At 41.6% G+C, this 250,431-nt stretch overlaps 1 long non-coding RNA gene and 1 other non-coding gene across 4 annotated transcripts; both read right to left on the reverse strand.

Moving 5' to 3' along the window:
- Window positions 1-73,124: 73,124 nt before the first annotated feature.
- LOC138740209 (U6 spliceosomal RNA) lies at window positions 73,125-73,229 on the reverse strand. Its single transcript, XR_011342747.1, has one exon. It is a non-coding gene; the product is annotated as a U6 spliceosomal RNA (small nuclear RNA).
- A 10,315-nt stretch (window positions 73,230-83,544) lies between these two features.
- LOC138739762 (uncharacterized) lies at window positions 83,545-218,804 on the reverse strand. 3 transcript variants are annotated; one of them, XR_011342400.1, is made up of 6 exons: window positions 218,750-218,804; window positions 153,654-153,730; window positions 132,295-132,374; window positions 93,569-93,677; window positions 88,187-88,235; window positions 83,545-85,591 (listed from the first exon to the last, which is right to left on the reverse strand). It is a non-coding gene; the product is annotated as an uncharacterized lncRNA (long non-coding RNA). The 3 variants fall into 3 exon arrangements; XR_011342399.1 differs by having other exon boundaries at window positions 88,187-88,317; XR_011342401.1 differs by lacking the exon at window positions 153,654-153,730 and having other exon boundaries at window positions 88,187-88,317; window positions 218,750-218,797.
- Window positions 218,805-250,431: the final 31,627 nt, after the last annotated feature.

Raw genomic sequence — 250,431 nt, forward strand, 5'->3', positions numbered from 1 at the left:
GAAAAGATTGCAAAAATAGCTGAGTTGATCTAATTCTCAACCTTTTTCTTTCCACTCACATCCCACTTTAAGTCTTCCCAATGCCAGAGGTGCTCTGTGATCAGTAAGGGATGGCTTAAGGTGGGGTGTGTGTGAAAAGAAAAAGTTTGAAAACCACTGTTTGAATCATCCCTCGTTGACTCATGATGTGCACGGTTTCATAACTCCAAAGGAAATGGGCCAGTGACAATTTTTCTCAAGCAAAATATTACAGTCACAATTGTGTCTAGAGCAGTGATTCTCAACCCTCCCTTTCCACTCACATCCCACCTTAAGCAATCCCTTACTAATCACAGAGCACCGATGGCATAAGGATTATTTCTAGTGGTATGTGAGTGGAAAGAAAAAGGTTGAGAATCACTGGTCTAATCCAATTTGCTGTTAAAACTTTACAATTGTCTGCTTTGATTATTCCAATATTAGACAAATTAGACTGGAATAAAATGCAATAAAACAGAAATATCAGCATTTTCTCATGATTTATCTTGTAACCATTGCTATATTTCTGTTTTTATATACAGTATACACACACACACACACACACACACGCACACGTACACACACACATGCACACACACACATGCACACACACACATGCACACACACGCACACGTACACACACACATGCACACACACGCACACATACACACGTACACACACACGCGCACACGTACACACACACGTGCACACGTACATACACACATGCACACACACGCTCACACGCACACATGCACACGTACACACACACATACACACACGCACACATACACACACATACGCACACATACACACACATGTACACACACACGTACACACACACATGCACACACACACACATGCACATACACGCACACGTACACACACACATGCACACACACGCACACGTACACACACACGCACACGTACACACACACATGTACACACACATGCACACACATGCACACACGCACACGTACACACACACACATGCACACATACACACACACATACACACACACACACGCACACGTACACAAACATGCACATGCACACGCACACGTACACACGCACACGTACACACGCACACACAAACACACACACACACACTGAGCTGTGTGTGCATGCGCGTGTATTTCTGTTGTATCCTGGAGGATCTACCTTTCTTGCCAATAATGATATTTTAATTTATTGATTCACGTAAAGGGTTAACTGAGTGTCCTTTCATATCAGACATTTCCTCAACATGATTATTGTTTGAACATTTCAGTGGTTACTGGCTACATCGCCCTAGACTAGTTTCTGCCCCTTTCTCGACATCTCACATGATAACGGCTGCCCAGTATTATAACTAGTGGCATTTTTTTTGAAGACTTTATTTAAAATTTTATAACATGAATACAATAAAGAATTACATTTAAAGAAAAATAGAAAAAAAAATTTAAAAAGGTATGATTACAATATTACATCAGAAAACTACACAAAATAACCCCCCCCCCCCCCCGTTAATTGTAACACAATATTAATAGTCTAACTTAAAATTAGTCCAACCCTCCCCCCACTGAAGTGGCATTTGAAAGAAGATCTTATATATAGCACAATGATGTTTCATTATGATTTTGAGAAAGTAGCATACTTGATATTTTAAAATGTAACATCACCACAGCTGGTTTATTTCTAAGGTTTCCCTGCGAGACCAAATGTCTACACAGGCGTGAAACTGCATTAACCTTTCTTTCTCAATATGCCTGATTATTCCATTTTAAAATGTTACCCATCAGGTAATGTTGAAGATTTCTTGAGGGTTGTCCCCACTGGGAATTTAACAGTAATTTGCTAAATGGTTGTATTTTGTAAGTGCTATGCATATTCAATAAAATATAAATTATTTGCTGTAATATATGCTGGAATATTTTATGATATTGATACATTTCCTTAGCCAGCATATATATGAATTTGTTGTGGTGCTTTATTTACTACTGATTGCCCACAATCCCTTTATAGAGAATATTAAGCTCACTCAAACCTTGCTCCTTCTTCGATGCAAGAGTCAGCCCAATCATTCTGTTTTCCCCTCTTTTATTTGATGTAGTAAGAAGAATGCAAGTGCTTTGCTCAGTCAATTAACTGAAGGAGAAAAGATCCCCCAGAAACTCCAGCTGTCAACCTATACGGCCTTTGCCATTGTTTAACTTCTACAGTTTTTCTACAGTTTTACACTCTCATTCATCCTTGGTCAGCGATTGTTACTTTATATGCTGTCATTCTGATTAAATATCGATTGCATTTATATATCGATTGCATTTATATAGCGCTGTCCAATCTTTTTTCAGAGTATTGCAAAATATTTTGTATCCAAGGAACTATCTTTGAATTTGTGGCCATGGTGGTGCAGGAAACATCACGCAACAAGTAATCATATATAACAATTACAGCACAGAAACAGGCCATATCGGCCCTTCTAGTCCGCACCGATTTAAGTGAAACTTCACTAGTTCCACCTACTCACTCTCTACCCATAACCCTCCAACCCCCTCCCATCCATACACTCATCCAACCTCTTAAAATGACAAAATTGACCCTGCTGCAACTAGCTCTTGTATTAATAACCAAACAATTTGCCTTTGTGACTACGTATCATAGTTTCTATTTGCAATATTACCTCAGAAATCAGTCTGCCTTTCTGTTATTTTACACCCTGGACTGTCAATTCTCCCTGCACCTCATCAGAAATCCGTTGTCTGTCTAGATGTAACCTAGCTTGCGAATTGCATGCACTTGTATCAAGAATAACCTAAACAAAAATGGGAACAAGATCTAAACATAAAGATAAAGAATGAAACATGGGAAAAGTTATGCTCCGGAACTATGAGAAATACAATAAACACAAGGTTACGCATGATACAATATGTTTGGTTACACAAGCTATACATCACACCTCAAAAGTTAAATAAATGGGACCCAACAGTATCAGATACATGTTTTCGCTGTAAGAAGGAAACGGGAACAACAGTACATGCAATTTGGACATGTGAGAAAGTGGAAAAGTTTTGGGAAGATCTAAACCAGATATTAAATAAATTCACAAAAAGCAACAGACCAAAAAACCCAGAGATCTTCCTTCTAAGTAATATAAGAAATAAAGAATTTGGACTCGATTTGGATGGAGCACAGAAAAGATTTGTTATGATAGCCTCGCTGGAGCAAAAAAATGTATTCTGTCAATCTGGAAATTAGAAGACAACTTGAGAATACAGCAATGGTACATAGAAATGAATAAATGTATTCCATTAGAAAAAATAACCTATATTTTAAGAAATAACATCACAATATTCGAACAAATATGGGAACCGTACATGAAATACAATAGAGAAATTCTACCATGGACCTCCACTACCTAAAATGACAGAAGGAGAAGACAACGAAATGAACTGACACAGTATATAAAAGTAAAAGATAAAAATTTCTTGTTTATTTTTATTAAGTGACGACATTGTTTAACGGGTTTAATGTATCTTATAGATTGAACTTTGAATAAATGGGAAGGGGGGGAGAGGGAGGGAGGGAAGGGAAGGGGGAAAAGGGGAGAAAATGACACTGTATATATTCAGTTCATAGTGTGAAAAATTTTAAAAAAGATATAGCTGGTAATTCAATTCTAATACTGGTGACACATCTATTTCCGCCCATAAGAAAACAACGGTCATTTTGCTCTTCTCACCAATCTCAACAAGTTCAGTTCTCTCTTCATTACCAATGGGATAAACTCTTCACCGGCTTAATAGTGAATGTTATGAACTTTTAAAGATTTAAGGCAGCTAACGAGCACCTTCTCAAAGCTATCTTTGGGCCTGATAATGATATTGATAAAAAGTTTAATAATACAATGTGTACGTGCACTCAAATTCTTCCTTGTGGCTGCTGAACAGATACTTCTTAAAATAAAGCAACTACAATAGTATATATTAAATTAAAATATAATAAATACAGCATAGATAATATATATTCATAGTTACCACAGTGCAAGAAAAAATGGTGCTACAATAGTGTCTTTTTTGTAGATTATGACTTGTGCTGTAAGGGAGGTTTGTGCACCTTCTGCCCGAAGGCAGCAGTGAAAAAAGTTGTGATCGGGTAATGGAGATCTATCCTAATGTTGGCTGCTTTCTGGACACAATGCCTCACATAGATATCTTCAATGGATGGGAGGTCAGGTGCTTGTGATGGACTTGGGTATGTTTGCTATCTTCTGCAGCTGTGTGCATTCCTGGGTCCTTGAATTACCAAACCAGGCCGTGATGCAGTCAGTAGACTTTCCACAGTGCATCTGCAGAAGATTGACAGAGCTTTCAACAACATGCCAAATCTCCTCACTTCTTAAACTATCAAAGCATGGATTTGCCCTCTTTATGGTACCAAGCATGCAGTGAAAATTTAAGGATGAACTGAAAAGAAATAAAAAACACTCGAGGGGGGAAAAAATGAATCACACCAGTAAATGAAAGGCATATGAGTGTTATCTACATATGTTTCCTCATGACGTAGCCTAAATAAATTGGTATCTTCAAAGATAGTGAGCATAACATTGAAGCAATGGTGCCATGATCTGTAAAATGGCGGTGCTGGCTCAACGGGCTGAAGGGCCTACTCCAGCTCCTATTGTCTATTGTCTATTGTCTATTGTCTGTTCAATGGTAAGCTTACAGATAAGCAGATCTGCATGCAAACTTTTTAAAGTGTAACAGCAAGTGTTAAAACACCATAAGTGAGGTAATAATTTTTAAAGATTTTGCAACAAAAAACACAGTAATGATGGTCATTATCCAATGCTCAGGTCATAATTGTACATTGCTCCGTACAATTTTTAGAGATTAACTGACCCATGAAAATGACACGAGGAACGAGGATATAATTAACAATGGGAAACTTTGAAAGTCATGGCCAGGTTTATCATAGCTGGGAGAATAAATGCTGAAGGTTTTCTGGGGGGAGAAAGGACAAATGATTGGAAGAGCTTTCCTGCAAAAAATAATGGGACCAACTATAAACTTGTGTAAAATGCAATGGGAATAATCATTAATGACTGGTGATTTGAGCCATTCTGCCCCTGGCAGACCTAAAAAAAATTTGAGCTTCCTGTCAATATTTCCACTAAACCAGTGGTTCTCAACCTCTTTCTTTCTAATCACACATCTCTTTAAGTAATCCCTCTGCCATGAGTGCTCAGTGATTAGTAAGGGATTGCTTAAGGTGGGATGTGAGTGGGAAGGGAAGGTTGAGAATCACTGCTCTAGACACAATTGTTACTGGAATATTTTGCTTGAGAAAAATTGTCATAGGCCCATTTCCTTAGGAGTTCTGAAACCCTGCATATAATGAGTCAACGAGGGACGATTAAAACAATAGTTTGAAACATTTTCTTTCCACTCACATCCCTTATTAATCACAGAGCACCTTTGGCATAGGGATTACTTAAAGTGGTGTGTGAGTGGAAAGAGAAAGGTTGAGAATCATTACACTAAATTGTCAAAAAATCACCAAAATTGGTGGAAGCAGATCAGCACATTGAACATTGCTCATCTCAAAAGTGTTATGGGGCATGACCTAACCTCAGGGTAAAACGTAAACCTCTCCCATTCTCACCTTCAGTTGGCTTGAGGCTTTAGCCTCAGTGACTCCCAGGTCAGTTATTGCCAAAAGGACAGAATTAACTGAATTGAACACAGTGGCTACATTTCCGGGCTGGTTTATTGGTCAATGTTAGTTCTTCCCAATATGCTCACTCTGTTGCGAAAGGGCCCCCGACAGTCGGCATTCTGCAGGTGGCTGTAAATACTGAGTATGTACTCTGCATTTCAGTTAACGCACATGCAGAAGGTAGTTTGAGCTACTTTTGAGCCCATCTCTCTCCTTTGCTTTTTCTCGTTATTTCTTTCGGACCTGGGGTGAAACTGTTGTCACAAAGATTTGACATCCTCTTGTGAGAGATGAGTAAACTTGACATAAAAATATGAAAGATGGGGAAACTAGTACAGACACATGGAGTGATGGATTAAACCAGCATGAACAGGCTAAGCATGGAAATTAGGATGCAGGAAGCAGAGTCTGCCTATGTAAGATAAGAACCTTCTAGTCCTTTCGACAGGATCAGTGAGCCCACCGTGTGAATAAGATAAGGAGAGGTAAGGAATAATAGAATGTAGGAAGTTGAGATAGTCTGGATGAGATAAGGGTCTCCTAGCCCTAGACAGAAGTACCAAGTTCTACATATATAATTAGTAACCCATACACAGATTTATCAAGTTATGCATATTTAATTAGTAAACCCTAGACAGGATTAGCGAACTCTGCACATGAAGAGACTGTAGCTCTGAGAGTTGGAAAGGTGTGAATGGGGACAAGGACAAGGTTGTGATGATAATGACATGATGAGACACCGACAGGATACCCCCTGGTCCTCCAAGTCCACTGTGCACGTAGGCAGGCAGGATTGCCTATGCCAAACCCATCCAGGAGGCAGAAGAATGTAAGGGGGAGGGTATTCCTAGACTGAAATCAACTGTATAAAAGTTGGGTGAGCCCCAGTGTAGGTGTGTATTCCCAGGGTAAGGGGAAGCACCCAATGTTGCATTGTTGTTGTAATAAATGTTCTTTGGGGAGGGTATTCCTAGACTGAAATTCACTGTATAAAAGTTGGGTGAGCCCCAGTGTAGGTGTGTATTCCCAGGGTAAGGGGAAGCACCCAACGTTGCATTGATGTTGTAATAAATGTTCTTTGGGGAGGGTATTCCTAGACTGAAATTCACTGTATAAAAGTTGGGTGAGCCCCAGTGTAGGTGTGTATTCCCAGGGTAAGGGGAAGCACCCAACTTTGCCTTGTTGTTGCAATAAATGTTCTTTGTTCTCAATTTTTGTCTCGAGCAATTTCTGTGAAGGTACTTCTATTTTTAACACTCTGAATCCGAGCACTTTATTTGCTCACTAAAACTAACAGGAACAATTATTTTTCTAGCAGGGGCAAAGGTTAAACAATCTTTTAGACAGATAAAACTTTTGCAATGATTCGAAAGCCAACAATTAGTTAAATTAATGTACCATTTAAATGTTATGTCCTTTTAAGGATGTTTGCTTGATTTGGATAATATTCGGTAAACTCTGCGGCTTACAGCCTCCAAACTGTACTGAAAGCAAGCAAAGGATTTCCAAGAATCATTGGGCTTCATTTGTTCAACCAATGGTAATGGTCCAACTACCCAGGCCCAAAGAGCTGGGGTTTCTGAATTCTACAAGTTGCTTATGAGTGAGCAAATGGTTTCTAAAATCATATTTGTCACAGGCACTCCCGAAATATACATTGCATTGCAACGAACGGAAGAGTGGAAAGGCTTTGGATGATGTATCATGCAATTGATTACTGTTGGGCATTTCAGAGAGCTACGAATGAACCTTTGGCCCCTGCAAAACCCTTGCGGAGATTATATTCGCTGGTTTAGTGCTTTCAGTTGTTTTACAAACGCCCACATCTGTGCAGTAGCCCAGGTTCACTGCAAGGAAAGGGAACATTTTGAAAGTGGGGGCGAGGGGGGGTCACGTTTGCAACCCACAAAAATGTGCATGAAAGGACAGCATTTAAAAGCTGTATTAATTAAACTAATATTATGATACGAACAACTTGATGCTGAGATCATGTTGGTCTTGCTATAAATTTGGGAGCAAGTACACAAGGAAGGGTATTGAAAGTTCATTGAAACTGATACTGCTTCTTTGGTCCCATGAGATAACCGAAGCCGACTAAACCTGTCGAGTTCAGTGCGCCCTTTCTCTTGTAAGCTCTATGGTTCAGTGAACATCCGTGGTCCACCATGTAACTTTTTTTTTTCCTTATGACTACTTGTTTATGGTTGCAGCTGTAAATGTCCACTTAGTCTGGATTGAGAAATTGTTTTGAAGTGAAGAGGGAATGAGATCATTTATCTCCCCTCAGTCATGGCAGTAAAATTCCAGGATGTAAAAGTGGAATCAATCTGTTGTTCAGGCTAGAATAATAGTCCACATTCTAGAATAAAGAATTTATCGCAAAGGACATAAAATTTAGAATAATTTTTGTTCTTTACGTTGTGTGTCCAATGTTGCAAAACAATTCTCAGCTTTCCTCTCCCACCCTCCTATCCATGCCTCTTGGCTGTTAGCCAGTGTTCCTCCCCCTGCCCTTTCTTCCCTCCTCCCCCATCCTGTCTTTTTATTCAGGCGCCTGCCTGCTTTGATGAAGGGCTCGGGCCCGAAACATTGGTTATGCACCGTTGCCTCCTATGGGCACTGCAAGACCTGCTGAGTCTCTTCAACATTTTTGTGTATTAACAACCCAGACTTTCTTGTTTCACTTCTAATGTTCCTACAAACCTGTGATACTTATAAATATTGATTTTTCAATGAATGACACAAAAGTCATCTCCTGGTAATGTTCAGTTGTTCTCGTTCGCCTTCTCACAATAACGGTTGTGTTTTGAGACCTTGGCTCCTACATTTCCTAGGTTCAACGATTCAGCATTCCTTTGCTAACTTCAAAATTCTGAGGTCAGGAAAGCGTGACGCGCATGCAATTCTTTGGTTGCTAGAGAGGGGAGATGGCTGAGTAGGATGCAGCAGGAAGAAAAACTAAGCAAAGAAGCTAAACTCATGGTGAGAAAATTTAGACATGCAGTAACGGGCCTTTTCGGCCCACAAGCCAGTGCTGGCCAATTACAACCAATTGGCCTACAGCCCCTGTTATGCCTTGAAAGGTGGGAGGAAACTGGAGCACTTGGAGGAAATCCAGGCAGACTCAAGAAGAATGTACAAATTCTTTAGACAGTGTTGGGTTCAAACCCCGATCGCTGGCACAGTAACAGAGTTTTACTAACCACTAGGCTAACTGTGCCACCCTTAAAACTAGATTTGTAAGAGGCATTTGAAAGCAGAATAGGTGATCTACTTTTCTCACAGATGGAACAAGGAAGATTCAAGATTCAATTTATTGTTGTCATATTACATGAAACAGTGTCATATTACATGAAACTATTTTTTCCTGAAAAAATGTAGACAGATTCTCCATTGGCAGAAATTGCCTGAAGCACCTCTTACAGTCAGAGAAAGAGAAGCAAAAGAGAGTCCCCCCAGCGTCACCCAGTGTCCGTAGATTCACCTCCAATATTTCTGCAACCCCCGCAGCTGCACAGAGTCCAGTCCAAACCATTGGCAACCCGAGCTCCAGATCGGAACCTCTGACACGGTCAGGAGCTCCTCAGTGCCTTTGGCATGCCCTTGCATCCCATTTCCAGTACCTGACACCCTTTCAGCCAGTTTCCAGCCAGTGTTCAGCAGTCTGCAGCCCGGCGCGAGTCTCCTGACAGCGGTCTCCAGCAGCCCCCAGCCTCTGTGGGTTTCTCGACTCAAGTTGCCAGTAGCCCGCCGCTTGAATTGCTCTTTCAGCTGCAGAGCCCTCTCACTGGTCCCTGCCATGAATGAGATGGCCAAAGGAATAGCTACTGATCAAATATGAGAGGTGGAATGGAGGTGGGCTGTGGGATTGATATATGCATTGCCCATGGTTAGAAGCCTTTAAGATAATTTCTCGACTATTGATAGGTGGGGTAAAGAATCCCAGCAAGGCCAATGGATGAAGGACTTTATATGACAGGAAGTTTTGGCCACACATGTTAAAATTAACAATGGTTACTAACTAATTAATCACTGCCCAATGAATGTCACAATCAGAGATTTTTTTGGATTATGAAAGAAAATCTATTGATAACTCAATATAATGAGTATGTAATTTAATTAGAATTGCTAGATATCATGTCCATCCAGGAATGCCGATGGCCCTTGGAGAGGCACTAAATCAATGGAAGGTATTTTTGGCTAACGTACAAATTGATTGGACTTTTGGCACAGAGAGTTCAAGGAGGGAGCTGTGGAATGTGGAAACATCTCAAAGTCTGGAAGGCAAGAACTTGTCAAGTTCAATTCACAGGCACCAAACTGTGAGTTTCCATGCTGATATTCCAATGAAATATTGTCCTTGCAGTTAATGAGGACCAGAATACATAACTTTGGTAGGTGCACATTTACCCACTGAGTACAAGTGGATCAGATAGTGGAAAGATACTCCAGAAACCATTGGAAAACCTGTGACGATTCTTTTCTATCAAAGCTGCACTAACCAAACTGTACATTAAGATCATCAAGTCGAGTCAAATCAAGTCAATTGTTATCTGATTACACAAAACAGCCTTCTCCAGTCCTTGGTGCAAAATCTACAGATGCACAACCAGACGTAACACGCAACATTGCATATGCAGAACAAGTATTCGTATATACAAATAAAAAATAAATATTGTTTTGTGAATATGAGAGATTCGGATGGTTAGTGTGAACAGTTCCTTTGGTTGTTCGGCCTTCTCACTGCCCGTGGGAAGAAGCTGTTCCTCAGCCTAGTGGTGCAGGCTCTGATACTCCTGTATCTCTTCCCCGACGGGGGCAACTGAAAGATTTTGTGTGCAGGGTGGAAGGGGACTTCTCCTGGTATATTAATTCTTCTATGATTTTATTTCAATCTGGCCTGCATGTGACTACATACCACGTGCTTGACTCCTAATAGTCCTCCAAACCTGCAACTCAGTCAGTTAAATCAAACTATAAGGAAGTAGTTCAGGTGGAGGTTCACAGTCTCTACTGGCCTATTAGATGTGGACAAAGACTATCCTGCTATTGGTACGCACACTCCTGCAGCAGGAGTACGTGCTGAGAGACACAGCAAGGCTTGGTGCAGCCATCGCAAGGGCTTTGCGGTGGAAGTCTAGGGTCATTCAGCTACAGGATATTGAGGGGCTGAGACTGGAGGCAAAGCCCCTCAAACAAGGGAGGAGAACCTACAAAGACTCACATTAGTGGCAATGGTACTATGTAGCATATTCAAGTCAACTTTATTTATCGTTCATACCAGGCTCGCACGGTAAAGACAAGATAGCGTTTCTACAGGAACACGGAGCATATTTACATAGATGTAAGTTAGGAAAGCAGTTAACACATTAAAATATTAAGGTATTAATACACATACACTGAAAGTCCACAGTACATCTGTACTGGGAGTTCAGGAGCTTGATGGCTTGAGAGGAAAAATTGTTCCCCACTCTGGACGTAAGGGCCCAAGTACTTCAGTACCTCCTGCCAGATGGCAGAAGGGAGAACAGTTTACATTCAGGATGTGTACAGTCTTTCATAATGTTTATTGCCTTTTGCCTGCGTCGACGTCCTTCACGATAGGAAGAAGCCCCCAATGATCTTTTCTGCTGACTTCACTCTCCTCTGCAGGGTCTTGCGGTCCGAGGTGGTACAGCTTCCAAACCAGGTGATGACGCAGTTGCACAGGATGCTCTCGATACATCCTCTGTAGAACGTGTTGAGGATGGAGGGTGGGAGATGGACTTCCCTCAGCCTTCGCAGGAAGTAGAGGCGCTGCTGGGCTTTCTTAGCTGCGGAGCTGGCATTAAGGGACCAAGTGAGGTTCTCCGCCAAGTGCACACTGAGGAACATGATACTCCTGATGACCTCAACGGTTGAGAATTAATGATGGAATTTATATATGAATGTGGTGGTAAAGCTGTGAAAAGGCTTTGCACGGTTTTCTTTTTTACATAAATTTATTGAGAATCGACTTTATTTTGGGGGTGGGGGGGGAACCTCAAATATTTTTAAAACTTATTTGTTCATAGATTTAGTCGCTTTTTTATAAGCAGTTGAATTTCCCAGAGGTCGACGAAACAAAATCTGGGCTGTCGTATTTCAGACTCTCTCCCAACTTTTATTATTTTTCATCCTTCCGATTAAAAAAATACCTGAAAATCCTTTTGCTGCTGGGAAAACAACATTTATTACAGGGGATTAACAAAAAGGTTAGCTGTAAACCCTGCATGTCAATGAGGGGTCACAGATGCAAGAAGAAGCTAATTGATGGGGTAATCAAATGAGAGGCAGATAGAATCCTTTGCTGACTTGCCCTCCTGCTGCAGTTGGAGCCTGTCTTTTAAAAGGGACTGCAGGGAGGAAGTGGAATCACAAACGATCTGATGTGAGATCAAAGTGCAGAGAGGGGAAACCACAGGTGCAAGTCATTAATGGGCACATTAATCTCTCCATTCACCCACAGATTTACAAATGACGCAGCGTGCAGTTTTCCAGTTCCGAGTGCATTTATAGGAAAAGGCCGTTAAACCAGCAGAACGCCTAAGACAGTTTGAGAATAGAGCACATGCATCAATTACAATATTTACCAGCCTCCTGAGCAAATCTGCAGCTTTTCTTTTTGTGGTTGGTTACAGGAAGACTAAATTGCCTGTGAATAATTGTTAAAGGACAGAGGGAAATAGATGCTGCGAGACTACAGAAGATACAAAATTGGACTTTGAGTGTTACCTGATCTATCAGGCTTTTGCATCTTTGAAATATATTTCAAAACAAGCACTTTGTTTTAACCTTTGTCACGTCATCTCCAGGGAATCCTGAACTCATCCCATGGATTATCTTCGTTGAGCCCTTCATTCGTGCATCTGTGATAGCGGCAAGTCCTCTTTTGTTGTAATAATGTCACTATCAAGTTAGGATCGACCACTTTGCTTTATTTCAAAAAGCCTTCACAGAAAAATTACGGTGCAAGAAACTGTAGCTCACATTAACTGGCGCTATGGGGAGGAACCGTGCCAATTTCATATGGGACCACGGAGACTCAATTTGCTTCCACACATGGTATTTGCTATATCATGCATATTAATGTATCCAATCCATAGTTTCTTCAAAATTAGACACTAAAAATGCACTTCAATTGGAACGTTTGCTTGAGGAACACATTTCAACGATCCTTTGTCCATTTCTACTTGACTTGATGAGTATTTCTGGTATTTATATAAATATAAATATTTATTACTATAAATATATAAATGATTATATTGATTCAAGATAATTTTCAATTTTGATCATCTCCTATAATTTGCTTTTGCTCTTTAAACGCTTGAGCTTCTACCTTTAACGTATCTCTTCACTGAGAGATGGGGTTGATTTGGGGGCAGATCTGTTCTCAAGTGGCAAATTGGAGATAGAAATCAGCTCCATACATCTCTAACAGATAGTAGCACATCGTACTGTAGATGATGGTCATCCAACATGATCTTCTTCCAATACTCCTAATGAAAGAATACCTCAACAATGACTGGACTCAAAATGGGGCCTTTACCTTACTCTGAAGTGAGGTGCAGGTCTTAAATATTTCCAGCTGATGTGTTTATTTCTCAAAGCACACACACATTGCTTTCTGTTGTGAGGGTATCATCCATTGGGTCGTCATATTCAGTTCCAAGAGAGCCAGTGTCTGGAGCTTATTTCAGCCCTGACAATTGAAGACAATTATCTAGTATGCCTACCTAGCCATATTAACTACCTGTGGCTGTAGAGATATTTGGACATACACATCCCTTTTGACCTCCACATACCTGAACTAATTACTCTCTTTCTCTCAGTTTCTGGAATCCTGAATTTATATCAAATTTATAACGTTTGCATTTTATTGACATTTTCATCTATGAAATTCCCAAAGGATCTCATGACAAGATTTTCAAACTCTTGCCCAGTGATAATTTGAGAAACTGCGTATGCCTAGAGTTAAGGCATGTGATCATTGCTATAGCAAGATAAGGGAGGCCTACCACTCTTTCCCGAGTCCACAGTTTGGCAAGTCGGATCACCTGGCTGTGCTCCTTCTGCCTTCATACAGACAGAGCCTAAAAAGAGAGGCTCTGGAGATCAGGACGGCTAGAAGGTGGTCGCAGGAGGCTGAAGAACAGTTATAGGACTTCCTCAAGTCAGCGGACTGGGTGGTGTTCAAGGACTCAGCTGAAGATCTGAATGATTACACCAGGGCTATCACAGACTTTATCAAAACAGCTGTGGATGAGGGTGTCCCCACCAAATCGTTTAGGGTTTTTTTCCAACCAGAATCCCTGGATAAACAATGAAATCTGGAACCTGCTGAGAGCCAGATGGCAGGCATTTAAGTCTGGAGATCCAGATCAATACAGAAGGAGCAGGAATAACCTATGCAAAGCTGTCTCCCAGGAAGCGGAGATTCTGGGTGAAAATGGAAACAACCTGACAGATGTGGCAGAGCCTAAATGCCATGACCTGCTACAGAACCAAACCCAGCTTCATTCCCAAGTTGACCACAGTTACAGAGAAGAACATGGTATTCCACACATGGTATTTGCTATGTCATGCATATTAATGTATCCACATCCCCTGCTGATCCCATCCTGTCCGATCCGAGGATGACGTGCGTGGTGCTTTCAGAAAAGGGAATCCAAAGAAAGTATCTGGTCCAGACAGAGTACCTGGCTGAGTATTAAAAATCTGCATTGACAAACTTACCAATGTATTCACAGATATCTTCAACATCTCACTTCACCAAACAGGCATCAAGTTCATACTGGTGCCCAAGAAGAGTGTGGTAATCTGCCTCAATGACTATCACCCAGTAGCATTTACATCGACAGTGATGAAGTGCTTTGAAAGGCTGATGTTGAAGTATATCAGCTCCTGTCTGCGCTGTGACATTCCAGTTTGCATATTGTAGCAATAGGACTATGGTGGATGGCATCTCACTGGCCCGACACAAAGCTTTGGAACATCTGGGCAGCAAAGATGCATACATCAGGATGCTCTTTATTGACTACAGTTCAGCCTTTAACACCATCATCCCCTCAAAATTAATCAGCAAACTTAAAGTCCTGGGAATCAACACCCCACTGTGCAACTGGATTATGAATTTCCCCACCTCCAGACCACAATCAGTGAAGAGTGGTAGGAACATGTCCTCCACAATCTCCCTCAGTACCAGAGAACTACCGGCTACATTCTTAGCTCCCCGCTCTACTCACTTTACATCTACAACTGTGGGGCTTGGTTTGATAATAACACCATCTACAAATTTGCTGACGATACCACAGTAGTGGGTTGTGCAAAAAAAATGATGAGACAGCGTACAGGAGGGAGATTGAAATCTTGGCTGAATGGTGCGCCAACAACAATCTCGCATTCAATGTCACCAAAACCAAAGAGCTGATGGTTGACTTCAGGAAGGGAAAACCAGATATGTACCATTATGTGGAATCAGAGATGGAGAGGGTGAGCAAATTTAAATTCTTTGGAGTCATTATCTCAGAGGATCTTTCCTGGACCCAACACACCAATGGCATCATGAAGAAAGCACGTCAGCGCCTCTACTTCCTCAAGAATTTATAGAGGTTTGGTATGGCAAATTTCTACATATGGGTTGTGGAAAATGTGCTGATCAGCTGCATCATGGTCTGGTCTGGGGATGCCAATACCCCTGAATATAAAGTCCTCCAAAAGGTAGTGGGCACAGCACAGGGAAAAACCCTCCCCACTTTCAAGAACATCAATGGGGATCCTTGGGAGAGCAGCAGCAATCATCAAGGATCCACCTCACCCAGCACATGCTCTGTTCTCGCTGCTACCATCAGGAAAGAGATATTGGTGCCACAAGATTCGCACCCACCAGGTTGAGGAACAGCTGCTCCCCCTCCACCATCAGACTCCTTGACGACAAACTCAATCAGGGAACTCATTTAAGGACTTTTCCTTGTGCACTTTATCAATCAGGAACTCAGATCTAAGAGGACCTGAGGGGCCCTTTCTTCACACAGACGGTGATAGGTACATGGAAAGATCATCTAGATGAAGTGGAAGAGCATGTAGAATGTATAAGCTATTAAGGCATGAACATGGAAAGACAGTATGGATTCAATTTAAATTTTAAATTTGGACATACAGCACAGTAACAGGACCTTTTGGGACCACAAGCCCATGCTGCTCAAATGACCTACAACCCTGTATGTTTTGATGGGTGGGAGGAAACTGGAGCACACAGAGGAAACCCACATAGGCATGGGGAGAACATACAAACTCCTTACAGACAGGACTGGATTCAAACCCCAGTCACTGGCGCTAATCAAGTTCCTTGGAGTGCATTTGGCGGAGAATCTCACCGGGTCCCTTGACACCAGCTCCATCGCCAAGAAAGCCCCACAGCATCTCTACTTCCTGTCAAGGCTGAGGAAAGTCCATCTCTCACCCTCCATCCTCACCACATTCTACAGAGGATGTATCGAGAGCATCCTATGCAACTGCATCACCGCCTGGTTTGGAAGACCCTGCAGAAGACAGTGAAGTCAGCAGAAAAGATCATTGGGGGCTCTCTTCCTACCATGAAGGACATCTTCAGCACTCAATGCAGGCGAAAGGCAATAAACATTGTGAAGGCCTCCACACACCCCTCACGTAAACTATTCTCCCTTCTGCCATCTGGTAGAAGGCACTGTAGCACTCAGGCCCTTATGTCCAGATTGGGTAAGCTTTTTCCCCCAAGCCATCAGGCTCCTAAACTCCCAGAACAGATGTGGATAGTGAACTGTGGACTTTTACTGTATACGTCTTCACATTTTTAATATTTCAATGTGTTTAAACCTTCTGCTCTTACTTTATATTTATGTAAATATGCTCCGTGGTCCTGGAGAAACACTATCTCATCTTTACCATGTAAGCACGATATGAGTGATAAATAAAGGTGACTTGACTTAACCATGCCACTCACCTAAGCAGAACAGCTTGGGTAGACAACTTGATCAGTGTGGACATCGGCCTGTAGAGCCTAAAACTCTATGACTCTATAAAGCATTGCCATTGAATAAAGGCTCCATCGGTCTTTGCTGAAGAAAGCAGTATAAGGAAGTAGCCCTACTGCTCCCTGGAGTGTAGTTGATTGATAAACTGACCAGAATATATGCTGGGTACATTTACGGAGTAAGAGCTTTTCTGTCTCTGCTGTTTTCTCCTTTACTTCTTTCCTGCACCCCCTTCCACTCCCTCATGATTCTCCGGCATCCCACCTGTACTGCAAGTATTTTCCTAAAGACAATTTACCTTTCAGCGGGTATTTGGGATGCGGTGAGAACCTATATCACCTGGATGAAACCCTAGTAAACTCCAGACAGACAATTCCAAAGTGTGGAATCAGATCCGGATAACTGAGGCCATCCAACAGCACCACTACCTGATGCACCACAAAGCTATCAATCACAGCATGACACTAGAGGGGTGCTACAACTCCAATGAAGCCATTTGAGATTTCAGATTTATTGTCAATGTACATTGTTATGAACCACACTTAATGACCAGCAATAGACAATGAACCAGACAGTGCTTAATTTTAAAACACTAATTTTATTTCTTACTCTTAAACTATCTTTAACACTAAACTTATCTCCAGCTATGCACAGATGTCATGTGTGTGTGTGTGTGTGTGTGTGTGTGTGTGTGTGTGTGTGTGTGTGTGTTACCCAAAACATTATAGTCCAGGCCAAAATCCAAAAAACTACTTCAAAGTTCAGTGTTTTAAATTCAGCGTTGAAGTGTAGGCCTTTTGAAATTTGATGCCTAGAATTAATGTTGAACTGAAGGGAAGACTGGAGTTGTGGCCGCTACAGATTCATGAATTCTTCTTGCGTTGCCTTTGAAGAAATGTCCATCCACACGAGCTGTGGTCACAACACTCCTGGTCCTTTTGTAGGCAAGACTCAAACTGGGCAGCCTCCATGAAGCTTCCAATATCCTGTCTCTCCAAGTAACTTCACTGTTAGTCTCACTTAAAATGAAGCCGTCTCTCCAAGTGACCTTCAATGTTATTCACAATCAAAATGAAGCACTTTGGTTCCCAAAAGACCCTCTTGGCACAGGTCAATCCACCGAAAAGGCCCAGTCATTCCCAGAACATGCTTTGCTCTGAATTCCACAGAATGGGCGGCCACAAGAGCTGCTTTCTCTTCAGCCGTCAGAATTGTTCTCCCCTGCAAAATCACAGTGTCTTTGCAAATGTATTGAATCTGGAACAGACTGCGACAAACATTCCCTCAGTTCTTCCAATGTATTGAATTATCGCTGGGCCGTGACTTGTGTTGTGCTTGTATGAAATGTTAAATGTTAACTGTGACCATTCACTCCTTCCTGTCTATACTATCCCTTGCAGTGATAATCCCATTTTACAAGAACAGGAGCTCATAATAACATACATGATATCACATACAACCCTGAGATTCTTTTTCCTGTGGATGGGGCAGAATTATCACTTAATGACAGTACAAAAAAAAACCTGATGCAACGTACACACATCAACAAATAAAAATATGTAAACCCTGAGTGAGTTTCTCTGATGTGATGTGATGTTGTACTGAAGCTCTTGTTCTAACAGGACAGAAATGATCTCGTGATACCACACTAAAGATGAGCAGTGACTCATTTCTGGAAGCCAACTCTGCACAAATTAGCTGAAACATTTCTGAATCACACTAGTGACTACATTTTACTCTTTGTGTGTTTCAGTCTGACCAAGGAATATGTAAATACTGCAGAGGTAGCAAAAGTACTTTTTATAGGATCCAAGTCAGAGCAAAAGGAAACAATGCTGGTCAATTCTTTCCTAATTAATACTTGCTTCTCCTGCATGAACACGCAAGCCCACACTTACCCCACCCACACCATATTCCTGGCATAGTTTCCGAGAAAATAACAATTGCCTTACACAAACCAGAAGAATTACTTTGTCCTCTTTAAGAATATCCATGGAAAACAGAAGCCTGTGATCTCCCAAGGAAGGGCCCAGGTCTGAAACGTTGACCGCCCTTGGCTTCCTGTGGGACGGTGAGTGACCTGCTGAGTTTCATTTACCCCTCTGCTGTCATGGCTTCTTTCAGGTTGTTGTTGTTCGCACCAAGTTTGATGTTTGTTTCAAGACGGATGAAAACAGCTTTAAACAAACAAGAGACTCGATGATCAATACATAAAAGTGCTGGAGAAACTCAGCAGGTCTCGCAGCGTCCACAGAGGGTAAAGAGATATAGAACCAATGTTTCGGGCCTGAGCCCTTCCTCGAGGTTTGAGCAAAAAGCGGGCAGGTGCCCGAATAAAAATAATGGGGGAGGAAGGAAGAAAGGGGAGGGTGGGGAGGAGTGTGGGCAAAATGTAATAATTGGATAGGAGGACAGGAGAAGAAAGGAGAAGGGTGACTCTGTGAATGCAGAGCTGGAGGAAAGGAGGCAGAGAGAGAGAAAAGGAGACATGGGGATAGAAGGAGACAAAGAGGGGTGGAGGAGTTAATACCATCTGGTCAGAGGGTGCCCAGATGGAATATGAGATGCTCTTCCTCCATTTTGCCTATTTCCTCTACCTCACAATATTTTTCTGACCTATCTGTATATCCTTTGATTCTTCTGAGATTCAGAAATGTATTGTGGTGCTACCACTATGTATATAGATGTATATATGGGCTGGCCCATCCCCTAAACCTGTGGCTTCTCCTTCCCAGATATCCCCCTATAGGCTGTCACACCCAAACCCCTCCCTCAGTACCTGCCTTGGAACCAGGCCAGCAACATGCAAGCTGTGCTGACACTCTCAGGTGATTAAAGCCTATTGATCACGATTCTCTGTCTGATTGTGGTTGATTGGCCATTCATGTACTGATTGCTCTATTAAATATAATCCAACAAGCCAAAGAAAAAGCCATGAAGAAATTAATAAATTGCTTGATATCACTCCTTATTCCCTGAGGCGAGTTGGAGTCCCTGATTCAGTTTCTTTGGATTACATTCTCTGCTATATTTCTTGAAAGGCAAAACACAACTATGGAAGGCATGTTGATGATGTTGAACTGCACCCTACTGTATTGGCAAAGGACCAGAACACAACAATTAGAAAGATGCAATTGAATACAGATTGTAGACCTTGGAGTAACTGCCGGGATATATTGAGGATAACTTTGGGCATTTAATGTTTTTGACTTTTGCCTTTATTCTTAAACTTAAAAAAAATCAGCCTTTATTTTTGCCGATGGCCCATGTGCAAATAAAAAATAAACACCATTACTTACAAGGACTTCAATATTATCTTTTGAAAAAGAGCACTGTCCAAACTGATAGCAAATCAAACAATTTTGCTGCGGTTTATATTTTACAGGTGAAATATTTCATGACTAAATACAATTTTCTGCTTTTATGGGATTTCTTGTTTGAAAAAAAACAATTGCAGAGAGTTAACAGGTTAAGGACCCTGTCATATAGCAGGACACAGAGATAGATGACAGCCTTAATGATAAATTACAAGGCATTCGGGAGTGTACAATCCCACCTGGTCCCAGGCCTGCCAGATGCTCTACAGTTTGCAACTACACTAATAATGTCACTTTTACTATTTGCTCAGCAGTCTTTCTTGCTTTTGAAAGGTTATTACAGGGGATGAATATACCAGTATCAATGACACACATCCTTTTGTGAACATGAGTTTCTAAACCAGTTGTATGCATTTGACTCTTTGAATCTAAATTGTTAAGCAGTTGTGAAAATAAGTTTAAAATATTGGATCATTTTTTCCAAAGGATCATAGAAGAAACATTTCTGAGACTCGATGATCAATACATAAAAGTGCTGGAGAAACTCAGCAGGTCTCGCAGCGTCCACAGAGGGTAAAGAGATATAGAAGCAATGTTTCGGGCCTGAGCCCTTCCTCGAGGTTTGAGCAAAAAGCGGGCACCCCCCCCTTAATGTTTGAAATTGTAGACGTGTGGTGGTAGGTTTCCTCCATGGTACATAGTTATCATTGTCGGTTGTATATATGGAGCAGGCCCGCCCATGGATAACTCATACCCTACGTCTTCTCCCCCATAGTCCTGGGCCAAGGTCGAGCCACCTTGCCGCCATTTCTATCTTCTGGGATCCGGGCCAGCAAGGTTCTTCTGTGTATTAAAGCCTATCGTTTCCTCAGTTTGTCTCTGTGGTTACTGGTAGTGCCTTACAAGAGGGTTTTAGGAGAATAGACACATAGTTTCCAACTACAGCCGGTGGATAAGGAAATACAGAAATTTAAATTTATTTTTATATCATTAGTTTTTTGTTCAAAAAAAGGTATATGGATATAATTTACAATTTATGTATGCTAGTTGTATACAGAATATCTTATTTAGTTTATGTAACTGTCCGCATTATCTTATCAAATTGTGTCCTTTTTGTTTGTACATTTATGTTCTTTATTAAAATCAGTAAAACTATTTTAAAAAGAAATAAACTTCAATTTAGACATTGTAGAGCTCGTCGAAAGAACCAAAGACTTGTTGATCCAAACCAAGGCTTTTATTAGCAAAAGACCGGAGCTCTTCACAGGTGGCCGACCAGTCCGGAATGATCCGACCTGGCTAGGGACACAACCCTTTAAGGCCCAAACAATAGGTGTGGCTTAGCTCTCAGCCAATCGCTGTAAGCACAGTCTAGATACAGTAACTATATACACTATGTACATTGGTGATAGATCTGTACTATCACAGACATACAGCGCCGTAACAGGCCCTTCTGGCCCACAAGCCCATGCTGCTCAAATTCTGTACTCTGATTAACCTACAAGCCCCGTGTGATTTGAAGGGTGGGAGGAAACCGGAGCCCCCAAGGGGAGAATGCACAAACTCCTTACAGACAGCGCGGGATTTGAACCCTTTCCACTGGCACGGCAATAGCATTGTGCTAACTGCGCCACCCTAAATGAAAATATTTTCACAGAGAAAATGATTGCAATAAGGCAGAAGGAAGGTCATCCTGCAGTTGGCTACTTTCAGGCGTGTGTTGAGTACAAGTGATTTTCAAGGAGAAATGTACAATCTTTTGAGCACAAGACAAGGGAATAGGATCAGGTTGGCTGCTTCCCGCTGAAGAACCAATAATTCTGATGTTGCAAAAATTCCTTCTTCTAAGAAAATAAAGACTCATATTCAGATATAAACTAAAATATTGAGCCCACTCAAACTGATCCTCGTATCAGTAGAGCACATTTGATACACTGTCTACCAAGTCATTTAGAGATAGCAATCCTTTAGCAATAGCTACCATTGTGGTACCTCCAGCAGGACCCGTGATTCATATATGATTAACAACAATGAGGTATTGACAGAAAATCTATTTTTATATTATTAGAGTTTTTTTCCAAAAACGTATATACTACTTAGAAAATGGATATGATTGACAATTTAGGTATGCTGGTGGTATACAGACTATCTTATTGAGTTTTCTATAACTGTCCGTATTATTTTATCAAATTGTTCCTTTTTTGTTTGTATGTTAATTTTTAAAATCTGTCAAAATATTTTAAATAGAAAAAAGAAAGCAATAATGTGACCCCCCCCATTTTTAGGGGGAAAAGGGAGAAAAATTTTACCCCCGTGTATAATACGACCCCCCCCCCCCCCCCCATTTTATTGGCCCAAACTCATCAGAGAAGTACCACTTTGACCAGCGCCTTCTCCAGGTCTGGATACAGAGCCTGCTTTGCCCTACGAGCCCGATTGGTCGTGAGCAACTCGGCCACCTCTGATTTCTGCTTGCCCCCCAAAGCCTGACTGTAGAGCTCGTCGAAAGAATCAAAGACTTGTTGATCCAAACCGAGGCTTTTATTAGCAAAAGACAGGAGCTCTTCACGGGTGGCCGACCAGTCCGGAATGATCCCACCTGGCTAGGGACACAACCCTTTAAGGCCCAGACAGTAGGCGTGGCTTAGCTCTCAGCCAATCGCTGTAAGCACAGTCTAGATACTGTAACTATATACACTATATACATTGGTGATAGATCTGGACTATCACACCGACATTACTCTCGGCCACGCCGAATTCTCTGGAGGCTGCACCATTGTTATTGCTTTCTGCGTACCTGATCACTTTCAGCTCAAATGATGCATCATCACAAGCACCGCGTCTCCTCTTTGTTCCAGGAGAATACATTATGGAATCGAAATTAAAACAACAGCAAAATACTCTTATCTAGAATAACTGTTATTTTTCCGTTTAACGTCTGTTTATATAAGCGAGTAATCGGTGTCTTTTTTTTTAAATCTTGATTTCATGTGACCGTGAACCACCAAGTAAACAAAACCACGAGGTAAATCGGTCAATGTAGGCAGGTGCTGATAATCCTACTGATCATTAAACCTGGCAGAAAAAAAATTGTTAAAATAATAACCTCGTGTATAATGCAACCCCCTACTTTGAGCTCGAATTTCATTCCAAAATTTTTGCATTATACACAAATATTTATGGAAAATTTATACATACAGCACAGTAAAAGGTTCTTCCAGCCCTCAAGCCCCTTCCACCCAAATACTCTGATTAACCTACAACTCCCATGTGATTTGAAGGGTGGGAGGAATCCGGAGCCCCCGGGGAAAATCCACGCCAACACAGGGAGAGCCTACGAACTCCTTACAGTCAGTGCAGGCTACACAAAAGTATCGCAGAAACTCAGCAGGTCACACAGCACCCTCAAGAAGTAAAAGACAATCAATGTTTTGGGTATCAGGAAAAACGGGCAGATGCCTGAATCGAAAAATGGCAGAGGGGATGGGGGAGGACAAGAGCAGAGGAAGGAGAAAAGGAAAGGGGAGGAGCACAGGCTGACAGGGGGATTCCCTTGCCACCTTGACAAAAATTTGTTTTATGATGTCGTTTAAAGGCCCAGGAACTGTGAGGTCACTGAGAATACTTCTCTTCCTTTTTATCAATGTAATGGGATCCTTTCCATCACCCTTGGAGAAGTTTAACTTCCAGTCCAAAGGACAACAGCCTCATGTGGAACATTTTGATCTTAGTTCTATAGAAATGGTCTTGAATTCACAACCTTCTGAGTCAGAAGGGAGAGAACTGCCAACTCTTCAAGGGGGAGAACTGCAAATTCTACCGGGGGAGAACTGCAAACTCTACAGTTGATTTGTGATAAGGGCCTCTGTTCACATCAAGACATTAAATCCTGAAATCTTCCCCTAATGTTTCTTCCCAGCCTCTCAGATGCATGCCGAACCACTGGCAAATGCAATACTTGGCATTTTTACTGGGAAGCTTTGGGATTATTCCTAAACAAAATTAGCATACTTATCTCCGACCCCGATGTGGTCGTTTACAGTGTTACTTTTTGGGCACTTTTACACAGCCTTCCTGTGTGGCGGAGTTTGTCGGAGGGGGAACGTTGCATTCCTTAGGCTCGTTTATTATGGAGTGGGTGCGGCCAATTTACACTGCAGCCGCTCCGTAAAAATGTCTATGGGTACAAGTGGAAAGATTATGGGATGGAATTCACATAAAATGTTCCGTCCCGACATTTTTTACACTGCCAGCGAGGCAGTGAAATTTTCTGCTGTTCAGTGGCTACGTAAAAGTACCTACTGATGAGAAAAGGTAGGAAATTCCTGTTGAACAACTCAAATAAACTTACAAGTTTGATAAGGCTATGAGCACCGTTCCTTAGAAATGGCTTTTATTCTAAAAGAGTTGAAAATAACAGCCAAAATGATTACCTCAACAAACTCGATGGAATCTGTTGGATGATCTCGAAAGGTTAAGAAATACAAGAGGGAGAAGGAGAGTGGCCGACGTTTCAAGCCAAGCTTTGACCAATCTTTCTCTCCCACTAATGCTGAGCTTTCCTGCAGCAGATTGGGCTTAGTGTCAGCTTTCAGCATCTGCACTTTCCTGTGTGTCTCCTGATTATGTCAACAAGACGTGTCTCAAAAAAAAAATGTCAAATCCCAAATGTTTAGTCATTTTAATGGAAACAGATCCAATTATTTGTTTAAAAAAAAGATTTGCACTGTGAAACAATATTGAAAGGACCTTTCATGAAATCGTTAGTAAATGCATGTCTTTACCGGAGGAAAACTGCAGAAAATTATTGAGCGATTATACTGACAGAAGGTCTGCCTTATCCATTTCTTAGAAGTCAATTATCCACATGTCAAGGGCTATCACCTCTGCTCAATAATTATACCAAGGCAAAATAGATGTGAAGATAAAGTTATACACAGCCATTGACAAATCTGCTGAACAGAAACTGTTTAAGTGAGAAATCAAGTATCCAACATTTTCTCAGTTAGGCGCAAAATTTTCCTCATGGGTTTCTGTCACTTTAAGGAGTTTTGCTCTCGCAGCGTTACTGGAGATCAGCCTGCAGAGTGTCATTTGCGGCTCTTGTCGTTGCCCTTTTCCACTTCTGGCTGCATTTCACATTGCAGATCCTAAGAGACCATTGTCATTTGCAGAACAGATGGTTCTAGTGATTCCTTCCAATGTCAATATGAAAAGCTATTATTTCACGAGGGGATAGCCTTAGAGCAAAGGAAGGACCGGGCTTTGCATACTAACCCCTCCTTGCAACAAGAGCACAAGGAACTCAATATTGATTATAGAATAAAATAAAGTGTAAAATATGTATGTGAGATCATTGTACGTTTGCATGAGTCAAATAATTATGTCATCGGAGATTTTTTTTAAAATTTAGACACACAACATGGTAACAGGCCCTTTTGGCCCATGAGCCTGTGCCGCCCAATTGCACTCAAATGCCCTACAACCTCCGGTATGTTTTGAATGGTGGGAGGAAACCAGAGACCCCAGGGGAAAATCCATGCAGACACGTGCAAGCTCCTTACAGGCAAGCGTGGGAATCGAGCCCCAATCCCGATCGCTGGCGCTGTAACAGTGTGGCCCTAACTGCTATGCTAACCGTGCCACCAGATAAGTCTTTCAAAAGCCTGGATCAACAGTTTAGAGGCCTGAATTCACCATGATAGCTGTGGAATTTAAATCCAGATTTCTTTTTGGAATGGTGATGACAATGAATCAGCTGGATGATTGCTAAAGTCCACTTGGTTTGTTAACTTCTTTTAGGGACAGAAATTTCCTGCTCCTTCTACGGTCTGGTCTATATGTGACTCCAGTACAATGCAACGTGGTTTGACTCTGAAATACATTAATAATGTTAGTGATGCCCAAGCTCCTGTTATTGCATTGCTGTCGCTGGTTGGACCCGCGGACAGCAGGGAGCAGAGCCGTAGCAGTCCCGCGGAGTCTAACCATCCAGTCCGACTGCTGTCAGCTCCACGCAGGCTATAAATGGCCTGTTAATGGAGCCAACAGTGGTTTTATTTGAAAATCCCGTGATCATGGGATCTGGCCCAAGATGATGGTGCCTATTATCGACACGAGGGGCTACACACCAGGGGAAGCAGAGGACTGGCGCAGGGCACCACAAAACGGGGAGCCCACAAACCCCCCATTTGAGAAGAAGTAGACCCACAGGTAACCACGGCGGTGGGCCGGTGAGGGGTTCTGCAGCTGAAGAGCACACAGGCGGAGGGCTGTCGGCCACTTGAGGCAAGGAAACCGCGCAAGCTGCAAGGGACTAAGATTCACTTCAGGCTGTGGATTGCTGAAGACTGGCTCGAGTCCGACTGAAGGGGTACCAGTTATTGGAATCAAGACGCGAGAAGGTGCCGAGGGCAATGAAGGTTGCCTGATCAGGTTGGAGGTTCGGATCTGGAGCTCGGACTGCTGATGGTTTGGCCTGGGCTCTGCATGGCTGGAGGCAAATCCACGGACACTCAGTGACTCTGAGGGGACACTCTCTTGCTTCTCTTTCTCTGACTGTAAGAGATGCCTCAGGCAGTTTCTGCCAATGGTGTATCTTTTGCCTTACAGCAGATGAAAGCAAATTCTGTGTAATAATGCATTGTTTTTTTATTATGCACCTTGAACCTTGAAGTACCCTCCTAAAAGGGCCCCCCCCCCACAGGGCAATTTGGAATGGGCAGCTGATGATGTGTTATTATGGTCGACAGATGCATTATTACACAGAATTTGCTTTCGTCTGGTGCAAGGCAAAATATACGCCATCGGCAGAAACTGCCCAACGTGCCTTTTACAGATGATGACAACCACGTCAGATGTAGCCACATCTTAAAGATTGTTTGTCCCAGATCCATGAGAGGCTTTACCAATCGAGTCCCTCACCCTGCTCCTTCCCTATAGTTGTGCAAAATAGTTCATTTTAAACCACATAATCTTTTATCAATGCTACTATTCAATCTTCTTACACCAAACTATTCAAAATGCATTCCTTGTTAGAAGAAGATAGTGTCTTAAACAGAAGAACTCTATTCACTTCTGCCTTGGTTCCTCTGCTAACATCGTTAATCTGTGGTTTCTGAATCCCTGCCAGTGGAAGCAGTTTATCCTCATTTCTACTAACAATGCTTTTATGTAATGAAGAATTTGTATAGTGTAATATTTCCAGCAAAAGTAACTTGTTTGAAAACGCAGTGAATAAATGTCTGGGTGAGAATGGGAATGAGGTTTATCTGGAGAGAACATGACCATAGAGTGACACATGAGAACATTTTTGGTGTAATCCAAAGTTGCTAAAGTCTCTCCAATATTTCTTGTTGACTGCAAACAGTCAGAGTCGAAAGTTGTATTCTCAAATGTCATTTGTGGCGTTAGTTGCTGGGGATTTTTTTTTTGCAAGATGCTTTGTATTTTTGTAATTTTCTCCTTCTGACCCATGGACAATTTGTACAGGCCAATTTAAACATCTGCAAAGAGAATGGATTTAAGAGCTCAGTGGGCCCTTTGTGTTTCACATTTTATTAGTGTTCCATCACAGACGGTTAGGATAGTGTAATCTGATGGTCCTACCTATGGTGTTCAAATTCAGATCACACCCTTCTGCAATAGAACATTGGCAAAAGTTTTGTTTTTGTATATTTTGTTTAAGAATTTTAAAAACCACACTCATGTATACATATTCAATAAAACGAAAAAAAAATTAAGTACAAATGTGGAATATATTTATGAAACTCTTCTCCCCCCCACCCCCTCACCTCCCCTAAAGTATCAAAGAAAAGAAAGAAAAGAAAAAGTAAAAAGTTTGGAGAATGTCAAAAATAAATAAAAGTCTTAATTCAAATAATAATGGAGCTGGGGGTTTACCAACAGGACGGGTGTTCAGAGAGTCCTTCACATTTTCAAACCAACAGTGTAAATCTGGGCTCCATATTTTCAAGATAAAAAGAGATATATTACATAAATTATAAGTTATTTTCTCAAGTGGAATACAAGAGCACATTTCAGCATGGCCATCTCTCCATCCCTAAATCTGTATTTGATTTCCAAGTAATGACCACTTGCCCAGGAGTTGGCGTGAAATTCAAAAGGGTGATGACTTTGGTTCTTGTTTAAAGCAGTTTGAAGAATAGAATCCCCTGATCCTAATTAGAAACAAAATTAACACAAAGAAAACTGACATTTAGATTAGATTCAACTTTATTGTGTCCATAAAATTCAAAGCCAATGAAATGCAATGAGCCTCCAACCAGTCGTTTTAAAGAAGGTGCTGTATTCTATACAGATAATTTTGTGCAAATAAAAAAAGTCCACTCAGCAAGCAAACAATTCTAAAAGTACTGACAGTACAATGTAAGTGCAGGACCGCTCGGCACTGGGATTTAAGGTTCCGCAGGGTCACAGCCTCGGGGGGGGGGGGGGGTAAAAGCTCTTCATGAGCCTGCTGGTTCGCGAGCCAAGGCTCCGGTTGCACCAACGGATGGGAGAAGAGTAAAAAGTCTATAGTTTGAGTGTGATGCATCCTTAATGATGCTCTTCACCCTGCCCAGACAGTGTTCCTGATAGATGTTCACAACGGTGGGCAATTGGATGCTGATAATCCACTACCCGCTGAAGAGCTTTATGGTCTGATATGAGACAATTACCAGACTGCACTGGGATAAGTATTCAAAACAAGATGTTAATTTTTGATAATAATGCAAGATTTATTTCATGGTTTGAGCCTCTCTGAAGAACTGAGGGTACACTGAGCAGGGCAGATGCTGTGCCTATTTAGATATGTCTTCTAGAAGCAGATATAGCTGAGAAGAGGAAGCTATTTGCAAGATAAATAAAATACAAGATTAGGGTTAACGACAAGGTAGGAGAACCTATTGCTCTTCCCAGTTCCACAACAAAGTGGAAGATTGCTGTTATATTCCACCTCGCTTTTTTCTACTGGGAGATAATCTCTGGGGGAGTCACAGGTAAATATTATAGTAATAAAGCCCATTTTTCACATCAGCTTCACACCTACTGCTTACAGTCTGCATTCCATTGAGTATGGGCCTGTAAATGGATCATTTCCCAAGGTCTACAATGGTAGTCAGAGAAAGAAGACAATGAGGACAAAGTAACTTGGTGTTTTCCCTTTTGAATGTTGGAGGTTGGTTTGCTTTGCAAGTTATACTTCAACGTCCCTTAAAGCCTGGAAGAAAAATCGGCACACAATGCAAAGAATTAGCGCTATTGGTACTTATTCACATTATCATCCCTGGTGGCCATGATACAACCAGATGTTTTCTGTTCCACCTTAGTTCTTGTATATTATTAAGCCAACAGCCCAGTAGAAAGTTTTTTTTTTAAGATTTCTGAAAAAGTTATGGAATTTTAATGGAAAACTCAGATCTCTAATCCAGTTTTCATTTTCTGTGCCCTTTTATTTTTGACGTAGAATGATGGTGGGAAGATGGAATAACAATACAGATTAGCCATGTTTTAACCAAAGACAGAATTAAGGGGAGTTGCATGTTGTTTACTTAGTCTTTAATTATGATGTTTCCAGGGAGCTTTTAATTTATTGTTGCAAAATTAGGAAATGCAGTACAATATTTTGCTTGGTTACCATTTTTATGACTTGACTTTCAAATGGCATTGTAAACACCTCGATTTTCCATGTGCAATGATGTCACACAGGTACAAGAGAAAATGGAGGCACTGCCAGCACTGCAGCTAGTGCAGACCCAGGGAGAGCGGAGAATGAAGACACGGCACTCCTCAGCAGGGTCCTACCTCCCACTCTTGGTTGCATCACTGTCTGGTACGGAAACAGTGCTCAAGGCGAGAAAATAACTGCAGAGAGTTGGTAACTCAGCCCGTAACATCATGGGGACCAGTCTTCACTCCATCGAGGACATAGACAAGAGGCGGCATCTTAAGAAAGCAGCCTCTATCCTCAAGGACCCCCACCACCCTGGTGGTGCCCACTTCACTCTTCTACCATTGGGGAAAAGGTACAGGAACTTAAAGACAAACCCAAGGACAGCTTCATCCCCACAGCCATCAGATTCCTGAACCACAGACATTGACTAACTTTGAATTTTTCTTGCACTATCTTTGTTTATTTTGTCAGGTGGTTTATATCAATGTTTGCACTGTGACGCTGCCTCAAAACAACAAATTTCAGGACACATTCTCTACTTCCTCAGGAGTTTGTGGAGGTTCATAATGGCACCAGAAACCCTGGCAAATTTCTACAAATGTGTGGTGGAAAGTGTGCTGACCGGCTGCATCACCATCTAATATGGAGACACCAATACCCCTGAGCGTAAAGCCCTGCACAAGGTAGTAGACACAGCCCAGGATATTATGGGTAAAACCCTCCCCACCATCGAGAACATCTACGGGGAACACTGCCGTTGGAGAGCAGCAACAATCATCAAGGATCCACACCACCCAGAATACACTCTGTTCCTGCTGCTGCCATCAGGAAAGAGGTCTAGGTGCCACAAGATTCGCACCCACCAGGTTCAGGAACAGCTGCTACCCCTCCACCATCAGACTCCTCAATGACAAACTCAATCGGGGATACATTTGCACTTTATTGTTTTTCTTTCTCTCTCTGTATTGCAAAGTCAGTTTGCTTAACTTTATTTGTTTACATGTGTACATATTTACTCTGACAGTAAATCTAAATCTATGCCCCTCTAAATATCTACCAAATCCATCTTCAGCCTCCTGTGCTCCAAAGAAAACAACCCAGCTTATCCAGATCAGTACAGAAGGGTTGCATCCCATACAATATACTGGTGAATTTCCTCTGCACCACCACCATTGCAATCCCTTCCTTCTGACAATGGGGTGACTGGTCTCAGCTCTTGAAGAGCTATCTCTATGGGCAATTGTGGGTCACCTTTTCCAATACCTCTTAATGTGGCTCTGAATGTTAATTCTCCATTAAAGTGTCTGGGAGCATTTTACAACTGCATGACATAAAGTATGGTATTGTTTTGGAAACTGCTCATCATACAAGGCTGGAAACAAATAAGAACAAATACTTGGCCTGTACTTGTTGGCAAACAGAAGGACGAGGGGGGAACCTCATAATGGTTTTTATGAATGCAAAGAAGCCGGGACAGAGCGGATGTGGCAAGGATGCTTCCCATGGGAGGGGAATCGAGGACAATTTCAAGATAAAAAAGGTGTCAATTTAAAACAGATGCAAAAAAAGTTCAGAGGGTTGTGAGTCTTTGAAGCATTGCCGCAGATGGCTGTGGAAGAGAGGTCGTTGGGTGTATTTTGGCAGAGATTGACAGGTTATTTGATTAGTCAGGCCATTGAGGGTTACGGGAAGAAAGGTGGGGAGAGGGGCTGAGTGGGTGGATGGATCAGCTCATGATTAGAAGGGCAGAGCAGACTCGATGGGCCAATGGGCCGACTTCTGCTCCTATATCTTGCAAAGTGTTATGTTAGCCTTTGCTGACCCAGCAGCATTAGATTGCAACTGAGGTAGTCGGTGGAAGAAAGGTCACAAGGGCGAACGTGATGCTGTGGTTAGCCTGTGATCATTCTGGTTTCAAACCTATTGATCTCATCCGCTCTGTCATAGAAGAAGTTACAATAAGCTATGGTTATTGAGCATATTCCTCATCACTGTATCGCATGAAGGATATTGTTACCCTTGCGTAGATAGTAACATTCTATAGATTGAGAATTTAATTTTTCGGGAAAGGTTAAGGATGTCAGGAAAGTGAATTCAGGTTAAATAATCCAAGATCCTCAATAATGTGATCAATAATGTAATGAAGAAGAACGACACAAATCAATGAGCACAACAGAGGGTGTAAAGAAAGGAATATACAAATACAAACTACTAGGTAGGAATAAGAAAATAAATCTGCACAATGAAGGAAAATTAAATAATGGAACTAATTAATCAGGAAGTAGACCAGACAAAGAAGTAGATTAATATTTGAATATGCTGGTGGGGTGAGGTAATATTAAGTGAACAGCAGGACATCTGGTTTATCAAGTTTGAGAATGATCATGAAAGCACAAGCTCTCTTCAGCTAATGACCTTTTCTCGTTATTTCCAAAATCCTTAAAGCCGGGTCTTCTGCTGCTGTGCGAACCTGATCGATCAGTCCATTTAAACTGATGCGGCTGGAGGGCAGAGAGAGCACGTTTTTATTGCACCCCATCAGGGTCACAGCATAACGGCAAGAAGGCGTGATGGGTGCGTGGCCTGTGATGTGTCAGGAGATCAAGAATTTGGTTCAGCAGTTCTGAACTTCCAGCAAGAAAAGATGGTGAGTCCTTGCAATGACAGTATATGTGTGTCTACTGGTGTGGAAATGGAAGGTGTGGGCATTGATGTAGTTGCTGCCTGGTAATATCTGGCCAATGTGTCTCAGTTAAACTTCAGACAGGCAATCAGTATCGACAACAGCTAGAAACAGCAAAACTCTCCAATCTTTGCTTTCTAACTGTAGGACTTATTTGTGACTTTTACTCTTTCCTGATAATATAAAATTAAAATTTTAAATTTAGACGTACAGCATGGTAACAGGCCATTTAGGCCCACAAGTCCATGCTGCCCAATTTACACCCTTTTATCCTACGCCCCCAGTACATTTTGAACGGTGGGAGGATACCGGAACCCCTGGAGAAAACCCACGCAGACATGGGGAGAATGTACAAACTCCTTATAGACAGTGCGGGATTCAAACTCCGCTCCTGATCGCTGGCACTGTAAAGGCGCTGCGCTAACCGCTACGCCAAGCATGCTGCCCCATAACACTTCTTATCTTTTGGGGTTTTTTTGCTCAGAATCCCATAAACTTTGATCTGTTACATATTTAAACAAGCTACTATCTGTATCTGTCATTTTAATGTATTTGAAAATGAAAGTAGTATAGAGATTTTTAAAAATCTGCAGATGCAGGAAATCTAAAATAAAAACAGCAACTGCTGGAAAAACTGAGCAGTTCAGGGCACATCCACGGAAAGAGAAACAGAGGCAATATTTTCGACCTGAAAAGTTGACTCAGTTCCCCTTCCTGCAGATGCTGATGGAAATGCTGAGTATTTCCATGGTTTTTATTAAAGATATTCCCACAAAACAATTGTAATGGAGGCATTTCTGGATGATATAGACCACAGCTTTTATATTTAAGCATTGGGTAAAGCAATCACCATTCATTAGCCGTAATGAACAAGTTTCCACGTCAATGTACTTTGTCCTTGCATGATAAAGCTCTGATATTCCCGTACAATCCAATTTCATTTAGCCTCATTTCTGATGTAGACTTCATATAGAGCGTCCGTATTCCATACATCTGCAGTGTGTTTGTGACTTGCATCTGTGGCCTAGGGTTGCTGAGAAGTGCTACGGATTAGTCCCAATGACTTACTAATATACACCGCAATATTCGATGCTTCCAATAAAATCAATCTGCACAGAAAGACAACCTCAATTTCCCCACCAACAACTAACAGTGGACAATGAAATAAGAGATTTTTAATTCACTCTCACAACATGAGCATTGTTGCCAAGACCCATTGACCGCTTCACCAAGAATTGTGCCAACTAAATGTGACATTATAGGAAGCCTGGGAGGACATATCTGAACGAATGAATGAATGAGGAGTTTATTGTCATCTACATAAATACAAGGTAGAGCTGCTATAGAAGTCTAACTTGTTGCAGCATCCCAGGTATATAAAACATATTTACAACAATTACCCGAAAAGAAATGAGGGAACCTATAGGAGTTTGCTGACAATCCAACCATTTCACAATCTCCATTTATTTCCACATTTATGAAACCGTATCAATGCTTTACAACTGCTGTTCAATCTGGCATCTAAACTCACTTTTAAGCAACATTCCCGGTGCACTTAAATGGTCCTCCTGAACAGTCACATGGCAGAATGTTCTGAAGTTGGAGTGTCACCGAGATGGTGGGCTTCTGCACGTTGTATCCCAGTGGACATCTTTGCAATCAGTGGGAATTCTGAGCATGAGCATCAGAATAGCTTCATGTTTCTCATGTTGTAGACACTTTTTAATAATTTTTCTCCCACCAGATCGTACATTATTCAAGGGTGACAGCAAGGACATCGCCCAGGAACCTAGTAACACTCGTAATAGTTCTGATTCAAGACAAATCATTGTCCCGTCTCCATTATTTTTCAGACAACAAATTCTGTTATTGCTCTGTTGATGCCATTTACAGCTCTCTAGATCCAGTTCTTGCTTTTTTTGTCTCCCTTTGCTATCATATTCTTCTGCGATTTAACTGTTCTGACCCTCCACTCAAGCATAAGACTTTTTCACACCTTTCAGATGGCCTGAACACTCCAGTGTAAAGCTGCATAATCTCCCCCCTTGCGGCTAAAGACGTAATCACCTGAAGCGGCAGAAGCTCCTCCGAGGCGCTGATGCCTACCCTCCTCTGGAGGGATAATCGGCAGAGCGTCGGGCTCCTCCAAAGGGCACCTGAATGTGGGGGTGCGGGCTGACGACTCCATCAGCCGGCGACCCAACTTCCCACTGCCTGATGCCCCTGGCCCACTGGGGAGGGGAGGTCAGCAGAGGACATCGGGGCAGGGGCTGCCAGCGGGGAACATAGAGGCAGGGGTGGTCGGTGGGGGACTTCAGGGGGCAGTCAGTGAAGGCTGTCACAGCCTCGCATCAGGGCCGCTCTCTGCAGCTCAAAACACGGCATAGCCAATGGTGGTCTTCCCTACTCATAATCCCCCCACAGCTGGAACTGTTGTGGGAAACACCGAGTGGTTCCACCTGCATGGGGGATTATGGGTAGGGAAGACGGGCATTGCTATGCCGTATATTTATGACGGGTGGCGCTGCGGCACCGGTCGCCCCTCCTCCATCAGATCCAGAGGGCGCTACAAGGCACCTCCGGATATGAATAGGTCCTTTCAGGTGGACCAGGCAACACTGCAGCAGCCTTTTAGGGTTGCCAGCTGAAAGGTGAGTCCGCAAGTTAAGATCCACTCCTGCCGCCGGCCACCTGAAAGGGCCCGCACTTGCGTCCCACTAAATTGGCCGTTCAGTGTCCTGGGGTAGGAATGAGGGTTTGGTTTTTCACACTTGACCACTCCTAACTGCGACACTGAATGTTTTCACACGTGCAAGGAGCCATCCCCAGGATTAGGACTGTTCTACCTTCTACTTGTGATGTCATGATGCATTGAGCAATGGTGGACCTGCCCTAAATCCTGATCAATGTATTATGATCTCATATTTGAACAAAATTAATCATGCCTAATTATAACATAGTTAAGCTTTATGTACAGCACAGTATGAGCCCGTCAACCCCTGTTGTTGTTGTGCCGACCTATATAAACCTTTATAAGGGACTGTGGGAAAGTGCTACCATTAAATAGCAATAGCAGAATGTATCAAATTTTCTACCATTCACCCTCACACCCTGCCTTTAAAGTTTTCTATAATCTATTACACTTCCAGCTTTTGCTTGTGCGGCACAGTTGGGATAGCGGTTAGTGCAACACCTTTACAGCTCCAGCGATCAAGACCAGGATATGAATCCCACACTGTCTGTAAGGAGTTTGTACATTCTCCCCGTGTCTGCGTGGGTTTTCTCCGGTTTCCTCCTATCGTTCAAAATGTACCAGGGGTGTAAAGTGGGTGGCAAGGGCTCATGGGCCGAAATGGCCCGTAATTAAAAATTTACATCTGGTATGTTAACCCAGCTTCCCCCTCCACAGATGCTGCCCGACCTACTGTTTCCATCATTTTGAAAAACAACGGAGTTCATAATTAGTAACTGTGATGTGTATGCTAACCAGTGCATTCCACAAATTCTCACTGCATTTTTTTTCTGTCTTTGTTAATAACAAAACTAACTTTTTTGAATGCTTAGACAAGAATAGTTACGATTCTCATTGTCCTTGCAATGGGTTCCAAAAGATGGACATAGCTGTGAGAAGACAGGAAGTAGTTACATCTTGTATCGATCCCAGAAGCTTGCTAGGAAGGACCCAAACCAGAGATCTCAATGTCGGTCCTCCACATGACAAAGAAATGGTGTATGTCATGACGGGACATGAAAAAGGGAGATAAAATATTAATACTTCAGGGGAAAAGGAAGCCAAACTTCCTGCTTATTACCAGCATCAGAAAGTGTGGTAAAGAACAGATTTGATGCTCAAATTGGAATCGAAGGAAATAAAAATTGCCCATCATGATAACTGCTTCTGCACATCAAAGGAACTCTTATCAGTCAACTGGAATTTCCTTCGATGATAATTACAAAAGATTAGAGGATACAACTGTACTTTAAATTTTAATATTTTTTGAAGAGAGAGGTATACAATAAGTCTAAGGAGCATGAAGTAAATGAGGTGTTAGAGAAATATAAAGAATGTAAGGATATTAGAAAGGCTAAGAGGAGATATGAGGTTGCTTTGTTATGCAAGGTGAAAATAAATCCAAAGGGTTTCTACAGATACATTAGGAGCAAAAGGATAGTGAGGGACAAAATTGGTCCTCTAGAGGATGAGAGTGGACAGCTAAAAGAGACAGGAGATTTTGAACAGTTTTTTTTTTCTTCAGTGTTTACTAAGGAGAAAGATATTTATTTGAGTAAGGGAAATAATTTGCAATACATGGAATTCCTCAAATTTTCTACAGTGACAATGGACCATGCTACAGTTGTAGAGAATTCCAGAACTTTGTAGAAGAATATGATTTTTGACATGTGACTTCAAGACCTCTGCATTGCCAGTCAAACGGTAAAGCAGAGAAAGGAGTTAACATAGTTAAACAGTTGCTCAAGAAAGCATTAGACAATGGTCTAGATCTATATTTAGCTCTATTGAGTGACAGAGCTTCACCACTCAAACATGGTATGTCACCCGCTGAGCTTCTGATAGGACATAGACTACACAGCTCACTTCACTTCTCTGCAGACCCAAATAAGAACAGAGATGTCGAACGGAAGCTACTAAATCAACTGCAATGGAGACAAAAAGCAAACCATGACAAGTCAGCAAGAAGCTTAGGGCCACTGGCCCAACACAACACAGTGAGACTCAGAGATTCCAACACTTGGGACAAAAAGGCGACTGTTCTGGAAGAAGTAAATCCAAGATCCTACACGCTCAGAACAGAGGATGGGCAAATACTGACAAGGAAATGAAACAGTCTGCTGAAAATGCAAGAGACACCGCAGGAACAGACAAGTGCAGAAGATCTAGCCTGCACAGCAACAGAGGAAAGAAACACCACCAGTGCTGGACAGGAGTGGACCAGCAGAGATGACACAAGCACCTGTGTCAAAAAGACCAACATGTGTTATCAAAGCATCCGACAGCCTGAATCTGTAGAAGATAAAGAACTGCACACTTAAAAAATTTGTGCTACTGATGTTGTGTTTAAGTTTGTGTTGAACTTTAAATTGTCATGTTGTTAGATTGAACTCCTCAAGGAAAGGGTATGCACTGCTAGTACTAATTCTTACCACTGGGTGGAGTTGGGAGATGAGCTTTTGCATCTTGGGTAAATTCAAAATGGCTGCCTCCATGAGGTGTTGGCTTTAGCTAATAAATATAATTGTTTCAAAAGATCCCAGGTTTCTTTATTACAATAAAGGAAACATCACACACACACTAAAAGTCAACTTAAATCATTAAAATTAACTTAAATTTTTTTTAAATACTGTGATGCAAAGCTCAAATGATTTAGGATGAGATTAATTCAAAGAGAAAAAAATAAATACTGTCACAAGTGCAGTGAGCCAGACAGTTGATAAGAGGTCAGAAGACGGAGAAGAGGAGCAAGTCCTTGCAAAGGAAAGGGAAAGCAGAGTAGTCTTTCAGGCCAAGTTATCTCTTAACCAAAAAGATGCTCTCTTCAGAAGGAAAAGATGGATGTTTAATGTTGACCTTTCCAGCAACACTCACATCCTGACTGAAAACAACTGACACTGCCCACTTAAACCACAAACTGTTTCACATTTGGTTATCACTGTACTTCCGCTTGAAATATATTGACGTAGTGCTGACTAAGTAATGATATGATACCATGCCTTTTTGACACTGGTGCACTCATTCCTACCTTATTTCTGATCCACTTGCTGACATGACACAATTTCTGTATTCACAGCAGATCTGTAGGCTAGATTGTTTCCATTTGCTTTGAGGCAATTGATCCAGAAATTACTACCCTAGCTTTGACAAAATTTACCGTCTGCACGTGTCTAATAGTTGATAGCGTGTAAAAGTCAACCCCTCCCCCTCCTTATTTTTGGCCCCAAAATCTGGTTTTTCCATATATTGCATGTAAAAGTCAACCACCCCTTCCCCCCCTCCTTATTTTTGGCCCCAGCAGCCTGCCCATCCGAGCTCCCAGCTCTCCAGCTGTTGACTCTTGTCTAGGCCCTGGCTGCTGGCCAACCAGAGCTCTTGACCCTTCAATGAGTCTCGCCTAGCCCTCTCCCACCTACCCACCCATTCAAGTTCCCGACACCTCGAATGGCACAGCTATTTACCGTGGACAAAAGTAGTATGCACGTAAGAGTCGACCCCCTAAATTTTGTCCTAAACATTGATCAGTCCACAAAATTAGACTATTACACACACACACACACACACACACACATATATACTGTTAAAAGAAGTCTTCCAATATTTGTTTCCAATTTTGCATATATAATCCTTATTATTGTTATGTTTGCTAATTGCAGTCATGTTCTACTGAAGGAGTATACGGGTTTACTTTAAATGCCCCACTAAAATAATAGTAATTTCCATATTGTAACATGTAGGATATGAATCACTTCGAAAAAACTTGAATCTTCCTTGGAAATGTAATGATCACTTGCATGAATAAAATGTAAAGGAGACCATACTTTAAAACTAATAGTCGAAAAAAAATTCAGGCTTTACCGTGCTAATGGAATTCAAAGCTAGTGAATGCCCTGCAATTTGTACAACAAAAAAACCTTTTCATCTCAAAATACTATAATTTTCCAATGTAATTGTTGGAGACTGATATTCAATGGAACCCAAGTTAAATCAGCCTCGGTGATTTTTGTTACTCAGCCAAATTACGTGAGGAGAACCTTAGCCATGAATTTGCTGCACTTATAATGTCCTGAGGTTATACCCGAGGACTGTGAGGAGTAGCCCATCTTGAACTCTCTCATTTTAAAATGACGAAGGCAGATCAGAGGGTAGCATTTCCACTGAGTGTTTCTGCCCACTGGACAGAAATTTTAGAAGACTTCGTGCACTTGCCAGGGCAGTATTGTCATGCAAAGGCAGAACTGTGGAGTTTAAACATTCTCCCTGTGACCACTAGAGTTTCGCTCAGTTGTTCCAAATTCATCCCCACCTTTCAAATACGATCAGGGAGATGAAATGACGACTGCAAAGATACCCTGAATGGAGATGCTGTGAGTAGCAAAACAATTGAAGGACAATTGTTAGTTGTGCAGAATAAAAGCTGCCAACAACAGAGGGATTGATTGGAATGTTAGAAGGACATGAAGAAACAAATGGTCTCCTTCAGAGTCACAATTTGTTGCCACGAACACGTGTCAGAAAATTCGTTGACTTGCATCAACATTACATGTACAAAAACTGCTATCAGTTACATTTTTTTTTAAAAATTAGTGCAAGAGAGAGGGAAAGAAAAGTGAGGTCATGTCTGAGGTTCATCGGCCATTCAGAAATCTGATGGCAGAGGGGAAGAAGCTGCTTTTGTACCGTTAGGTGTTCGTTTTCAGGCTCCTGGGTCTCCTTCCTAATGGCTGCAGTGTGAAAAGAGCACGGCCTGGGTGGTGAGGATCCTTGAGGCTGCTTTCTTGAGTCACAGACTCTTGTGGATGGAGTGAAGACTAATGCCCATGATGGTGCTGGCCGAGTTCACAACTCTCTGTAGCCTCTTCTTCTCCTTGCATTGGCACCGTCACACCAGTCCGTGGTGCCAATGCTCTCCACGGTACACCTGTAGAAATCTGCAAGTCCTTGGTGACATACCAAATCGCCTCAAACTCCTAATGAAGTATAGCTGCTGGCGAGCCTTCTTCATGATTGCACTGACATGAAGGCTCCAGGACAGATGACACCCAAGAATTTGAAGTTCTTTACCCTTTTCCACTGTTGGCCCCTCGACGTGGACTAGTTTGTACTCCTGAGTTCCCCTTCCTGAAGTCCACAATCGGTTCCTTGGTTTTGCTAACGCTGAGTCCAAGATTGTTGTTATGGCTCAATCAGCTGATCTATCCTACTTCTATATGATTTCTCATTGGTGTCTGTGACATTTGAATGGTGCCTAGCCACACAATCATAGATGTAGGGCAGTGGGCTAAGCCTGCATCCTTGTTGATTTTCAGTGAAGAGATGTGGTTACCAATTTGCATGGTCTTCCATTGAGGAAGTCAAGCATCCAGTTGCATAGGAGATGCAGAAGCCCAGGTTTTGGAGCTTGCTGACCAATACTGAGGGAATAATGGTATTGAAAGTTGTGGTGATACGACCACCAGCTTACAGCAGGGGGTGATCTCTGTACCTGCAGGAAGACCCCCTAGGGGGCAGATTCCATCTGGCCAGCTGTCAATCAGCCGACCTGAATGTAGACCTGAGCCGGCCCCTCCTGAGCCAGTCACACAGGGAGCCACCGAAGCATGAACTGGTGCTTAGACATTTACCGGAGTAAAGCCTGTCGTACAGTCTTTTGAGTTTTGTGCTTGCTCGCTGCTACCTCAGCACACCACAAAAGCTGAGTAGAAATCGATGAAAAGCAGCTTAGTGTATGTGTTGCTGTTGTCTGGGTGATCCAGAACTGAGTGGAGAGCCAGTGAGATTGCATCTGCTGTGGAAAGATTGTGACATTAGGCCAATTGCAATGGATACAGGTCTTTACTTAGATATGATATGGCCATAACCAACCTCTCAAACCACTTAATCCCAGTTGACGTGAGTGCCACTGGGAGTTAATCATCGAGGTAGCTCACTTTGCTCTTCATGGGCACTGGTGTGATTGACGCCATTTTCAAGCAGGTGGGTATCTCTGACTGCAGCAAGGAGAGATTGAGGATGTCTGTGAACACTCCAGATAGTTGCTTGGCACAGCTTTTCAGCACCCCGGCAATGTATGCCATCAGGGCCTAACGTTGTAACAAGTAACTAACCATAGAAACTTACAAAGCTTCCAATTATTCCATTTTTCCATGTTTTAAAAGGAAAGGGAAAGCAGAATATTTCCACTGAACATTCTAAATTAGTAGACAGAGTGAGTAAGAACATCTGCAGGAAACTCCCTTCCTCACAAGCAGATTAAACCCTTTCCTTTTAAAAGCAGGCCACTGGAAAGGAAGAGGAAAAGAAGCAAGATCATTGTGCCTGCTCCACCATTCAATCAGATTGTGAATGATCTTTTTGCCACTAACTCCATTTTTTTCACGATTCCCTTAAAATAATCATTCATTCAGATGCCTTGCTGTTCGCGCGGGCCATCATCTCTCCCCATCCATCGCGATCTCTGACCCTCCAAATCGTAGTTGCTGCCTCCCCTGTTCTCCTTCGGTGAAGGTTCCCTCTTTGAGCTGAGACTGTATTCTACGTTGAATTCCTGACAATGCAAGGGAAAAAAAGTACTGAAGTGGTTTCCCATTGCCTTCTTCAGTTAGAGTGTCCATGCTGGAAGGGTAAACTCTGGCCATTGCTCAGCAGATCCATCTGCACAGTGTTTTTAGTTTTGCAACGATAAATTCCAATTTGTAGAATCGTCCACCTCCTTCACTTCTTGGATTCACGTGACCCTGACTGGGAGGCTAAACAGGTACTGCACCTTGCCGAAGGGTGACCTGTAGGCTCTCAGACGGAAGGAGCACCTTACACCTCCTTTTGCTAAGCAATTGCATAGCACCAACACCAATTAACATAATAATAATAAAATTGATGCTCGATAATAAGTGTATTATCATAGACATTACTACTACGTCCATATGTTGTACTTCATAAAAAGAAAAAAACTCCAGAAATGGAGTTGAAAATATCCGGAAAAGACTCCAGCCTCTTGGTCCAAGCAGGATTTGAGGACAACACCAGCTCCACCATCACGTTTCGAGGCTTCACCTTCCTTTTCCACTTGCCTGCCTCAGAAACTGGGAGCAGAGACTTGCTGGGGGGCTGTGGGACTCGTGAAGATCCATCATTATTTTCCCTTTCAACCTGAGCAGGAAAGGCACTGGGCTCGTCTGGGAGTTACGTGTCACATTTAATGATGCGACCTTGTTTTTGCCTTGTGCTGTGCGATGGTGTGCAAGCCCTGCCATATATCAAGTGTCCCTCAGAGACTCCAGCCTGGTCGGGTCTTGGCAATGGCCTTCCAGAGGTCGTACCTGATCTCTCTGTTTTTTTTTAATTACCTAATCTATCACTCTCTTTCTATGATGCCTCTACCTTCCTTTATCAGATTTACAGATGAATAAGGAGTGGGTAAATAATTAGCAGGGAAATGGTTTCTTGGTTCAATTTGTTTACACTATAGCTAGATCCACAGATTGTTGCAATGATGGGACAGGTAAGCAATCAGGTGACTTGTAAAAGAAAGAACATTGACAGATTGCCAAGTTCTCATCTGCAAGCACAAACTATTCAATTATATCTGGGATCTGGGGAATTGAAGATCCAGTATTGGTTAAAAGTCCTGAGCAACCACTGGAGAAATGGTATTGGAAGTTAATTTTATGTGGTTTGACCATTCATCTATCTTCCTTTGTCAAACCTACAGATGAAAATGGCACATGGAAATAATGAACAAGAAAGAAAACATGTCCTGCATTTCAACCTTAATAAAGTGTGTTTTGTTTTTCCTCATCATTTCTTTCTTATGCTTTTCCGTGGATTGGTGGGGAAGTTTGCGTGGTCCCGAGGTCTTGAGCGCGATGCCATCTGGGCCTCTGTTCCTGGTAAGCTCACCCTTGGTGGTAAGGTCGAGGGCAAGGTCCCGGACAAAGAACAATCCAGCAGTGGAACAGGCAGACGAGGCAACTTTGAACTCAACGGCTACGAAGGGGGACGAAGACTACAACAAATCCATCAGCCCTGATCATCTCTCCAGCAGGTCTCTCCAGCATTGTGTGCTTTTACTTCACCCACGGTGTCCACAGAGTTCTGTGTTTTGCCATGGTGTGCTTCTTGGAGTGAAACATCAGGTACACATTAAACAAACACACGCACAGCTGTCTTCAGTCTGTGGATCAACGGAACGAAGGCCGTCATCCTCGATCTCAAGGGATAGCCACAACAACAGCGACTTTATGAGCTTTCCAGAAGTGGTGTCATTTGGCAGAATGATGAACCTCCAAGTACTTTCCTTTTGCACAAAATGAAATGCATGGGCTGCAAAACAAATACAGTCAGGAGCAGAATACATTTAAATTCACCCATTGCCATTCACACAAATGTTGGAGTTAATAATATTGGATCAATTAATTTTATACAACTGCTTTCGATGTTCGTATCCCAGCGCTACATAATGTAATGTGTTGATGTTCAATTTGAACTCCCACTGTTCCATAAAGACATTGCAAATTAAACAAAAATGCTATTATTCAGCATCAATAATTCTAGGCAAATGAAGATCACATTTAAAGTTGTGAGAGAATCACATTGACTCAAAACAAATCTAAATGTTCTTATATGCCAACTGTATGTATAATTTTTCTTTCAATATAATTTTATAATCTCCAAATACATGGGAGAAAATGACAAATCGGTGCATATACCTTATTATCTTTTTGAATTAAAATGTCCTTACCAACGTAGAAAGCTCCAATGTTAGCAGCTATTACCAGTATATTTGACAGATATAGTTTAACAATCAAAAACAAGTGATCTTCCTTTAATTTTACATAATGAAAAGCAAACTGTGATTTATGTTATCTAATGTACTTACATTCCTCAGAGCATCATCTCACAATCCTGAACATGAACACCCATGCCTGCAGTACTCTCAACAACTAATCCTCTGAGCTAAGGATTTTTGCATTCAAGTTTAGTTCTACAAAGTGGCACCGCAGGATGATAAATTACCTAAATTAGGATGTGGCTCTAGCTCAGAGAGTTTGACCTTGCATGTAACAACTAAACTGCATTAAAGCATCTTCATATTTGTCATTCTCAGAACCTTTTGAAATTTGTTATCTGCCAGACTTCTATGTAAATTGTCTTCAAATACAGTGTTTAGTCTCAGGGGGATATTAGCTGTTCAGGAAAGACTTATGCATACAAAAAAATCCCTACCATATTTCCAATTATAAACTCAACATTATCAATGTTTACCTGGGAACATCTATTTCTGGCATAACCTGTCCTACTGAGAGTGGCACAAATTCGCTTTGTTCTTTACCCCAATGCATTTTTTGTTAAATGGATAGCAAAAGGAATTGAAAATAAGCATGATTGAATGGGCTTATTCATACTTTTGAGACTCCCTAAACTCTTTCCTTTCTCACAGTTTCCAAAGCCTTGTGATGACTTGCCACCTGTATCTTGGAGGGGAGCCAGGAGAAATGAGTCCAATACTCCATAAGAAGCCATTTACCTGGAACCTCCCCCCACCCCCACCCCACCCCCCCCACCATTCCAATTCATTAACATGATATAATTCATTAGGCTTAACAGCTGGGTATGTTCAGGATCATTTGCAGAGTTTAATGTTTCATGTATAATCAAATGTACCCTAAATCACACACTGAGTACAAAATGTAGAAAAACCACCAAGAGACTCAGATACCATTTATTAAGCCATGGATTGTTACCCAATACCATTTTTTAATTCAAAACTAATTTAGAGGAAGGAGGTGGAGGGTGGGTAGGGGAGGAAAGCCAACAATCTGCTGGAGGAACTCAATGGGTCGAGCAGAATCAGTGGGAGAAAACCTTCCTTTGTGTCGCCCATTCCTTTTCCTCCCACTGATGCTCGCTCAACCCACCGTGTTCCTCCAGTGGAGTGTTATATTCCCGTTCCAGTTTATAACATCTGCAGTCTCCTGCATGTCTCCATCTGTACCCACCGTTGCTTCTTATTTATCTTAACAAGGTGGATAGCAGGGTCATTAACATGATTAATAATATTTGCAGTTGACATGAAAATTAGTAGTGAGAAAGGGTATCCAAATTTTCAATACATTCTCAAATCAGTGTGGAAGATGGGCCAAGGAGTGGCAAATGAAATTTAACTCCGACAAGTGTGTGATGCTGAACTTTGGTGAGTCAAACCAGTGTAGGACTTGCACAGTAAATTCCTGGGTCATGATGAGTGTAATAGAACTGAAAGACCAAGGGATACAGGTGTATATTTCAAAGTTCAGATTTGTTGTCAGTACATACAAGATATCACATGCTTATATTTTTCCTGCAGGCCAGGCAAATTTCTACCATATATACTCATGTACAAGTTGTGTTTTATAAACCATTTTTTAATGTTAAATTCATGCCCTTCACCGGGGTAAGTACCTGCATCGCTCGAGGCATCAGGAGCTCCAATGGTGGGCAGGTGGCTGGGTAAGTCGGCATTTGAGGTGTCGGGAGCTTAGTGGGGTGGGCGGCCGGGACTGTGATACTAAGTCTATGGTTGAGGCATCAGGGGCACCGAGGGTGGACGGCTGTGGCCAAGGCAAGTCATCGTAGTTGAGGCATCGGGTAGGTACCTGGGGCTGATGTCCACGGTCGAGTCATTGGGGTGGGCGGTACATATGGTATTAATCAGTAGTGCCAAATACAGCGCTTGATAAAAGATACATATAGAAAAGAGAAATGTAAACAAACTGCAATACAGAAAATATATATTCAATAATAAATATGGGAGGAATAAGTAAACGTGGGAGGAAACCCACGCAGACATGGGGAGAATGTACAAACTCCTTAAGAGACAACGGCAGGTTCGAACCCAGGTTGCTGGTTTGTAATGGTGTTGCTTTAACCGCTACGCTAACCGTTCCCCCATTGGACCGTTGCAAGGTCCTGTTAAATACAAGATTTACAGAGCACTGCTCTACTGCAGATAGTGAAGCTGGAAATAACCCTGAGTGTCTCTGTTGGTACAATCTTATCAATGATGCACAACAGGATTCTTAACATGGTATCTCATTTAAATCCTTAAATTGTGGAAACACAAGTTTAAAGTGACTGAGTGGAATAATTTCTTTTTTTTTAACATATCAGCAACTGCCACACATTATTGTTATTATTAACAGAAATTTGGACTGTGTCAGCAGCTAAAATACCCAGAACTGGGTAGAATTTGTTTGTCTTTGGGCCTAGGCACTTTTACTAAGAAAACACTGTTAATGACCAATAAACCAATTACATATAATCATACTAATCCTATGAAAACGGTTGAGGTTTTTAAATATCAGGGACTGAATATTTTAGACAGTTTTCCAAAGAAAGCTCGCCAGCGGCTATACTTTGTGGGGTGTCTGATGAGATTCGGTACACCACCGAAGACTCTCATAAACTTCTACAAGTGTACCGTGGAGAGCATTCTGGCTGGTTTTATCACTGCCTGGTATGGAGGCACCAACTCTCAGGACAAGAATAAACTCCAGAGGGTTGTTAACTCGGCCTGTGACATCACAGGCACCAGACTTCACTCCATCTACATGAGGTGATGTCTTAAAAAAGTTGCCATTATCCTCAAAGACCCCCACCACTCTGCTACTATCAGGGAAAAGGTACATGAACCTAAAGATGAGCACTCAGTGGCACAAGGACAGCTTCTTCCCCGCTGCCATCAGATTCCTGAATAATCAATGAACCACAGAAAACCTGCCTTACTTGTGCAGTTTTCCACAAAACACCAAATTTCATGACTTGTTCATGACAATATATCCTGATTCTTAATTTGGTCATAAATGGTAAATTGGATAATCCCAGTGGAAATACAATCCCAATTAAATTAGGAAAGTGAATGGACATGGGCAATATTTTCTATGGGATGACTGTGCCACAATTTGGTTGAACCTGCTCATATGTCTACGCACGTGTGCGTGTGTGTTCCATCCTCAAAGGTTTCTTGTCAGATATTCATTCAGTGTATTCTCAGACTTTCCAGACTAACAATGTGCTTTTTATCCTTTCTCAACCAACTATCCCCTTTCCGAGACACAAAAGGATATTTCAGTTATTTTCCTGGGCCTATTTTAAAAATTTTGATGTGTTTTAAAAGCATTATATATATATGAACATTCCCTTAATCTTTAATCTTTTTATAGATCTTTCTACTGAATCTTTTCAAAACCACAAAATGTTCTCTTCTCCATCACAAAGGCCATTGAATACTTTTGTCTCTCCTTCGTTGAATGATGTAACTTAATTTCAAACCATCACCTCCCGGCCAACAGCAAAGGAAACCCATAGAGTGATTCACAAGCTATTTCGATCTGGGCTTCAGTAGAATAATGAACAGTGCAGTGAACATTTCCAGCATGGGCTTGAAATGTGCAAATAAAAAGGAAAACCAATTGAAGTCTCTCAGAATGAGAGAACAAGATTCTTAGAAAATTCTTTTTCTCCTACTGATGTTGCTCCTTGAGCCAATTCTTATTGGCTACAAGATCCTTTATTTGGTAAGGGGGGGGGTCAATACTACCCATTGCACCCGTACATATGGTGAGTTGACTGACAGCTGTCAATTGCCCTTTGAGAGGTGATGGGAATGTGGAGAGAAATAGGATACAGAGAAAATTAGCAAGGAATTTCCTTCAGTAAAGGGTGTAAGAACTCTTAAAAAAAATCCAGGTTATTTAATTAATTGGGATTTGAACATGAGTATCAGGATTGCTTATCCAGGTCTCTAGTATAAAGATCCAGTAATATCCACAATGCAATCAATGATCTTCTTGTTAATAATACTCTTGTTTCAATCATTCCAAAGCTTATGCTCTCTACCTTTAGATTTTATAAAAGGTACTAACTTTTATTGCTCTGTTTTTAGTTAAAGTACACTGTTATTTATCATGTGGAAAGTAATGAAAATTGCTTCACACGTGCATTAGACATTGCTCTAGGATGGAAGAGTGGTACAGGCAAAAAGTAGGTTCAATTTAATTACCGTGTTCAGCGAGCTGTAAAAGTGCCATGAATCTTTCAAAGTACCATCATTTGTGCCATAAAAGGATCAACAGATAGCAGTTCTTATCTAGCATGGCTTATTTGTGATTTTTGCATGCACAGCTGACACTTAACCATCACTTAAACAAGCGGCAGGACATCCAATTGTATCATAAATGTCATATTTAAACAGACTAAAGATAAAAATCAATGCAGTCAACAAAGCCGTGTCTCCATTCCACAGCTCCAACATTTTTTCCTCTCTCTTTCTATTCATCTCCTCACATTTACACTCCTCCAGGTAGATCACCTGGAGGTCATCTTCACAGTGAGTCTTCACTGTCCTTTCCCAGCATGCATCATCACTTACAGAATGTCATTTAGCTTTTCTTTGACTCCAACTTATCATGGACGATCCAGAAATTCTTTGTTCTCTCCACCTTGTCTGCAACTTTTAAAAAAACGCTCGATTTCTAACTTTTCCTAATTCAGCCTGAAATGTTAAATTTGTTTCTCTCTCCACAGATGCTGTTTGACCGCCTAAGTACTTCCAGCTGCCTGCGTTCATTTCAAAAGGAGCTACAGACAGCTTGAGGTGGCTGTTTTATTGATGCACTTTCAGGAATGGGTAGATAATGAAAGATTCTGCGAGTTGTGCTATCACAAATGGTTTGAAACTGGAATGGGCTGCTCATAAATAGATTTTCATTTTGAAAAGCTGACCGCTAACAGAATTGTAGCAATGGAAATATGTTACATGTACCAAAACTGGGGCAATGTGGCTAGCACAATGCTATTACAGTGCCAGCAATATGGGTTTGAATCCCGTCAGGAGTTTGTGGCCCTGTGAATTTCCTCCAGGTGCTCTGGTTTTCTCCCAGTTTCCAAAGACTTACAGGGTTTGTAGGTTGGCATGGGTGGAATTGGATAGCATGGGCTCATGAGCCAAAAGGGCCTGTTACCATGTTGTATCTCAAAATTTAATTAAAATAATGAAAAAATGCGCAAACAATTGCACCATAATGATATTAAGAAACAATATTGTCCAAAATTACACTTTTGTTCAATTGACTGTTGACTATTGGGCCCAATGAAGAGACCTGGTTTCAGTGTTAAAAGTCGAAGGGGGAGATTCTGTTGAAAGGTTGTTGATCTGAAAAAGTTAGCAATGTTTCATTCTTCCTTTCACGGTTGCCTGATTTCCTGGTCACTTATTTTTTTTTATCCTCAGTATTTTGCTTCCTGTTACAGAACACCAACAACTTTTGGTTTTTTTTAAATCTCCATGATTTGTGGTTCGGAGCAGTTAAAATTTTTAGACACTGTTGCTTTAGGGCCAAATCCATTTCATTATTTACAGGCAGGGCTGCATCTGTCCAGAAATGATGAGCTTTAAGTGTCATAAAATAATGTTGTTAATGCCGCTCAGTCACCGTGGTTTACTGCCAAGTAAACCATTTGTGAGTCACACCTCATAACTTGCTCAATGCTTTATCTCAGCCAGTGTCTGCTGCTCATTGTCTCCCTGTCTCACATTTGTATCGGAGAATGACACACAAAAGCTTTGATATTGAAACTGCAAATTCCTGGCTCTTCAAGGGAATTGTAAATTATGGCACGTAGGCTGTGGTATCTCCAGCTAGAGGAGCCACGAGATACAGGTTATTAACACATTGCAGTATCATAATTCCTCTTTCTCAGAATACAGTGAAGATTATTTTAAAATCATTATTGCCATCAATATAAATGCTAAATAGAAAAGGGAAATTGGATCCCACCTTGTATAACAATTTCTCCGGCAGGAAATTATAACACTGGAAATGATTCTGCCAAACATTGATGTTTGAAGTTTTGCAAAAGTACATGAGGTTTCATGGAAAATAAATGATAAACACCTCTTAATTGAACTGCACTTTTGTTCAGTCTAGATGAATGTTCACTGCAGATCCACTGTGCAGCAGACAGCAATTTCCCCAAGGCGTCGAAAAAGTCTGAAAGTTAGAAAACAGAAAATTGATAAATCCTCCCTCATTATCTTCATTTTTCAGTACTGGTGAGCTGACGGTGGTGTTCAATTGCAGATATTATGCAATAGTTTTAACTATTGCAAAGCCAAAGTAATATTAAATCTCTGATAAGTCTGCTTTAAATATCATCTCACTCGTTTTCAAGGTCACTTTATAGCAATCTGTTTCCCTTGGGTCTTCTGTCACTTGGCCATCAGAATTTCTCCAGATACTGTTTCTGCAGGAGATTGTGGGTCCTGTTGCACTTGAGCCAAACTACCATGGTACAGCAGTAGGATGTTCAAGGAAATTAGGTAACATTCTCTCATCAAAGCCAATATTTCACATCTCTAAATCCAAAGATTGATATTACAATAATAAACCATATAACAATTACAGTAGGGAAACAGATCATATCGGCCCTTCTAGTCCACACCGATTTAAGAGAAACTCCACTAGTCCCACTTACCTGCTCCCTGCCCAGAACCCTCCAATCCCCTCACGTCCATGTACTCATCCAACCTCCTCTTAAATGACAAAATTGACCCTGCTGCTACCACCTCTTCCGGAAGGTCATTCCACTCAGCCACCACTCCCTGAGTGAAGAAGCTCCCTCTTACGTTACTATCAATTAGATTCAGGTTTGGACATAATTTGCTTTTCTGCCTTCCTCCCACCTGAATACCCAACGGTAAAACTTTCATCAATGTACATCGTAAGAAATAGGACAAGTGTCAGCCATCTTGCCAGTCAAGCCTGCTCCGTCATTCAATGAGACCATGGCTGATCTCAAGGTCATACCCTTCTATTTGTGACTTGTTCTTCTGATCCTTAGGTTCTTTACCTAATCAACATAAACTAACCTTCTTGGTCTATTTTATTTTGTTATTTTATTTCTATTTAGAAAGATAACATTAATGTTCACCGATTTTAATAGTCTTTTTAACAGGCTCTAATAGTCCATAGGAACACAAGGACAGCAAGATGAACAAAATTAAAATTCAACCAGTCCGCCCTCCACAATCACAACAATTGCACTATTCAATAACAATACAGGGTTTAACCAACAAAAGTGATCAATTTTTGTCAGAGTCCACAATAGACCCAGAGGCAAGTCCATTGGAAATCATTTCTCCATTGTCCTCCCAATCACTACATTTCCCTTTAGAAATTTGAAGTCTCAATTATACACTTCCTATCAAAAATCACAAAATGTCAAAGCACTTTGTGGTTAACAAGAACATAACACGAAAATAGGAGTAAGAATGGGTTATTTTGACCTTGTGTCTGTTCTGTAATTCAATAAACACCATGGACGATTACTTCACTTTACTCCAATTTCCCATGTTCTTTGATTATTTAAATATATACAAAATCTTTTGATCTCTCTCAAATATACTCAATTGGTCATGGTTGGTAAATCACTAATTAATTCTCAAATTAAATGCACAGAAGTTGCCTGATGTGTGACCAGGAAGTGCATAGCGATAACATGGAAGTCTGACTCCCATCTACTCATGGTCTTCGGAGATGAATAGTTGCGTCTCACTTGAAAAGGTCACATACAATCTCAGGAAGGGATATAACACCTTCCTAAAAATCTGGCAGCCTTATTTAGAGCATATAGGTGCCTCACTGGTGCCAATATAGGGTTACAATTCCTTCTGGCTAGCCCGTAGATCTCTGTAAAGATTTTAACAGTGTGGCATTATCATGTCTTCATGTTTTACTGTAAGCACTGACAATGGGATGATCTTTTTTGTATTTCTTTTGCTTCATTCTTTCTCTGTTTAATAGGACATATAGAGGGGAGGGGTTCTCTTGATGTTTTATATATTTTTTTAATGATAAATAAAATATTACATAGATATATGTATGTATACTCAATTGGTGTGCCTCCATAGTATTCTTCTGGGTGAAGAACTTTATTTTCTGACACTGTTACCCTGTGTCACCAAATAAATATGGCAGTGCTGCCTTTGGTGTTGACCTGGAATGAGCAAAAACTGGTCTTCCTCTGCTCCTCCAAAGGGTCCTACTGCCCAGATGTCATACCTGACAGGTTTTAACTGCCTGTGGAATGGGGCCAGAGGCTTTTTTAAAAAAAACTACATAGGATACACCAAGGAGGTCAATGCTCAAGATGGTGGCATCCATACTTGGCAGTCCAGACCTCATGGGTTGTAGGGGTCAAGGGAAAAGAGCTGGAGGACACCCACTCACCAAGGAAGAGAAGATTGGGAATGGATCTGACAGGGCAGGAGATCACAGAAGTGGATCAACAAGGACCTCAGCAGCTGAAGTAATCCTACCTGGCCGAGGGCTGGATAGATTGCTGGAGACTGGCTCATGAGATCCAGGTACTTGGACCAGGATTGGTGAGGGTGCTGGTGGTGAGCAGGGTTCTGAAGACTTCTGGGCACTGTCAGCTTCATAATCACAGTGGAGGTCAGGACCAGGGGCCCAGGAGAGTGCCTTGGAACTTGGGTTCACCATTGGAATGGATGAGAGGTGGTGCAACTATGGAGAATATAGGAATGCAGGAGGCAGCAGCATCAGATGGGGTGACGAAATCCATAAACTCTTGATGACTCTGGGGGACTCTCTTTTGCTTCTTTTTCCCTTGCTGATAGGGTTCTGGACCAGTGGTGCAATGGTTCAAGAAGACAGCTCTTTCTCAAGGGCAATTGGGAATGGGCAACTAAATGCTGGCTCAGCCTACAAAATCCACATCCCTGAAATTGGTGAAAAATCATTCTTCAGAAGTCAAGAGAGTAAAGGCCCAGTCTGTTTTATCTCTCTTCACACAACAAACCTGCCAACCCATTTCATCTCATTGAAGCTACTGAGGAGATGTCATTATCATAATTTAGAAGATTACTCAGAGAGAATAAGATAGAAATTCCAATAGCTCAGTGGTTAGAGCACTGGTCTTGTAAACCATGGGTTGCGAGTTTGTTCCTCACTGGGGTCTCACTTCCACGAGGATCATTGGACAAAGTGGCAACTGTCTTCCTTTTTTTAAAATTTTTTTATTTTTCACACTATAAACCATACTGACCAAAATACATACAGACATTTTTCTCTTGAATATATAGTGTCATTTTCTCCCCTTTTTCCCCCTCCCTTCCTTCCCTCCCTCTCCCCCTTCCCATTTATTCAAAGTTCAATCTATAAGATACATTAAACCCGTTAAACAATGTCGTCACTTAATAAAAATAAACAAGAAATTTTTATCTTTTACTTTTACATACTGAATCAGTTCATTTCGTTGTCTTCTCCTTCTGTCATTTTAGGTGGTGGAGGTCCATGGTAAGATTTCTCTATTGTATTTCATGTACGGTTCCCATATTTGTTCGAATATTGTGATGTTATTTCTTAAATGATATGTTATTTTTTCTAATGGAATACATTTATTTATTTCTATGTACTTATGGTAAACAAAGTTAAAGAATTTTATACATGTTACATTCTAAGTGCAGTGTTACGTGAAAATAATGGAACCTTTACTCTTTAGTTCACCGCAAAATGCTATTAACCATTCCCAAAAAACTTACTATTTTGTGGTACCAAATGTAAATATGAAATGTTTTGAGAGAACAGAAGTACCTTATGTTAAAATTAAATATTTAATTTTGTTTTAAGACCCTCCCATGGACATTTATTTCTTTATCTTTCCTCGCATTGGTCATTTGTAGGTGAAGGATCTTCCGAAAACAAAGATGACTGTCTGTAAAGCATTTCCAAAAGGCTGACAAGATGTTGCCCACATGATGTCATCCAGGAACCCTGGGGTGCTCTGTAAATTACTTGTGTGTCTGGTGTGCAGGTTAATTACATTCAGTAGCATACGATTAACATATGTAAATCATTTGTTATGTAGTTGTATTTAATCATCCTACAATAAACAAATCCTCAGCTCACATTTTAATTTTATGCTGCCTGCAATATTAACATTGCACACTAAGGACACAAGACAGACCTTGGTTCTTGAAGCCTTCGAATTATGCCAGTGATTTGCTTTTCTGATATAACAATTTTTGGGAACAATTCATAAAAAATAACTACCTTAATTCAGATTTTTTTAATATAAATTAGCCCCAGGGTTTTCCCACAGACAAGTTATTTCTCAATTCTTGGAAAACCATATTATTTCCTTTCTTTTTCAATCTTTTAATTAACATTGCATAATACATAATTAAAATGGTCTGTCCAAGTCTACATAGTTTAAGTATCATATATAAATTCCAAAGAGTGAAATTGTGACACATTAGAAATAATTTTCCTCACAAAGAAAACAGAGATAAAGAAATAATTATAATATTATATAAAAAAACCCAACTAATCTAAAAAAAATAATAAAACAACAACAACTAAAAATAACTGAGTGGCCTATCTCGAGGATATGTCAAATAGTTTCAAACATAGCTCTGGTCAATTACATCTGGAAAGGAAGAGTTAATCCATAGAATAACGCTAGTTATATCCCATGAAAGTCATCCATGTTTCTTCAAATTTAGTAGTTTTATCTAAAGTATGACTACTGATTTTTTTCTAGATTTAAGAAAGACATAGCATGAGAAAGCCACTGAAATAAAGTAGGAGAATCAGAGTCTTTCCATTGAAGTAAAATGGCTTTTCTAGCTAATAATGTAGAAAAAGCAATAGCCTGATATGCAGAAGAAGATAAATAACCTACATCTTTAATCCCAAAAAGAGCAGTTAGGGGTTAGGTTGTATCATTGATAAGAGTTTTAAAAATATCTTTCCAAAATTTCTCTAATACAGGTCATGACCAAAACATATGAGTCAATAAAGCCACATCAGTATTGCATCTATCGCAAGTAGAGCTCGTATTAGGAAAGATGCGAGCTAGTTTATCTTTAGACATAGAAGATCTATGAACTATTTTAAACTGTATTAAACAATGATGTGCACAAAGTGAAGAAGTATGAACTAGTCTGGTGATTCTTTGCAATGTTTCAGGAGATGATGTTAGTTGAAGTCTTGATTCCCATGTTTGTTGAATCTTTTCCATGGGACTGACCTCTAATTTAGTACAAGACTATCAATAGTACCAATTAAACCCTTCTGAAAGGGGGTTAACCAGAACAAAGTGTCAAGTAAATCTGGTTGTTGTAATGTTAGCTAATTAGACATCACCATATACAGGAAACCTCTAATCTGTAGATATGTTTAAAAAAATGCATGTTTTTGGTAAATTATATTTGGTAGAAGGCTGTTCAAAAGACATCAAACCGCCATCAGCAAATAAATATACAAGAGATAATTCCTTTAATCTTTCAAGTAAGGAAGGTTCGTTCAAGAGTAGATGGTGTAAAAAAAATAATTAAAATACATATTAGTCAAGGCAAAAAATTTTAGTCCAAAAACCTTCGAAACAAACCAAATGTGTAATGAATATTTAATAATTAGATTGGAAATATACTTACTGATCTTAGATAGTCTAAAAAGTAATGCTGGACCTAAATAAGAAGCTAAGGAATAATTCTGGACAGAGTCCAATGCCATATCTACCTGGAGTGGATGATCAAATTTATCAAAGCAATAAATTTTTTTAAAATCATACAACGAATATTAACTGGCCAATAGCAAAATCTCAAATTCGGTCAGCCCATATCACCATCCTTCTTAGGTTTCTGTAAGTGTGGCTTATTCAATCAGGCCCCCTCCCCCCCCCCCCCCTCACCATTCCAAATACAAGATGAAATCTTAGAATCAATACTATCAAAATAAGATTTTGGGAATAAAAATTGGGACAGCTTGAAATAGGTATAAAAATGTATGTAATATTATCATCTTAACAGCACGAATACGACTAACCAAAGACAAAGTCAATGGGAACAAATCTCGTAAAAGATTGTTTGACAAAATCTAATAAAGGAAAAAAAAAATTAATTTAAAACAAATTTTTTAATTTCCTCATGATTTTAACACCTAAATAAGTAAAATACTCTAACGATCTTAAATGGCATGTTATCATAAATAGGATCATGTGAGTTTATTAGAAATAATTCACTTTTATGAAAATTTAGTTTATATCTATATTACTGTCCACATTTAAATATTACCATGAATGACTAGAAGATAGCAGATTTGTGCTTCATTGCAACATGACAGTAACAACCCATTTTCTATTATAGTAAAACTCATTTCCTGTAAAGTGCCTTTTTGGGTTCCATTAGCTCATTATTAGTGGAGCAGGGGAAGTGATTGTCATTTTATTCAGCTCGTCTTCAACACTAAACTTAACATCCTGCTTACGCCCCCACCCACCCCCTCCCATCTCCACCAGAGGGATCAATAAAGATCATTGATGGTTATAACAAGACATGATAAATGTGTGTGGATCAGAAATCCTACCAGACATACTGGTGATAAGTCAGCACTTTGATTTGCAGACACTGGGAATCTGATATGGCCAAATCCGAGTTTTGGAGTTCCTCTCTTAAACTCAAAGGTAACACACAGTAAGCAAGAGGACCCTTTAAACAAGTCTTTCCTCTAATTGCAGGTTGATTACCGCATGATTTCTTTTGGCAACTGCGGACTCCTGGTTTGAATCAGATAAGATTTGCACCTTCCAATGACCGTCTCTAATCCTCTGTGCATGTGCTAAAGCAATCTAGTGTCTGTATCAAGATTAAGCCCATAAATGTACTAATGAAGTTGACATCACTTTCAAGTTAGAATGGATGGGTTCGAAGGTCTGAACAGCAGTGCCAAGTTGGTGAGCATGAGAAGAGGCTTCGAAATGTTAGAGTCTTGTTTTAGAGCTGGTAGCCAAGTGATGGTCGTGTGGCCTATTGAAAAATGTCAAAGGCTTGTGGCATGATCATTCATGGAAGGTCATTGCCCCATATGAGGAAAGAACATAGGATTATTTCCTCATCATCTGGAGATTTTGATATTTGCAGCAAAATATTGTTATTGAATTATAGTCATAAAACGTGGGGTAAACCCTTCAGCCCAACTCATTCATCTCTGTTGGCCAAATTGGTTTTCTGAGCTCCTCGTATTTGCCTGCATTTGGACCATATCCTTTTCAGCCCTTCCTATTCATTCATCTGGGTTCATGGTCAGCATAGCGGTCAATGCAAAGCTATTACAACACCAGCAACCCAGCTTCATATCCCACACGGTCTGTACGTTCTTCCCCTGTCTATTTGGGTTTCCTCTGGGTGCACCAGTTTCCTCCCGTCCTCCAAAAATGAACGGGGTTATAGGTTAATTGGGCTATTTGGGCGTCGCAGGCTCGTGGGCCGAAAGGGCCTGTTTTCATATTGTATATCCTAATTTAAATTTATATCAGTTCAAACTCTACTTGAATGTTGTCGTTATACTTGTTTCTATAGCTTCATCTAGCAACTCATTCCAGACACAGACCACCCTCTTAGTGAAAAGGTTGATCCTCAAGTCCCTCTGAAATATTTCCACTGTGTTGACCCAACCACACTGAACCATTAATTCATCCATTGGAATTCCAAGCTTCCCTTCTGTCCTCACATCTCTATAAAACAGGTTTGATATTTAATTTGTATGGATGCATAAATGAACATAAGAATTAATAAATTGCAAAAGTTTGCAGACACTGTGTTTAAAGTAAAAGCACAATGCTGGAGAAACTCAGCATGTCAAACAGTGTACTTTATGTGGCAAATATAAAAATTCCATACATAAAGAGCCCTTCCTCTATAAAGATTCACAAGAGAGCAGCAGGGATTACCGATGGGGAGCAGTAAGAGAAATTTGCATAGAACTTCCTGGAAAGCCGCAGTGATTACAGTTGGGAAGTTGTGAAAGAGTTTCCCCACAGAACTCTCTGAAGAATTAATTGACTTCAGTAGAAATACATTTTTATCGGGTATGAAGTGACGATCCGACTCACTTCCACTTGTTTTTTTTTTGACTATCACAAAAACCAAAACATCTCCTTTGAAAGTTCAGTTTCCACAAGCCATTAATCAAAGCAAAATTACTTGGCAATTTTACACGATTATGAAAGGTGGACAGCCAACACCTTTTTTCCCCAGGATGACAGTAGCAAATGCCAGACAACATCTGTGTAAAGTGAGGGGAGAAAAGTTTAGGGGAGATGACAGGGGTTCTTTTTTTTATATAAACGGAGGGAGTAGTGGTGCCTGGACTGAATGCATTGCCAGAGGTGGTGGTGAAGGCTGGAACAATAGGTACATTTAAAAGACTCTTAGACAAACATGTGGGTGCAAGAAAAATAGAGTTACGTGCATGAGGTAGGGAAGATTGAGATTGTTGAGTATGTTTATATAGGTCGGCAGAACATCGTGGGCCAAAGGGCCTGTAGTGCAATGTTCTATGTTCTCTAAAATGACTTGGTTAAAGTGATTCTATCTGCTAAGTTTTGTTTTTGTTGAGATTCTTGGGCCAATGTGGGGACTTGAAATTTGCTCTTCACTCTTCTCTTCAGGAAACATTCCCCTTTACCCCTAGAAAATATTATATTTCAACACAATTACTGAGCAAGAGTCTGAGGGCTGTAGTCAGCTTCCCAATGGGAATCCCACTTTACATGATCTATATGCTATAACAGGAGAAATGGCAGGAGTTTGTAATGGAAGCCAGATAAATCAGCCAGCAGCAGAGCAGAAGCAGGGGATCTGAGCAGAAGGCATCCAGCAGGCTCTCGTGGACCCCAACACACTTTCCCAGTCTTTTCCCCTGAGCTCTATTTCAAGAGACTGCCTTGCAAAGTTCTGCAGGACCTTCCTTGTTCCTGCCAACCAGATTTGCAACTCACTGACGTCCTACTTAGATGCAGCAGTTCAGTTGATGCAATGTAACACAGCTCCTAGAAAGATTAGAGATAATCTTCAGCTTTGCTTTTGTGGGCGGGGGGGGGGGGGGGTGTTTATATATTCCAACAAGGTATAGCATGACCAAAATGTAACAACCATCATCTCTCATAACACTGGACAGAAAATCTTTTCCAAAAGTTTTGTTTCCTGAAGAAAGATTGGGGATTATGATAGACAACTTCAAGACGAACACAGATAATTTCAGATTAGTTGTATCACATAAGGAATTGGAGAAACATTAAATTAACTTTTATTGAATTTAACATGTTAAACCACATCACTATGCTGACCCAAGCTCTCAGATTGACTGCACATGTTGCACAACAAATCCGAGGAGCTCAGGTCTTGGTCACCAATTTTACAACTGAAGTCGAGCTCATCGGTTTTGTTAATAAGTGCAGTGGGGCTGTGTCTTTGAGCCTTAAGTGTGAACTCACCATAAATGTAACAGAATGTATCGTAGCTGTTGCAACATGGATGAGAAATTTCTGCTGCATTGAATCTTCCTTTTTTTTAATTTTTTTATTTTTCACACTATGGGCCATATTAACTAAAATACACACAAACATTTCCCTCTTGAATATACAGTGTCATTTTCTCCCCTTTTCCCCCTATCTTCCCTCCCTCCTTCCCACCCCCCTCCAAACCAATTAAACATTCAACATTTATTGTATTGTATAATAAACCCATTAAACAATGTTATCACACAATGAAAATAAACAAGAAAGTTGTGTCATCTACTTTTACACACTGGGTCAGTTCATTTCGTCTTCTTCTCATTCTATCATTTTAGGGGGTGGAGGTCCATGGTAGGCCCTCCCTGTTGTGTATTGAATCTTCCTGAAGACAATAAATGCTACTATTAAGTACACTCACTATGCTACTGCCTGAAGACCACATGCATCAATCTCTACCAATGTAATGCACACCATTTGCATATGTGAGCTGTTTTTATAGCCTGTCTACATCTATCCTGACCAAGCATGGCCAGGCCTAAGACAATATTTGCATACCACCTGCACTGAGTGCATGCCCAGGCAGGCTTGGACTGACCAAAACAAAATACTAGCAATATACTAGTAGACAAAATTTGACAGGAAATCACAAGATAGGTTATGTCTAAAATACAAATATATTGATAGGAATATTTTAAGGTGGTTTTCATGGTGAACAGTACAAAACCTATAAAGTTAACAAAGGTATTCAGGAAACAAAATCTTCATTGTCCAGTGTAATTATTATATAAAACAAATATTTCCTTTCGTTAAACATCCACCTCCTCTGAGGTGACAAATCAGGATCCAGACATAATATACTGGGAACTGTCCTGACCTTGATTGTTCAATCCACTGCTATCCCGTCCTACTTCTACAGCAATAATAGGGCTGTGGTTGATTGCAGAGATCAAGAGATGGTGCATCTTTTATTGGCTTTTCAGTAATGGTGCCGGGGAACAGGACACTAATACAATATGGAAAGAAGCATATGTCTACACTGCTTCATCAGTTACAGCAGTACGTTCACCAAGAAAGGACTATCAGTGGATGTCGCAGCCAAGAGCCTAGTGCTTCTTTCTGGATGCTTGGCTTATTCCAAGACCCCATGAATCAGACAGTTGTTAGCAGCTCCCCAGATGTTTTAGATGCAGCTTATGCAGGCATGGATTTGATTTGGAATCAGTAGCTGATTGGCAGTCTGCGCCAGAATGACGTCATTCACTGTTGCAAATGAAAGGAGCACAATTGTTTTAGGTCTGCCAGTTCTTTTCAAATTCTTCCTGACCCACTCAAAGTCCATGTTCCTCATAATATAACAATCTATTCCAAGTATCAGAATCAGAATTTATTGTCATGAACAAGTCATGAAATTTGGTGTTTTGCGGCAGAATCACAGTGCAAACATTCATATTATAACCATCTTACAACATTACTATATTTAAAAAAAATTAAAAATAACAGTGCACGAAAAATAAGGCAATGTCGTTAGTTCATTGATTATTCAGGAATCTGATGGCAGCGGGGAAGAAGCTGTCTTTGTGCCGCTGAGCGCTCGTCTTTAGACTCCTGTACCTTTAACCGAATGGTAACAGAGTGGAGAGGGCATGGCCTGGGTGGTGGGGGTCTTTGAGGATAGAGGCTGCTTTTTTTTTACAGATTACCTCATGTAGATGTTTGCGATGGAGTGTCGTCTGATGCCTGTGATGTCACAGGCCGAGTTAATGACCCTCTGGTTTATTCTTGTCCTGAGAGTTGGTGCCTCCATATCAGGCAGTGATAAAACCAGCCAGAATGCTCTCCACAATACACCTGAAGAAGTTTTCGAAAGTCTTCAGTGATGTACCTAATCTCCTCAGACACCTCACAAAGTATAGTCGCTGATGAACATTCTTTGCGATTGCTTCAACATGGAGGCTCCGGGACAGATCCTCGGAGATGTTGACACCCAGGAATTTGAAGTTCTTGACCCTCTCCACTACTGAGCCTTCGATGAGGACCGAGTCATGTTCCCTGCACTTCCTCCTGAAGTCCACAATCATTTCCTTGGTTTTTTGCTAATGCACAAGGTTGTTGTCAATTCAACGAGCTGATCCATCTTCCTCTTAAACACTTCCTCATTGCCATTTATGATTCTGCTGACAACTGTGGTGTCTTCAGAAAATGTGTGGATAGCACTGGCCACACAGTCAAGGGTGTATAATGAGTCGACCAGGAGGAGGAGCCTGTGTAGATTATCAGTGAGGAAGAGCTGTTGTTTCCAATTCATTCTGACTGGTCTTCTGATGAGCAAGTCAAGGATCCAATTGCAGAGTGGGGTGCAGAGGCCTAGAATTTATAGCTTCTTGATCAGCACTGAGGTATTGTAGTCGACGAAGAGCAGCTGTATGTATGAATTGCTGTATTCAAGGTGATCCAGGGTGATATTGTTTCTGCCATGGAGCAGTCCAGTACTGTTATCGTTTTAGAACCGCCTAGAACTGACAACAGAAATTTTTACTTTATACTTACACTGCCTTTAAACCTGTAAAGTGTTGGCAAGTGCTTTAGAAGGATTAAAAGCTTGGTATATTAGTACAATCTTAAAGAGAGTCTTGAAGAAGGAAAGTTTGAAGGAGTTCTAGACCTGGACTCTGGAGGCTTAAAGAATTGCAGTCAATATGAGAATGTGAAAGAAAACCAATTTGGAACAGGACATGTTCTCCCTCTCAGTTCATTAGGCTTTGCAGGCATCATTTTTTCCTTTTCCTTAACTGTCAAATATATTTCAGTTTGGTTCTTTCTGAATCAATATCCATGTGCAGTGAAATTGGCTCAGATATTGAGGCAGCAAAAACATATTAATGGAACAAAAGCTGAATAACATTTGATCTGATTTTACTTTCTACTGTCCTGTCACTCTGCTCTCCAGTCTCTGTTTCAATAATGACATTTAAAACGTGGCTGCATTTATGGCTTCAGTCATTTCAATCCATAGGAAGCTGGTTCCATATCACAAAAACGTCAAGGGAATTTGTTCCCTGCAATCTGTCAGCTCCTTCACAACATTCTCCTCTAATTTACAGCAATACATCTAAAGAGTTGCACCAGATGTGTCTATTTTATAAGATGAATCTATGGAAAAATTTCATTCAAACACTTTTTTTGTTCTCCTTTCATTTAAACTGAGCAAATTAGCAAAATTATTCATTGAATCCGTGATAATTATCAGAAATAGCAGCAAAAAAAATCTCAGTTCTGAGCTTTCACAGTTTTATATTTTTCATATGGAGTGATTTAAATTAACAGCAATAGGCATCAACTTAATAGACCCTTAAATATTCCAAGAACCATCAAGAACGAGGACCCCCACTCTTGTGATGTTTATAAATGACCTAGAATAGATGACAAAGCAGAAGGATGGGTCAGTAAGTTTGCAGATGAGACGAAGGTTGGAGGACTTATGGATGGAACTGAAGGTTGTCGTAGGTCACAAAAGGATAGAGAGAGACAGGATGCAGTGTTGGGCAGAAAAGTAGCAGATGTTCAATCTGGATAAGCGTGAGGTATTTTGGACGGTCAAGCCAGAAGGCTGAGTACAGGGTTAATGGTTGGAGTGTGGAAGATAGAGGGTCCTTGGAGTCCAAATTCATACCTCTCTCAAGTTTGCCACGTAAGTTGATAGAACAGTTAAGAAGGCCTATGGGATGCTGGGCTTCATTAATAGGGGGATTCAGTTCAAGAGTCGAGAGGTCATGGTGCAACTCTACAAATCTCTTGCGAGACCACACTTATATTTTGAGAGTATTGTGTTCAGTCTGGTCACCTCATTATAGGAAGGAAATGGTAGCTATGGAGAGGGTGCACAGGAGATTTACCAGGATGTTGGAAAATAAGTCTTACGAGGCAAGGCTAGCAGAGCTGGGACTTTTCTCTTTGGAGCAAAGGATGAGAGGAGACTTCATAGTGGTCTACAAGATTCTGAGAGGCATAGAGAAGGTGGATAACCAGTGCCTTTTTCCAAGGCAGGAATAGGAGACATCTCTACAAAGTGAAGGAAGGAAAGTTTAGGGGAGAGAGACATCAAGGATTTTGTTTTTGTGGTGTGGGGGCCTGGAATGCCTTGCCAGGGATGGTGCAGGAGGCTGAAACATTAAGGGCATTTAAGAGACTCTTAGACAGGCACATAGATGAAAGAAAAATAGAGGATTATGAGGTAGAAAGGGTTTAGCAATTTTTTCAGTAGGAATATAACGGTCAGCACAACATCAAGGGCTGGAGGGCCTGTACTGTGTTGTAATGTTCTGTGTCCTAATATTATGAAGACATTGCAAAGAAACACTTTCAAGCAAGTAATCGGCACCAAGCTACTTAAAGAAATATTAGGGTGGTTGACCAAAGACTTGGAAAAAAGAAATGGGTTTCAAAGAATATCTTAAAGGAAGAAAGGGAGATAGAGAAGTTTCGCCAGGACATTTCAAAGTTTGCGGTATGGCAGATAAAGTCTCAGGCACCAGTGTTAGATCAAGAGGTCAAAAATGAAGGGACACTAGAATCAGAGGGGCATGAAAGAAGGCAGAAGATTATGAAGATATAGCAAAGAGAAGCCATTAAGAAGGATTTGATAGTGAACGTCTCCCACCTACATAAAAAGATTTTGCAGCTAAATTTCCACCATGAAAGTCCCTCAGCATCAATTTACTGACAAGATTCTTGCTCTAACAAGGACCACTTTGCATAATGGCCAATAATATTTTATTTTAATAAGAGAATTGAAGACGTTTGTTATTTAAGGCACCACAAAAAAGAGTATTCATTCTGATTTCTGAATTTCGTAACGTACCGCAAAATTAAAAGCTTGTTTGTTCAATGCACAGCACATTTTAGACCTCAATATGTCTTGATGTTTAAAGCCTATTGACAATTTGAATGGTAGATCTTTTCAATCCTGCATCTTTTCGATGGGAAAATGGTTCTCTTTCAACATGCCTCCTCTGAAGCCAATGGCAGGATTTTTGTGTATCAGGCTTATCAGGTGTAAAGGTTGATTGATAGCATTGCAAGCAGAAAAATAACATTGGAATCAGTGCTCAAACCAAAGGCTGGATCAATCTATGAGGTGCGACCAAAGTCACTCTACACAATCTGTAATGTAAGGAGACTGAGGGTCTTTGGTGATTGAAATACTGATGATTGAATGCTGTGATTAGTACCACTTTGTAAAAAACAGTCAAATTGTATTTTGAAAGCAAAAGCTACATCTGTAACTATCTCGGTGCAACATTTCACTTCAGTGTAATATGGCGAGCTCTCCACTGGCCATCGTGTCAGAGGTGCACCAAAGAAGAGGTACAAGGACTGCCTAAAGAAATCTCTTGGTGCCTGCCACATTGACCACCGCCAGTGGGCTGATATCGCCTCCAACCGTGCATCTTGGCGCCTCACAGTTTGGCGGGCAGCAACCTCCTTTGAAGAAGACCGCAGAGCCCACCTCACTGACAAAGGAGGAAAAACCCAACACCCAACCCCAACCCACCAATTTTCCCCTGCAACCGCTGCAACCGTGTCTGCCTGTCCCGCATTGGACTTGTCAGCCACAAACGAGCCTGCAGCTGACGTGGACATTTACCCCCTCCATAAATCTTCGTCCACGAAGCCAAGCCAAAGAACAGTTAACCACACATCCCACCTTTGTGCTGTTGGCCAGCATTAGTCAAATGATTGCTGAAAACCTCATCCAGACCTCTGGCTATTTCATTTTACCCTCTCTATATGAGGGTAGAATTCATTAACTTGCCTACCTACATTGACTCCCAGTTAAGCAATGTCTTATCTAAATGTCGTATTGTTGATTTCAAGTCCCTCCATTGCTTCATTTCTCTCTGTCCCTGTAACCCACTGCCTTACAACCCTATTAGAAAGGTGTGTTTTTAAATGTGGCCATGACCATTGTTAATTTTATAAGAAATATTTGGCATATCGGACAGTATCTGTAGAAAGAGAAACAGTTTCAGATTTGAGACCCTTTGTCAGAAGAGGGGAGGGGGGAGGGAGAGAGGGGAGGGGGAGGGGGTGGGGGAGAGGGGAGAGGGGAGAGGGAAGAGGGGAGGGGGGAGAGGGAGAGGATGTAAGGGAGATTGAAGAAGGCGGAGAAAATTAAAAAGGTATTGTTACAACTAAGTTGGAGATATAAATAAGACAAAGTGAACATCTGTGATAAGATGACACCAGGTTGAATGGGTTCACTGATTAATTTAGAGCAGAGGTTCCCAACCTGTGGTACTTGCACCCCCAGTGGTACATTTGCACTTTTCAGGGGGTACATTGGGTCTGAGAGAATAACCACTACTGTATGTTTACAACACACATGGTGTTGTAATCTGCAGTCAGATTGCACAATGTCGGGTTTTTTTTTAAATCCTTAATTTTTAGGGGTACACCAGAACCTATAAAAATGCCCAAGGGGTACAGAGGAACAAAAAGGTTGGGAACCCCCGATTTAGAGAGTGATTATCCTTCTCTATCGGTGTTGTGTATGTTGCTAATAGCAGGTCTGGGGATATGCCCATCTAAGGCAAGAGAAACAGGGAGCACCTAAAAACTCTCACAGTTGCAATGAAGGGCATCCAACCTGAAATGTTAACTCTGTTTCTCTTTGCACAGATGCCACCTAGTCTGTTGAGTGTCTCCAGCCTAATTATTTTTTAATTGTAGGGAGGCTTCAGTTGCTGGAATCTTGAACATAAAACAATCTACTGGGGAGTGGATCGATCAGCATGAGTCGGAGAAAACGAACGGTCGTCATTTCAGGTCTGGACCCTTTTATCAGGACTAAATTTTGCTCTTAATTAAGAATTCCAGCAGCTCAAGCTTTTGAAAATGTCCAACTTTTTTTTTAAATGCCCAATTACTCCTACCCAATTATTGTTAGGGGTGCTATCTGCTCCCAAGGCCCATCCACATGAGGCACAACTCTGCTACTTCCTCCACAGATTCTGCCTGGCCTAATAGTTCAGGCATTTCCTGCTTTTATTCCTGAAGTATTCTGTTGTTTTCTCACCAGGTCTATCCCATTCCACCTCTCCCCTCCCTTAAGACACTCCCCAAAAATCTAATTTTTTTGAACAGTCCTGATAGCGCCAAATGAAAATCAATGTCAAATCTGATTTAATTGTGTCGAAGAGGAATGCTTTGCCATGTTAAAGAGCATAATAACACCAGTTGTTGTTAACATCTTTGCAGATAAGTTGTTTTGATTGGTATACTGTTTAAAGTTCTGCTATTGTTGCTTTGAAGAAGCGTCATTACAGAGACAAACAAATCAGGCAACTGGTTATTTCGCTGTTGGAATACATTAAACCAAAATTTTGATGTTACAATAACTAATCATTACCTTATATATCATATTCTTCTTCTTTGGCTTGGCTTCGCGGACAAAGATTTATGGAGGGGGTGAATGTCCACGTCAGCTGCAGGCTCGTTTGTGGCTGACAAGTCCGATGCGGGACAGGCATATATCATATTAATATTCTGTGAAACGGTGAATCATTTGAATTTCTTTGCTCTCCAACATTGAGTGTAATCCTCAGACAGGAGAATTGTCAGTGTTTAAGTGTAGGGTTGAGATGGCAACAAGCACAGTTCCTTGGACAGAGTCATGTGTTGACTTTGCACTGTGAGCACAGAATTAAATGATAAGACCCCAATTTAAACAGGCTTTGAGCAATACTAGGGATTAGAAGGATTCTATTTTTTTTACTATGGAGTGGTAGATCTGTAGAATGGACTTCCAGATTAACCAATCAATATTGCTTTAACACCTTTATGAAAGCACTGACGTGGAGCAAGATTGAAGGTCACAGAGATTAATGCAGATCATTGTTCTCATGCTCTGGGAACTTGATAGCTGTGAGCTGCTGGAACCATAGAAGTGGCATTCAAAGAAGAACAACGTGCAATATCAAATTAATTACAAGTATGGAAGGAGTTTGCTGTGCTTACTTTCATAAGAGGAAACGGGGATAAAAGCTGCTCCCAGGCGATGAAAGGTGCTAAAGAGAATTCAAGATGGAGAGCGTCATTCTGAGTTTGTGAAGAGTTCTGGATGGACTGTCAGCCCTTTGCTTCTTCTGTAAAATTCTAATTTTCTTCTTCACAATGCCAGACCTGGGTGAGGCTGCGCCCACGGTTAATCCTTGCATCTCGATAAATATTTTTATTTCAGATGGGGAGGATTGGTGTCGACCCCCGATCTAGATTCTGGGGTGAGATCAGGACCAGCAATTGACTCGTGTGTGGAATGAAGGACTCAGACCTTTCTTTAGCCCTTTACTTGATACACAGGCCTGTGGGAGATCTGACACCTCTGTGGGGGGGAGGGGGGGGTCAAGGAGCTCACCAAACATACAAATGAATGAGTTCACAGCCTTTTTTTCTCCACTCACATCCCACTTTACATAATCCCTCTGCCGTCAGTGCTCTGTGGTTAGTAAGGGATTGCTTAAGATGGTCTGTGAGTGGGAAGGGAAGGATAAGAATCACTGCTCTAGACCCAATTGATATTGAAATATTTTGCTTGAGAAAAATTGTCATTAGCCCATTTCCTTTGGAGTTATGAAACCGTGAACATAACAAGTCAATGAGGTACGATTAAGTGGTTTTCAAACTTTTTCTTTCCACCCACATCCCACCATAAGCAATCCCTTACTAATCACAGAGCACTGATGGCATTGGGAATACTTTAAGTGGTTTGTGAGTCTCTAGAGTCTCGAGTTTCAATAGAACAAAAGAAGGGAACAATATACAGTACAACTCTAATTATCCAGAACGATCGGGACTGGGCCCATTTCGGATAAATGTTTTTTTCCAGAGAACTGGTCATTTTTTTTTAATATTAGCCCAGTAGCAACAGCAACTCAGTTGTAATAGTATTTATTCAACAACTAACAACCAGGGTAGGGCTTTTTAAGCATCAAAATAAAGTTTAATTCTCACCAAAAAAGATGCTAATCACTGCCGATCACCGACACTTCCCCACCTGGTAGCTTGAGGACCCCGCTGCTGCCGACGGGAGCCCGAGGTCCCTGGTCAGTTCGGCTCTGAAAAACTTTGGATAAATTAGGATTTCAGATATCCTCGTTTATCCAATTTTTAAAAAAATTTTGGATAACTGAGGATTTTGGATAATCGGAGTTATACTGTATGATCATCTTTCCAGTTCCTTTATATCAAACACTTGGGTTTGCAATACGACAGAAGGCTATTAAATGTTTTTTTTTACATAATTACATAAAACCATTACAAACTGATCTGTGGGACATCTTTTTCCCATTAGAGAGGTTGAAAGGAGTCACTTGGCTGGTCCTGTCCATCAACCTGTGTATCAGTGTATCTGTAATAGTGTCAAGTAACGGGCAAACAGGAAGGCCATCAAGCTTAATATTTTCATAAACGTCAATTGAGGTAATTTTAAACACCGCATTTATTTTCAGACAACTTTAACATTGTTAAGATTGCAAAACAAGTGAACTGGTGGTGTTGCCGACCTTTCACTTCTGAAATCCAGCCCAGACCGATTATATTAATGGGTTTTATTTTGCTAGCATTAATGGCCCCAGAGGAAATTAATTTGGACATTCTTAACCCGCACAATGCCAATAGCACAATCACTTGTTTTGTTGGTACAGGGTTACCTTGTTGAATGAGTGGACTGCCAGGCGAAACACTGTAATGAAAATGTCAATAATTGACCTCATTTTATTCACTAATTTGACTTTTCAACCTTTAATATCCTGAGGTCGGACGAGTTGAAAAAAGTAATATTTGGAGTCAATTCCTCTCACCAGGCACTGACTTTTGACAATGCATCTACAGTGTGGCCAAAGGCACCATAGGATGGTAAGGTGTAGGTTTAAATTTAATTGTGCAACCAAACAAAGATGAATCAGTTAAAAATGTTTGGAAGTCGTAAAGTTGAAGTTGAATTTGGGAAGAAATTGAGAAAGTGGAAGAGCTGTGCACAAGCTGAGCTTTAAAATGAATGCAGCTGCTTTAAGGGGTTTAATGTAAAGCAGACATTGAGATGTGTGCTCTCGCCATGTGGCCAAGTTTAAGAAATCACTCCCCACAGCCTGCTGTGGGGCTCTCCTACACGTCATCTGATGGATCTGTGGCTTCAAGCATCAGTTCTCTAGTTCTTGGTGTCCCCTCCAACTGGATGGGATTAGCATAGACTTCTCCAGTTTCCATTCTCCAAACTCCCCCTTCTCTTGGCATTGACATCAACCTCTCTGATTTCAATTACCCCCACCTCCCCACCTTCTCTTTCCCTATATGGAGCAATTGTGACAGTAGGCAGTGGGTCCAGATCTTTATCTGGAGATCCAAAGGATACAGGTTGAAACTATCTGGAAAATATCTGCTTTTACGTGAACAACACACCCTGGCCCACCTTCCTTCCACTCACTGGTGGCCCAGTCAGATATATTGTGTAATATAAAGACTGCAACACTAAAATGGTTGCACAACAGAGTTGGTTGTATACATATCCAAATCTTTGATCGCAGCGGACAGGAGACAAAGGGTATCCACACTCCTGAGCTTTATTAACAGAAGTTCAGAGCACAGAAGGTGGAGGTCACATTGAACCTGCACAAAATATATTGGTATTTCCACAGGTAGGAAGCAGTGTTCATTCCTGGTAACCCAACGGTCACAAGTGTGTGAAGGTCCAGAGACATGCTTGTAGACTGTTCCTAGGAATGAGAAACTTCAATTCAAATCTGGGATTGTTATTCTCAGTGCAGAGAAGGCTGAGAGATGAATTAATAGAAGTTGTCAAAGTCATGATGGGCTTGGACACAGTGATGATGCAGTGCTTAAATCAAACCTCATCATGGCAGCAGCTGAATTTAATTTCAGGTCATTGTTTATCTTGCAAACAAAATACCCTCACCGTTAGCAATGAAGGCTCCTAAACATCTGAATTGTCAAAGTTATTCATGTAGCTCAGGGAAGAAAATATGCCAACCTTACCTGACCCATCTGTGCATTTATTAACCTGTCGACCAGTGGTTCTCAACCTTTTTCTTTCCACTCACATACCACTTAAAGTGATCCCTATGCCATCGGCACTCTGTGATTAGTAAGGGATGACTTAAGGTGGCAATGTGAGTGAGAAGGGAAAGCAGAGACTTGCTATTCTCGACCCCATTGTTCCTGAAATATTTTGCTTGAGAAAAATGGTCATTGGCCCATTTCCTTTGGAGTTATGAAACCGTGCACATAAAGAGTCAATGAGGGACGATTAAAACAGTGATTTCCAACCTTTTTCTTTCCACCCACATACCACCTTAAGCAATCCCTTACTAATCACAGAGCATTGATGGCACTTAAAGTGGTATGTGAGTGGAAAGAAAAAGGTTGAGAACCACTGCTGTAGACTATTAAGCCACTCAGCTCCACAGCAACCAAAGATGGTCTTGCTAGTTACATGCAAATCATGGAAAATAAACAAAACAAATAGTGAATAAAGAGGAATCATTTCCACTGACAAACAATGACAACATCTTCCATCAGGAAAGGGATAGAGAAGATCAGAGCCAGAACCACTAGGCTGAGAAATAGCTTCTTCCTGCGGGCAGTGAGAATCCTGAACCAATAATGAACACTGAGGACCGAAGAATGGCATTTTGTCCAGTTGTGATTATACTTGAACTCGAGAACACACATCTAAAATGATTGATCAAACAAAATCTGTTCATGCATTAAGTTGTCATCTAGAATTGTCTGCCCTGATAAGATGGTGGCAATTTCTGCTTTGAGAAGGTATCGGATACACACTTGATAAGGATAATTGAGGAAGAGCAGTAGAATTGTACAAACTCAGTGGTACGTACAGAGAGTCAAGACAGGCTTTCTGCACCAAATTGTCTTTATTCCATGTTGTAATGACAGGAGTGATGTACAAAGTATTTATAGGAGCAGTGGAGAAAGAAGGAAGGGGAAAGGCCTGAAAAAAAGGGAAATGACCTTCACCACACGAAGATGTTCCACAATTTTGAAGACCTCCAAGGCAAACTTTCCTTCTCTTCATTCCAATGAACAAGGGCTGTAACTTCTCCCACTTGAAAAATTCTATCTTCAACGAGCCCTCTGGAGAGGTGAAATCAAATGATTTCCTTCATCCAAATCCATCTTCCAATCATGTAAAAGAATGAATAAGGGCCTCTGCCATTTCAGGCCACCAACAAGCAAAATGATCTCCTGGTTTGTGAACCGCACCTGAAATAATATAGGGTCATAAATTATAATAATGAGAATTAGCTTATCAATCCCACATCGTTTTAATAAAAGGAACATCCTTCCATCTCCTTCGCTGGAAATACGCCATGAGAGCTTCACAACACCAACATATCTTTTATCGTTCGCTGTGACTTCTTGGCAGACAGGCTGTGCCCTCTATTACTTGCTGTTTGGCCATTTGCTGGGTGCAGCTGACAGGGCAGCAATATGATTGAAAAGGAGAGATGGACCAGCTAGACGATAAATTTTCACAGGGATTTTTCAGCCACCGGTCTGGGCCAGGATAATAGATTTTTATTTTGCTCTCACCCACCATCTCTGATAGGGAGATTTACGCTGACCTTTGAGCCTTTAAATCTTTCAATTTGCCAGGTCTTTGAATTTTGTTTTAAAACCTGGGAAAAAAAGTGTAGATGCTCCTCAGTCTCAGTGACAGTTTAATTCCTTTCTGATCGCTTTGAAGTCAGGCTGCCAATCAGATTTTCATTTTTGATTTATTAGAATGATAACAAGATGAGAACTTTCAACAAGCTGATTGCTATTCTGCACAGCTTTTTGAGATCTACTCATTAGAATCACTTTCTTATTCTGCTGCCTTTTTATATTGCACAATATTCCACGCAGAAATGATTTGTTTTTAAACAAGCAAATCTTATTTTCATAAATGGTGGATGAATTTTTATTTTGGGATAAAGATAAAAATGATCTTCACATCATATAGTGCATAATGTAACCTACATTAGTTGGTTAAATTTATAAAAAACAAAGCACAATGGCCATAAAAGCAACGCGTTCTCCTGATGCCCAGGACAGTCATTTAATTGTATGCCGACATTCACGAAGTGAGATCGTCGAGCTTCTTGTGATCTGGGGCTAGGATAATATCTCTATTGCTTCAAAATTAAATGTACTTAATCTCATTCCAGAAAATTGAATACAAAAATCTGCGCTGACTTTTCAGTGGAATACCATGTGTACTATTGGAGGTGCCTTTGAATGAAATGTTAAAATGAGAACCTTTCCAAGTGGACATAAAGAATTCCATGACACAATTTTGCCAGTGAGCAGGCCAGTCTTCTTTCGTGCCTTGGCCAATATTTAGCTTTCACTCATCATTTCTGAAAAAAGCAGTTCATCTTGACATCCCCCATAACTGCTGCTCTCACTGGGGTTTGATGTGACAAACTGGGACAATTTCTTTCTTCCTTTGGCTAATTGTGGATTGTTTTTAGCATCCTCTCTTCATTTTTTTGAGTGCATTCCTCCAACTGTGCTAATAGGTTCATTGGGCGTTCACCACAAATTCTTTTTTTTCCAAATATGGAACGCAAGTCATCCTTGTACAGGGGCCATGCTAATCTTCTCTGTATCATTCCAACTTTAGAATACGTGCTGCCAAAGTGACCAAATTTTCAAGTGAGACCATAAACATCCTTGAAGTTAGATTATTCAAATAGCTTGGAAGGAGATGGTGTATTGACTAATATAAATTGCCAATAAATTTAGCTGCTCAATGGAACAAAACAGAAATCTTCTCAATTGCTTTGATGTTCTGGCTCCAGAGGACATCCTTTGATATGTGGACTCTCAGGAAGGAGAAGGAACTAACCCTCTCCACCACCATGAGGACAGGTGCATGGTCCCTCAGCATTCCTTTCCTAAAGTCCAATAAGATCCTTGGTCTTGCTGATGCTGAGTGCAAGATTGTTATTCTGGTACCACACAACTGAATTCATGATCTGCATCCTTGCATTCTGACTCATCATTTCCCATTACTCAACCAGCAAAGTGTCCTCAGCGAATTTATAGATTATGTTGGAACTGAACTTGCTTACGCAATCATGAATGTACAGGGAATAGAGCAGGACACAACATGCTGTCTTGAGAAGCCCCCAAGTTAATGGTCAGTGTTGTGTTCAAGAATAGAGTCGACGGGTTCAAAGAGAATCAAGGTTGGACATGTGTTATCAACAAACAATGGTCTTTAATTTACACAAAGGGGAATTTACAAAAGGGAACACACAAATAACTACACATCAGATGCAAATAAATCACTGCTAAACATTCTGAACTCCCAAATGGGAATGCAAGGGTTAAACACACAATGCCCATCCACCCACAGGCACAACACTATAGTGAACAGTAATTTAACTACAACTATCAAGTACGTCAATTGAACCTGGTTTCCAGCATTGACCACAGCATCGGATCCAGGACAGACCCATTGCAGTCTGCCCACCATGGCAGCAGTAAAAAAAAAACGAAATCTGGCTCCTTGTATGGCTTTTCAATGCAGGGTCTGATCACGTGACTTTTTGGCCCAATCACACATCCGCCTCACCTGTGAGCAGATCTAACAATTGATTGGCACCCAGAGGACCAATCACACATCAGCTACAAGAACCAAACACACATCAGCTTCACAGGTGGGCAGATCTAACCCTTGATTGGCAGGTGACGTCACTTCTGATCTCAGGCTCACTGAAGAGGTCACATGACCATCCACAATCCACACTATAGCCAGTGAGGAGGAGGTGATGTTATTGATTTGTATTGATCCAGATCTGCCAATGAGGAATTTGAGGATCGAGTTGCAAAGTAACAAATAGAGACCAAGACCCCTGAGTTTGTTGATAGGTTTTGCAGGTATGATGGTGTTGAACACCGAGCTGTATTCAATGAACAACATCCTGATGCAGGTGTTCATTGTCTTCTCAAGCAGAATGAAAGGCCAGCAAGATAGCATCTGCTGTTGACCTATTGGGACAATAGGTCAATTGAAGTGGCTCCAGCTCCTTCCTAAGACTGGAGTTGATTTACTTCATAACCAGCCTTTCATCACAGTAAAGCTAAGTACCATCAGTCAATAGTCATTGAACTAGGTAGGTAGGTCACCTTGCTCTTTTGGAACATTGGGTATGGTGGATGTCCTTTTGAAGCAGGCCGCGATCTCATACCATAATTGCAACTCCTGGTACATCCACCAACATCAACCTGATCCTCACATTTAAAGTTATAATGTCAAATGAAGGATCCCTAAGGTATACATCTAAGCTACCTAGCAATCATCTCCAACCAACCAAAGCTAATAAATCAAAGCACCTTTATTTATCGTTCATTCCATGTTCGCATGGTAAAGACTAGATAGCGTTTCTCCAGGACCATGGAGCATATTTACATAAATATAAGTTAGAATAGAAATACATTACAATATTAAAATATAAAGACATATATAGTATAAGTCCACATATGTTCTGGGAGTTCAGGAGTCTGATGGCTTGGGAGAAAAAACTGTTGCCCAATCTGGATGTTACAACCTGAGTGCTACGGTACCCCCTACCAGATGGCAGAGGGGAGAACAGTTTACATGAGGGGTGTGTGGAGTCCTTCTCACAATGTTTATTGCCTTTCACCTGCATCAAGTATTGTAAATATCCATCATGGTAGGAAGAGAGCCCCCAAAGATCTTTTCCGTTGACTTCACTATCCTCTGCAGGGTCTTGCCTTCCGAGGTGGTACAAATTCCAAGCCAGGCAGTGATGCAGTTGTACAGGATGCTCTCGATACATCCTCTGTAGAATGTGGTGAGGATGCTGGATGGGAGATGGACTTTCCTCAATCTTGCAGGAAGTAGAGGCACTGCTGTGCTTTCTTGGCTATAGAGCTGGTGTTACGGGACCAGGTGAGATTCTCCTCCAAGCGCACTCCAAGGAACTTGATACTCTTGACGACCTCAACGGTGGGACTGTCAATGGTCAGTGGAGTGAGGTCCCCCCAACCCCGGCCTTCCTGAAATCAACAACCATCTCTTTTGTTTTATTAACATTCAGATACAGCTTGTTGGCTCTGCACCAGTCCATTAGTGACTGCACCTCATCTCTTAACGCTCACTCGCCATTCTTACTGATCAGGCCCAACACGGCTGTGTCATCAGCAAACAATGATGTGGTTTGAGCTGTGTTTAGTTGCACAGTCGTGGGATAGTAGAGTGAACAGCAGTGGACTAAGCAGCCCTGGGGCCCTCTTTGCTTAGTGTGATGATCAGGGAAGTGCTGTTTCTGATCCGAACTGCCTGAGGTCTCCCTGACAGGAAGTCAAGAATCCAAATGCAGAGGGAGATGTTTAGACCCAGCAGACTTAACTTCCTTATCAGGTGCTGAGGTACAATTGTGCTGAATGTTGAGCTGAAGTCAACAAACAGCATTTGAACATACAAGTCCTTTTTTTCCAAGTGAGTGAGGGCGGTGGCGATGGCATCGTCCATAGAGTGGTTGGGTCTGTATGCGAACTGCAGGGGGTCCAGTGACAGGGGCAGCAGGAGCTTGAGATGCCCCATGACGAGCCTCTCGAAGCACTTCATGACAAAGGACACGAGTGCAACAGGGCGGTAGTCACTGAGGTAGGACACAGGCGATTTCTTCGGCACAATGGTGGCGGCTTTGAAGCACGTGGGGGCCACAGCGCTTCTCAGGGATCAAACACAAAAACATTTTACGTGCAAGATCATGAACCAGATGCCTGTTGTTGATCCAGGTCCATAATAAGTGGCTGACTGTGAGTGGAATTTCTGTACCTGCCATTTATGACAAATTGTGTTTGACTTAGAAGCTTGTTCAAATGGTGTAATTACAAGCTGGATGTATTTTAATTTAAGATCATGATGGAAATATTAAGTCATAGCAGATAATATTCTCAGTATCCAAACCCCATTGTCATTTGCATTACATCCTCCCCTCTACTTATATTCCTCTTTCAAAAGCTGCCCCACCTACTCATGATCAATGGTTGCGGAACATCATGCCTTGTTTGAACATGGAAAAGATTCATTATTCAGTTAATAACTCAGATATAAGATTTCAGAAGTGTTGGGGGTCATTTGTGATTCACTACCTTACTTTATACTCATCATATTCAGCATCTGGCAATGCGGATAGGTACGGTGTTTGAGTTTTACTCCTCTACTATTTTCTTCTTTCCAAAAAAAAGGTACAGTACCACTCCGATGGTCCGTAATGGTTGGGACCAAGCCTACGTCGGACAAACTTTTTTTTTGGGAAAACGGTCATTTTTTAAAAACAGCCCAGTAACAACAGCAAATCACTTGCAATGATGTTTAAACAACAACAAACAATGTGGAAAGGCTTATTCAGCATTAAAATAATGTTTAATTCTCACCAAAAATGCTAGTTGCTGCCATTCTCCCCACCGAGGCCCTGCTCCTGCCAGGAGCCTGAGGTCCCCGCTCCTGCCCGGGAGCCGGAGGCCTCTACTCCTGCTGGAAGCCCGACGTGCACACTCCTGCCGGGAGGCCGCTCTCCTTGATGACACTGGGACAAGGGATTCTTCCGACCGCTTGCGGCTGGGAGACATAGACACGCAGTCTGAGAGGGAGAGTTGGAGAGAAAAGTCAATAGGGGAAGGTAAAGAAGAAATGGAAAGAGAGAGGAAGGGAGGGAGTTACCTGAAACAAGGGCAATCATCGTTCTAATTTCATGTCGGGTGAATTTTTGTTTCAATCTGTGAGATCAGTTCAGCTCCAAAAAAAATTTGGGTAAATTAGGATTTCTGATTTGTTTCGTTTATCCAAAATTTTTAATTTTTTTCAGATAAATGAGGATTTTGGAGTATCGAATTTCTGATATTCGGAGTTGCATTGTATATACTATTTAGAATACGAATTTCGGATATGATTTACAATTTATGTATGTTAGTGATATACGGAATATCTTATTTATCTTGTATAACTGTCCGTATCATCTTATTGAATTGTGCCCTTTTTGTTTGTATATGTTCTTTATTAAAATTAATAAAAATAGTTTAAAAAGCACTCAAGCTGAAACAGTATCAAAACCAGTTCGCAGACAGCCATGTCAAAATTATCCACAAGTTAAAATCTGAGCAATAATTTTACATCAATAGTAAAACTGAATGCTGGGTTTCTAAACTAACTTGCCGTGGAAAGTCAAGGGTGCAGCAAAATGAAAAATGCTTTGTCTACTTTTGCTGGAGGCATTGTTTGGTGAAGTGCGTTCTGGCCTCGTACGAGCTGCACTAATTGGAAATGATGCGGAATAAGGACCATTTAGGAGTATGACATTTGCTGACAAGCAGTGTGCCCAAACGATTGACTGCATCAAAAAGGATTGCTTCCAATTAACAGAAGAGGTAAGAAATGGCAGATAGATAAGGATGAGGCAATCTGCACAATTTGTGATTACAGAATGAATGAGTGTCCATTAACAAAAGTGGAAAGGGAAATGATTTGTGTGTGTTTATTGACTGAAAATACCCAGCCTGTCTAAAGTTATTATGAAGAAGCTAAGGAACGTTCAGTAAGCATGATGGGAAGCTGACTAAATGCGGAATTATAAGAGAGACCGCATTCAAAATATTGCAGAATCCAGTCTTTGAAAATGGATCAGTACCAGAAATAATCTCAAGATTTGGCACTTTACATTATATTGAACTGCAAATTGTTCTAGCTCAAAATAATTTGTTGAAATACTATATTAAATAAAGCATTAGGTATGCAAAATAAACTCTGTAAAACACATTAAATTGCTCTGAAGAATAATCTTTGGAAAAAAGTTGGATAAGTCATGTGTAAGTGGCTAATGCGGCAGCAGAACTGCTTTAAATTGGCTTCTGGCATGCAACCTCTACTCATAAAAATTTTTAGTGAATGTTACTCCGTCAAGTATTTTTACAATGGTTTCCAATGAATTAAAATCGGTTCGTGGCTGAAAGTGCAAATTATTTTTGAAGTCTTATTCATAACACATTTTATTAGAAAGTCATTTTAGCTCAGCTGATAACATATTTATAGGATTTCAAACCTTACTTCATCCCAAAAGTATAATTCTAGGCAGTAGGGATCGCCTACCTAGAGGTCATCAGTAAATTGGAAGGGGTGTAGGGGAAGTTCATATCACTGGGACTAGAGGGCTTGAGGTGTAGGGTGGCACAGTTGGTGTAGCGGTTAGCACAACACCTTTGCAGCGCCAGTGATCAGTCCTGGGGTGCGAATCCCACACTGTCGGTAAGGAGTTTGCACGTTCTCCCTGTGTCCATGTGGATTTTCTCCAGGTGTGGCTCCAATTTCCTCCCACCCATTCGAAACGTACTGGGGGTGGAGATTAGGTGGCATGGACCTGTGCGCTGAAATGGCCTGTTACCGTGCTGCTTGTCTAAATTTTTTGGGGGAAAAAACCTTTAAAGAACCTATGAAGGCTGAGTATAGGAAATCGAGGTGTAAACTTATGGAGGTTTATGTAATCCTGAGGGGCATGGATAAAGTTCACTGTCTTTTTCCCAGGATAACTTACTTTAGCACTAGTGAGCAGAGGTTTAAGGTGAGAGAGCAAAGATTTTAAGAGGGACCTGAGGGCCAACCTTTTCACTTAGACGGTGATCCGTATCTGGACAATCAGACAGAGTAAGTTATAAAAGCGGGCACAATTTTGATACTCAAAAGACATTAGGACAAATGTATGGATAGGAAGGGCTGAGAGGGATATAGACCAAATGCAAGCAAATGGCCCCAGCCCAGGACACCATGGACGAGTTGCACAGAAGGGCTGTGTCACTGACTGTTCCAATGTCAGAAGTTTGGATCTTGTTTGATAATGAATACAGTGAATTTTAATCCTTTTCCCATAGTGAGCCACTATGCTCTGAAACAGCCAAATCCTGCTGTCTCATGCTGGAAGTTGCAGCCTACACATATCCTGGAACCCAGACCTAGCACAGGAGTTCATGACACATTAATTTCAATTGGGATTGATCTGGAGACAAAGGAAAAGGGAGTTTTTAATTGTATTATTTTGCTCTATTTTACAGGTTATTCCCTGGTTACATAGGAACAAGTGGCAGGATGGACTTATCAGCTGTGATTGGGCTGCAGTTGTCTTCTACTGGGTAGTACCGGGGTCTTTCTGCATGCCTGCCCTCCCTGCTCCGAGCCATAACAATTGGGAGCTGGGTCAAGTCAGGCAGAGCCAGGATGGGTCAGTGACGCCAGCTTGCAACCGCTCGTCCCATTACCCTGCTTTGTTCATTTCTGACCTACAAACAGTTCATATCCATGAAAAGTTCTCCAGTTAACACGTGTTGTAACCTGTTGACTCAGCTTTCTATAATTACTTTGAAGTATTTTAATGTTTTTAATAACTTTATTGTTTAAAACTACTTTAATAATATTTATTTAATTATTCATATATACTGTACAACTCCGATTATCCAAAATGGTTGGGATTGGGCCTATGTCAGATAAATTTTTTTTGGATAACTGGTCTTTTTTTTAAAACAGCCCAGAAGCAACAGCATATCCCTTGTTTCAATGTTTAAACAACAACAAACAACAAGGGAAGGCTTTTTATGTATTAAAGTAATATTTAATTCTCACCAAAAAAAAGCTGGCTGCAATGCCACCAATCATCAACACCTCCCCACAACTGCTGATCCCCGGGGAGGCTTCCCAGGCCGGTGGAACACTCACTGGCGAGTTGGCGGCCTCCTGCCTCCCCACGCCCAAGTCCTGACTCTGAATCCTCCCCTAGGTCTACCACACATCAGGGAGTCTGGTGCGCATGTGTGGTAGTAGGCCGAGGGGAGGGTTTGGAATCGGCATCGGGAGCCCCTGTGCACTGAGGGAAGGGGATAGGGGGGAAGGGGGAGGGGAGGGAACGCCACTGAGCCTGAGGTCCCACTACTGCCTGGGAGGCCACTCTCCTAGATAACGCTGGGGCAAGGGCTTCTTCCGACCACTTGCTGTTGGGAGTCAGCGGCATGCAGTTTGAGAGGGAGAGTTGGAGAGAAAAGTCAATAGGGGAATGTAAAGAAGAAATGGAAAGAGAGAGGGGAGGGAAACGAGGACAATCGATGTTCTAATTTCACATGGAGTGAATTTTTTTTCAACCTGTGAAGTCAGTTTGGCTCCAAAAATATTTTGGATAAATGAGGATATCTGATTTGTTTTGGATGTCCTCAATTGTCAAAAAAAATTTTTTTTAATTGGATAAATGAGGATTTTGGAGAATCCAAATTCAGATAAATCAGAGTTGTTCTGTGTATCAATTGTAATCACCTTTAAACAATGCATCAGTGAATGCACCAGGTTTCATTTCTGATTTCAAGGGCTGTTTGCGTGTTCCCCTTGTGATCGTGCGAGTTTCATCAGGTTGCTCCATTTCCTCAAAGATGCGCAGGTTGCTGGGAGAATTGGCCACTGGAAACTGCCTCAGGTGTTTGGCACGGCGTGGAGAGAACAAAACGAGTTGTGCGGGATTCGCATAAATGGGTGGGCAGTGATCGATGGTCTCTGTGGGCAGGAGGCCCCGTTTCCGGGCTTGGCCTCTTTATGAGTCTTAAATCCTAGTGACGTGTCTGAAGTATGAAAGTGTATCACAGGCTTTACAACTGGCAAAATGCCAGACTGGTTTTGCTGACTGAGAGCCTGAAGGGGCAGCTTGTGCCCAGGGTCCCTACTCCGTCATCCACAGCCTGATTCCATCTGGACCACACTGCTCATTACAAGGGTGCGGACCAGCCGAGGTAAAAGTGACCATGTGAGAATCACAGAAGGCGATTCCAGGCACTGTCCAGGAAAATCCATTCCAGCATGATACATTTTTCCCCGAATATGATGTCATTTATGTACTCTGACAATAAATCCAAAATATTATGTGGGCTGCATTTGCCTACCCATTTAAATATGCTTTATATCTCTCATCTAACAGTAATATTAAACAAATCAGTATTCTATAGCATATTTCTGCAGTGTCAAATGTCTATCCACCTCGTATTTAATGAGCAAACTAAATACAAATATAGGAGTTGCTAAAATAAATCTGGGCTGCAGTATGAGTTGACTTATTGCATCACATACAAACTGTTGAAGGCAACGTGCTATCTGCTTACTTTTGATAGCCATTTAATTCATGAGGTGCATGAACTTACATCGTTGTGATGTTTTAATTTCTCTTTGCACCAACAGATCACATTGACTGTAATTTGTGCACATGAAAAATATCTAATTCACCTCAGAGGAGGAGCCGATCCATTCACTTATCATGAATTGCATGTCAAACATATGGAGATGTTTCAGAAATGTTCAGGTTTTCACTTACCCTTGACCTTAGAACTAAACAATAATAATAAACTAGTCCTTAATCAAAAAGCAGAAGACCGAAAGTGCTTTTAATCTGAACTAAAGCAAACAGAAAGTGTTGGACAATCTAAGCATGTCAGGCAACATCTATGGAACAACAAAAGAGAGAGTTAAAACTTCAGGTCCGTGAAAAGTCATTGACTGGGTGGTATTGTAAATAGTGGGGAAGATGCCTTGAGGTTTGAGGGACAGACGAAGTGAATAGGCAAGGACATAGCAAATGGAATAATATGCGAGGTCATGTCCTTTAGTAGAAAAAATGGAAAGGTGGTGTATTTTTATAAATGGTGGGAAATTGAACATTGGGGTTTAGGGGGGAGTTGGGTGCTTTATCTCATTAGTGAGGGCATCAAGGAATATGGGGAAAGGGCCAGAAATTGGAACTAGTGTAGAGTAGCTTAGTGTAGATTTACAGAACAGACTCGATGGGCCTAGTGGCCTGCTTCTGTTTCTTTGTCTTGTGATCTTGTGATATGAACCACTGGAGGTTAACATGCCAGACAGCAGGCAGGAAGCAACTGATAAAATGCTCCAATTACCTAAGGCCCTGATGAAGCCACGGCCTGGTCTCCTCAGCCATGTAAGGATATATTTTCAATACAGAGACCACAGCAAAGGTATACCTGATTGATTTCTGTGATGGAAGACTCAACATGTGAAGACAGGTTAAGAGACCAGGCCCATGTTCCCTTGTGTTTAGAAAAATAAGTCAATTGAAATGTATAAAACTCTTATGGAACTTGAGCTGCTTTCTTTGGCTAGGTCAGAAGTATTTACCTGAAGGTAATGTATCTTAGGCTGTGGGGACATTGTCAGTGAGTTTACTCCAGGCAGAAATTGACATATTTTGTGATATTTCAGGGGATGGACCTAGCGTGAAAAAGTGGAGTTGAGGTTAAAAAAAAATCAACTATGATCTTATTGAATGGCAGACTCAATGCCATTTTTTTCTTATGTTCCCGGCTGCGTTCGGTGCTGACTGTTCCAATATTTTCGGATTTTGCCTGGCTCTTCATTCTAAATTCAAAGCAAACTTTTACATTTATCACAGTCTGCCAGGAGTAATGTTTTACAACACAGATCGCTGAAATTACCAGCTACTGAATAGATCAGGTAATGATGAGCATATACACGACCAAATATGCATTAAACTCGGTGATTATGATCTCATGTGTGGTACCTATATTGTAATTAATCCACATGGGCTCATTTTCTGGCCAGGATTCCAGTGGCTAATGCAGAGTAATCGCAGCTTGACTCTTGTTTTCTACCATGGGAAAGTTAGCCAGTCAGCCGAAACCCACACTTGATTCTGTGTAAAGTCTTTGTGCCAAGTATTCATAAAAGCACAGTGGAAATGTCTGGTAAGTCATTATTTTATCCAGAAATGCTATGTGGAGAATTCATTCTAGTAAAACTAACATCAGTCAAGAAAGCCTGGTGTTCCATCACTGCAGTTATTAGCCCAGTAATTTGAGCTTTTAGAAAAGGAAATTCCTTTGACTACTAGCACTTGTTAATTTCAAAGACTTATATGACACATGTTGCACATTTTATTTTCCAAAGGTGAAGAAGGCAATGCTATCAAAATCGTAATTTAAGACAATTAGTTAGAACCCTGTTTTTTTCATTACTGGATCTTCACATGAGCACACCCACATTAACCATGAAGGTATCCCTAACATAAAGGTACAATGTAAAATAAACTCGAGTTTTACACAGTGGTAGTCTTTAACACATAATATTCTCTCGGTTCCAAAGTGAGAATGATTTAGCAGTTTCACTCAGAGGCGTCACAAGGATGGAAATGGAAAAAAAAAACTCGTGAATTAAAGGTGTGTTTAATTTGTGCTGAAGAATAGCTTTGTTCTCTGCTCTGAAGCATTAACCCTGCCTCCTTTTCTAGAGGAGTTACCCAACCCACTGAGAAGTTTCATTAAGATTCTGCTTTTATTTTGTAACTTTGTGGAATCAACACTGGGCTCCACAGACACAAATATTCTTCATGATATCTTAATAATTTTAAAAGAACCACAAGTGTTTAACAAGTGTTTAACTAGAGCCTGTAACAGTAATCCAGTCTGTTTCATGAGCCAAATGAGCATCACCAGACAATTGACGATATAATTCAGGATGTCAGTTGGCCAATTCAAATGGAAAGCACACTTATATTACATAGGTTCCCAATCTCAGATGTGCAAATGCATATTACTTGTATAAACACCAATCCAGGCCCATTTTATCCCATTATAGAACATAATTTTAGAAAGTAGAAGCAGTTGGCTACCTGACTCTTCAAGCCTACCCGCCCTTCAATAGGATCATGGCTGATCTGCCACAGGCTTCATCTCCTTCCCTGTGCCAGTTTCTTAATTCCTTTGATTCCCCCATCTTTCAAACATGTATCTACTGTCTACCTCGTAAACAACCTTCCAACATAGAGAATTTTAGAGATATGTCATTCCTGCAAGAAGTTCCTGTGCTCCTAAATGTTAAACAACTAGCCCCTGAACTTGCAGCTCTGTCCCCTCATTCAAAATCTCACACGAGTGGAAATTTATAGATTTCAATAAAATCTCCTACATTCTAATTTCCAAAGATCTACCTTCTTTAGCCCCTCATAAAAGAAAAATTTTCTCATCTCAGGAATTACCCCAGATTGTCTTTTGGAGTGCCTCCTGTGCTTGTAAACCTATTCTTAAATCATCAAACCAAAATTGTGCACAGAACGCCCAGTGTGAACTCAACTAAACTGTGTGAAATACTTTCCAGCTTCTAAACTCCATCCCTCTTACAAAAATTTATTAAAAATTAGTAATGTAATTGAATTGTATTCTTCAGGGGGTTGTTTTCCATGTCATCGTTTTCTACAACATGAAATTAAGGCCAAGAAACGCAAGTTGAAGAAAATAAATACGGTTTTTTATCTTAAGTTCTCTTTTATCATATAAAATTTTTGCGTAGTGATTTGTGAAATCTGTGAGGGTGAATTTCCATGACCAAAATGGCTGTAACGGAGGTGGTGGGGGGGGGGGGGGGTGGGGGGGGGTGTGGTTACCTGTATTTAGTTACTTGACAATTGAGATTTAATCCAGATAAGTGTGAGGAAATGCATTCAGAAAGGGCCAGAAAAGCAGAGGCAATATGCAATATAAATTGGAGGATATTGAGTGATGTTTCTAGACACTTATCAGGTCATGCTGAGCAAAAACAACATGATTAAAACGTTTGCTTTTTCCAGAGAAAACAACCTTGGTTTATGCAACAGTTCCTCTTTACAACATTTTGTCAGCCCTGGCAACGTCTTTGCAAATTTCATTTGCAAATGTTGTGGGTAACATTGTGTATGGTTCTCATGTGTGGTTGAAGTAGCTTGATATGAAGATCCAGCATAAGCTCTTGGTTCTTATGTTCTCTGCCTTGACTGACAAAGGAAATCATTTCATGTGCTTTAACCTTCTTATTGATTTGACTTGCGACTGTTACTGAAAATTGTTGTTGAAAGTTTTCCACCATCAGCCCATTTTATGTTAGTTCATTGCAGTTCTCCAAAGGCATAACTTTTTTTTGAATATTTTATTTTTGATTTTCAAAGACTCCTACAAATCCAAACAAACAACAATCTCTTTCAACAATGGTATATAACAAAGGAGGAAAAACCCAACACCCAACCCCAACCAACCAATTTTCCCTTGCAACCGCTGCAATCGTGTCTGCCTGTCCCGCATCGGACTTGTCAGCCACAAACGAGCCGGCAGCTGACGTGGACTTTTTACCCCCTCCATAAATCTTCGTCCGCGAAGCCAAGCCAAAGAAAAAAGAAAAATATAACATACAGAGTCTATTTTTCACCTACCCTTCTCCCTGGCCTCCCATACCCTAATGCAACAAAGAAAAGATTATATAAATTAAATACGAAGAACCAAATATTGGTAAAGTCACACAAACCCTTAAGGGAAATTAAGAAAAACACAAAGATAAGGAACAAAATACAAGAGTCCAACTTCTGCACCATAACCCACTTCCTTGATCCCAATCATTTCACGACTGGCACAGATTGTTGCAATTCCTTTATTCAGAAGGGGTATAATTATTTCTGCCACACCCTAACAAATGTGTCATATTTCCCCCTTAAATTCTACGTGTTTTTCTCCAGGGGAATGCAACTCTGCATTTCCATCTTCCATCGTGTAATATTTAGTTGGGAGCTGGATTTCCATGTGGCCGCTATACATTTCCTAGCTACCGATAAGATGACCTTCACGAAGTGAATTGGTATCTGGACAGTTTAAAAATCATGTCCATAATGTTCCTCAGAAAGTATAATTCCAGATCATGTGGAAAATCCACCTTTGTAATTTTTTTTTAGAATGTCCCCCAGGTGGATCTCACCTTTGTACACAGCAGGTTGAATGGATAAAGATTCCAATCTCTGCACCACACCTAAAGCACATTTCAGAGATTTCCGCTTTAGATTTATGTAGTTTTTGTGATGTGAAGTATAGTTGATACAGGAAATTATACTGCACCGACCTGGACCTGGCATTAACAACTGTTATCCCGACACAGGTCTGACCAGCAGTGCTCATGGATTGTTGTGCCCAAGTCCAACTCCCACCTTTCATTTGACTTGTGTAATCTCGACTTTGGGCCCTCACTTCAGAATAGGAGATACATCATAGAGATGAACTTGCGCATATTCCCCTTTCAAATTAGAATCTCTACCTTACTACATATGGGCAGGACCATAGACGGTCCCAAATTATCCCTTAAGGAAGATCTTAGATAAAGATAGCAGAAGTAAGTTTTATTAGACAAATCATATTTATTTGTTAGCTGTTTGAATGACATAAGCTGCCATTGCTCATAACAATCTCCAAATGCATTACTTCGCACTTCTCTAAATTATATTCTATTTACCATTTTGCTGTTCAACCGACTGGATCGTCCATATCATCCAACAGTTTAAAGCATTCCCCTCACTATCAATCACTCTACATATTTTCGACAATATTTATGATTGTGAAATATGTCAGCTTTTTAATGCAAATATTTGTACCTGTAATAGTAGTGTTCTTCCAGATCAAATTACCCAGCTGTCCATAGAACACTACAGCACAGTAACAGCCCCTGGGACACATCCAGTCCACGCAGGACTATTATTCCACCTAGTCCCACTGACCTACACCTGGACCATAGCCCTCCATGTCCCTCCCATCCATGTACCCATCTAAATTTCTCTAAATTTTCAAATTGAACCTGCATCCATCACTTCTGCTAGCAACTCGTTCCACACTCTCATCGTTCTCTAAATGAAGAAGTTACCTCTAATGTTCCCTTAAACATTTCATCTTTCACCCTTAACCCATGTCCTTTTGTTCTTGTTTCATTCAATCTCAGTGGAAGAAGCCTGATTGCACCTACCCTATCAATACCCCTCATAATTTTGAATACCTCTACCAAATCTCCCCTCATTCTCCGAAGCTAACTTATTCAGCCTTTCCCTATAACTCAGCTCCTTAAATCCTGGCAAACTCCTTGTAAAATTTATCCACATTCTTTCAATTGTAGCACAGGAAGCAATCCTGAGAGCACAGACCTGGAGGTCTTTTCTTTTAACTTAGCTCCTAACTCCCTGAACTCACTTTACAGGACCTCATCACCCATCCTGCCCTTATCATTGGTCCACATGAGGAGTCAACACCTGGCTGCTCACCCTCTCACTTGAGAATGCTGTGGACTCAATCTGAGGTGTCCCTGACCCAGGCGACATATCATCCGGGTATCTCAATCTCCTCCTCAGAATCACCCAACTGTTCCCCTAATCACTGAATTCCCTACTACTACAGCTCACCTCATCCTTCCCCTTTCCCTCTGAGCCAAAGGACCAGACTCTGTGCCAGAGACCTGACCTTTGTGGCTTTTTCCTGGCAGGTCTTCCCCTTCAACAGCATTCAAAATTCTATCTGCGTTATCAAGGGGAAAGGAGTTCCCTGCACTATTGCTTACACCCTTTCCTTCCCCTGACAGTCACCCAGTTACCTGCCTCCCTGTCACTCCTATCTATCACCCCTTCAGCTTCCCAAATGATCCAGAGTTCATTTTGCTGCCACTCCAGATCCTCAGCACAGTCTGTAAGGAGTTGTAACTAGGGGTCCCGTCCCCCGCAAAGTAAAACTCACACAAGCACCTACCTTTGCTGTGGGTTTTAAGGAATCCCACTCTCGCTGCAAGTCCTGTCCACTGCAAAGTAAAATCTCAATTATGCAGACAGTTCTACGTTGATGTTCATCATCCATGCTTATGTGTCTTGTTTTACTCTGCCCTATTAATGCAATGCAATGATTATTCAGTGATTAGTTGGCTGGCTATACTTTCAGCTCAGCCAATAAGAGAGGTTGAGACACTGGATGGCAAGGATTTATTTCGCCAGCCAAGGAATTCTCAGAACTTTGAATCAAGGTAAGTGGTCAAATCTTCAACACTGCAACAAGAAGAGCTTTGTTAACACTCAGAGGATTGTGAATCTTCAGAAATCTCTACCATTCAAGCCACTGAATCAAAATAATATGCTATGCTGAACAAATTAAGGATTCCTGAATTCATATATAGGCCAAGAACATTAAAAAAAAACTGGCCATGAAGTGTTTCCTTCTGGTGCTGATGGGAATACATTTCAAATAACAAGACTAAGATTCATCATCCAGCCATTACAATCAGATCAAATGTATAAAGAAACTTAAAATAAAATCATATCAGCTTTTTTAAACTTGATTGGCATGGTACTTTATCAAAACATATCAAGGCTGCATCTTCTGGTATGATGGACAGTTAAACTCAATAATGAGTGACAATTGGGTTTTTTGCCATATCTGTGGCATTCAAGATTGAGTGGCAGCTGCAACTTGCCATTGACAGGTCTAAAGCTACAATGAATCATGGATTCATATTGTTATTTAAAAATTGTAATATGTAATCAAGCCTCTCACATCTTTCCACCCTCTCCCCTTAAGCACGTCCACATAGTATTTGTCATTTGTCAAGATTGAGCCATGGCATATTAACTCCTTTAGTCTTACTCTATCAGAGACCTTCCCTTTGTTCTCCCATTCCATTCCCCATCCTCTCTGCTACTGAAAACTAATTTGTCATCTCACTTTCCCCATTCCGGAAAAGGGCATAAGACCTAGAATTTTATCTCTGTTCCTTCTTTCCATGGACGCTGCCTGGCCTGCTGTGTATTTCTGGCACTTGAAAGTTAGGCTGGGTTTAATTTTCTTGAAAAGGAGTAGTTAGTTGGGGGGGCGGGTCTAGTGGAGGTCTACCAAATTAGGAGAGCCATAAATAGGGTAGAAAGTAGGAAACCTTATCTCATAGCAGTGGCATTTATTTGAGGAAGGGGGCAAGAGTTTCTTAAAGGATCTGAGAGGAATGTGTTTATACAGAGATGCTTCGAACCTGAAATGCACTGCTCAAGAATGTGTCAGCCAAGAACACTCACGACATATCTAACTGAGGATGTAAGTTGTCATTGCATAGAATATTACAGAAATGCACACACCGTCAGTAAAGTGAATAAAGCTGCTGGAACTTAACAATAAAGATCTGACTACACTCACCCATAACAAGAAAGAAAATCTATATTTAAAGTTGAGCAATTTTAATATATCCCATTAGTATCAAAAACTGCCAATAAAAGTACTGTCACTCAGGATGCTGGTCTAACAATGAAAAGATTTCCAGGTGTGAAGGATGATCCTGATTGTATATAAGCTAAGGAAATAAATCCCTGGCTCTTTGTATGAAATCTTCCAACCGATAATGAGCTTTATGCTTCCCACAATCAATAATGCTGGACAGTGATATCATCTCTTCACTGTATGAAATGCATGACTTGGACAGAATTAACTATTTGAGGCCTTTTGGGGGATTTTTTTAAAAATCAGAGGAGAAACCGATTAAATTTTCATCTTGAAATTCTTTTCTCTGCGATGTTCATGAGCACTGTTGGAAAGGCCAGCATTTATTACTCATGGTCTAATTGCTCTTGGGAAGCTGAAGCAAGCCACCTTCTGGAACCACTGCAGTCCATCTGGTGAACATATACCCAGAGTGCTTTTCATTAGGGAGTCCAAGAACTTAAGGACCAGCAGTGTATTCCCAAGGCAGGAGGTTGTGTTATGTAAGGGACTTGCAGCTAATGGTGCTCCTCTCTTCTTTATTGGTACAAGGTTTGTAACTTTGGAACATACTGTGGCATAAGAGAGGGCTTACAATACATCGTACAGAAGGTACACACTGCAGTCACTTGTAGAGATAATGAAAATACAGGGAGGTTGTTGGAATGCATGCCCTGGGATCACTAAATTCCATTAGCCACAACCATCTTCTTTTCTGCAAGATCTGACTCCACCTAATGCAATGATCTTCCACTGAACCCTATTGACTTCAGTTTTATCAAAGATCCTTGATGCACTTTCGGCCAAACACTGTATTGGTGTCAATAAGTCAGACTCACTTCACTTCTGCAATTCAACTTTGGTCAATGTTTGGTCCAAAGCAACAAAGACGTCTGGCAAAATCCCGAATGGGCACTGTTGCATGGGTCGTTGGAGAGTGTTGCTTCATAACACTACTGACAACGCTTTGTCAATGGTTGAGGGTTGACTGAATGGGCAGTAGCTGGCTAGATTGCATTTGCCTTTATCATTTTTACAAAACAGTTTTGCGGATACTTACCCCAGCTGTAACTGCACTAGAACAGCTTGGTTAGGGTAATGGTTGGGTCTAGAGAGCTATTCTACAGCCAGCCTCTTGGACATTATCTGGTCCTAGAGCTTTTATTGAACATAGAACAGAGAACTGACAGCACAGGAACAAACCCTTTGGTTCATGATTACCAATTTTAACTAATCCCACCTGCCTGCTCATGGTCTACATCTATCCATTCCATACCTCGTTCAGTGCCTGTCTAAATGCCTCTTAAATGTTATCATCACTTCCTCTTCCACCACTTCCCCCTGGCAGTGCATTCCACCCACTTACCACTCTCTGTATTAAAAAAAACACTTCCCTCACAAACTTCCTTTAAGCTTACTCCTTTCACCTAAAAGTTAACGCCCTCTCATGTTTGACATTTCCACCCTGGAACAAAAAAAAATGATTCTGTCTATCTACTCTACCTTGCCCTCTCATAATTTTATACCGTTCTATGAGGCTTCCCCTCAGCCTCTGACACTCCAGAGGGAACAATCTAAGTTTTGTTCAAATTCTCCTTATGGCTAATAGCTCTAATCCAGGCAACATCCTGGTGAATCTCTTCTGCACTCTCTCCAAAGTCCCAAAAGGTGGCTTAACCAATGTCTTTTGCAGCTGCAACATGACTTCTTAATTTTGATACTCAACAGCCTGAATAATGAAGGCAAGTTTGCCATATGCCTGTTTACTACCTTATCTCCGTGTGTTGCCACTTTCAAGAAACTGTGGACTTGCACCCTAAGATCCTTCTGTTCTCAGACATTCGTTGATACCTTGCGGAATTAACTCAACTGACTAAAACTTGTTTAAGTCATGATGGGGATCCGCAGGGGAAACAATGTGAATCATCCATTTTGCACTTCTAGCTGAACATGGTCACGTGTGTTTCAGCCTCATCTTTCACACTCGCACCACTGAGGTAGAAGATGTTCTTGAGGGTATTCTTCTCCTGTCAGCTGATTACCTGCCTGCTGTCGTCCACGACTAAATGCGGCCACGCTGCAGAGGTTTGGTCTGATCCATAGGTTATGAGACTGCCTGGTTCCGTCCGTTGCATGCGGGTTGTAACTTTATCAGGTTGGCACCTTGTTTTTTAGGAATACTTGGTGCTGTTCCCAGTATGCACTGTTAGGATTGCCTGGTCTGTGAGGAGTATGCCAGGTTGTGGTAGTGTACATTGCTTGTAATGATGAAGAGCAGCATGGACGTCCATTTTTGAGCTGTCGACTATATATACAGACCTTCCCATTATGTTGCCACACAACACCATGATTGCCATCCTATGGAGAAACACAAAAGCTGTAGGTGCTGGAACCCGGAGCAAAGAACTGCAGGAGGAACTCAGCAGCTCAGAGAGCAGCCATGAGTTAACAATGATCAGTCAGCATTTGGCGTCTGAACCCTATATCATGTCTGGAGGGAAGGGGTGAAATTACACACCAATGTGGGAGAGCTTCTCAGAACCCCCTTCGGGAGAGAGGAAGCAAATTTCATCAAAAGTAGATCTACCTCGAGAATTTGCAGCGAAGTAGAACAATTGAGAAACACCAAAGCTGGAAACTTTGTTTGAATAAAACGGAGAAAACTTTTGTGGCATATTTTCAATTAAGAGTCGTATTACAGCTGCAATATATGATTTCCCATGCTTTTCCCAAGTTTTGTTCCCATGGCATTATTCTAAAAAAAAAGACAATAGAATTCTCTCCACGTATAAGCATCAACTTACATGGAGGATGGAGTATTTCCAGCACTTTCTGTTTGTATTAGCTACTCATTTATTTTACTTTTAGTCGGTGTGATATTGTTACATTCAAATGCTTCTTCTGTAATTCACAATAACAGCGGTAACGAAGGTATAAATGACGCGGTATCAATAAATTCAAAGACTAGAAGTTGTAAAGAAACTGATAGGGTTTCATTAACTACAGAATGGATGTCCGCCCATCCTGGTCGACTGTCCTGAACTGAGGAGGGGGGGCTGTGGCACAGTCGCCTTTATTCAGGGGCCAGTAGGGGGAGCCTCAGCAGGGGGGGGGGGTTACCCTAACCAAGCTGTTCGAGTGCAGTTACAGCTGGGGTAAGTATCCGCAAAACTGTTTTGTAAAAATGATAAAGGCAAATGCAATCTAGCCAGCTACTGCCCATTCGGTCAACCCTCAATTATTGACAAAGCGTTGTCAGTAGTGTTATGAAGCAACACTCTCCAACGACCCATAATGTAAACCAGCTCAGAATATCACAGAACATAGAACAGTACTGGCCCTTCAGCCCTCAATGTTATGCCAACTCATATATTTCTTTAAAAAATATTAAACCCTCCTGACCCTGTAATCCTCTATTTTTATTCCATCCATGGGCCTGGCTAAGAGTCTCTTAAATACCCCCAATGTTTCAACCTCCGCCACCATCTCTGGCAGGGCATTCTAGGCACCCACACCTCTCTGGGTAAAAAAAAACTGACCCCTGATGTCTCCCCTAAACTTCTCTTTGTGCAGATGCCTTCTGGTGTTTGATATTCCTGCCCTGGGAAAAGGGTGCTGGCTGTCCACCCTATCCATGCCTCTCATAATCTTGTAGACCCCAATTAAGTCTCCTCTTATCCTTCTACGTTCCAAAGAGAAAGGTCCCAGCTCTGTGAACCTTGCCTCATAAAACTTATTTTCCAATCCAGGCAACATCCTGGTAAATACTCTCTGCACCCTCTCTCTAGCTTCCACATCCTTCCTATGATGAGGTGAACATAAATGGAAGACATAAATGTTAGTTTATTTTACACCTTTCACTGACTAGGCTGAGTAATTGGCAAAATAATTTCTTACCCAATTTCCAAGAAGAAGCTGTGTTGAATATATTAGAGGAAGCTATCTTCATCCACAGCTGCAGAACTTAATTGGAAAACAGTGTGATCATCAAGGCCTCGAAATTCATCTACACAGCATAAAGAAAAACAACATTGAGCAAATGAAAGACATGCTAATATAAGTTACATATTTACTATCACAGAAGTGGAGGTTCACCAGCTCATCAGGTTCATGCCAACAGACGCATTCCATCAGTCCCATTTCCTCTCCTTGTTTCCTTGTAACCCTGTAACTTATTTTCTTTCATACGTTTCTCAAATTCCCTTTGACTTTTTGTCTTCTACTGATATGCACCAAGTTGTAATTTTATTAGTATATTAGCATATTTTTGGTGGGAGATTAGTGTTCGATGACAACTCATGTGGTCACCAGAAGAACATGCAAACACCACATAGACAGCATCTGAAGTCTGGATCAAACTCTACTCCCTAATTGTAACTGCTGTGATAGTATTCGCTACCTCAGCGAGCCTTTGGTGTGAGCTGATGTTAGTTGTTAATCGTACAGTCGCAGAGATGAAGTGCAGAAACCAAGGTCAGGCTGGCCAACAGCTATTCTTACTGTAATAGATTTGTTTTAATCTTTAGTTTAATGTTAAACTATATTTTTTTCAAATATAAAAATGTCTTAGTAAAGTAAATTATAGAGTTAAAATAGATTTGTTTTAATCTTTAGTTTAATGTTAAACTATATTTTTTCAAATATAAAAATGTCTTAGTAAAGTAAATTATAGAGTTAAAATACTGTATCTGTATTTTTTATTTAGTTTGTTTGATTACAGAGGCACAAAGACAATACATTAGCATTTTAAACACACCTGGTTCTTAGAGATAGAAGACAGAAGCCAGTTTGAGATGAAAATGGATGCTGATTGAAGTTAGAGTCAAGAAGATGAATAGGATTTATGATAGTTCTTGAAATATTGGAAACAATACATGTTATTTCAGAAGCACCTGTATAAATGCATTGCCATTTTAGTTCTGCGGAAAGCAGACACCTCAGAGACATAAGTGGACTTAAATACTTTTAGCACATTTGTGGCAAAAGACCTTAAGAGCTTCAAGGACAAAAATGATGTTACATACCATGTGACATGAGAAATAGGAGAAATATATCACCAAAATGAGAGACAAAAAGTTCAGTTCAGTTTGGAGAGTACACAGGTCTCACAGGGGTTGAAACCTTGTGAAAGACAGGGTTGAGTTACAATAACCAGAATTTGTGCTGTTGTGTGTATTACTCCCAGGAAAGGGGGTGCACTGAATCAGTGGCTTTTGAAATAAGGAAGACCACTCTGCTGTCTCTTTGAAAAAGAGGACATATTTCTACTGGGTCTATTTTTGTTTAGCCACTTCATTTAATTCTTGTTTGGGTTTGTGAAAGAAAATATCTACATTGTGAGTAAAGAGGCCTGAAGATATAATGTTTAAAAGCACTTTATAATTATTTCTGAACTGAGAATTTAAGACCTTCAAGCAAGACTAAAGTGATGCTGAACTTTTCAGAGTGGGACTTTAATTATACACATACACACATTTATATTTATGCATAGTGGGGTTAAATTTAGAGTTAAGCAAGTTTAGAGATAAGTAAGAAATGTTATGTTATTAATAGTTTAATAAAAAAACTATTATTTTGAATTGGCCATTGTCTGGTGAATTTTCCATTGTTGTTTCTGCGTTAGTGCTAGCAAGGTCCCTTTAGTCCCAAAAATAATTGAAAGGGTTGCTAGTTCGTAACACAACCTTAATCCATTTTTTTTCCCACATTCTCTTCAACTCATTGCACATTCCACAACTATGCACTAGCATCAATTTATAGTTGCCCATTAGCCTATTCTGCATCTTTGATGTGGGAGGAAACTGGAGCACCCAGATGAAATCCGCATAGTCACAGGGAGAATGTGCAAATGCCACACAAAGAGAACCCAAGATCAGGATTGGACCTGGGCACTGGATCTGTGAACCAGCTGCTCTATTATCAGAATCAGAATTTATTGTTATGAGCATGTCACAAAATTTGCTGTTTATTGTGGAAGCATCACAGTTAAAACATTTCTATAAACCACATTTCAAAATAAATAAAATAGTGCAAGAAAAAGAGGAAAGACAAAGTGAGTAGGTTCATTGATTGTTCAGGAATCTGATGGCAAAGGGAGAGAAGTTGTCTTTGTGTTGCTGAGTGCTCATCTTCAGGCTCCTGTTCCTCCTTCATGCACTGGGAAGAATGGTGGGGATCCTTGAAGATCGAGGCTGCTTTCTTAAGACACCGCCTTCTGTAATTATCCTGGATGGAGTGAAGACTGATGCCCGTGATGTTGCAGGCCGAGTTAACAACCTTCTGGAGTATCTTGCTATCCTGAGCATTGGAATCTCCACACCAGCCCTTCAGAATGTTCTCCATGGTACACCTGTAGAGACTTTCAAGAGTTATCGGTGACATGCCAAATCTCCCCAAACTCCTCACAAAGTATAACCACTGGCGAGCCTTCTTCATGACTGCCTCGACATGGAGGCTCCAGGACAGACCCTCGGGAGATGTTGACACCCAGGAATTTGAAGTTCTTGACCTGCTCCACTGCTGACCCCTCAATGAAGACTGGTTCGTGTTCTCCTAATTTCTGCCTGAAGTCCACAATCAACTCCTTGGTTTTTCTAATGTTGGGTGCAAGGCCATTGTTGTGACACCACTCAATGAGCTGATCTATCTCTCTCCTGTCGGCTTCCTCATTGCTGACTGCGATTCTACCAATAACCATGATGTCATCGGCGAATTTGCAGAGAGCATTTGAATTGTGCCCAGTCACACAGTCAGCAGTGTTGAGTGACTAGAGCACTGGGACAAGCGCACATCTTTGTAAACTGAACACCCAAAATTTATTTTTGGCATAACTTTCAGCCATATTAGTTTGAATTACAGTGGGACAAATCACTCACAGAAAAACCCGTTCGTGATTCCGAAGACTCAAGCTGAATTCTATTTGAAAGATTTAGCTGTAGAGTCAGTGTGGTGACTGTCTGCCAAGCTGCCTATCTCCCCTCTGGCGAGCCTTGCTGTACTAACATTGGCTGTGTATTATCTCTTCTGTTAAGGACACTCCCCTTGGGTATCACTGTGTTTGCACCTATTGTCTTTCATTATTGTACCATGAATTTCTGCTAATAAAAGCCATGATTATTGTTTGACGCATCGTCTTTGTTTACTTCATCAACTGGCACTTCAATTTTATTAGCAGAAATGGATCCAGCACTCAAGCCAGAGCAGCTGATAATCGACCAGTCTGCCCCGAGGGCCAGAGAAATTTTCAACCACTGGATTGCTTGTTTCAAATACTACATGGCTCGAAACAATGTGGTCGATGAGGCGATACAGTGGGGCCACCTGAACTCTCTGCTGGGTGAGGTCCCTTTCGCTGTAACGCAAGGAGCTCCCACTCTGGCTATAGCCCGGGAACGTCTGACTGTTTACTATGGAGCGCCACGGAATGTGGTGCTTGCTCGACACCAGTTGCTGACTAGACACCAGAAACCCAGGAAAGTGATGCTGCCTGTGCACTGGCCCTCGACTCGCTGGCAGATGAATATGATGTCAGGGCAATCAATGGTCAACAACACCGCAATGCCTTGAAGCTGGATGCTTTAGTCAACGGGATTGACTCCAGTTACATCCGACAGAGGCTGCTGGAGATGGAGCCCTTAACCTACGACCGGGCAGTCACTCTAGCCAAAACACTGAAAAGTTCCATGCGTTCCAGTGAAATGCTAGAAACCGAAAAGGAAACATCCAGGAGTGCTGGAACCCCAAAGGAAAGAAAAAGGCGAACTCCTGAAAAATGCTACTTCTGTAATAAGAGCTGGCACCCCAAACAGAAGTGCCCGGCTCCATTTTCTACCTGCAGCTATTGTGGGAAACTCGGCCACTTTGCTAAAGAGTGTAAGGCGAAAAGTACTCCCACTGATAAGAAGAAGAAGAGAAGCACCAAGAAAATACGTCCTGGAGCTGCTGCAACGGAAGACAACTGTGAAAAGGGGGAATCTTCAGACAAGCAGGCTGAATCGACTTCAAGTGATGGCGAGGTGAGATCTAAAGCTTGGGGGATGTTGCGGACTGGAACAGATGACGTTGAAGGGGGAGATGAATGGAGAGACTTTTGATTGTCTAATAGACTCAGGGAGTACTGACAGCTACATCCACGAGAAAGTTGCCAGAGCCTTAAATTTGTGGAGATATCCAGCGAACCGAAAGATATCGATGGCTTGTAGTGAACTTACAAAAACTGTACGGGACAAGTGTAAAGTTACTTTAAATTTGTAGGGACATTGCCTTGCTGATGTGTGGCTCTTTATTATGCCGGAACTCTGCGCCCCTGTGTTATTGGGGTTAGATATTCAATCTCAGATTAATAGTGTAGTGTTAAATTTCAGTGGGCCACTACCCACACTTACCATCCCCCACGCTAGTTACTGCGGTCTGTCCATGTTAAAGATCAAAGCTCCTTCCCTCTTCAGTGATTTATCCCCTGAGTGTCAGTCAATTGCCACTAAGAGCCGTTCTTACAGCAAAGAGGATCGTGAGTTTATCAAAGCGGAGACCCAGAGACTGCTTAAAGAGGGAGTAATTGAACATAGTCAGAGTCCACGGCAGGCCCAAGGGGTAGTCGTGAAAAATCACACTAAGAGACGACTGGCTATTGACTTCTTTGGCTTCGCTCCGCGAACGAAGATTTATGGAGGGGTAAAGTCCACGTCAGCTGCAGGCTCGTTTGTGGCTGACAAGTCCGATGCGGGACAGGCAGACACGGTTGACTATAGCCAGACAATCAACCGTTACACGAACCTGGATGCCTTCCACCTGCCACGCATCAATGAAATGATTAATCAGAGAGCACAATACAAAGTGTACCCCACTATCGACCTCAAAGCAGCTTATCACCAAATCCCCATTAAGAAAAGGGAACGGCCCTATACGGCCTTTGAGGCTGATGGGGGGTGGGATATACCAGTTTAAAAGGGTACCTTTTGGGGTCACTAATAATGTGTCTGTGTTTCAGAGGGAAATGGATAAGTTTGTTAGGACGTATGAGTTACAGGGTACGTTTCCCTATCTGGATAATGTCACTATCTGTGGGAAAACACAGGCCGAGCACGACAACAACTTAAAGAAATTTTTAGCAACAGCTAAAGAACTCAACCTTACATTTAACGAGGGCAAATGTGTGTTCAACGCGACAGAGCTACCCATTCTGGGCTACATTGTCCGCAAGGGTGAATTCCGCCCCGACCTGGAAAGAATGGCCCCCCTTAAGAAGTTCCCACACCCCAGACTCAGCAAAAGCCCTTAAAAGGTGTATGGGATTCTTTTCCTACCATTGTAAATGAGTTCAGGACTATGCCACGAAGGCACGCCCTCTGTTTGACACTAAATCTTTTCCTCTCTCTCCAATGGCCTTGAAGGCTTTTGAGAGAATTAAAGCTGATATTTCCAAAGCTGCACTTTCATCCATTGACGAGGATGTCCCATTCCAAGTGGAAACTGATGCGTCAGATTGTGCCTTGGCAGGAACCCTTAATCAAAAGGGCAGACCTGTGGCATTCTTCTCCCGCACCTTACGCGGATCCTGCCATTGAAAAAGAACCCCAGGCTATTATTGAAGCTGTTCGCTACTGGAGGCACTTTCTAGCCGGCAGAAAATTTACTCTTGTCACTGATCAGAAATCTGTAGCCAACATGTTCAGTACTCAACACAAAAGTAAAATCAAGAATGATAAGATGGCACACTGGCGAATAGAACTCTCAACTTATAATTATAAGATCCAGTACAGACCGGGCAGGTTAAATGATCCCTCTGACGCATTGTCACGATCTGCCTCTGGTGCTCAGCTGGAGGGGCTAAAAGAGATCCATAGCAGACTGTGCCACCCAGGAGTCACGAGATTCTGCCACGACATAAGGGCTAACAACCTTCCTTACTCTGGAAGAAGTCAGGAAACTGACTAAAAGCTGTCTCATTTGCACAGAATTCAAACCACAATACTTCAAAGCTCTGGAGGCCGCTCTCATCAAGGCAACCCGACCTTTTAAGAGGATTAGCTTAAATTTTAAAGGACCGTTACCTTCCAACAACAAAAATGTACATTTCGTTTCTGTAACTGACGAATATTCCAGGTTTCCCTTTGTGATACCCTGCCCTGAAGTCTCATCAGCGTCTGTCATTAAGTCACTTGACAGAATTTTCAGCATTTTTGGTTTTTCCAATTATATTCATACTGATAGGGGCTCAGCATTCATGAGCGCTGAACTGCAGCGAGCCCTGCTATGGAAGGGGATTGCCACAAGCCGTACCACAAGCTACAACCCGCAGGGCAATGGGCAGGTTGAAAGGGCTAATGCTACAGTCTGGAAGACTGTTAATCTTGCTTTAAAAACACATGGTTACCCTGTTATCTGGTGGCAGAAGGTGCTGCCTAAGGCGTTACATTCTATTTGGTCATTTTTGTGTACTGCAACAAATCAAACACCTTATGAATGTATGTTTGCTCTTAGGAAATCAGGAGCTGTGATGGACTGGCCAGCCTGTTTATCTGAGCCTGGAACCGTGCTGCTAAAGAGCCATGCTTGGGCGTGTAAAACAGACCAACCAGTTCAGCTATTGCATACCAACCCCAACTATTTAACTCATATTAAATTCCCAGACGGGAGTACTGACACTGTACCCCTAAGAGATCTGGCCTCACCTAGTTTGCCCCTTCCTCACACACCTACTCAGAGTGAGCCTGAGAGATTGGGCTCACCTGCCCCCCCCCACCCCAGCCTGTGACCCCTAGTAAGCTTTCAGATGGCCATGCTGAGGCTCCATTGCCTCATGCTGGCGATTCTGGAGCGGGTCCAGAAGTCAGTCCTTCCCACACGACAGACCCAGGAACTGTACCAGTTCCCAAGGTTGCAAAGGAGCCACTCATTTTGAGAAGAAGCCCCAGAATTCGTAAACAACCTGATAGGCTGACATATTCATAAAACATCTCATTATATTTTGATTGCTTTCTAGATACTGGCATATTTTGGCTGTTAGAGTATTCTCAATGCCAAACATGGTATCCATGTATCGCAGTGCCTCTTGCTGTACTGGAGTTCTCAGGCTTTGCAAAGTGATTAAAAGTTTGTTTGTGCAGCTGTGTTTGTTTTAAAGCAACCTCAAGCCATTATTACAGTTGAACTTGAGCTACTTAGGATATTATTTCCTCACTGAAAGCAGTGCTACATCGGTAGAAGTTCTCTAAAAAGCCATGTGAGCTTCCTGCAGTAAATCACTATGGACGAGCAAGTTACATTTAAATTGTCTGATAAGTTGAAGGGAGTAGCTTGTAAACTAGGAGCTCCATGTTTTATTAAAGGAAGGCAAATCGTCCATTTGATGGAAGCTCTTGCCGATTCTCAGCTGACCCTCTGCCTGGTTATTTAGTGTCATTTGACAACACTAGAACATACATATCAGATTTTCAGGGTATGGCCACTGTGTGAGATGATGTTTGTTATTATCTGAGCTCCCTCGTTCTCCCCGCTCACTGAAAATGTTGAAGCAAGAATAATGCATAACTGTTAAATTGGCACCTTTGTGCTTCAATAAGGATGTCTGCAACTTCAGGAAAGTCAGCGAGAAATATAAAAAATAAGTTGCAAGCAAAGATACATTAGAATACAACTGTGACTCCTTCACAGACAATTTTTAACTTAGGTAGAGCATCTACAGGTTTTAAAGGCAGAGAAACTTACCGTCTCCTGCCTTTGAACCCATGGAAAGTCAATGAAAAACATTGTCTACTTCAATTCATCCAAATATATGCCTCATTCTAATATATAAAAGCCCCCTTTATACTTTTGGTGTGACTTTTCCGCTTTCTGTGATTATTGCATGACTGAACGAGAGTTATTAAATTAGTACCAGATTTTTAAAATATAAACAAATACAATTATCATGTAACTATTAAATCCTCTACCCCTGGGTTTCTTTTATATCATCTCACAGCTGCACAAATATAAGGAGTGTTCCTAAAGCAGTTCTGTGAAGGGGACATTACAGTATAAGAAGGCCCTGATGGGTTTGCTTTTCTTAAAATAATTCGATTCTTTCTTATTGCTTATTACTTACAAGCAGGTTTCCAGCAAATAAATACAGAATAAGTTCTCCATATTGGGTCCCATGACCTTTTGTGCTTGTCTTTTGCCAAGTATTAAAGCCACACGCAAGAATTAAACATATTCTTCTGTCTCTATTCATAGGAATATGTGCCATCATGGTCTTTAAACCCTTTCTATCATTCATCACTGGTCACAGCAGATCTTTCACCATTTTTTAACACAATTCTCAATAAAAAAATATCCTGCCCCGAAATATTGACCAATCACTTCTCACCATGGACCCATTGGGTCCCTCCAGCCTCTCTTGCTTCCATCAAGATAGTAGCATCTGCACGTTTTTGTCCTTCACCCACATCCCTTAACCCTTTTCACAATGGCTCAGCAGTAGATTGGCCGCTCAGTGAGCCAGTTACGGATACCATTTTTGTCTTTCACACTGGACTACTGTTAACCGCTTCTCTGTGTCCTTGCACACTCATCACAGGGTATCCCCGGGGATGGGGGATTCTACCCTCCACCGGTGATGTCTGAGTGACGCATCGAGTGATGGTGGACCTGGCCTAAAACCTGATCAATGTATTAAGATCTTGTATTTAAACAAAATTAATAATGGCTACAGTAATTATAACATAATTAAGCGTATGTACAGCACTCTATGGGCCATTCAGCCCATGTTGTTGTGCTGACCTACATAAACCTTTGTAAATTTATAAAAGACTATGGAAAATTTATATAAAATACATAGCCACACAATTTATAATCACCATGGGAAAGTCTTAGCGGCAATAGTGCACAAATTATAAAGTCCATGGGAAAGAGCGATGGGGGACCTGCCCTCCCAGAATTCCATGCAGCAGAGAAAAGGCTGTATGCACAGAGCACTCATGGGGTGGGGGGTGGGGGGGAGGTTCACTGCCACATGAAATTCTGGGAGGGCAGATCCGCCCCATAATTCTTTCCTGCTGTGACTTTCCCATGGTCCTTTAGACATTTAGAAAGGTTTATATAGGTTGACAAAGTTTATACCTTCTTTTTAATTTTTTGTTTCCTTCACATTCCTGCACTCACACAAAAATGTAATCAACGTGCCACTACTTTAATGAAAGTATGTTTAAAGTATGCAACGTGACAGCCAAATTACATGGAGCGATTTGCACCAACTGCAAACAAAGAGCTGGTAACCTGGTTTAGGGATGTCAGGTGAAGGTGAAATACGGATTTAAATGGTGGTGTTAGTTTCCCTGCACTCATTGTGAAAAATGCATGTTTTGTTTTAATGCTTCATTTAATGGACTGGCACCCCCTCCGTACTATAGTGGATTATACTGATTACAGTGGGAAGGTCTTGAACTCACAGTCTTGTGAAATCGGTGTTGATTTATACATTTTGATTTTTGTTTGTTGGCAACTTTCAAAAAATATTGCAGATCTAACATTGCTGGGATCTTAGTAGTAATTATTTTTAGTTAATTATCCGTGCAAGGCATGAAACACATATTTTAAAATGGGTATAAGTTATTGTCAGCAAGCACCATTATACCATATATCTGCCTTGAATAAACAATTCTCCATCCAAAGTCGAACAAATAAAATTGCTGGAGATAGTGATTTCTAATTTTACGGCCTGGCCACTGATTGCCCTTTGACAATGATTAACAAGGGCAGTCAGGAGGGAACAGTGTTCCTGACTTGCCCTTAGGAAGGTAACTGGAGTGACAGGAGGCAGAATTTAAATTGGTGTCCTGTGTTACAGGCCCAGAGTACCCCAAAACCCAGCAGCAATAGAAATTCACCAGGACAAATAGTTATTAAATAAAAATAGTTTTTAATTTTCTTTAAACATAAAAATTGGATCAAACTTTATTATTATTAACTTAACACCCTTCTAATTCTAAGCGCATGTGTAGGTAATGTGTATAAATTCAAAAAAGTTCTTTGATTCACAGTCCAATCTCACTTCTCACTCCTCCAAGTTCACCAGTATCAGGCAATCCTTATACTGTGCACAGAATTTAACATTTATGAATTTTCACCAAGCTCTGGTGCTTAAATGGTTACCACTTTGGAAGGTTCTTGTAGGTTTCAGAGACAGATTTGTTGCTCGTTGGACACACACAAACTGATTTACTTCCATCAGCCACTTCAGTGTCTTGCCAAAGAAACTTGCCCCATCGGGGTTTTCCAAATTATGACCTCTTCCTCTGCAGGTCACCACAGAGTTCCTTTTGTTTCTCTTATTTCAGGTGAAACTCTCTAGCCAGCCATTTCTTCTTGTATGGACCACAAGGGTTTTCAACAGGCTGAACTCAGAACTCACAAACTGTCTTCAAAATGGGGTTTCAACAAGCTGGCAGCTTGCCATGACTGCAGAAAGCAGTTCTCTCTCTGCTCTTGGAAAAAGCCTATTTGGTCCTCTCTCTCTCTCTCTCTCTCTCTCTCTCTCTCTCTCTCTCTCTCTCTCTCTCTGCAAAAACCACATGACCTTCTTAGAACTGCAAACTGCAACCAGACAAACTGTGGCACCAGACCCAAACTTCTGAGCCCATTCATCTAATGCTTTCAAAACAATAATCCATTACTCAACAGCATGTCCAATAAACACCTTCTTGTGAAGTCTTTATAGGCACTCTTTACTCAGAGCCTGGACTGTCTGTCTTGAGCAGAGCTCTGGCATTTTAAATGAGATCTGTTTTGTGAAGTATTTGTGTTTGTTTGTGACCTACACAAGCCCCACAATCTTATCTCCTTGAAAGGCATATCTATAGACAATATTAAAATATGATATAATCTGTCACACCTGGCATGCACTGCCTGTTGTGGCATGGATGTAAACTACTTCCATTCGGATCTTGAAAGGCAAATAACATTGTACCTTTCCAGACGGCTTCATATGTTGGGGCTGCCACTGGAGATGACACTGGAAGGCTAACAAACTAAAAGGCTGAAGACTTATTATTATTTTTTTAATCTTGCCAGCTCAACTTGTTCTCTAATTAAAAAGCTAGAGACACACAGTAGGTTGAGAAACATCTATAGAGAGAGGAGATACGTTAACATTTCATAGTCTCTATAACTCTCACGATCAAAATATCACCTGGATACACTGCCATGTGCGGAATCCCCTGAAGCAAGGTGTCCATTGTCTTTTAGAAAATGGCAGGATTGTTCGTCACTCCAAGCACCAGGTGACTGTATTTAAATAATCCCTTGTGTGTTAATAGTGACGTACTCCTTTGAATCCTCATCGAGCAGCAGCTGTTGGAAAGCATGGCTCGTGTCCAGCTTTGTGAATAGCTTACCCCTAACAGGGTCGCAAACACGTCATCCACTCATGGTAATGAGTTCTCCACCAGCTTAGAGACCTGATTCGCCGTGAGCTTATAGTCCCCACAATATCCTCACCATTTTGTCTGCCTTCGAAACTGGAAGACAGGGAGCCACTCACCTTGAAACTGGACGGCCCCAAATGCAGAGCCTCGGGCGACCTTTGGGTCGGGGGGTCCAAATGCAGAGCCTCGGGCGACCTTTGGGTCGGGGGGTCCAAATGCAGAGCCTCGGGCGACCTTTGGGTCGGGGGGTCCAAATGCAGAGCCTCGGGCGACCTTTGGGTCGGGGGTCCAAACTGTAAACGTTTCAGCTCCTCCTTGACCTTGTCTTTCATGGCATATAACACTGCCTCAGGGTCAACATTGAATTCAACTGTTATGCTCTTCAATGTGCCCAGCTCATCCCTGAAAACATCACTGCAGAATGTCCTCCATTGTGTGTGTGAACTTAATTTTATGCCAGTTGAGTTGGATTTTGCAAAGCCAATCGTGGCCCAAAAGACTGGGCCCATTACCTTTAGCTATCACCAGCCTGGCTTCCACCTTCTGACCATCAGCTGAAATATCTACATATACCACACCTAAATGAGGTATGGGCTGCCCAGTATTGGTCCTGAGTTTGAGCTTTGATGGTCTGATGGGAAGCAGCTTGGACCCCATGTCCTCCTGTAGATCTCCTCACTAATGATCAATGCTGTGGCCACTGAATCAATCTCAAACTTTATATCCTTTCCTCTGACAGTGACTGTGGCAAAATATGGGTCAGGTGGTTCCTCATCTGTTTCCACTCCAAACATACTGTAAGCACACGTTGTCTCTTCATCTGATTCTTCTAGGTAGTGTGTGGCTGCCAGAGCCCGTTGAACTTTCCTTCTTTTAGAGAGAGAGAGAGAGAGAGAGAGAAACTTGGCTTCTTCCTCCATTGTTTCTCCTCTGCAATACACAACATGGCCTCCCTCCCAGCCTCACTTTAAAAGCAGCTCACATTACAGCATGCTGGTGTTTGTACTGTAGTTTAACCATGGACCTAGTCTGGAGTATATACTATGGCCAGTCTAAAGGGTTAAAGGAAAAATGATGATTACACTTTCTGTGTTCCTACCATGTTTGCCCTGTGTACTGCCCACTTAGATTCAGATGACAACTGAGGGAGGAATCTCCAATATGCAAAAGATTACAAGAAACAAAAGCACACATAGACCATTTAGTCCCTTGTATTTTCCCTACCATTCCCTTTCATGCACTAACTTCATATTCAGTATCTCCCCAGAAATCTCTGCCTTGAACATTGTCAGTCAATCAGCTTCCATAGCCCTCATGAGAAAGAGAATTCAAAAAATCCACTATCTTACACGTTCCCCAAACCAACATCAATCAGCTTGCTTATTGCTGCTTGTGAACTCTCCCCATGTACAGGCTAGATAGACACCCCAGCGAGACAAAAAATTAGAGCTTTGCATCTATCTTCCCAAGCCCCAAAAGAATTTTGTATTTGAATTTGAAAAGTGGTCTGCTTAATTGAGGTAAACAAGAAAGAATACAGATGCTGGGATACTGGAGCAACGCACAAAATCCAGGAGGAGCATTGTACGTTGCCCCAATCTGCTTAATCATGGGGCCATCCTTTTACATCCCAAGATGAACAAGGTAAAAACACACAATGTTGGAGAAACCCAGCAGGTCAAATCATGTCCTTTATGTTGCAAAGGTAAAAATACATAATCAACGTTTCGGGCTTGAGCCCTTCATCAAGATATGGAAAAATGTCGGCAGGCGTCCGAGCAAAAGAGTAAGGTGGGTGGGGGGGGGGGGGAAGATGTCATCACAAAGCAGGAGTTGATAGGTGAAAAGGGAGGGAGGGAGCAGCAGCGATCAAGGGGAAGAGGGATGGGAGGGGGAAGGGAAGAGGAAAGGAGAGAAGACGAGGTTAGCAAAAACCGGGAAAAGTCGATGTTAATGGCATCTGGCTGGAAAGAGCCCAGACGGAAAATCAGGTGTTGTTCCTCCAATTTGCGGGTGGTCTTGGTGGGAGAGTACATTAGGCCATGGACAGACGTGAGAGTGGGAGTGTGACGCAGAACTGAAATTGTTGGCTACACATCACTTCCTCTCAAAAGTAAGAGAATACGTTTTAGCTCATCGAGTATAAAATGGTCAATTTCATGTGGATAATGTCTCCTTTTATAAAACAAATCTAAGCAAAGCAGCGCTCTTGGCAAGCTTCAGTGGCTTGTTACTGTTTAATCTTACCAATTAGACTGATGTACTGTATGCTGTTTACACAGGACCAGCCATCACTTGCCTTCAAAGCTTCAACTTTTGCGTAACTCAAAAGTACGCATGCAAACCACAGCAAATGGAACATTTCAGAAAATCAGCCAACATTATTCAACCTCTTTCTCATTTGCATCATGTAGAACACATTCAAGGAAAAATGTTTGAGAGCAATTTATTTTGAACTAGAGCGGAAAATTTCTAAGCCTGTTCAAATTTTCTAAACGATGATGGCATTAAACATGATAATTTTGGAAAGCTCATTATTGAACTCTGAGGAGAATGATCATTTGAAATCAGAAATTGAGGCACAACTTACTTTTGAGAAACAGCGAGTCTGTCACAGGTTAGTCTATCAGAGTGAAGGGTCTATTTTAGCAAAGGAGTACAGGCTCTCCTTGTGAAGGGTCTCTCTGCGTGAGGAGTCCCCCTGGACAAGAGATCTCTCGTGATGTAGGATCTGACGCCATATCTATCTTTGTGAAGAGCCTCTTGAAGTAAAGAATCATGGCCAATTGTAACTTCTATCAAAAGGAAGAGACTTCGTTTTAGGGGACTAATTTGGTCCAGCTCAGTGAATATCAGTCTGCTGAGGCTCGTTTCTCCACTACTCACACTTAATAGCACCCAAGACTTAGTTCAAAACTCTGATCTGAAGCCAGGTGACAGAACTCGTCGCAGCACTGTACAGACATCAATGGATCAAAGGCCAGGCCAGTTACTCTTTAAAAGACAGCATGAAATAGCAAAGGTGCGCAGTTCAAGTATAGATAAAGACACCGAAGGAAACCTGTGGGATTTAAAGACAGGTCTGTGCATTGGGTCTTCTCGGCAGAATCCCAAGTCTGTCGTCAGAAACGTGTCGACAGCTCATAAAGTCCCAACCCCCAGACATAAAACCTGCCATTGTGATTGGATTATCTCTACATTCTCCAAGTCATAAACATATGCACTTATACATTAATCAGAGTATTAAAATAATAATTTGAAAAAACTAAATATTTTAAGTTAAAACACTTTTCACCTCTATGTCTTACACTGTTTTTTGCACTTTTCTTTATGCCCTGCAGTGTTTAACTACTCCCTGCACTGTTGTTTGTTTGTTTGTTATTTATGTCATTATTACACTACCTGCTATATGAATTGGCTTTACTGGATAGCACACAAATCAAAGTTTTTTTTACTGTATCTCAATTTATTTCATACTTAAAATCACCAGAAAACATTCCAAACAATCAAATGTTTAAACTCCATTCTTAATAATTAAATACTTTAAATTTAACTCAATTGATTCAAAACATAAATTACCTGAAACATACCTGTATTTGGTCAAATGAATGGAGTTTAAACCTGACAGGTTTAAATTGGCATGAATTAAGAGCTCAGGTTTCCCAGCTCCATCACTTGCACCAACTTCAACATACCAATCCCTATGCCGTGAGTGCTCTGTGATTAGTAAGGGATTGCTTAAGGTGGGATGTGAGTGGGAAGGGAAGATTGAGAACCACTGCTCTAGATCCAATTATTACTGTAATGGAAGATTTAAACCATGTTTTTACTTTTGCAGCTTTTGCTTCTGCAAGGCTGAGAACCTGCTTGTTTTTAGAATCAGCAGACATAAGCTAAATTCCACCGAGGGGGGCCAGAGATGCAGTTATCTGAAGAAAGGACATCTGTGTACCAAGAACATTTAATATTCCTGCTTGTTTTGGTCACAGACTGTCAGAGGCCTAACCTTGATGCAAAATAAACCTTTGTATTCAAAGTGATAAGCTGAAAATTATGTTATTCGAAAGAAGCCTAGGCATGCTAGCTTGCTTGCTTATCTTTCTTTCTGTGCTGGGAATAGGTGCTTGGGTAAGCAGTTTTTGGGTAATATAAGCCAACTGCTGAAGTTTGAGACTCTCCAAGAGATGGCAACATCTCTCAGCAAGAAGAAGAACTTCTAGAGTCCAGCCAACATCCCGGTCGGGGGAGGTGGAGAAGCTGCTACCGGCGCCCCGACAACCTACTACAAGTGTGCGGTCATTGCCCCGCTTCGGCAGTTGGGGCCAGTCCAGGCGTTGATAAGTATGGTTGGGAAGGGCTTGCATATTGTAGTCTGATATCAGCTTTAGAATTTGTAATAAAGATTTGTATAAACTGAAGTGCTCTCAGCATGTGTGTCTATTTTCTTTCGGTAGCTCAAACACTGTGACCAATCTAAAACGAACAAAGTGAGAGGTACAAGTTTACCCAGGACAGTTACTGAAATATTTTACTTGAGAAAAATTGTCATTGGCCCATTTCCTTTGGAGTCCTGAAACCATGCACATAATGAGTCAATGAGGTACGATTTTTGAAACTTTTTTCTTTCCACTCACGAACCACCTTAAGCAATCCTTTATCACAAAGCACTCAAAAACCACCTTGGCATTATCCAAAACTCAATTAAAACTCAAGAATTCAGAGAAACCCAAAAACTGCTCATGGCAAAATCTTAGGAAACAAAAAGACCCCAATGGTATGATGGTAAACACTGCCATATTAACAGTTCATGACACATTTCTGAAAAAGAATCATGAATCATTGTTTTTCAAAGCATAATACATCATGGAGGGCATTTTTCCTTGAATACTGAGAGTGCCAATTAAGTGAACAATAACAAATCAGCAAAATTAATATTAGTTAGATTAACTCCACTGATATCTATAATCACTACGACTTTCGTCTTCCTGTTTACAAATCCTGAAGCCACTTTATTTGATGTACCTCTAATCAATTTTGGATTAGTAACCGAGACAAATGTAAACTTGATCAAAACAAGCTGTAGTCTATTTCTCCAGCTCCCCAGAGCACTCTGCCCCTGGAGTATATCATTTCTTATTCAGTGGGCTGTCAACGAAGGAGCCACTGCTAATCTGGTATCTGACTGTCATTTTACTGAGCTGTGGATTGTGATCCCATATGGCAATCAGGATATCAAAGCAGGATAATCATCTTCAAAAGACAATTCAGTGATTAAATTAAACATGCAACAATTAAACTATACTGATTGTACACTTTTTGATGAGTTTTTCATCTGAAATTTCCATTGAAATGAACATACTCAAAGAATAACCCTTGCTCTCTCAAGAACAGGAACTTCATTGTTCTTTATCTGTGCTATTGCATCAGAAATGAGCTCCAGAGCTCGTTTGTATCATGAAAATAAATTTCCATTTTGGAAATTAAGATGTATTTTTTTCCAGAAAAATCAGGAGGAATTAAACATTCAGATTTGGAAGTCTATTCTGAAAAAAATGTTAAATTGCTTCAAATTTGTAATGTTAACAGTCTCATAATCAAAATTGTTGCATTTATATCGATTGTTTCTGAATGTGTCAGAATGTTTTATCCTATCATGGTTGTGTCATATCAGGGCCAAGAATGGAGGGGCAGTGAGGGAGATGGCAGGAGTGCATGTAAAGTGTTCAGTGATGAAGATCTTGATGTAAGGGTAGAGATGGGCAATGTCGTAGTGGAAGAAGTCAGTGGTCCTCGCGGGGAATGCCCCTGGAGTTCATCAAGACCGTCGATGTTTTGATGCCTCCTGGAGGAGTGGGAGTTGGTACTCCAAGGCAGACTTTAGGTCAAGGAAGTTGTCATTCATATTTAATGTTGAATGTGCAGGCTTTACAGTGTCACTAAAAGGAAGAATGTGGGACGGGTAAGAGTGGATACAGCTGGACATTATCGTTAAAAACAAGAGGGAAACTAGGGAGACCACCTGAGGACAAAGGGGGGGAGGGATTTATGTCATGCTGGAGGAAGTGGGTAAGCCACTACACCAGTATTCACCAAGGAGAAGGACAGGGAGACTACAGAGATCAGGGAGGGGCTGCTAATATTCGAGGTGATGTTGACATCAAGAAGGAAGAGGCAATGCAATGGAACCTTAAAGTGGATATCCCCAGGGCCTCATGGAACCTATCCCTGGTTACTAAGGGAGGCAAGAGAGGAGATCGCTGGGGCCTGGACAAGGATCTAATCACAGGTGAAGAATTAGAGGACTGGAGAGTCATCAGTGTTGTTCCTTTACTCAAGAAGGGCAATAAAGATAATAGAGCAAATTATAGGCTGGTGTGCCTTACACAAGTGTTGGAGAGGATTCTAAGGGACATGATTCATTTCATTTGGAAAACCATGGGCTTAATAGAGAGAGCCACCATGACTGTGCAGAGCAGGTTATATCTTAGAAATTTGACTGAGTTTTCTTGGAAAGTGATGAAAATGATTGATGTGGGTAGGGAAGTTGATATTGTCGATACACATTTGACATGGTCCTCCATGGTAAGCTGATCCAGAAGATTAAAACACATGGAATCCAAAGTGTCATGGTAGATCAGATTCAAAATGGACTTGGTCATAGATGGCAGAGGGTAGTGATGGGGGAATTTCTCTGACTGAAGGTCTATGATCAGTGATGTTCCACGGGAATCAGTGATGAGGCCTCTTTTGTTTGTGACAAATATAAGTGAGTTGGACAAAAATAGAGATCAGCTAATTAGTAAGTTTTCAGATGAACAAAACTTGGTGGAGTTGTGGATAGAGGACATTAGTCAAAGGATCGAGCAGGATATTGGCCAGTTGGAGATATGGAAAATTAAGTGGCAGCTGGGGAGCATAAAACTTAGGAAGGTTAAATGTAAGAAGACGTTGTACAGTCAAACTCTGAGGAGCATTTATAATTGGAGGAATCATAGGGTGTGACTCCAAAACTCCCTGAAACCACCCCTCCACTATCAATCTCCTCAACAACAAACTCAATCAGAGACTTGTTTAAGGACTCTACTTGTGCACTTTATTATCTTTTGTCCTCTTTGTATTGCACAGTCAGATTGTTTATATTCATTATCTGTTTACAGTTCTTTTATTTGTTCACATGTTTACACTGTGTAGAGTTTATTTTTTGTACGACCAATTAGTGGTAATTCTGCCACAGGAAAAAGGAAGCGTTGGGTTGCATGTACTCTGACAATAAATCTGAAATCTAAAGTGACAACACAAGAAAATAGGGTGGTAAAGAAGGTCATGGCAATGAGTATAATCATCAGGAAGTTATGCTGCAGTGTCATAAAACTTTGGTTAGGCTGCACTTAGAATACTGAATGCAGTCTGGTCACTGCAGAGCAAGATTGGTGTGGAGACTTTTGAAGGAGTGCAGGAGAGGACCACCAGGACGTTGCTGGGATTAGAGACTATTTGCCATTAGGAGACGCTGAAAAAGCGTGGAGCATTGGAAGCTAAGGGTTAATATGAGATAAATAAATAAAGATATGAGTAAAATAGATGGGGCGGAGAGTCTATCTTTCTCTCTGGGTGGAAATGTCAAATACTGGGGGTATAGCTTTAAGCTTCATGTCCCAGACTTCTGGGCCTACGAACAGGTGCATAAACTCCATGTCCAGGTTTTGGTGGACAACCATCAAGCGCATATACTCCGAGTCCTGAATTTCCAGGACAACCAACAAACGCATCTACAGTACTCCGTGTCCCCGTTTTCCAGGATTGGTTTTACACCCAACCACCAGCTAATTCGTACTGGTGTTCACACTGTAAAGATTTACATCTAGAATATATATTATGAAAGGTGGGGGGGGGGGGGGGGGGGAGGAAATGGCTGGAGTTCAAAGGAGAGGGGAATATGTTTAAAGGAGATATGGAAAGTATTCTTGTTACAAAGAGTGGTAGGCACCTGGAATGTGCTGCCAGGGCAAATGGTGGAAGCAGATACGATCATAACAGTTCAGGAGCCTTTTTCAGTTGCACAAACATGCAGGGGATGGGAAGATGCAAATGATCTGCAGGCAGATTGTATTAGTTTAATTTGGCATCATGTTCCAAGGCCAAAAGGGCCTGTTCCTACACTGACCTGTCTATGCCATGTTTGTGAGATCCAGTGATGCATGCGGAGAATGCTGCAGATTGTGATCAAGAAGACAAAGAAAGCAGGCAAGTCCAATTTTCCGATGATGAAGATGGTTCCATTAATTCTTTTCCATTCATAGATGTTACTTTCCACACAAAAGAGCATCTTGGGCATTTTCAAAGAACTTCACACTCCATAAATATATTACTGTGCAGCCTGTGTTGGTTTGCCATGCAAATACATCAGTGCATGGGTGAGGTTTGACGTTCTTCATTCGTGATGTCAGAATCAGAATTTATTGTCATGAACAGGTCATGAAATTTGGTGATTTGCGGCAGCGTCATAGAGCAAACATTCATATTGTAAGACATTACTATAAAAAGTAAACATAATACTGCACAAAAAGTAAGGCAGTGTCTTTGGTTCATTGATTATTCAGAAATCTGATGGCAGAGGGGAAGAAGCTGTCCTTGTGCCTTTGGGTGCTCGTCTTTAGGCTCAAGATCCGTTGATATCTTCCTTGAGATAAATGTTTACTCCAAAATTTAAGCCTATTAACTCAAAGATCCCTCAGCCAGGTTAGTGCCTTTCGCCTGTAGGGTCAGCACATTCCCTGGTTTGTGGATTGCTCAACATTACAGTATTACACTGTGTTGGGTTCATCCGTCTTCAATATGATGCTCGGTTTTCTTCAACTGATTCCATTGATCTGCCCTGACCACTGTTTTGACCCCAACCATTTCAAATCACTTTTTTTATTGTTGAGAGATTTGTATTAAAACAGAACAATTATTACCTGACTAAATATCTTCGTCCGCGAAGCCAAGCCAAAGAAGAAATATAATAATTCTTCAATGTTATTTAAGATTCCAATTTGAGTTTTCTTAATCTAGAATTGCATGCTGTTGTTTGATATTATTTGAGGTATAGGTCATGTATCCTCTGTGTTTAAAATGTCCAAAGGCAGAAGGATAGAATTGAGCAATGCTTGCTTAATCTTTAAATCATGAATGTCTTATTTACAATGATACACGCCCCTAATTTACGGCTGAAAAATTGGATGCTACTCCACAACAAATCCCAAAGGATTGATTTCCCATTAGCACAGATCTTCATCACCACAGGCACATTCTGGAAAATAACATCTTTTGAAACCATCCATTCCAGTCGGAAAATCACAACAAAAACACTCAGTTGAATCTGGAAAACAGGTAATAATTAAATCTTCTGTCACTTTTCCAATTTCTTAACCAGCCAGACTTGACCGAGCAGCCATTTCTATGTTATTTTGCTCCCAAACAAATGTAATCATTTGTAATAATTTCACGATGCTTTTAATTAAAATTGGCTGTGATTTTGAGTTCCTTTTCAAGTTCAGAAGCCGTATTTTTTGCAGGAGAACATGAACATCAAATAGTCTGAACTAAAGCAGGTTACCAAGCATCAATTCCTGCCACTTAATGTTCACAAAAGTACTCATTTTGAAAATCCACTCAGCCGTGTGGCATCTGTTTTACAATTAAGATTCAGAATCTGGAAATTCCCCCTCAGATAAAAGAGATTGAGTCAAACAAGTAAAAGAAATTACAGTTGCTGTAAATGGGAAATAAAAATGGAAAATGCTGGAAATGCCCAGATGATCAGGCAGCATCTGTGGACAGAGAAACTGATTCATTAACCCCTTTTAAACTGAAGCACCTGGGTCGCCCTCCTGGGAATTATATTCACTAAGTGTGTAAAATACATGTCATATAATGCAAATCTTTGAACACAGGAGATTTTCAATTGCACTAGAGCATAAGATTGATTTACAGGACAAACTGATTGTGACATATGATCAAAAGTCATCTCAGCTCATTGCAATTATTGCACACTGTCAGTGGTGCTGTGGTAAATTTTTAGCTGCTGGATCTCATCAAAATGGCAAGAATTAGGTTTGTCATGACTTGACAATGGTGGGGGGAACTGCTAAGAGTGGGGGGACTGCCTATAACAGGGGGGCTGCCTAGAATGGGGTGGTTGGGAGGCTGCTGAGAACAGGAGGGGAGGTGGGGGGCTGCCAAGAACGGGGGGGGGGTGCTGAGAACAGGGCGGGGTGCATGCCGAGAATGGAGGCGGGGGCAGCTGCCATTGGGGAGTTGTCTCTGTCTCTGCCACCACGATATGCCGGAGTGGCCCAGGGGTGCGGGAACGGTGCTCCAGTGAGCTCCAGTAGCTCTGCACCCCTGCTCTCTGTACCTGACCACCTACCTACAGGAAAGAGAACAAACACAGCTGATTGTAACTTCAACTCTGCACTCATTCACTGAAACTGGATTACAGTGCGGTACCAGGCCCTTCCAGCCCATGAGCCCATTCCACCGCACCCCCCCCCCCCCAACCAATATACTAATTAATTTACAAACCCCATACATTTTTGAAGGGTGGGTGGAAACTGGAGCACCCGGAGGAAACCATGCAGACACGTGGAGAACGTGTCCTTCCAGACAAAGCCAAATCCAATCCCAGATCAATGGTGCTGATATGGCATTGCACTAACCTTTGCACTAACTATGCCACTCCTATGGTATATAATAACATTGTGTGGCCATTCAATGGGGTGTGGTGGAGAGAGGAAAGTATCTCAGACACTGGGATGAGGTCATCAGAGCTAAACACCAGTCCTGACAATCTCTTGCCATTTCATCTTCATCTTGGTGTGGGGGTTTAGCACTGGTGGAAATTCATGATTCTTTTATTGTAATGTAATATAACAGAATACATAATATTACACAAAATTTCCTTTAGTCTACCGTAAGGTGAACAAAGATTTGCCATCAGCACAAATTGCTCAGTGCCTCTTATGGTCAGACCCCCCAGAGTCACTGAGTGTTGGTGTATTTTTTTTCCAGCACTCCCACAGCCTCCACAGCCACACCGAGTCCAGTCTAAACCACTGGTTCCACATGCAAACCTCCAACGTGATTAGAAAGCCTTCAGCAACCTCCCGCATCTCCGTTCCAATACCTGGTACTCCTTCAGCCAGACTCGGTCCCGTTTCCACAGCCTGACCACAGTCGCCTGCAGCCCACCTGGGTTCTTCGCCTCGAGTCACCAGCAGCCCGCTATCTGTGTGCTCCTCGGCTTCGGAACCCCTCACTGGTCCGCCGCCGTGGTCACTGTCCTGTAGGATTGCCTCCTCTGCTTCTCCTTCTCCAACGGCGGGTGGTCTCCCCGCTTTCTGCTGCCCTCTGCTCCCTCAGAGTCTGCGACCTCTCGACCCCACTGCCACCATCTCGGGCCCAGAAATCCACAGTCACAGGATTTTAAAATAAAGCACTATTTGCTCCTTTAACAGAGCCATTTAAAACCTGTACGGAGCCAATGGCAGTCAGACCGGGCATTTGGCCCCCATGGGGCAGCACTGGGCCTCTGCTCCCTGCTCTCCGTAACCCCAGTGGCAGCTCTGCCATTACAGCAGCTCAGGCAATGCCACCATTTATTTTTAAGTGCAGTTTTCCTCTATAGATTGCTCTGAGATTGCAATTAAAATCTGAGTGACCCCTCTTACTTCTCTGCCAGTGGGCACACTTCTATTCTTGGGCACTAGTTCGCAAAGTGTTGTGCATTGACTTCCAGCAGTCACTGCATTCAGCGATCCTCTCTCCTCTCAGAGATGGAGGCACGAGTCGGTCAATGTTGGTTGGTTTCAACAGGTCCTGTGTGCTGACAAAAATCGCTCATATGCCTAACACCAATCATGGCAAAATGAACACAATTAACATTCCAAAGAGCACAAACTCTTACATGAGCTCTGGGAGAAAGAGATACAGAGGCCTGGCACAAAGCCACAGTTGTGCTGGTTTTAAATGAGCAATTAAGCTCTTAGCCTTTTGACTGTTCTAATAAAATTCTGAGGCAAAAAACTATAAGTAGCAAATCTATTATATTAGGTTAATTCATTACAAAGTACAGCTAAAATCCATAACAACAAAATAATAATATTTGCTCATTCACTGTCACATTCAGTGTCCTGACTGGCTGCATAGGAACAGAAAGAAATAAGAGCAGGAGTAGGGCATCTAGTCCATCATTCAATGAGATCGTGGCTGATCTGATGATAGACTCATCTCCACCTACCTTTTCGCCATATCCCTTTGTTATGTCTCTGTGTTCCTTGGGAGGCTTCTTAAATAACTCAGAGATGCAAGATTCAAATAACAGAAGAGACTTTACTTACTGATGCCTTCCACCATCACAGGGCACTGCTCACACACTCATGTATACATCCGCCACACAGTGGTGCACTACAGTTACTACAGTGAAAAGGGTGTATTCTTACACGGTGACAAAATAGTTCACATCATCCTGACTATATAACACCCTTAGTTCCCCCACTCTGTAAAAAATCTATCCAACCATGTTTTAAATATACTTACTGAGGTAGCCTCCACTGCTTCAATGGACAGTGAGTTCCACAACCCTCTGGGAAAACCATTTCCTCCTCATCTCTGTCCAAAATCTACTAGCTTGGATCTTGAGGCTATGTCCCCTAGTTCTAGTCTCCCCCACCAATGGGAACTACTTACCTACCTCTATCTATGTCTTTCTTATTTTTAAACATTTCTTTATGATCCCCTCTCATTCTTCTAAATTCAAGTGAATACAGCCCCAGACAACTCAATCTCTCCTCATAGGCTAATTCCCTCATCTCTGGAATCAACCTGTATGGATCATTGTGTGGTCTGGTAACTGCAAAGCATCGGACCGCAAGTCTATACAGAGGATCATTAAAATCGCAGAGAGGATCACTAGGGTCTCCCTTTCCCCTATTGATGACATTCACCAGAGCATTGTTTAAATAAGGCTCAAAGAATTATTGAAGTCCTCTACCATCCATCACATAGTATCGTTGACCTACTTCCTTCAGAAAGGAAGCACAGGCACATCAAATCCAGGACTGTCAGGCTGTGAAATAGCTTCTTCATAAGGGTGTGAGAATAATGAATGGGATCCTGTAACATTGGGTTTTTTATAAATGAAGAAAACAAATTATCTTAAAATATTTTTATTTCATATTTTATTTTATTCTATATTTATATATATGTATACTCTCTGTGTATGATTAGTGTATATGTGCATGGTCCAGAGAAACAATGTTCTATCTGGTTGTATATGTATAGTCAGATGATTGGTTAATTTGTAGGACAAGGTGTTACTATCCATGATGTTTCAGTATTGTTTTGATTGATCCTCTCTTATAGAGGTAACTGAGTTGGTTGCTTCAATTATGATGAGGGAGGGTGACCAGCAGGGGATGTTATCTGGTATTGGACGCATCTTCAGTTGTACTCACTGGCATTATTGGCCCTTTAAACTGAAGACATTCTCTGCCAAGACAGGCCCACCTCAGGCTGGCCAGACCTGGGTGTGTGTCCTATATCCGTTTCTCTTACACTGGTATCTCATTGGCAGAGATGTCGCCACGACTGCCACGACTGATCAGTCGTGGCAACTCGGGCGACTCGGGAGACCAAAAAATAGCTTGCGCCCTCACCAAAGCGATGCCAGGGTGAAGTCCAAGACGTCTCCAGACAAGGTGACAACCAATTTGCCCGGCAGTCACGGCGACGTCTCCGAGATGTCTTCTCAGTTGCCGTAATGTTTCGACGACGTCTCCGGCAGTTACTGCGATGTCTCCGCGACGACTCCGGCATTCGCGGAGACTGATTTTGTCCGCGACTGGGGAGACGGCTCTGCGACGTCGCTGCAACATCGCCGCAATGTCTCCTCAGCCTCCTTGGTCTCCAGCAGGTCTCGGAGACATCACAGAGATGTCACTCCAGTTGAGGACAAAATTAGTCTCCGCGACGTCGCCGCAACTGATGGAGACATTGCAGTGACGTCTCTGAGACCTGCTGGAGACCAAAAAAATCGAGCACGTTTGAATTTCCTGTGACTCCCCGGAGACCCGGCTAGTCTCCAGGAGACATCGCGGAGACGTCTCCGCAACCAGCGGAGAATCGAGTTGCCACCAGGTTGCCATCTAGTCTCCAGGCCAATGAGATAGGCCCTTTAGTGGTCATTTTGGAGTCCAGATAAGATCCCTCCTTTTCAGCCAGTGTCAGTGACTGCTCTTTTCGGTTGAGTCAGAGAGTGATTTAATTGCCGTTTTTGAGGGCCTTCCCTGTGATCCCCGCAGAAGCTTGGTCATTGAGTTGGCAACCAATCGACTTCAACCAGGTGCACCCTCAGTTCTGATTCTGCGGGAAGATTAGAATAGCTTAGTAACACCTGTTCTTGCACCTCATCCATGGCACCCTCCCAAGGGACTATCAGCCGAGAGCTGGACCAGAGGACCAAATCCAGTCTCACGAAATTCCCAGTGGAAAGATGAGTCACTGGCCGAGGTCTACAAGCAGTTTCAAGACTCTGGCTTTGTCCAGTAGGCCCTTTGTGTGGGTATATGTGTGGACTGGAGAAACGATGTTCCACCTGGTTGTTTATGTACAGTCAGATGGCAATAAACTTGAACTTGATTTATTAAAATTCACAATGATAAACTGGAAAATGATTGTGAATTTTAATAAATGAGATTGGTCAATGGAAACAAGTTGAATGAAAGTGTAAATTCAACAAGGCTGATATTTATCGTGCACATAAATGTTATTCACGAGAAAAACTTTTTAAAAATCTATTTTCCAATGTTAGTTTTTTAAGTTCAAAAGAATTCAAGCCATAACAATATTTATGGATTTCCATAAAAAAAGAACTCTGACAATATATGACCGTAAAAAAGATTAAATTAAAAGACAATTTTAGGACTATTTTTTTTTTACCTGAAAATAACTAATACTTCCCAGATGAGTGTCCGGAGTAAAACCCCAGGACCCTTCAAGAAACAAGTTGGTCGTTAATAAAGGAATTGCCACGGATTCAAAAGGAACTGCTTTATTGGCACTTTCTTTGTGAATCTATTTGTATCGTATCTTATTGACCGGAACTTGACTGTTTCTTCTTCAGTTCTCCACCCAGCAGTACGGCAACAGCCCTGATAAGCTTCAAAGGTTTTCAAGCTGTTCCAGGCTACTGACTAGCAGTGGTCTAACTGTTAAGTGGAATAAAAACGAACATCTATACAGATGGATGAATTTGGAAACAGTTTCCAATTGGTTTGTGTCATGCCTCCAAATGTTCTTGTATGCCTTAATGAAAGCAGGAGAAAAATTGTGCACACATTTCTGATTTCACAGGGCAAGGATCAAGTTGAAGAATACCATAATACAAAGATAAGCAAATATAAATTCGAGAATGTTCTGGAATTAATGGCGGGGTGATCAGTTAGGTACAGAATCCATATTTATCAAGCAAAGAAAGCTGGAAATGGTTCCAAATGGTAAAACCTGAAAGGATGTGGGAAGGGAAGGGTATGGGTTGGGAGAACTGATGCAAAGATGCTTCATGCAATCATTGGACCAAGTGGCGTGTTTGTGTGTTGAATAACTGTGGGATGTAACTCCTAACTCCATTGTCTTATGGAAACTTTTAAAATGATTAAACTGCTTTTGTCACAATTTGTTCCAGCAATGCACTTACTTTCTTCAGATAATATTTTATAATATTAATTATTATTAGCTCCAACAGTTACCAATGTTATTAGCTTCTTCACATTACACTGGAACATAATATTTTGAATTTGATTGGGATGGACTAACATATCCAACGAGGAAAAGCGAATAGGTTTGTTCACATTAACATTATGGATGTCACAATTTATAAGGCTCATTAAACTGCAACTTGAGAAAGAACATATTTTTCTATTCTAAGGAGAGATGCAGTCAGACAGTAAGATGCAGCCAAACTTTCAAGCAGGCATGCTTAACAAAAGGCCTCTCTAATCTGTCAGACGAAGCAGAAGCCCTCAGACAACAGCTCATGATTTCCCATTCACGGACTGACAAATATACACTGCAGGGAGGGCATAAAATCAAAGTGTCCTTGGTGTCATCTGATTTGAAGCCCGGTCGGTAATTCCTTTCAATGGGCAGCTTTCCTTCGCCAAACAGTCCACTGCATGTTGGCAATCTGGCTCCAAATGGACAAGCTCTCAGCAATTGATATCCTTTCAGAAGGAGTTGTGGTAAGAAAGGCATATCTGCTATCTCTGATGGTTCATGATTCTTTCAAATCAATTTTTGATCCACACCAGTGATTAATCCTGCAGGTAGTTCTTTTTCTTGGAACAGAATTGGACACAAAAAGGAAGCAGACAATGGATCACCTTCCTAGTTTTCTAAATCATTTAGATTCCTGTCTCATAGATTCCTCTGTTCCAGAATCTTTCTTTCGATCCACATGGCAAACAGTCTGGTCAAATACAACATAGGATATTGTTATTAAATCAGTCTTCCTGACTGATCATTTTTTATTGTTACAATGGAAACATTTGGAAAACTTTGCAGTCCAAGAACACAGAGCTTTTTGTCACCACAAGAGAAATGTGAAGTGCGTGATATCTAGACTGGAATGGGAAATAATTCATTGTGCATGTTCTCCCCAAGACTCAAAACTTTAAAAAGTATGGGTTTTTTTTGGCCCTTGGAAGCCCATTTACACAAATACATGACAACTGGGACATTGCGACCAATAGTTGGGATACTTTAACCCCCGCAGCTTTGCTTTTGCTTGAAGGTGTGTGAATCAGGTGCTCTTAAACAACCAAGGTCAGTTTTGATCGGCAGCTGTATAGGCAGAAACTGAACGATTGTGTCGATAATTGTAAGCAGTTTTCCTTCATTCCTGACGAAGGGCTCAGATCTCCGACATTGATTGGCTTTTACTTCCTTGGGATGCTGCACTGTCTTCAGAGTTTCTCCAGCACTTTTGTGTGGTGCACTATACCCCAGCAACTGCCTTTGTGACCTCGCCTCCCCCTCCACCCCCCAAAATCTTTTGTTCGGACACTTGCAGACACTTTTTAATTCCTTGATGAAGGGCTCAAGCCTGAAGCATCCATTGTATTTTTGCCTTTGCTGTATAAAGGACACTATTTGACCTGCTGAGTTTCTCCAGCATTTAGTGCTTTTACTTCAAGCGCAGACTTTCCTGTTTTACTCCAAGAAACTGCAAATTCTCTTGTTTAACTTCCTTTCAATCTTCACTTGATTTCATGTTGTTCCACTGCAGGTCACCATAGAATCAGAATCAATGGTCGTGAACATGTCATGAAATTCATTACAGCATCACACTGCAAGCATTGTGTGTGTGTGTGTGTGTGTGTGTGTGTGTGTGTGTGTGTGTGTGTGTGTGTGTGTGTGTGTGTGTGTGTGTGTGTGTGTGTGTGTGTGTGTGTATATATCCCAGTGTCGGTACTGCCCAATTGCTCAGCAAAAGGAGGTGTAGGGCACTCCTGTCCAATAGCCTACAGGTCACCCTTGGTCAAGGTGTCATCCCTGTTTAGCCTCCCAGTCAGGGTCACGTGAAGCCATGGATTGCAGATGGAGGGCGGCTTTTACAAGCAGATTCTACAAATTGGAATTTATGGTTGTGAAACTAAAAATGCTGGGCGGATGAATCTGCTGATCAATGACCAGGGTGACCCGTCCAGTGTGGACACTGTAACTGAAGAAGGCAACAGGAAACCACTTCAGTGCTTTTCTCTTGTATAATTATGAACTCAACATCGACTACAGTCTCAGCCCAGAGATGGAGCCTTCACTGAAGGAGAACAGGGGAGGCAACAACTACAATTCGGAGGGTCAGAGATCGTGACGGATGGAGAGTCATGATCACCCATGCTGAACTGCAAGGCACCTGAATGAATGAATTATAGATAGATACACACACACACACACACACACACACACACACACACATAAGATATATATAAAATCAAGAAAGAAGCAACACAAAGGATTGAACAGTGGAAAGTGATTTATATGCTTTCATTCACCTCAGATCAATCAAAAATTGGCTTTAGAAAATTAGTGGAATTGCACTGGGATGCCCTAATTAAGTAATGTATTCTTAATTTTAATAAACATTCGCTCTTAGACTGAATTAGATGTTCATGACCATTTATGTGGGGAGGATAAAAGATTAGCTTGTAGCGGCAGCTACCCTGCTCCTGCAATAACATACGCAACCAGACGGGTTGAGCTCAGTGAGCAGACTAGTTTATTGCAGACTGCTGGGCTGCACTTATATCCCCATCCCGGACCTGGCTGAGAACCGCGCTGGAGGGCACTGACGTCACCCGGGCATCATGTGGTCCCCAAGCGTGGGTTTCTGAGCCCTGAGCTGGAAGGAAGGGAAACCCCTGACGGCGCCATTTTGGCCAGCTGCCCCGCCGCATGGATTACAAGTGGGGCCAGTTCACCTGCCTTGTGGTGAGCCGCCACAAGCTTTACTATTTTCTGTCTGTTGGCCAACAACGGTGCATTTCATGTTTAGCTCAGTCATGATGCTACCCAAAATATTTTTAGCAAAAAGTAAAAACACAATGTTGTAGAAATTCAGCAGGTCAAACTGTATACTTTATTTTTTTTTTCTTTGGCTTGGCTTCGCGGACGAAGATTTATGGAGGGGGTAAATGTCCACGTCAGCTGCAGGCTCGTTTGTGGCTGACAAGTCCGATGCGGGACAGGCAGACACGGTTGCAGCGGCTGCAGGGGAAAATTGGTTGGTTGGGGTTGGTGTTGGGTTTTTCCTCCTTTGCCTTTTGTCAGTGAGGTGGGCTCTGCGGTCTTCTTCAAAGGAGGTTGCTGCCCGCTGAACTGTGAGGCGCCAAGATGCACGGTTTGAGGCGTTATCAGCCCACTGGCGGTGGTCAATGGGGCAGGCACCAAGAGATTTCTTTAGGCAGTCCTTGTACCTCTTCTTTGGTGCACCTCTGTCTCGATGGCCAGTGGAGAGCTCGCCATATAACACGATCTTGGGAAGGCGATGGTCCTCCATTCTGGAGACGTGACCCACCCAGCGCATATAGCAAAGATAAAGATACATAACCAACGTTTCGGGCTTGAGCCCTTTGTCAAGGTATGAAAAAAGTGTCAGTTGTCGCCCGATACATATATATATATATATATATATATAGAATTGGGTTGATTGGTGAATCAGTTTCATCTCCACTTTCAATTGCTTATATAATCAGGGTTATAAAATACAACAAAAGTTGATCTTTGATGGAGTATTTCTTGCTCTGTGTGAGAACTGTTTATAAGTGTGCACCATGGTCCAGAGAAACGCTATTTCATCTGTGTGCACATGTACAGTCACATGATAATGAACTTGACCTTGAGCAACTGGAAGAATGTGGATTTTTCCTTATGCACATTTGAAATGTTTTGTTACATTAGTTAATACTGCCTGTCAAATGTTTCAATTCATTGATCACAACTTTTTCCAGCCGTCCTAAAGTCAATCCTCACGTTGCTTTCAGAAACAACATGTAGTTAGAATTCCATTCAGGGTTTATTCTATGTGATCACGATTTAGTTTTTACTTAGCTACTCTAATTAAAGCCAGACATTTATCTTCCCTTTGACGCACCATCAATAACTTCAAAGACTAGTAGTTGTGGAGAAACTGATGGGCTTTTATTAACTGCAGATTGGATGTCCGCCCATGCTGGTCGACTGTCCTGAACTGAGGAGGGGGGTGTGGCACAGTTGCCTTTATTCAGGGGCCAGTAGGGGGAGCCTCAGGCACAATCAGCAAGGGGCGTGTCCTAGTACATCCAAACATATGCACAGCACATAGGTACAGTGGTTTACCACGCCCTTCTCTTCAACCACCCACCTTCCTATAAGCACCTTCCCTTGCAACCACAGGCACTAGATTAGAAGTGCAAGTGTATCGCTGCTTCACTTTGAAAGGTCATCTGAATCAGCAGGTGAGGTAGGAAGAGCTAAAAGGGCTAGTGTTCTCCTCTGCATTGAACAAACCAAACGCAGATTGGATAATCACTTTGCAAAACACCTATCTTTCGTCACAGGGGTGTCTGGCCTTCCTGTTTCCTGCCACTCTCATTTACCTCCCCACTCCCACTCTGGCCACCTGTGCTACCACATTCTTTTGTCTATATTCTTTAGCCCAGTGGTTTTCAAACTTTTACTTTTCACTCACATAACACCTTAAGGGATTGCTTAAAGTGGTATTTGTGTGGAAAGAAAAAGTTTGAAAAGCAATGTTTTAACCATATCTAATTGACTTGTTATATGCACAGTTTCATCACTCCAAAGGAAATGGGCCATTGACAATTTTTCTCAAGCAAATTCTTTCAGTAACCATCAGATCTCAAGTAGTGGTTCTCAACCTTTTTTTCCCCACTCACGTTCCACCTTAACTAATCACAGAGGACCTTTGGCACAGGGATTACTTAATGTGGTATGTGAGTGGAAAGAAAAAGTTTGAAAACCACTGTTTTAGTATACGTTCCCACTCAGTAACTGCACACATTCACATACTGACCAGTTTTCAGCTTATTCCCATCACCACCCTGGGTTCATCCTCTCTTAACGTCCCCTCCCTCTGCCTGCCTACAGCTTTATTTTTCTGTTCTGATGAAGGATCTCCAACTTGAATCATGAGCTCTGCTTCTCTCACCACAGATGCTTCCTAACCTGTGAGTACTTCCTGCATTTTCTATTTTTGCTTAGGTTTCCAGAATCCACAGTTTATTTTTTTGACTTTCTTATTGCTACTTCCCACCATCTTAATATTCATCAATTTTCTTCATGATGGAAATGATTTTAAAAATCAAGATATTAAGCTTTTTTTGGTGAATATTCTTTGATACGATTATTGACAATTTCAATGGTTTCTTGAGTCAATAATTGTATTGTTTTATTTCATTGTTTTAAAAATAAATACAGGAATAACCATTTTACTGTGCTCTCCTTGCACAGTAATCTTTCCTCTCTACAGCAATCATAAAGGGTTGGCTGAAAGCTTCATTTTTTTCCTTTTGAAACATCACAACATGACATGTTGGTTTGTGGGTATTCTCAAACTAGACGAGAGGTGTCCGAAACAATCACAGAACTGAAGTGTTATTTGCAATTGTAGAGCAAGTCTAATTAGACATTGGATCAAAACTCAAGGCAGCTCCAACTGAAGATAAGCCAGGCAAGGCAACCTGGTGACTTTATATTAATTCATTGGTATTTTGAGTTCACAGAGACCTCCACTTCATTTTGTATTTTTGCCCCATTTAACTCCTGCAGGAATCTACTGAAGCTTAAAGGTGTGTGGTCCAAGCGGCTGAATTGAATTTCTATTAACCAGTCAATCTGAAGGTGTTTCCTGGAGCTGAGGGGAGCAGGTGGCTCTTACTTCAGCTGAAAATGAGCTGCTGAGCGAGTTACAATGGGAACCAGAGCAATTAATTTTAATTCATGGACCACCATTCTGCTCTAATCTGCCAAACCGCACATGGGTCATTGAAAAGATAGCTTCCTGCAGACTAAGCATCTTTTGTGAGACGTTCCACTGAGACCATTGGCCCATTTACACTCCAGGAAAAATATTAAAGATTATATAAACAGGAGCATAGAGAAACCTTACTTATCTTTTTTTTTTCAGATTTCAGCAGATAAAAAGGTGATTACAGACATGCAGAGCTCTCAATCAATTGATTTACTGCATAGTACAATCACACTCTAGCTTGCGGCAGCTAGCATTTGTGAAATCAGAAGCTTCAGGTTCTTTTGTCTGGACTTTTTCTGTGATTACTAAAGAGGATGTCTCAGGCTGGATTGTTACACATAAAAACAATAACATTGGACAACAAAAATTTGGTTTCCTGAAGACTTGTATTTTATGGGTTTTAGGCTGTTGGTCATGAAAAACATCTTAACATTTTCCTATCATGTACCATTTTAGATATAATCTATTTTTGTGACTTCCTGTCTATTAATATATTGCCCACAAAGCAAGCTGTTTTGCTCAGTCCAAGCATGCCTGGGCATGCACTCATTGCAGGTGCAATGTAAATGTTGTCTGTGCATTACATTAATATAGATTGAACGCACGTTGATGCATATGTTCTTCAGGTAATAGCATAGTGAGTGCACTTAACATTTATTGTCTTCAGGAAGATTCAATACAGTAGAAATGTCTCGTCAATGTCACAACAGCTACAATACATTCTGTTACTTTTGTGGGCGAGTATACACTTAATGCTAAATTGAATAAAGGTTAATTTAATGTTTCCCTAACTTCCTACGTGATACAACAAATCTGAAATTATCTTTGCTTAGCTTGAACTAAATCCTTGAACACAATGAAAGTTAATTCAACCTTTCTCTAACTTCCTACATGAATCAGCAAATCTGAAATTACCTTTGTGTTCATCTTGAAGTTGTCTATCACACTCCCCTTTTTTTTTCAGGAAGCAACCCTTTTGAATAAAATTTGTTGTCTAGTGTAATGGAAGGCTGCAAGTGGAACACAGGTCCAGTGACAAATACACAAATATGCTCGAGAAACACAGCAGATCAAGCAGGCATCCACAGGAAGGAAAAGGTCATCTGCATTTTGGGCCAGACCCCTTCATCAGGAATTCCTGACAAAGAGCTCAGGCCCGAATGTTTGGTTATTTTTTTAAATTTCTCTTGGTTGCTGCGTGACCTGCTGAGTTTCTACAGGACATTTGTGGTTTGCACTTGACCCCAGCACCTGAATATTTTCTTGTTTCACTCTAATGTGAAATACATTTGTAGAATTTATATGAGTTGATTTCTTCTATTCTTTTTTGTTTTGCTTTCCTGATGTATAATATTTGAGACATTTCTACCGTTCCATTTCTGGGTTGATGGTTCAGTGAAGGAAGTTTCCTCCAGTTTTGCTCATTTACAGATGATCATTTGATTTAGCTACGGTAGGGTAACAGTATGTGATGCACTGTGGCGACAGTAAGCAGACAGAAGATTCATAAAGACTGAATAACAGGCTTTATTCTACTTGAAGTCTTCTGCTGTATTCGGCTGCACTCCGAGTGACTGACCTCAAGCGGCTGGATGTGGCTTATATCCCGGTGGATGACTGATAGCTGGCCAGGTGTGGTCTGTCCTCCGGTGATCTTCCTGCAGGTACACAGGTTGCCCCCTGCAGTAGGTTAGTGGTGTATCACCACACAGTGTACTTGTGCTTTCCTGGGACAGGCCCAGGTGATATATTCTGGACAAAGAGAACTTTTTGTTCATGAAACTTGCCCCAATGTACGAGGAGAATTCTGGGCAAATGTCAGCATTGAAGAGGGTGACTGAATACATTCCTGCTTCACGCCAAAGTCGTGACTACATGTCCAGGCCTGGAGCCTGCCGTTTAGAAATGTGTCTCCTCCCTGTGTCTACCAATGTTTTCTATATGGAAAGCAGAGAAAGAGGAGCAAATTGGAAGGAAAATGACGACAGCAGCTGGGAGGTGGCAAAGGAGAGGGGATCTGATGTTGGATGGGTTAGGACAACAGTGTTGGAATAAGGACAGTGAATCATTGGGCCTAGACCTTAGAAAGACAAAATAATGCAGAACCAGGTGTCTAACCAGATTCTTCAACCCCATGCATTTGGCACAAGTCCCCTATGGTACAATGTGGTAAAAAGATTGAGCATTGCATTAAATCCAAGTGTTTTCCTTTGTGCTTCTATCTTTGGTTAACATGTGCACATTGTTTTTGCAATGTTGATACACACATGCAGCTGTTTAAATATAGGGTTTGCTGCCCTCCCCAAAGTATGGTTCGCATCCAGGCTTCCAGGCTGAGCTTACATCTTGCATACCCCAGGGGTTGCATTACCATATATACTCATGTAAAAGTCACCCCCTATTTTAGGCCAAAAAAATTGGAATTTGCTGTTTATCTCATGATATACAGATAACAGATCAACAATTGCAAGTAAATGTATATAACCATGAATATGAAATTGTGGTTAAAAGTTTTGTAATTCGAGCAGATCAGTATGTGTACAGTTGCGGCCATGTGTACAATATTATAGTAGGTACCAGTAATGGTAATAGAATGTAATTATGAACTTTAAACAGATTTTACTGAGCTAGTCTCTTGAGTGTGATAGATACAAATGAAAGAGCAAGTTTGTGAAAATATTTCTAACAGTTACATCGTCTTATTCCCAACTCCTCAGTCACAAACTTGCACCTTGGCCCTGGCTGCCCATTGACTGAATCACATGAACTCTCGCCTCAGCCCTGGCTGCCCACAGGTCAGACCTTCCATCACCTCCGACAATGCTGAACCATGCCTTTGTCCCAACCACCCCTGTTCCAGAGTCCACAATGAATCTCTCACCACTTCCCCATCAACCTCAGCCTCTGCAAATATCTTCGCTGCTGGATCCTACAGGCATCCTCTCCCCACCCCCACCACTACCACTCTATTCTTCCCTATCCCCTCATACCTTTCTGTGTTCACCCCTCATCTTGTCCATTGAGCTTCCCCTTTCTTCCCATACCGCCAACCCTTTGGGTTTTTTCTTCAATCTGCAGATTTTGTCCTTCACTCTTATAGTTTTTGTTACTTGGTAGGAACTGACTTTTGATCCACAGTCCCTGGTTTATTACATATTGTGTTTTTGTTCTTTATTCATTTAGAGATCATTTGGACTTCTGGCATTGATGTGGTATTTTGGATTCTAATATAAATTTCAGCCCCTCAAAAGTAGTGTCAACCCCATAAATGTAACATTTTAAAAACTGGTCTAGAAATTTTGGCTTTTGCACATGTATATACAGTAGTTCAAATCAATTCATAGAAGAATGGTTCCCCTAATACATCTGCAGAAATTGGATCGGCTGTATCCCAGAGCTAAAATTAAAATGCCATGCTCCCAATCTAAATAACTGATGTAAAGACAAGTCTAGAATGAGAAGAAGGCAGCTCAATAGCAGCAGAAATCCATTGTCAATGGTCTTCAAGATGATCAGTCAGCCATCTTTCTTTACACATATATCAGGATCTTGGTGTCACGGGAAAGGCCAGGCCTTTGAAAAGGTGTTGCTGCAACTGTAGTGGAGATTATGGTGTAGCCAGGTAGGATGATATCAAATTTACACAATAATGAAGGACCAGGGAGCAGGGAGTGATGAACAGTCAACATTTTGGTTCAGGAGACTAGTCGACAAAGTTTCCCCTCAATACTGTGTCTATACACAAAAGTGCTGGAAAAGATCAACAGGATCCATAGAAAACAAAAGGCAGCTGAGGAAGGGCTCCGACCAGAAACGTTGACTGCCTTTTATGTCCTATTATGTCCTGTGACCCAAGGCGTTTTGCCAGCACTTTCGTGGCCTGCACAAGATTGCAGCTTTTGCAGATTTGTTGCTTACCACAAAACAGTGACTGTCCATTTCCCTCCGCAGATGCAGCAGAGTCCCTCCAGCTCTTTGCTCAGGTTTCCAACATCTGCGGTTCTTGTGTTTCTCAAGAACCGGCAACACAATTGCTGGTGAGATAACTTGACCCAAAGAATTGTGATGGAAAGACTGGGAAAGGGAGAAGCAAGATTTTTCTCCCATGCACCTCATCTGTCCTCCAAGCTGATCTTTCACGGTGTGGAGTCACAGACCTTCCATGCATTTAACAAATGAATAAAGTAATCTCTGTCCATTTTTCAACCATGTGATATTTGGGTTAACCACAACAATACTGGGGTTTCTAGGAACACTTTGTTTTATACGGCTTTACTGTTGGTGCACCATCAACAACCTCAAACTCCAAGTCACCAAAACCAAGGAGCTGATCAGGAAGGGGAAAACCAGAGGTGTACAATACTGTGATCAGTGGGGGATCAGAGGTGGAGAAAGTGAACAAATTTAAATTCCTGGGAGTCACTGTTTTGGAGGGATGTTCCTAGTCTCAACACACAAATGTCATCATAAAGAAACCTCTACTTTCTCAGGAGATGCGGAGGTTTGGTATGACATCAAAAACCTTGGCAAACTTCAATAAATGTGTGGTGGAAGACCTGCTCACCGGTTGCATCACAGCCTGGTATGGGGGCACCAATAGCTCTAAACAGAAAGCCCTGAAAAAGGTAACAGACACTGCCCAGTACATCACAAGTAAAATTCTCCCTACTGTGAAAGTCAGCACACGCTGTAATAAAACAATCTGCAGAAAACAGCAGAACTCAATTAAGCGTACAACGGTTTCTTTATTTAGCCTTGATAATGCTAGATGGAGTGAGGGGTTTAAAGAAAGGGTTCAGTAACTCGTTCTCTACACTGAGACCTCACTCAAAGCATGCAGAGCATTCATCCCATCTTTATACACCTTTGGGCAGGGGGGTCTGTGTGAGACCCTACAAGTTTCACACAGCTAGTGTTCCTTGCATTTACTCTAATATTCTCCCCTGTGGTGTCTACAAATGGCTGGGAAATGTCAGGGTGTCCTTGCTCTTGGTTTATTTACTTTAATGGGTCAAAAATCTGAATATAAAAATGCCTGTCCTAAACTGGGTCGAGCTTAATGATTTTTTTTCCCTAAAAAAACTGACAGCAAGAATGCATCAGACCAATGTAAGGACCAACTACATTTACCCACTTAACCTTAAAGGTGGATAACTGACAATATTTCATACGTGTATTTATCATTTTCTCACAGAACTTTCTTTCTGATGAATGATTAGTCTGGCAAAGAATGCAGCAGAAATGTGCTTAATTCTTTAAATAAAATTCCATCTGAGCTTTCAGTATTATTAAAAGTTAATTTTTCTTGGACTTAAATAGTCCCAATTGCAATTTAACCATGGTGGTGCAAAATTTCACTGGAAACTAATTTTGAACATTAAAATATTATTGACAACATTCAAGCAAATCAGACACAAAAAGAAGCCTAGGGTACATGACAGTCTTGCAAGAAATGTTTATACAGTATTAATAAATGCCATTAACTCAACCGGAAACAAGCTCAAAATTGGCCAGGTTGACAGGATTTTCATTTGCACATTGCCAACTTACAGGCATGATGCAGACGAGTTTACAGAACAGCCTGTCCAAACTACAGTCTTTCATTTCAAATCTTAATGTAGCATACGTTCTTGAAGCAGCTATTTGATTACCTTTGTATCCTCCCCAGTCCTGCAATCATTGAGAAGTTCATTCTTTTCCAGTCATGGGCTTGGAAATTTCTCTATGCAATCTGGGGGGAAAAAAAATACAGTGCAGTTAAATTTCAGCCAAACCCAGAGGAGAGCAAACTACAGGAGGTCCAATTACAATATTCAAAAAGGATTTGGGTGGATATTTGGGCAGGAAGGGTTTAGAAGGATATAGACCAAATCCAGGCTACTGGGTCTCATCCAGGATACAAAATTGATCTCCTTGGACAAGTTGAGCTGAGTCGTCTGCTCTACACTGTATGACAGTTGGAATCCAGATTTCTCAGCACCCATCTAAAAAAATCATCTGTGACCTTGTAAAAACATCCCACAGTAGTGCAAAACTCAAAAATTAAACTATGATCAGATCTTCAACCACATTCACTGCCCTCCACAATGTTTGGGACAAAGACACATTTACCCCTGTGCTCCACAGTTTTACATTGGTAATCAAACAATTCACATGTGATTAAAGTGCACCTGTCAGAGTTTATTCAAGGTTACTTGTATACATTTTGGTTTGATCATTTAGAAATCACAGCACTTTTTATACATTTCAGGCACCGTAATGTTGGGACATTTGACTTTAGGGATATTTATGAGTTCTCGGCACAGTATAACTCCGATTATCTGAAATCAAAACAAATCAGAAATCCTCATTTATCCAAAAAGTTTTCGGAGCCGAACTGACCTCACAGGTTGAAAAAAAATTCACCCGCCAGGAAATTAGAACAACGATTGTTCTCGTTTCAGGTTACTCCCTCCCCTCTCCTGTTCCATTTCTTCTTTCCCTTCCCCTATTGACTTTTCTCTCCAACTCTCCCTCTCAATCTGCGCGCCACTATCCCCTAGCCACAAGCGGTTGGAAGATATCCCTTGTCCCAGCATCATCAAGGAGAGCGGCCTCCTGGGCAGGGGGGGGGCCTCAGGCTCAGTTGCATTTCTTCCCCTCCCCTCCCTCCCTTCTTTGCACAGTGGAGCTCCCTGACGCCGGCTCCTAATCCTCCCCTCAGCCTACACCCTGGTGTGTGTCTGCAGCAGGCCTAGCAGAGGAAGATTTGGAGTCGGGACTTGGGCATCAGGGTCAGGAGCTCCAGTGACGGGGAGGCAAGAGCCTGCCAACTTGCCAGTGAGTGTTCCATTGGCCTGGGAAGCCTCCCCGGGGATCAGAAGTGATGCGTGTGTGCAGTTTGGGAGATCTTGGTGATCGGTGGCAGCCAGCTACTTTTTGGAGATAATTAAACATTAATACTTAAAAAGCCTTTTCCTGTTTGTTGTTGATTAAACATTGATGCAAGTGATTTGCCGTGGCTGCTGGGCTGTTTTTTGTAATGACATTTTTCTGACATAGACCCAGTCCTGACCATTTTGAACAATCAGAGATTGTATATTTAATTGCTTCATTGGTGCAAGTGCAAGAGAGCTAGGCTTGCTTCTGTCGTTGCTATTTTTCAACAGACTGGTGCCACTGAAAGTCAAAGAAGCCATTATGAGGCTGTCAAACAAGAATAAAACAACTAGAGACATCGCTCAAACGTTAACAACTTGGAACGTCATTAAGAATAAAGAGTGTACTGATGAGCTCAGTAATCGGAAAGGGAGTCGTATTTCGAGGAAGACCTCGCTGATGATGGCAGAAGAATTCTCATCACGATGAAGAAATATCCCAAAACATCTGTCTGACAGTTCAGAAACACTCTTCAGGAGGCAGGTGTAGATATGACCATGACGACTATCTGTAAAAGACTTCATGAACAGTAATACAGAGGTTACACTGCAAGATGCAAACCATGGCAAACGTGGTATGCTTTCGATCTTGGCGGTTTCTTTATACCTCCACACTTTGCTCTTGCCATCACTCTGATACAGGTTAATCTTAGTCTCATCTGTCCACAAGATCTTTTTACAGAATTCTGCAGGCTCTTTTAAATACTTCTTGGGAAACTGTAATCTGTCCATCTTTTCTATGGTTAACTAGTGATTTTCATCTTGCAGTGTGGCCTCTGTATTTCTGTTCATTAAGTCTTTTGCAGATAGTCGTCGTGGACATATCCACACCTTCCTCCTGAAGAGTGTTTCTGAACTGTTGGACATGTGTTTGGGGATTTTTCTTCATTAAGATGGGAATTCTTCTGTCATCAGCACATAACCTTTGGAATAACAACCCCCTTTGGAATAACAATCCCCCTTGGAATAATAATCCCCCTTGGAATAACAATCCCCCTTGGAATAACAATCCCCCTTGGAATAACAATCCCCCTTGGAATGACAATCCCCCTTGGAATGACAATCCCCCTTGGAATGACAATCCTCCTTGGAATGACAATCCCCCTTGGAATGACAATCCCCCTTGGAATGACAATCCCCCTTGGAATGACAATCCCCCTTGGAATGATAATCCCCCTTGGAATGACAATCCTCCTTGGAATAACAATCCCCCTTGGAATAACAATCCCCCTTGGAATAACAATCCCCCCTGGAATACCCATCCCTTTGCAATTACTAAGTTCACCAGTATGCTCTTTCCTTTTAATGATGTTGCAAACAGTTTATTTTGGTAATTCTAAGGTTTGGGTGATATCTCTTGCTGTTTTATTCTTGTTTGACAGCCTCATAAACATAGTCCCCTCATTTCAGGGCACCATAATGTTTGGGACATTTGACTTCACAGGTATTTATAAGTACTCAGATATGTTTAATTGCTTCATTGGTGCAGGTATAAGAGAGCGAGGCTTGTATCTAAGCTTTTGATCCACTTTGGAGTCTGGCTTGCCATTTTTCAACATGACGACCAGAGTTGTGCCAATGGAAGTCAAAGAAGCCATTAGGAGGCTGAGGAACAAGAATAAAACTCTCAGAGACATCACCAAAATCAACAGCTTGGAATATTATTAAGAAGAAAGAGCACATCGTTGAGCTCAGTAATCGCAAAGGGACTTGTATTCCAAAGAAGATCCCCACTACTGATGACAGAAGAATTCTCATCATAATAAAAAATATCTTCAAATGGATGGCCAACAGATCAGAACCACACTTCAGAGGCAGATGACTGACCTCAGAAAATTTCATGAACAGAAATAAAGAGGCCACACTGCAAGATGCAAACCATTAGTTGGCCACAGAAAGGAAGGTCAGATTAGTTTCCCAAGAAGTATTTAACAGACCCTGCAGAATTTTGGAAAAGGCTTTCTGGACAGATGAGATGAAGATTAACCCATATCGAAGTGATAGCAAGAGCAAAGTGTGGAGGTGCAAGGGAACTGGCCAGGATCCAGAACATCCCATCCCACTGCATCTTGCAGTGTAGCCTCTATATTTATGTCCATGAAGCTACCACATCTTCTGCTCTGCTGGCATTAAGCAGGGCAATCACATAAAGGGAGGTGATTTCATCTGGGTTCCTGAGTCTCAAAGATGGATTACTGAAGAAATTAGGTTAAAAATAAAAATTGTAGGAGATGGATCATATACTCACATTTTAATCAAATTGTGAATTAAATGAAATAAAAAGGCTCATTATATCTTACGTAGGAATGATGGATCTAACATCAGTAAAATAACATGTAAGAAACTGTTATTAAGAGGACTATATTTTTAGCATGATGCTATTACAATGCCAGTGACCCAGGTATGAATCTAACTCTGTCTGTAAGGAATTTGCACATTCTCCGTGTGGTTTCCTCTCAGTGCACAGGTTTCCTTCCACGTTCCAAATCACGTTCGGAATCAGTAGGTTTAAATTAAAATTTAGACATACAGCATGGCAACAGGCCCTTCTAGCGCACGAACCCCTGCCACCCAAGTACACCCTGTTTGCTTTGAAGGGTGGGAGGAAAGCAGCGCACCCAGGGAAAACCCACAGAGACACGGGGAGAACGTACAAACTCCTTACAGACAGCGCCAGATTCAAATCCAGGTCACTGGCTCTGTAACGGCGTGGTGCTAACTGCTTGGCTAACCTTGTTACCCCACGTTAAATGGTCACATGAGGTTGTAGGCCAGAAGATTGTTACCGTGCTGTACCTCTAAATTAAATATCTGATTTTGAAATCGCAAATAGCTAGCAAAAGAATTTTACCATAAGGAATACTTAAAGTGGTGTGTGAGTGGAAAGAAAAAAGGTTGAGAACCCCTGCTTAATGATAAAAGTGTTTAAATCTTAGAATTAAACACTCTTTGCTAAGTTGAAATTGATTTTGCAACATTCTGCTGATGTCCTGCCTTCCTTTCGATCACACACCTATTTCAAATCCAGACCAAAACATTGCAGCATTTCTCACACAGCATATGAAAAATGTGAGAAATATGGTAATGAGTTTACTGTCATACACATTGCACAATGTACATAGGGGGCAAAATTCTTACTGGCTGTAGCCAGACAGGTACTTGATAAGAAAAATTCTAAGTGCATGCCATTGTGTGGAATTTTATTGTAGGTTTGTACGTAGGTGGAAAAATAGATGAATAAGTTATCTCAGGCATATTGCACACACGACAAAATCAAATGCGAACACAGTAAAAGTTTAATTTGGTGCCTGATTCTAATCAGCGTTCTGCTGTCTTAAATTGAAACTTCTAATTTTCCTTTAATGGAATACATGCCAATTTAAGGCAGCTGTGTGTTGATTAGAACTGGGCCACTGGGTAACAAAGGTATTAATTTAAACAGAGATTTACAGCAGTTAATGAGGATTTATACAAACACTATTGGTAGAAAATGATATTTAAATTTGTGTTCTTCTAAAGGTTGAGTTCACTGGGTGAATATCCTCAAATAAATTAAGTCCATTGACTACAGTCTGTCAATCAAATTTTCAACTATCAAGTAAGGATCTTCCCCAAGGATGGAAATTTAAATCCTGTCTTCTGATCGATAAAGATCACAGGACGCTGTTTAAAATGAAGAGTAATTTCAATGTTGGCTCAGTCTCTCCTTTTTGATAAATGTGGCAAATGCTCACCGCCAACACCTCCTATACCCCCAGTCCTTTGATCGTGTAAGCTTCCTTTTGTTTCTTCTTTGGCTTGGCTTCATGGACAAAGATTTATGGAGGGGTAATGTCCACGTCAGCTGCAGGCTCGTTTGTGGCTGACAAGTCCGATGCGGGACAGGCAGACACGGTTGCAGCGGTTGCAAGGGAAAATTGGTTGGTTGGGGTTGGGTGTTGGGTTTTTCCTCCTTTGTCTTTTGTCAGTGAGGTGGGCTCTGCGGTCTTCTTCAAAGGAGGTTGCTGCCCGCCAAACTGTGAGGCGCCAAGATGCACAGTTTGAGGAAATATCAGCCTACTGGCGGTGGTCAATGTGGCAGGCACCAAGAGATTTCTTTAGGCAGATCACTGTAAAATGATGGGACATGCAACTAAATTTTTTCTGCAGGAAGTCATAAAACATCAGCGGGTAATCACTGATTGAAAGTAGATTCACTGATAAGGGAAATGGTTTGTGTATGATTCAGAACAGATGAAGATAACTCTCATGGTAGCCTGGTGTCCATATCTACCTATAAATACTTGCAAGTTTAAGTGTTTAACATTGAAAAACAAAACAGTACAACATGATTCACTTACACATCAAAAAGAAAATCACATTATCAATTGTTTCCAGGCGAAATCTTCCAGCCAAAATAGTCACAAACATGCTTGATATTCTCCCTGTATAGTAATGGCATCTGCAACCTATGCTTAAGCTCTTTTTGACATAAATTACAGCACCAAGCTCTAAACAACAATAATGTCAGGAGAATTGCAGCAGGCTACATTCTTGCTTCAAACATGATTGAAAGGTACAATTTGCTGACATCGGGAGACCTCGCAGGGCCGCTCCAGAATTACTTAAAGACTGCTGAAGTCTGCAAAGGGTGTTTAAGCTGCCAGTGAATGCTGTTACAGCATTTAGATGCTGAGCTGTTCATTCAATGGGTCCCTTGGTGGTATTGCCATTTGCATTATTGCCTCAGTGGAAGATTTGGAATGAGTGCCACAGGTGCTGGAGACCTCACCAGGTAGAAGGTGCAGCGCACCTCACTAGTGCAGGTCTCACGATCGCAATTCAAACCTGGAATGGAGCTGAGAGCTTTCTCGCAGGTGTCTGGGCTCCTTTATGTACAGTCCTTACCTCAGAGTCAGATCCTCACACAATCTGGGCAGGACTCTATCCACCATGGAGAATAATGCGAATCAGATGGAGGCAGCAAACGGTGACATCAGTAACTTCCTCTCCATTAGAGAGAAGAGAGCTACACTGCCATTGCTCTGACCACATGGAAGGGCAGCCCCCTGCTGTGTAGTGTCTCTCTGCTCATGGAGAACAGCCAGCTGCTGAAGTATAGCAGCCCTGTGTTCCCGGACAACCACAACATTCCAATGCAGAGCACCACTGGGAGTAGCAATGAGCCTGTAAGTGCAACTATTCTCCTCTAAGAGGACATTGTGATTTTTTTCCTCTGGCGGCCTATGTTGCTGTTTCAGAGCTTCATATGGTAGAAATTGGTCTTCCACAAAATTGTGACCTGAACCACTCCACGCTGGGTGATCGGTGTGTTGTTGAAGCCTTGTAAAGAAGTTACAAGTGATGGCCATGGTCTTTTGCACAGGTTTCTGTGAGTTTGAGTCTTTTATACACCCTGTCATTTTCTGCAATAAATTAGGGAAGCCTAAAAATTCACACACTCTAATGTCGTGCGCCTGCACCAGCTTGGTCATCAATGCATCTAGTCATAGACCCGAGCTGAGAGGTCTCAGCAGGAACAGGAGCTTTCCGTTTAAATGTTAATTAGAACATCAGGGTAAAATAACTAAAGCAGCAGAGCATTTAACGCTTCTCTATTATTCAGCGAGGTCATGGCTGATCTTTTAGCTCAGCGCCACTTTCTTCCATTAACTCCATATCCCATTAATATTAAAAATCTAACCATCTCTTTTTTTAATACAAGCAAAACCTGAGCTTTTAATGTGCCCTTGGATGGAGAAGGTCAACGATTCGCTACCACCAGGCTAAAGAATCACCTGAAGGATTTTTTTGTCCTTTTAAAGGATCAATTGTTCTTCTAAACTCATGTGTAGAAGCCCAGATCCATTTATTCTCTTCTCAAGTGACTAACTCACAGTCGCAGGAATCATTCTGGTGAACCTTCACTTCTCTCCCCATTACATGTATGCTGCTATCACATGATATTCCTTAGTTGGGGAGAACAGACCTGCATGCAATATCCTACAGCAAAGGTATTGAGCTATCAACAAAATGGAACTAACAATAATTTAAAACATTTTACAATATTTTAAGATTGATAACAAAGCTTGACTCTATATTAGCATGAACCAATTAAAATTTAAACATAGATTATATGCCTCTTTTCATCTTTCACATTGAATTTCTCAATCCTATAATTTAGACGTAGACATATAGCATGGTAACAGGCCCTTCGGCCCATGGGCCCGCGCTGCCCAATTACACCCAATTGACTGACAACTCCTGTACATTTTGAATGATGGGAGGAAACGGATGCTCAGGGAGGAAACCCATGCAGACGTGAATGTAGTGATAGAGTGCTGGTGACACTCCTGACCACTAGAGGGAGTTGGGCACTAGTCGGTTGCACTTTCGGTTGGATTCAAGATGGATGCCTCAACATGGTCTTGTGTCTACAGCTAATATAGTTGTTTTAAAAGAAACCAATTTTCTTTATTACAATAAAAGAAACATTACTTGGTACCAGGAGTGTGTTTCAGTCATTATAAGCAGAGATATGAAGAGTGTAAAATTCCTGATGCTATAAATTGGACTGGAAATGTCAACTATGAGGGGAGGTTGTTCAAACAAAGATTCATGCTGTACTTGAAAGCCATTGGACTCAACAGAAAACCTGATGCATGGAAGATTGTACTGCTACTTACCATGGTGGGATCTCAAGCACTAGACATTTTCAATACATTTATTTTTGCTGAGGCAGAAGACCAGGGTAAGTTCAACAGATTTATCAAGATGAACACTGTTTTCCAAAGAAAAATGAAACATTTGTGAGGTACATGTTTTTGTCATGCAAGCAGCTGCAGGAACATAGCTTTAATAGTTTTTTTAACAGACTTAAAAAGCAATAACATGTAATTTTGGATTGCTGCAAGATTCAATGATCCATGATCAAATTGTGTTTGGGATTAGTGATAAGAAAGTGAGAGAGATGTTGCTGCAAGAGACAGAAATTACCTTAGCTGGGGCTGTGAAGATATGCCATGCCAGTGAAATAGCTCTTCAACACATGAAATAGCTCAGTGAGAGTGCAAAAGCCAGTGAGAATGAAGATATTCAATTGCAAATGATGTAGCACTAAACAGGCACCAAAGCTATCTATGCCCAATCTATGAAAATGTCTGTAGTGAGTGTAAAGGGCAGAGTCATTATGCAAAGCAATGTTTTTCCAAATAAAAACAAAAGAGAAGTGATATCATACACACTGAACACACTGTAGAAGAAATTTCCCTCCATGATGCACTTTTTGTTCTCATGGTAGTGTAGGAAGATTCTAAACCAACAGACACTGTGCAGCCAAGCATGAACAGAGTCAAGCAGAATAAGTGGATGGTGTCATTGCAAACAAATGGAACAAATATTCCTTTCAAGCTGGACACAGGGGCAAAGGTCAATTTGATCTTTGAGTGCGACATCAGGGCAATGAAGATAAAGTTATACATCCATGCAAATCCTGTACAGCTCAAAGCCAACAATGGACAAAGCATCAACACAAACATGTAAACTCAAGGTGAAAGTTAAAGATAAAGAGAACCACCTCAGGTTCACAGTAACCCCAGATGGACATGAATCATTGCTGGGTGGCAAAGCATGTGAAAACTTAAGCCTAGTCAAGAGGGTGTACACACCAGGAAAACCTATTGCGTTAGCTGATGTGTTGTCAAGAGCAACGACACAGAGTGAAGCACACAATGAGTGTTCCACAGAGACAGATGAAAATCTCCATGTGAATCTGATCACTGAATCTCTTCCCACTTCAGACATGAAATCCAAGTTGATTGCAGCTGAAACAGAAAAGGACATAGTTCCACAGAATATCATGAAGAATCTGAATGAAGGATGATCTAGAGGTGAATGACAGCCATACTACATCAGAGCTGAACTGTTGTCAATGGACTTCTAATCAGACAGAGCAGAATTATCATTCCTCAATTACCGTGACAAGAGATGCTAAAAAGGGTGCATGAGGGGCACCTTGGAATGGAAAAAATGCAAGAGGAGGATCAGAACTGCTGTTTGTTGGGCAGGGATAAATGTTGACATTGACAGGGTAATTTCCGGCTGTGAGATCTGTTTGAAACATCATGCAAAGCAGGCAAAGGAGATTGCGCTGCTTCCTAATATGTCAATTGCTTGTGTGATCAAATATATGAAATCAATCCTTGCAAGACATGGAATTCCTCAAATTGTCTACAGTGACATTGGACCATGCTTCAGTTGTAGAGAATTCCAGAATTTTGCAGAAGAGTATGATTTTTGACATGTCAAACAATAAAGCAGAGAAAGGAGTTCACATAGTTAAACAGTTGCTCAAGAAAGCACTAGACAGTGGCTCAGATCCGTATCTAGCTCTATTGAGTTAGAGCTTCACTACTCAAACATGGCATGTTACCCACTGAGCTTCTGATAGGATGTAGACTATGCATGTCACTTTGCTTCTCTGCAGGCCCAAACAGAACAGAGATGTCGAACAGGAACAAAATCGACTGCAATGGAGACAAAAAGCAAACTATGACAAGTCAGCAAGAAGCTTAGGGCCACTGGCACAACACGGCACAGTGGGACTTGGAGATTCCAACACCTTGGACAAGGCCACTGTTCTGGAGGAAGTAAATCCAAGATCCCACACTCTCAGAACAGAGGACAGTCAATCAGAGAAGGAATCAAAAGAGCCTGCTGAAAATGCAAGAGACACTGCAGGAACAGACAAACACAAAAGATCCAGCCTGAACAGCATCAAAGGAAACACTGGACAGTAGTGGACCAGCAGATCCGACACAAGCATCTGTGTGAAGAAGATCCACACGTGTTTATCAAAGCACCTGACAGACAGAATCTCTAAAAGAAAAGGAACTGCATGCTTAAAAAGTTGGTGCTGATGTTTGTGTTTATGATTGTGTTGAACTGTAGATTGAAATGAATACTGTATTAGTGTGCAATGTTGTTAGATTAAACATCTCAAGGGAAGGAGATGTAGTGATAGAGGGCCAGTGACACTCCTGGCCACCAGAAGGAGTCAGAGACTAGTTGGTTGCAGTTTCAGTTGGATTCAAGATGGATGCCTCCACATGGCTCTAGCTAATAAGGTGTAGTTGTTTTAAAAGAACCGAGGTTTCTCTATTACAATAAAAGAAACATCAGGGAGTATGTACAATCTCCTTATAGACAGCAGCAGATTCAAACCCTGGTCACCTGGTGCTGCAATAGCATTGTGCTAAATGCTTTGCTAACCATGCCACCCATATAATGATAGCAAGATTCTACTCAACATAATGTCCATACATAAAATGAGTTGCAAGCCACAAAACTGATTTCTAATTTAGTTTTATAAAAATGTAACTTAACTGTTCTGCACTTACCATGGACATCTTGTGCTGAAACTCAGTCTAAACCATCTGAATCGCTTTGTTAAAAATCTCCCTTTTTAGCCTTATTTCTTCTGCATTGGCTCTCTTGTTAGCCTTCATGTGCTTCTAACCAATTTACTAATCCACATCTTCAAAAGAAAATTAAATTTAAACATGCAAATGGACATTAAGAATTATTTATCTAAAAATACCAAGCCAAGCGGGTAAGTCACCGTTATGGGCACCAAACCCCTGAATTCTTCCACTCATTTTCCCACATACTCCATTTCAGTAAATTTCCCAAACTTTGTCATCACTCTGTTGAGGTCAGCATCTAAAGACCTCTTTGCAGTAATCACTGGAACCTATCACCAACTCTCATCGTGGAAACCTGACAATGCCTCATTTACTTTTACTAATGCTAACTGTTCCATAGCCATCGTCCTGCATACCCTTTAATATAATATATATTATGCAGTGCTTCTCTAAAACCATGTCTACACAAACCATTACATTTCCTCTCGTCAAAAGAATCTAGTTAAATAAGTCAACCATAAATTTTGCGTTAGAAATTCATGTTGACTGTCGCTCAATAGCCCAGGTCTTTGTGACTGTTCACTTATTTAATCTGTAGTAATCTGTGGGAACTGTAGTTTTCCCACAGCTGAGATTTTTTTTTTAAAACTAATCATTGTTTATTTATTTTATCCCCTTTTCCCTTCTAAATCCAATGTTTTATCTGTTTCTTTCCTAATCCCTTTTGGCATTCCATTCAGAATTCATAATCCTGAATAATTAATGTATTCTTGAATAATTAATATAATCTTGAATAATTGGTATTGGTGCAAGTGAGCCCCCTGATCTATAAATTATCCTAACCCCACCATCCTGAAACAGATTCTGGAATCTGGAACATCAAGCAGAAAATGATTAAGTCAACAGGTCAAGCAGCATCTGTGGAAATATGAGCTATGTAAGGTGGTCATTCCAAAGGAGGACATGGTCATAGGTTACCATTCAAATGCAAACACACTGTGTGTATAATAAAGGATCCAAGTATCCTTTGGAATGACCTCCCTAATAAGGAATAAATTGGCAAAAGGACCTGCATCAGGGCTAAATGTGAACAGGAAATATTGATATTTTATAGCAGTGTGAATGAGGGTGGTGGAATAGAACCTGTTGGAACAAGTTGGGGGGAGGGTGATTGGTTGAAGGAACCAGGTGAGGGCGATGGACTGGGACGTGGGGTGGGGGAAGGGGAGAGGTAGAGTAGAATAGGGAGTGGTATTAAATTAATTTGCCTGTCTGAGTTTTCCTTTTGCTATCTATATTCAAGTGAAACTAATTAGGTAATATTTATTATTTAACCTTTACACTTTTGCTTGACTTGGTTTATTATTTAGTATCAGCTCTGTCCTTGCAATTTATGAACATGAATTCTTCTTCCATCTCCTCCACCTCTATGCCTTTTTCTTTAACCAGGTGTCTTCGGACCACACTGTTCTTCCATCTCTTAAATTCCAGATCCACCAGATAGACCTCTTACTTTGGCGTCTTAAACTGTCTAGTCTTATTTGTTTACTAACTGCCAACATTGACCCTCTCAGTTTTGCCTTTCACCTTACTCATTCAAACCTGTCCCCTTCTGAACTTGCACCTTTCTGCTCAGAGAGGACAAATTCCACTTTCATCATGAATAACTTCTGGATTGGCATAGAAATATGGACATGGATCTGTGCGAGGAGCAAAAATATAGTTTAATTTGGCATTATGTTCAGCACAGACATCATGGGCCATGTTAAGCAATATAAATATAGGTTATTGTAAAAACAGTGCAGGAGAAACTCATCAGGCCATAGCAAAGATAAAGGTGCATAACAAATGTTTTGGGCTAGAGCCTTTCATCAAGATCTGAGGACCTGCTGAGTTGCTCCAGCATTGTGTTTTTACTTCAGTCACAGTGTCTGCAGACTTTCGTATTTTACTTGGGTTATTATTGATATTTGCACCTTGTAGATCTCCCATAAATAGTGAAACAATTCCCTGAACATTCAAACTGAGTTTGATGATTAAAATATTGAGGAGATCAGGGAGCGTCTCCACACTGTAAAAACTTCCATGATGATGCCCATTCACCAGATTTTGTTTCTGATTTCCAGCGTCTGCTGTATTTGCTTTCCAACATGTACTCCTGGAATAAATTTCATGCCAATCTGAGTCTGGCCCTACATTTCTAAACTAAGGTGGATATCTTTATTTGGACTGAGGCAGTGCTCTCTAAAAATGACTGCTAAGAAAGCCCTCCTTGGAAAGATTTAGCCAGTATTCCTGCTATAAACCATTATTCACTGACCTCTGACAGTATATATGTATGAATATATGTTGTTCAGGACAGATGAATTCCTCTCCTTAACATAATAGCTTGTAGACTCTCAACACCATTTAACCATGAAGAATAGTTATTTTAATTGGATAGTGAAGGTTGAACATTAATATGTGACGTTAGGCTAATCTTTGAAACATTGAGAGTCAAAGGAGTGTGGACGTGGGTTTGAGCATGTGGATTTCTAAGCATCAGTTAAATTCATCTCACATTCATAAAAATGTCAGCTTGATCTGCTTTTTGTCTAAATGAAAACTTGGCTTCCTTTGGGCTTGTGTTGGCTCCAAAATGGCATTCCAAGTAATGAGAGATTTTAATTGAACAAATTCTCTGAGGCAGACTTCATAATCCCACACCAGACCCAGGCATCTGCAGCACTCTGGTTAACAAGTGAATAACCACTTTCATATACGATGACACCCAGAGGGATAGATCTTGAGCTGGGATTCATCGCAACCCGATTTTACAAAGCCCTGCAAACTTAGCGGATGTGGTCATCTCACAGAACAAACAACAGGAAGCTTATTCTTCTCCTGTGTGGATTGGGGAATGTAACCACACAGCATCCATTCTTTTAGTGTTTAGAAACTCCCAAATGGTGGACAAAAGTAGACATAAAATATCTGATTCTGCAAGTACTTCATGGTCCTGTTAAATGGCACTGGTGGAAAGGTCCTTCTTTCCCCACAACATGTGTGGTTGAGCAAAGTTGAAAGAAGATGTTAATTGGACCATTGAGTTCTACATAATAGAGCTAGCATTATGTTCCACTCTGCCAGCCCAGAGTGAGGGAAACATTTGGTGAAAATTTGACATTAGTAAAAAATGGGTGAAATATCAGGTGTGTCTTTGTATTTAGCTAACAAGTACAAAACATAGGTAAGTATAATCTGAGTCATTTGATAAGTTTGTGTGTGGACACTATTCAAGATTCAATTCGTTATCATAGTAATAAAACAGTGTCGTATTACATGAAATTTCTTTTTGCCTGCTGCAAGGCGGACAGATTCGCCACTGGCAGGAATTGCCTAAGCACCTCTTACAGTCAGACATAGTCGGACCTACAGTGAGACTTACAGTCAGTCAGAAAGAGAGAAGCAAAACAGAGCCCCCCCCCCCCACCCCGAGTCACCAAATGTCCAAAGTTTCACCTCAAGCACTTACGCGGCCAAACCAATGGTGACCAGAGCTCCAGATCCGAACCCCTGACATGGTCAGAGACCCTTCAGCGCCCTCGGAACCTCCTCGCATCCCGGTTCCGTTACCTGGAACCCCACCAGCCAGTTTGAGCCAGTCTCCAGCAGCCCGCAGCCCTCTGCGAGTCTCCCGACAGCGGTCTCCGGCAGCCCACGGCTTCCACGGGTTCGTCGCCTCGACTCTCCAGCAGCCCCGCCGCGTGCACAGCTCCCTCAGCCGCAGAACCCCGACACTGGTCCGTCACCGTGGTGACCGTCCCATGGGTTGCCTCCTCCACTTCTTCCTCTCAGACGGGGGGGGGTGGCGGGAGCAGGGTGGGTGATCTTCCCTCGTGGCTGCATCCGATTAATTCTGGCGTGTGTCTATCCAAGTAATCGATGTGTGTTTGTCTGCATTATATTGTATGTGCCTCTTTACATATACACGGGCAATGGTTCCTGTCTGGAAGAGCATCCTATTGCATACATCTATTTAAAATTAATTCCCACATTACAATCTTTGAATTTGCAGGTTCATACAGGGCAAGGGGGCAGCATCAACCTGAAATGATTAGTCTAAAGAAATGACAAACCTCCACCAGCAATATTCAGTCTCATAATAATAATAAATTTCAATATATTTAAATAAAAAAAATGTTTTGCTCAATAATTAAGAGGGAGAGAGAATGCGTGAAACAATTTCAGGTGTCTCATGTGCTAGATTTATTTGAATACTATGCCTGGCCAACCTGAAAGGAATCACAAGATGTCAAATAGATTGGCAGCTGCACAGAACTTCAGAAAGTAAGTCAGAAAATGCAGCGGATTTAGCAAGTAACAAGACAAGCTAGACTTGCTATGTTTTTAGGGAACAGTTCCTGTTTTCACCAATTTACCCAATATTCCACCCTTAATAACCAATATTCTGAGAGGGCCGGGAAAATCATTTAAATTTGAGGTAAATATGTGAAGGGGTAGAGTTTTCAATCCCATGACTCAGCTTATCAGCTGTTAATGTGAGAATTCATCTTCCAAAATCACCAAGAGTCTCTCAAGTCAGAGGGAGCTCTATTTATTACAGAAAAGGCTGTTTATATGGAAATACCAATTCCAAACAAATTACTTGCACATCAGGTTGCAGTTAAGATCTGAATATCATAATAGATGCATATTGTATTCCTACTCTTTGGTGATGGATATGTGGCAATAAATATTAAACATTATTTCCCTCACTTCTTGGCTTTATTTGACCGATCAGAGTTCAAATGCACACACTTTATTTCAAAGCAGCAATATATTATGGTGTAATGACTGGCAGGGTGGCTGGAATATATTTAAGACAAAGTACTAAATGTCTTGTAAATACATTTGCTGGTTAAGAGGTGCCAATTTCACTGTCGATGTTTTATTATTCAGATTCATTTGTCCCATGAGCGAAGGCAACTACCATCATGGGCTTAGCACAGGGACTCTTGGGACACCATAAACTTTTGGTCTAAAGTGAAAAGAGTGAGAGAGAAAATCAGCAGGTCAAACAGTGTCCTTTATGTAGCAAAGATAAAGATACACAACCAACGTTTCAGGCTTGAGTCCTTCATCAAGGGTTGAGCAAAATGTAGGCAGGTGCCACACCAAAAAAATTTTTTTTTTCTTTTGTTCAGGTGCTTTCCAACATTTTGCTCATCCCTTGATGAAGAGCTCCAGCCCAAACCATTGGTTAAGTATCTTTATCATTGCTTTTTCCAGCATTGTGTTTTTACTTCAATCATTGGGTCTGCAGACTTTCATGTTTGACGCTCATCAACTTTTGGTCATCGGGTATTCTTCAGCCACCAAGTTCATTTTCACCTCAGGCTGAGAATAAGGCCGACCTAGCTGAAGGCAGAAAGGAAATGCAATGCAGTCAGTGATTCTTGGTGGCAGTGTGGAAGAAGATGTCGCCAGGCAAGTAGCCAGCCCCTCTGCTGGGGGAGGTGGGGGGAGGGCTGCAGGTACACCAGACGGGGCTCACCTGCAGGAGGGCACAAAAGTGCTGGAGAAACTCAGAAAGTCAGGCTGCACCCATCGCAGTCACCACACCTGCAGACCTGGGCTCTCCGGTGGCCTTCCAATCTTAACTCTGCTAGCCTTGACCGGAATTCCACATGTGGGCTCCTCTCAGTGGGAATTATGAATTTTGATCTTGCTGTCAGTTTGTTGGTTATCCACAGTACATAGCATTTGTTAAAGGAACAAGTGTGCCTAAATTAATCTAGGGCTGCCCAATAAATTAAATTTAGCTTCAAAAATCTGAAAATGAAGGGATACTGTTGGTTAAAGTACGGATTTTCACCTGGTTTGCTAATAACCATTAAGCCAAGATACTTTACATTCATTAGTCGCAGGCCTCTTTGTGACTACAGCTCCACACCAATCCGGTTGGCTCTTCACTGCCCTCTGAGTTAGCCGACTAAGCTGCTCCTAGGTATTAAAAGAGCTTCTAGAACATTGGCCCGCCATCACAGGCTCAGCCAGCTGTTTTTGTAGCATTCCACTGTGGAGACTCGGCGCAGAGCGAAAAAGTGAGGAGCAGCCAATTAGAGTGCTTGCTGATAATCATGTGACCTCTGGCATAGTTTTGATTTGATGGACAGAATCAATAGTTGCGCGTTTGTCGCTCCTTCCAGCATCTGTATCTACAGAGGCTCAAAGAGTCTACCCAGGGGATGATGTCAAGGGATGAGGCGAACAGCAGAGGCCAGTTCGAGCAGGGAGTGCCCAGTGATAGAGAGAGCAGGCCAGCCTGGAGCTAGGGCAGTTATTAATCTAATGGATCTGCCTAGCCCCGTTGATCTGCACCCAGTCTGTATCCCTCCATACCCCTCCCATCCATGTACCTGTCCAAATTTCTTCTTAAATGTGAAAATTTTGCCCCCATTCACCAATTCAACTGACAGCTCGATCCCCTTCCCACCACTCTCTGTGTAGAGGTAAAGATTACATTACTGTCACTATTTAGAATGCAACATACATTAAATTCTTTAACTGTCTATTGTAAGAAAGACAGAGAGTCGCCATTTTGTCCAGTGCCCCTCACAGAAATGGCACCCCAGCAAGGAACAAACTCGCAACCCCCTGGTCTGAAAGACCAGTGCTTTACCTCCCAATGTTCCCCCTAAACTTCTCCTCTTTCTTTCTTAACCCAGGTCCTTTGGTTTGTATCTCACTGAACCTCAGGGGGAAAAGCCTACTTGGATTTATTCTGTCTATACCCCTTATAATTCTGTGTGCCTCTGTCAAATCTCCCTCATTCTTCTACACTGCAGGATGTAAAGTCCAAACCTATTTAACTTTTCCCTGCAACTTAATTCTTCTCATCCCGGCAACATCCTAGTAAATCTTCTCTGCCCTCTTTCAATCTTATTGATACCCTTCCTGTGCTGGGGTGACCAAAACTGCGCATAATACTCCAAATTTGGCCTCACCAATGTCTTAAACAACTTGACCGTAACGTCCCAACCTATACTCAACACTTTGATTTAAGATGGCCAATGTGCCAATTCTATCTATCTGTGAAGCCACTTGCATGTAATTGGGATTTCCAGATTTGTGTTCTATCGCACTCCCCTCATTATATAAATTTTAAATTTGACTTCCCTGTTATGTTAATATTCATGAGAATGTTAAAGTTTAAATGCTACCCATAGTCATTATTAAACTTGTTACAGTTTACTGCAATCGTTTTTGTGGATCCAAAATGGCACCAGAATACGGTGACATTTGGGATGTATGGCATGCAAAACAAAAGCTTTACATTCATTTGCTGCACAAGTGTGAAAATAGGCGCTCATTGTTCCCCCTACTCTCACTCTTAGCACTGGTTCCCCACAGCGTTGGACTCTCTTTATACGTACGACTGTGTCTCCGCGTAGTCCTCTAATACCATCATCAAATTTATGGATGACATGACTGTGGTCGGGCTCATTCCAAGGGACAACGAGTCATCCTATAGGGACGAAATCCACAGACTGTCAATGTGGGGCTCAGAAGACAATCTGGTATGGAATTCTTTGAAGATGAAGGAACTGAATGGCTTCAGCCCCACTGCGTATTAATGGGGACTGTGCGGAAAGGGTTACGACTTTCAAGTTTCTGAGAACATATTTGGCTGAGGATCTTCCCTAGACTATTAATACCAATGCTATAATCAAGAAGACACTTCAACGTCTCCATTTCCTAAGAATCCTTAGGAAAATGAATCTACAGGAGAAGTTATTGATGTCCTATTATCGCTGGTCTATTGAAAACGTGCTGACTTATTGCATTCTAGGTTTGCCAGCTTTACCGCAGCAGATTAGAGGGATCTTCAGAGGGATTAAGCAATAAGGCCTGGAAGATCATGGAGTTTTCCTTGTCCCCTTTGGAAGATTTATTTTGATCTCACTGTATCGGGAAGGCAGCTAATACTCTTATGGATTCGACTCACCTGGGCCATCATCTGTTTGATTTATTGCCCTCGGGTAGACAATTAAATCAAGGACAAACAGACTCAAGAGCAGTTTCTCTCCCAGAGCCATTGGAGAATTAAACTCCGCCAATTAGTGTATTTGCATTTTGTATAGTTTAAATGTTACTTTTTCTTTTCTTCTTGTTTTTTTTCTCTATCCTCTTGTATGTTGCATGGTACGGCGGGTGCGTTTTAAAATTTTGTTGTGTTTTCTTACACAGCGACAATAAAGTACTTACATGACAATAATCATTCGATTCAATTCTAATTCATGACTCCACTGCACTGGAAGAGTAATGTTTTGTCAGAAGCATTGTCCTCTGGGTAAGGCGTTAAATGGGGAACCTTCCTACCTTATAAGAACAAAAGACAAAGGAGGAAAAACCCAACAGCCAACCCCAACCAACCAATTTTCCCTTGCAACCACTGCAACCGTGCCTGCCTGTCCCGCATCGGACTTGTCAGTCACCAACGAGCCTGCAGCTGACGTGGACATTACCCCTCCATAAATCTTCATCCGCGAAGCCAAGCCAAAGAGAGATAAGAACAACATAAAAAAAGACAAATGAACAATCTGAAGAAGAACAGCAAATGCTCCTGGTAGTTTACCTGGTAACTTTTCATGCTCATTTCTTTGGAAACCAGACCATTTTATACATACATGTGTGTCCCTGAATATCCAATCGGCAAACATCATTTGAATGATATTGTACTGTACCAATAGTTACTGACATATGTTTTCTCACTAATGAGGTTGCAGGCTACCTCAAAATACAAATAGTTACAGATTAGGAAAATTTGGAGCCATTCATTATTTTTTTAATGGAATCTGCAAATTTCCAATCAAACTCTCTTCCAAATGTGTGGCAGCAGCTGTTACAACAGGAAGCACCTGTAGCTGTTTATGAAATTGAATGCACCATTAAGAAATCCAAATTAGTTCAGGAGATTCAGAAGACAGTGTCCAAATGTGGATTCTAATTAAGTCTCTGTCTCAATTATTTCACCAATGTCTTTCAAAAGCTGATGCAATTAAAATAAGTTGCAGTTGAAAGCCAGAAGAGAAAGAAATATATCATGGTGAAAAATCATAACGGATGTTCTGTGATTAAAACTGTTTCAGTAGAGTGGTGAGGAAGGGGAGAAACTTGTTAACCTCACCATCGCTTTGCTTAGGAACAGGAGTGGACGATGCCGCTCCTTCTGCTTGCTTTTTGTTTTTCATTTAAGCTGTTTCTCTGTTTTCCTTTCACAACATTCTTCACTAACTGACAATCCTCCAATTTTGTGTCGTCAACAAACTTATTAATCAGTCGAACTATATTCTCACCTGACTGAATACTGATGGTGGCAGGATTCCACTAGTGACAGACGTCCAGTCAGAGAAACCACTACCCGCTGACTAGCTTTCACCAAGCTGATTTGCAATCCAGTTTGCCAGCACACCTTTGATTCCATCTGCCTAATGTCTTGAACAGTAATAGGTGTTTATTAATAACATGAGCAATGAACTACAAGCAGAAGTAAGTCACTGAGCCCCTGGAGCCTTCTTTGCTATTCAGGAAGTTTGTAGATCTTTATTATAAATTTGTTTTCCTGTTTTTTCCTTGTGTTCCTTCATTCTTTCAATGTCCAAAAAAAATCTATCAAGCTCTGCCTTGAATGTACTCACCATCCAGGGTTCTCCCAGGTGGAGGGTTATAAAGACTGACAGCCCTCTGAGCAAAGAAATAACCCGAAGAAAAATTATTGCTTCAGAGCAAGGTTGAAGACTTCCAGCTTTAGATTTATGGTGGTTAGGAAAATCCTGTTACTAAGTGACAGTGCTTGCCATGTAAGTTGATGCCTGAAATCTGTAAATTACTGCCGCTCAGAAATAAGACTTTATTAATAACACAAATTTTTCCAATCAATCAAACTGTCAGCTTTAAATGACTTTGTTTATTTTGGTAGCTCACAGAAGACCTACGAAGGTACTAGAAGGAGCACAGCACCTGACAAACCACGTAGCCATCATTAACTTGCCCCCCCCACCCCCATCTCTGGAAGTTGACAACTCCCACAGTGGCCTCTTCAGCCACCTTAGAACACGCAAAGCCAGAGTGGAAACAAGTCTTCCTAAGAAGGGAGAAGAGGATTCCACCTCACGGTCATCCTTGTGCACTTTCTCATGGGGATTGCCCAAGTTAAAAAAAACTGGCTGCAGAAAATCTGTGTTCAGTTGCGCAGCGTTTAAATTACATGGGCTGGTATATAAACATCTGATCCATAGGAACAAAGGCAGCTGAGGAATTTTGAATTCAAACCCTGTTATTTGACCATTAAATTTTTTGATTGCTGTAAAAACCCAGCTTGTTCACTTACAGCGCCCTCCAAAATGTTTGGGATGAAAACACTTTTTTTTTCTCTTTTATTTGCCCCTGTGCTCCACAGATTTAAATTTTTAATCAAACAACTCACATGTGATTGAAGAGCACATTCCAGATTTGATTCAAGGTTATTTGTGGACATTTTGGTTTTGACCACGTAGAAATACAGCATTTTTATCAACATGCCATTTCAGGGCACCATAATGTTCGGGACATTTGGCTTCTCAGCTGTTTGCGATTACTCGGGTATGTTTAATTGCTTCACTGATGCAAGTATGAGAGAGCTTGGCTTGCTTCTAAGCTTTTGATTACCTTTGGAGTCTGCAGATGCCATTTTTCAACATGAGGACCAGAGTTGTGCCATGAAAGTCAAATAAGCCTTTATGAGGCTGAAAAACAAGAATAAAACAGTAAGAGACACCGCCCAAACCTTAGCATTACCAAAATCAACTGTTAAGAAGAAGGAGCGTACGGGTGGGCTCAGTAACCACAAAGGGAATGGTAGGCTATTGTGTTTGGGGGAAGTATCAGGTTTGGTGGGTTCACAGAGAGATGAGTCTGAACACAAGTGCTACAATCAAAGGCAATTTTATTGAACACACAGGAGAAGATTTCAAACAATACTTAATTACTCTGCTACTAAACAACTATATAGTCATTCACATCGGACCCAGGTTGGACTTCGATACCAGTGGCTGCCTATCTTCTACACAAGATAAAAGCTATAACGTTACAAGCAGGCACATCGGGTACAAAGGACTCCGACACTGGTGGATGCTGGTGAAGTGTACACACTTCATAGACAGGGACTTTCAAGCATACTCCCGATTACCTGTACCAATGGGGGTGTGGCTCTCTTCAAGCACTGATCTACTGCAGCACTGTGGACAACTCAGAGTTGTTACCTGTAACTCCTCCGGCAATGTCCACAGTAGCCAAATGACATGGAGCGATGACCGGGGCTTAGACCAAGAGGCAGAGAGAAGTGTGACGTGCATTGATCCTTATATGGTTCCGAGCTGGGAGTCTGGTCAATGGTGACATCGAGTCATTTAAATGAGCGAAAGATAAAGTGAGTGCTAACTGGTGGCCTTGATTGGCAGGTGAATCAACTTCTGAATAGGTTTCAGGTAGGGAGGTCATGTGATCCTTTACAACCCACAATGTTCCAGACAGGGATGCGTGTGTTCTTCCACAATCCGCATATAACATAGGCCAAGGAAGTTCTCCACTGCTGAAGACAGAAGAATTCTCATCATAATTAAGGAAAATCCCCAAACGCCTGTCCCACAGATCAGAAACATTCTTCAAGAGGCAGGTGTGGATGTGTCAATAACTACTGTCCATAGAAGACTTCATGCAGAGGCTACACTACAAGATGCAAACCACAGAAATAACATGGCCAGATTACAATTTGTCAAGAAGTATTTAAAAGAGCCTGCAGAACTCTGGAAAAGGTCTTGTGGACAGATGAGACCAGGATTAAGTGATGGCAAGAGCAATGTGTGGAGGCATAAAGGAACTGCCCAAAACCCAAAGCAAACCACCTCACCTGAAACATGGTGGTAGGGATGTTATGGCCTGGACATGTATGGTTGCCATAGGCACTAGTGCACTATCTTCATTGATGATGTAACTGTTGATGGCCGTAGCAAAGTATAGAGCTGTATAGAAACAGCTATTCAAGTTCAAGTAAATGCCTCCAAACCCATTGGACAGCGCTTCATCCTTCAACAAGACAATGATCCCAAGCATACTGCTAAAGCAACAAAGGAGTTTTTCCAAAGCTAAAAACGGGAAAATTCTTGAATGGCCAAATGAGTCACCTGATCTAAATCCAATTGAGCATGCCTTCCATACACTGAACAGAAAACAAGGGAACAACCTGCGCATCATCAATAACTTCAAAGACTAGTAGTTGTAGAAAAACTGATGGGCTTTTATTAACTGTAGAATGGATGTCCGCCCATGCTGGATGTGCCCTGAAATGAGGGGCCTGTGTATAAAAAAGAGCTGTAATTTCTATATGGTCAAACCAAAATAGCCTTTAATAAAATCTGGAATGTGCACTTTAATCACATGCGAATTGTTAATTTCAAATTTAAAACTGTAGACCACAGGGTCAAATAAATGAAAAAAACGTGTCTTTGTCCCAAACATTATGGAGGGCACTGTACGTCTTTCAGAGAATAAAATTTGTCTGGCCTGCTCGTGACTTACGATTCACCATTGTGGCAGGCTCTTAAGTCGTGGGGAGCAGCTGGTGACATCTCTTAAAATTGATAAGTTAAATATAAACAATAAACTCCTTCTCAGAACAAAGAAATTCTTCATCAAAGTGGCTAAGGATCACCCTTATGGGCAAAGATACCCCTACCTTCTTTTCTCTATGACAAATCACTTTTCTCTCTATCTACTGAACTGAGATAATCTTGGCAATCTCTTATTTTTAAACTATGAAACTTAGTTTTGGATCCTTTCACAAGATGAAACATCTTTGTCACATCCATCCCATCAAGACAACATGGGATCTGATATGATTCCATCAAGCTATCTCTCACTCTTCCAAACAAGCATAGCCTGCCCAACCTTTTGTCATGTGGAAACCCACCCGTTTTAGTTATTTGGTCAGGAAACAGAATTTAGAGATGGTCTAACATACACTTATTAGATGGAAACATAGCCTGCCTACGTTTGAATTCAATTTTCCCAGCGATAAACATACTGAGTTTTCCGAACCACTTGCTGGACGTGCACACTTCACTCTTTTGTAAATCATGCCCAAGGACTCGCAGATCATTGTGCATCCCAGAGTTCTGCAAACTCTCACCATTTAATTTTTTTTAAATTTCATTTACAGATTTCATCCATTTTAACCCGTTCCACCCAAAAATTACACCCCAATTAACCCACATCGTGTCGGATGGTGAAAGAAAACCGGAGCACCCAAAGGAAACTCACACAGACACAGGGAGAACTTGCAAACTCTGGTTCGCTGGCGCTGGAATAGTTTTGCACTAACCGTGGCATGCTGGGAAAATATGTTTCTCCTTTCATTTTCTTGCCAGAGTTAACAAATTTTACATTTTCCCATGTGAAAATCAACTGGCAAATCTTTGCCCATTTACCCAATCCATCTCCAGGGAATGTCTCCTTCTTCCCTTTTCACCATTTATTGACCAACCTATCCTGGATTTCACCCCCTTGTGAGGTATTAAAAATGTGCTGCATACTGGACTACTCCCAATTAGAGACCCAAAATTGGGCAAAAATTAGGTGGAAGTATAATTTTCAGCAACAAACATTCTCATCAGAATCTGCTCACAACTCCCGCATTGGGATATCCATTGGAGCTAAATGGTGGCTCACAGTAGCATCTGTAGACAGGTGGAGAGAATGGCACTGATGAGTGTGAGTGGGTGTGCGCGCGCATTGGTGGGGAAGGGGCAGGGGGAGAGCGGCATGGCGTAGTGATCTTTTGTCTGTGTGGACATCTTCATTTCGGTGCCCCGCTTAGATTGATCCCCAGTTAGCGAATATTACGAGCAGCTAGATCACTTGGCCAGCGATTGCTGTGAGCAGCTCAGGTTTGATAGGTGGAGAAAAACCATAATCAGTATTGAGACACTCATAAAGTAAAAGACAAAAGTCTGTAGACACTGTGGTTGAGGTAAAAATGCAACGCTGTAGAAATTTAGCAGGTCAATCAGTTTCCTTTATCTAGCAAAGAACCAACATTTCAGGCTTGAGCCCTTCAAGGTATGAAAAAATGTCAGCAGGTGCCCAAACAAAATGGTGAGCAGAGGGGCAAGGGGAGACCCAAAGGCAGGAGGTAATAGGTGGATAAGGGAGGGAGGGCACACCAGCAAGCAGGGGGAGGAGGGAAGGTTCTGTGAATGGAGAGGGAAGGGGGTGGAGAGCTGGAGGAAAGAAGCCGAAGGGAGGGAGAACAGAGAGTAGATTAGCAGAAACTAGAGAAGTCGATGCCAATCCCATCAGGTTGGAGAGTGCCCAGATGACAAATTAAGTGCTGCTCCTCCAATTTACGAGTGGTCTGGTGGGACAACGCATGAGTACATGAGACACTAATGAAGCATGTTTTTATATTGCAGACCTTTGGACAGAGGTTGTGCACAAGGTATCGCTATCACAAAGTAGAGCCTTTAATTGGCATCTCATTACAGCTCCTTGCTTGGTTTGTTTATTTTTAATGAATATTGTATTCAACAAAGGTCATACGTTGCACCCAATAGCTACAACTGATGCCAGCCTTGGACCCAACGACCTGTGCTGTCATAACTTGCCGTGGGAACACACCAGCCATACAAAGATGAGTTAAATAGAAAGGTATGCAGGTCAATTTCCCAATAGTCACAATTACTTCCAGAAATTATTATTAGCTCAATCTAATCCAGGAAAAATCACCCTCAATGAACAATTAGCAAAAGAAATATCTTATGTGCCTCACAAAATAACAGAAAAGTCCCCTGGTATCACTTCATTTAGATTCAATAACTCAGTACATAAATCCTGATTTCTGCCATGTCCTTACATTTTCTGATATGTGGCACAGTGACACAGCGTTTAATGCAGCTGTCTTGCAGTTTCAGTGGCCCAGAGTCAAATCTGACTTGAGTTGTTTGTGTGTGGGAGTTTGATGCTTAAGTGTTCTCCCTGTAATGTGTGGCTTCCCCAGATTCCAGTTACCCATGTGACATGCAAATTGGCTGCTGTGAATGGTCCCTTAATCTAAGAGGTAGGTGACTGGAGAATCTAAAGCAGTGGTTCTCAACCTTTCTCTTTCCACTCACAGACCACTTTACCTATGCCGTAGGTGCTCGGTGATTAGTAAGGGATTGGGGGTGGTAAGAAAAAGTTTGAAATACCACTGTTTTAATCATCCCTCATTGACTCGTTATGTGCAAGGTTTCAGAACTCTGAAGTAAATGAGCCAAATACGATTTTTCTGAAGCAAAATATTTCAGTAACAATTGGGTCTAGAGCCAATCTTCCCTTCCCACCCACATCCCTACTTAACCAATCCACAGAACACCGATGGCATCGAGATTGCTTAAAGTGGTCCGTGAGTGGAAAGAAAGAGGTTGAGAACCACTGATCTAAAGGAAGATGGTGGGCCTGTTAGTGATAGGGCTGTCTGCTGGGAGAATCTGTCCATGCTTGAACATGGTTGCGGATGCTTCGGCCCTTTTTTTTGACACTCGCCAGCTAAGTCCTGCCATTGTTGAGGACGGAGATGTCTCTGGAGTCTCCTCCTCTCGTTGGCTGTTTATTCATTTAGCACCATTCACAACAGCATGTGTTAGGACTACAAGAGCTTTCAATTCATTTGTTGATCAGGATGCAAGAAGACCTTCATCAAATTGACATACAAGGATAGAAATGGATATATTCACATGGAGCATATTTAGCTCTATTTAGACCAGAAGGCTAGGAGATATAGGAGCAGAAGTAAGCCATTCTGCCCATTGAATCCACTCTACCATTCCATCAAGAGCTGATCCATTCTCCCACTCAACCCCATTCCCCTGCCTTCTTCCCATAACCTTTGATACCTTGACATCAGATACCTATCAATCTCTGCCTTAAATACACCTAATGACTTGGCCTCCATAGCTGCCCATAGTAGGAGATTCCAGAGATTCCCCACTCTCAGGCTATAGAAATTCCTCTGCATCTCTGTTTTAATTTTTGTGCTTCTTTCACAAAGGCTTTTTATAAAAGATCCGAAGGACCTGAGTGTGACAGATAAACTATGATCAAAGGCCTATAATTCGATCAAGTGTAATACCAAATGGGCTGCATTGTTTGACTACTCCATTCTTACAGGCAGAACAGACTCCATAGAAGCAATGGATAGTGAGGCGAGTGGGGATGTCTCAACACGACACTGTAGGAATTTGCTTCAAGCAAAGAACAGGCCTTGTATTTTGCGGGTGAAGGAGGTTGATCTTGGATAACAAGTTTTTGGGGTGCAGGTGTTATCTTCATGGAGAGATGAGCAGTGAGGGAAGAGATGGGGATAGGTCTATGATGTTTGGGATGGTGAGAGAGAACAATGCCTCAAGAGTAGGACATGGAGGAGGTGGAGGATGGTTGGGGTTAGGCACGGCCTTTTGTTATGATTACAGCCACACTTAGATAGGGATAAATTGACTTGGAGAAGTGGTGTTTGTGGGATGTGTCTCAGGATGAGTGTGGCTTTCTGACCAGGTTTAAAGTGCAGCGAGGCCAAAAGATGACTCACAACAAAGGATAAGCTCTTAACTTCAACAGTAACCCAACTATTTGTGTCTTGTTCAAAGGGACCTCTTTGTTTTAATGGTTTGCGAGCGTGGAAAACCTGAAAGGAATTTTGCGACCTTTAGGGATGCAGTAAGAACTCCACCAGCCTTCTTATAAAATCCTATCGTGCAGCTCTTGTAAACACTTTATCATATGACTGAACTTTAGACCGCAGACTTTTTATGAACAAGGGTTGAGTGATAATGACATCCAATCATATCTAGAGGAATAGCATATAAGAGCAGGGATGTAATATTAAACCTCTATAAAGCACTAGCGAGACCTCACTTGGAGATTTGTGTACAGTTTTGGGCACCTTGAGAAAAGACATGGTGGCGTTGGAGAGGGTTCAAAGAAGATCTACTAGAATTATACCAGGAATAAAGGGTTTACATACGAGGAACGTCTGTCAACTCTTGGACTATACTCGTTGGAGTACAGAAGGATGAGGGGGGACCTCACAGAGGCATTTTGAATGCTGAAAGTACGGACAGAATAGACATTGGAAGGATGTTTCCCATGGTAGGGGATTCTAGGACAAGAGGGCACAACTTCAGGATAAAAGGGCATCAGTTAAAGCAGAGATGCAGAAAAATTTCTTTAGTCAGAGGGTCATGCGTCTGTGGAACGTTGCCACAGGCAGCTGTGGAAGCAAGGTTGTTGGGTGTATTTATGGCAGAGATTGACAGGTATTTGATTAGTCAGGACTTCAAGGGTTAGGGGAGAAAGCCAGGGAGTGGGGCTGAGTGGGAGAATGGATCAACTCATGATTAGAATGGTGGAGCAGACTTGATGGGCCAATGGGCCGACTTCTACTACTAATATCTTATGATAAGTATTGTTTCAATACATAACAACTTTGGGTATCAAGAGTTTTTTGGATGGGACAGGAGTCACGTGATGGAGTAGTGGCCACTAGTTGGGTTGAACCAGCCCTCTCCAGAAAAAAAGTTTGAAAAAGACAAGGCTAAACAGATACAAAACTCAATAAATAGAAGATTAAGTTAAAGAGAAGAACAAGAAGGTGGCATCCACGAAAGAGAAAGTAAGAACAACGGGAAAAAAAAGAAGAAAAATCACCAGAGAAGAAAGGCCTTACCTGCACGAAGGAGCAGGGAGCTGCGGTGGTGAAGAGCAGCCGATCTCCGAGATTGGTGAGTGCCCAGCAAAGTCGCGACCTCCTGACTGGTGGACTCCAAAAAGGGCTCTCGGAGCCAAACAAAAGTGTGCAACTGCGCAACCAGCGGTAGGGGGGCTCAGCCGAGGAGCGGGCAGGTACAACACGAACAGCTGAGGGACACCCGGCATCAGGGCGCTCAGCTGGAGGATAAAAACAACGGAGAGGAAAGGAGCGAGGAGCTGGACGATGAAGGACGGCGGGGTAACAGACAACAAGAGAATCAACAGCAGGAGGCCAGACAGACAGATAGCCCACGAAAGGAAGACCAACAGCAAAAGGCCCAGCAAGAGGAGGCCAGAAAAAGACATGGAAGTAATTCATCAGGAAAAACAGAAGAGACACAGATACAAAGAAGAGAAGAAGAAGACATAAGCACAAATACAGACACAGAAGAAGAAGAAGAAGAAGACAAAGATCTTCACAGGGAAATAGAAGGTAAAACAGATGGACAGAATATAGATAAAGCCTTTTTTGAAGAACAAATGAGATCATTAAAAGAATGGTTATAATTAGAATTTAGTGTGATTAAAAGAAAAATGAAAAGAGCAGAAGACAAAATGCAAAGTTTAGAACTGGTCATGACAGAAATATGGAAAAGAATAGAAAATGTGGAGGAGCAGAAAACGGCTGTAGAATTGGAAGTAAATGATTTAAGAGAAAAATTGGAAGAAAGCGACAAAAAAATTAAAGAGACACAAGAGTTGTTATCTCAGAAAATTGATATTTTGGAAAATTATAGTAGGTGAAACAACATAAAAATAATGGGTCTGAAGGAGGATGAAGAAGGCGCAGACATGAAGGAATTTATAAAAGGATGGATTCTGAAAGTTTTGGGAACGTCAGAATTACATGCAGAAATGGAAATAGAAAGGGCACACAGAACACTAGCTCCGAAACCGCAGAAATATCAAAAACCAGATATCCGACAAGAGAAAATATATTGGAGCAGGTGAGGAAAAAAGTTAGAGAAGATAATAAGCCCCTGGAATATAAGGGACAAAAAATATTTTTTACCCACATATAAGTTTTGAACTCTTAAAGAAGAGGAAGGAATTTAATACAGCAAAAATGATTTTATGGAAAAATTTATGTTAAGACATCCAGCCGTACTTAAAATATTTATGAACAAGAAAGAAGACCAGCAATAAAGTATATATAAAGATGTAAAAATAATGTATATGTAAAGAACTAAAGACGGAAAAGAGAAGGGAAGGAAGGAAGAAGGGGAGAAAAAAAATGAGAGAGCTTTGTTATATGTATAAAAAAAGTGTTTTCTGGGGGGATTGGGGGGGGGGAGAGAATAACCGTCACTGTGAAATCAATTGATGCTTGCAACCAAGATCCCAAACCAAATGGAAAGGATGGAAAGGGGAGTTGTGGTTGCCCGGCAAGGGATAAGGGGCAACTCAGAGAAGGGGGGGGGGGACACTTAGTGGCAACATCATATAATTCAAAAGCTAGAAGTGTAGCCATATTCGTTAACAAAAATGTACCAATTAAGATAGAGGAGGAAATAATAGATCCAGCAGGGAGGTATGTAATGATAAAGTGTCAGATTTACTCAGAATTTTGGAATTTGCTCAATATATATGCATCTAACGAGGAGGATCAAAAGTTTAAGCTGGATATTTTTTTGAAGATTGCAGACACACAAGGAAATATATTGATAGGAGGGGATTTTAACCTTAATTTGGATCCAACATTGGATAAAACTGGTCAAAAGACAAGTAAAAAGAATAAAGTAGACAAATTTATGGTTAACTCAATGCAGGAAATGAAACTTATGGATATATGGAAGAGACAGCATCCAAAAGAGAAGGAATATTCATATTATTTGAGTAGACATAAAACATACTCAAGGATTGATATGTTTTTGTAGTGGGCCCATATTGAAGGAAGAGTTAGGAAAACTTTCAGATCATTCACCTCTGTTATTAACAATAGAACTGGAGGACATCCCACCAAGAACATATAGATGGAGATTAAACTCCATGCTACTTAAAAGGCAGGTATTTAGAGAGTTTATTGAATGCCAAATTAAAACATATTTTGAAATAAACACAGAATCAGTGAAAGATAAATTTATACTATGGGGTCCAATGAAAGCTTACATTAGAGGATATTAATAAGTTATGTAACTAAGATGAAAAAGGATTACAATTGGGAAATAGAGCAGCTGGAAAGGGAGATAGTAAGTACAGAAAAGGAGCAAGTAAAAAGGAATGATATAATGAAAAGGAGAGAATTGGCGGACAAAAAAATAAAATACGAAACATTACCAATGTACAAGGTGGAGAAGAACATAATGAAAACAAAGAAAAAGTATTATGAATTAGGAGAAAAAACACATAAAATATTGGCCTGGCAACTTAAAATAGAACAAGCTAAAAGAACAGTATTGGCATCAAGGAAAAAGGACAAACAAATCACATATAACCCAACAGACAAATTAATGAAAACCTTAAGGAATTTTATGAACAATTATACCACACTGAAAATGAGGGGAAAGATGATAAAATAGAAGAGTTTTTAGCTAAAATTGAACTGCCAAAATTGCAAGAAGAGAAACAAAACAAACTGATAAAACCATTTGAAATAGAGGAAGTACAGGATATATTTAAAAAGTTGCCGAACAATAAAACACCAGGAGAGGATGGATTTCCAATAGAATTTTATAAAACATTTAAAGAGTTATTAATTCCTCCTCTCCTGGAAGTAATGAATCAGGTAGAAGAAACACAAAACTTGCCAGACTCATGTAAGACAGCAATAATTACAGTAGTACCAAAGAAGGGGAAGGATCCATTAACACCAGCATCATATAGACCAATATCTCTACTTAATTCAGATTATAAGATAATAGCAAAATTATTAGCAAACAGATTGGCCGACTGTGTACCAAAAATAGTTGAACAAGATCAAACTGGATATATTAAGAAAAGACAAAGAGCGGATAATGTCTGTAAACTTATTAATCTAATTCATGCAACTCAAGGAAATAAGAAACCAATGGTGGCTGTTGCCTTAATGCAGAAAAAGCCTTTGACAGGGTAGAGTGGAACTACTTATTTAAGGTATTACAGAAGTTCAATCTGCCAGAAAAATATATTAATTGGATTAAAGCATTATATAATGGACCATTGGCAAAGGTAGTAGTAAATGCATATGTATCGAACCAATTCAAATTAAGTAGATAAACTAGGCAGGGATGTCCATTGTCCCCCTCATTGTTCGCCTTAGCAATAGAACCATTGGCAGAACTGATAAGAATAGAAAACAAAATAAAAGGGATAAAAATAAAGGAGAAGGAGTATAAAATCAGTTTATTTGCAGATGACATCATGGTATACCTAACAGAACCAGAGATATCAATAAAAGAATTACATAAGAAATTGAAGGAATATGGAGAAATATCGGGGTATAAAATCAACACAAATAAAAGTGAAGTGATGCCAATGAGTAACGCGGATTATACAGAATTTAAAAAAGAATCACATTTAAATGGCAAACACAAGCAATCCGATACCTAGAAATAAGGGTAGACAATAACTTAAGCCACATGTACAAACTAAATTAACAACCACTAATAAAGAAAGTGCAGGAAGACATAGAACATTGGAAAGAACGACCACTAACGTTGATAGGGAGGATGAACTACATTAAAATAAATGTGTTCTCAAGGATACAATACGTATTTCAATCATTACCAATTCCCTTAACAGAGAAATTCTTTGATGAACTAAAGAGAATAATAAGGAAATTCTTGTGGAAAGAGGGGAAACTGAGGGTAGCGTTGGATAAATTAACAAAGAGGTATAACCAGGGTGGTTTGCAGTTACCAAACTTTAAAAATTATTATAGAGCCACACAATTAACATATTTATCAGATTTTTACCAGATGAGAGAAAAACCAGACTGGACTAAGATAGAACAGGATAAAATAGGGGAGAAGCTACCAGAACATATACTTTATAAGTGGGATAAAAAGCTGGTGCAATATAAAAGCTCATCAGTATTGCATCATTTACTTAATATATGGAAGAAGATCCACTTAGAAAGGAAAAAAACGAATTACCAAATACCAAAATTGTTATTGACACAAAATCCACTAGTCCCTTTTACAATAGACAACTTTTCCTTTAGAGAATGGGAGAGAAAAGGAATCAAAAGAATAGAAAATTGTTTTTGGGAAATAATTTATTAACATTTGAACAGTTGAAGTACAAATATGGAATAACTCACAGTACAGTGTTTGCATACCATCAACTGAAATCTTATTTAAAGGATAAATTTGGAAACAGACTGACATTACCAGATGGAAGCAGCTTTGAAGATGTGATTACACACACTAAGATAATTAAAAGATTTATAACGAACATGTACATTAAGCTGCAGGAAAGGGCTTTGGCAAATACTAGAGCGCATCGGATGTCCCCCAAAGTTCCTCAACATGATTATCCAACTGCACGAAAACCAACAAGGTCGGGTCAGATACAGCAATGAGCTCTCTGAACCCTTCTCCATTAACAATGGCGTGAAGCAAGGCTGTGTTCTCGCACCAACTCTCTTTTCAATCTTCTTCAGCATGATGCTGAACCAAGCCATGAAAGACCCCAACAATGAAGACGCTGTTTACATCCGGTACCGCACGGATGGCAGTCTCTTCAATCTGAGGCGCCTGCAAGCTCACACCAAGACACAAGAGAAACTTGTCCGTGAACTACTCTTTGCAGACGATGCCGCTTTAGTTGCCCATTCAGAGCCAGCTCTTCAGCGCTTGACGTCCTGCTTTGCGGAAACTGCCAAAATGTTTGGCCTGGAAGTCAGCCTGAAGAAAACTGAGGTCCTCCATCAGCCAGCTCCCCACCATGACTACCAGCCCCCCCACATCTCCATCGGGCACACAAAAATCAAAACGGTCAACCAGTTTACCTATCTCGGCTGCACCATTTCATCAGATGCAAGGATCGACAATGAGATAGACAACAGACTCGCCAAGGCAAATAGCGCCTTTGGAAGACTACACAAAAGAGTCTGGAAAAACAACCAACTGAAAAACCTCACAAAGATAAGCGTATACAGAGCCGTTGTCATACCCACACTCCTGTTCGGCTCCGAATCATGGGTCCTCTACCGGCACCACCTACGGCTCCTAGAACGCTTCCACCAGCGTTGTCTCCGCTCCATCCTCAAGATCCATTGGAGCGCTTTCATCCCTAACGTCGAAGTACTCAAGATGGCAGAGGTCGACAGCATCGAGTCCACGCTGCTGAAGATCCAGCTGCGCTGGATGGGTCACGTCTCCAGAATGGAGGACCATCGCCTTCCCAAGATCGTGTTATATGGCGAGCTCTCCACTGGCCACCGTGACAGAGGTGCACCAAAGAAAAGGTACAAGGACTGCCTAAAGAAATCTCTTGGTGCCTGCCACATTGACCACCGCCAGTGGGCTGATAACGCCTCAAACCGTGCATCTTGGCGCCTCACAGTTTGGCGGGCAGCAACCTCCTTTGATGAAGACCGCAGAGCCCACCTCACTGACAAAAGGCAAAGGAGGAAAAACCCAACACCCAACCCCAACCAACCAATTTTCCCCTGCAACCGCTGCAACCGTGTCTGCCTGTCCTGCATCGGACTTGTCAGCCACAAACGAGCCTGCAGCTGACGTGGACTTTTTACCCCCTCCATAAATCTTCGTCCGCGAAGCCAAGCCAAAGAAGAAGGAAAATGAGGAAATAAGCTATAAACTTAAACAAAAGTGTGAAAAGGATTTAAATATAAAGATAAAAAATGAAGTGTGGGAAAAGTTATGTCCTGGAACTATGAAGAATACAATAAACACAAGGTTACGCATGATACAATATAATTGGTTACACAGGGTATACATCACTCCTCAATAATTAAAAGAATGGGATCCAACATTATAAGATAGATGATTTTGTAGTAAGAAGGAAATGGGAACAACAATACATGCAATTTGGGCATGTACAAAAGTGAATATGTTTTGGGAAGAACTAAATCAGATATTAAATAAAATCCAAAAAAAATAACATAGCAAAAAATCCAGAGATCTTCCTTTTAATTAACATAAGAAATAAAGAATTAGGCCTCAAATTGGATAAAGTGCAATAAGAATTAGGCCTCAAATTGGATAAAGTGCAATAAAGATTTATTATGATAGCCTTAGCTGTAGCAAAAAAATGTATAATGTCAATTTGGAAAATGGAAGAGAGTCTGAGAATACAGCAATGGTACATGAAAATTAATAAATGTATTCCATTGGAAAAAATAACATATAATTTAAAAAATAAAGTCACATTGTTCAAACAAATTTGGGAACCGTACATGGAACATAACAGAGAGAGCTTGCCTCGAACCTCCATACCCTAAAATGATAAGAAGACAAAACTATTTGATCTAGTGTGTAAAAGTAGATGACACATTTTTCTGGTTTGTTTTTCTGGTGTGAAGACATTGTTTTATGGTTTTATTGTATTGTATATGTTGAATATTTATTGGTTTTGGAGGGGGTGGGAAGGAGGGAGGGATGGAAGGGGGAAAATGCCATTGTGTATATTTAATGAGAAACATTTGTACATATTTTGGTTGTTATGTTTCACAGTGTGAAAAAAAATTATATAAAAAAAAGAGTGCTTTGGATGCAGTGGAAAGCATGAGAAAATTATGGGTTGAAATGAAAAGCACCGAAAGAATGAGCATCTACCTCAGGATCAGTGGCGGTAGCAGGAATCTGTAGCCTGTACTGAGTGTTTAAAATGTGAACATAGCAGCAGGAAAAAAAAATACAATTAACACTGTAACCTAACATTGGAAAAATTACAACCAATGTGCATAATTGATGATCAGTGATTGGCAGGTGCTGAATCAGCTTTGACATAGCATCAATGACTGCACCCTTAGTTTTATTCAAGCATTTAATCTCGCAATAATTTCATGTCACCTGCTACCAGCAACAAATTCTCAGACTTCATGGCAATAGATACTAATCAACCACGACATTCCACTTCAGGCAAAGAAAATAAATATCTGAAAGTAACTGAGAACAGAAAATAAACTAAGGTTTATTTGGAATACTAAAACAGCAAATGGGAAAATGTTGAAGTTTTGAGAGCTATTTTATTTAAAAGGAAAATATTCGGTACCCAACTTGTACTTTCAATGAATGCATAACTATATTTTTGCAAGGAACAGCTGTGTTTTCCAGTCATTTAAAAATAAGGTAACGTAGGAGTACTTTTCGCAAAGCAAAGTTTGCTCCATATGCCACTCCTCAAAGTGGAAATGTGCCGGGTTGCATGATACGCAATTTATCAAAGGTTGCCTACAGAGTGAATTCCCCTCTATGTGGTTTTAGTTGCAGGGATATGGGAGCACAAAAGAGCGTGTGTGTGTGTGTTGTGTGTGTGTTAGTTCGTTCTTCGGCTACAAGGAGGTAGAAATTCACCTTAGACAGACGTGTAATGACTTCAATAGAACAGAACTTCAGGAAAAAAAGAATGTGTAACTGCAACAATATTTCACATTTGACTGAGGCTGATTATTTTTATCCATGTTCTGTGCCTGCATTGGATAAACAGAACTTATTCCTTTACTCTACCACAGTGGTTCTCAACTCCAAAGGAAATGGGCCGTGACAATTTTTCTCAAGTAAAATATTTCAGTGACAATTGGGTCGAGAGCAGCGGTTCTCAACCTTCCCTTCCCACTCACATCCCACCTTAAGCAATCCCTTACTGATCACAGAGCCCCGATGGCCTAGGGATGACTTCAAGTGGTCTGTGAGTGGAAGGAGAAAGGTTGAGAACCACAGATCTATCAGATCGCTGATGAAAGGCTGGATTAAAAAGGAAGGTTAAACTGACATATTTCATTGTGGTCAGTAAACTTCCTATTTTGCCTCTTGCTCCAATGTTATTGACTCTCTCCCATGACAATTATCATTAGTCCCTATTGCAATTGTTGATTGAATAAAAGTAAGTGGGACCTAGCGATCAAAGAGAATGATTTCAGTTCAGAAATTGTTGGCACCATATGAAAAACCGTAAATTTCACAATATGATGCTTTCAACATCATGTGAGTGCAGTAGCATTTTCCAACGTGTTTAGTGTTTTTAATTGGATATGGGACTGGAAATTATTTTGCTAAGATGCGCTCTGTTATAAAAGTTGAGGTACAAGATTTAAAATGTATGACTGGGGATCTCCCTTCCTACATCGCTGTTCAAATCACAGTTTAATAAGCATGTAAATTCCGCCATATTCCTGTTCACATCAGGGACAGGGGAAATTTCTATTTTTCAGAATTGTATTCATTTTGTTAGCCTGGATAAAGATAAAATCCTATTAATATTAAATGGAATTGTGTCAATCCCAATGCTTTTGCATTAATAGAAACGCTGTGCTTAATAAATTCCTTATTATCCAACCTCTAGAATTTGCCACACATGCATTTCCATTTGAAATGCCCCAATATGAGGGGCATAGAGAGAGTGGTCATTCAGCACCTTTTACCCCTGGGTGGTAAGGCCAAGACCAGAGGTCATCTGTATAAGGTGAGTGGAGGAAGGTTTAGGGGAGATGTCAGAGGTGGGTTTTTTTTTTAAACACAAATGATGCTAGGTACCTGGAATGCACAACTGAAATGGTTGAGGCTAGTTCAATAAGGGCATTTAAAAGACACTTAGATGGGTGCATGGATAAATAGGAGGTAATGGATTGTGAGGGAGGGAAGCGTTAGGTTGATCACGGAGTAGGTTTATACGGGTTGGCACAACACATGGAAGGAACTGCCTGTACTGTTCTATGTTCAATTTTCCTTTAATTGTGTCCCAAAGGATGAGGGGTGATTATCAGTTCAAGAGCATCACTGTTCATTGGAGCTGCCGGTGGTGGGGGGGGGGATGGGGTCAGGATTATTCTCAAAGCACAGCCACATTTGCATTTGTGCAGTGAGCTTCAAGAGAGGAACAGGCAGCTGATCGAATGAAGGCTCAAAACTTCTTCAGAAAACCAAGCCAGAAGCTGATTTGCAAGAAAGGAATGAGGGAAGCAAATGAACAAAATGTGCTTGTTGGAACAACCTGCTGTTCCAGCCCTCGGAAAAATCATTGGGTATTGAGGTTATCACCGTGTGTTGAGAGAGTGTTCTGAAGTCCCTTATAGGAATGACTGGTCAGGCTAGTCTTCATCTGTTACCACAGGAAACCCTTTAACATTGATACCCAATAGTTGCGAGCATAAATTAACACAATTTAATTTTCTTTTAATAAAGCTCCTGCCTCTTTTAGTTGACAGCATGTGCTACCTGCTTCAAAGCATAACTTAATGTCCAGAGCTCAGTGTACGCTTTGTTCAAGACATTAGCAACGATGATAAACTTGAATAGTAACTAACTTGATCGAACAACATTGATGGGGAATGTTGGAAATAAATCCTAAGGGACTATGTGGACCTGCACTTGCAGAATAGAGATTGGTCATGATTAGTCAGGGCAACTCTTGCTGGGTTGTGGAGTGGGGGAGGGGGGGGGGGTTGGGGAGAGATGCGGCTGATCAATTTGTTTGAGTTATTGGGGAGAGCAGTTGATGTAGGCTACATGAACTAGTTAAGGCCTTTCGCAAGGTCCCACATGGTCGATGGGATTCAGAGCATCGTGGCAAATTGGATCTAAAATTAGCTTGATGGGAGGGGGTGGAAGAGGGTGATGATCGGAGTTGCTTTTGGGATTTAAATCCGGAGCCAGAGATTTGAACATAGGCTTCGGTGCTGGGAAATTTGCTCTTTAGGCCACAGAACAGAGCAGCACAGAAACAGGTCCTACCGCCCATAATGTCTGTGACAAATATGATGTCCAAATCAAACGAAACATTGTCTCCTTGCGCCTTCATTTTTCATCCATCTGTCTAGAAGCCTCTTAGATGCTACGATGGTATCTGCTTCCACCATTACTCCGGGCAAACCAATCCCGATCCCCACGAAAGACCAGTGCCACAGGCCTCCAGCTCGAGAACGACTCTTCCACCACTATCCTCTGTCTGCTATGGCCCAGGCGATCAACTCACCACGGATACTATGCATGTCCTAAATCATCAAAAACCTTCTACAATATATATTGTGACCATCATCTAGATATTGGAGGACATTATGATTCTATTTTCCACAGGTTTTTAAGTAGATTTAAAAAATCCAGAAATTGGCATTTGTAACTTTCCAGGTTACAATTGCAAACAGCTATGACATGTGACGTAATAGTTAATCGAGACAGATAGATGGTTCAAATTCCAGAAGACTTTGAGCCCCACCTTTGCTTCGTCGTAAAATAGCTGCAATTCATATGCACCATTGTCTCCTTGAGCTTTGCAAGTCATTTTCTCTGAAATGTTAACCAATTGACTATTAACTGAGGACAGTGTTATTATTTCAATACCGACAGCACGCTTAATTTTCCCTGGTCAGCTGGCAGCTGTCAATCTTTCCACAGGTGCAGAACAACACCAGAATGTGTATCAGCTCAGCACAACACACTGAACTCTCCATTGAATAAAGGCACAGCAAGTCGCAATGCAGATCCGCTGCACTGTGCACTTAACTGAATGCACGGAAGGTACCCATAGCAACAATGAGCAAGTTACTCCTGACAGGTCATTACTGAGGAATGCAAATTATTCCAAACAACAAACTATTGGTTTTCTTATCACCTATCACTTCCTGGATTTTGAAACTTAAAGGAAACATAAGAGAGACTGAAATCAGATTGCAGTAAAAGTCCTAAAATCTGGACTGTTCAGGGATTGGGTCAGTCCGGACTAATTGGGCAATACCATTAAAATTCAAATTTATGGAGAATAAACAGGTAACTTTTGATAGTTTTGTTAATGAAACATATTTCACATGAAATACAAAGTACAAAAAAAACAAATAAATATGGTGGTGTCGCGTACGCCCTACGAGAGCGTGGAGCAGAATGGCACGCACACCCAAGACTTGGAAAACGAGACTGATTTATTGCTCTGGCCGTCGTCTTATACGGGTCCCTAGTGCTGTCGTCAGGTCCCCGCATCATCAGAGTGCTGGCCTCGGATTGGCCGGCGTTCCTGCCAGAGTTCCCCCATCTTCCCACCGTGCGGAAGTCACCTGGGATGACGGCCATTTTTCAGGCACTTTTTATGGCGCCAACAATTGGGACCGCAGTCCGAATCCCACAGTCTCTGTAAAGAGTTTGTATGTTCTCCCCATGTCTTCCCAGGGGCTCCAGTTTCCCATCATTCAAAACGTACTGGTGGTGTAGATTAATTTGGTACAATTGGGTGGCACGGGCTCATGGGCCAGAAGGGCCTGTCACCCTGCTACGTGTCTAAAAAATTTCTTACATTTCCACAATTTCTGGTTGGTTGCTTGCTGCCCCATGAATCTGTAGCACTTACACATTCACTCACCTGTGCACACAAATGCCGGGAGTTTTCGAGAAGTCCAGATTCTCGAGTAGTCTGAATTTCTGGCATCCAGAATTTTGGGCTTTTACTGTAGTTAAATAAAACTTCCTCAAGGAAGTTACTAAAATTTCCTATTCCTGATTTATTCTGCTTTCCACTGATAATGTATCTGCCACATAAATATTATGGTTACTGCTGAACAAAAGTATTAACGGAGCATTAACATTGGTGTGAAGTTGTTTTCGCTTTATTGATCCTCGTAATCTAAGTGCTGTAAACTGGGTGTCAATCAACTCGTAGGCAAAGATTACTTAGACAGGATCTCACAAACTCACAATCTCCACCAGCTCGAAGGACAAACTTAGCAAAAGCATGGGGCCATTACCACCTGCAAGTTCCCTCAAGCCATACATCATCCTGACTTGGCTGATCCTTCACCATCGTTGGAGCAAAAATCCGGGTACTCCTTCCTGACCACAAGATAAAGGAATAGAACCAGGCCAGTAGGCCCACCGGGCCTGTTCCGTGACTCCACACTCGTTCCAATTTCCAGCCTTTTCCCCATATCCCTTGATACGCTTACTAATGAGATACTTATCCATTTCCTGTTTAATTCTCCCAGTGATCTGGCCTCCACTGCTTTGTGCGGAAGTGAGTTCCTCAGATCCATGACCCTCTGACTAAAGAAGTTCTTCCTCATCTCTTTTTTAATTGGATAACTAATTTTAAGACTATGACCCCTTGTCCTCGATTCACCCATCAAGGGAAACATCTTATTCACTCTGTCAAAACCTTTCAATATTCAAAATGTCTCTATGAGATCCCCCTTCATTCTCTTGTACTCCCGAGTACAACCCAAGAGCTGCCAAACGCTCCTTGTACGTTAGCCCTTGCATTCCGGGAATCATCCTAGTAAATCTCCTCTGTACCCTCTCCAACAACATCACGTCCTTTCTAAGAGAGAGGGCCCAAAACTGTACACAGTACTCCAAATAAGGTCTCACCAGAGTCTCATTAACACCTCTCTACTCTTATACACTATTCCTCTTGAAATTAATGCTAACATAGCATTCGCCTTCTTCACTACCAATCCCACCTGGGCATTAACGTTTTGATTTCTCTGCACGAGGACGCCCAGGTCTGTTTGCACCTCCAAGGATTGGATTTTCTCTCCATCCAGATAGTCCTCTGCCTGTTTATTTCCACAGTCAAAATGTAGAACCGAACACTTCTCAACATTGAACTTGATCTGCCATATATTTGCCCAGTCTCTCAATCCGTCTTTATCCCTCTGCAATTTTACAGTTTCTTCGACACTTCCTGCTCCGCCACCGATCTTAGTGAACTGGAGAAACTATGAGTATGATTTGAAGTTCTAGTCATTAACATACAGAGTCAAAAGAACAGGGACAAGGCTTGATAAAGTGAGATCTAAAACTCAAGTGGTTTATTCACACAGCACATGGGCCAAGCGGTCAAGTCACATTCCAAGGCTGTTCAGCCATCACTGTACAGAGCTTATATTTTACCGGATATGGTTATAGAGGACATTCCTTGGGTACTAATTATGCCACAGATGATTGACATAAAACAATGAGGTTAATGACTTAGCATAATTGCATAGTCACAAGGTACTTAGCATGGATGCTGACATATAGGATACTACACCGACAAGCTCAGGGCCTGCCCTGGTTGAAGAATGCAGCTTCCCACCATTTTCTAAAGAACAATTGGAGATAGGTAATTAAATGTAAACTCAGCTTTTGCGATAGACACATTCCTTCAATAAAAAAATTGGGAGCGCATCGCAGCCAGTGATTTACCTTTGATGTAACCTTAAGAGTTATAATGAAGGAGGTGCAGCAGGCCAATTTTCTACATGGTAAATTCCCATAAGGAGAAGCGTGGTGATGTCTCGTCAATCTATTTTAGTGAAAATTTTTGAGGAATGAATACTGAACAGAATACAAAGTAGAAATGCCCTGCTCTTCTGAAAAAGATTTGTGCCAGAATATATTTTATACCTGTCTGAGAGAATGGAAAGCATTCACAGACTCTCTCTCTTAATGTGTAGTACTCTCACAGTGCAATTTTACAATGAACTTGTAGCACAATTGATGACCACTCGCAGACACGCAGCAAGCAGTCAAAGGCTTTATTGATCAGAAGACCCAGACATGCCTCACGTCTGGCTCACATCCAAGGCAGGTCTGAGAGAGGAGACTAGGTCCCTCGGCCTTTATTAGGGGATCTTATGGGGAGGGGCTAGAGGTACTGAAGGTGGGCCAGCCCAGTGAGGACATGCCCGGACATGCTCGCAGTACCGTGTCCCACCACAGAAATGGAACTCGTCTTGATGTGGCATCACAGCCTTTGAAAGATTGCCAGCTGCATGGTGATTCTTGGTGGATTACCCATACTGGACCCTTCAGGACGATGCTTCTACGTTAACATCTATTCCTATACTCCAATCTAGGAGGTTGAACTTGAAGCCCAATCCCTCGATCTCAGAGCAGTGCTGTTAAATAAGCTGGTGAACAGAAGACCAATGTCAGTAGTGGTTACTTTTGACTTTAAATAAATGTAATTTGGGAGTAAATTGTCTGATAAAGATGAAAGGTAGCAAGAGCTAAAACCTATCAAAGTCTGTAAATGATGTTGGATGAATATACAGTTACTACCTGAGACTAAAATCATCATGTTTATATTAAAGGAGGTATCTTGAGATATTTGAGAGGGGCTTAGCACTGATTTAATTTGATGAAATTTTAAAAAATACAATTATTACAAAGGAAATGTGGGAATCTGAGGCTGATGGTGTAAAGAGTTCTAGATTCCATGGCATGGAGTGAAAAGAAACACTCTCTTTCCTTCCAATATATAGGGCTCAAGAACAAAATGATTTAGATAAAATAAAATTAGAATGATGGCCTGCTCGAGGGCCAAAGGGCCTGTACTGTGCTGGAGTGTTATGTGATTATAGGGATGTTAGGAGATATCATCGAATACTCTATCAAATCTCTATAGGTGTACTGTAGAAAGTCTACTGACTGGTTTCCTCACAACCTGGATTAGGAATTCGCATGCCCAGAAACTCAGAAGACTCCCAAGGTAATAAACGTAGCCTGGTCCATTACTGGCTCCAACCTCCCCAATTATTGAACACATCCGTAGGAAGCGCTGCCTCAAGGGAAAGCCAACATCGTGAAGGGCCTCCATTGCGCTGGTTACAATCTCTTCATACTGAAACCTTCAGGCAGAAGGTGCAGAAGCCTGAAGACCAACACCTCTATGTTAAGGATAGTGTGGCGAACCATTATTAAACCGGCATCCGTAGTTGTGGGCCCCTGCCGCCGGGACAAGGGGGAGCACAAAGAAGTCTGGGAGGCAGGCTCGTGACCCCAGAGGTCGGGTGTTTGTGATCGTGATTCAGCTGTGATTATTTAAACTCCTGTGAAGATTCCATTAAAAACTGTTCTGTTGGTTCACCTCGCAGACAACTCCTGTTGTGATTTATTCACTGCACCACTCGCTACACCAGCTTCTTTCGAGCAGCTATCAGGCTTATGATCCTCCCCCCTGTCATACTTATCATGGATTGCTGACACCACAAAAAGGTCTGGCTGCTCTATTGCAAAGTCACTTTTTATTGCACTAGAATTATTATCTTTTTTTTTTATTTTTATCTTTTAATTCAACAAAATGTACTATTAAGTGTTCCTTTAATTCAACAAAGTGTACTATTGCAGTTGATTTTTTTTTAACCAATGCCCTGTGTGCCTGCAGCAAGTAAGAATTTCAGTGCACATGCCCAATATATCTGATTAGAAACTCATGTCGTTATGCAGTGTTTGGAGAGACAAGTGATTCCATTATTTCAGATAGCGATTAAAAGGAAGACTGTAAGCATTTAACATGTTGAATTTGAAAGCAAAAAAAAGGGAAGAAATATTCTGGGAGTAGGGTGAATGGAACTGCGGAAGGCTTCTTCACCGGTAAGCAAAACACAGCTTGGAGCCATCGGTTTCTGACCTGCATTCTGTGCCTCCCCCCAACTTAATCCTTGTGTGCAAGTTGAGCCCTACAATTTACAAATTATTTCATCTCAGTCACCCAGAATTCAGAGCCATGTACAGATGCTTACGATGGCTCGACTTACAATTTTTCAAAGTTACGATGGTACGCTGGCGCTAAATTTTATGATTAAAAGTTGGGGTTTTTTTCTTCAGTGTGGAATAAAAGGTATTCAACGTTTAATAATTTTAAAAAGGCTTTGTTTTGACAACTTTGCCCAGCGGTAGGCTACGGTAAGTGGTCTGAGCACGTTTAAGGTAGCCTGGGCTCTAATATTCAGTAGGTGCAGTATTCTTTGTCGACATACGATTTTTCCACTTACAATGGCTTTATCAGAATGTAACCCCCATCGTATGTAGAGAAGCATCTTGTTACATAGCATTATCTACACATGAGCACAGAACTGTTGCTGAACCATTGCCTGTGGTAACACCATTAAAGCTTCACTAGCTACTAATGAAGTAATAAGTATCCACAGCTGTACACTTGTGAAATGTACATTTCATTTTCCAGCTCAACAGGTGTGGCAAGCAGGGATCAATATCATTCAAACATCTTTAAAGTGACTATGATGAAATTTGGAACTAATTTGAAGCTGTAACAGCTTCAACCCGATGAAAAGGATACTGGCAACGTGGATCCTGAAATATTAATGCACACTTTGTGGAACCGGAAAATGGAAAGAAAACAAGTTACATGATAGGATAATGCAAAATATAGGGCATGGTCAAGAATGCTATGGGTATTCCTGTGACAAAAGGGAATGAAGGCAGTTGAAATTTCAGCGAACAGGTTCGTTCAGAAACTGAAAACCCGGGGAAATTACTGGATAACACATCTGTAAGACGACTTCAGTGAAAATATTCAAGAGTAAAACAAGTACAAAATAGCTCAATTAAAAAATGGAGGGGGAAGGCAGAGATAGAATTCAAATCAAAACAATGGGGTAGGCCAAGAGAGAAAAAATGTCAAATATAGCTGACTCTACTTTATACTAGTCTACGGATTCGATTAAAGCAGCCTGTATGTTTGTTTTTAAACTATACAACTCCAGTACATAAATGTAATGAAGCTAACCAGCAAATAAGTAGCACATTTACCAAAGTAAAACATAAAATTCTTCAGACACCATGATTGAAATATATATTTTGTGACAGATTATGTTATATTTTATATTATGTATAGATAAGTTTTTTGGAAGATAAATTGTGGGGTTTTTTTTAGCGACAGTCACAAACAGACACAGACAAAGATATCATTTAAAATGCCAGAGCTCTGCTCAAACCAGTCAATCCAGATTCCCAGTGCCTTTGTAAAGACAATGGAAACGGCTTTGCTGAAGGACTTCACAAGTAGGTTTTAATTGGACATGCTGTGGAGTAATGGATTATTGTTTTGGAAAGCAACAGATGAACAGACTCAAAAGTTTGGGTCTGGTGCCACAATCTGTCTGAATGCAGTTTGCTGTTCTGAGTGAGAGAGAGAGAGAGAGAGAGAGAGAGAGAGAGAGAGAGAGAGAGGATACAGTTCTACAGTTTTACAGTTCAGCAGCCACAGCTGGGACTGGAACAGGACAAGCCGGCAAGTATGTGGAAAAACCTCATTTTGAAGATGAGTTTTGAGTTCTTATTTCAGCCTGGCCAAAGCCCTTGTGGTCCATACAAGAGGAGATGGCTGGCTGTATAATGCTTGGCCTGAGATAAGGGAAACAGAAAAGAAACTCTGTGGTGACCTGAAAGAAAGAGGTTATTATCTGGAAAACCCTGATAGGGCAATTTACTTCGGCAAGACATTGAAGTGGCTGATTGGAAGGAATCAGTTTGTGTCCAATGAGCAACAAATCTTTCTTTCTGAAAACTGACAAGAACCTTCCTGAGTGGTAACCATTTACCTTTTAAGCACCAAAGCCTGGTGAAGATTCATAAATGTTAAATTCTGTGCACAGTATAAGAATTGCCTGATACCAGTGAACTTGGAGGAGTGAGAAGTGAGATTGGACTCACTTCTTGAATTCTTTGAATTTTTCTGAACATACATGTATGCTTAGAATGAGAAGGGGGTTAAGTTAGGTTGAGATAATAGTATAAGTTAGAGTTTGATCCTGTTTTCATGTTTAAAGATAATTAAAAGAAACTTTTGTTTTAGTAACCATTTGTCTTGGTGAATTTCTATTGCTACTGGGTTTTGGGGTCCTCGGGTCCCGTCACAATTTCACTTCATTATGTAAAGTACATTGATTGACCTGTTGAATTTCTCCAGCATTATTATTTTTACCTATAGAATATTTACCAATGTGCCTTTGCACATACCGCATATTCGCACAATCACAACTTCTCAGCAAATGCAATAATTCACTCCTGCATACAGCAAGACCTTGGTACCATTTGGGACATACCTACTCACCATAAACTCTCACTACCAAAGATGATCCCCCTAACACAATGGTTCTCAACCTTTTTTCTTTCCACTCACATACCACTTATTTAATCCCTATTCCATAAGTGCTCTGTGATTAGTAAGGGATTACTTAAAGAAAAAATTGAAAAAAAATTGTCAATGGCCCATTTCCTTTGGAGTTATGAAACCGTGCACATAACGAGTCAATGAGGTACGATTAAAACAATGGTTTTCAAACTTTTTCTTTCCACTCACATACCACCTTAAGCAATTCCTTACTAATCACAGGGCACCAATGGCATAGGGATTATCTAAAATGGAAAGAAAAAGGTTGAGAACCACTGTCCTAACATCTTCCATCTGATGGGTTACCATCAAGCAGAAACACAAATTGACCAACCACAGCTACAAGAATAGGTTAAGGGAAGTTATTTATCCATAAATAAGTGACTCACCTCCTGATGAAACAAGGCCCATTCCACCATCTTCTGGTGTGTAACGGAGCACTCTTATCTATTTGAGTGCAGCTCCAACAACACACAAAAAAGTGAACACTGTCCAGGATAAAGCATCCTGCTTGATTGGTACCAAATCCACAATCCCAAACATTTATTTTATCCACACTGGTGCACAGTGGCTGCAGGATGTATCATTTACAAATCAAACCACAGTTATTTACCGGATCACTCTGACAACATCAGACTTACTGTAAAGAACGAAATGCAGAGATGATCTATGCTCTTACAGACAGTGATGAAGATCCACTTATTACATCCGCTAATGATATTAGCTGAGCGATTAAAAATTTCTAGGGACCCTTGAGGTAATTTTGCTGGCATTTTGTTTTGTATTCAGGCAAACGGGACCTTGATTTAAAGTGAATGATTACAAGGAAGTCAGCGTACCGGTTAGAGCAACACAGTTACGGCGCCAGTAACCAGGGTTCAAATCTGGCCCTGTTGGTGATGAGTTAGTACATTCTCCCCGTGTCTGCGTGGGTTTCCTCCGGTTTCCTCCCACCCTTCAAAACAATGAACCGGGTTGTAATTGGACAGCTCAGACTCGTGGGCTGAAAGAGCCTGTTACCGTGCTGTATGTCTAAATTTAATTATATCTCTTCACTCCAAACAGCACCGGATTCAAATCTCAGTCTCTGGCGCTGTAATAGCATTGCTCCAACTACTACATTGACTGTGCCGCCCAAATCCACTTCCTTGTAATCGTTCACTTGAGACTTTAATTAAAAAATCAAAATGGTAGAGAGTCTCTAACTTGGGTGGTCTGATGAGGCATCATTGACCAGAGGTATGACCATTGTTTTTCTCGCTCTCAGAGATGATGACTGCACTACGCAGAATTCCCAGCAAGCTACGTTTTATTCCATGCCTCCAAGCATCTGCAGCATTTTGCTTCTCGCTTGGATTTTGTGCTCAACTCTCTGGGGTAGGAGTTCCTGCCTTTACTTCTTGACGTTGAAGATGGACTACGACACAATAGGCCTCAGCTGATATCAATTAAGAAAGGAAGTGAAGCTGTGGTGATCAATCCAGAGTGAGCAGGTGTAGCCGGAGGAGGCGAAGTGTGTTAACTCTTTGCTCTAATCCCAGGAAATCTTTCACATGCATCACATCGATGGCTTCATCGTATCATCCATCTTCCTCATCCTGAGAGGATTGCTTTCGAACCTCCAGTATGTGAGTGGGATCAATCATTTTTATTTCCCTCATTCTTGAACACTCCTACTTGTACGCACATTCCAATACACTGGCACCACAGTAAAATACGAAGCGACATGACAAATCAACACTCAAAAAAACGTAAGCATCTATTGTTACCAGAGGTGGAACAATATCCAGTATTTGTGTGAATGTCAGTTACAGACAGTGATAAATACATCCACTAATGATGTTAGCTGAGCGATAAAAATTTCTAGGGACTCTTGGAGTAACTTAGCGGCATTTTTTTTTCATTTTCAGGCAAACAGGACCTTGATTTAAAGCCTCAGTTGCACATTGGCATCAGACCATGGTAAGGCTCTCTGACAAACCAGCAATCTTCTGTGCTATCAACAACTATCAACATACAGGACATTATTTATCCTTGTTCTCTTAATAGCCGTGTCTGCCTACACCCAGTTGCAATTTGCCTAATACAACAAATAAGAAATCAAGAAGTTGTCAGCTAATGAGAATGTTCTTCCAGGCTGGAATGCACAGGCCAATACTCAAAGCAGGTTCTGTCCTTTCTGCAAAATGGAATTGTGAGCAATTATAAATATAAATCAAACTAAATTTAGACATACGGCACAGTAACAGGCCTTTTTGGCCCATGGACACGTGCAGTAACAGGCCTTTTCAGTCCATGGATACATGTGCCACCAATTTACAGCCAAATGACCAAGAACCCCCAGTACGTTTCAAACAGTGGGAGGAAACTGGAACCCCGGCTGAAACCCACATAGACATGGGGTGAATGTACAAACTTCTTACTGGCAGCATGGGATTTGGACGCTAGTCCCGATTGCTAGCGCTGTAATAGTGTGGCACTGAACACTACCCTAACCATGCTGCCCCAAACATTAGATTATTAGTACCTCAGTTCTCAAAACCGAAAATACTTGAAACCTTTTTTTCATTCCTGTATGACTTTTTTTAAATTCATAAAGTACTTCTTTATTCTCCCACTTTAAAGAATCAATGGGAAAATAAAACATATTGTTCACTCACTAACCGCTACTTCTTAATTATTTTTCAAATAGAGGAGTTACATGTTGGAAGAAGAATTGCAAACTAGAAAATAGAGAATCTCTGGGTGGATGAAATCCACACTGCAGTTCAGGGTGGATCTCTCTGGCCACTATCAGATCAGATACTATTCAGTGTCATGTAATAAAACAGAAATGTAATATTACATGAAATTACCTTTAATCTCCATAAGGCAGACAAAGATTCGTTATCAGCATTGCCCGCCGCCCCTTGGAGTCAGAGTAAGAGCCCCGCTCTCCCCCCCCCCCACCGTTTCCCACCCCCCCCCTCCCCACCTGCAGTCACCAAGTGTCCATAGATTTGCCCCTCCCAGTGTTCCTGCAGCGCTAAGGAGACTATTGTGGAGGATTGTGACAATGACTTACCCTGTTAGGCAGACAGCAGGGAGACCTTTCTGTACTTGCCAAAGTTGTATTTATGTCCTGCCTTTTTTTTTTTAATAAATTTTTTATTTTTCACACCATAAATCACATTAGCCATGATATACACTATTTCTTTTTCACACATATACAGTGACTTTTTCTCTCCCCCCCCCTTTCCTCCCAAACCACCCCCCCACCCCCCCCCCTCTCATCCATTTTAGGTATACAATCTAGGCTGCATTAAGCCAGTCAGACAATGTTGTCATTCAACAAAATTACACCAGAAATTCTACTGAGTCCATTCTTTTCTTTCCTTCTCCTTCCATCAACTTAGGTAATGTTTGTCCCCGGTAGGTTTTCGCTATTGTATTTAATGTAAGGCTCCTATACTTGTTCGAATATTTCAATATTATTTCTTAACCTATATGTAATTTTTTTTCTAATGGAATACATTTATTCATTTAAATTTAGTAGTTTCTTCCTTTTAATTTGGTTATGTATTCCATTAATATTTAAAGACATATAGTTCAGCGTAGCCCTTTTATATTTTGTTTATCTTCTCTTTCCGTTTTTCCATCATTACCTTTCCTCCTTTTCCATTTCTGTTTTCTTATTTTCAACTCTTTATAAGACAACATTCCTACAACATCCGACATTTTCCTTATTCTCCTATTTCTATCTTATTTATCCCCAATCTCCCCTTCACCTCCTGAGTTGTCCTTTATCCCTTGTCGGACAACCACATCTCCCCTCTCCATTTGGATTTGCGAATCCACTCGCAAACGTCAACTGATTTTGCAGTGACCGCTATTTCCCCCCACCCAGCCTCCCCCAGAAAAGATTTCACTTTTCATATGTCACAAAGGTCACTCTTTTAATTCCCTCCTTATTCTCTCTATTCCATTACCTTCCCTTATTAATTCTTGTCTATACTATCTATATTTTCCTCTAAGTACAGATACATTCATGTATGCTCATTGTCTCTATTCACTCTTATACCTCTTTACCCGCATACATATCAATCGTGATCATTTTTACTCTCATTACCCGTCTTCATCCCTCAGTCTATTTTTGTCTTTACCCACATACATATCAATCGTGATCATTTTAACTCTCATTACCCGTCTTCCTCCCTCAGTCTATTTTTGTAATTGTTCTGCAAATTTTCGTGCTTCTTCTGGATCCGAGAATAGTCTGTTTTGTTGTCCTGGAATAAATATTTTCAATACCGCTGGATGCTTTAGTATAAATTTATACCCTTTCTTCCATAAAATCGCCTTTGCCTTTGCTGTATTGAACTCTTTTCTCTTCTTTAGGAGTTCAAAACTTATATCTGGATAGATGAAGATTTTTTGCCCTTTATACTCCAGTGGTTTGTTGCCCTCTCTTACTTTTTCCATTGTCTTCTCCAGTACCTTTTCTCTTGTAGTATATCTTAGGAATTTTACTACAATAGATCTTGGTTTTTGTTGTGGTTGTGGTTTAGAGGCCAATACTCTATGTGCCCTTTCTATTTCCATTTCTTGCTGTAGTTCTGGACATCCTAGGGTCTTAGGGATCCACTCTTTTATAAACTCCCTCATATTCTTGCCTTCTTCATCTTCCTTAAGGCCCACTATCTTTATGTTATTTCTTCTGTTATGGTTTTCCATTGTATCTATTTTTTGAGCTAGTAGTTCTTGTGTCTCTTTAGTTTTTTTTATTAGATTTCTCCAATTTCTTTTTTAAGTCTTCTACCTCCATTTCTGCTGCTACTGCCCGCTCTTCCATCTTGTCCATTTTCTTTCCCATTTCTGTTAAGGTCATCTCCATTTTATTTATTTTCTCTTCTGTGTTGTTTATTCTTTTTCTTAAATCCTTAAATTCCTGTGTTTGCCATTCTTTAAATGACTCCATGTATCCTTTAATAAGAGCAAGTATATCCTTTACCTTGCCTTTCTTTTCTTCTTCTATTTCCCTGTACTCTTCCTCTTCCTCTTCTTCTTCCTCTGGGTTGGCCATCTGTTGTTTCTTTGGTGCCCTTTCCTCCTCTTCTTTCTTGTTTCTATTGTCTTCTGTGGTCTCTTCTTGCTGCAGGTGTTCTGCAGCTGTCGTTGCCGGCTGTGGAGATCGACTCCCCAGCTGGTCCCCCCTCCCGTCGGTGTGTTTTTTTTCATTCGCATCGCGCATGCGCGAAGTATCGCGCATGCGCGGTTGCGCACTTTTACTCGGCTCTGCGAGCCATTTTTGTAGTCCATTATTTACCGACCTGAGGGAGCGGGTTTCTCTCTCCGCAGCGGGCCTCTTCGGACAGGTAAGGCCTTCACCTTTTTCCTCCTTTGTCTTCTCTTCCTCTCTTCTTACCGTTGCTTTCGATTTTTCTTTTTTTGTCGCCATCTTCTTTCCACCTTTATACTCACTTTTCTGTAACTTTTATTTCTGTGCCTTTGTGTTTTCCTTTGTTTTTCCCGACTTTTCTGGAGAGGGCTGGAGTTCACCGTCTGGCCACTACTCCATCACGTGACTCCTCCCTATGTCCTGCCTTGAAGATCTTCTTGCAGCCTCCTTCTGTTAATGCTAATGTATTGGCAAGTGATGGAAAGAGCAGATTAGGTGGTGAGCAGGTTCAATGGTTATCAGTGGCTGTCGTGACACCAATAATTTAGACATCTCTGCAATTGCCTGGGTAGACAAGTGACTTGGACTAGAGGTATCACAATATCTTCTATTCATCTCTGGATGAACCCATTCATTTTGAAAAGGCTACGCTGCAAACATTCAAGGGAAGGATCCCATGCAAGTTAGCCTTCCCTATTCCTTTCTTGCCAATCATACCTCACCAACCCCAGAGATTCAAAAACACTTCTCAGTGATTGGCACCGAAAAATTTATGGGACCTCAAAAACTTATTTGGTTTCTTCCCGATATGACAGAGGTTTGGGGCCATACTCCCTCTGAAAATTAGCATTGTATCAAAAAATAGAATTGGTACCAGATACCCTTTTTGCAATGACTCTAAAAATTCGATACAATTTAGACATTTAACCAATGTTAAGAGCTTGCCTGAAAGCTGATTCAGGAGGACAAAGGAGATCCCCACCAGGTCAGCAATGGGACATCCACTGATATTTTCTGAAGGCTCAAGCAATTCACAATGTCTTCATTACATCCATATTTATCCTTTGATGTTGTTTAACATACGTAGATATTTGATGAGAAATTAGCTGTCTTTTGAATTTTGTGTCAATATAGAGCAGATGCTGTGTATTATGTTCACTGCACTGAATTCATTTTCACAGGTCACCATGTTTGACGTGATGCCATGAGCCTTGAAGAAGAGCCACTCTTACCTGACTGAATACCAATCTAGCATCAACACTCTTGCATGTTGAATATATGTTTACAAAGTAGGGGAATTAAAGGAATATGGGGATAAAGAAGGTTGGTGGGGATGAGCCTAACATCAGATCAGTTATGATCTCATTCAATGGTGGAGTTGGCTCGATGGGCTGAATGGCAGATCCTTGCTCCTATTTCTTATATCAGAATGTATCCAGGGATGGAATTTTGGCAACACCATGGTTGTTCCATGGACAACTCTTCCAATTTTGATATGCACCAACCTGAACCTCACGATAGGCCTGCCCTAAGCATAAAGCAAAATAGCTGGGAAAGAGTAACCACCTTTGACATCAGTTCAGTATTTTACCGACTGTGTCATGCCGTGAGATTAAAATTAGTGTCAACGTGGGGAAAACTTACCAATGGCACCACTAGAGTTCAACCTTCCAGAAAGGAAGATAGTGGTGGTTGTTGGAGAGCAGGCAAACTTGGAAATGTATTGATGTTCCTTCATAATCACTGAAACAATATCATTTCCTCCCACCACAACAAATCTATGGAAGTAACTTCACCAGACAGACGCCACCAGCAGATCAAGATCTCAGCAGGAACAGTTGAGAAGGTCGATCAAAGGCTGACAATGTCAGGGGTAACGTTCCTTGAATGAGTTAAAAAAAAATCATCCTGAATGTCTTGCTGTCTAATTCTTAGTATTTATTTAGGGTCCACAACACATCTGTTTTATATGTCGGGGAAAAAAAATCAATATTATTGTCATCTAAATACATCAACTAATTTAGCTATCAGCTGAGGAGTAAACACCATTATATATATTTAATCAAGTTTTGGCCCTGTTTTAATTTTCACTCAGCTCATGAAAGCAGTGACAAATCTTCAGTCAGCAAGGTGGAATCCACTTAGAATGCTCCAAATATATAGCACTGACTCATATGAATTAGAAAAGCCCCAGATTTAGTTCTGATTTACTCAATGTTAATTGATCTCGGCTCAGAATGAAAGCTACAATTGAGTACATTGTCTGCCCGGTTGGAATGGGAAGAAGTGCCCAGAGTTGCCTCCCCTGGTTACTGCCCATTGACCCAAACCAGTTAAATGCAGCACAATCGTTCAACAGTTTTTGCTGTGGTCTTATTATTGCCAGAGCTGTATTCCTACATGGATAAGGAAAAAAAGATTCTCTCCTCTTCTCATTATCTGTAACCCCCTTTCTAAATGAATCCCCAAAGTGGATGCCAGTCAAATTTATTGTGCAACTGTGACATTGTCCATGATTGAACAGATTGATGGCACTCGTTGTCCAGACTAGTTAATTAAATTAGATGGAAGAGGATGATTGTCCAGAAGACAATTCAAGAATGGAAGAATAAACAGTATGTGAAGAATGCAGATGGAACACAAATAGCTTTTTTGTCAATTGTAACCATCTTGGAGCTCCGCAAAGTCTCGCTATTTACATAATATGCTTCTGTTTTTTATTCTATTGCCATAGTGAATTTCACGTTTCCTATTTTTTACTCCATTTGCCAGGCGTTTTACAAACTAACTCTATTCCCTTTTTGACTCCTTCCATCTTCTCCACAACTCACTTTCCCGACTAACTTTCTATCATCAACAAATTTACCAACTATAACTTTCTGTCTTAGTTCAACATATAAAAAGTAAAAAAGTTGAAGTTCCAGCACCAGTCCCCAAGACACACACACCACTTGTTATATATTGCCAACTTGAACAAGACCCACCTATCAGTTCCCATTTACTGGCCGATATTCCCTTGCTTTAAATTGCTAGAATAACCTTTGATGCAGCATCTTATCTAAGTGTTCTTAGAAAGACCACTGGTTGCTCTTTATCCACAGGAAAAGAAGATGCAAGGTTCCTTTATTGTAACATAAAGGGGACCCCAAAACCCAGCAGCAATAGATATTCTCCAAGACAAATGGTTACTTAAACAAAAGTTGCTTTTAATTATCTTTAAACATGAATCACACTTTAACTTATCATTATTGACTTAACTAACCTAACAACCCCCTTCTAATTCTAAGCGCACGTGTATGTAATGTGTGTGCAAGTTCAGAAAAGTTCTTTGGCTCACAGTCCAACCTCACTTCTCATTCCTCCAAGTTCACTGGTTGCAGGCAATTCTTTATACTATGCACAGAATTTAACATTTATAAGTTCACCAGGCTTTGGTGCTTGAAAGGTAAATGGTTACCGCTCAGGAAGGTTCTTGTCCGTTTTCAGAGAGAGATTTGTTGTTCCAGGACACCCACAACTGTTTTACTTCCATCAGCCACTCCAGTGACTTACAACCAGTCTTCCAAATGGGGTTTTCCACAAGCTTGTCCGCTTGTCCTGTTCCAGTCCCAGCTGCTGTTGCTGGTTGTCACACTGTAGAAGTGATATCTCTCTCTCTCTTACTGAGAGAAAGCCTGTTTGACTCTTTCTGTTTGCAAAACCACATGACCGTCTTAGAACAGCTCCAGACATTCTATGGCTTCAACAAGATCTTTCATCTATTGCCTTTTTGTAAACAGCAATCTATTAGCGAAGTCTCTTGGGCACTCTCCAAAGCTCTTACAAAGACTGTTGGCCCTGACATGTCTGGCATGGGGCAGAGCTCCAGTATTTTAAATAAGATCTGTTTTAAAGAGTTTGTATGTGACCTACTCTAAAAAACCTTTCCCAATTTATCTCCCAAAAACATATCTATATACTTTGTCACAATACATAAATCCACAATCATTGAGAACTTTGCTGTGAAGGTACACAGAGGTGCCATTAGCTTAGCGCCACCACCAATCAGAGAAAGAGAAACAAAAGAAAGACAATTCGGAGTCCATGGATTTTCCGCCTGCTCTCCTGTAACCGCTGCAGCTGCATAACTTCCTTTCTGTTCCAGTAGTGAACCTGAGCTCATAGTTCCGAACCTCAGATAATGATTAGGAAATTGTTAGCACCTATGACCCTTTGGGAGCCGTTCTCACCATCAGCATCTTCAGGAATCACAATCCTTATCACAACCCACAGCCTGGCATGAGACCTTCTGCCTCTGACCCCCTCGCTGCTTCACTGCTGTGGTTGCCAATCCATTGGGTTCTCTCCTGGCCTTCCCCTTTTCAGTGGGTGTGTTGTGGTTTCCCATTCTGGTGCCCTACACCCATCCGCTGAATCTCTCATGGTCTCATGGACATGGCAAGCATGGGCTCTGGCATCTTGGGCATGGACCTTCACTATTACAAAAAACAACACTTTGGAAGCCACTTAAAACCTGTACAGAGCCATCAAGGTTAAAAACCAGGCCGTAGGACCTTGTGGAGAACATATTACTTCGTCAAAGTATTCTAATAAATTGGTCAAACATGATTTTGCATTCACAAAACCATGTTGAATTTACCAGATTGCCTTTATTTTTCTAAATGCCCAGCAACAATGACAGAAATAATTGATCTTAACACTTTCCCCATGCTAAAACTAACTGCCATGTTTTTTTCTCTCTCCTATTTTGAATAAAGTTAAATATGCCTTATTGCAATTGACTGAAATCTTCCATAGAATCTACAGAATGTTGGAAAATTAAAACTAGCACATCCATTAGGACAAACGCCTTATGGGTGTGAAGTAGGGAAGAATTAGATTGTTGTGGAGTATGTTTTTATAGGTTAGCACCACATTTTGGCCCGAAGAGTCTGTACACTGCTGTAATGTTCTGTGTTCTACATTAACTACTGTGGTGCTATGTTTCCTCCATTCTATATAGTTATGATTGACTACTGCGTATATGAAGCTGGCCCGCCCACTGATTATTTTCTGGGATATAGGGGCCAATCTAACACTTCTGTTTAATTAATTTGCCCATCTTATAATTTTCCATTATTAACACCAGCTCCCCACCCCAGCCCATTTTTATAGGACCTCACATGGCTTAGATATCTGCAAAGTCATCGTTTTATTTGGTCCAAGTGTCTGAGTTCCAGGAACGTAGATTACCTGAATCTCTTGATATTTGCTATTGAAGTATGTGACAGTGACTTTCTATACCTGAACTTCAGCGGTCTTCATCATTGTGCCTCACTCTTCTATAGTTACTGTCTATCCCAGTTAAGGGCCTGTATCTTAAACTGATTCACAGAACAACAATTTGAAGCACTTTTTTTTAATGACAGGGCCTCACAAAGTACCACAGGTCCCCGTCGAAGGAATAATCTGTTACTCCTTCATATAGTGTCTATATTTCATGATTCATGGTTTTGGAACAACAATGGTTGCAAGCAGAAGTCAACGCTCAATTTCCTTTTCCTGAATTGCGTTCTTCCAAGTCTGTCCAATTCTTCCCATTTTCCTGTCCAACTGCCCCCATTTATTTGTTTGCCTGACAACCCATATCTATTGGTGGCAGAATTTAGACAATCATGGCTTCTGGTGCTCAAAACCCCAACAATTTGTAGGGAGGATAGCTGCGCTGCCAGCAGGTTTAACTCAAGAAAGATTGCAAAAGCCCTGACCTCAGCCGCCCACCCTCAAGCTTCCTAATGTAACAGTAAAGTGTTCAAGAATTTATGTGGAAGACGTCATCTCTCTTCTTGTGTTTCTCAAATTGCACTTCAAATATTATTGTATCCTTTTCCCCTTATCACACACGTGCAAGCTCATTGAATAATTTTCAACATCTGAGTTGTTCTAACATCGATTTCCTCGACTAGATTGCAGGCAAACAGCGCTCGTGTTGTGAAAGCTGTTGTCACTTTTTTTTCACAGCCTGCAAATACTTTAAATCCCACTGAAATCATTGGGCTTCCCCCATCCCTCACCCTGGATTTGCAAGTCATTAAGACTCCGCACATCGGCTCGATCTATAAATTATATTTTACAGTAGTTCCTGTATAAAACTCACCTATGACATTCGTTTTATTACTTCAGTGAGATAAGTAGGCCAGAGAGAGGGGCCTTACTCCTACTGGTCAGGAAAAAAAAAACTATTTATTTGGAAGGGGAAGAAGTATCTCACAGAAGACTTCTACTCGGGAAGTGGCTGACAGGAGTTACCCATAATTCATGGCAGGGGAAAAAAAATTATAGCAGCAATCCAGATGGCCTAACAAAGTAAATCACCAATTGTTCTGACTCAAAGAATAAGAAGCAGCTGAAAAACGTTCACTATAATTAAGCAGATGAGTGAGAAGTTCAATGAGGAGAATGGATCAACCACCATGGGGTTCAGCTCCACTTTATGATTAATGACTACATGTTGGGGCTTTAAAGTCTGTGGTGCAGAATAGATCCATTTGCTTTTTAAATGGAGCTATGCATGGCCGTCCGTTGAACAGTGCTCCGTTGTGCTGTTCTTGATGCCGTGTCAACGACATGAACACCCGGTGCAATTAAGTACGACTGTCAGACACATGCCATGGAAATGAACGAGTTATCTAAACTAATGTGACTGCACAGATCATTCGTCTGCTTTACCTTGAAAGTATCTTCATCAATGATTAGAAAACACAGTCCACTTAAACCATGTGGACAAGATCCCCATTTAACCATTGATTTGCTGGTGTTTGCTGTTGAAAATTACCACAATCACTTTCGGTCAGGATGTCCAGAAATAATTAATATACGCAATTTAATTACCATATATGCTTGCAGACAAGGTGACTCATGTATTAGATGACCCCCCGAGAATTTCCACCTAAGATGTAGGTTTTCAGCTATACTCACTATTTAAGACTACCCCAAGTCTGGAACTGACTGCAGACCAATGATGTTGCTAGGCTAATATACTAATTCACAATCATTTAAAAGCAAATTACCTAGTAAAGGTTTAAATTTTAGCATATTTTAAAATAAATCGGCTTCCTTAACAGTTAGACTGGGTGGATGGACCCTGCGGGGAAGTCCTCAGACTTGGCTGTTCGTCAGCCATTGCAAATGGCGACTGGTGTACGCTGTAAGGTACTTTGATATGTTTAGAATACATTTTTATAGTTTTAATATAAGGTTCATATTTTATACTTGTCGTATAAGATGCTTTGCTTTGGGTGACATTTTAAAGTTTCAAATACTACCTTATACTGACATATATGGTACATGTTGCAGTAGAATGAAACAACTCAGGTAAAATACCTGTAATTATAGGACAAGAGCTGTTCCTAAATCAGGATGGCATGAATTCAAACTTCCAGAAGCATGCAATTTTCAGTGGACTAATGATTGGGCTTTCCTGTCAGATTGGCATCTTTCAAAGCCCATTCAACTAAGATCCCAACTTTCATCCCAGGACAAGTGATGTGAGGTTTTTAGTTAGTAGATTATCTTGTCATTAATAATGTTGCTTTTAGTGAGATCTTGCTGTGCACACTCAGGCTGTAGAATTCCTTTCCAAAGTACTTAGCTGACGATGAAACACTTGAACATTCCAAGGTTACAGAAAGGCTTCGGAAATAGTTTTTTCATCTCCATTTTTAACATCTCTCAGTGTAAGGGAAGGAATCAGAAGAATACATCAAATGCAAACAATCCATTCTATAATTAGATAAATCTGACTCCTACTAAGAAATTGGTACCACCCGACTGATCCTCCTAAATGTCAGTTCTAATACTTCAATAATGATTCAGCTCATTAGGACCCAGCGATCCACAATCAGTCCAACGCTGCTTGTTATCAGTTAGCTTATCCCTGTGTAATTTGCAATTCTCGTTATGAGAAAATCTAAGAGATGCTTTCTTCAGATATTTATGAATTCTTCACTATAGAAAAACACAACGTTCCCTTCATGTGGAAGGCAGAGAATTGACCGGTTATCTGTCACCTGTTTCTGATGAGACCATCTCATTTTTTTTATACCCAGTTCTCACTGTTGCGTCACTTTGGAGAAAGTGGCCCTCCATAAGTTAATACTGACAAATGTTCTCAATGTGTTCGCCCTTCAGGTTAAGAGTAAAATCTTCTTTATATGCCAATGTTACCTCACTTCCCCAACAGGTCAGTTTCCAAACTGGACTGTGTAATCTCTTTGTGGGTGAATTTTGTGGTGATATCACCACAGTTTTAAACCACTATTTCTTGTTTCACCTGAGACCTCCAGTCTGAGTGACCGTCTTTACCCTTGATTGACTAGTGTGATTGACTGCCCAAGGTTATACTGGTCTCTTTAGGGTCAGATTTTTTTAAATGCAAGGATACACTTTTTGTCTGTATTGCCAATGATACTAAAGGCTTTCTCTGTGGTTTGGCCTGGGAAGTTTAAGTACAGAAATGAACTTTCTTTGAGCCACTAAGCACCAGAACTACACATCTTCAAAGTTTCGGAAAAAGTATTATTTTCCTATTGATTACTTGGCTCTGTGTTCCATTGACTGCATTTCGGAAGAAGCAGCTGGATGGAGAGAGGGAATGAAGAGCACCAGAACCAATATAGTATTGACCTGTACACTTGATTAACTAGCACCTGTCAAATATGGAACATAAGAGAGCTAGATAATAGTCTTTACTGGTCTCATTTGTCCAAATTGAAAGAGTCCTCAATTTAAATGATGCTACTCTTTTCAAAACGCAAACATTTAATACAGAGGATTTTTAAAAGCTCATAATACAATTCAATCAACTCATACAAACTAAATGAAAGCAAGTCTAGTCTGTCATTCTGCTTCTCATTGGTTTAACTTGGCTGCGATGTAGGGCCAGACAATTACCAGACTGATGTCATGTCAGATCTTATTAAAATCCAATAATCCCATTGTATTGTAACTATTGTTAGATGTTGGCATTAGGGATTTGATTTATTTGCTGTATCCACTTTAAAACATGAACATTCTGTTGAGTATTATTGCCAGCTCACAAACAAGTGAGATGAATTTATATTTACCACCTGCTGAAAGCCCAGCTATATTATTATTGCTCAGTGCAACTGTTTTCCTATTAAAACATCAGCTGCATCCATATATTTTATGGTTTGCAATCTAAGAAAGCACTACCATCAACTCTGGCAAAAAAAACCTGTTAAGTAGTAAAGTGGTCAGTTCTGTTATATTAGCACTGCCTTAACATTCACATCCTCAAGTAAACGGCTGCTTCAAGTTTTATTATAATTAAGATAACTAGATGGGTTTACAAATGACAAATGTGGAGAATAGCAAATGACGTCCCCTTGTTTAAAAAGAGGTAATGGGCTTTTTACACAGAGCCATGGGTGCCTGGAGTGCCTTGCCAGGGATAGTGTTGGAGGCTGAAACATTAGGGGCATTTAAGAGATGCTTGGACAGGCACATGGATGAAAGAAAAACAGAGGGTTAAGATGTAGGAAGGGTTTAATTTTTTTTTGGTAGGTTGGCACAACATCGAGAGCCGAGGAGTCTGTGGTGTAACCAATCTTCTTGGTTATTCCAGATTTAGCTCAGAAAACCCTTTCAATATCAAATTATTTCCAGTAAGTACAATGGTTTAACTTAAACCAATACCCTATAATATTCCATCAAAAAGGTATCTATATAAATTCCTTCCTGATCTTCCAGTGGTTTAGTCTCTAAACACAACTGATATTTCCCTCTGTTATATAAATAGCTGAACCTCAAGTACTTCACTTTCTTATGGACATCCTGAGAACATGACAGCCACCCTAAATTTACTAGTTTTTTTTTAAACACCCAGTTGAATTGGGATAAGGTGCATTAAATTCTGGAAGGCCCTGAGAAGTTCCATTTAACATTAGCAGTCTCTGCAGAGACACCCTCTGTGGGGTTGGGCATGGTTATTTCATTCTTCTGCTTGTTGTTAATAAGCACCTCATGATTATGATCACAGAAATTAAAGATTAGCATTTGCCTCTAATTGAGGAAAGTTGAAAAAACTGCAAATAGCAGTAACAAGGGAAGAAAAGAACCAGAGAAAAATGTCCTCGTCATATAAATGGAGATAAACCACGTAGTTATCTGATATATTTCCACAATAGTTTGCATTTTCCCACATTTTCATAGTGGTACTTTTGAGAGATTACATTTTGGATATGCCAAAATTTATGAGAACCTCATTGTGATGTTTCTTTTATTACAATAAAGGAACTTGGGTTCTTAAACAGCACTAAGAACAGAAAACATACACATGCCAGACCACATGTGGAGGCATCCATCTTGAATCGACTCAAGATGCAACACTCCCCAGATGCTACACACTCTGTCTCTGACTCCTCCTGGTGGTAGCATTCTATCACTACACCCATAATCCAATGCCTTGCAATGAGACCTTATGGTCACGCTTGTTTGGAACATTTAACAAAATCCTATTTTGCTAGCAGTAGGCGCTTCTGCATCAATGCACGTGCGTTGACATGAGAGCAGCATTTTCATTCAGGAATCAGCCTATTGTTTCAAATCTTAACAGCATTAATGCCAAAATTGGATTGTCACTCCTGGTAATTTGCCACTTCAGTCTAAATCCAGCACAGACAGAAACTGCATTTTAGAAAGCATCCTTTTAAATAAGCCATGAAGTTTCTCTTCATTACTTCAAATGTAGAAGAAATGTTTCTCCCAATGCAGAACTGAAGTTATAGGAGGCAGTAATATATATATTGGTCCATTTAACAGAGGGAAGTCCAAGATTGTTTGGGTGCAGTGTTAGCGATGCACTCAATGCAACCCTTATAGAGTTATAATCAATAGTCCACTTAACTCAATCGAATGAGTTTCAAACTCCACCAATATCAATATTAAAGAATCCAATTGCAATATAAATATATCCTTACTGGAAATTAGAACAAAATAGTGCTGATCTGAATTATAGAGTTGAAGGTAATCTGTAGCATGTGGTTAACCACTGAAATGTATGATTATCTTGGCTGGTTGTACCTGTGGCCCCTCCCCTCAGGCTCCTCCCCCCCCCCCCCCCCACCCCCCACAACTCAGTGCAGGACAACCGAACTGTAGGGATATGTTCTCAAGTGAATTAAAGCCTATTGGTTTCTCCACAATAGTCTGGTGCATCACAGCAGGAAATGTAAAAGGCTTGTTAATTTATTTTTGGAGTAAATGTGGATAGTCCAGATAATTTAGGGGAGAGATTATTTACAAATAACCCATATTATTCAGGATTTAGTTGCATAGCATGGTAAAATGTTTATTTTCTTCTAAGACAAGCATAGAATAAAGAATATAATTACATTTTAAAAATGTACATTCATAAAAGGGCATTCATTGAACAATGAAAAACAAAAAAAACACAACTGATTATAATGATCTGAAGAAAAATATAAATGCTTAAACTTTATTACAGCCTGAGAAATGTTGCAGGACATAATTTATTGAATTATTACAGGATATAAAATTCTATTGAGAAATTATTTGATGTTGACAGCTGCTCGTGTTGGTGGAAATACAAGGGTCACAGAGAGTCTGTCACCTTGCTGACAAAGTACATGTCATCTCAAACTCGTGAGGGAGGTCATGCTTTAAGATGATTGTGAGACGCCAGTAAATACAGCAAAATTCCCATTATCTGGAATTCAAGCAAACCGGCAACCCCAAGCGACTGGCAAAATAAATTGAGGAAACAAATAAATAGATTTAGCTTAAATAAATTTTTTAATAAAAGTTCAAAATTGTCAAAGTAAATGTTCTATGAAGTCACACGCAGCCCCTTGGTGAAGATGGGAGCAAACATTCAGCCAGTAGAGATCTACTTCCCCCACCCGCAGCAGCTGTTTGAATAAGATGGCGGCGCCCAGGACGAAGAGCCGGTCAATGCTGCTCACCTGCGGCAACTCTCCCAAAGTGTCTCCTTATCCCTGCCTGATCAAAGTCTTTATCTTTCTTAGTGTTAAGTATATTAGTAAAGTTTTCTCTGTAAACTTGGGGGAGGGGTTATTTATGACAGCAGCACGGTTAGCGTAGCATTTAGTGTAAACGCTGTTACTCTTACCAGCAACTGGGGTTTGAAATTTTGTAAGTTACAGGAACCATTTGCTTAAAGTGAATTTAATCAAGGATCATAATATTGTTTTTTTTTTCAAATTACTTTACATTTTGCACTGTCTTTTGCCTTTTCAATGGGGGTGTATCGTCTGGCATTGTGCCTCAGGCAAATTTGTATACCTGGCATCTGCAACCCTGTAGGCCCCAGATACCGGGGACTTTACTGTATGTGTAATCCTCATTATTTTAGTAAAAGCATGGCCTTGCATCCAGAACGATCTTGTAATTTAAAGTGGAGAAAATAACTTCCCCCCCCCACCCCAAAATTGGGCATACCGACCGATTTGTCATCACCACCAGATTTCAAGCCTTTAGCTCAAATTGACTGCTCTTTGCTTTTTTTTTCAACCAGCTGGAGTTTTGTTAACAGGAGTCAGTAATGAAAGGGTAAACACATTCATGATTTTTTTCAACTTGACTGGAAAGGGGTCTCGTTTCAATTAGTGACAAAATGCAATAAAATGGAAGCATATGGAATCTATTTAAGATGTTTATGGAATCACTGCACTTTATCACATGACACCAATTTAAACCTGATTTATCTGCATCAACTAGGTTATTTTTATAATGGACTCATTTGTTTCTTTGTACTTTTATCAATGTGATATGATTAAAATTGTTTTGATTTTGTTGCTGCAATTTTGTGCAACTTATAAAGCAAGAACCGGTCAATTTCAACAGGCTGTAATTGAGGGCAGGATTAGTAACTGAAGGATATGACTGTGAGCAGAGTTATTCAATCAGTCTTTGTGTTACCCACCCTAACACAATGTTCTCAATTGAAATTTAATTATGTTGTTTCTCCATATTGTTGGAGAACTTTTTTGGTTACTTTTTTCCATAAAGGTAACAGAAGTTTCTGCAGTGAATATTCATTATAACCATAACTCATGAAATAAACATATGGTGCTTGAAAAATATCTTAACCAGGAGGAGGGCGTTTTTGGCATATTTCTGAGCTGCCTCGGGCTAACTGAAAAATCGTCTCCTCGCTTGTTGTTAGATTTCTTTTTTTTTTCCTAGCACTTCTATTTTCGTATAATCTCCTCACCCCAACAGTGTCAAGAGCGGTGCAAAGTGAAAATCTGTCCTCACTGCTTTGAAAATAGTTCTTTTTTTGCTCACAGAACAACTGGGCTTTACTTCACCCATTTTCCACCACGTTGTACCACTTAAAGGGCAAACCCTCATCAGAATAGAGGGACCTGGGGCAGGAGCAGGCTGGCTGGCCTGATCAAATCTGCTCCACCATTCAATACCATCGTGGCTTATCTGGCCGTGGACTTTGCTTCACCTACCCCCCCACCCCCACAATTCCCTTATCCTTCATAAATCCTGTGGCCCTAAATACATTCAATAAGGCAGCCTCTTCCTTGGACAGAGAATTCCCTACTCTCTGGGAGAAGAGAATCCTCCTTATCACTTTCCTAAACCTACTCCCCAAATCCTGCCGCTAGGCCCCCTTGATCTCGTGTGACTCATCACTCAAGTTGCGCGCATTGCCCTCTTGTGAGCTGGAATGTTAAATAAATATAAGACAACGCTTTCCAGGTTCTAGTATTTCCTCATTTCAAATCTGTGTTCATCTTCAAGGAAATGTGGGGACAATATTCCAAATTACTATCTTATTAATCCAAACTTTGTAGCTGCAGCTTTAAGTAGCTTTAATTCATTGATAAAATGGATAAACATTTTGCAGAACTGCGGATTGAAATTTTCATAATAATGAATAAACAAAACATTCGGCTACATTTAAAGACATAACGATATTCAACTTCAAAGAGAGATACGAGAAGAAATAAGACGAATTCAAAGAAAATTATCTCGAGCTCACACCTTCTTCATAGTTTGTTGAAGAATGAGATGCAAGCTCTTAGTATGTCTGGATATTACAGCATATGATGTCATCATCACTACGGTAACACTACAAACAATACTTCTCTTTAAAGCGATAGGAACAAAATTAACTAAGAATCAAAAACACGAGGTTTTAACCTTTCCAATAAAGCCTTAGCATTAATTCCATCGAGATGAGGGTGATGATCTCTTCAGCATCCAAGCCTCAGGATCATTCCACGTTGCTGCCACTGGCGTCTGCTACACCTCACAGTTTGCTGCATTAGGGAGGTCATATAATTTCACAGCGAGGAGACTGCAATGGCCTTTCTTTGACTTACAGTCGTAGGCAGGCTTGCATTGCCTGTTTCTCCCCACAGTACAGTTACTCGTTGACCACATTCCTATCCTGCATGATGGGAATACCATTGCCCTTGACACAAAGCGAGTCCTCCTGGACCACTGTTCTTCATCAACCTGTCCTGGTATCTCTGATCCTTGTGCTCTCCCACACCCCTTTGATGAAAGAGTGTTGCTTGCAAAGTAAAAACACATTGCTGGAGGAAAATAGCAGGTCAAACAGATTCAGGCCAAGCCCTTCATCAAGAACAGACGCCCAAATGTAATGTTTGACCTGCTACGTTTCTCCTGCCTAGTATTTTTACTTCGATCACAGTGTCTGCAGACTTTCATGTTCACTCATTGCCTGCACTGGCCCTTTAGGAAATGCTGACAATGTTCCTTTTTCTGTCCCCAGATTCTTTGTCTTGGGAGATACACTTGGATCATGGGGGGATAAATATTCTCAAAATTGGATTCAGACAAGTATAATGGGAGGAAGACAAATTATACTTGGAGGTTGGAAGAATTTGGGGGACCATCATTGCAGGAGTGGGTCCCAGGAATGACCAAAGTGACAGCGTTTCCAGACCACGTCTTACAAACAGCTTCATAACTTGGACATCGATACACAAAAATGGGGCAACTATCTAGGTATCCAGGGGGAGGGAGGGGGGGGGATGTAGAGGTGGAGTATTTTTTTCTGTTATTTGAGGTCTAAATAGTCGCATAGGGTTATTATTGATAGTTTTTGCTGCCATGCTTGTTTCTGTTTTATGGATAAGTTTATGTTTTGTAACATGATTTACATAACTTTAGCACTGGCTCAAGGGTTTGGGGCAACTTTGTTATTGCATGCTGAATAACTAGGTGAGTCGGCAGATGAGGTGAGCCAAACAAAGAGAGAGAGAGAGGGAGAGGGAGAACCCCTAGCATCGTCTCTGCTCCCTGCTAGTTCTCAATTCAGCTCACGCGCCCTCATGGAGCTCGCACACACGTAGCGCCCGTACGGGGGCTGCAATGCGATTGCAGCAGGTGCAGAGCAGCCAATGGCAGCGGTTGTCTACATCCCCTTTCTTGAGCAACCCCCCCCCCAACCCCCACACACACACACACACATACCACAGTACAAGCCAATTTTAAACATTTAAACATTGCATGGGAATATCTACTTCCAGCGCCAGTCAGTCCCGGTATTTCAGGTTGGGTTTGCAGATGTGCCCAGCGCGTGTCTTGTAACAGCCCTCTGTGGCTTGGGGGGTCTCATCCTGAGGGTATGTATTGCCCGTTGCCTCAAGGATACTGTCCATTGTCTCATTAGTGGTTGCTGGGAGACCCCCCACCGATCTCAAGTTCATGTTCCAAATCCAGGAACACCGTCTCATCTGCGTTGGTTTGAGACGGGGAGGATGTTCCATCTGTTTCTTCTTTACACCCTCCATTCTGAGCGCACCAGGTACGAACTGGGCTCCTGGCAGCTCCTTTCGACCATGTCCACATGGTCGTAGCGCTGTGGAGTCTGCATCCTTATGGCCTGCCCTTCTGCCAATGGCTCGAGCGGTGGGCTTCTTCTGTCATAACATTTCTTTTGCGCCAGCCTTCTACTCAGCAGCTGGGCCTTGACTTCTTGCGGGTTTCTTGATTGAAGTTCCTGAAGCCTTCTTGACACTGGTAGAGTCGTCCTGGTCGGTCTTGACGGTAACCGTTGTGCTGGCGAGCCCAATGTGTTGTCACGAGGGACATTCCTCAGGTTGAGTAGGTTGAGGAACACGTCTGTCTTTTCCCTGTGAGACTATTCCACGTGCTGTTTTGCGCTTCTTACAGCTCTCAGCCAACCCCTTTGACTGTGGGTATTCTGCGCTGCTGGTGATGTGTGTGAAGTCCCACACTGCTGCAAAGTCTCGGAATCTCTCACTGGTGAACTGCCTGCCATTGTCCGATTGCAGAGTGTGTTTCAGCTTGGTTATGACCAGAGGAGGTCAGATTGTGCAGCAGGTCTATCTTGAACCATCCCAAGTACGAATCAGTTAGTACCAAGTATTGCTGTTCCCACCATTCGAAAATGTCCATTACCACAGTCGATCAGGGTAGGTCTGGTATGGGGTGGAGATGCAGTGGCTCTTTCTGCTGGTGTGGCTTAGTGCTGTTGCACATCGAGCAGCCCTGTACCCCTTGATCCCTGGCCAGAAAACAATGTCCCTTGCCCTGCATTTTGTTGCCTCCACACCTGGGTGCCCTCTGTGCAGTGAGCTCAGGATTACCACTCTACGGCCCTTCATTACAACCCCTTCATCAATGTGTGGATCGTCATAGAAGGGAGAGTAGGGTTGTACTGCTGGTGGCAGACGGCGCTGCTTGTTCAGCCAGTCACCCTTGATAAAGGTGCCTCGGGTGTTTAAAGTACCGTCTTCCCCCACGTGTTAGTTCCTCCAGCCAGGCCAAAGATATGTGGGTGACCGTCGTAACCTCAAAATATTTGACCTGCTGGACCATGTATTTTCTGGGGGCACATGATAGCACGTCGGCTAAGTCGCGCAAAAGTCACAAATACCACAAACCATCCTATCTTTAATTAATTCCTCACCGAGCGTTCCAAAGTTACAGGTCTTCGCCCTGATTTTCAAAACCCTGACGTATTGACTCAGGCTTTTCGTCTCTAGTATTAAACTTGCACCTTTCCATCGTCATGTTTCTCTGTGGATGCACATTTCCCCAAATTTTTGTTTTGAGGTCATCCCTTGACTCAGCCAGGCTGGTAACAAGTTCCTCTTCATACACTTTATACCCGAACGACCTCTCCTTTTCAATGGATTCTGCGCCCGCCAAATTTAACAAAATGTCTGCTTTGGTGCAAGCAATATGTCATACTCTTGCTCAAAAATACGTTTTCTTCAAACGCTAGTGGGTCAGGCTGTCTTAATCCATCCACCATCATTGCGACTGTTGCAAACGAGATTTTGGTGACTCACTGCCCCCGAATGGAAGGCCTCGGGCTTGGATACACTCTCTATCCCACTTCTGGCCCCATGTTCGTTATTGCGGGCAGAAGAACTGGAACGAGTCGGCAGGTGAGGTGAACCAAACGACCTTATGAGAGAGAGAGAGAGAGAGAGAGAGAGAGAGAGAGAGAGAGAGAGAGAGAGACCCAAGCGTGGCGTCTGCCCCCTGCTAGTGCTCCATCCAACTCATGTGCCCTTGTGGAGCTTGCATATGCCCAGTGCACTGTTGCGGGTATGGCGGCTGCAATGCAATTGCAGCGGGTGCAGAGCAGCCGAAGGCAGCAACTGTCTGTAGAAACTTTTTTTTAAATAACTCAATAAATATTAAATTATAAAAAAAATTGCTGACAATGGTTTCATCTGCCTGACTTGATGCCCAAACTCTGATGCTTGCACATGATACACATCGCTCTACTCCCTGCATCTTCATGCACCGTTTATCAGCTTCCACCCCTATTCCTGGCAGCCTGTATCATGTACTTATCACTTCTGTGTTTTAAATATCATGTCCCTACATAATCCCGCCCCCCCCCCATCCCCTTCATGTCCTCTGGTATTTGATGCCCTCACACATTATGGTGGCCTGCCCAGCTGTACTAAAGCCAAAAACATCGTACTGAGGAATTTCTATGTGTGGAGTCACTTTTTCACTCAGAGTTTTGGGCCATGTGCACTGTTTGGTTGGGCTTGTATGGTTCGGTGGTCAGAGCTATTGTTTCATGGAGCCAGCAAACTAGGTTTGGTGCTGCCTCTGTGGAGTTCACCATGGGTTTCTCACTCTAAATCCAATTTATTCTCATATCCCGAAGAAACACTGGAAACTTAACTGCCCCTATATAAGCATGGGGGAATGGGGGGGTGAGGTGGATGAATTAATTTGAAGGTTGACGTAGACTTGATTAACCAAATGACCTCCCTTTATGTCAAAAGTAAATATATAGTATAATCAGAATTCCATGTTCTCCATCACCAACGTACCAACAAGGGGCTCATCAGCTGAAGAACCCACAGAGGCTGCGGGCTGTTGGTGACTTGCGGTCAAAGGACTCACACAGGCTGCAGGGTTCTGGTGACTGGCTCATGCAGGCCAGGTATCAGAAGCTTGATCCAAGGGGGTACTGAGGGCATAAAGAGCTACCGAAGAGGCTTCGGGTGCTGAAGGCTTCCTGATCATAATCGGAGGCTGGGATCCAAAGCTCAGGTTCCCAATGGTTGAAACCGGAATCCATGCCGCTGCAGAGGTGGCTGGAGGTGAATATACGGACACTCAGTTAGGCCCTGTTATAGAGTTTTAAAAAAGCGACTGTAAAGGTAGAGATTCTCCACCCTCACATCACTGACCCTACCCTCACAAATGCTCCGTGAGCGGCTCCAAGACGCCGACTCCCATCCTCCTTTAGGTTCATGGCAGAGGTGGAGCAGAGAATTTTGCCTCGCTTTGTAAATGTACTGTCAGGGGTGGGCCGATGATGCCGTCAGCCCACAACCCAAGACTTCGTACTCGCACGCAAACATGGCAGTATATCAGAATGAATATCCACGGCACAATCAATCAAACTTAATAATTAATGAAGATCTTGGAAGTGAGATGTCGTCACCCTTTGCCCATTCCCGTCACATTCAGACACAGATGAACTGTTGCCCGAACCAGTCACATTCCGCTTTGATTCTGCTGCATTCCCATTTCATTGCCTTTGTTCTCCTTTGCCATTAGTTTTAAAGCTAGAGGTTTGAAGATGTTGAAGAATTACAAACACTACCCAAGTCAAGCATCTTTTACCATGTTTTATTGGGATTGCACTGTGTAATCTGGTCTGCTTTAAAATAATCTGTGATACTCTGAGCCTGACAAGATGCAGGAGGCAACGTTGTTGAGCGTGGTTTTAATGGTAACATGTCTTTGGTGCTTTTATTGTGCTGTAAGAGGCGGCGGCTCCACGCTGACTGACAGCCGAGTCTCCCGCAGACAAATCTCACTTCTCTCTCCCCCCCACCCCCCTCCCTCCATGAACCCCTCACTCACTCAGGGTGAAGGGGCTGGATGGGGCGGAGCCACACGGACACCTCCGGCCACTTCTCCGCTTCCAGCGCTGAGCCGGAAGGGCAGTGCCAGCAGAAGAAGTATCCACAGCCGTCTTTGTTGCCCATCATTCCCCCACGCAGCTGTCACTGCTCCACGTTTGCCAGAGCAGTTCCGGGGGGATGATAGGTAACGAAGACACGTATGTTGGACCTCTTGCCCTGCCTCCATCGGCTCCGGAAGATGCCACGAGGCGCCGATCTTCATAAAAGGAGGCAGGAGCAGCCTTTCAGGGCTGCTCCATTCAAAGGCAGGTTCAAATTATTCCCCACGCATGGAGCCAGCCTCTGAAGGGACTCTCTCTTGTTTCTCTTTCTCTTATTGTTTTGGGGCACCAGGCAATGTTCGTGGTGACTCTTTGCTTGCCTTAAGACAGACAAAGGTTGAAGTATATCCATAGATTTTAATGTATTTTTATGTGACAATAAAAGGAACCTTTGAAAACAGAAAAAAAAACATCTTTCCTCAATCTGAAGAATTCCTTTTATCCTTCCTCATGTAAACCAGGTGAAAGACATTACAGGACTGGAGTGGGCTTACTTCATTTACAGAGGGACAGAACTTCTTCACTTAGTAAATGCTTTTGGGTAGGAGAGGAGAACATTATTTTCCATGATTGACATCTGAACTTGCTGTTCTTGGGAAGAGCCTGTTTAGATCCCTCTTCCCAGCTCACTTTTAGCATAATTAAGATGCAGTTCTCAAGCGTTTAATCATTTTCACTTCTCCTGATGATTTAAAAACATTCTCGTTTATAACTAAGCCCGGAGTGTGCTTTATTCTTGGCTCCTGATCTCAGTGAGTTAGCTGCTCACAACTTGAGGCATGATCAGTACCAGAGACGTCAGCGCACTTCCTTGAGGGATGGGAAACAAAAAAGAGGATCATTACCTCTTACTGCCTCTCTAATAAATCTGATGAAAAGTGTTCTTGCAAATATAAGGCTCAAGTGTGTGATTTCTTGTCATTAACATAACGCTATTAGCGTAGCCATTACCATAACACTATTACAGCACCAGTGACATGGGTTCAAATATGGCGCTGTCTGCAAGGAGTTTGTATGGTTTCCCTGTGAACTGCATGGGTTTCCATAAGGTTCTCTGGTTTCCTCCCACTCTCCAAAACATAGATTAATTGGGTGTAATTGAGCAGCATGTGCCTCAATATCCGAAGTAGGCTTCTACCTCATTGTAAATAAATAAAATAAAAACATTTAAAGTAGCTTATTGTGTAACATGCCACATAGAGGAATGTTGCCTGTGGGACAGCCAAAGTCCTTGCAAACACTGGGTGACATGTGTGACCGTGTTATATAGTCAGGAACTATTTTGTAACCGCATAAGAATACACCCTTCTCACCGTAGTAAATGTAGTGCACCATTGTGGGGTGTATGCATATGTATATAGACTTGTGTGACCAGTTTCCTGAGATGATGGAAGGCATCAGTAAGTAAAGACTCTCTTGTTATTTGAATCTTGCATCTCTATATTATTTAAAAAAGCCTCCCAAATAACTCAGAGACATAACGGACTACATCCCCAAAATCAAGAGAAATAAGGAAGTTAAAAGATGGAACTTTAGCAGCAAAACAGATGCTGAACTTTCTGCTAAATAATGTCCAGTTGACTCATGGTAAATATGTACCCTGATGCTATTTTTGTCTTCTTGACTGTAAAGCACAAGTGTGCTGGGAGACAGAAGGGAATATTGAAATACTAAATAGATATTTTGGATATATTCCAACCTCCACCATCACCCAGAGTAATGCATTCCAGGCACCCACAACACTGTATTTGCTCCTCCTGCCCTGGGAAAAAAGCGTTGGCTGTCCACCTATGCCTCTCAGAATTTTGTAGACCTCAATCAAGTCACCTTTCATCCTTTTTCACTCCAAAAATAAAAGTCCCAGCTCTGCCAACCTTGCCTCAATCCAATACAGATAAATCACCCTCTCCATAGTTTCTACATCATTCCTATAATGAGGTCACCAGAACCGAACGCAATGTTCTAAGTGGGGTCTCTTGATCATTTCCCTGCCCCCCCCCCACAATCTGGTCCCATCTATTATCCACCAGCCTTTGCCTCATCTATTCCTCTCAGTTCTGTGCACGGGCTCTCTTTCCTTGATACTCTCCGTCCTAATGCAGGGTCTGTGGTGACATGACCACCAGCCTACTGCAGGGAGCGACCACCTAAGGGGGCTGACTCCACCTGGCTGGCTGTCAATCATCCTCCTTGGCCAGTCACTCATGGACCCATCAGGGCAGAAACTGGTGTACAGACTTTTAATGGATTAAAGCCTGTTGTACAATTTTTGCTGAATTCTTGTGCTTGCACCACAGGGTCTCGACCTGAAACATTGACCATCGCTTTGCCTTCAAAAATACTGTTTGTCCTGTTGAGTTCTTCCATCAGTTTGTTTATTGCTTCAGATTCCGACATCTAAAATCTACTGATTCTCCTCTTCTTCCCTGGCACAACCAGGGCTCAAATCTGCTCAACTTTTAAGGAAAACTTTGATTTTGCTTTTCGAAACTTGAACTTTTATCTTGCTTTTGCCCTGTTTTTGTCCCAGCACCACTTAGCTCTATCATTCACATTCATCAAGGAAAAGGCTTTGTCTTTGAAATGGTAAAGAACAAATTTTTGGTAGCAATGGAAGAATATAATTCTTCCCTTTCACCAGCATTTTATTTCTCCCCCATGTTTAAGTTAGCAAGCTGGGTGGCTTTTAGAGGTGTTAACCAGTCACATGGGAACTGGTTTCCTTTCTTTCGACAGAACAAGTCAAGATCATCCTCTCCCCTGCAAACATGTTAAAACCTTGTGGGAGAATTTCTCTTTCCCCACCAACCCCCCCCCCCCCCCCTTACTTCCCCTTTTTACTTTCCCTCACCGTTGGAGTTTTAATTGGAGCACTTAGCACCTAATTAAAGCCCATAAACTGTACCCATAAACGTAAACGTTAATAATGTTTAAATGTTTTATATATATATAGATATATCTATATATCTATATATATATATATAGATATATCTATATATATATCTATATATAGATATATATATATATAGATATATATATATCTATATATATATATCTATATATTATATCTGGAATGTCATCTCAACCTATGTTTTTCTACAGATGTTTGCAAAGGAAGCTACAAAGTCTGAGACACTTGACTTCAAATTACATTAAGATTATTTTAGTTTAATAATTTGAGTTCAGAATTAAATTTCAGATTTATTTATTGTCAGAGATAACATACACGACCTCACATACAACCCTGAGATTCTTTTCCCTGCGGACGAGGCAGAATTACCACTTATTGTTGGTGCAAAAAAACTGTACACAATCTACACATGTAAAGAAATAAAGAAATGTAAACAAACTGACTGCAATACAGAGAGGGAAAAAAATCAATAAAGTGCAAAGGTAGGAGTCCTTAAATAAGTCCCTGATTAACTTGTTGTTGAGGAGTCTGATGGTAGAGGGGTAGCAGCTGTTCCTGAAACTGGTGGTGAGAATCTTGTGGCCCCTAGACCTCTTTCCTGATGGCAGCAGCGAGAGCACAGCATGTGCTAGGTGATTGCTGCTGCCCTCTGATGGCAGCATTCCCCATAGATGCTCTCATTGGTAGGGATGGTGGGATATAAGGGTATAATTTGACCCTTATGAGTTAAATATTTGTGAACATTTTTGTTTGCCTCATCAGCTTAGCAAACTCAAGGTCAAAACTCTTATGGTGTGGAATTCAAGGAAGTATGCAAAACCTACAGTCCTTCAAAATTGCACCCACAGGAATTCTACAGGGGCATGTGGTGAATTGCACTGGTCATCAGTCATGGGGAAGCAATGGTAATATGGACTGTGAACTCCTACCAAAGGTAGGCAGAGTTGATCGATCATGACACATTTGATGCCAGCGCAACTTTTGTCAGATCAAGTCTGCACTCAACTTTTAATGTAAAGAACCAACAAGGATTACCCCACCAATGCTATTTGCGGAGATCAATTACTTCTTCCAGGTTATTAGCTCATTAACCTTCCTCTGCATATGGCAGAGAGAGAACAACTTCTATGTTTTAAGTTGTGTTCAATAAATATTTCACTCTACCCTATTAGTTAACATTAACATCATGAAATCCATCATCAAAACCGATTTTAAGGTTGTAAATATCTCAGACTAAAACCTAGTGGGTAAAATCTCTTATAATGTAACCCCACCCCACCCCCCCCCCCCCCCACCACCACCTCAGGTCCATCCCAATAAGTACACACTGCACTCCCTCTTCAACCTATGTCTCCTTCTCAGGGTGAGACACCCAGGGACAGATATTATTCTTCAAGGGTGGTCTGAAAATGATGTGTGTTAACTAAAAACAATTCTATTACTAAGGTAGTACAGGTAATAGCCAAGTTTACCGTCTTCTGACTTTACAAGTACAACCTGATGAAGCAGCATTCTCCAGTCCTTGGTGCAAAAAAACTGACATTCATCTTATCTTCTTTGTCATCAACTTTCATCCTGCCCTCCAATTCACCTGCATTATTTTGAATACTTTTTTTCTGGATCTCTCTGACGCCATCTCAGGAGATAAACAATGCATCGATACCAACTATAAACACGTAGATTCCCATAGCTACCTTGACTACCTCTATTCCCATCCTGTAAGGACACCATCCCTTTCTCTCAGTTTCTCTGATGCATCAAGATGGGACTTTCTATTCTAGAACTCAGCAAAAGTGTCCTCTCACACATTTCCTCCATTTCCCACATGGCTATTCCCAACCTGCTCTCCTGGATGGAACAGAAAGAAAGCTCCTTTCTCCCACTCTGCAAGCAAATAGGGCCCATACTGAATCATTGGAGGGGGGGGGGGTCCCAAAGGATCCCTTTTAGTGCAAGAGCAGATCACTGACTGGATATGCTTTGCACCAAGTGAATCCCAACTCCCTGAATTCTTTCCACCAACCACTGACCATAATTCTGAAACATAAGTTTCACGTCGACAAGAGAAGCCAGAAATCCATTCATTTAATTTGCTTCCCCAGGGCCCAGGTTGAAATTTAGTGCAACATGAAAGAATTGAAAGAGATGGGCAGGAGAAAGGAATCGAGAACAAACTCTCATGGCATAAGGAGCGGGCAAACTTAAGCAAGAAAGATATGGTTGATCTCACCCTTATGAGTGAATAGCCAAAAAGTTTATTGTCAAGTTTTTTTTTAATAATTTGCAATTGAATGCAATGTAATTATATTGTGGTTAAAAATTTATAAAGTATTCAAAAAAAAGTTCAAGTTTATTGTCAACTGATTGGACAAGTCCAACCCAATGAAACAGTGTTCTCTGTGCAAAAACATGCAGGCACACTACCAGACATAGCACACTTACAGACAAAGAATACATGTGTGCAGGACAAGTATTCTATCTATAAAAATAAATATTGTTTGTACAAATGAAAGCCTCAATGAGCAGTTCCTTTGATTGTTCAGCATTCTCACCGCTTGATTCTCTTTAATTGTTTGTGCAGTGCATGCTTACAAAAAGGAGAAACAGCTCAGCTCAGAAGAACCCGAGACCATTCACTTTCAGCAAAGGAAAGACACAGCAAAAGCCATGGGAATAAACTAACTTACAGACTTAATGAAAACAATAGAACAAGCACAAGCAAGCCAAGATAAAAAGATTAACAAGCTAAACACACAAACAACAAAAGACCAACATCCATGGGACAGTAAATCCAAAATCTGAAAGCATAATGACACCCCCCCCCCCAACCCCCCACACACTTCTGCTTTCCAGAAAAAGGAAAATAGGAGGAAATGCAGTCTCTGGAAAGGCAGTGGCACTTGGGAGGGATCTCGATCAGTAGCACAGGCAGGGAGAAGCCACAAAACATTGATGACAGCCATATTAGACATCAAGGGGCTTGGGAACCTTGTGGCCATTAGAATCACAGTGGACACAATGAAATAACCACACAAAGTGTTTTTAGAGTGAATCAAATGGATTTACTCTTCATCACCCGCACAGCATTTTAAAACCAATGGTTTTCAATCTTTTATTTTCCATTCACTTTCCACTTCAAGCAATCCCTATGACATCGGTGCTCTGTGATTAGTGAGGGATTGCTTAAGGTGGTAGGTGGGTGGAAAGAAAAAGTTTGAAAACCACTGTTTTAATCGTCCCTCATTGACTCGTTATGTGCACGGTTTCATAACTCCAAAGGAAATGGGCCAATGACAATTTTTTCTCAAGCCAAATATTTCAGTAACATTTGGGTCTAGAGCAGTGATTCTCAACGTTCCCTTCCCACCCACATCCCACCTTAAATAATCCCTTACTAATCACAGAGCACCGATGGGATAGGGATTACTTAAAGTGGCCTGTGAGTGGAAAGTAAAAGGTTGAGAACCACTGCTGTAGATCATTAGTTCAGGCCTATAAATTACTGATCCAGTAATATATTTGCAATGCTCACACATTCACTACACATAAAACATCTCTAAAGCTTTCCAATGTTCGACTTGCAAATAGTTAAACTTTTCTTTAAATATGGTCAAACAATCAGTTTATCATGACACGTAGGGCCCATGATCTCGGGACAAGATCAGGAATTGGTTGCAGTTACATTTAAATTTTAATATTTTTTTAAAATTTAGACATGCAGTATGGTATCAGGCCATTTCGGCCCATGCCACCCAATTTACACCCCATTAAACATTAATGTTTTTGAAGGGTGGGAGGTAAAGCGGAGCCCCCGAAGAAAACCCACACAGACTCGGGGAGAGCGTTTAAACTCCCTACAGACACTGCAGGATTCGAACCCTGCTCCAGCCCCGATCACTGGTGCTGCTATGCCAACTTCAAGGAAAAATGTAGGCAGAGGAAGATGTTTTTTTGATCTCATAAGGCGTCCCTAGCCCACCCTACTCCACACACCCACCTGCTTCTGGCAGATGTTCTGGTCACCAAAGTAGAGGTCATCCCAACAACTGAAATGAGCCAATAACCAATGGTCAGGAAGCAGTCCTGTTTCAAGGGCCAGCCAGCTTTTATGCGCAGATGGGACAGGTACAAGAAAAATGATCATCCCTCCTGCTGAGTTATTGGGAGTCTCAGGGGCTTAGCTTGTATGATTCTTGATAAAGAGCATGGCAACAATACTACTGTTTTTCATGAATATGTGATCCAAAGGGACTCAAATGTAAAGTGAAAAAGGTAATTAGATTGTTCAGTAACATTTAAACTATAAATTCACTGTGGGTTTTCAGTAATATTTGAACGTTCAGTTCTGATTTAATTTTCTCATCTGTTTTCCTTCAAAGAATATCTCTCTCATTCACAGTTCTGAGAATAAATAAAATTAGTCTGAGCTAGAATTACTTCCCCCCCACCCACCCCAAAAAAACATCTATTTGCTGAAATAACATTTTAAGTACAGGTACTGCACTTGATTGAGAATACTTAATGATGTAAAAAAAATGTCAATGCGAACAGAACTCTCTTGAAACACATTGCATCTGGGTGTGTTATCTGAAAGAATTCTCCACTCTACCTTTATTTCCAGACTGATATTTTCTTTCTGTCAAGCAGATGTTCTACTGCTGGGGTTTGTTTTTTTTTCCTGACATCATTTACCAATAATTATAACAGGCCCTATTCTAAACAGCAAATTATTTTCTTTTTCAAACATGCAGAGGGAAAAGTTAGTTGAAGAAAAGTGGTAATCAGACTGCCCGAGGTCATCTGATGGTATATTGCTGTTGACTTCGCTTTATGTTCTACCAATGTTAACTGTTGGCTTAGATGTTGGAACCACGACACTGTTTAATTGAAACAGACCTTAAACCTCTGTTTATTCAGCCACTAAACCTAATTACACTACTTGCCAATGGACAACAGTTTGTTTGTTTAAAAGAACTTTGAATTCAATAAAATGAATCTTGAGGGCTAAATCCAATGTGCTCTGTAGTGGATTTTGTACACATATATTAAAGATAATTAATTGTGTGTCTAACGATAAGAGTGGTACAGTTATTGTCAGTTGATAAATAATAAGTGATGTTGATACTCACTTTGAGCCCTCTAGTCAGAGAATCCCAACCCACTTGTTGAAGATTGATTTGTTTTGTAATTGGGCCAATAATGAATCTGAACTTTAGCAGCAGATCAGAATGGTGAGGGGTAAAACCTGAAAATCTGCAGACACGGTGGTTGAAGTAAAACCAAACAATGCTGGAGAAAGGGGTATGGCTGGTTGGTGGGAGAAATGGAATCTCTGTATGGGTTAACCATCCATCTGCATCATGAACACTGTTGAACACAGATTGTGGCAAATGGAAACAGGCTCTTGGATTCACTCAATCTTTGTGTCAAGGTAGATGATAAACTTTTCAACAAGGTCAATAATGTTACCTCCAATGTAGAATCATTCTGATCAACAACTTTTAAAGTGAATTAATTGCATTTGATTCAGTTGTTCTAACTGTGGCTCTTCCATCAAAGAGACAGAATGTTTAGTGAAACCTATTCTTTTACAGCACCAAAGACCAGATCATTTGCACAGCACAATCCATAATGATTGTCTCACACAAATGCATTTCAACTTCCAGTGGTACCATGGCCTCATTGGGAGACGTAGAAAGGTGACGAAAATGTGACCATTGTAATTTATCAATCAAAGAAAAAAAAATCGTAAAAAGGGAACACACCTGGCAGTTTTTAAACAATGATCAATGGCCAACAGAGGTTTATTTTTCAAGAACTTGCATAAACAAGTCCAGTAACTGTGGAAAACGGAAGCAATTCCTTTTGGTCTCTCTGCGGAAGTGAGAGGCAGCGTTAGACCATTATTTTAAGATCAGTCAGCTCACACACCCTTCTATGATTAAATCCGATCTCTATGATTGCCCAAAAGCCTTTTACATGGCTCAACCTGGATTTCTTTAATTATTTTTAATCAAGCTACAGGCACTCAAATAGAAGTAGATGTAGCCAATATGTCCAGAAGGTCCAACTGTATTTAAATGGTATACGTTTATTTCTATTTGTGACCAGAAATTTTTGTGTAGTAACTGCAACTTATGACAAAATGAAGGCCATAGTTCACAGAATAGGACTCTCATTTTCCATAACAAATAAATAAAAAGTCTTGGTAGATGATCAAGATAACAACATAATGTGGAGAAAAAGGGAAGCAGACTCAATAACAGAAATGTTGCTATTTCTCGTACATGATATACAAGGAGGCCATTCATTTCAAGTCTATGGCAGATCTCAGAGCATTCCCATCATTCATAGGAACATAGGAAGTAGGAACAGGAGTAGGCCAAAAATGGCCCATCGAGCCTGCTCCGCCATTCAATACGATCATGGCTGATCTATATTATGACCTAACTCCACCTACCTGCCTTCTCCCCATATCCCCTAATTCCTCTATCATGTAAAAATTTATCTAACCGAATTTTAAATATGTCTAATGAGGCAGCCTCAACCACTTCCCTGGTTAGAGAATTCCAGACATTCACTACTCTCTGGGAAAAACTATTTTTCCTCATCTCTGTCCTAAATCTACTCCCCCGAATCTTGAGACTGTGTCCTCTCGTTTTAGTTTCCCCAGCCAGCTCAAAAAACCTTCCTCCATCTATCCTATCCATACCCTTCATAATCCTATATGTTTCTATAAGATCTCCTCTCATTCTTCTGAACTCGAGTGAATACAATCCTAGATGATTTAATCTTTCATCATAAGTCAACCCCTTCATCCCAGGGATCAACCTAGTAAACCTCCTCTGGACCATCTCCAAAGCCAGTATATCCCTCGCCCTTTGTTTTCTTATGACCTAATCTCTTTACGTAGTCCTCAACATGATTCTCATTCTCACCAGAAATATTAAAGGTTTATTGTCTTTGAAAATTACCCCATTAGAACATCATTGGGGGCCATTGTCAGAAATTGGGGCATCAGTGAAATCCATGGCAGTCGGAGGGTTTCATACAATCTCCACATGGGGGTGATCTAAGGTTAGGATAAAACCAGATTGTTGGAGGCAGCACAAAGTGATAAAACAATGAGAGGCCTGCAGGTGACTGCAATGTTGTCCCTGTGCTACCCTGTGCTGGTCGCCCTCCTGTTCTCGGGAACAAAGTGATTTTGTGTAACTGCTCCTCGCAACATTGATCCAACCCTCAAAAAAATTTTTAAAGTTCATGCAATAGGTGAAATATCAAATATTCATAAAATTGTATCAGTCGAATTAACCTGAATAAAGTACACCATCCCTGATTATGAGTGTGAGATTTTATGGTTATAGACTTTACAAACTGGTGTGAGAGATAATAGAATATAGGAAGTAAAGCTAATATGAATGAAATAAGGAATACGAGACTAGATTAGAGGAAGTTAAGTAAGTGCTGTCACGTCTCCAGAAATGGAGGACCATCGCCTTCCCAAGATCGTGTTATATGGCGAGCTCTCCACTGGCCACCGTGACAGAGGTGCACCAAAGAAAAGGTACAAGGACTGCCTAAAGAAATCTCTTGGTGCCTGCCACATTGACCACCGCCAGTGGGCTGATAACGCCTCAAACCGTGCATCTTGGCGCCTCACAGTTTGGCGGGCAGCAACCTCCTTTGAAGAAGACCGCAGAGCCCACCTCACTGACAAAAGACAAAGGAGGAAAAACCCAACACCCAACCCCAACCCACCAATTTTCCCCTGCAGCCGCTGCAACCGTGTCTGCCTGTCCCGCATCGGACTTGTCAGCCACAAACGAGCCTGCAGCTGACGTGGACTTTTTACCCCCTCCATAAATCTTCGTCCGCGAAGCCAAGCCAAAGAATTCCAATAAGAGTGTGAGGTAGGGTTACACAAGTATAGAATAAGGGTGATAGAAAGAATTAGCAAGTTCTGCAGAATTAATAAGTCCTGGGGGATGAGATGTGTGAATAAGGACAAAGGCAGATTCATGAATAAGGACAATGACAGGATGGGACCCAGACAGGATACCCCATGGTCTTTCAAGTTTTACAGAAACTGCACGTAGGCAGACAGAATTACCAAATGCCAAACCAATCCAGGAGGCAGAAGAATGTTAAGGGGGGGGGAGGGTATCTCTACACTGAAATGAACTGTATAAAAGTTGGGTGAGCCCCAGTATGTGTGTGTGTTCCCAGGGTAAGGGGAAGCACCCAACTTTGCACTTTTGTACAATAAATGTTCTTTGTTCTCAATTTTTGTCTCGAGCGAAATCTGTGAAGGTACTTCTGTTTCTCACACTGGACTTCCCACAATGTTCACACTTTTAACACAATGCAGACATTGCTGGTTGGGCCGCGTCCGTTGCATGAAGGATGGTAGGTTGCCAAAAGACATCCTCTACAGAGAACTAGCAATAGGCAAGAGGAGCGTCGATCAACCCTAGCTTCACTTCAAGGACCTCTGCAAGCGTGACAGGAAATCCTTAAAAATCAATGCAGAGTTCTGGGCAGATGACCGCCACAAATGGCGAGGTACTCTTCATCAACCACCGAGAGGAAGGTGAAAGAGTGATCTTGAATCAGTTGGAGGAGCGGAGAGCCAAGCGAAGAGTACAGCAAACAACAATGCCCTATATTTGCTGCAACTGTGGCAAGGCCTGCCATTCCAGGATTGGCCTCCATAGCCACAGTCGGCGCTGCTAACCAGTGACTACCAGAGTCGCAATACCCATGGTCGATTATGACCGACGGAGGCCAAGAACTCTACATAAGTACATTGTACAGGTGCACTGATATGGCCACACAGGTACATGTGTTTAGTAAAATATTTTGCAGATTGTTTCAATTAATAACATTAGCTGATCAAGCTACCTCTTAAATATAATAGGAAACATTTACTCTCCTGTTCATGTGATGAGGCTCTTTTGGAATGACTAACATTGATTGCGCCAATGAGGCCAGGTTGCCTAGCAACCACCAGCTGCCGAATAGTGATTTATGGAAATTGTGTAAAGTCAATGTTCCATTGAATGTTCAGTCTTTACACCCAATTTATTTATTGGTTTTCAATACTTTCCCACAAATGGCCTCAGCTCTATGTAACAGAACCAAGGAACTTGTCGCGTGCTGTTTTTTGAACTAATCATTACTCCTGGAAAGAGAAGCGAATGACGACTTTCACTTCAGAACAACTTTGGCCAAATTGCACCAAATCTACTTACTGCATATATACAAATAACAGTATAAATGATGTTCTATTTCATTTAATTGATTTGGCATGTATAGATCTATGCACAAATATTTTGGGTCATTGGCTTACAAAATGCAACAATCTTTGACAAATCTAAATCTTATAATTTTGACATTTCCAACGGTGAGATTGAATGAATAATATTTAAGCAGATTTTAATTCTGCACCACTTTCTAGGTCATATTTGGCGTCATCATTCCAAACAAGCACGACATTTTCACAGTATGCTATCTATCCTCATTATTACAAATCCTCAGAGACTTGCAAATGAGGTCTTATTGGAAGTCTATCTTAATATTAACTATATTGGAGACTTCCCTTGAGGGAAAAACAACTATAAAATCTGACTTTGTACTAATGGGGGTTTTATTATATGGTTGCCTGGATCTGGGCATGTGTGTGTGTGGTTTTTTTGTTGCACAGTTTAGCTCATGCATCTTCGAAACTTATTTTCATTTCTGGGAGCTCACATTGCTTGCAAAACAAGATTTACATAAGGCTAGGATGGAGGTGGAGCGAGGAATTAGAAAAACTAAAACAGTTTGTTCCAAGGACAATTGAATATAAACATAGAGAGATTCTGCTTCAGAAATACAGCCATACCTCGACACGCACAATCGAGTCGCATCTGATCGCAGGTACATCTGGGGTCTGTGGTGTTATGGCCACCAGTCCACTGCAGGGGGTGATCTCTGTACCTGCAGGAAGACCACCTAAGGGCTGACTCCACCTGGCTGGCTGTCAATCAGCTGACCTGAATAGGCCCGCTAGGGTGCTGCCTTCACCTGGCCAGCTGTCAATCAGCCTTCCTGAACATAGACCTGAATCGGCCCCTCCAGAGCCAGTCACACGGGAGCTACTGAAGCATGAACTGGTGTTCAGACTTACCTGAATAAAGCCTGAGTTTTGTGCTTGCTTGCCCTCAGCGCACCACAGAGTCACTAAAAGAGCCTAATAAAAAATTTTTAATTTACGCCAAGATCGATGTTGGCGGGCGCTAGCGGACGTTAAGTCACAGCTTTGACATGTGGGCTCAAAAGGCCACAACAAAATGAATGCTCTGCCAGCTGCACCTCACTTACAGTACATATATGTACTCAAAATCTATATGCATGTAAGCACTGATAGAAACCATTCCTGAGGAATTGACAAAGAAAGAGTTGCTTGAACTGGAAGAGCAGGCGCTTTGCAGGAGCAGGTAGCAAGAGAGAAGGAAGAGGAGGAGCTGCCAAAAAGATTCAGTGTGGAAGGTCGAGCAGAAATGTTTTTGACCTTTAACCTTTTCTCTTCGACCTGAAACAGGCAGAAGACATGGAGCCCATGTCTAGTTGAGAGGAAAATAAGTGATGCAATTGCTTGCTGTAGGCAAACAAAAAGGGGCAAACCAAGCAAACCGCATGAGATATACCTTGGAAAAACACATCTCCTCTCACAGAAGAGCCCCAGCCGGGTCCTTCAGGTGAAGTGACACTGGAATTTCATGATGGCCATGAGGGTCCAATTGAAAAATAAAAAGATAAAGGTAGCAAAATATTAAAAGCAGGTGCTCAGTGAATTCTTTGGCTTTTACTGATTTTGTTGAAGACAAAACTGTACCCTGCATTGTCCATTAGAAGAGTTGCTGAACAGTCCCTACACTCTGCAGCTGCCTTCACGTCATACACTTCAGCACCAGTCACGGTAAGTGCAGTACACATACAGTCTAATTACTATTATTACCTGCATATGTATATTTTTATAAGAACTGTACAATATTTACATTAACTATGGTATTTAGACACGTGTATGTACAGGGCAATACGTATGTGTGTTATGATGTACAGTATATTTCGCCTATAATAATAGACTTGCGCTCAAATTGATTTGCATCCCCATTACCAGAACATAACCCGGACGCAAGCCAATCCATGGCTGTATAGGGTATTGGTGAGAGCACAGTTGGAGCGCTGTCTACGGTATTTGTCTCGTAATTCAGTGGAGGGTGTCAACATGTCGGAAGCAGTTCAGTGAAATTTTTCTAGACAAATACTGGAATGGGTCACTTGTCTTTGAGTTAAATGTTAGGCTTGCACTTGCTGGAGTTTAGAAGAATGAAAGAGGAATATTTAAGATTCTGGCTTTAGATGGAAGAGGAGATAATATTCCCTCCTGTGAGACAATCCAGAGCTAAGGGTCACTGTTTCCAAAAACCTCTTAACCCTGTCACTCTGTGTAAAATCTATGCACTGGTCCACCACAATAAGGTACTTTGTATATGTTAGTCAACTTCAGTAGCAGCAGTATAACACTTCAATCAATCCACTTGGCATCTCAACGTCCAATCTCAATGTGCCCTTACCACAGTTCAATCAGAAAACGCTGGAAGTATTTGTCATCTCTGTGGGGAGAAATAATGTCAGAGCTTTTCACCAGTAGATCATCAACCTAAATCACTAATCTTGTTTCCCTGTCAGCAGGTACCACCTGACTTCAAGATCATTTCCGGAAGGTTTCGTTTTATATTCCCGGTTCTCAGAATCCACAATGTTTTTGCACTTTTTTTAAAGCCTGAAAATTGGCCTGACCAACAATTTTCAAATTAATGTACGATGGAACAGAATTTCAGCAAGTTCAATTTTTTTCCATAGCTTGAGATGGAAACTCCTAAAGCTGTGTTTATTTTGTAATTCTTCAGATGAGTGATAATAAAGGGGGAAAGAAAAACAAATCAATTTCTTATTTCATAAAACCAGATGCTGCACTTGTAAACACGTTTGACAATGCTTAAATTTTACACAGTGTAACAGTGTAAAAGAGAGAAGTGTGTGTTTCATTGGGGCTTTCATCGTTTTGCTGGAATTGAAGATGAGATTGTTTTTCCCAACTTATAATTACAAACATACTCAGCAGACTTGCAGGAAAGAATGCTAATCCTATCTCAAATGAATCATTAGGTGATTTGGTAAAAAAGAAATAATATAAACAGTGAAATCCAGAGAAGTAAAATACTGAAGGGAGATTTTCAGTCAGAATATAAAACAAACTCTGAAGCAATTAGCAGTCTGGGATTACGTGCAAAGAAGTTGTAGGCACCACTGACCTTCACTCAAGCAGATCTGCACCCAGACTCAAAAGCCTGTGTTTGTAGTCTTTCCCAACAGGAATCAAAGGTCTTTTGCTCACTGATTGTTGTAACTGCTGGCATATCCAATCATCTCAGGGCATTCAGAACATCACACTCAGAGACGCCCATGATTCAATTTTGTGGTGTATTCCAGGCTACACATTTCCTGACCAGAGATAGTCATTGATTCAATATAAACATAGGGTTTCTCTGAACGATAAGAGAGAGTAGATACATTTTGCTCTTCACTGAAATGATTTTTCACCAAATATCTAGATATGCTTTTGTAATTTTGCTTAAATATGTTGCGAACATAATTGACAGTTATACATTTTTAAATCTTGTAGATTTAAAAACCATAAAGTAATTCACCATTATTTATAATTAAAATTTCAAAATATCTAAGAATTTATTATTCACTATTTTAAATGAATTCTCAATGAAGAACTTGCAGTGTAAACGATTTTAATGATAATATTTTCAATACATTGATGGAGGGAGTGAGCAAATTTAAGTTCTTAGGAGTCACTATCTCGGAAGATCTCTCTTGGATCTAATAAAGAAAGCACGTCAGCTCCTCTACTTCTTCAGGAGTTTATGGAGATTTGGTATGACACCAGAAATCCTGGCAATTTTTTTTCCTTTTAGACATAAAGCACAGTAACTGGCCATTTAGGCCCACAAATCCATGTCGCCCAATTTGCACCCAATTAGCCTATACCCCCGGTACATTTCGAACAGTGGGAGGAAACCAGAGCCCCCAGGGAAAGGCCACACAGACAAGGTGAGAGCGTACAAACTCCTTACAGACAGCATTCGATTCAAACCCAATTGCTGGCGCTGTAAAGGTATGGTGCTCACCGCTACACCGACCGTGCCACCCTATGCCAACTGTGCCACTCTGATGTGTGGTGGAAAGTGTGCTGACCGGCTGCATCACGGTCTGGACTGGGAACACCAACTCCCCTGAGCATAAAGCCCTCAAAAAGGTAATGGACAGAGCCCAGGACATCACAGGCAAAACCCTCCCCACTATCGAGAACACCTGCAGGGAATGTTGCATTTGGAGAGCAACAGAAATCATCAAGAATCCACACCACCCAGCACACGCTCTGTTCTCGCTGCTCCCATTGGAAAAGTAGTATAGGTGCACGAGACTCACACCACCACGTTCAGCAACAGCTGCTACCCCGCCACCATCAGACTCCTCAATGACAAACTCAATCAGGGACTCATTTAAGGACTCTTACTTGGGCACTTTATCGATTTTTTAAAAATTTTCTCAGTATTGCACGGTTTGTTTATATTTGTTACCTGTTTACAGTTCTTTATTTGTTTACATGTGTATGCAGGATGCAGTTTATTTTTGTATTACCAAGAAGAGGTAATTCTTCCGTGCCCACAGGAAAAAGAATCTCCAGCTTGTACGTGATGTCATGAATGTACCCTGACAATAAACCTGAAATTTGAATTTAAAGGCCTTGGAAAACCTTTATTCAGTCATCTAAATCATATATTCTCAACAGGGGCCACAGCACATTTACATGAAAACCTTGTTTTCTTATCACTTAACGTGACATATTTAATATTTTTATGTAGTCAGTAGGAGAGAAGTACAGAAGAAGCCAAGACCCGACTGCTTCACTGGGGAGGGAGAACTATAAACTTTGTGCAGAATGATTAGAAATTCGACAGTTGGAGAAAGGTTTGGGGTGGCTGGTCTAAATCATGAAAAGAAATGATTTGGGTAACCGAATGATTTTCCGCAACGAAAATGTTGAGGTTTTCAATGTATCAGTTATGGACAGGTTTTGTGAAAATTGGTGATTTAGTTGACAGTGTGCACATTTATTTCAAGTGAGTATAAAACTTCCATAGATACTGCCTGAAAACCGTGGGGTGGCCCTGTTAGCATAACCGTTAGCACAAAGCTGTTACAGCGCCAGCGATCAAGACCAGGCTTCAAATCCCACGCTGTCTGTAAGGAGTTTGAATGTTCTCGCCACGTCGGCAAGAGTTTCCCACAAGGCCTCCGGTTCCTCCCACCAATCGAAACGGACCGGAGGTTGTAGGTCAATTGGGTCTAATCAGGCAGCATGGGTTTACAGGCTGAAGGGGCCAGTTGCTATGCTATAAACTTAAATTTAAAATCTAAAAATAAATATCTGTGCCTGTTGCATTCCCATTTCTCAAAAGGTGTTTTACATCTAAAACTTGCACTGGTACACTCAGGCTTTCACAGTTGACAAACTGAACCATTCATGAAAACCTTAAAAATAAAAGTTGGCTTCAATGAACTAAACATTCCCAATTACATTAATCTCCAAATGAATATTATGAAATTCTGCTTTATACTGGTTAGAATAATTTATGTTATCACGAGTAAGTAATAATGTTATAAATATTCATATTTTCTATATAATACCCTGGGAATTTTCAAACACAATTTAATGATAAATAGTCACATTTTCTTTTTGTGCCAAAACAATGTTATATCATTTAGAATGATAAGAAATCAGATAGTGTTTAAGAAATTCTTTCTCTGGTCCATTTTACATTGGGCTGCACTATTTTAATCATCGGGATATGAATTATTTATCATTGCATAATCCTTTTGAAATGGTATGTTTTGCTGGGTATTTTCTAAATGCATTACAATGCTACTTTGAAGGACTCAGTACTTGAATCATGCAATCATTTTGCATGTGATAAGATCAGCAACATGACACTTAAAAGCTGAGCAAGTGTTTTAGCTGAAAAGTATAAGCATGGTAATATTTATTGTCAAAACTGAGGTTAGATAGGGACATTTTAAAAAGGCAATAAGCCACAATAATCGTGCCTATTTTTAAATTATTTGCACTCCTAATCATTATATTCTTCAGTCACCCACGACATATTTATTCCTTACAACTTCCAATGCTGAATTCAATTTCAGATTTATTGTCAGAGGACATACATGACATCACATACAACCCTGAGATTCCTTTTTCCTGCGGGCATGGCAGTATTACTACTTATTGGTAAAACATGTAAACAAAGAACTGTAAACTACCTGACTGTGTAATACAGAGAAAACAAAAAGAAAATCAATAAAGTGCACAAGTAAGAGTCCTTAAATGAGGCTCTGATTGAGTTTGTTGTTGAGGAGTCTGATGGTGGAGGGGGAGCAGCTGTTCCTGAACCTGGTGGTGCGAGTCTTGTGGCACCCAGACCTCTTTCCTGATGGCAGCTGCGAGAACAGAGCGTGTGCCAGGTTGTGAAGGTCTTTCATGATTGCTGTTGCTCTCACCTGTAGAGGTGCTCAGTAGTGGGGAGGGTTTGCCTCTGATGCCCTGGGCTGTGTCCAATACCTTTTGCAGGGCTATTGATGTCCTGATACCAGACCATAATGCAGCCGGTCAGCACACTTCCTACCACACCTTTGTAGAAAATTGGCCAGGGTTTCTGATGTCATAACAAACCTCCGCAAACTCCTGAGCAAGTAGAGACACTGACGTGCTTTCTTTGCGATGCCATTGGTGTGTTGGGTCCAGGAAAGATCCTCCAAGATAGTGACCCCCCCCCCCAAGAACTTAAATTTGCTCACCCTCTCCACCTCTGATCCCCCAATGATCACTGGATTGTAAACCTCTGGCTTTCCTTTCCTGAAGTCAACAATCAACTCCTTACTTAGCTTATCATCTTTCTATTAAAAAAACATGTATTATGAAATTATGTATGTCTCATTGTTGCTTCAACTTGTTTAAAGAGTCTATGGCAAAACCTCCATGGCCTAATCTCATAATCTAAATTCCCGATGACCAAAGTCACTCTCATTTGGCTCATTGCCATCTCAAGGGCAGTTAGAATTTATTGGACGGTGCCAGCGGACAATGTAATCACTGGTGAAGAAGCTCTTTGTGATAACTGAAATTAGGTAAATGTGTCAGATAAAGTTATTAATGGCAACAATGCCCACTTCTCTCACGTTAATGACAGAGTTAGGACAAGACTTATAAGATGTAGTGTAGGCAGATTTATTTGTTTAATACTTTCAACTCAATTCACACTCCAGGTACAAACAATGGAAATAATGCTAGCGCTCGAAGAATCTGTTGCAACCACTGTAAAAAACACAGTAAAACTCAAAAACATTCAAGCAAATAGAATATCTGGCAGTCTCACACCAGAGACCCAGTTTCTCCTCCAGAAAAGTCACACCTAAGGTAATTTCTTGGTTTTGATAACTATCTCATCTTTCTCACACGCCATGATTCAGACAAGCTCCACGGTGTGACTCTCAATGCAATACGTAAGCATGCCACAAAGACATATTTTAATTTTTTTTTCCTGGATGCAGCATGTATGGTCAGTCTTGTTCCACATAAAGTGGAATGACAGGACTGTGCATCATTTCACCCTGATAGATCTGTTGTTATTTGTAACGCTACTAAGGTCAGCATTACAATTTGTATTTGTTAAAAAAAAAATCCATGAAATGAAAAGAAGCAACAGGTTGGAAATCTGAAACAGTGGAAAATACTTGGGTGGCTCAAGTTTTAGAGGACATTAAGATTGAAAATTCCTCTATTTTAAATTCAGTGCATCTGTTTTCTAATATTACTTTAAGCGTTGATCTTCCTTCCTTCTTCAAATGCTAAATCTTTACGTTTCCTTTTCCTATTTATATACATGAAATAAACAGGAAATCAGTCAAAGCCACACGGAGCATTGACGTAAAATATCTGTGGCTGAGCTTTAAAATGTGAGGTGATCTCCACTCCGGGTGTTCATGCTGCTGGTTATGGAGAGATTGAGGCACAATTCTCTTTGGATATAGGTGGAAATTGTGCATTCCTAATTGAACATGAATTAATGTTGAATATCTGAGTGGCTTTAGAAAGGAGCAAGTTGTCAAATCAAGTGAGACAAAGAGGAATAATTTGATATTTCTATGGCAAAATAGGAGTTTTAAGGTAAAATAAATTGTTAATACCTTTCACTATTTTAAGTACATTTTCCAAATTTAAAATTCTCATCCTCTGTCCTTAAACTAGAAGTATTTGGTTCTTTACTGAATTTCATTAAGGAGACAGGACTGAAGTAAATGTGTCCCAATATCTATATTTCTGGTAAAATATATAGTGTCCTTTCAACTGCAGCATGTGGTCCACAATGTTTGATCTGGTCCATCATTTCTTCCCAAGTGATGAAAACTATCTTTTGCAACAGAGTGGGATCGGATCAAATTTGAGCTCTTACCATTGAGCAAAGAGGATCAGTTGTTGATCGGCAACAGCTGTGATCCCCGAGACCACGCGCTAAGAACATCCCAATGCTCGCACTGTCAGAGGCTTTTCCAATTATTTTGAGTGTCTCTGGAAAATCCAAGACAATTAAAGAAATTTGAAATCATTGGGCTCTACAATGGCTTTTCTCAGCTGTGCCCCCCCCCCCCCCCGCCATCCCCCCCCCCCAGCACTCTGCCCAAAGTTTATGGGCCCCCTTGCCTGTGAAACAGTCAAGTTTTGTACTTTTGACTCTCCCTCCTACTGACGACATCAATAATATTAAAAGTATTTATGTTACATAAGGTAAAGGAGAACAAGACGAATGTGCTGTGCACTCAGGGGAGGGAGGTGGGGGCATAGGGTCCCCACTGAGAATGGCTACTCTACAGCATGAAAACAGTCTATTTGGCCCAATGTCCATGCCAACCCATGATGTCTACTAGCTTGCCTGCACTTGGCCCACATTCTTCTAAACCTTTCCTTTCCATTAGCATTTGGTTTGATTTATTGATCTGAAAATTGCCATTCAACAACCTCAAAGGCCTGCATCAAAGCAGTGTTTTTACATAGGGAGTGTAAATCTATGGGTTGAATAACCTATTTAACCACAAATATGTTTTTATCCATCTTACATCACTCCACAAAGTTTTAGTGACCGCAATTCCTATAAATAGCTACTAACATTAGACAACAAAGATTTTCCTTCCTGAAAACTTTTGGGCTGCTGAACAACACCTTAAAATTGTCCTAACACGTGGTGTTTTTATTAGATATAACCTATTTTTGTGATCTTCTGTCATATTTTAAGTCTATTTCAAGCAAACAAAACCACAAAGTGCAACACTAATTAATTTTCTGCATTCACACTTGGACGTCTTCCCTGCTGATCTTGACGCAGTCAGCGACGAACACGGTGAAAAGGTTCACCAGGACATTGCGACCGTGGAAAAGCAGTGTCAGGACAACTGGAATCCATCAATGCTGGCCGACTGTTGTTCGACACTGACACGAGAGGCATCAGATGCTGAGTACCAAAGAAAATCAGCGGCAAAACATTTTAGGTCAGTTGAACTAACACAATGTGTCGGCGTCATTATGCGATTAGACGTGCTAAATTCAATAAAAGTTCATTTAGTGTTTCTCCAACTTCCTACGTGATACAGCAAATCTGAAATTATCTTTGTGTTCAGTTTGGAGTTGTCTATCTATAGTCCTCAATTTTTATTCAGGAAGCAAACCTTCTGGGAAAAAAAAATTGTTGTCTAGTGTTTATATCAGATCGGACACATTATGAATACCAGTGTCTATCTTTGAATTAGTAAGTAAATTTTCAAAGTCGTGTACCTATACATCAGATTGTTCAAATTTATTTTTCACCTTCACCTTTGGAAAGTGCTAAATTCTTGGCATGGTGTAAATTCCTAGATACTATCTCTTAATAATGTATTATCCATGTAACGTTTGTGACTTTAGAAAATACCCAGTGTTTTAACAATTTGACCCTCAACTGGATCAGCAGATACTCTGAGATATGGCAATTTGCACAAACACAGAGGCCAGCAAGAATGGGCTCCCTGATTGAGAAATTCCCTCCTCAAGTGCAGCTACATGCAAGTCAACAGTAATTCCCAAACTCTGGATTCTAAGATGAGCACACCGAAGAAAGGGATCCTTCAGTAAGGTGCTAATCAGTATCTTCAGGCAGCTCTCTACCGCGGCCTTCAACGACAAAGACGTTTTTCATTATTCCACAAAGTTTTAGTGACTTCAACCCCAATGAACCAAAGACACTGCCTTACTTTTTGTGCACTATTTTTTTATATAACAGTAACGTTGCAAATGGTTATAATATGAACGTTTACACTACGACGCTGCTGCAAAACACTGAATTTCATGACTTGATCATGGCAATAAATTCTGATTCAGACCCAACAATGCAGGTGGTTCAGATATGCGTGTTCATGAAGCATAAAGTGGCTGATAATGTTATTTATCTAAACTGTAAACAGTGACATGAATTGAATTAGAGAGTAATGATCCATCCACATTAAACAGAATTTTGTGGTTATGAATTATTTGGGAACAACATCATAATTTCTCTACTAATACCATACTAATCGTGCTGTAGGATCAAGTTCATTATAAAACTATACAATTTTGATGTCTGTACCGGAACATGTAGTTAGAAAGTCGATGATTGTTTCCTCTTCAGGATTTGTTATGTTTTGTTTAAGATGGCAGATTTTTTTTCCAGCACCCTATAAACAGCAGTGGTAATCTATTACATTCCTATGTAAACTGACAACAAAAGTTTTTAATGCCACGTATAGATATGAAGGGCATTGCTGTGGAATATAGAGTGTATTGCAGATGACTTTTCACCTGATTTCTCAAAGTGGCCCAATCACATTATGAAGAGCAAATTTTCTGAAGAGCAAACTAGAAACAGAAATGACACTTCATTGATAATTTAGAATCAGAGCATCTCACAGCATGAAACAGGCTCCTCGTCCCAACATGTCCATGACAACCAACACAGCCTATTTCCCTGGGTTCAGTCCATATCCCTTTAAACCAGGAGGGGCCAAACTCGCTTAACAGACCAGCCACATCCGATAAATTTCAGATATTTGAGATCCACAAGACGAGAAAAAATATTACAGGCACTTTTTTACTCTTACATCCATATTTTATTTCAAAGTTTTATATAAATATTAAATGCATCTACATAATAACAATTTATTCATGTATGTAGTTTTTCAACTGATCATTTGTAATATTTTCAATAATACATACCAAATATTTTCAAAATCTTGACTGATTTCCTGTGAAAATCTCTGCCCAATATCTCTGCCTCGTTAAATATATTTAAGATACAGTGAGATAGATTTTTGCATCGTAGGGGAATTGGGAGGGGCGGAGGGCAGAGCTGGGTCCACGGCCAGATGAGCTGTGATCTCACTGAATATGGGAGCAGGATGGACAGGCTGGATGGAGGACTCCTGCTCCTCTTTCTGATGGGTTCTCTTTGGGAACACTGCTGCCAATGGTCTCTGCAGATTTCTGACCCAATGCAAAGCTGCCTCCTGTGGGCAGGATGGGGCCAGAGGTCCCATAGCTCTGCTCCTCCCTGTCCCACCCTCCTCTCATCTCTTTCAAGACATGGGTGGGATGGGAGAAGCAGCTACTAGGGTATGGAGTGGTCTAGCCTGTATTCTGCCTGGTGCTAACTCTCCATCCGGTAGTCCAGGGCTTGCCAATGGCCACTGTCAGGATGTTCACTGGTGCTGCCAGCTCCAACTCTGTCCTGGTTTGGCACCTGGATGAAGTCCTCATTGGAACCCCCCCTCCCCCCTCCAGCCTCTCATTCCCCTCTCCAACATCCTGTTTCCCCACAGCCAGAGTGCCTACCTTGGACAGACACAACTCCTCTGGGGCAGACCAACTCTCAGAGGTGCTCTCTGGGCCCAGCTTCAGCTTCCCATTCTCTGCGACCACTCCCTGCAGAACACCCTCAGCTTTACCCAACCCTCCTACTCCACATCCATCATTGGTAGTGCTCTGCTGTGGGTTGGCTTGGGCCAAACGAGGAGAGCCCGACTCCTGCATGCGCTGCTCACTCCGCTCCTCTCCAGGGGCTATTCCTCCAGTGCCCACTCCCTCTTCCCTCTATGTCACTCATCCCAGGCTGTAACCATCCTCCGACCCTCTGGTCAGGCTGCAGGGATTCAAAGAGTCCTCGGGTGGTTTCGAGAGCGCTCTTTGACATGTAATGTTTCTGCGAGCTGCACATTACATGTCAAAGAGCCGCATGCAGCTCACAAGCCACGGTTTGGCCACGCCTGCTCTAAACCTTCCCTATCCATGTACACGTCTGAGTGTCCTTTGAAGATTACAATTATCCACACCTCCACCACTTCCTCTGGTAACCAGTTCCATCCACCACCCTCAGGTTTCTTTTAAATCTTTCCCCTCACATTCTCTATATGCCCTCTAGTTTTCAATTCCCTAATCTATTGAAAAAGGCTATGACTAATTATTTTATCTATGTCCCTCATGATTTATAATCCTCTATAGTGTCCCCCTCAACCTCCTACACTCCATGGAAAAAAGTCCCAGCCTATCCAGCCTCACCTTATAATTGAAGTTTACCAATCCCGGCAACATTCTCATTAATCTTTTCTGCACCATTCTACAGGGAATAGAGCAGTCTCACCAACATCTTGCACAATTCTAACATGACTCCCCAAGCCTCTAACCCAATGGTTCTCAACCTTTTTCTTTCCACTCACATACTACTTTAAGTATTCCCTATGCCATCGGTGCTCTGTAAGGGGTCGCTTAAGGTGGTATGTGGGTGAGAAGGGAAGGTTGGGAATCACTGCTCTAGACCCAATTGTTATGGAAATATTTTGCTTGAGCAAAATCGTCATAGGCCCATTTCCTTTGGAGTTCTGAACCATGCACAAGTCAATTAGGTAGGATTAAAGCAGTGGTCTTCAAACCTTTTCTTCCCACTCACTTACCACCTTACTAATCACAGAGCACTGATGGCATAGGGAATACTTAAAATGGAGTGTGAGTGGAAAATAAAAGGTTAAGTACCCCTGAGCTCAAGTGGTGAAGAAACAGTTGGACAGGTGCATTTCTTTGTCTGAGATAACGTCGAACTTGTATAATGGGTCGAACTTGTATGATGGGTCTTCCATCATTTCAAAGTGCAAGCAGCACAGTGTAGACTGCTGCCGTTCTCATCAGCAGACAGATGGAGGCCATGTTCATTATCGCTGCCAGCCATTGGTGAATGAACAAAAATCACCGTCTTTAAATTTACATTTGTGTTTTTGTTGGAGATGGTGGGATGAGTGTACATAAAAAGAGGAGGTAAAACGTTTGTTTAAAGATGGAGGAATTGAGGGAAGGGGTACACTAGACGTCAGAGCCTGTGGAACATCAGCTATGTTAATATTGAATGTCAGGGTAGTTTTGAGAGGCCAGATGTGACAGGTGACCTGGTCCTCTGCTCTTGGTTAATTGTCATTCCCGATCAGTCAGGGTGGATTTTAGATAGATTTGGAGTAATAGCCTGGATGAAGTAGAGGGATGGGTCAGTGGGTTTGCAGATGATACAAAGGTTGGAGGTGTTGTGGATAGTGTTGAAGGCTGCCATGAGTTACAATAAGATATTGACAGATTGCAGAGTTGGGCAGAAAAGAGGCAGAAGGGGTTCAATCCGATACATGTGAGGTGATGCATTTTAGAAGGTCAAACTTGAAGGCAGAGTATAGGGTGAATGGCAGGATTCTTATTAGTGTGGAAGAACCTTGGGGCCCAAATCCATAGATCTCTTAAGATTGCCGCACAAGTAGATAGGACAGTTAAGAAGGTCTATGGTAAGTTGGGTTTCATTAGGAGTCCTGAGATAATGTTGCAGCTCTATAAATCTCTGGTGAGACCACACTTAGAATATTGCATTCAGTTCTGGTCACCTCCTTGCAGGAAAGATGTGGAAGCTATGGAGAGGGTGCAGAGATTTTCCAGGATGTTGCCTGGATTAGAAAATAAGTCGTATGTGGAAACATTAGTAGAGCTGGTGCTTTTCTCTTTGGAACGAAGAAGGTTGAGAGGTGACTTAATAGATGTCTACAAGATTAAGAGTGAATTAGACAAGGTAGACAGTCAGCACCTTTTTCCCCCAAGGTGGGAGGAGCAAATACCAGATAACGTCTGTACAAAATGAAGGGAGGAAAGTTTACATTTTATATTAAAAAGAAATTAGATTTAAATTTAGACATACTGCACAGTACTGGCCTTTCTAGCCCACAACCCGTGCCACCCAGTTGACTTACAATCCTGATACGTTTTTGAAGGGTGGGATTAAACCAGAGTGCCCAGAGGAAACCCACGCAGACATGGGAAGAACGTACAAACTCCTTTCAGACAGCGTGGGATTTGAACCTCGGACACTGTAATAGCGTTGTGCTAACTGCAACACTAACCATACTGCCATTTAGGGGAGATATCAGGGCAAGTTTTTTTTTAATCTACACAGAGTTGTGGGTGCCTGCAATGCACTGCCAGGGGTAATGGTGGAGGCTGGAACAATAGGAACATTTTGGAGTTTCTTAGTTAGGCACATTGATGAAAGAAAAATGGTTATGAGGTAGGGAGGGTTTAGATTGTTTTTGGTAGGTACATATGGGTCGACACAACATCATGGGCTGAGGGCCTGTACTGTAATGTAACAGTCTCTGTTCTTGTCTTCCATGCACAAAACAGTCCTCAGGGCCACAGAGATATTGAAACACCTCACATCCACTATCTATAGTCTTCCCACACAGGGAGTAGCTGAGCACTGTTTAAAGAAGAAAACTGTATTCATCACACACACCTGTCAGGGGGAAACACAGGTGCAGGGAATAGTTTAGCACCAAAGATAGCCTCTCAATCTCACACAAATTGATGTTCTCTGGCAATTACTCAGTTTGCAACAGCGGCACCCTGCTCCATGATGCCAGGCATTGTTCGTGATTTCCCTTCCCTGAGTCACTGTCCTGATTTACGTCATATCTCTCCTGCTCTCATAATTTAACCTCACAAAAATCTCCTGCATTGCTTAAACCAGATCCCTTTTTATGGCTCTTCCTCCACCGATGGTGGCAACTTACGCATCACTCCCTCTATCTTAATGGTAGCTTTCTACCCGTGGTTGACCAATTCCCTTCAACTTCAGATTCAGAAACTCCTGGACTGCTGAAGTTATCTTACTTCCCAATTGTGTGCAGTGAATGATTGTTTCTGGCCTAGCCAAAAAAAACTACAACATGATGCCTCTTATAACCAAAGTGCTTCACAAGTATTCAGTTGGAGAAAAGTTGATACAAAATTTAGGAGAAGTGACCAAAAGCTTGTTAAGTCAGACTTAAAAGAGAACTTTGTAAATGTAACTCCAGAGCTTGGAGCTTTGGTAGGTGCCAATCACATCTGCCAATCATGAGACAAAGGAGATCAAGGATGCACAGGCATTGACAAGTCACAAAGTGTACAGGGGAGGTTCTAGAGAGAGATAGCTTCTGAAAAGATGTTTCAAGGTTATGTTGAGTGATTTTGGAGCAGGGGTTAATATAGGTCAGTGGCCCGAGGGCTAATGCACAAGTGGCCCCGTCACAGGTGAGGATACATGGAACAAGCAGATGGAGGTTCATGCAGGCTAGAAGGTGAAAGGTTAGGTAGGGAAGGCAAATTACTATCAAATCAGGATATGAAAAGAGCAAAGATGAGAATTTGAGCAGCACTGAGGGAAGTTCAGATTCTGCGCATCAGCCATATTTCACCAAATCTAAATTTCCTGCCTTGATTAATTTCCCAAATTGATTTAGCTGTGTCTCATTCTATTAGCCTTCTCATGACTTGATTGCGTCTTCATTGCACAATCTAGTAAATCCTTTCAAAGCAATTCCATCAGCCTTTTACACACTTAATCTGCCCACCTCTTGCAAATTGAGGCCTGCTTTGCCTCTTCATCCCAAACGTTTACTTAATCCAAACTGATTTGTTTACCTTCCGCTAACAAGAATTGACTTTGTCAACCTCATGCAGTCCAAGAATAGGCGAAGCTTCCTCTGCTCAGTCTTACTGGCAACCCAGAGAGAGGACTGGACAAAATAATGAACTTTGTGTTAACTGTGCTTCAGGGAACTCTCCAAACTAAAATTATGATGCGGCTGAGCTGTAATCAAGATGAATGGCAGTTGACATGTAATCTATAATTCTATTACTGCACTATCTTTGACTACTTACAAGGAGTAAAATTCAATTCAATTTCGTTTGCACAGTCACCCAATAAGAATAGTCTCAGGCTTGTGTGTTAAAAAAAATCAGTAGCCTTAAGTGAACAATGCAAACGGATAAGATGTAAACTGGACTTGATGTGGCAACAAATGAAAAACTCATTTATAAAGTCTTTTCAATAGAGTTATCTTGATGCATCACTATGCTTTGGAACAACCTTGACTTCCTGCCTTGATTGATGCTTCAGAATCCAGACACCACGTTGAATGATTCCCCTGATGGGCATTCCCATCAGTACTTGATATTGACAGATTTTACTGATCGACTGCTGGAGTATTGAATAGAGTATATAGACTGCTGCTCACAATGGACACTTCAAATCATAGACGAGGCCACTTCCCCTGAATGGATTCCAATTAACGTCTGAGTCCCAGGAGAGTCTTTCAGTCCCAGAGGCGGCAGATTGCTTTCCCTGGTCCCACCAGCACCTCTCAGAGCGTCGTCCTGGGGGAATGCTAAGGGGAGAGAAACTGAGCTCCCATCTGCCAGAACACAAAAATAGAATCCTTAAAAAAAAAGCAACAAATCCTCCCTGTTTCCAGACCAGCATAGTAATAATTCATTATTTTATTGTTGTCGGTACGTTTACCTCTCAAGTTTTATTTTTATTAATTAACAGACCCTTTTTCCCCATGAGCCCATGCTGCCCAGTTTCACCCACAATAGACAGTGGGAGGAAACTGAAACCCATGCAGATGTGGGGGAGCATACAAACTCCTTACAGACAGTGTGGGATTTGAACCCCACTTGTTGGCACTGTCAAGACGTTGCGCTAACGTGCCACCCTAGAGTTCCGCTTTAAAAATCAAACCTTTAACTTTGAGATATTTTGGAATGTGCCAGTAAATATTTAATGTAAATATATCAGAAATAACCACAGTCTGTAAGGAAGCTGACGATCAAGATAAACAGTCTAAAATCTTCTACGTTGGAACAAAACCACAGAGCATTGTGAAATCTACCTCATTCGGACAGATCCTCAAGTGAACTTCATTGACAGCACATAAATGAGATTTCATTTTGCTTTCTCCTCTGGTAGGCTCTCTTCCTACCATGACGGACGTCTTGATGCAGGCGAAAGGCAATAAACATTGGGAAGGACTCCTCACACCCCCTCATGTAAACTGTTCTCCCCTCCGCCACTCGGGCCCATATGTCCAGATTGGGCAACAGCTTTTTTTTTCCCTCCAAGCCATCAGACTCCTGAATTCCCAGAACATATGTGGATAGTGTACCGTGGACTTTTACTGTATATGTCTTAATATTTTAATGTGTTTAACTTCTATTCCAACTTATAGTTATGTAAATATGCTCCGTGATGTGGAGAAATGCTATCTCGTCTTTGCCTTGCGAGCACGTTATGAACGATAAATAAAGGTGACTTGACTGTATGGAGGGAACTGGACCTGACTTCAAATGAAATAAGGAGATGAAGCGGAAAACTTTTATTTAATCCTTTGTCATGAAATGCTACAGAAAGACGGTCTCCTCAGTGTCAGAAATGTTGTAATGTGCAGGGTAACTCGAACCAGAACAAAGACACAGCCGCCTCATTGTCGTAAGTGGTGTGACTGATTCATTAGTAACCCAGGCACCTTCTTTTGACTGCCTGCATCTATCAAGTTCAGGTGATTTATGGTTCAGTTCCTGAACGTATCCAGAAGCTTGATCCATTGATCCTGAATCATCAGTTTAAAGTGCTGTGGGATCTCAGCAAGTCACGCAGCATCCTCAGGAAGTCAGGGGGGTAACCAACATTTCAGGCCTAAGCCCTTCATCAAGGTATGAGCAAAAAGCAGACAGGCACCTGAATAAAAAGGTGGGAGAAGGGAGGAGAACAGGCCAACAGGTAAGAAGTCATAAGTAGATATGGGTGGGAAGGTAGAAAGCTGAGAAGTGATAGAGGAAGGAAGGATCTCTCTCATTGGAGAGGGAAGGGATGGGAGTGGGAAGCTGGAGGAAAGGAGACAGAGGGATAGGGAAAAAGAGAGACACAGGGTTGAGTGGGGGGGGGGGTCCCCAACAGAAATTGAAAAAGTTGATGCCGTCTGGTTGGAAAGTGCCCAGATGAAATATTAGGAGTTGTTCCTCCAATTTGTAGGTCGCCTCAGTTTGGCAGTACACAAGGCGATGGATAGACATGTCAGTGTTGGAATTGTGTGTGTAATTGAAATGGATGGCCACTGGGAGATCCCCATTGTTGCAGTGGATAGAGTGAAGATGCTTAACGAAATTATCTAGCTGGCCACAACAGGAGCAGCAGATGCAGTAGATGACTCTCACAGGTTCGCATCTTGGAAGAACTGTTAGAGGCCCTGAATTAATTATTAATTCAAATCTCTGCGACTCTACTATTTATTTATGTTTATATGTCTCCATGTATCTATTCATCTGTATGTTTGTAACATTTGGATATATCTTTGCATGTTTATGCATCGGGTTCTACTTGTGCCACCTGAATGGTGGTGAGGGAGGATATTGAATCCCACCTCTGCAACTGGGGAAGTGAACATCAATTCAGCAATTAAATAAATCTGCAACTCCCTCTTAAACAAAAGTGAGTACAAAACTGTGACAGTTATAAAGGCACATTACATAGAATGGTAGAAATGTTATGGCCCGAGAGTGATCCTTCTGCCCATCTAGTCTCTGTCAGTTCCTAGTGGAACAATCCCCAGCCCTGTTCCTCGGCTCCTTAACCAAGGAGATCGTCCTCTTGTTCCTCCCTCCTTTCCCACTTTAGATTATTCCCACTGTAGATTATTCTCTCCTGATACAGGCCCCTTTTTGTGACACTAATTCGGTTTTCTACACGCTGCAGGTAGTAAATTTCAGAACTACACTCTGCTTAAAATTGTTTCTCCTCATTTTGTACATTTTACTTAAAAAGTTAACCCTAGCCTCTTTTAAACTGCAGCACCAGGGTAGCCCTCCCGGCGATTTAAGGGGGATCCCGCCCCTGCAATGACATGTCACACACTCACCGGAAGTACTGCCAAATGTTCAGATGCTGGCTGCCCAGTGACGCAAGCGCTGATGTCACCAGAAACGGTTCGGCCATTTTCATTTTCAAATCACCTGTCGACAGGACCTAGGTAAGTTTAACTGGGTTCCCTGACTACCTCTGAGGACCCAGTTGGATTCTGACAGGCTTGACCGAGTCAGACCCTTTCTACCTGCCCAGTTAACCCCATTTTACAAGGCAGTTTGAATGACTGCTACTCCCTGCCTTTACCTTCTCGAGACAGTCATCACATCTCCTCTCCCCCTCTGCCTGAAGAGGGACAGACCTCGTTGTAAAGGTTAAACCCTTGTGTTTTTGATTCGTAGTTCATTTTACGCCTATCCCTTTCAGAAAAATTATTGTTTGTAGTGTTACCATAGTGTCTATGACATCATACATCATAACATCTGAGTAGATCAAGAGCTTGCATCTCATTCTTTGAAGAATTATGAACGGAATGCAAGCTCAAGATACTTTTCTTTAAATTCGTCTCAATCCATCTTAATTTTGGTTTATATCTGTTTAAAGTTGAATATTGTTAGATCATTATACAATATATTTTGTTTATTCATTGTTCTGAAAGTTTCAATGCGAGGTGTTTATCTGATTTATCAACGAATTAAAGCTACTTAAAGCTGCAACTACAAAGTTTGGCTTATTGGATTAATAAGATAGTAATTCGGAATATTGCCGCTCTCGTTTCCTTGAAGATGACACATTTTAAAATTGGGAAATATTAGAACCTGGAAAGTGTCATCTGTACTGGTATCTCCAGACCATTCCAGGAAATAATGGTTCATCCAGCCCACCCCAGATCCAAAGTGTTGACTGACCATTTCCCCCCCATGGATGCTGCCTGACGCGCTGAGGCCTGCCAGCCATTCTTGCATCTGGTTTACTGATGCCACCCATTGAGGGAGAAATGTCTGACCTGATCCATTCTCAACTCCAAATCATCAAGGCAATTGACCTTCAAGAGAAAGACCAAAAAGCTAATCTAGTTCAAGGGGAAATTGAAGATTGTTGACAAGTAACAGTTTGATCAGCAAAGATCACATCATCTGCATAAAAACATGAAGGGTATTGACCATCTGTGAAAACACAAAGCCAGAGAAACTCAGCAGGTTAAACAGTGTACTTTATACAACAAAAATAATGATGCGTAATCAAGGTTTCGGGCTTGAGCCCTTCATCGAGGTATGAGCAAAATGTAAACAGGCGCCTGAACGAAGTGGTGAAGAGAGGGGCGGGGGGAGGAGCACAATCCCACAAGCAGGAGGTAATGTGGATAAGGGAGAGAGGGCACATCAGCAAACAGAGGGAGGGGGAAATGCTCTGTGAATGGAGAGGGAAGGGGTGGAAAGCTGGAGGAAAGAAGACAGAGGGATGGGGAAGAGAGGGAGAATGAGGAGGAAGCCTTTATTGGAATAAGAGAGGTGAGGAACCATATGACTAAAATCATATTTCAGAGTACTCCCCAGCAGCTTTAATGATTAATTAGTGGGACTGTTCAACACAACCAAGCAATGCAGAAGAGTGGCATGAGGTGGGCTTATATGGTTCTTTGCCTGCGTTGCCGAGATGAAGCTGGTGAATGCACAGTTCTGCACTCCGGCAATGTCTCTCTATGGATGGATAAAATACCAGAAAAACAGACAGGCTCAAAAAATTGCTATGACTTTGTAGTTGTTTAAATCTTTAATTTAAGACAACCAATCCTGACAACAGCCTGCCCCCACCCAAGGTAATTTACAAATCTAGCCTTGGGTTACAAATCCGGTGGAGCATTGTGGCAGAAAGGACATTTAACTTTTGTTCATACGGTGGAGGAAACCCTGATTCTTTTATTACTGTTTATTGTTGCAACTCCCTATTGTGAATATTATTGAAAAGTTAGAAGTATTCTGGAAGCGGTTCCCTTGAGCAGCCAAGGAGCACTTTGTTGCTTAGTGCATAATGCCTTGCTGACCTTCACACTTACAGGTGGAACAAACCTAAATATTAGGATCATCTGTCAGTCAATACACCTCTTCAATGAATTGCAAACAGTTTTACATACACCCGTATGAAAGGTTTATTACTTAGCTTTCTTGTGAATGGACCAAAATATACACAATGGTTAGAAGTACTTTTCCAACTCAAGTTAGTAGCCCATCAAGTATCTGATTCTTTTTGTCTAATTCTTCCAAAGCAAGGGGAGTGGCCAGGAGAAATTCCCAGTTCCCAAATTACCTTAGTTGAGAGCATCAATGCAACATAAACTGGTGACCGCTGGAATGTGCTGCTTTGACAAGCTGGATAAAATGGGCCTCGGGGCACTGTTCCCTCTAAGCTGCGGGCGTGTGCGTGCACAGGTGCGTTTTGCAACCAGCGTACAAAGGAAATCAATGTGCGCGCAAAAGGTGAGTTGCCTAAAATAGTGCAGTAATTAATAACCATACTTAGCGAGCGGTTTCTGTTAACTAGTTAGTCCGTTAAATAGGTAGTTTAGCATACATGTATTATGTTAAAACATGCCAATACGGTGCCAAAATTACCTTGAAACTATTTCAAATTTACATTTGCACAAGCATCCAGTGCACACGTACCTTGATCACGGGGGGAAAAAAAATTGGACAACATGAGATTTTTGCACACACTATTCAAAATTAGAGGGAACATTGCTGCAGGAGTCCAATGCAGTAGATTAAATACCTGCTGAAACAGAGGGCAATGTAGTAAACATACAGCTGAAGCCAGTACAAGAACCACCCAGGAATATTTCACGAGAACAGACCCAGTGAGCCAATTGTGCCAATTTTACACAGGCCAGCTGTGTTTCGTGGGTGGCCTCTTAATCCAGCCTTGGGAAGTTCTGTGACAGACCTTATTAACAGAAACAGCTCATTTAAATGTGATTTTTATCTCTCTCACAGTGCTGCTTTCCTCTTTTCAAAAAAAATTATCGTAGACTATTGGGCCCAACTTTATGATCTGCGAACATTGCAAATCACTAGCAGGTCATTATAAAATCAGGGCTGTGCAGTGTAGCAAGCACAGAGAGGCTCCAGCCTAAACAAGAGAGTGCATTTTGAGGCCTGAAGATCTGAAATTTCAGAGCTTCTGTAAACGTAATGACAGGACCTCATTATATTTTTTCCTTAATGTTTCCTTCCTGGCAGCCAAGCAAACTGAGAAGCAGAATTTTTTTTTAAAGATGCAGATGTCAGAAATCTGGAATTTAAAACAAAAACACAGAAAGTGCTGGAGACATTTGGCAAGTCAGGCAGCAGCTGTGGAAAGAGAAACAGAGTCAATGCTGCCATTTTCCCTTCTTCATTTGTCCAGAATCCTATCACCCCATGGCTCCTCCACAGCCCCCATCCCCTGCCTTTTTGATACTAGGTCTCACCCTCCCATTTCATCACAATAAGGGGAACCGACACAAAACATCGGTGACCATTGCTCTTCCTGGCCGCGGCCTGATCCACAGAGACCCTCCAGCTTATCATTGTTCACTCATAGAACTTGCATTTTTCTTTCCCCCCTCCCCCCCCCCCGCCCCCATTTCTCCAACCTGGTTCCCTTCCCACAAATTGAGAAGTAGGAGGCTTATCATTTTGCTCTCAAATACTCAAGAGATTGGCAAAAGGGGTGGCACAGATATTAAGAGGAAGCAATAGGACAGGAAAGGCTCATGCAAAGTATATGGTAGCCAGGAAGAAATTTAAATAAAGGACTTAGGAGAGTGAGAAGGGGGCATGAGGCGGCCTTGGCAAGTAGAATTAAGGAAAACCATCAGGGAATCTATGCCTATGTGAAGAACAGAAGGATATCAAAAAGGAAGGTGGGGCCACTTAAGGTGCCTGAAGGCAGAGGAGTTAGGGGAGGTCCTAAATTAATACTTTGCTTCAGTGTTGTAATGTGGATTGTGGATGGTCATGTGATCTCTCTGGATAGAACTTAGTCAGAAGTCAACTCACCTGCCAATCAAAGTCAAACCCCACAGGTTCATGCACACCTGATCATTGGTACCTTTAATTACCTCAATGATACTGGGGCCGGACTCTCCAGCCAATTAGACTATAAAATCCACCACACATGGACCAAGCTCCTCTCCAGTTTGGGAACTGTGGGCAATGCTGGAGAATCATTGGTAAGGTGTGTGCTGACAAAGGGTGTCCAAAAATCACTAACCCTATCAAGGGATGGCAGGTATCGTATAGTATTATCTTATTGTAAAGTTATCTATTTGTGAATGGATTAGAGTTTGCCATACATTCCAGCGAGAGGGAAAAGACAGAGAGACAAAGACAAAAGGAGTGTGTGTGTGTGTGTGTGTGTGTGTGTGTGTGTGTGTGTGTGTGTGTGTGTGTGTGTGTGTGTGTGTGTGTGATCCTTGTTGCTACTTCCCCACACATGTAAAGAAAAAATTATTACTGTTTAACTAGCCTTCATTCAGCTCCTTTGACCTGTTTATTCACAAGTTCACCAGAGATAGGGATCTTGGTCAATGTGAGGTCAGTATAGATTATAGAACAAGCTTTTATGGTGGAGCATGTGTAGGTTAAGAAAGAGGAAGTGCTGGATCTTGTTAAAAACATTAGGGCTGATACATCCTTGAGAGAGGATGAAATGTACCCCAAATGACTACAAGAAGCGAGAGAAGATATTACTGGAGCTTTGGAAAATATCTTTGCTTCCTCCCTGGCCATACTGGAGGATTGGAGAATGGCAAATGTGGCCCCTAGTTTTTTTTAAAAAAAAGGTAATCGGGAGAATGCTGAGAATTATGGACGTGCAAGTCCCATGTCAAAGGTGGGCAAACTTTAGAGAGGATTCTTAGGGACAGGATTTACACACATTTCGCATAGTCTTGTACAGAATAGTCAGCATGACTTTGAGGGGTACGTCATGTTTCTCAAGCCTAATTTTGAGAAAGTAATGAAAGAAATTGATGAAGGTAGGGCAGCAGATGTATTTTAGTAAGGCATCTGATAAGGTCCTCCATGGTAGACTCATTCAGAAAGTCATAAGGCATAGGGATCCATGGAACATTGGCTGTGCGGATTCAGAATTGGCTTGCAGAGGGCAATATGAGCATATTCTGCATGGAGATCAGCGACTTATGGAGTACCTTCAGGGACACCTGCTCTTTGTGATTTTTATAAATGACCTAGACAAAGAAGTAGAGGGATGGGTAAGTAGGTTGCAGAAGATACAACGGTTGGAGGTGCCTGTTTCCGTGCTATATGTCTCCATGTTTTTTTTTTAAAACAGAAGACAGCCAAAATTGGCTTAAGTGGCCAAAAGATAAAACTTTGCTGCTTCTCCCCCATAAACAGCTACCACCTCTACAAATCTGAATGGTTTCTGGAGCCATGGGCACTCTGAAGTGAGATGTTAGATTCAAATGGCTGCTGAGATCAGAACCCCCTTGATATATTATCATAATTATCCAGCTCCTCCAGGGTCAGATGACGCTCCTGCCACCTGTTGATGCAGGAATGTGTGAACAAGGAGGGTAGCTGAGGGAAAAAGAACAGAAGTTGTGGGATGTGGTTGTGTCTCCATGGACATGTGTGCCCTGAACATGTGAGGAGGAGCTTGGCCTCTAATTGTCCTTCATCATTGAACCAAGGCCTCACTCTGCCGAGTCCTTCTGGTAGCTGGTCTACAGGAGTTCATCCAAGTGTTCAGGAGTAGACACAATTTAAGTCATCCTCCATCTCAGGTATGGCCCAATATAGAGAAGCATGCGAGAAAGGTTTAAACCCCCCCCCCCAACCATTAACAATTCTTCATGAGAGATTAAAGCCCCCCCCCCCAACCCCTTTGCAGTATCCAATAACATCAGTCCCCATGAGGGGCAGTGAAATCAGCCCGCTGAAAAAGTGCGTCTGGAAAACTGGAATTAATTCACAGTCCAGTAAAACCCACAGATGGGCAGTGTCCTGGATTTAGGGTCCTGTAGTAAATCATTATTATACTGCTGTCTATAGTCAATAAAAGCCCATCAATTTCACAACCTCAGCCTTTTATGGTCATTGATAGTGGATCAATTTTATTGACTATAATTTTTCAATACCTGAAACCCGAGAGACTCAACATAAACCCTCAATCGTCTGATGCCCCGAACACATTTGAACTCTGGCTACACTGCTTTGATGACTTCCTGACAGCAACCACGAACATTGTTAACATGGACAAGGACAGTGAGGCAAATTCCTGGTCTTCCCAATGATTAACGACGCCAAATTGTACGCAGAGGCCATGGGTATACTGAAGGTCCAGTATCACAGAAGGGTGAACGAGGTCTACCCAAGGCACCTCCTGGCCACCAGGAATCACCATCCTGGTGAGTCAAGTGCCAAGTACTTAAGGGCCCAACTGCAAAGCTGTGTTGGCCACCCAGAACACAAGGGACCTCATCTAGGATGCCTATGTGGCCAGCATCCACTCTGGATACATAAGACAGCGACTCCTGGAGGATAAGGTATTCAGCCTGTAAGGGGCAGTTGAATTAACAGAGATGTTGGAGGTGGGCCCTGCAAAATTTGGACGACTACTCTGCTGCCTCTTGGCTGCCACGATCTTGGGATGGGGGATCGTTCCCCACCTTGAATGACTGGTTGCAGGTACCATCACAGTCCTCAAGTGACCTCACTTTAGTAAGTGGGTGATCGCCCCAAATGCTGCTTCTGTTGGCAGGGAAAGCACCTGAGGAAACACTGCCCTGCCAAGACGGCAGTATGTACTAGAATGTGGGAAAAGAGGACATTGTACAAAACCTGCCAGTCTAAACCACCCGCGAAACCTAGCAATGTTGCATGCGATCAGCACCATTACTTCTGCAGTCCAGCGATGCTGTGTGTTAGTCATGGGGGCCGCAATTTTGGACTGCGCAGCTGGTACCATTTTAATCAAGCCTGCAGCACCACGGGGGAAACAGCGAAGGTGGCCATTTTGGGAACTCGGGTCCTCATCGAACTCAGACTGAACCAAGAGGGACCACACAAACTCACCAGGTCCATGATGCCAACCTTAGAAAATTCCTCCAGGCCGCGTAGCTCCTGAGGATTACTGATAACAAGGAGAAATGTGTGTTCAGGACAACCCAGCTACCCATTCATGGCTGCATGGTCGAAAACAGCGTCATTGCCCCCAACCTCAACCACATGCACCCTCTACTGGAGCTACCCCTTCCCCACACCCTCAGAGCCTTGAAGAGATGGCTGGGTTTCTTCTCGTCCATTCGTCAAAGCAACTTCTTTTCCCTTGTCAGCAGAGGCCCGCTTTCAGCTGAATCAAGGACAAAATCGCCAAGGTGATGATGCATGCTATAGATGAGTCCCCGCCATTCCACGTCGTGAGCGATGCGTCTGACTTTGCCCTGGCTGCCACACTCAACCAAGTGGGCAGACCTGTCATCTTCTCACACACCCTTCAAGGCCCTGTAATCTACCACTCCTCAGTCGAGGCAGCGGCCAAGGCCATCGTGGAGTCAGAATGCCACTGGAGGCACTACCTCGCTGACAAACATTTCACCCTCCTCACGGACCAGCAGGTGGTCATCTCCATTTTCACTTTGTTTGGGTATCCCAGCTATATTGATAGTGACCGGGGCTCATCCTTTGAGTGATGAGCTATGTCAGTACCTGCTGGTGAGGGGCATCACGTCCAGCAGGACTACTAGCTACAAACCCCGGGGGAACGGGCAGGTTGAAAAGGAGAACACCACGGTCTGGAAGGCTGTCAAACTGGCCCTGAAATCAAAAGGCCTTCCAGACTCACACTGGCAGGAAGTTCTCCCTAATGGCACTCCATTCCATCTGGTCCTTACTATGTACCACAACCAACACTCCTCCTCATGAGTTCCTATTCACTTTTGAAAGAAGGTCGACATTGGGAACTACCCTCCCAGTCTGGCTCACTACTCCTGGTCCAGTCCTTCTTAGGAAGCACGTGAGGAGAAGCAAAACCAACCCCCTGGTGGAAAGGGTGAAACTGCTTCACACCAATCCCACGTGGAGTACCCACATGGCAGGGAGGACACAGTCTCCATCAGGGACCTGGCACCCACTGGAACAGAGGATCTGTGGCTTCAGGTGCCCTGCAAGCCACGGAGCTCATTCTCACCAACCCACAGGGCCTCGGGGGATCTGATTCAGGAAGAAAGTGCACCCACTTCTATCGTCAAGCCAGAGACCCAGCGTGCCTCTCCTCCCTCAAAAGGGGGACCAGGAGATCCAAGGAGTCCAAGGCCCCCCAGTGCTAAGACGCTCCCACCAGGATCTCCAGACCCCTGGACTCCTTAAATTTGTAAATAACTGTACTTTTTTTTTTAAACCATGTTCTCTGTCTTCATTCACAGACACTAAATTCTAAAGGAAGAAGTGAATGCAGTGAACTGGTAGGGTGTTGTGCTGATGGCCTGGTCCCGCCCCAGGCTCCACCCTATCCCTGCCTCCTGGCTCTGCCCCCATCTGCCCACATATAACCCTGGTTTTCTGCTTAAACCCAGAACCCCTTCTGAAGACTAGAACCCTACCCTTAGTTATAAGCTAATAAAAGCATTTGTTCTCCCTCCAGTTGTGAGAGCTTTTATTCACGCTACCTGCTACAGGCCCTCATTAAGTCAGTTCTCATTTGCTTCCATTTTCACCCATTTCAGCATCTCTGAAACTGACTTCTTCCCTTGTTCCCTGTTCCATCACACAAGGTCTCGTCATCAGACTGTTCTTTCCCATCAAGGCATGATGACGTTATCAGCAGAAAATGCATACATTTCCACAACATACACTGATGGCATGCAGACTTCCTTAAACTTATCCTTTACCTCCAACAGACTCCCCGTTGCCATCTTGGCAACTGTTGTCACCCATGATGCACTTGCAGTACACCACCTCCTCCCTTCACCTGTCCCCCCCCCCCCCAACCGTAACCTACTTAAATCCCACCTTCTCATCCCATTTCCCCCCCACCCCACACCTCTTCATATCTTCATTAATTCAATATTCATTTTAGCCCCTCTTATATCCTTTCTTTCATTCTCTGTAAAAGAATCTAGATGGGGCATCACTGCAGGTTAATGCAAACTTTACAAAGTCTTCTGTAAATTTTGAAGACCGCTCTTTATTCAAGAAAAGCAAACACAATTCCTTTTCTGTTACGATTTCTGGGTCGCATGTGGAAAAATAAGTCATGATCAGATGCACTCCCCTACAGAAATTTAAAATGAATGTTCTCTTCTTTCTTTGGCTTGGCTTCGCGGACGAAGATTTATGGAGGGGGTAAAAAGTCCACGTCAGCTGCAGGCTCGTTTGTGGCTGACCAGTCCGATGCGGGACAGGCAGACACGATTGCAGCGGTTGCAAGGGAAAATTGGTTGGTTGGGGTTGGGTGTTGGGTTTTTCCTCCTTTGCCTTTTGTCAGTGAGGTGGGCTCTGCGGTCTTCTTCAAAGGAGGCTGCTGCCCGCCAAACTGTGAGGCGCCAAGATGCACGGTTTGAGGCGTTATCAGCCCACTGGCGGTGGTCAATGTGGCAGGCACCAAGAGATTTCTTTAGGCAGTCCTTGTACCTTTTCTTTGGTGCACCTCTGTCACGGTGGCCAGTGGAGAGCTCGCCATATAATACGATCTTGGGAAGGCGATGGTCCTCCATTCTGGAGACGTGACCCATCCAGCGCAGCTGGATCTTCAGCAGCGTGGACTCGATGCTGTCGACCTCTGCCATCTCGAGTACCTCGACGTTAGGGGTGTGAGCGCTCCAATGGATGTTGAGGATGGAGCGGAGACAACGCTCTCCACCAGCGTTGTCTCCGCTCCATCCTCAACATAAAATGAATGTACGACTCTATTTTAATGTCTAGTTAAAACTCAAGCAAATCTGATAAAGCATGCTGTAACTGTGTGTGAAACCAAACAAAAATATAGCTCTCTTCCAGCCCAGAGGATGCTCGTATATCACCATTAGCTTTATACATTACAAGACCATCTTTTGGTGATTCGTGTTTGTTTCTCCTTTCACTGAGTGCCACCTTGTGGTTTCTAACAGTAGCTCGTGGGCCGTTCAATTTCTATCTCTTGTGTTGTCGCGCCATTGCTTAATTGTCTGCCTGTGTTCCTCAATGTTCCCAAGTTTTTCCTCCCTGCTGTTCAGCATTTCCTCCCTACCGCTCCCATGATTCTGCACAGAAACACAGAAATTAGGGGCGAGCGGGGGTGGGGTGGGGGGTGTCAGGCGATGACACCTCTGACATGTTCCTCCACTACTGAACTTACCACTGAGCTGGGCCCATATCTGTCTTGGCGCATTGAAAACTTCTCCGCTTGCACCATTGACCCCTGAGATGACCCCTGGACGTGCTAAAGAAGTGCTGCATTTCATATCTACTTCCTCAGCTTTACAGCAGTAGGAACAGAACTGTGAAACATTACAGCACAGAAACAGGCCTCTCTGGCCCTTAAAGTCTGTGCCAAACCATTTTTTTTTGCCTAGTCCCACTGACATGCACCCAGAGAATAGCCCTCCATACCTCTCCCATCAATGTACCTGTCCAAATTCCTCATAATTTTTAAAGTTGAGCCCACATTCACCACTTCAGCTGGAAGCTCATTCCACACCCCCACCATTCTCTGTGTGAAGAAGTTTCCCTCATGTTCCCCCTAAACCTTTCACTCTTAACCTGTGTCCTCTGGTTTGTATCTCACCTACCCTCAGTGGAAAAAGCCTCTCTACATTTACTCTGTCTATCCCCCTCATCAACCTTCAAGGCGAGTGTGGTGATATGTAATTACACCACTCGGCCACCAGGTGTCATCCCAGTGACCTTGTCTATAAAGCAGTCCAGAGCTACAGTCTAGCCTTCCAGGTTCATCTTGCAGAGAGACAAGACCCTCTTAGTGTCCATATTAGTTTATTAAAGCGGTCTTATACTCGCACTGCTGGTGTGGTTATTGTCAGTACAAAGAGAACCACTGCTCTAGACCCAATTGTTACTGAAATATTTTACCTAAGAAAAGTTGTCATTGACCCATTTCCTTTAGAGTTATGAAACTGTGCACATAATGAGTCAATTGGGTACTATTAAAACAGTGGTTTCAACCTTTTTCTTTCCATCTACATACCACCTTAAGCAATCCCATATTAATCACAGAGCACTGATGGCATAGGGATTACTTAAAGAGGTATGTGAGTGGAAAGAAAAAGGTTGAGAACCAATAGTCTACCATATGTGAATGGCTCTTCATGAAACTTAATGTGGTGAGAAAATAGATCAAACTAAATTCAAGTTTATTATCATCTGATTGTGCATGTACAGCCCAATGAAAGTATTCTCCAGTCATGAGGAGTTCATTCAGTTGTTCAGCAGTCTCACTGCCCGCGGGAAGAAGCTGTTTCTTCTCCTTCTGGTTCTTGCTCGGATACTCCTGTATCTCTTTCCCAATGGGAGCAGCTGGAAGATGCTGCATGCAGGGGTGGTAGGGGTCCTCAACGATTTTGTGCGCCCTCTTCAAAAATGATCCGGATGATCACATCAATAGAGGGGAGGGAGACCCCAGTGATCCTCTCTGCTGCTCTTTTGATCCAGTGGATTGATCTCCGATCCAATACACTACAGCAACCATACCACACCGTAATTCAGCTGGCCAGGATGCTCTCAATGGAGCTCCTGTAGAGATTGACAGGATGGTGGCTGGTAGCCTTGTCCAATTCAGTCTTCTAAGGAAGTGCAGTTGCTGTTGTGCCTTTGTGACAAGTGAGAAGATATTCTGTGTCCAGGAGAGTTAACTTGTTAAGTTGAATCTGAGGACTTGGTGCTCTCTACTCTCTCCACCACTGAGTTATTGATGTGTAATGGAGGATGGTTCTTCCTGGTCCTTCTTAAATATATGATCATTTCCTTCGTCTTGCCCATGCTAAGACTCAGGTTGTTATTTTTGCACCAAATAATGAGATTTTCCACCTCTTTTCTGTAGTGCATCTCATTGTTTTGCTGATTGTGTGATCTGCAAACTTGATGACTGTTGGAGCTGGATCTGCCATTGTGGTCGTAGTTCAATGGCATGAACAGGAGGGGGCTGAGCACACAGCCCTGAGGTGCTCCAGTACTCAGTGAGATGGTACTTGACATTCTGCTGCCGACCTGGACAGACTGTGGCCTTTCTATTAGAAAGTCGAGAGTTCAGTTTCAGGGAGGGGTTTTTTTTTTTTTGAGTCCCAGTGAGGACAGCTTCTCCATCATCCCCTCGGGAATTATCAGTTGAAATTCCAAGCCAAAGTCGACAAATAGCAGCCTTAGTGTCTGAGGTGTCATTCTCCAGATGGGTCAGGACGGAGAAGAGGGACAAGGCTACAGCATCATCAGTGAAATGGTTTCATCTATAGGTGAAAAGGAATGGGTTCAGTGTCTCTGGAGGTGTTCTTTGATGCGTTCCATCACTAGACGCTTTAAGCATTTCGTAATGGTAGTGGTCCCGTTACTGTTGGCCTCTTTCCTGTCTACCAGGGTGACGGTGGCTGTCTTGAAACCTGCAGGAGAATGAATTGCTGCAGTGACATGTTAAAGATGTCCAAAGTACCTTCATCAGTTGGTCTGAACAGTCCTCCACGCTTTGCCTTCTGGATTGCCCTGGCTGATCATCTTGAGTCCTGTCCTGAAGGCAACATCACGAGCTCTGAGATGTCCCAAGACCTCTGGTTTCCAGATAGCCCTGGTTGTGAAGCATTTGATCTTGCTGATGTCCTCAAAGCACTTGCTAACATAGTCAGTCACTAAGCTCATGTTCTCCATGTTTACATGACCATTGTAGGCAACCCCCTCCCTGAAACACTTCCAGTCCATGGACTCAAAGCAGTCCATTAGTGCTGCTGTGCTCTCTCTCCCAACCCCACTCCAATCTCCCTGCAAATTGGCTTAGTTTGTTTTGCCAGAATTAGTAGATGGATTTGTGATCAGAGTATCCAAGATGGCGGCGAGGGGACCAAGGACATTGGTTGTCATCTGATCCAGAGCGTTCTCTCCTCCAAGGCTGGTGGCGAAGTTGATATGCAATTAAAATCTTAGTGAGACTGTTTTAGGTTGGTGTGGTTGAAGTAGCCAGCTACAATCATGACACCAATTGGGTGGTAGGTCTGGGCTTCACAGATGGCACAGTAAAGCACCTTCTTGGCTTCACCATCATTAGCCAAAGGTGGAATGTAACCTGCAGCAATCAGTGTGGCCAAAAATTCCTTGGGCAGATAGAAGGGTCTGCATTTCACTTCTGCCAAGCAGAAGGCCATCACAAAGGAGGCATTTGTGCATTGAGGTAAATGCACAGTCCCCTTCCTCAGGAAAAAAACAAAATCGGTACAGTCAGAGGAAGCAAAACTTAACTCACAAATGGACTCAATACCTTCTATGCCTAGTTCAACCACAAGAACCACCACTGTACACCTCCCCCCCCACCACCATGTCCCCTGCTGATTCTCTTCTGTCCGTATCCGAGGATGGTATGTGGGCTGCCTTCTGGAGAAACAGTCCGAGGAAAGCATCCAGTTCAGATAGAGTATGCAGCTGATTATTAAAAAACTTGTGTTGACCAACTTGCCCATGTACTCACAGATATCTTCAACATCTCACTCTGGCAGGACGTAGTGCACACCTGTCTCATTGTACCGGTGCCCAAGAAGAGTGTGGTAACCTGCCTAAATGACTATTGATCAGTGATGAAGTGGTTACATGAATTCATATCAACAGTGATGAAGTGCTTTGAAAGGCTGGTGTTGAAGCATATCAGCTCCTTTCTGAGCAACGGCATGGATCCATTTCAATTCCCCCACGGGTAACAGCAGGTCTACGGTGGATACCATCTCAATGGCTCTACACAAAGACCTGGACAGCAAAGATGCATTCATCAGGATGCTCTATATTGACTACAATTGGGCATTTAACACCCCCTCAAAACTGATCAGCAAAGTCCAAGATTTGGGACTCATCACCCCACTGTGTAATTGGATCCTGGATTTCCTCACCTCCACACCACAATCAGTGAGATTGGTAAGAACATCTCCTCCACAATCTCCATCAGTAGTGGAGCACCACAGGGCTGTGTTCTTAGCCCCCTGCTCTACTCGCGATATGCATATGACTGTGTAATTTGGTATGATAACAGCACCACCTTCTATGGTAGTGGGTTGTTTAAAAAGGGGCGAATGAAAACTTGGCTGAATGGTGCACCAACAACAACCTCGCACTCAATGTCACCAAAACCAAGGAGCTGATTGTGGACTTCAAGAAGGGTAAACCAGAGGTGTACGATCCAGTGATCATTGTGGGATCAGAGGTGGAGATAGTGAGCAACATATTAAGGTTAATATAAAATTACTAATAGATGAGGATATTTCAGAGAGTGGCATTTATTTCCAGAGGAAGTAATTTCAACCACATATTGGTCTATTTTAATAATATTTCCCAATGACTTGGAGGGGAGCTTCAAGCTGATAGTCTTCCCATTATGTTGCTGTCCTTTGACCTTCAAGCTGATAGAGGTTGTGGATTTGCAAGGTGCCGCAGTGCGTCCTGTAGATGCTGCTTGTGAACTCTGCATCTATCAAGCTGGATGCTATATCCTAGATGGAGTTGAGCTTCCTGAGTATTGTTGGGCTGAACTCTTCCAGGCAAGTGAAGAGCATTCCACCACACTCCTGGTTTGAACCTTGTAGATGATGGAGAGTCTTTGTGGATTAGGAGGCAAGGTGCTCGTTGCAGAATATCTAGCCTCTGGACTGCTCTTGTAACCACATTGAATACATGGCTATTCTAGTTCAGTTTCTGGTCAATGCTAACTCCCAGATATTAATGATGTGGGATTTAATTGTGATAATTCGTGGTCAAGTTTATAAAGAAATTCTGTTCAGGGGAATGGGGAGAATAACAAGCCCAATTATCCATTGGAATTATCTGGACGTTGATTGCGTTAAGAAATGACTCTTTGAAAGAGATTTCCAATGAATCCCAGTCACCTGCACCTTTCCCAGATCCTTGCAATCTATTTCTTTATTTGCTATTACTCACAGCAAGCGTCACACTAACATCGAAAAGTGTACAAGCTACAGATGTTGGGAATGGTGAAAAAGGAGCTGAAAACACAAGGCAGTGAGGGGACTAAATATTAATTGGGTGTGCACTGTTCATTTAAGCAGCTCTCTCCTCAGCAGATGTTCGCATGCCTGATATTTTCCATTTGTGCATCAAATGATATGAGTCTAGCAAAAGACATTTTGTTCACAGATGAAGGGAAGTTATTTTCATTAATGCACGCTAGAAACATATAGAGCATGCGATGATTAAAATAGACCAATATGTGGTTGAAATTACTTCCTCTGGAAATAAATGCCACTCTCTGAAATATCCTCATCTATTAGTAATTTTATATTAACCTTAATATGTTGCTTTTGTGGTCAGCAAAGCCGTGAACCATCCAACCTCCTGTGCAACTTGCTAACAAATTGATTATCAGGCAAATGTTCCAAGCTCATCTTTAAATTTTGGTGTTTTTGAATG

Source organism: Narcine bancroftii, chromosome 7, assembly GCF_036971445.1.
Source record: "Narcine bancroftii isolate sNarBan1 chromosome 7, sNarBan1.hap1, whole genome shotgun sequence".
Lineage (NCBI taxonomy): Eukaryota > Metazoa > Chordata > Chondrichthyes > Torpediniformes > Narcinidae > Narcine > Narcine bancroftii.